The sequence below is a fragment of the Xyrauchen texanus genome, chromosome 44 (genome assembly GCF_025860055.1).
Source record: "Xyrauchen texanus isolate HMW12.3.18 chromosome 44, RBS_HiC_50CHRs, whole genome shotgun sequence".
NCBI lineage: Eukaryota > Metazoa > Chordata > Actinopteri > Cypriniformes > Catostomidae > Xyrauchen > Xyrauchen texanus.
In genome coordinates this window covers 10,503,753-10,792,110 of record NC_068319.1, presented here as the reverse complement: position 1 = coordinate 10,792,110, position 288,358 = coordinate 10,503,753, and the positions used below count along the sequence as shown (strand labels likewise).

The 288,358-nt window shown below is 39.1% G+C and overlaps 3 protein-coding genes across 3 annotated transcripts; 2 read left to right on the top strand and 1 right to left on the bottom strand.

The window, feature by feature from the left end:
• The first annotated feature begins 94,521 nt into the window (after window positions 1–94,521).
• LOC127636783 (relaxin receptor 2-like) lies at window positions 94,522–151,133 on the top strand. Its single transcript, XM_052117513.1, has 18 exons — window positions 94,522–94,779; window positions 105,759–105,905; window positions 106,716–106,793; window positions 107,401–107,506; window positions 108,574–108,645; window positions 115,802–115,873; window positions 117,026–117,097; window positions 121,754–121,825; window positions 127,313–127,387; window positions 131,964–132,035; window positions 134,369–134,440; window positions 134,565–134,636; window positions 139,015–139,086; window positions 139,187–139,258; window positions 139,582–139,811; window positions 145,725–146,135; window positions 147,654–147,872; window positions 148,543–151,133. The coding sequence occupies exons 1-18, from the start codon at window positions 94,686–94,688 to the stop codon at window positions 148,770–148,772; spliced, it is 2,238 nt and encodes a 745-aa protein (XP_051973473.1). The 5' UTR covers window positions 94,522–94,685; the 3' UTR covers window positions 148,773–151,133.
• A 9,868-nt stretch (window positions 151,134–161,001) lies between these two features.
• Window positions 161,002–243,162, top strand: LOC127636583 (protein furry homolog). The gene is made up of 62 exons (XM_052117205.1): window positions 161,002–161,227; window positions 185,146–185,336; window positions 187,991–188,044; window positions 189,291–189,430; window positions 191,922–192,012; window positions 192,130–192,209; window positions 192,440–192,520; window positions 196,353–196,521; window positions 196,658–196,750; window positions 198,896–198,994; window positions 199,524–199,625; window positions 201,035–201,138; window positions 201,272–201,380; window positions 201,545–201,631; window positions 202,686–202,857; window positions 202,961–203,093; window positions 203,339–203,446; window positions 203,560–203,794; window positions 203,944–204,129; window positions 205,227–205,313; window positions 205,577–205,836; window positions 206,063–206,252; window positions 206,351–206,475; window positions 206,770–206,827; window positions 207,208–207,299; window positions 207,481–207,653; window positions 209,795–209,955; window positions 210,959–211,069; window positions 213,076–213,230; window positions 213,348–213,447; window positions 213,702–213,873; window positions 214,100–214,356; window positions 215,841–215,987; window positions 216,102–216,270; window positions 216,416–216,506; window positions 216,748–216,830; window positions 218,028–218,178; window positions 220,225–220,328; window positions 221,038–221,223; window positions 223,682–223,883; window positions 224,628–224,749; window positions 224,884–225,071; window positions 225,164–225,258; window positions 225,882–226,495; window positions 226,989–227,086; window positions 227,339–227,515; window positions 227,929–228,069; window positions 228,210–228,392; window positions 230,332–230,496; window positions 230,709–230,783; window positions 231,038–231,205; window positions 234,652–234,849; window positions 234,927–235,073; window positions 235,301–235,461; window positions 235,574–235,784; window positions 237,112–237,261; window positions 237,385–237,483; window positions 237,739–237,822; window positions 238,346–238,363; window positions 238,649–238,759; window positions 240,353–240,555; window positions 240,996–243,162. The coding sequence occupies exons 1-62, from the start codon at window positions 161,035–161,037 to the stop codon at window positions 241,252–241,254; spliced, it is 9,168 nt and encodes a 3,055-aa protein (XP_051973165.1). The 5' UTR covers window positions 161,002–161,034; the 3' UTR covers window positions 241,255–243,162.
• Window positions 243,163–245,572: 2,410 nt separating this feature from the next.
• On the bottom strand, window positions 245,573–249,052 carry LOC127637018 (replication factor C subunit 3-like). The gene is made up of 9 exons (XM_052117861.1): window positions 248,864–249,052; window positions 248,500–248,637; window positions 248,344–248,411; window positions 248,139–248,236; window positions 247,802–247,983; window positions 247,456–247,592; window positions 246,605–246,703; window positions 246,379–246,448; window positions 245,573–246,263 (listed from the first exon to the last, which is right to left on the bottom strand). Exons 1-9 carry the CDS (start codon window positions 248,948–248,950, stop codon window positions 246,072–246,074), a joined length of 1,071 nt encoding a protein of 356 aa, XP_051973821.1. The 5' UTR covers window positions 248,951–249,052; the 3' UTR covers window positions 245,573–246,071.
• Between the last annotated feature and the right edge of the window lie 39,306 nt (window positions 249,053–288,358).

Here is a 288,358-nt window from a genome sequence, read left to right as displayed (position 1 = left end):
TTAAATGACAGTGAATTGATTTGAATTAATTATATTAATTAGCCACACAGAGTTCCATCATAAACTCCCTCTCCAAACCTCCACTGCCTTCTCCAGTCTCGAAGTACTGTATAATAGGACAGGTATAAATGCTGTTTTATATTCTGGGAGCCATTTTGCAGCTGGCCAACCCTAACAGCACCAATTTGCATGATTATGTTTAGAGTTGGCTTTTATAAACAGCCTCACTGCAGCATAACATGCTAAAAAATAAATTGTGTTGATAAAAAGATAAATATCGGTTAAGATATAAAACCTTCACTAAAAGTTCCACTGCACATGTACTGCAGTATTTATTTCTAGTTAAGGGGATGGTTCTCTCTCATGTACACACACTCATGGTATTTCAAATCTGTGTGAATTTCTTTCATCTGACATCAGTGAAATGTTCAAAAAGTAATACAGTTTTCAAACAACATGAGGTTGAGTAAAGTATAACAGAATTTTCACTATTGTGTGAACTAACCCAAAGTATTTTTTGATGCATCTATAATCTTGATGCTGTGTGACCCCATTTACACCTTGTATTAAGATGTGTTTCTGATGATCCAACCACTATTGGTTAGCACTAAATACAAGAGAGTTTAAATTATAAATTTCTCAAAATCTGACCACAAGTGGTGACTGGAGACACATTGGAGCGACCAAGTGTTAACAGCAATGTGTCTCGCCTGACCACATGTGATCGGATCACCCGAGACACATCTTAAAACCAGGTGTAAACAGGGTCTTTGATATGGGTGTGTGACAAGGCGGAGGGCGGGGCCGGGTCGTGATTATACACACCCGGTCCCTTATCAGGCTAATTAAGCCTCCGAGAGGGATAAAGGCCGATTGCGGATTGTGGTCCGTCATGTGTGTGTTTTTGTCTCCTTCCATTTTGTCTCCTTCCATTTTGTCTCCTTCAATGTCTCCTTCCATTGAACTGCTTTACACAGTTTTTTAATCCGGGAAGGAGGAGGGATACGCCGTAGTAGAGTTCTCGCCACTACCATCCACCCCAACGAAGCAGCCGCAGCCGGCTGCAGGGGGACGGAGGAGCCCGGCCGCCTGGAAGCTGAGAAACAGCCGCCGACCGTGAGGGGAGAAGGGGCTCCTAACCGACCTAAAAAATAAAATGGAGCTGTCAGTACCGCTGCCAGGGGCGGAGGAGTTCCCTACCAGCCGCTGAAACATGGCGGGGTCTGAGACTGCTGACCGCGAGCGGGGAGGGGCTCGCTACTGACCAACTGGAGCGGGAGAACCGCTGCCAGGGGCGGGGGAGACCCCTTCTGTTCCCCGAGTACGCGGCGGGGTGTTCCATCCGCCAGGGGCTGGAGGACTGCCCCCGATCCGCCTGTCGTGGCTGTCGTCCGTTAGAGAGTGGAGGAGTGGAGGAGTGGCTGAGGACCCTTTTTTTACATTTACATTTATGCATTTGGCTGACGCTTTTATCCAAAGCGACTTACAGAGCCCTTATTACAGGGACAATCCCCCTGGAGCAACCTGGAGTTAAGTGCCTTGCTTAAGGACACAATGGTGGTGGCTGTGGGGCTCGAACCAGCATCCTTCTGATTACCAGTTATGTGCTTAGACCACTACACCACCACCACTCCACGTGGTAACACTTTGCAACATGTGCATGCTGCTCTCCGCCCCGGACATACAGGTATAAAAGGAGATGGCGTGCACCACTCATTCAGATTTGTTCTTCGGAGCCGAGCGCAAGTGTGTGTTTGTCCCGTCACCTTGCTGTCTACTGGAATTACGGCGCATATCACCCTCGCACGGTCGAGTGCTGTGCTTCCCCTGGGTGACACAGGTGTAAAAGAGTATATTCTAAAAGAGTATATTTCCTCTAAAAGGGCTCACACAAACAATTGGCATCTTTTTAAAGATGTCCTTTCCCGTTTGTGCTACTGTGTGTGGCTGTTATCTCTCCCCACTGGATGGCCACGAAATCTGGCCTCGAGTGCTTGGGTCGCCAGCACGCTGAGGCAGCTTTTGTGGAGGGGTGATGTTCTCACTGCGAGAACATGCCCATTAGAACATTGTGGTCTCGGCTCTCGTTATTCTTTGTGAAGCAGAGAGCCACCACGGTTGCTTCCTGACCTGGTCCGTCCTGGGTTGAAACTCAGTCTCAGTTGAAACTCACTGTCAATGACTTCGCCCATCAGTTTTCAAAAGTGAAAAAGCAGAAGGAGGCTATCAATCACATTCTGCCACGGCACAACTCGAAAACGGCCCCCCATAAAAGCAGTTCAGCCATCACTCACTGGGTTGCAACACCACCTCCCCCAGCAGATGTACCTGTGAACCTGCAAGCGCTCCCTTCAGAAGAGGAAGACCAGGCCTTATCGTTGCTGTGTCTAGTTTGCACCCTGCCTTTCTAGACTGCACACAGAGCTTTAGATGCTCAGAGCAGCTCTTTGTCTGTTTTAGAGGGCAACAGAAGGGGAAAGCTGTCTCCAAACAGAGGCTGGCCCATTGGATTGTGGATGCCATATCTTTGGCTTACCAATCACAAGACCTTCAGTGCCCCTTGGGAGTTCGGGCGCACTCCACTAGAGGTGTTGCGTCCTCCTGGGCACTGGTGAGGGACGCCTCACTAACAGACATATGCAGAGCAGCAGGTTGGGCTACACCCAATACTTTTGCGAAGTTCTACAACCTCCACATATAACGTGTTTTGACCCGAGTGTTACAGGGTAACAACAGGTAGGCCGGGCAGCTGGACAGGTCTATCGCTTGCATTTGTGCCTTTCCCCTTTCAAGGTGATAATGTGCACAATCTGGTCCACAAAAGTTCCACGCAACTGGTGAACACTGGATGCCTCTTTAATTTCTAAAGCACTGTTCGGTGACAAACTTGGCAGAGGTGTAATGCCACCCGGCCCAGCCCCTTTTCATGTGAGCCAGCGTACTTGGGCTCAGTGCTACATACGTTGGTATCCCCCCCAACACACACACACACACACACACACACACACACACACACACACACACACACACACACACACACGCAAACACACACACACACACACACACACACACACACACACACACACACACACACACACACACACACACACACACACATACAAGACTGCCCACTCTTCCAGTTTCTAAGCTTTCCATTTTTGCTCAGAGACAATGACAAAGAGAGACAAAGAGTGATGCAAAAGTCTAATTTAGGGGAAAGGTGTTAAAGAGTCCTCAGAGTATTTCCTAAGCTCTTTCATTGTTACCAAGGTACCTGGAGACTGGCACTGGATATGTGAGGCTATTGAGTTTTGGTGGAGAGCTGGAGGGGTCTGGGGAGTTTGTAAAGGGTAAAGAATGTGGAAATTATGTCTCTGAACTGAGCGTGCAGCCAGGCATATGGTGGGTTTAAAACAGTATCTTCAAGCATTAGAAGGATAGTTCACCCAAAAATGAAATTTCTGTCATCATGTACTCATCCTCATGTTGTTTCAAACCTGTATGACTGTTTCATCCATGGTACACAAGACGATGTTAGATGTTAGAGAAGCCTCAATCAACATTTACTTTCATCTTTTTTCATTCAGTAAAAGTGGTGACTGGCTGTCAATCTTATGTGTACCACAGAAGAAAGAAAGGCATGCTGGTTTGGAATAACATGAGGGTAAGTAAATGATGAGTGAATACAAATTTTGGTTAAACTATCCCTTTAAGAATATCTCACTGTTTGACAGTGGAATTTCACGATGAGTGTCTATTTCAATTCACAACCTACCAAACTCACATTTGGTTGACCTCAGTAACATTAAACCTTGGTTTTTGATGTAATGACTTTAAACCTGCACATAAACCAAAAATGGCATTAGATATATTAGATAAAACATGAATGTATTTTATATTAATATATTATATATATATATATATATATATATATATATATATATATATATATATATATATATACACACACACACAGGGTTGGGAGGGTTACTTTTGAAATGTATTCCACAACAGATTACAGAAAACATGTTTAAAATGTAATTTGTAACGCATTTCATTAGATTACTCGGTCAGTAACGTATTCAAAATTCTTTGGATTACCTCTTCAGCACTGGTAGATATTTTCACTTGTTTTCACTATATAAACCCTGCCAAGACAAAATACACGTTAAAAATACATTATATGAAAAACCTAAATATCTTATGCAGTGATAAATCTATTTGATCTTGTTTTAAGGATTTTTAGATATTTTTACAGGAAAACAATACATAAATGATTATCAAGAATGCAATTTTTGCCCTAATATCAAAGGTCTTACTAGAAAAAAAGAAATTATGATCCAACGTGAATTTTCTTAATAAAAAAAATAGGATCATGCCTGGTATTATGTGCATGTAAAATGGCTAGAAATAAATGTTTTAGCTTAGCGTAAAGCTGGACAATTTACACAAGGTTTATTTCTATTTCTGCTGCTCTAAACTTACTTCAAACTTACTTCTCTGTCTGCTCGTAAGAATGGAACATAATAAAGTGTTTCACTGCTGTTCAAATGCACTTTGGATCGCATCATTTATACGTATAAATGTTTTCCATCTGAAAGGACTCAATATTAAATTAAACAAATGACAATAGAATTCAAAGTAATCTCTTCAGTAATCAAAATACTTGTATGCATGTAACTGTATTCTAATTACGAATGATTTAAATTATAACTAGTGGAATACGGTTACTTCTATTTTGTATTTTAAATACGTAATCCCGTTACATGTATTCTGTTACTCCCCAACTCTGTATGTGTAATATATATATATATATATATATAAAATATTGATATGATTGTATAATGATATGATTGTATAATGTAACTAAACTTAAATGGAACGTGCAATAAATCCGAAGATAGCCAAGCCTGTGACAGAATAATTTGAAGTTCTTCATGGTGAGAACAGCATGACAAAAAGTCTGTAAGGCTTTTGGTTGGAACGTAGTATGATTTGGCTCGTACAAAAAGGAACAACTTTTATTTCCATAGAGACCAACCAATCAACCAGTAGAGTTTCAGATCAATGCAAAACAGGCATCAACATTTAGCTAGCCTCCTATCCAACGCTTTCTTTTAAGAAAGGAAACATCTGTTGAAATTTTATTACTCATTCCATATTTATTTATGCAATATATATATGACTGATGCATGTCAATAACCTGTAATACGCTTCCCTCGTCTTGTTTCAAACCTCAGTGTATCTTTTCTTCTGTGGTAAATGTTATTTCCTATTAAAATCATGGTAAGGTTTGGGGTTTGGGTAAAGGGTTAAACTTTATGTTTGGGGTTTGGGTTAGGGGTTAAACTTAGGAAAAATATTAAGAATGTTAAGAATGCTTGTTCAAATCCTAGATGTTTCTGTTTTGTGGGACGCAATGGTGATTTTACAATTAAAATTATGGTTAGAATTTATGGTTAGGGTTATGTTTAGGTTAAGGGTTAAACTTTGGAGAAATCAGAATAACTTAATTCATTTTTGTTTAGTTTTTTTATAATCTATAGGAGTTAAAGTTGTACAATTTTGTGTACTACTATTCTCATGAGATTGGGTTGGATGATTTGGAATAATTAAATCAAGTCAAAAAATGTGTGTACAGATGTGTTATAAAAAGTTTCTAGGGAAATTAGAGACGTTAACGTACGTTCATATTCTGCACACATTTATAAATGTGGCCCCATCTGTATACTGAGTGTAATCATGTGGTCTCCTTTCTCACCACAGGCTTGTCCAGATGGCTTGTCCAGATGATTATGTGAAAGAGATCCTGACCGACAGAGGATATTTTAAATATCCTGCTTGATCAAACAGTTTGATCAATAATGTTTTAATGCCTGACAAAAGTCTTTGACTGAAACATTGTGCTATTTACGAAAGACCTGCAAGCCACAAACATGTGCAGGAGTCCCCCCCCCCCCATGATAACTTGAAGGTATGGAAAGTCAACATGAAATCAAAATAAAACCCTGTTCAGTTTCTTAATAAACATTTATTGTATTTTTTGTAAACAATTCATCAGTGACCATTATATCAAGGTGACCATTTTTCTTTCAATTTCCTTTATTTTTTTGCCTTTAAAAAAACGTACTTTTCAGCTGACATCACAAAGCTCTCTTATTTTTAACCCTTCCCCTCAAGCTACCTGTCATATAAAGACCACTTTTCATGATCCAGTTAATTCCTAATAGTTAAACTGCCTCTTTCTCTCTGTATTTGTGTGTGTGCATGCACATAGGCAAAGTGATTAGGGGTAGATGCCATATGATTTAGACAGCCATAAAGCACCATAATGTAGCTGTCAAAACATTTTCGTAAGGAGCTGTATTTCCAGTGGCATAACATTTCCTCATGCTGGAGGTGTCATTTTCAAAATAGATGAGAAAAAGAGCATCTGAGAGCATGGCCTTTTCATCCTTTCTAGGTGCATGTCGCTGAGAAGTGCCTTGATGTGTGCAGATTTCTTTGGTCTGTTGAAGTATTTTCTAATGAAACATGAAGTGGGGGAGGGATTTTAAAAATAACCAATAAGCTTTAGTTTACATTACAGCACACAAAGCCACACACAGGGTTGGGAGGGTTACTTTTAAAATGTATTTCACTACAGATTACAGAATGCAAGCTGTAAAATTGTATTTGTTACATATTCCGTTAGATTACTCTAGATACATTTTTTCATTTGTTTTGACTATAAACAAGTGAATAACAAGTTAACAAGTATGCCAGTATAGTAAGACACAAAATACATGTATATTAAATATATTATGCAGTGACATTGATCTTTTTTTAAGGATTTTCAGATATTCTGTTGCTCAAACAAACATATCAATGTTGAAAGCACCACAGAGCCATATAATTTACACTTTTCAGAGGACCAAAGGCTTACTTATTGCTCTATCTGCATATTAAGATTGGATAGATCACCTTGTGATTCAGAGAATAAGAAGGGAAAAAAATCCGTTGAAATGAGGATATTACTGTAGGGTAAAAACATTTATAAGCATGCCCTCATGCAGGATGCCTAAAGACTCAATATTTCAATCACGTTTTGGTGAGAGGCCATATTTCAGGAATTACAAAGTTCTTAGAATCACTCATGGTTACTGTTTTAACATAGTATACATCTTGGTGTTTTTATTTTTTTGTGCTCAAATGCTTTTGGTTCTGGACAGGGCTGGATTGTAATCTGGCATCCTGGGCATTTTCCTGGTGGGCCAACGCACTTTGTGGCCGATCAGGGGCTGGCCGCGATAAGCTGAAATGAGCTGCCGCATTAAGCTACGTTCAAACTGCCAGTGACACGCTTCAACAAAACGACCTCATCTCATTAATTTTCAATGAGAGCTGGTGACTTCTGGCAACACGAGCGATGGCGACCGGATGTGGGTGTGTCCAGCGATGTAACAAAGTTGAGAAATGTTTAACTTTATGCAAATGAAGAGCGACTTTCATGAGCGACAGCCAATACGAGAGAAGATGGTAAAGCTCACGTGATCCTAATATTTTAATAATAATATTAATTGTAAAGAAACAGTGATGTTTAGACTCTCCATACACACCACTAGCGACCTAACTGCCAGCCAAAATTAGCTGGCAGTGTGAACGCAGCTTTATGCAGAACGGGCCACAAAATGGCGTCGTGATAGAAGGGGGATATGCAGAAAAGGACAGCGAACCCCTCCCCCCTGCTCAACAACTTTTGGGCCAAAGTCTATGTAAAATCCTGGGCCGATTTCTCTACCCAGTCAACCCCTGGTTCTGGCTCCCATTTAAATATGAACTGCACAGGATAATGATGCCAGCAAATTCAGTTCCCGTTAAAGATGTGTTTTACAATAGTTTTAATTTTCTCATGTATTTTAATGGCATTGCTGGTCACAAAATTTGATCAAATTTTTTCTCTCATATGGTTGACAACAGAGAGGCTATTGTCTAATCTCATGCCTCACAACAGATGAACACATGGAAACAGATGTTTAGTGGGACAGAGGGGGAGAGAAGTTAATGTTGCATATTTGTCTAAAGGCATTGAACTCAATCTTAATTAGTACACACAGTAAACGTAGTGGCCTGCTATGAAGGGAACCATATGAACAGGTTATTCAATGTAAAAAGAATCATTGCTATTAATTGGGTGCTTTTGACAGTATTTTGTTATTCGTAATCATTAAGTTGGCTTGTGAGAGCCAACTTACTGAAATCCTACTTAAACTTATTATTATTCCGCTTCTTCTTCTTATTATTCTTCTTAGAATAAGAAGTGAAATTTCTATATCTAACTCCTCCTAGAGCTTTAACTCCACATACTCCAAACTCGGCTCAGACACTCAAACTGTTCTGACTCGAGTTGCTATAACTTTTCTAACTGATCGGACTTACGGTTTTCCTAAAAATGACGATCAAACTCGGAAAAAACTCCCATTGACTTAACATTGCGGAATGTTCAGAAATTTAAATCCCAACTGACATTTTCACACACACAAACAAAAAGGGCCTGTCAGCCCTGCATCTCTCCCTCTCTCTCTCCCTCAGAGGATTTATTTTATCAAGCAGCCAAAAAGTAATGACCTAAAATCTTCATAGCCACATGCTAAAACATGCTATGGTAACTGCCTAGCAACCAGATGGGGTTACCCTAGCAACCGAGTAACAAATCACATATCTCTGCCCCAGAAAATAGTAGAGACTTCCGGGTTGACTTATTTCAATCAGGATGGCAAGGAGACTTGATTAGTATCACTATGGTAACTGCCTAGCAACCAAATGGGGTTACCCTAGCAACCGAGTAACAAATCACATATCTCTGCACCAGAAAATAGTACAGACTTCTGGGTTGATTTATTTCAATCAGGATGGCAAGCAGACTTGATTAGTATCACTATGGTAACTGCCTAGCAACCAGATGGGGTTACCCTAGCAACCGTGTAACAAATCACATATCTTTGCACCAGAAAATAGTAGAGACTTCCGGGATGACTTATTTCAATCAGGATGGCAAGGAGACTTGATTAGTATCACTATGGTAACTGCCTAGCAACCATATGGGGTTACCCTAGCAACCGAGTAACAACTCACATATCTCTGCCCCAGAAAATAGTAGAGACTTCCGGGTTGACTTATTTCAATCAGGATGGCAAGGAGACTTGATTAGTATAACTATGGTAACTGCCTAGCAACCAGATGGGGTTACCCTAGCAACCGAGTAACAAATCAAATATCTCTGCACCAGAAAATAGTACAGACTTCCGGGTTGACTTATTTCAATCAGGATGGCAAGGAGACTTCATTACTATCACTATGGTAACTGCCTAGCAACCAGATGGGGTTACCCTAGCAACCGAGTAACACATCACATATCTCTGCCCCAGAAAATAGTACAGACTTCTGGGTTGATTTATTTCAATCAGGATGGCAAGGAGACTTGATTAGTATCACTATGGTAACTGCCTAGCAACCAGATGGGGTTACCCTAGCAACCGAGTAACAAATCACATATCTCTGCACCAGAAAATAGTACAGACTTCTGGGTTGATTTATTTCAATCAGGATGGCAAGGAGACTTGATTAGTATCACTATGGTAACTGCCTAGCAACCAGATGGGGTTACCCTAGCAACCGTGTAACAAATCACATATCTTTGCACCAGAAAATAGTAGAGACTTCCGGGTTGACTTATTTCAATCAGGATGGCAAGGAGACTTGATTAGTATCACTATGGTAACTGCCTAGCAACCAGATGGGGTTACCCTAGCAACCGAGTAACAAATCACATATCTCTGCCCCAGAAAATAGTAGAGACTTCCGGGTTGACTTATTTCAATCAGGATGGCAAGGAGACTTGATTAGTATAACTATGGTAACTGCCTAGCAACCAGATGGGGTTACCCTAGCAACCGAGTAACAAATCAAATATCTATGCACCAGAAAATAGTACAGACTTCTGGGTTGACTTATTTCAATCAGGATGGCAAGGAAACTTCATTACTATCACTATGGTAACTGCCTAGCAACCAGATGGGGTTACCCTAGCAACCGAGTAACACATCACATATCTCTGCCCCAGAAAATAGTACAGACTTCTGGGTTGATTTATTTCAATCAGGATGGCAAGGAGACTTGATTAGTATCACTATGGTAACTGCCTAGCAACCAGATGGGGTTACCCTAGCAACCGAGTAACAAATCACATATCTCTGCACCAGAAAATAGTACAGACTTCTGGGTTGATTTATTTCAATCAGGATGGCAAGGAGACTTGATAAGTATCACTATGGTAACTGCCTAGCAACTGTCGTGGAATATCGCGATGAATCTCTCTAAGTTGCAAGAAAACTCTCGGAGTCTTGAGTTCCAGATGCCAAAATTGTAGTTTATTGAACACCAACAAACATGAGACCAGCCAGCTGTCCGTTCTGACTGTCTTAGTCCAAAACCTCCTCTTCTATACAGTTTGTTATCTGGCATTACCTCATTTCTGTGCCCCTTTGTTATTTTTGTAACCAATGGATACTATTTGCCACCATTATCTCACAGAGCCTTTTGATATCTTTTTACTGGTAGAAACTTGGCTTTAGTCTATCTTCAAGGTCCTTAGTCTCATTATTTTGTTACAGCTGGGTGCTCTTTGTGGCCTCTGCAGCAACAACAATTTTAGTAACCTCATATGCTCTCTCCTGGGTCACACAAAGGCCAGGAAACTCATATAAGTATTTTGATATATAAGAAACATACTAGAATATTGAAAAATATACTATATATTCCCACCTCTGAGACTTAAAAAAGTCTCACACTCTATTTCCCTCAAACCATCTGTTTCCATGTGTTCATGTGCAGTCACACAAGCCAGCCTGTCCCATTCCATCATGTAGCCAAAGTAGGCCACTCAGTCCACTATCCAATGCCATCTTTATGGGGCTGCACTCTGCAGAACTTGGGACCAAACCTCTCCATCCACACTTGGCTAGGAAGGAGTAAAAGATCCCAGTCCTCTAGCTAGCACTGTTCCTGGGGGTGGGTGACAAAAATCAACTCATTTGTAATAAGCATGTGCATGCAACTGTAAAGCCTTGCGTGATGTAGAGTACAATTGATTATCCATTAAGTAGAAGATATATATATATATATATATATATATATATATATATATATATATATATATATATATATATATATATACACACACACATGCTTAACAAAACACTAGTAAAAGTAACAGTAATATGCATCCTTCGTTGCCAGAGGAACTCACAGACAATTCTGGTAGCCTGGAGCACTATCTGGTGGTGTGTTGGAGCAGACAGCGGGTTTTTAAACCACCAGTTGAGTCTATTTGCTCTTGCAGCCAAGCACTGAGGTGCTCGTCGCTCCTTTCTTCAAATGTCTCCCTCACATGTCTTCTCTTGGCAATTACTTCATAGGTATATTATGCTTGATCATAATCATCAGTAATACTACTTCTATTTGGTTAGATACAGTGTACTAAAGATATACTTCACCAATCATTATAAGTAATAAGTAATTGGTTACATTGATAATAGGGGAATATAATAAGTCAAAATAACAAACAAACACCCTCTTACTCCTTTCTTGAGATGCTACCTATTTTGTTATGTAAAATGAAAGTACAATAGTCATGCTATCTCCCTTACTATCAAAAACATGAGAAAAGTGTAAAATAAAATTCCCCTTAAAATTAAAATTCCCCCAGTGTTGTTTCTTGTTTGCTTCTCAGTAAATCTCATCAAGTTCATCCAATCCTGGCCCAATGGTATATTGTCTGGTTGCTACACTTGTTTGCGTTGGCATCATTGATACGGTTACCATTTGCTTAGCCTCCGTTCTAGTCATAATTGATCTCAGAATGGGTATAATACAACATAACAAGAATGCAAATAGGGTCAATCCTACTACTAACATTATACCTATTTTCATTAGCCAAATCTTCCATGACCCAAAAAGATCATCAAACCATTGCCCAAACAGCTGATCTCTCCCTGCATTAGATTTAACTTCCTTTCGCAGGTCATGCAGGTTTCTTCATGGCCTGGGTAAAAGCTCCTTCTGGAGATTTATTATTTGGTATGTATGTACAGCAATCTAAACCTAATCGCATTATTATTAAAAAACATTTCATCATCTATATGCCATATTACTGCACAATTGCCCTTAAATTGTCCTACATTCGTTTTTCCTTTAGTTTTGTTAAAGCATTCATACACCAGTTGACAATTTATTTTATATGATAATGGGCTTTCTTTTTTCTCATTATCCACACGTACGTCTAATTTTTTGCATTCATCTCCCCACCCTATCATCTTATAATATTTATCATATTCCGGATGACCCAAGAATGCCAAACATTCTGCTGGGCAGAACACTGTTCTCCCTGTTTTACCACAATTTTTGGCATAATACTCAGCGTAATGCTTATAATCATACTGATTTGGGACTACTACAAATTTTTTTCAATGGAGTGGGCTGAGCACATTACACAGTTTGTCATTTTTGCTTGCTTAGCTGTATATCTGGCCCATTTATACCAGTCATTTTGATTTACATATTGTAATAGTTTCTCCGTTCCTGCTGACTCTATGGGTTCCATATCATTTTCTAAATTTATTTGCTTTTTCAGTCTTTCGGTGATTATTTTGACAGGTGTCTTTTGAGGCCGATTCTTCGGTTTGTTCTGCTTAGCCAAATTGCTTAGATTCTTTGCTTTTCGGGTTCACCTTTGTTTAGTGATCCAGGCGTTCGCTACTTTCTGATTTCTCGTGCTATGTTATCTAGTCTCTGCTCATTCGGGGGAATAATATTGAAGGTCTGAGATGTCAATTGTAGGAAATTCATCATACCATAGTCGTTGTGACAGTCCTTCACCTGGAGAGTCTGGGCCTTCCTTGACACCTGTCCGGTAGGCCCAATATAGGAGGCAATACCTGTCCCAAATATGTTAGTAACAGCATCATCAACACTAATACCTCCTTGAGCTTCCATTCTTTCTCCATGTGCCACAACTCTTCATTGAATGACTGCGCTTGTTGGCCTGCTTCATGTCCTTCAGTTGTTTCTGTATCTGTTTCAGTAGGATGATAACTTTCTTCTTGTCTTTCTCCTTCTTCACCTTCTTGGTTCCGTTCTTCTGTGACATGTACTTCCGTCTCACTTTCTATGTTTTCCTGCTCTACTGCGGCACTTCAATCCCTTTTTCTGCTGCAGCGTGCTCTTCCCCTACTTTCGCTTATCCTTCTACTTCCTCTTCTCTTTCCTCAGATTCTGTAGCCGGTTCCTGCTGATCTTCTTCTTCCTCGGGTTCTTAGTTTTGTGCTTGCTGCTCTTCTTTGTCTGAATCTTGCCTCGTATTCATCGTTGGGAAGTCCATATTCATAGTTTCTTCAATACAGTCCGTCAAGTGCTCTGTACTTTCTTAATTCACATTCTGGAGTATTTCGTTTTAGGTCAGCTTCATTGGAAAGGCCATCCAAGATCCCCAAGGCTGATTGTAGGGAACCCACTCTGCAGTATGCTTTCTTAGAATTGTTCATCTGGTGATCCTGGTCCTTCTTGGGACGTTTCTCTGGTAGGCCCCATCATTGGGGGCAACACTTGTCCCAAGTATGTCAGTAATAACATCCATATTAATATGTCTTTCTTATTCATTGGTATTGTAGGCCGCAGTTGTTTTCCACCTTCTCTCCTTCAGCGGGTCATCCTGTCCTAACTTGCTTCAATGATGGCAACAGCATGACTATTTCATTTTATATGCATAAAGAACACTGTAATCACCTCATATGGTTACATGTTTTATATTAACTAACAATCATTACTTTCTGCATTCATTTGATTAATATATTAAATGATTTCCCTTATTAGAGTCATTTGCTACACACACATTTGTTGCATCTCATTTCTAGCACTAAATAACACATGGGTCCTCTGCCTCCTCCAGGCAGGAGCCAGGCATAGCCTGACTTTGTTCCAATTAAAAACATTAGATCATCCCATATCTATACACAACATTTTTCATGGTCATTCACAAAAGGCTATAATTCTCCACAGAGGAGGTAAACTACCACAGGTGTTCCTTATCTTAAAACTCCCTACTCATTCACTTATCACATACATTTCATTTCCTCCTGTTTCCCAAGGACTCTCAATGTCTGTATCACATTAATTAATTTTCCCTGCAAGCTAAGCTGTTTTTCATAGTTTCAGACTATATCAGAGTAATTCAGAGTATTAAATCAATAAAAGAATTATCAAATATATAACATATCATTGGAGGAATCAATTTCCTCCCAGTTTGGTCTTTCTGTTGCATTGGGCCATTTACATTGATCAGTACTTCATCTGTTTTTTTATTTAATCAATGGTAACACACAATATTATATTATTCTCCTCTCACAAATTGTTATTTCAATTATTATACCAATTGTAGCCAACCCTGCACCATATTTCTTAATTAATTCCATTTATATTGTTACAAACAAACAAGACAAGCAATCGTAATCTTTAGTCACCACCATGTATCTTTTCCATTCTTCATTACTTTTAAAATGTATATGAGTTCAATTAAAGCATAAGTAAAAGTAATATATCATCTTCCAGTCTAAATTCATTATCATACAAACATTCCCCATGTTTGTTTAATACTTCTATAAAAAGTCAAGCACTCCTTTGTCTGCAACGGTTCTGAAAACTTTACCCCCAAAATCAATCTATAAATAATCCTCTACACAGGGTATGATCCCCTGACAACACAGTGACAGAATTCTTAAAATGCAGTCGGGTTCAGTGGAACTTTACATTTTTTTTTTTTTTTTTTTGGGCAGGTCTCTTCTAGACCTCACCTTTTGATGCTTCTGATCTAAGAGCATTCATTCACTTCCTTAAAACCCTTTCAAAACTTCTTGGGCGGTGACGCCATTGTCAAGTCTTTCCCGTCATTGGGTCGTCACCTCTTGCCACTGGTCTTGATGCTGCTCAGTCCTCAATCCTTAATAATTTGGTATCAGTAAACAGATATTTTCTTTTTCAGGGAGTATCACCAGAGAACCGACACAGCCAATGGAACATCTACAAATGCTTAAATATGGAGACAATTCAAAACATGGTTAAATTCAAAAAGCATTATTAAAAATTCATCAATCTATTAAAATTGTCCAAAGTAAAAGTAAAATATGCTAAAATTGAACTCCTTTATAGATAATTCATTTCCATTCAGATTTTATTTCTGCTACTTTAGCAAATGTTACACAAAACTATGTATCATGGTGGGGACTAACATCAGATCAAAGCCCTGTCAAGCTTCTAGGAAGCTTAATTAAAAACATCACCTTAATTCAACTACATTTATTCATTTAGATGAATTTTCAACTTAATCTGTTGTCTTCAATATAAACCCTTAACTTTAGATTGCCCTCTGAATATATAAAATCTTTAATCATTGATGAAGATAGCTGTTTGAACTCCTTCATATCACTCTATCTAACATTATTGTCAAGGCACATCATTTTACATATAAAAATAAAATCAAACCAAAATAAAATGAAATAAAACACTTATTAATATTTCTTCAAATTCTGCTCTTGTGTTTCTGTTTCAAGCAGACACTTATCAATTTTAGACTGAGAGTGAGGAGTGGGGCATTACACTGTTTCACAATAATACATTTAATTTATTCTTCAACAGTAAAAATAGTGATATTTATAATAACTGATTATATTAACTGCTTTCAAACTTTCTCATCTCACACCATTTAAAAACAAAAACTACTCTCATCAAAAACTACTCTCATCTTACTTTCTTCTGTCCATTCAAACAACATACAAATAACCTTCTAATCTTTAATAAAACAGAACACAATGTCTTTTTCGACATTCTCTATATAATCAATACAACTTATGTTTAGCCTTCTGTTTATGCAGAGCTTTACATTTACAACACCTATTTTATTATTAATATATTATAATCCCTTTTTTATTGTTAAGTAATAATTTATTATTACTACTTTCTCCATTTCTTACACTTTCTCAGGTGAAGGAACTTCCATTCTATCTAATAAAACAATATAAATCAAGTTTATAAACTAACAGAAAAGTAAAAGTTTAAACATAATAAAGTCTTAAAGACAAACATATCTAAAAACATCTCTTTTCTTGTGTTTTGAAATAATTGCTCAGTAAGATACACTACGTACTTTTAATTTCTCATGACTCTCACATAATTTTTTTATTTATTTATTTTTTATTTTTTTATCCAAATGTTTCATCATCTTTTAACAGTTATCACTATTATACCTCTAAAATTACACTTTCATGTATTAACTATGGCAAACTAAAATAGTAGTAATAGAAATAGACACTCAATCAGCACTTTGTAGCACACACTAAGCTCCTTTTTGTTTTTTTTCTTTATTATGAGGGTACTCTCTGGAAAATTTGGGGGAGTAACCAATCCAATAGGTAACTCTATAACTTTGCCACATGTTTGTAATATTTACTCTTCAAATCAATAAATCAGTGGTTAGCTGCTGGATTTAAATTTAGACCCTCAGAACAATTTAGACACGGGCATTGAACCCATTGATGGCATTCTGGAAAATCATAAAGTGATCGTATAAGACTGAAATCAACTTATCCAGAGAAATTTTAATCCACATTATAAATGGCAAATCAATAATGATTACCAGCAGTAATGAGCGCAGGAGGATATATCAGATCAGTCACATCATTTTCAGTCTTCTTTGTCTCCGGATTTCCTCCTGCAGCATTAGTAACTTCTATAAAATCATCTTTCTCAGCCGTCTGCAATGGTGAGAAACTAGTTCCAGAATGAGTTAGTGAAACAACATACACGTAATGATGACAAAAGAAACACAGAATAGACACATGAATATGAACTTATTAACATTCATATATGAGGAAGTTATGATGTTCAATTTAATCTTAACCTTTATCCATGGGCTTCACCTGCCCCAAAGACTAATTTTTAAATGATCCAAATCATTCTTAAATTAATTTTCCTTTAATTTTAGTCTCAAATGCAGCTTCTCAGTGTATCCACGATCAACCAAGACCTATTCTGTGTATACCAAACAAAAAATAAATAAAATAAAAATAAAATAGCTATCTATCTGCTTTCTATCTTTTTCTAAAGTCGGGGCCCCTTTCTGTCTGTCTGAAGACATCAGGAGAGGCCTGTTTCCCCTCAAAGCCATCCTCAATGCCCTCATCAGACAGTCCCTAACAAAAATACAAAATCTCTGCCTATCTTTTGTTGGTTGATCAAGTTTACACCGACAACGCTGCACTCACATTTAAATTGTTCTCCAGACATTTTTAAAATCATAGAAAATTCAAAAACAACTTTCTTGTGTTTAATTTAATAATGTTAAAATAGTATTCTCTCATAAACTGGACCAGACAGAACATAAAATGGACACATGAATGTGAAGTTTTCACATTTAAGGTTTAACTGCATAAGATACAAAATATAATTTTCTTATTTTATCATATCTTTGGTCCTCTTTTGCCATTTGCTTTAATATAACAACACTTCTCTTAAATACAACCTTGGTTTAAAATACAATTACTTATTTGACTTTAGTTTAGCGCAATACACTCGACTCAAAGCTTTATTGTTTGTCCAGATAATGTGATTTCCCAAATGCAATTCAATCACTTTAAAGTTATCACTTTTTTATAATCTAAATATTCTTACTCATCACTTTGATATAAAAGGAGTTATGATCTGACACATGTCCATTCAACAGCTGCTCCTGCTCAGTTTAGTTAATCTTACATCAGGCTTCATTCATGACATGAAAAGAACAGCCCAAGAATAAACATTGTCCAGTCCGCTAGGTTAACTTTTTGATTTCATGCACATTTTTGTTTTAAAGCTATTTGTTTGTTTATACTGTATTATATTTATCCTTATACATACATACATACATATACATACACACATTTACACAGACATACAAATATAATTTTTATCATTGGTTTTAATTCTACAATCATAATATTTATTAAGTGCCCTCTTTGTTTTTAATCATCAGATCTCTTCTGCCTCTTATATTGATGAAAATAGTCTAAATAGATTTTCTTTTATGTAAATTGCATACATACTCCTCATTAGTTATGCAGCAAAGGATCAACCTCTCTATCTGGATGGATATTTATAGGGCTCATATAACACTTCCATACGCAATCACACTTCAGTCATACTTCCCATACTTTCAAACACAGATACTCTCACAGACACAGAAACTTTCACACTTTTTACAAACACAAGGCCTTTATAAACACAGAGCTCTCAAAAAATATTATACTAAAACAAACCTATTACTTCTGCCCCTCCTTTTGCTCTCCTCTTTTTATCCCTCTCCTTTATTTCCATAAAAAACACTCATTATTTACAGTGGTTGATTGCTATATCTGTTACTTCTTTTTATATTAAAACTCATGTACTTCTACCCACAGAGGTCACATCCATTTTGGGTCTCTGTTCAAGACAATTTCTACATTGGTGCTAATTCTCCTTTACTCTCCCTATTAAAAATCACCTGAACATTTTTGACTGTATTTAATTTGTTCATAACTCCAGAAATGATCACTAATTCCCTGTGTTTCTATTATTAATCTTTTTAATTCGATTTCTTTTCTCCTCTCAGTTAGTCTCCTCTCAAATTCAGTAACATCTTATTTCCACATTATGATTTCTGCTTCAGAAGGAAAACTGAGACAAGGAAAAAAGTATTGTTCTGTTTCTCTGTGCCTGCTCAAAGCCCTCCCTTTACAGCTCCCTATTCTCACTCTAGCAGCCCCACCCTTCTCTCTTTCCCAGCACTCAGTCTCCAGCGTACTGTAAGAGAGAGAGAATGAAAAAATCAACAACTGTGCTCATTTATCCGAGTCTTATCAACTATACTTCTGGATAACATCCAACTAAATAAACAAAATATTTATTACTACTAATACTTATTTATATATTTATTATACTTATTTTTATTTCTTATCTCTTCCCCTTATATTTATTTATTATCTTTTATTTCTTTCTTTTTACTCTTTTTGTTATCCTCTTTATTTTCTTAACTTATATTTTCTCTTATTCTTTTATTTTATTATTTGCTTATGTTCCTTCTTTTATTGCTTATATGGTTTCACTTTATTTCTTCTCAAAACCAACTATTTGTTTATTCATGCTTTATGTTTGTTAGTATAATCTTATTTTGTTAATTACAAAACTTTTCTTAAAACATGGTTATACCTCACATACTACTTATACATACATCTTGGGTACAAAGTCTAAACTGGATAACATGATTATACATTACTTATTTCTTATACATACAGCATGGTCACAAGTGTTTAAACTAATGCATTCATTTTTCGAATTATTTGCTTTATCATTATACTTTCATTTTTGATTACATATTTATTTCAACATGAGCAATACATTGCTTTCACATAAGTAATGCATCATTATCTATGTCTATATTAGCAATACACACTTAAGTTTTGCATTCTGCTTTATATCATGCATATCTATGTTTCCCTATCCAAGTCTGCCCTCTTAAAACAACGTTTCCCAATAATGTGCCACTTCAGATTTCAAGTAAGGAATATTCGCCTCCTTGACTGACACTTTCAAATGTCCCCTGTATATATCTATCTCATCTCTATGGCCTGTTTTACAGAGTGTAGTTATGTGATCCACAAATAATTTAGGATCTATGTTCCTAACCGCAACATCCAACCAGTTAACACATGGCCACTCCTGTTCTATTTCTCCTAAATTCACCACTTCAGTTAAGGTTCTCATTAACTCCTTCTTTTTTGCAGTTAATGTTCTCTTCTGCCCTGCGTAATCTATGTACTCTGATTCTTTCCAAAAATGATCGCTGATTCCCTTTAACTCTATCAGCGTTCTTTCCAATTCTCTCTCCCACTCTTCAGATCTGCATTGATCTCCAACTTTACAAAACTCGCTTGTCTCTGCATTTTTCTCTAGTCTTGTTCACTGTAATGGAAAACATTTTGCCTTTTCTTTATCTTTTTCCCAATTATTCTATTTTTTTCTCTTCTGAATCTCCCCTTCCCCTCACTCACAGAGCTGTCCGTTCAGCTGACCAGTGAGTGAGAGCAAGGCAGGAAGTTATCAGAGAAGCAGGTGCCATTTTGCGTCTTTATACTTTTTCAACAATTGTTTTATTCAATTCACTGTTTCAATTAGTTTTCCACTTTTGCTCTCATTTAGCATCTCCTGCTTAGTGCACCTGATTCTCTGTATTATTCTGCCTTTGCACACAATACATCATCAACACTGCAATCATGCATTTGAATAAACACAAGAACAGCGCAATTAAAGCACACATGCACCAACAACATAGTTAGTCATGCACATTATTCATTATCTCAAACATGCACACATAGTTCAACAATTCCCCGTTTTCTGCACAGTCCGGGTTCCTTCAAACACTGCAATAAATAACTTAATCTAACACCTGGAGGAATTTTGCGCAAATTTTCACTTCTCCACCCGTGTTAGGATTTTCACCTGTACAGGATTTTCAGCCACTCTTCTGGCAAAACCTTGAATAAATGCACCTAACCCGAATTTTCACGTCATGCCGCTCGACTCACCCCCAGGCTTTTTCTACCTTCTTCAAATAAACTTTCTTAAACTCTCTTTAAACAATCCCACCCCCTATTTTTGAAATCTGGAACTCGCCTCTATTTTAGCCAATTAGTTCAAATTATTCTATGTCCGGACTGGCAAAAGTCTTAGGAAGCCACTTACCGGACTCGCTACCACAGATCACACAAAAACACCTTAAGCAAAGATGCTTACCTCAGTTTCTGGCGCCGGTGTTTCTGTGCGATTCGTGCAAGCCGTCCCACCAGCTGACCTCTGCCCCCTTGACCTCAATGCCAGCCCCACGCTGACGCCAAAGATATGTCGTGGAATATTGCGATGAATCTCTCTAAGTTGTAAGAAAACTCTCGGAGTCTTGAGTTCCAGATGCCAAAATTGTAGTTTATTGAACACCAACAAACATGAGACCGGCCAGCTGTCCGTTCTGACTGTCTTAGTCCAAAACCTCCTCTTCTATACAGTTTGTTATCTGGCATTACCTCATTTCTGTGCCCCTTTGTTATTTTTGTAACCAATGGATACTATTTGCCACCATTATCTCACAGAGCCTTTTGATATCTTTTTACTGGTAGAAACTTGGCTTTAGTCTATCTTCAAGGTCCTTAGTCTCATTATTTTGTTACAGCTGGGTGCTCTTTGTGGCCTCTGCAGCAACAACAATTTTATCTCCTGGGTCACACAAAGGCCAGGAAACTCATATAAGTATTTTGATATATAAGAAACATACTAGAATATTGAAAAATATACTATACAACCAGATGGGGTTACCCTAGCAACCGAGTAACAAATCACATATCTCTGCACCAGAAAATCATAGAGACTTCTGGGTTGATTTATTTCAATCAGGATGGCAAGGAGACTTGATAAGTATCACTATGGTAACTGCCTAGCAACCAGATGGGGTTACCCTAGCAACCGAGTAACAAATCACATATCTCTGTACCAGAAAATCGTAGAGACTTCTGGGTTGATTTATTTCAATCAGGATGTAAAGGAGACTTGATAAGTATCACTATGGTAACTGCCTAGCAACCACATTGGGTTACCCTAGCAACCGAGTAACAAATCACATATCTCTGCACCAGAAAATCGTAGAGACTTCTGGGTTGGTTTATTTCAATCAGGATGGCAAGAAGACTTGATAAGTATCACTTTGGTATCTGCCTAACAACCAGATGGGGTTACCCTAGCAACCGAGTAACAAATCACATATCTCTGCAACAGAAAATCGTAGAGACTTCTAGGTTGATTTATTTCAATCAGGATGGCAAGGAGAGTTGATAAGTATCACTATGGTAACTGCCTAGCAACCAGATGGGGTTACCCTAGCAACCGAGTAACAAATCACATATCTCTTGATTTGTAGATTCAAAAGAACCGGCTCATTAGAGTCATTCATTTGGGAATCAGACTACACTGGTCACACTGTATGTTTCACACTGTAGATTCAAAAGAACCGGCTCATTAGAGTAATTTGTTTGGGAATCAGACTAAACTGGTCACACTGTAAGTTTCACATTGTAGATTCAAAAGAACCGGCTCATTAGAGTCATTAATTTGGGAATCAGACTACACTGGTCACACTGTATGTTTCACATTGTAGATTCAAAAGCACTGGCTCATTAGAGTAATTTGTTTGGGAATCAGACTACACTGGTCACACTGTATGTTTCACACTGTAGATTCAAAAGAACCGGCTCATTAGAGTCATTAATATTGTAATCAGATTACACTGGTCACACTGTATGTTTCACATTGTAGATTCAAAAGAACCGGCTCATTAGAGTCATTAATTTGGGAATCAGACTAAACTGGTCACACTGTATGTTTCACATTTTAGATTCAAAAGAACTGGCTCATTAGAGTCATTAATTTGGGAATCAGACTACACTGGTCACATTGTATGTTTCACACTGTAGATTCAAAAGAACCGGCTCATTAGAGTCATTAATTTGGTAATCAGACTACACTGGTCACACTGTATGTTTCACACTGTGGATTCAAAAGAACCGGCTCATTAGAGTCATTAATGTTGTAATCAGACTACACTGCTCACACTGTATGTTTCACACTGTGGATTCAAAAGAACCAGCTCATTAGAGTCATTTGTTTGGGAATCAGTCTACACTGGTAACACATGCTAGCGTCGCCTAGCGAAGTGCTAAAACATGCTAAAAAAGTGCTAGCATCATGCTAACACATGCTAGCATCGCCTAGCAAAGTGCTAAAACATGCTAAAAACGTGCTATCATCATGCTAACACATGCTAGCATCGCCTAGCGAAGTGCTAAAACATGCTAAAAACGTGCTAGCATCATGCTAACACATGTTAGCATCGCCTAGCGAAGTGCTAAAACATGCTAAAAACGTGCTAGCATCATGCTAACACATGCTAGCATCACCTAGCGAAGTGCTAAAAAATGCTAAAAACGTGCTAGCATCATGCTAACACATGTTAGCATCGCCTAGCGAATTGCTAGAAAATGCTAAAAATGTGCTAGCATCATGCTAACACATGCTAGCATCGCCTAATGAAGTGCTAAAACATGCTAAAAACGTGCTATCATCATGCTAACACATGCTAGCATCGCCTAGCGAAGTGCTAAAAAATGCTAAAAAATGCTAGCATCATGCTAACACATGCTAGCATCGCCTAGCGAAGTGCTAAAAAATGCAAAAAAGTGCTAGCATCATGCTAACACATGCTAGCATCGCCTAGCGAAGTGCTAAATCATGCTAAAAACGTGCTAGCATCATGCTAACACATGCTAGCATCGCCCAGCGAAGTGCTAAAGCATGCTAAAAACATGTTAGCATCATGCTAACACATGCTAGCATCGCCTAGCGAAGTGCTAAAACATGCTGAAAATGTGCTAGCATCGCTTTTAAGGAAAATAGCTAAACATCCTTAAAAGAAGAGAGAAGCAAAATGATGTATGATAACAAGAATATATCTTATGCTTATATTCCTTACCCTATTGTAAGTTTCCCATGTTATTGAAATATCTGAGGATTTACAATTGTGATTTTGCAAGTACATTTTCATTGATATTTAAATGAAATATCAATATATTAAACTTTAGATAAGCAAATATCAAGGTTACAGTGAGGCACTTACAATGGAAGTGAATACGATCCATTTTTGGAGGCTATAAAAGGTAGAAATGTGAAGCTTATAGTTGTATAAAAACCCTTACAATAATTCTTCTTAAAACTCATATTATTTGAGCTGTAATTTATTTAAATCACCATTGTTTACAGTCATTTTGGGGTTTACATCATCATGGCAACAAAGTTGTAAAATTAGCTATAACTTTAGACAGAAAATGTTAGTAAGCGATTTTCTAACACTAAACTCATGTTCACACACATATTGTTTACATTTTGTGGCAATACTTTTGAAACAGTGAATATTTAAAATTTATGGATTGGCCCCATTCACTTCCATTGAAAGTGCCTCACTGAAACAGATTTTCTCTTTTCTTTTCTTAAGAAAAGGAAGGACGAGTCTAATAAACGTTTTTGTGCTAATCAACATTATGCCACAAATTCTGTTAATTAAGCTTAACTTGTATTGAATCTGGAAAATTCCTTTAAGCATCCATATCGAGATCATTCAAATAAAGATCTTGATTAATCTGAAAATCTATATTTATACCCAGCTCTAATCCGTATTATTTTTATTTAAAGTCATGCATTTTGTTTTATAGTTTAAACAAAGCAAAATCCAATACTCTTCGCATACACCCATGAACCTAATTATGTACCACCGGTTTTGAATAACTGGTATAGTGTACACACAGGGATGGGCATAGCGTCAATTTGTTGCGAAGCTATAGATTATATTCACAGCAACACAGTCTTTGTTTGGGATTGAAAACAACGCTGTGTGGGATAGACTTACTGTCTCTTCATTGACAAACACTGTATCAAAAAGCTCCAAGATCAAATCTAATAGAGCTGTTCAGCCATGACATCAATTTGTAGGGAAACACGGAAGGGTCATTCACCATGGGTTCCTTCTGGATTTTCCTAGGGGTTTTAACAATGAGGGTGTAGAGACTTCAAGGAGGACACAGGCAAACAGGTTCTTTCAACTCAGGGAAGTAGGCTTTTAAAGGGGTGCCACAATACGCCAGCTTCACAATAAACTTAAGCTTCACGATAAGCCTTTACTTTACAATACACTTAAGCCCACCGTATAATTGTGAGTTTAACAGCTTATATGGCCAATTTTTATTTTTGTTGATTAATTTCCAATTTTTCTATTTTATACATCAGGGATATTACAATATCAATGAAAATGTACTTACAAAATCACAACTGTAAAATCCCCAGATATTTCAGTAACATGGGAAACCTGCAATAGGCTAAGGAAATATAAACATATATAAAGATATATTCTTGTTATCATACATAATTTGGGGCGCAATGGCACTTTTGGGGTGGTCGGTGGATTCACCAGTTGACATTCACGACAAGCCACATACTATCTGCGTACATCGCCACCAATAAAAATGGGCTATTAAGCGGTTCACTGTCTTTCTTTCCCCTCGGTGACCTGCCATTGGATTATAGTGAGCCGCCTGAAAAAACATTTCCTGGCAGTTCCGTGGTATTAAGAGCTGGGTTGTATCTTCCTTTGTTTGAGTGTCCTGCATCACTCTATACGACCACTCGTTTATAATTGCGAAATAGGGATATGAATACGACATTCCACGACGATCCATATCCCTGGATCAGGAGTTGTTGACCATCGATTACTCTCACTTGGTCATAGGCGTGCTTGAGGGTTTCGTCTCGTGACTGCTCCAAAGGCAAATCCCCTTCAGGCATTCCCCTGAGAATGGGAGGGGCCGCAGCCTCCCCACCCTAACGTCATCATGACGTGGAGCTGACAAAGACGGCCCTCCACTGCCAGAGCATCGCACATATCATCGCATTTACCCAGGACCCATTTGCACACGTTCCCTTTAACAAAGGGGGGAACAAACCGTGGCCGACCCTTTAGTTACAAGGGTCACCACAGGGTATTTGTGAATATCCCCATGTACACACGTCCCCCTCACCATTTTAGCTGTGCCCAATGCCTCGGGTTGAACCAAGAATTGGTGGATCGCGGTTTGATTACACCCCGTGTCCACCAATGCTTGGTGAGTACCCCCCCCCTTGGCCCTTACCGGTATTCGCCTCCATCACAAGGCATAGATCCCAGAAGTGTCCCGGATCCCCGCAACCCCAGCAGGCCGGCCCAGACACCACACCCGCACCTGTGTCGGCAGACACTTCCATCTGAGGGGAAGAGCGGTGGGGCGTTGTTGAGGAGGGGAGGTGTCCCCACCACATTGCACGTGGAACTGGTCGCGGTGGCGGAGCTCCTCACCTCTGCCCTGGGGAGAGAACAGAGTGCGAGGGAGGAGGGGAACACACAGGGGGAGGGGGAAGAGAGAGAGAGAGGAGGGCTCTTCCGCCCTCGGGTACACCGCCATATGGTCCACTGCAAGTCGGACAGCTTCCTCCAGCGACGCCGGGCAGTGGCACTGGACCCACTCCACCATTCCCTTTGGCAGCCGAAGGAAAAGTTGTTCAAGTACCACCTGACCTATGATTCCCTTGACGTCGCGTTTCCCCACCAGCAGCAATTTCCGGCACGCGTCTCGGGCCGCTGGGAAAAGGCAAATGAGCGGTCAGACTTACCCAGCTTCTGGGCCTGGAAGAGCTGCCTGTATTGCTCTGGGCTTCGACCGACCCGCTGCAGGATTTCCTTCTTCGGGTCATCGTAGGCCAGGAGTTTAGCCGCCGGCAGTTGTTGGGCAGCAAGCTGGGCTTCCCCGGACAAGAGTGGGAAGAGACTGGCTACCCATTGTTCATGCAGCCAACTCCAGACCTCAGCCGTCTGCTCAAACAGGTCTATGAATGCCTCTGCGTCATCTTCTGCCCCCATTTTCAGGAGTGTGGGTGGGGCTCGCGGCCGGGGCTCTCTCCTGGCCAAGCAGGCTCCGGATCACATGCCGGTCCTCTGCTTGAGCTCACAGTATTTCAAAGAACCGCCGATCCTGGTCATGGCGAAGCTCAAGCAGGGATTGTTGGTGGGACGGATGGAGGCTGCCGAGGGACTGGAGAATCTCGGCCAACTGCAAGGACTCCACGAGGCATACTTCGAATTTGTCCCAGGTTTCAGCACCAGTGTAGAGACTTCAAGGAGGACACAGAGAAACAGGTTCCTTCAACTCAGGTAAGTGGGCTTTTATTGGCTTTTACAGGGGCACCACAACATGCCAGCTTCACAGTAAACTCTAGCTTCACAGTAAGCTTTTACTTTACAATACACTTCAGCTTCACAATAGGCTTCCAGACCCAGACTCTCTCTTCCCTGCTGGCGGTGTGGCTCTTTTTATGCTGCTCTCCCCGTGCTCACTGTAATTAGAAACAGGTGTTAGTCATAATTTAGCTCAGGTGTAAGTGCCCTTACCGCTTCTCTCTCTCCAGATGGGAACTGTACCCCGCCCCTGCTGCCACAGAGGAGTTTCAACTTATGAGTAAAATAAGGTCTGTGGTAAACATTACTTGATGATGCTTGAACATTTTGTTCTACAACATAAATTACCCACTTTCAGACCTCATTTGTGAATTTTGAAGCTGCCATATAAAAAAAAAAAAGAAGTATGCAATTCATTATGGCTTAATGATTAACGTATGATACATGAAAGTGTTCAATTTATGTTACCACGTGTAACCCCATTATAAAAACCCATATGAAAATCCAGAGGGAACCCATGCTGAATTGTCTTTTGGATTCCTGACTACAACATGAGCAGCTCCATTTTCCACAACTAATGTTTTATAATAGTTTTTTCAGTATTTTTTTGTCTTCTAATATATTTTCCCAATGTTTCTGTGGCGTGGGGACATGGTCATGTGTCGGTCTGCGTGAGAGAGAGAGCGGTAAGGCTGGTCACTCTCAGCATCACTATAACAAGAGACAGGTGTTAGGGTTAATTATGAACCAGGTGACAAGCCTTACCGCGCGCTCTCTCTCTCCCGCAGACCGAAACCACGTCCCCACGCCACAGTTTCTTCACCAGAACGATCCAAAAACACTTTAAAAATGGTTTAAACCATTAAACAGATTGTACATCTATCCCTCACAGCCTCATTGTCATACTTGTCTACAAAAACCAGTGGATATGTATCTTCAATCAACTGAAACCAAACTTGCAAATGCATCCTATAGTTTACTTGTGCAGCTGGTGAATAACTCTGTATTGCTGGTAATTTATATTTCTCAACCAAATTAAACACGAGCTGTAGCCTCCATGAAAACATACAATGTAAATACAATGGCATATGAATATGAAAATCATACACTGAAGTACCATGGTATTGTCATGGTATTCTTTGAAGTAACTTGAAGCACAATGTGAATACAGAATATTACATGAATATAATAATTAAATATCAAAGTACCATGGTTTTACTATTACCATCTGATCTGATAACAGAGAGTGTGTTATTGGCCAGGTGTGCTTACATACACAAGGAGTTTGGCCTGGTAACAAGATTCCAGTACTCAGAAAAATACTTCCAGTACATACTGTAAAGATATACAACAGCTAGGCACAGGATAATACAAATGGTAAATGTACATAGTTGTGGAATGTACAATGGAGAATATTGGCAATATGGGGTGATTTTATATATTGAACACAGGTTTATATAGGTTGCATGTATAAATATGGATTTACATGTTGCACATCTTATTTTGCACAATATTGTGTACTTATGTAATATGCATTGCACTATACTAAATGTATGCTGTGTCATGGTTTGAGAAACATCATGAGAAGGGGGCTCACACTGGTTGTTTAGTCCAAATCAAAGCGTGGTTTGCATGAAAAATAGGGACTATGATGCTTTGTCTATGACATTATGCTCCTTGCTTCTGCTTAATTAACCACTTTATCTTCTCTTTAAAACACCACACACACACACACACACACACACACACACACACACACACACACACACACACACACACACACACACACACACACACACATTATAGCAAATTACAACAGTCTATTATTATTAATTCATAAAAAAGGTAGTATAAATGTAAGCTATATTTGGCAAGTAGCTTGTAGGGAAACTAGCTACTTTCTCTAAAAGTGTAGCTCTCAGTACTTGGCTTAAAACCAGTGCATACTTCGTGACTCAAGCTCATCGCCTTTGATGTTTTAAGTCGGCGACTAGAAGACTAGAAGAATTCTCCCAAGGCTGTCTCATCAATTTTATCTGTTATTTTTATTATTCTTTTCCCTTTTTCCCTGCCAAAGCCCAGCCTTTATCATAAAGGGATTTTTTTTTCTTGTTTAGTAGTAATTAGAAATACATTTATCATTAAACATATCCATATTAAGAATGCATACAGTAGATATTTTTTCTGAAAAATACTGATTAAGAAAATGTTCAACTGTTTCACTTTAATAACTTTACTTGGAAGAGAACTGAAAAAAATATCACCAACTATAATTAAAACCTGCTTGTTAGGTCATGTTTTAGTTTTTTTACACGTTTAGATTTAGGATACATTCTCTTGAAAAATACCGTCAAGATCATTTATGCTTGTGGAGAAGCAACTCTTATAACTCCACCTTTTCTTATGTTACACTGAATTTAAGGAAAAAACACTTTTGAGGGTTATATATAAACAAGAAAAGGAAAGGCCTTTTGTGTGCATTTTGCTTTATTTATGGCTTTACTTGCATGCTTCATAGTCACATTGACGAAGTGTACATACACATTGACAGGGTCAAAGGTTTTTGTACACAACCAAAAGGGTTTGAGCCATTGTTTGTGTAGGATTTATTTTGTACGATTTTTGTCCTGCATGCTGTCCATTTACTCCTTTATTCCAGCTGCTGGAGGATAACATAGAATTGTTTCCCAGTACATACCAGCTTAATTTGGCTTGTCTTGGTGAATTCCTCAACTTAAAGAATAGTTCTAGTTGTCTTTTTCTGTGCTAGCTTATTGACAGCATCAGGACTAAACAATGAAAAAGAACAGCATTGGAAGAATGAAAAAGCAAGGTGCATTTATTATTTCTGTACCCTTTTTTCTATTTAGAAATTACCTAATAATGTATTATTGTTAAAATCACAATGTATTTCCTTCCTGGACTACTAACAAGATCTGGAGTGGAGTTATCAGCTCTGTTCTAAATTAGTGCACTGCTTCACTGTTTGCTGTCAACAAATGCTAATGGAACCTTGACAGTGACTGATTTGAAATGCTCTTCATATGCAGCAGCTCTGTTACTCATCCCACACAAATATCGATTCTCGTGTGAACCATGCAAAAGACTCAACGACTAACTTTCAGTTTATTCCAAATCAGTCTGACATTTACATGATGCTAAGCTAATGACACTTAGGCTACATGGAACATATATTTTTAATTAGATTTCATTTAATATTTTTTTAATTGACACATTTCAGTTCTGAATAAAATATATTTATAACCGTGCATACATGCATGCACAAGGTTCCTGTCACACCACAGCCTGGCCAGCAGAGGGAGGCAAAGAAGAAGAATAAACTCCCTCCTGCCTACCTGCTCATCAACCTAATTAATGAGTTCACCTGTAACTTGTTTGCTATTGTATATAAGCTCAGACCTGCGGTTGTTTCATTGCTCAGTCTTGAAGCCTCTTGCTGAAAATAAGTTATTTTTTTTTTTTATTTTTATTTTTATTTTTTTTTTTTTAAATTTATTTATTTATTTATTTTTTATTTGTTTTTATTTTTTATTTTTTATTTTATTTATTTTTTTTTTATGGTGTACTTTTCTTAAGAAATCTGTGAACACTACACTGTTCATTGTACTGACTCTGAAGAATCCTAGCCTCAAACACCTCCAGCCATGCCATCCCCAGCCCCGAGGCAACCACAACCAGCACCAGTGTCTGCCCAAGGTTCCTGCCCCCCAGTGGTATAACAGCAAGCCTGCTGCTTGTAAGGGGTTTTGGACCAAAGTCTCACTTATCTTTGAACTTCAACCCTCAACCTTCTCTTCTGATAAGACTGCCTTCCTCAAGCCTCCTCTATGTCACCGTCTCTTAAATCACCAGCTCCTGACACTTCCCATTTCAACCTGCTGATGAAGAACAAATGCAGCTGGGTTGGTGCATTGCTGTCACCTAAGGAAAAAGAGACACATAAGAGAAGGTCCCTGCTTTTACTGTGGAACATTTGGATACCTGCGTTTTACTGCCAATTTGGGGCAGGATAAAGCCATAGCTTGCTAAGGGATGTGAGTACTTTATCCAAGTCAGTCAAGTAATTTTTATTTTTGTAGTGCTTTTCAAAACACTCATCATTTCAAAGCAGTTTTATAGAAAATCATGATTTAACAGACAATGAAACTGTTACATCTATAAAGTATTAGCGTCATCATTGTGTAATTTGATTAAATATGATTGTGTATAAAATAAATCCTTAAACAATAATTGTATTTAGAACCCCAGTGAACAAGCCAAATGCGACTGGCAAGGAACACAAAACTCCATGTTGGTTAATGGCAAAAATTAACCTTGGGAGAAACCAGGCTCACTGTGGAGGCCACTTCTCCTCTGGCTAAACTGCATGAATATAATTCCAATATTCGTTATTTGTGTGCTCATGGTTTAAAAAGTAATGGTTTAACTAAGTGTTTAGGTCCAGTGTTTAAACAAAGATTTTGTATGAACCATAAGATAACTGACTGTCTTTTGAAGTCTATCCAGGATTACCTGCAGAAGTTCACATAGATGAATTGTCCTATTGTAAGTTGGCTTGATAGTTGATAGTATATGTATTCCATTTCAAGAGCTCATTCAACATCTATTGATAGACAAAGGTAATGCAGGCAGAGATCAAAGAGGTGCATTGCCGTTCAACCGGCAGGTCGTTTCATTGAGGTTCGGTGGGGTCCATCCTAAATCTAATTTTCAGGCAGTGGCATATGAAGTATCTGATTCCTTCGAGTTGGAGTTGGCATCAGTTCATCCTCTGAAGTTTATTGTAAAAGGCCAAAGTGATGTCTGGCTGGCATCAGCTGTAGTATGTCGTCAACACTCAGCAACACGTAGCAGTGGAGTCTGACACCTAGCAGGAACGGAACTGGATCTAGCCAGTGCTGGTTACCTCGGGATATGAAAATCCTCACTCCTGCTTGCTGCTGTCAGCTACTCTCACATGGAAGCGCACCAAAGAAAGAAACATTTCTCTGAAAGCTTTTGTGGATTCTGGGGCAGCTGACAGTTTCTTAGACATTCATTTGGCAAAGAAGATGCGCATTCCCTATGAAGCCTGTCCTTCATCTTGGAGAGTGCCAGCCTTGGACGGCAGAACTATTTGGTCCAGAGTAATTAAGTTCTGAACCAAACCTCTGTCTTTTAACTATTGAAAACACTCACTGTGAAATTATCTCTGTTTCTCATTGAATCTTCCAGAACACCTGATTTTAGGATATCCATGGCTGCAGTATCACAATCCACAGTTCTCTTGGACCTCTGGGACCCTTCTCAACTGGAGTCCAACATATAAGAGTTCTTGCATCTCCCCTGTGTCCTCAGTGGCAGGAATTCTAGAGTAGAGTTGACCAAAGAGGAAGTGAGTGTTTGCGCTCCAGATAATTAATTAGACCTGACACTTTTGCCTTCTGAATATCATGATCTGAAATTGTTTGGCAAGCAGCGAGGTACTGAGTTACCCCCTCATAGACCATATGATTATGCTACTGACCTTCTCCCTGGCACCCTTCCTCGCATAGGCTGGTTGAATTCCCTCTCTGCTCTAGAATCTAAAGCTATGCATGAATAAATAGATTCAAGATGCCTTAAAGACTGTGTTCATTCAATCTTCCACCTCACCAGCCAGTGCAGGGATCTTTTTCGTATCTAAGAAAGATAGTGGTCTTCGTCCCAGCATTGATTATCTTGGACCGAACAAGATTACAATCAAGAAAAGTTATCATCTACCTCTGTCATCTGCATTTGAATTGTTGCAGAAAGCTAAGGTATTTCAAAACTTGATCTGTAAAGTGCATCCAATCTAGTAAAACTAAACCTAACCAAATGGGGTGATGAATGGAAAACTGATTTTAGCGCACCTAGTTGCCACTGGAAATACTCTGATGCCCTTTGGATTAGCTAATGCTCCTGCAGTTTTTCAGGCATTAATCAATTATGTTTTATGAGAGATGTTGAACCATTACATGTTTGTCTAATTGGGCAATGTACTAATCTTCTCCTACTCTCTCCAGGAGCACATTCACCATATCTGTCAGGTTCTTCCAAAACTACAGGAGAAGCACCTCTTCGTCAAACTCGAGAAATGTGACTTCCATTTGTCCCAAGTCTCCTTTGGTTTGGTTATGTAATTTTCATAAGGCAAGCAGATGGATCCGGGTAAGGTATCAGCCATTACTTACTGGCCTCAGCCTACGAAACTGAAACTGGTACAAAGGTTACTTGGCTTTTTTAATTTTTTATTTATCGGAGATTCATCCATAATTTCAGTAAGACGGCCACACCCATTACCAGCCCTGCCAAAGGGTTCCCAGTGTCGCATTCACTGGACCACTGATGCCCAAAATTCCTTCGAGGTCTTAAAGAATCGATTCACAACAGCCCCAGTACTCATGCACCCATAACCTGAACTGCCTTTTATTTTGGAAATAGATGCTTCTGAGATTGCTGTTGGAGCCGTACCGTCACACCACAGCCTGGCCAGCAGAAGAAAACCCTAATCTGCCTTCCTGTTCATCAACCTAATTATGAGATAACTTGTGCCTTGTTTGTTCGAGTATATAAGCTCAGACCTGCTGTTGTTTCAATGCTCAGTCTTGAAGTCTCTTGCTGCAAGTAAGCCAGCCTTTTTTTAAATTGTTTTTTTTTACTTTATGCTTGGAATATCTTTCTCAAAAATATGAACCTTGCACTGTTCATTTTAGTGACTCTGAAGTCTCCAAGTTAAGACTATTTTTGGTTTCTCTCATCCTTTCTCTGTCTGCATTTGGATCCTCACTGCCCCATAGAAACCCTATGTTCACAGCCACACATCCCGTCCTCACTGGTGACAACACTTGTGATATAGCCAGGTATATAATAGTCAACAGTGATCAGATTACAATTTGGAAGTAATGGGAAATCGTTTTGTTCTAAATTTACACCCCATGTCCTTTTTTAATTAATGCATGTTACATTTGTTGAAAACTGTCAAAATTGCAAACATTTATCCACAGCAAAAATACCACTTTGAATAAAAAAAAAATCCAAGCTGTTGTGGATGACACATTCAGCTGTGCCTGCTGATAAGTTGCCTAGACTTTTGATTTATTAAAAGACCTGTCATTAATGCATTCTAGACAGTGATCTATATATTCATATCCCCACCAAACTCAGCAATGTTCTTGTGAGAAGGATTATGTAAGTGCATGGACAACCGTTGTCACCGGCTATATGATCTTCTGATGGAAGGCAATTTAAACCATTCAAGGGGAACTCCGATATTCAGTAAAGTGCCACTGTGACTTGGTTTTCCTACCCCAATATACATAAGATTTTGCTCTGATACCTTGGCAGCATTTGACAGGATTCAGCTGGCAACAGCGCACTCTTTAGAAGCATCCACCCTTTAACCCAATTAGTCCCCACAAACTTGACTGAAGCTTGGCAGTGTCTCTTCTCTCTACCTCTGAAAGCAAAACATGGTGGTCAGAATCATTCATTCCTCTTCCTTCGCTTAAAATTTAGAGGAGATGGATTCAGTTTTACATTTATTCATTTGGATTTCTTATTTTGGCCTTTCTGTTCTGGAGATGCCTAATGAGTATAGCGTTTGTTACCTGAAACGTGTTGTTCAACCAAGCTCTATTTGAAGTCTAATATGGTACACTATGTCTCAAAGGAACCAGAGAAAAAGTTCCATGAAGCTTTAAACTGCTGGTTCACCCAAAAATTACAATTCTATAATTTACTCCTGTCATTCCAAATCTGACTTCTGTGAAACACAAGAATGGAATTTTTGGAAGAATGTTGATGCTACTCTTTTTTTCCTCATTAAAAAAAGAAACTCGTATGGGTTTGGAGTGACATGAGGGTGAGACAATTACAGCATTTCCATTTTGGGGTGAATGATCCATTTAAGAATATTTAGAGGCTTTATGTAGTTTATACAGTTCTGGAAAAAATTAAGAGACCACTGCAAAATTATCAGTTTCTCTGGATGTGTGTGTGTGTGTGTGTGTGAGTGAAAAATGAACATTTTTGTTTTATTCTATAAACTACTGAAAGCATTTCTCCCAAATTCCAAATAAATATATTGTCATTTAGAGCATTTTAATTGCAGAAAATGACAACTGGTCAAAATAACAAAAAAGATACAATGCAAAAAAAAAAACAAACGAGTTTGTATTCATTTTTAAATGCAATACTAATGTTTTAACATTGGAAAAGTTCAGAAATCAATATATGGGGGAATAACCCCCTGGTGGGCTACAAACTTTAATCAACATAGCCACCTAATTATATGCTGTTGAACTGCTTCTTTTAAAGTCTTAAACACTCCTTAAACACTACTTTCCCTACCTTGTTGTGAGAGGGTTAATAATCCATACAGTGCATGTCTATACGGTTAATCTGGATCCAGAGTCCATTAATTTCCATCTGCCATCCGCCACGTGGGACTATTCATATACACTTTAATATGACTTCGAAGTCATTGGCCTGTGTGACCTGTGACCCCTTATGAATATCTCTATTTAGGGTTATAACTCATAGTGCGGCTCGATGGGCAGGTTTGGGGAGTAACGGAATACATGTAATGGGATTACGTATTTAAAATACAAAATATAAGTAACTGTATTCAACTACAGTTACAATTGAAATAATTGGTAATTAGAATAGTTACATTCAAAAAGTATTTTTATTACTGAAAATATTACTTTGCATTTTATTGTCATTTGTTTAATTTAATATTTAGTCCTTCCATAAACACATACATATAAATTATGTGATCCAAAGTGCATTTGAACAGCGGTGAAATACTTTCTTATGATGTGTTACATTCATACGAGCAGACAGAGAAGTTTGGAGCAGAAGAAATAGAAATAAACCTTGTGTAAACCGTCAGCTTGATGCTAAATAAAATGCTATTTCTTGCCATTTTATGTTACCGTAGTCATGTTACCAGGCACGATCATATTTTTTTATCAAGAAAATTTGCATTGGATCATAATTTCTTTTTTCTAGAAAGACCTTTGATATTAGGACCAAAATGTTATTCTTTATGATAATATTTGTATTGTTTCCTGTAAAAATATCTAAAAATCCTTAAAACAAGATCAATTTGATTTATTTTGTTTCAGAAACAACACTGCAGAAGATATTTATGTTTTTCATATAATGTATTTTTAACATGTGTTTTTTTTTTGTCTTACTGTACTGCCAGAGTTTTTATAGTCAATACAAGTGAAAAATATACCAGTGCTGAAGTAATCCAAAGTATTTAGAATATGTTACTGTCCTTGAGTAATCTAACGGAATGCGTTACAGTTTACATTTCATGTAATATAATTTATCATGTATTCTGTAATCTGTTGTGGAATACATTTCAAAAGTAACCCTCCCTACCCTGGAGATGGGATAAAGTTCCCCATAGTGCTTGCGGCAATGTCGAGTGAACTGAATTGATAGGGAACGTCTCTGGTTACACATGTAACATCGGTTCCCTGATAGACTGTGACAGGGCAGAGGCCCGGGTCATGATTTTACACACCCGGTCCCTTATCAGGCTAATCAAGTCTCCGAGAGGGATAAAGGCCGACTACGGACAGTGGTGCGAGAGAGAGAGAGAGAGAGAGAATATTTACGGGCAGCTGACCGGCATGTGTGTGTTTGTGTCTTTTCGTTTAAGTTCTTTATTAAAAATATTATTTATATTGTCAAGCCGGTTCTCGTCTCCTCCTTGCCCATCTAAACCCGTTAACAAAGACATTGCTAAAGCTGGCTGTACTACTACTACTACTACAGAGTTTCAGAATACGAATGACTCTTGTCCCTCAGTAAGAAAATTCTAAAGAAATGGTGACTTGGCACCTGCTTTATATAGGTCAACTGTGCACCTAAAGGGGTGGGGCTGAGACACCAATGCCAATCAGAAGATTGCTGTGATTTTTGAATAAGGGTTACAACAAGGTCGTCTAGAAGGACTTCCCCATAGTGTTTACGGCAATGTCTCATTCCCTTAATCTCAGGGAACCAAGGTTACATGTGTAACCGGAGACGTTTTCCATTTTTCTGATACTTCTGATAGCTTTAACTGCATCTGCATGTTTTGTTAATAATCCTACATTTTTTATCTCTTGTGTTTGTTTTTGTATTTCATATCCCCCATATGCAGCATGATGTTCTCCTCCTCAGTTACAACATTATTTTGTTGTTGCTTTGCATTGTTATTTTGCACATCTTTGCTTGCTTCTACACACTGCTGCTACGTGACCCATTCACCGATATTTAAAACATTGTAACGGTGGCGGTACTCTTGAACCGGATAACTTATCATTCCAATGAAAACTCGCTCTGGTAAGGGATCTTGAAATTTGAGTAACACACACAGGCTTTCTTGTTTTTTTATTATCTCTGCATGATATGAGTCGCATGGCTTCTTGTACTTCTCATCCTTTCACGTTAGCTTTAATTTCTTCAACTGAAACTGATAGAGACACTCCCGAAATCACCCCTCTGCTAACGTCCCTTGCTCTTCGATCTTTTACCTTAATTTTCCTCCAGTCATTGTTTTAGCATTTCAACAATTTGTCTCATTGTGCTTGGTCATTTACAATCACTATCACTCTTCCACTCATTTGCCATCTAGCAAGTTTAACAGTCCCAAAGCTTTTTTTTCAATAGCTTTAGATAAACTGTGAAAATGTCATCCTGATTCTTCCTCAAATGCAAGTATCACTTTATATACTTGTTCTTTAACATTTCATTGTTCTGAAGTCCTCTTTTCCCTAGCCTTTTTTGTAGTCTCATTATTGAACTACTATTCATCCTTGGTGATAAACTGTTGGATCATTTATGCATTGTTTGATATCTATCTTCTTGTAAGCCTACTCCCTCTTCATCTTCCCATTCAAATCCATCAAACTGTCACCCATGATAGATGCACAATCTCACCCAACCACTTCCACCACTCAATTTTGTTTTCTGTTGTTTACAGCTCCTCCGATAATGGCCCTCTTCCCACTAGTGACTGACGCTAGGGGCTGTTGCATTTAGCCTCCTCATTAGCACGCCCGCCACCCATGCCGGCGACAGTAACCGTGCATACCTTTCATCTTCCAATTCAATTAGTGTTGCTTTGTGTGACACAAATGTATGGTCACATTTTTGTTTAAAAATAATTTATTTGACTGAGCATTTTTTATGTTGTTAGTATAAATGCAGCCACAAAGGGGCGCTGCTTACGGATGTTAGTGGCACACGAAATTTCGAGACTGTTACTATATGTAATAAATGGGGAATCTTTAAATAGGCACTACAAGATAGTGTTTTCCTTGCTTTAGAGTTTTCATATACCGAGAGCGTTTCAAAATATTGTCAAAATTTAAGAAATGCCTTAATTTTTCATTTATGCATATGGGACTTGGCCAAAAGGAAAATATTTAAATGATAAAACTCTTTCAGTTTCTTTATCTGTATTAATAAACCCAAACAACACCTTTCCAGTAAAAAACAAAATCGAAAGTATAGTCAGTCAAAAAGGTGCAAACTTGTAAAACTTTCAGCCATAGACACTGACAAGCCACGCCCGAGGAAAGCCACTAATTTGTGTCTTTTTTTTCTTGTTATATTGCATATTTTAAGCATATTATTTTTACCTTCAATAAAGTATATTTTATCCACGTTTTATTTCAACCACAGGTATCACTAGAGAGCACAAAGTTACAAGTGCAGCTTTAATCATGGTAAGCTGATGTTGCTAAAATGTTTTTCATTTGATGGTGATAAACATATTCTGTTTATATTTGATTTAATTATTATAATTGCCCGTTATTATATTCAAAATGTCAAATGGAATGGAAAAATGCCAAATTTGGAACAATTTAAAATCGATGTTAAAATAATATTTAGAAACAATATCCAAAAGTAAAAACTTAAAAGCAAGGAAAACTTTACCGCTATTTAATAGGTATTTATTTTTTCTGTAAAATTTCTTTTTTGGTTTTTATATTTCTTTTTTTTTTTCTTTTTTTTTTACCCCTGACATGTATGGTTATATGTACTCTTGTATGTAAATTATGTTTTATTCTTGTTAAAATGCAATAAATAACAAATTTGGAAAAAAATAAAATAATTTAATTGAGCACATAAGGGTTTAGGGTGTTTATTTTCATTTTTATCTGGACTTATTTATTTAACGCATATGTGGGTCAAAACTGACCCAGTTTCTAATCTTAAAATAATTGTAAATGTAACGGATATTAATATTCATGAGTAATATTCACAATGTAAAGTATGTATTTCACTATACTTCCTGTTAATTTTTATTTATTTTACTTTACACTAATTTAGTTAAGAAAATATTGTAATTTAGTTTTGGACATTGTTAATGTTTATTTGGGGAAATAAGTTTTGATTTATTTGAGCTGACGTTGTGACGTCATTGCTGTTCAACTTACGCTGCGTCCTCAGACTGCTTGCAGAGCATGCTGAGGAGAGGTAAGCGGTTATAGGTGCTCTTACAATGTAAGCCTATAAAAGTTTTCTGGAGTTTGATTAAGTTCATAATTTGCAGTAATATTATTGTTAAACATGTCTTAGGAAGTGTTTAATTAATGGATGGATAGGATTCGATGTTTTATCATCGAGTACAGCAGTTGAGTATGGTTGTGTGTGCGTTAACAAAACGTGGTGATTTTAACTGATTGATTAACTGGTTTTCAATCTGTGCAGGTGATAAAATCACAGCGAAAACCATTTCTCATTGCTGTGTTCTCTTTAATCTATCCAGGTATGGTTTATATTTTTCAATATTTCAAGTGTATTCATTTTGTGTTAATTTGTTTCTTTTCTAATCTATGATTGGTTTAAGATTAGTTATAAAAGGTTATATTGTCTGTTAATATAATGGGCTGTGATAATTTATTTTGTATGTTGTGGTTGTAATATGTTTTATACATTGTAATTTTGATGTGTTTGCTGCGTTCACACCGGACGCGAATAGCGCGTCAGGCGCGAGTGATTTCAATGTTAAGTCAATGCAAAGACGCATTAACGCATTAGTTTCATTGACGCATTAGTAAAAAATTCCTGCGGCGCGAATGAGGCGTAGAGCGCGGCGCGGTAGACGCGAATACGCCTCATTCGCGCGTCAAGTTCGCGCGAATGGCGCGAATTGAGCGTCTGGTGCGTTACGCGCTAATGGTGCATTTTGTGCATTCACGCGTTTTGACGCGAATTCACGTCTGCCGCCCGAGTTGAAAAATCTGAACTTTGGCGTCAATTCGCGCCGCGTTAACCAATCAGGAGCCTAGCTGCCTGCTGTCACTCAGGAGGTAAAGTGAGGTAAACTCCCGCTCGGAATCTTTCATTCCAAAATCACTGACAGCTAACTTATGGAGGAAAAATTAATTCTTGCTGTAAGCAGTCACCCAGAATTGTACGATTCCACTTCATATTTTTACAGAGACAGGAACAAAAAGGACCTCGCTTGGAAGAGGGTCAGTGAGGAGATTGGGCAACCTGGTAAGTTTTAAATACAAATTAATCTTTAATATTTGTCCACTTCTTTACGATAGAAATGCTACAGTCACTGTAATTTCTTGAACAAGAACATGTGGACATCAAAACATGCAAACTCAGAGCGAGGGTTTACAGTTTTATTGAAATTGTGATGAACAACAATTCGCATATTTAAAAAAATATTGATGTTTTGTCCTGTGTTGTATTACTCCTGTAATGTGTATAAAGACGTTGCAAAATATTTATGGGTATATTTTTTACACGCGCATATATATATATATATCACATTTCACTTTTGTGGCCCTGCTAAGCAGCTAGCTATTTTTAACTATTTTCCTGCTACTTTTGAGTCACGTTATTGACCTGCTAACCAGCTAGCAAGCTGCCTTGCGCTATTTTACAATTATTTTCCCGCTTATATACAGCTACATTTTTTGCTTACAAGATATTGTTTATTCAGAGGACTTTTGCAGAAAAAAGTGGAAGAGCCTCAGGGACACACATCTGAAGGAGAAGAGGAAGGAGATGGACAAGAGGAGTGGGTCAGCAGCATGGTCTGGGAAGAGGTGGAAGTACTCTCAGATCTTGGAATTCCTCGACCCCTTCGTCACCCCACGGGAGACTAGTGGTAACATTGAGGGGGTCGAGGCCCGGATCAGAGAGGACAACCACCTCGAGGACCAGGGACAGCCAGGAGAAACGGCGTGGGAGACAAAGACTGGTGTGTTTCCAATGAGTCCACATTACAAGGCATATATGCTGTCATTGTTTACAGATGAAGAAATGTAATCTCTCTATTATCATTGTTACCAACGTGTTGTATTAACATTTAATATTGTCTTGACAGAGGAAAATGATCAGAGGGGGGAAGAGGATATTCTGAGATCCCTTGCCTCTTCTCCTGTCTCCCTGGTCCCTCAGCCCCTGCTGCTGAACTCACAGGTGTGTGAAGGCAATAGTACATACATTTTAGCTACTGTTCATTTGCATGTTTATCTATGTACATGTCTGAAGTATAACTTGTAATTACTTGATATATAGTTCAAAACAATTTCACACTTGCATTTAAGCACTGTCTATGTCACTGACACAGATAGTATTCTCACAATATCTAGACAATTTTGTTGTTTCAATTAAATTGTTAACCTTTACTGTGAACATGAAAATCAGGTATCATCTTTCTGCCTTCTCATTGCACTGTGTATTGCTTTCACAGGCCAACAGAGGAGGAGAGCCCGACGGCGGCCCCGTGAGCGGTCCCAGGATGGTCCGTCGGAGGTGGAGCAGACGCTGTTGGAGCTTCTGACACAACCTCCGGCGCGACCTCCACCGCCACGCTCCGCTGATCAGTACTTCCTCCTCAGCCTTCTGCCTTTTCTGCAGAGCATGCCGCCTCATTTAAAAGAAACATTTCAAATTTACAAATTGGCAATGGAAAATAGCACCATTGTGCTAAATTTGGAACAATTGGACCCCCCTACACAGTAAACTTTAAAAATAAAATAAAAAAAAGAGGCGGCAGGCTCTGCAGGAAACGCAGAATGCCCTCCTTCCTCTTCTCCTATGCCGTTCCCTGTGGCTGTTCCACCTTCCAAGCGAGGTCCTTTTTGTTCCTGTCTCTTAATGTAAATAGTTTGCGCACATTGTTCATTTTTTTCAGTTCATATTATTATTTTATATGTTTTGCCTAAATAATTTTTTTTACGTTTTGCCTCTATGTTTTTTAATGTTATACCTCAAATTACTTTATATGTTTGGCCTCAATAAATTATTTTGTAATATGACTAAATGCCTGGTGTGGTTCTAATGCACAAACAAAGCAAATCTTTTATCACATAACTTGATTTCAATATATGAGACATTTTGATTTTGTTTTGATTGCTATTTATTCCATATCTAAATCTAGATTATATGAAACATTATTATTGTAATGTAAAGACAACCAACATTAGTGTCTGGACAGTGTTGAATAAGGGAAAAAAACAGGACAGGTTAATTACTTTTGGAGGCTGGCTCCATTTATCATCAAACCAAAAATAAATAACTTAACCTGATATACTACCATGGAAAACCTGACATTTTTAAAAAGTCTCAACTTAATAAATGTGCATGTTGTGGACCTGACATCCTGGAACTGGGGCTGACAACCTGGGAAAAAAAATACAAAATATAATAATAATGGACTATTTTTAGATAGTTTAGCTCTTTATAGGTTTGTGGGTGGCTCTTAAAAGAGCCGTTGTGGGGAAGTCATGAGGAGGACTTCAAACGCTACTCCGTCGGCTGCCATGGTACTGCTCCCTCCGCCGAGAAGTGTGCCATGAAGACATCCCTCACCCGAGTGCCTCTCTGGAGGAGTTGTTGGCCGCAACCCGACCCAGACCTGGCAGTGGCTCCTCTCCAGCATGTCCCGCCCCCACGCAGCAGGTGCCTCTCTCCCTCCAAACACCTCAGAAAGTTGTGGAGAAGACACGTCGCCTTCACACACTTCTCCGCAACTTCTGGGTGGACCTCGATGAGGCGGCGGTACATCCTCCACTGTGAGGAGAGGATGCCAAAGGCGTTCTCCACCACCAGCCTGGCTCTGGAGAGGCGGTAATTGAAGACACGCCTCTCTGGAGGAAGGGTGCGTCCAGGGAAGGGCCGCATGAGGTTCCTCTGCAGCGGGAACGCCTCATCAGCCACAAAGACATGGGGCTGGGGTCCTCTTTCATCAGCACCGGGAAGAGGCTGGTCAGGAGGCAGATGAAGTGTACCAGCACGGAGAGCCTGTCCAAAGGCGGAGTTTGCCAGAATCCCACCGTCGCTGGTCCTGCCGTACCCCCCAACATCGATCACCCGGAAGCGATACCTTGCATCCACAACTGCAAGGAGAACGATGGAAAATGTTCCCTTGTAGTTGTGGAACTGGGATCCTGAGTTGGGGGGTGCCTTCATTACTACGTGCTTCCCATCCACCGCTCCACAGCATAGAGGGTAGTTCCACCGCTCCTGGAATCCTTCTGTGATGGACCTCCAGTCATCAGTGGTGGGCACAGCCATGTACACCTCCACAAGACAGTCCCAGATTGCAGTCACAACCTGGTGGATGATCTGGCTCACTGTTGAGACACCAACCCTGAAGCCGGATGCTATGGTCCTGAATGAGTCCCCTGTGGCAAGAAACCTAGAAAATATTTTTATAAGTACACTTGTAGTTACATATTCAACTATATACAATAACCAGTCTGTTTTACTTTAATGCACCATATTTGTTTGTTTGCTAGCAATTTTGCAAGCAATTTAACAAAGTTTTGAATCTTCAAAACAAAAGGGTATATGTGTATATGGTTTAAATCACTAGTGTGCCAATAACCAATAACTGATTATCAAAAGAAAGAGTACATTACTACATATTGCTTACAGATAGAGACATGACAGTATCATTTTTAGGTTATAGCAGTTAACCGAGTAACGTTATCACTAGAAAGAGCACTACATATTGCTTACAGATAGAGACATTATCATGTCTGCCAAAATAATATTTTATTTTTTAGGTTAACGTTACAGCATTTAACTGAGTATCACTAGAAAGAGCACCAACAGTGGTATCCGTACCACACAGTTTGAAAAACATTGCTAGCATAGCGTAAATTAACATATATTTAATATACTGTATTTAACATTTTATATACATTTACTAACTGAAGACAGATGGACAGAGCTCCGCAGCTGGGATAGAGCGCCTGTAGTTGGTGTCCTGAAGGGTGATCCTCGCTCCGATCGCGGGACAACAGGTCATCAAACTGGGCGCGGGACAAGCGGAAGTACCGCTGAAAGCGGCCGTCATCCAGGCGCAGCTCCTGGAGCAAATGATGAAATTCGCCGAACTGGGAACGCCTCCGGAGGGTCTGGTGGACCCAAGTACGGCGACGACGACCCATACGCCGCTGTTCTGCTCTCCAGAGCAAATACAGAGCGGTGACTCTCTCCACGAATGCTCGATCAACATCAGCCATCTTGTAAAAAGATGGCCGTCAACGGGTTTTGCCTCCGACGCGCGTCACGCGCGTAAATTTCGCTTCAAACTTTTGTTTTTTACGCGAGTCAATTTCGGTCTTGATGCGCGAATGGATTCAAAGTGGTCAAGCGTATAACTAGATGCGGTAGGCGCGAATTTGACGCGCTATTCGCGCCCGGTGTGAACGCAGCATTATCAATACTGTGATGTTAGTCGTGAGACTGCTTAGAGCATGCTGAGGAGAGGTGATAAAATCACAGCGAAACCCATTTCTCATTGCTGTATTCTCTTTAATCTATCCAGTACCATCTACATGGCTCATTGATAATAAATCTCCAGTGAAGCAGCAGTTCCAGTGTCACGAGTCTTCTTACAAATCAAACACCACGCAGAGCGTAACGGTAGCCAGAGGGAGCCGGTTACAGTGGTGCCGTGACCTGGATGGAGATGAGCTCATCCGCTAGAATCTTCATCCAAGGACCAATGCCGTTTGATCGCCGGGGGACGCTGCACTTCACCAAGGTTTCAATGACCAGTAACACAAATAGGTTAACTTTCACCGGACTGGACACTTCACCTCATGATTAGTGCCATTACTTTTAATTCTTTTTTCTTTTGACATTCTTTGTTTACTGTGTTGGCGCTCATGAGTTTGTTTTTATATACATTTGCGTTTTACATTACGTATTGATTAGTGACTTGTATGTTAAAGAGAAATTATGGCACATGGTCTCAATGCAGATCATTTCAATGCTGATAGCAACATGTCAAATTCAAGTTTTGGAAGAGGTAGACTTTTCAGTGATCGTACATTCACACCTGTTGCAGGAAGGGGTAATGTAGAACGAGCATCACCTGAACTTTGTTCCACTCGAGTAACCGAACAAGCACATAGTCAGCTACAGGGTAATCCATTATCAGTCTGCCCAGATTTAACTGATCCAGCATGGTATAATTTTATTACACACATTGCCCAGGAAGTGGGAACATCTATAATGTCTGCACAAAGTGGGGTAGTGTATAGGAGAGAGACACCAGTAAAGCACAGACTCAAAGTTTAGGTGCAGGTCAGTCATTCGTAGAAGCACCCTCACTTAATCTGACAGGCGTTAAACTAGTCATGCAGTCTGAGGCAAAAGAGCCCCCTGTCTTCCGAGGGGATGGAACAGATAAGTTCAGTGTGCATGAGTGGGAGGATTTAATGGACACTTATCTGCGGAAAAGAGGTATACCAATATTGGAGCATCATCATGAAATACTTTCAAGGTTGATGGGTAAAGCCAAAGACATTGTTAGGATTACCCTTCGCAGTAACACCTCCCTAAGACCTTCCGAGAACCCCAAAGTGATCCTTGATATCCTGAAACAGCATTTTAGCGAAGTCAGATATTCCTATATGCCCTTAGCTGATTTCTACGGCACAGTGCCTGTTGCTGGAGAAAACCCAGTCGAATACTGGGTCCGGTTAAATAAGTCTGTGGATGTTGCAGAGGAGGCTCTAATTAGGCTTGGGCGACAGATGGACAATCCATGTCAGGAGGCAGCCATGATGTTTGTCAAACACTGCCCAGACCAAACACTGTCAGCCATTTTCCGTTTGAAAGCACCAGATAAGTGGACAGCGAGTGAGGTTCAAGAGCATCTTGATAGGTATCAGACTGAGCAAAAAGAACAGTTGGCAGTTAAATCAAAGCACATCTTTGTCTTGGGAAACGTTACGACTCATACCCAGTCACCTATGGAGGGTGAGGTCGACACTAGTGTTTCTCTTGTCGTGTCTACTGATAAAGTCTATGCAAGTACCCCAGCTCATTCACAGAATGATAATAACTGCATGAAGACTCTTATCGGTTTACTTGATCATGCTCTTTCTCAGAATAGTCAAGCAGAGATGAAGCACTCTCGGCTGAGCCAACCCCCTGTGAGAGCATGTAAGGTATGCCATTCCCCTGAGCACTCAACTTTAGCACATTGCCGACGACAACGACTGTGTCTTGCTTGTTTCCAACCTGGCCACATAAAGAGGAATTGTGCAAATATCCAAACCAGTGATCACAATCAGGTTGTACAGCTATCTCAAGGTCCGCCAACTTTAAACTAGCTGACTCACACCTAGAGAGGGAACGTGTGGGTAGAGTGGAGCAAACCCTCCAAAATACTGATCTTATGCAAGTTTACGAAAGTGCCTGTGCACAAGCTCCTGTTGAAGTTAAAGTAATCGCACAGAACATGCAATCCCTTGAAGTGTTTGACAAATTGTTTTATGCACCCGTCTGTGTCAATGACAAATCCCAGATGATGGGAATGTTGGACTCAGGATCCATGGCTTGTACTTTCAGTGAAGCAGTAGAGAGCAGAATGCTGAGTGAAGGTGTGTTGTCGAATCCCACACCATTGCCACAGGAAATAATGTTAGTAGGCTGTGGAGGTAAAGCCACCAAGCCAAAATGCATGTATGAAGTTGAGTTGAAAGTGTATGGCGAGAGATGTTTGGTACCTGTTCTAGTTGTGTCAGGACAAAGGGACGACTTAATCATTGGCACTAACGTGATTAAGTTCCTAATGCATAGGATGAAGATCAGTGATGATTATTGGAGGATAGTATCTAACAGTGTCTCAGAGCCATCTTCATCATGTGAACGATTTTTGGATGTCATGGCAAATACTTGCCGTTGGAGAGGCAGAGATCCACCTGATAAGGTTGGAACTGTTAAGCTTCAGCAGTCCGTTACCCTTATGGCTAAAACAGAGCATCTTGTCTGGGGAAGGTTACCGAGTAATACTGCTATGTCACTAGGGAGCACTGTAATAGTGGAGACCACTTCTTCCAGATCCATGCCACGAGATATCATCATTGGCCGGGTTATTACACCATTGTGGGGAGATCGTTGGGTTCCTCTAAAAGTTACCAACCTTTCAGACAAACCTGTCACCCTAAAAAGAAATCGTAAGCTTGCAGACGTGTCTCCATGTCTCGCAGTGGAAGATTTTGAGCTGTTGCAGGGTTTCAATCATGTACAATTGCCCACACCCGAGAATCGTTGTCAACCTGGTGCCACAGCGGATCTTAAACAAAGATTAAAGGCCGTAGGCCTCAAAGATATCGACATCGACACATGCTCTGTCAAGGGCGCAGCAAAGGAAAAGCTCGTTCAGTTGCTTGAGAATTACCATGATGTATTTTCTAAGCATGCTCTGGACTGCGGGGAGGTCAGCGGTTTTGTTCATCGTATCCGTTTGACAGACGAGCGTCCATTCCGACTGCCATACCGTCGAGTACCCCCCGCTCACTATCAAAAATTACGTCAAGTTCTCTCAGAAATGGAAGAGCAAGGAATAATTCGAGAATCAGTGAGTGAGTATGCTTCGCCTTTATTTCTATTATGGAAGAAAGATGGCGGTCTGAGGATTTGTACAGACTTTAGATGTCTTAATGCCAGGACCACTAAGGATGCACACCCGCTTCCACACCAGTCTGACTGTCTAGTTGCTTTGGGTGGAAACACACTCTTCAGTACCATGGACCTAAAATCAGGGTTTTATAACATCCCCATGGCTGAAGAAGATAAGAGATACACAGCGTTTACTACTCCAGTAGGACTTCATGAGTACAACAGGATGCCTCAAGGGTTGTGTAATAGCCCACCGTCGTTTATGCGCATGATGTTGAGTATCTTTGGAGACCTGAATTTTAGTAGTTTGTTGTGCTATTTGGACGACCTTTTGGTGTTCGCGCCTGATGAGAATGCGGCTTTGGAGCGGTTGGAGGTAGTATTCCAACGATTGAGAAACCACAATCTCAAGTTAAGCCAAAAAAAGTGCCATCTGATGCGGGCTACTGTTAAGTTTTTAGGCCATATCATTGATGGAAATGGTGTCTCTGTTGATCCCTCAAAGGATGACGCCATAGTCAAGCTGTCAAAAGCTGATCTCATGGAAGAAGATGGAAGTACACCATCGGTAAAGAGGATTAAGTCTGTTCTGGGAATGATTCTTTATTACCAACATTTCATCCCAAACTGCTCCTCTGTAGCCAAACCGCTTTTCTCTCTTTTTAGCCTTAAAGTGGAGTGTGTGTGAGAAATTCAGTCATTGGCTGAAGGGCCATACTTTTACTGTATGGACGGACAATAACCCGCTCACTTATATTCTATCCAAGGCTAAATTATGCTTGTGAGCAGCGTTGGGTGTCCAAGCTTGCTGCATATACTTTTGACCTCAAACATATTGCCGGGAAGAAGAACACAGTGGCTGATGCTTTGAGCCGAGATCCCTTTTCAAAAACAATCAGTCGGAGGCTCATTATGGAGCGATACGGCAGCTTGCTTACTGAAGCTGCAGGTGTAACTGAAGATGGAATCCAAGACACTTTCCGTTTACAAGTAAACAGTCTTCGTGTGTTGGGTCAGCCGGACTCTGCAGTGTCCTGTGATCACGCAGCAGTCAGAACTCAGTTGAACCTCCATAATCAGTGGGAGAATGTAACTGAGCTGAGAGCTATGCAGGCAATTCAGTCCATTCAGAATGCCGTACCGTTTAGGTATGAAACTATTTCAGCAATCCCCTTTGAAGAGATCCAACATGGCCAAGAGTCAGATCCTGTCATTTCAAAACTTTTGCCTTATCTGAGTCAGAAGAAGCGACCATCAAGGCGAGAAAGGGTTGGAATGGATGCAAGGACTCTAATTCTTTTTAAGCAATGGGATCGGCTGAAGATTCAAAATGGGATAGTTTATCGTGTCTCTAAAGACCCTCTAAGCCAGCACAAGAGGTTTCAACTTGTGCTCCCTTCAAGCCTCAAGATTAAAGCCTTAACTGGTGTACACAATCTTGCTGGACATCAGGGACAGTCAAGAACTCTTCAGTTAACCCGACAACGTTTTTTTTGGCCTAGAATGGATCGTGACATAAGAGACTACGTCAAGGGTTGTCAGAGGTGTATATTGGCCAAAACACCAGAGCCATCTGCACGAGCCCCACTTGAGAGCATTAGGACTTCTGCCCCTATGGAACTAGTTTGTTTGGATTTTTGGAGTGCTGAGGACAGCAAGCAGCGTTCCGTAGACGTATTGGTTGTGACTGATCACTTTACCAAGCTAGCCCATGCCTTCCCTTGTGTGAATCAGAAGGCGAAACAGATCGCGAAGAAGCTGTGGGATCACATCTTTTGCGTTTATGGTTTCCCCACACGCATTCATACTGATCAAGGGACCAACTTTGAAAGTACCCTTATAGCCGAGCTGCTCAAGCTGGCAGGAATTGAGAAATCCCACACTACAGCATACCATCCAATGGGAAACGGTGGGACCGAGAGGTTTAATCGGACCTTAGGCAATATGCTTCGTTCTCTGCCTCTCAAGGAGAAACATAGGTGGCCCGAACAGATACAGACTTTGACGTTCGCATATAATGCCACTGTGCATGAGACTACTGGTTATCCCCCATTTCAGTTGATGTTTGGTCGCATTCCAAAGCTTCCTGTTGATGTCATGTTTGGACAGGTGTTGCATGACCCAATGATTGTTGATCATAGTAGCTATGCAAAAACCCTCATGTCTTACCTGGATGAAGCAGCTCGCATTGCTCAAAAACACACTGAAAAGGAGCAAAGAAAGCAGGCTTAAGGTTACAATCGTAAAGTCAAGGGCACATGTTTGAACATCGGAGACAGAGTACTCCTTGCAAACAAGAGTGAGAGAGGAAAGAGAAAACTCGCTGATAAGTGGGATCCTACTGTCTATATTGTAAGGGACCGGAACCTTCAGACAAATATATACAAGCTGATTGACGAGGAGGGAAAATCCAAAGTCGTGCATCGAAATTTGATTCTGGATATCAGTTTCCTACCCGTTGAATCACCTCCAGATGACAAAGATATGCAATCTGAAGCTGACAATGAGGAGAGTGAGTCTTGTGTGTCTGAGTTGTCTGATTCGTCGGAAGAAAATAGTTCTGATGATAGAACTAGGGCATGGGAACTTGAAGGTCAAGAACAGATTGGAGATCAAGAATGTATGGATGATAATGTTCTGGAGTCTGAACATTCAATTCATGATCAAAGAAGTATAGTTGGTCAAAATCCCAGTGAAAAGGAGGCTGTTAAGGGTTCTGATCAAGTATTTTCCATAGAGACAGAATCTTCTACTGGAAATCCTGACTCATTAATAGAAACTGTAGTTGACAAACACGATAGCCGTATTACTGACACACAAGCACAAATTCCAACTGACGTATTGGGTGTTAGGATCCGTGCAGGGAGAGTAGTAAATCGGTCAGAAAAGTAAATCGGTTAATTGAATCAATGGCACAAAGACCATTTTATGCTCAGAGGATAGGGTCATCTTTAACAGGGAGATCAAGTTAATTTCTTTCTTTGTTTTAAGAGGTATTTGTTTCTGTGAAAACACTGTGAAGAGTGTATACGAGATGTGAATTTCATGAAGTGTGAAATAGACCAGATTATTCTATGTTGTACAAGGCAGCATACTATTCTAAGGATGTCTGAGACTTGATCAACCTTGGATTTTTCTTAACCTGTAGAGCAGGTAACTCACTATGTTGAATTGTGAATGAGATTCATTGTAAATCTGGTTCTTTTGGATCAATTTTGTGTTATTTGGTCAGGATATTAGTGAAATTCAGGAGGGGTGAATGTAACGGATATTAATATTCATGAGTAATATTCACAATGTAAAGTATGTATTTCACTTATCCTTCCTGTTAATTTTTATTTATTTTACTTTACACTAATTTGGTTAAGAAAATATTGTAATTTAGTTTTGGACATTGTTAATGTTTATTTGGGGAAATAAGTTTTGATTTATTTGAGCTGACATTGTGACGTCATTGCCGTTCAACTTACGCTGCGTCCTCAGACTGCTTAGAGCATGCTGAGGAGAGGTAAGAGGTTATAGGTGTTCTTACAATATAAGCCTATAAAAGTTTTCAGGAGTTTGATTAAGTTCATAATGTGCAGTAATATTATTGTTAAACATGTCTTAGGAAGTGTTTAATTAATGGATGGATAGGATTCAATGTTTTATCATCGAGTACAGCAGTTGAGTATGGATGTGTGTGCGTTAACAAAACGTGGTGATTTTAACTGACTGATTAACTGGTTTTCAATCTGTGCAGGTGATAAAATCACAGCGAAAACCATTTCTCATTGCTGTATTCTCTTTAAACTATCCAGGTATGGTTTATATTTTTCAATATTTCAAGTGTATTCATTTTGTATTAATTTGTTTCTTTTCTAATCTATGATTGGTTTAAGATTAGTTATAAAAGGTTATATTGTCTGTTAATATAATGGGCTGTGATAATTTATTTTGTATGTAGTGGTTGTAATATATTTTATACATTGTCATTTTGATGTGTTATCAATACTGTGATGTTAGTCGTGAGACTGCTTAGAGCATGCTGAGGAGAGGTGATAAAATCACAGCGAAAACCATTTCTCATTGCTGTATTCTCTTTAATCTATCCAGTACCATCTACATGGCTCATTGATAATAAATCTCCAGTGAAGCAGCAGTTCCAGTGTCACGAGTCTTCTTACAAATCAAACACAACGCAGAGCGTAACGGTAGCCAGAGGGAGCCGGTTACATAAGTGTTATTTTCATCTGACACTACAGGTATTCCTCCATTTAAAGTGTATTTGATCATGCACTGACTTTTTTTTTAACATTTAGTTAAATATTTTTCAAATTTTAAGAGAATTCCCATTACTACCTCTAGAATGTGGGTCATACATGAGTGGCCAGACGGTTTTTCCCGGGACAGTCCCATATTTAAGTTATTTTTCTAGTGTCCTGATTTATTCTGAATAAATTGTGTTTTGTCCCGTATTTCCCATCTCCTAACAATTTTCTATCGCCTTGCGGCTTTCTCATGTGAGTATTCTAATCAAAGATAGCCAAGCATACTGATTGTAAACCAATACAATCACACCAAGTTATTTTGAAGTACATGATTGGATAAACCATGGCAATGACGTCATGCTTTTTAGCTCGCGCTCTTTGTCGTTCAGCGCAAGTTAGAAATGGCCAAATACAAAATACCCTTTCAACAACGAGCTAAAATAAAATGTAAGTGACGTGTTTTGTTGTCACTGTGAATGTATATTTCCCCACGAACACTTAGGTAAACCATGCCACATTCAGGCTGCTACTGCACTATTTACATTGTACAATCACTTAAATGTTGAGATGTGGGGATAGTATTTTGAATTTTAAGTTACAATGTTGTGAATTTTGTGTTAAACGAGTAGCCTACCTGACATGACAAGCCATTTCATAATTACACATGCAAGTTGACATAATATGGATAGAATAGGATACATGGAAAGCTCAAATGTGGTTAAATCATTACAAAACGAAATAAATATACATTTTCACGAACTATATATACTGTTAAGTGCAGAAGTTTGCACACTTTGTTTTATAAAGAAGGGAGAAGGGTTTGGTTTAGATTAAGGGGCAGGGTCTGTCAGTCGCACACGCTCCCCTCCTGGTCCGAGCACAAGGTGTGATGGCTTTCTTCCGTTCTTCGGCATCGGTTGTGTCTAAATTGTATCTCTCCTTTTGCAAGTCTTGTGAATGCCCCTGTGTCTGTTCGTATTTAAACTGGGTGAAAATAGTATCTGCCTCTATTTGCACTGTGGTGTGAAGAGCATCTGTACCATTTGCACCTGTATAAAGTAGTATCTGCTATAATAAAATGCTACCAAACAACGTTTTAATTTTGCATCGTTAGAATAGCAAGCTTTTAAAAGGGAGTAGAGGCTTTGCATGTCTTTTGATGTGAACATCAAAGGCTGTGCGTCCAAACTACAGTATTTGTATGCAAATTAATGTGTTAGATGGCAGTCAAATTTGACAGATGCTGACATGGCCATATTGCGTGACATGCCCCCATCCCTAAGAAAGACAAGACTGTATTAAATACAGGTTCACTTGCAGTAAGGATAAACATGGTTTATGCTGCTGACCACAGTTTGTTTTGTGCAATGAATTATAGGCTGGTGAAACCATTGAAATTCAAAAGATATTTGAAAAATAAAAATAAACCACATTTCAATAGTTGATTTTAAGGACATTTTTTATGATACACTATATTGGCACTGTGTTTGGGCTGCCAATTGATGGCTAATATAACATTTTGGTTGAAAACCTAAAATTAGCAAATAATGTTTATAATGTATTTATATCCTATTAGGAAAATACAAATGTTTGGTTGTGTGTGTGGACATTTGCTTCTCGGCTCCATACTTCCAGGTGGTACTGCTGTCAGCCCCTCAGTAATTTCTGTGTAATGCACAGAACAGCTAAGGTTTTAAATGAAGGTTTAAAAAGTGATTTCCTCCAGAATGGACTAAATGACGCTTGTCTTTGCGCTTAGCGTAATGGTGATGAATTATTTTAGAAAAACAAAAATGTCCCATTTAAGAATTCTGATGACTTCTCACTCCAGTGGCATACTGCACAGCATGCTGAAGAGCTCCAGGCTTACTTGGGATTTTATGGTACTGCAGATATGGCAATTTAGTTAAGTCCTCACCATGCTGTGTCAGACATGCCTTTGAGCTAAATTTTACATTTTAGTGGCAGGTAAGTAGGTCTGGCAATCATTGGATAAAACCTGTGCTGAGTCAAGCTCATTAATATCATCTTGTTACCGTTAAAGGAGACCTATTGTGCCCCTTTTTACAAGATTTAATATAAGTCTCAGGTGTTTCCAGAAAGCGTCTGTGAAGTTTTAGCTCAAAATACCCCACGGATCATTTATTTATACTATGTTATAAATGCCTCTTTTGGGTGGTATCAAAAACATGTTGATTTTGTGCGTGTCTCTTTAAATGCATACGAGCTGCTGCTCCCCGCCCCCTTTCCGGAAGAGGGCTGTGCCTTTACAGCTCCTGCTTTGGATACTACAGCAACAACAAATTAAGAACCAATATGACTGACAGCGTAAATACCAAAGTTCAGACATATCTGTATGAATATACAGTATATATGTATATCTGGTCTCCGTGAATACAGTCAGAGACAATGGTAACTTTAGCTGCATTATCCGTGGATTCCACTAACATTCGGAAAGGCACGAAGATTTGCAAATCGCGTGATACTGATATCTTCAGGATGTAAAGCTGGAACCCGAACAGTTAGTACTGATCCATTCTTTAGAATCAAATTTGGGAACCGGCCACATCTCTTGAATTTCTAGGCATCATGCTCTATTCTCTAAACACGCAAGCTTCCCTGCCTAAAGAAACTCGACTGGATCAGGTCTATTTGCACGTCGTTCTCTGGTCAGTTTGGGTCTCGTAACGCGATCTCCTGTCCTTATTAGGCCACCTCGATTTTGCCATGCGCATCATTCCTCAAGGCCGCTCCTTCGTTTCCTGCCTCCTCACACTAGCTCATTCCGTAGACAAACCCTACATATCAATTGATGATGGCTGCCGCGAATCTCCGGATGACATGTCCCTTTTCACGGATGCGGCTCCCTCCATAGGATTCGGGGGTTACTTTCTAGGATCATAGTTAACAGGAAATGTCCATTGGCCAAAATGGCTATATTTTTCTCAATATAGCTACCTACGCTCCATCCGCTCTCTTTGAAATGTATCCCATCGTCACGGCCAGCGTTGTATGGGGTTCCCTTTGGACACGCAAAGGCGTTGTAGTTTCGCGACAATTCCACAGTCATCACTATAATCAACAAAGGCCATTCATCCTCGAACCATCATGCCCCTTATGAGACGTCTGACATGGCAGAGCATTTCCTGCAACTTCATTATCTCAGCCAGACACATTCCTGGGTTTTTGTATGTATGAATGTAATCTCTGACTCCCTCCCTCGTTTCGCTTCCAGGAGTTCTACAGACCATAGAACCCGCCAGTAAAAAAGTACAAATATTCCTTGCCACCCCTCTCAGACCTCATGCCAGATTAAGCCCCTCCTTCCTACCCCATTTAAATTCCCTTCCAACTCCCATGCAGAAAGGACTTGCCCAGTCCACACTTCCTATTACTCCAACTGGGCCTACTATTCCTCCTCCTGCCAATCACGCAGTACTCCTATATTTTCTGTTCTGATCCCCCAGCATGCATGTTAATTTCCTTTTGCACTAGACATCTCAAATTTCCTCCCCTATTCATCACTCTATCCATAGCTCCCATGTAGTGCCACTGTTTAAAACATTTTGGTCTCTCCCTTAGTGTCTTCTCTGTGGTATTCCTTTTGCATCAGAGCAGCTTCTACTGGCACTCTTCGAGGTATACTGGAATCCACTGTCAAGATGCTCGGCCGCTGGTCTTACTAATCCTACCTGAAATATAGTCGACCTAACCCAAATCATCATCACAAACTGAACCCTCCATCAGCCATAAGTTTTCATGCCTATCTGGTGGTGGTTGGTGGCTCTCTCCCAGCACATCCTTCCCTACACAATGATTCAATTCAAGCACGCCAATAGGTATTGCACAAGCCAGCCGCCCTCGCTGGATAGCTCACATTATAATGGGATATCTTTCAAAAGGGTATTGCACGACAATATCGCCATTATCGTATTTCTTTAAATATGCTGTTCACCTTAGCAAAGATAACCATTAAACAACGGCAACCCTCGTTCGAGGTTAAATTTCACTCAAGTCTGTGAGCCTTCCTGATAGAAGTTAAAATCCCAATCATTTATTCTATATTTATTCTTGAGGGAATTTAAAAACAAACCTACCGGGAGTTCAGAGATTTATAATCGATAGTACTTTATATGCTTCTGTAAAAGCCATCGGCCCGTGTTTTAAAAAATAATGAATACAATTATTGCAGAATTCTTTGTGAAAAACTATACTATCCATGATCCTTCCATGATACACTGTAAATGATGCAGCTGAGTCGGTCTCCCTTCACTCTCAAACTATTTATTTATTTGTATCGTTGGCGTGTGATGGACTTTTGAAATGAGGGTCTCTGGTTTATTAGTCCAACATAAATAAATTTTTCAGTTCCATTTGAAATTGACATAGCTTTTAGGTTAAATCCATAGAGAAATCTGATATATGACAATATATTATTTAAAAAAGTTGGCCTATATTTAAAAAAAAGTCACATACAGAACTACAGTTAATCATAAACAAGCATTATGTTATGTATTAGCGCAGCATGGAAAATAACGGAAAGTTGGGAACAATCAGAACAGAATTAAAGCAAGGTCATATTGTTCTTCCCTGCCCATGTGTTATTGATGATGGGTGGAAGGATGATGGCCAAATATCACACATAGAAGTTACTTTGAGTATTTGGCTGGCAATAAGCTATGAAACTATGTGCAATCTAACCTGAAAAGCTCCAAAGCCTATCTGTTCCTCCACAGCAGTAAGGATGGATGTGCTTTCATGAGGACATTACATAATTACCTTTATTTTTAAGCAGATATTGAGTCTAGTCATAACTTGAAGTGTCCGTTCTACCGAGCTTTTGTATTCGTGCATCGCAGGGCTCAGGAGATGATGCAATGATGCTGCTTTTACTGTATGAATAAAATACAAATATTTTGCAAGAAATGACTTTCATAATTGCTAAATTTATATACATAATATCTGTAACTTAGTGGTAGCCTAAAACCCTACATTAAATGTTTTTGTGATGACATTATGACCAATCCAGATGGTAGATAAACTGTGCAATATAAAAAGAACCACATGTAATACAAATGAATACAGGACATGTATTATAAATTATTTACACAAAAGTTCAATATTCTCTGTAAAGAAACTTTGAAACAATATGAATTGTGAAAAGCACTATATAATTACATTTAATTGATACTCAATGACCACATTATTTTTCTAAATAACTGTTTTTTTTCCCTAAAGGGAAGACATACTGTAGAATCCAGCACTTTGGACAGGAGCACTGTGCTTTTGCGAGTGTTTTTTGAGCATAACGTTGTTATAGCGAAAACTTTGTTTCGCTCGACTGTTGGGACAGTCATTAACTGCACACATTTTACAAGAATCTAACCATATGACAAGAATCTAACAGTTATCGGCTACACACAATACACCAACCAACTGCACTTTCGCTAGCCAACCGGAAATTCCACCCACTTGTCCTAATACACTGGACTCGCAGATAATATTGTGGTTAAGCCATTCGATTAAGGCCCAATAACGCCCTTCAGCCGTGGTACAATTACTGTAACACATGCTCTTGTGGCTTAATGCTTGAATTTGTACTACAGTACAATGACGCATGAGTAGATTCATATTAACTGATAAAGCCTTTTTCCTCCATTCTGAATGGTTTGTTGAGAATTGTTTTGAGTTACAGATGAACTGTAATTACATCGGCAGATTGTGCTGAGAAAAACAGTTAAGATGCTCTGTTAGTCGTATATGTACCATGGTTCATAATTCAGGTCTAAAGTCAGCTCAGATTTAATATGCATTAGCCACTTTTATTTTGGTTAATGGCATATTACTTGCACCCTCTATGCTCAAACATGACACAAGCAAAAAGCAGGACAGGGCCGGTCGATTGAATTCACAGGCTCTGTGAAGCAGGCATAAAGCCATCAATGCAATTCATTAAGACATAATGATAAATACCATTTAATGCAAAGGTTCAGGGATGAGAAAGGTGAAAATCTCATTATGACTCTTTAATGGAAATTTTAATTGAGTTTGACAGCACAGTGTTTCAGTGAATGTGATGAAAGCTCTGTAGATTTCTGCACAATTGGAATGCCTATTATTCACAATGTTTTACATATACTTGCGTAGCCACACCTTTGACTGAACTCGGACAGGAAGAACCGTCTAACTGATATGTTAGACGGTCAGTTTTGTGTTTACTAGTCAATTAGGGGTGAGGTTATCTGATATATTCAATAATAATAGACTGGCTAGGAAAATAAAATATAAATAATGGTGTTGCAGCTTCTGCGAGCAATTGCACAGAAAACATGGACAAATTGTGGAAAATGTATAAAGAGTCAAAGTATGGTACAGAAAAATAAATGAAGAATTTTCCTGCTCATGGATATCCAATATACTTGCTACTGAGACCCTCAAACAAAACTCAGCACATTTACTTCCAGGCTAATAGAAAAAAAATCCTGTGTGCTTTTAGTCACCGAAGTTGCATTAAAGCAGCCAATCAGATTATTCTTATTCCTGGTGGGAAATTTCAACCCCTTTTGATATGCAAAGATGCAAAAAATTATTTTTGAAATAACTGACTCAAATATAATACATTCCCTGGCAATCTGCCACAGCAAAACATAAAATGTCATACCCTGCAGTCTTGAAAGTGAGGGAGTTTATAAGGCAGCTTTTCTATTAAAAATGTCTCATTGTCTGCAATTTGCAAGCTCATCTTTTTATTTTACCAGCTGTTTTGTTCATATTGAATAGTTTACCATTGGAGTCTTAAAATACTAACCATTTTCTTCCTTGTTGCAAGCTGATTCTAACCTTTTCCCCTGGCTCTTACTTTGGGTTGTTATAGATCTTTTTGCTGGCTAAGGCCATGTAGGGAGGCTAAAGGAGGCTAATTCAGGGAACTTCAGTGTGAGTCTATACCTCAGAATGTGGTGGCAGCATTCCTCTTTCTTCATTGTCCTGGTAGGGTTGCACCAGCTGTGCGCAAGTTCTCACATAAGTTGGGATGTAAAGTTCACAGTAAGGGCTTAGTAACTACTAGTTAGTTTGTATCTAAGTCAGTGCTTATTTCGGTTGCACCACCTGTTCTTAAGGCAAGACTTAACTAGTAGGTTTTAAGCTCTACATAAAGTAATGCATAGTTGCATAATATGACATTTATCCATATTTAACCAATTAGCTTCCTTCAAATTTGTACATAGAAGCGTGTTTCAGTTTATCTCTTTATGGTTGATGTTCAAACCTTGTCGGGCTCACTACGGGGCCTCAACATTCAAGGGGGCCAATAATGACTTTTTTTTATTTTTTATAAAATCTATCTTAGTACTAAAAACTGCTTAAAATATAGATGTAGGCCTACAACATAAAAACTAACAGTTCTGAAAACAGTTCTAAAACTTCTGGGATCACATAATTATTTGTAATTCATTATTTTACTCTATTGACAGTCCTAGGCATAGGGGTGGAGGGGGTTTGATTACTGTCTTGGACAATAGGGGTTCTTGTAGTCAAAAAGGTTGAGAACCACTGATTTAAAACAGCCAGAGAAGAGTTGCTTTTGATTTGGCTTAAATGATAACGTATTGTCAGAATGTTTTTATTTATTTACATTTTTTTACTGTTGTGCGATATCAACAAGTTTAAAAACCTAGATGATGTTATTATCATTATTGATATTATTTTGTTAATTCAAGGTCTATATTAATCAACAGTGGGTAATTATTAATAATAAAAAAACTAATTAACATGATGAGGATGTTTAGGCTACTTACACTTTGTCTATACCAATGCAAGCAGCTCAAAGAGGTGCGTCAAAAAGCAAATCCCTTCCATTTTAATCACTGATGCTGTCAACACTGGATGAGACGTCACATGTTGCGCAGACAGTTTACCCCCCTTTTTTTAGTAGTTTTCTACCCACTATGAAAGCTTGTCAACTAGAACTAACAAAATATCAGAGTAACATATTCTTTTAGTACATTTTCATGTTACTCCTAAAATATAATAATGCAATTATTAAATTGCGGATATCTGGAGTGGACATTTCATGGCGCAGAAAAATGTCCTCTCGCAAGATGAGCAAAGTAAAGGAATATTTTTGATTCAATAAACATGCATATATTGGCTAACTCTGATTCCTGCCATGTTTATAGGATAGCCTAATGTACCATGATCATATTTCAAGGCAAATATGTTATAAATATATTAGGGATGTGTGAAACTAGTCGACCAAACGGTTCTGATGCTGCTAGTCGACATTGGAATGACTAGTCGGATAATATTTCACCCCATTAAACTGATCATCATTTTTACACATTTATGTTTGCCTTTATATTTTTTACAGAGGCTGCGCTTAAATGACTGTAATATTAATGTCACATATTTTAAATAAAATTAATAATACAAATATTATTTTAAAAAGAGGATATCAGGAACAGATACAACATTTATTTTAACCTCAGGATTCACATGCTTCTTCCCTCTCTCACTTGCGGCGTGCAGGAAAATGTCCTCTCGCTAGACAAGCAAAGAACTTATGAAATCACTTCGGTGGTGGTGCGGGAATCAGTTTTCCAAACGTTTGAAAGTCCCTATGGATGTTTTCACATTTGAGTCTTTACATTTGTGCATGCTTGTATGTTAGTTTTCTGCTGTGCAGGCTATTTCAAGCGCAGGATAGCTGCCTCAGGTGAGTCAATCCTGTCTTTCACCGGACCATGTCGACATGTTAATTTTGGTCTTCAAAAAATGTATGTTTGAGTAATTAGCCTAGAAAATGACTGATTTATTTTTTATTCTGTGTGCATGTCATGTTTAGAATACATAAGGTTTATTGTAGGCTACATCACAGGCCTATTTCATCTATCCTTTTTGTTTTTGTTTTCAATAAATATGCCTGTTAAATATTCGCTAATGTTGATTCAGTGAATGCATGTCATGTTCTATGTATAATAAACAATGATTAGAATGCAAGGTTTTTCTATTTTGAGGACCCCGGTAACTCAGTGGTATAGATGCTGACTACCACCCTTGGAGTTCGCAGGTTCGAATCCCAGGGCATGCTGAGTGATTCCAGCCAGGTCTCCTAGGCAACCAAATTGGCCCGGTTGCTAGGGAGTTGCTAGAGTCACATGGGGTAACTTCCTTGTTATCACTGTTGGGATCCACAGCTGGGATTCCAAAAAAAAACAACAAATCAGTTTAAACATCATTCAGCACATCCCTAAAATATATGCCATATTTTTTCAACAGCATTTAGTATCAGATTGGGCTACTGGAATAAAATATATTAAGTATTTCAGATGGATTGTATATACACTACATACCATTTTTTTAAACTGTTTTCTGATGGTTTTTTACTTTTAGACTAGTCGACTACATTTTTGTTTAAATGTCAGTGGAATTTTCATCTCTGATCATATAGTTTGCTCTCTTGAAGTAACACACAAACACAGAGATTGCCTTTAAAAACTCCAAATAGATAATTAGGTCCTTCACCATTTTTGGTTTATGTATGTTTCATGTTCATGTCATGTATGCTGCATTTAAAGATTCTTACCCAAAACCATCTGGCAAACTTTTGTCCCACATCAAAAGACCTTTGGATACCTCGACTTAAACTGCAGTCATCCATCCTACTGCAAATTATCTTTATTAAAGTTTTATCATGACAGTCACATATTGTCATTAGTGTTACTCAAAAGAAAACCACCTCCAATTTATTGTTCAAGCTGTTACTGACATCTTAGAATTTGTGGCTCACAAAAAAATTTGGAATTGCAGTCTTTGATATAATATCATATTTAGATTGCATGCCTCACTCGTTCAGTTGACTCTTGACCAAAAGACTGAATAGTGCCATGGCTAACCCTCAGAGTGAGACAGATGGCTATTCAAAAGGATTGGGCTTCATCGGAAAAACCTCAATCAAATGCATATGATTCTAGAGTGTTTGAAACAGCATTGACATGGATCCTAACCAGAGGCACTTCTGTTCTAATGAAGGCCCAGGGGAGTAGAAATTTCTTGAGGTATCAACTACAAGAAAAGAGTGGGAAAGTGAAATTAATGTGCCAAATAAGCAGGTCACCTTGCAACTCCCTGTATGACAGTTTGATAAGTGAATTTTATACTTTACAGGGTAGGATACACTTCCCAGAAGCAGAGTCTTATTGTCTAATGCCTAGCTCAAGTCAAAGTACTCTTCCTTGATAGTGTCCCTCAAACATACAATGCAGAAAATTATCACTATTCTGAGAAAGATTTTGTGTAATTTCACTTTCACAGTTTTTCCTCCTTGATGAACACCATATACTGCATACACAATTCCCACCAGAACACATTTTGAAAACTTTTCGGGCATGAGTTGTCATCTTGAGGCTTTCTGAACTATTGAACCACAGATCTTTTCATCCCATGGAGGAACATTTTAAGACCTGAAGGGAGGGAGTGGGCCTGGGTAGCTCAGTGAGTATTGATGCAGACTACCACCCCTGGAGTGCCTGACAGCTTTGAATATGATTAGTAAGGATGTCAAATAAATGTTTACATTTTAAAATTGCTCAAAAACACTATAAAATATGATTGTTCTATGTAGATGTTCTTGGGTGGGACTAAATGTGTCTGATACCAAAGCTTTAACCAGTGAAGGAAAAGACAGCTCTTGTTTTAGTGGCCCAACAGGAAATGCAGTGGTGTTTCATTCTGTTCTGTCTGTTTGACTGCAAAGTTTCAACACAAGGATTAAGCTGAGAGGAAGAAGCCAGTAAAAGTTCCCCAGTCATAAAACTTACCCGTTTAATTTGAATAACGACTGCGGATGTACTTCTAAGACAACAACCTTCTGCTGTTGTATAACGAGCAGCAGGGTATGCAGCTTGCATGTGAACTTGGATAAGCTAGCCCTTTAATTACTTTTGGGAGTAGAGATAACAGAAACAACCACTTCCGGGTTCATGCTTTATGGGGCTCAATGATACTTCTCTACAGATTATTTCCACCAACAATTCTGTCACATTGGTACTCGAGTATGACTCCATAAAAGAAATCCATAATCTGAAGTAATGGACAATGTCCACTTCAAAACAATGGAATAAAAGGTTGTTAAGTGTGCATTTCCAGAATACATTTACATGTGCGGAGTAAGCCAGAATGATGCTGCATTCCTCACTAACTCTCTCCCTCCCATCCTTTATCTCCCTTTTTGATGAGTCTCCCCTCCAGCTGCTAGTTCATGAAAAAATTTTATTTGTGCATGTGCATGAAGATTATCCATTACAGATGGTGTGCTCTGATCCTCTATTAAAGTTAATTTGTTTGCTTTCAGTTTATATGCCAATAAAAGTAAGAGAGAAGCTGTGATGCCTTCAAATTTATTTGTTTTCATTCCTATTTGTTTCTGTAATTCCTATGATGGTCTAGACTGGTTTATGATGGTAGTGTTGGTTTGGTGCTAATCTAGCTGTGGACCAGCATAGCCATGCTTTTCACCTGCAAAACCTAGTTGGTTAAACTGGTTGACCAGCATGGTCTTTCTAATTAAGCTGGTTTAGATTTTAACCAGCATCACATGCTGGGAGACCAGCACCCAAAACACAACATAAGCTGGTGACCAGCAATACTGCTCTTTTCAGCAGGAAATGGGGAAAAAGATAACTCTTAAATGTGATGAATATGCTGAATGTTTAAGAACGCTTGAAACAAATCCTCTGAATAAGGTTTTAAAGCAGGATGTTGGATGATGACATACAATCTCTTTTCAGAATCTGGATATTTTATGGGCATAGTTAAAGGTGATGATGTGTGTACAAGCACCACTTGTGGCACCTAATTAAAATATTAAAATATTGCAAATATTAAGATTGTTTCCAAACAGGTTTCCCAAATCTACCATTGTTTGTACAAAAAATTGTACCCACCCAAAACCTACACCATTGGATTTGCCAGAAGTTGACATGTCAGGCTGCTCAAACAGGCAAAGCACTGTTTTGAAATGGCCACAGATTCACAGTGGTTAAACTTTTCACAAGTCAAACTGCGAGTGTCTTATCTTAAATACTGTAGTAGTCTCTTTACATTAAATGGGGATAAGAGAAAGTATTTTGAAGTTAAAAAAAAGGAGACAGTTCACTCTTGAGTTAAATATCTCATGATGACTTAAAGCTGTAGCCTGAAAGTTTAAATCTGGGAGTGCTGTCATAGTCATTCTATATATCAAGCATGCACCCAAATTTTTAACAAACATATTTTTTGTTTCTGTCTGACAGTGTCTGGAGAAGTTTTACTGTGAACTGAATTGTTAGAGAGGACTTAGAAAGCACTCAGGTTTTTCCCTATTTATTTTGTATAAATAGATTTTTAATGGATAAAAGAAAAGAATAAATTAATATGAACATCTGTTCTCCAGAAGTAAATGTCAAAGTCTTATTTTAGTGTCATGACACAATTTATTACAGGGATAGTTATCTAAAAATGAACATTCTGTCCTGTACCCTCATGTGGTGTTGAAACCTTTATGATTTTGTTTTCATAAACACAACAGCAAAAATGTCCCATGTTGTACATTTCCATACAATGAAAGTGATTAGGAACTGGGGCAAATTCTTGTTAATTCTTGTCTTATTGGTTCTTGCGTCTATCATCAATGTACCAAGTTTAAATAAAGTATGAACAAGATTTTTATCGCCAAGTTGGAAAATGTTGCATAGATAATTTAGCTAAATAACTTCTGAAAGAAAATATGGATCAAAACATTTGGAGCGACGTGATGGTGAGATGATGACAATTTTAGTTTATAAATCCATAAAAGACATACCTTCACATTTAAATTTCCTCCTGCAAGGAATAAAATATAAAACAATACAGCTACTTTAAACATGCCAGATGAAATGGCTCAGTCCCCATCAGCATGCAGTGGACAAGTGGTAAAATTATGTTAAATGCTATTCAGTTATGCTGTTGTATCAAAGCATGACAAATTATTTCCTGTTCCACATTTAATTATATCAATAGACTTTATATAATTAAAGATATGAGAATTAAAAAGATTTTGACTTCATAAACCTTGATACCCTAAATTATTGTTTGTGTAAGCTGGTCAAGTTAAAGACCTACTTTCTCAAAGTAAATTTGTGTATGAATAAGTGCCAAAAAGGAGTGCTCTGCTTAAGTGCTTTGTGTTTGATATTTAAGATAATGACAAAGCAGCATTGGCAGGCAATCATTGGGATCACGAAGAGTGCTCTTATATCTGGTATCTGACTTGCACTCCACCAACAGATGGGATCAATCAACTGATCTTCTGGTGGTGGCAAACTTGTCTTCTCATAAGCTTCTGTCAAGTGTGCAATAATTAACTCACACAAGGTAAATCCTTGATGACTGGATGGCTTATGTATAGCTTCTCTGACATGTGGAATAAATTAATAGACTAAATGAGCAAATTTGTCCACACACTTTGAATGCTTTTGAGTCTGTTTTCATCTCTGTTTTTTGTATTTGTTTTTATGGTTTGATTTAACATACCTTCCACAGATGCGTGTAAAGACTACAATTTAAACTACTTTTCAAACTACAATTAACCTCGCACGGCATTCTAAAAAACGTATCGGTTACCTAACGTAACCTCGGTTCTCTCTAGATGAGGGAACGAGTATTGCGTAAGCTAGCTTACGCTACGGGAAAGATTCATCTTTTCTGAGATATTGAAGCCAAAAAATTATCCTTAATTTTTGTATCCATTGTCAACGCAGTGCGGCAGCTGCAGACCTTGAGCGGGCTAGCTAGCGAGCTCATAGGTTGCTCTGCGGTAACTGCTGCAGCCTATAGACGAGCTTGGGCGAACTCGCATCCAATGAGAGGCGTCCGCGCGCTCACTGCAACAAAGCCCGCCAAAATGGGCGTGACTAGAGTGCATATAAGCGTAGTTCGTAGGCTGGAACCCTGGTTTTCATTGACTGAAGCGAAAAGTCGCTCGTGGCGCGAGCACGGCCGGCTACGCAATACTCGTTCCCTCATCTAGAGAGAACCGAGGTTACGTTAGGTAACCGATACGTTCTCTTACGAGAGGTTCTCTCGTATTGCGTAAGCTAGCTTACGCTACGGGAACCCATTGTCAACGCCGTGCGCGCCAAGCATCCACTGTATGAGCCCCAGGGAATTAAGGGGGACCCGTGGGAGCCCTTATGAGTGGGGAAATAATATTTGGCCGGCAAGAATGCGGGTCATTGATTGTGTAATACATAAGCACATAGTGGGAAGGGAACGACAGAGCGGCGGTGCCGGTCTGTGTGGAATGTATCCCATCAGTGCAGCTCACCAGGGGAGCTGTAGCGTATTAAACCGCTAGTAGTTTTGCCTGCAGAGCGGGCACTTCCATATTGTAAAATCTGACAAAGGTGGAGGGGGAAGTCCATCTCGCTGCCACACATATGTCGTGAATGGAAATCCCGCTGGACCATGCCCACGAGGATGCCATGCCTCTAGTGGAGTGAGCCCTAATGCCCAACGGGCATGGCAGGTCTTTTGACGCGTATGCAGCAGCAATAGCGTCCACTATCCATCTAGATAGTGTCTGTTTCGAGGCGGCGAGACCTTTGGTGCGCCCTCCGAACGAAACGAAAAGCTGCTCAGAGCGTCTGAAAGCGGCGGAGCTCGCAGTATACAATCTCAGTGCTCTGACCGGGCAAAGGAGATTGGCGTCGCGTTCGCTAACGGGTGCTGGCAGCGCCGATAGGGAAATGACCTGTGCTCTGAAAGGAGTACCGATCACCTTGGGAACATAGCCGTGTCTAGGCTTTAAAATGACCTTGGAGTCACTTGGTCCAAACTCAAGACACGCAGCGCTGACAGACAGCGCGTGAAGGTCTCCCACACGTTTGACTGATGACAGGGCAGTCAGAAAAACAGTTTTGAGTGAAAGGTATTTCAAATCCACGGATTGAAGTGGTTCGAAAGGGGGGGCTTTCATAGTTTCGAGAACTATAGAAAGATCCCAGATAGGAACCGATGGGGGGCGCGGGGGGGGGTTCATCCTTCTAGCTCCCCTGAGGAAGCAGATGACCAGCTCGTTTTTACCCCATGACTGGCCGTGCAGGGGTTCAGCGAACGCCGCAACGGCCGCCACATACACTTTGAGCGTGGATGGGGATCTGCCCTTATCCAGCAGCTCTTGTAGAAATACGAGCAGCGACGACACCCCACATGTCCGCGGGTCCAGGTCTCGGTCGGTGCACCATTTTGAGAACACAGACCATTTTGACGCATAGAGTCTTCTCGTGGAAGGGGCTCTAGCGTGTATGATGGTGTTTATTACTCCTGGCAGAGCGACGGGTAGTCGTTGATCACCCACGCATGCAGCGCCCAGCGCTCTGGGTGGGGATGCCAAATTGTGCCGCGAGCTTGAGAGAGGAAATCTGCTCTCACTGGGATGGGCCACGGCGCTGTCAGTGACAGCTGCGTAAGCTCCGGGAACCATGTCTGATTCTCCCAACGCGGGGCTATGAGGAGCACCGAGTGACGCGTTTCCCTGATCCTCTGCATTACCTGTGGCAATAGCGAGACGGGAGGGAAGGCGTAAAGCGGGCTTTTCCTCGCTTTTTGAGAAAAATATTGGGCAGTGAGAGTTCTCTTTGGACGCAAAGAGGTCTATCTCCGCTCTGCCGAATAGGTGCCATAACGTCTGGACTGTTTGAGCGTGCAGGGACCATTCCCCTGAGGGAATATTGTCTCTGGACTGTCTGTCCGGGCCGTCGTTCAGGTGGCCTGGCACGTGCGTCGCCCTCAGCGAGCGCAGGTGGCACTGGGACCAACTCAGTATGCGTTTCGTCAGATGGAAGAGGTTCCTGGATCTGACACCGCCCTGACGGTTTAGGTAGGATACCACAGATCTGTTGTCCGAACGGACCAGGACATGGTGACCCTGAATGACCGGGAGAAAGCGCACGAGCGCGTACTCGACCGCTATCATTTCCAGACAATTTATGTGAAGGAGCTTTTCCTGAACTGACCATAGGCCGAAAACCGGAGAGCCCTCGCAGACCGCGCCCCAACCCGTGTTGGACGCGTCTGTCGAGATGACTTTTCGGCGAGATACAGCTCCCATTGTCACTCCCCGCTGATACCATTCGGCCACTGTCCAGGGCTGCAGAGCTGAAATACAGGTCTGAGTCACCTTGATGGGCTGGCGTCAAGGCCGGCGAGACGCGCGGGTGTTTAGCCAATGCTGAAGCGGGCGCATGTGCAGTAAACCCAGCTGAAGTACTGCTGCGGCTGAGGCCATGTAGCCTAGCACTCTCTGAAATTTCTTCAGAGGTGTGAGGCTGTTCGTCTGAAATGACGCGGCTAGTCGCTGCACACGGCGCGCGCGCTGTGTAGATAAGCGAGCCATCATTGCCACTGAGTCTAGTTCTATTCCAAGGAAGGAAATTGCCTGACTGGGCTGTAGTGAGCTCTTGGTCCAATTGACTGCAAGGCCCAAACTGTTCAGATGACTGAGGAGAACTGTCCTGTGAGACAGAAGCTCCGTATGTGATTGTGCCAAAGTCAGCCAATCGTCCAAATAGTTCAGAATTCGCAAACCCTGACTCCGCAGGGGTGCGAGCGCCGCATCCATGCACTTCGTGAAAGTACGGGGTGCTAAGGACAGGCTGAACGGAAGGACGGTGTATTGATAAACCTGGCCGTCGAAGGCGAATCTCAAGAATGGCCTGTGACGGGGATTTATCTGAATCTGAAAGTATGCATTTTTCAGATCGAGAGAAATAAACCAGTCCCCCTGGCGCACATGCGCGAGGAGTTTGCTGGTTGTAAGCATTTTGAACGGTCTTTTTGCAAGCGCTTTGTTCAAAACCCTGAGATCTAATATTGGTCTGAGGCCGCCGTCTTTCTTGGGGACAAGAAAATAATGGCTGTAAAACCCCGACTCGCTCAGGGGAGGCGGCACTCTCTCTATGGCCCTTTTGCACAGAAGGTTTGCTATTTCTGAACGAAGCATGCACGCTGCTTCCGTGTTCAAAGTAGTTTCGAGCCGCGCTCTGAAGCAAGGAGGACGGCGATCGAACTGTAGCAAATAGCCCTGTTTTATTGTGCTTAACACCCATTCGGATATCCCTGGAATATCTTCCCACGCTTTGAAGCGTAATGTTACAGGGTGAATGGCCAAATCGCTCTGATTGCCGCACACAGCGCGCTGAACAGAATGTGTGAGCGCGCTTACTGTGCTTATGCTGGACTGCTCGCAGACAGCATGGACAGGCTGTTCTGTGAGTGACTTCCCGATTGAGGTGAATGGGGAAAAAGTCACGTCTGTTAAGTGATGCGCAAGCATAGCCACGGGCACGGGACTTACATACAGAGAACTGTTTGCTGACCGTGTGACAGAGCGGGCAGAGAATGGGCGCGCGCACGTGTGCTCTGATGGGGACACGGAACGTGTAATGCTTGTGTGTAGAGCTGAACACTAGATTGTGGGCACATTTTCTACACATAAGGCTGGTCGTGTGACAGAGCGGCCAGAGAATGGGCGCGCGCACGGATTCGTGGGTGCGTTTATTAACCCTAACACTCGAGCGGGTCGTAACCGCTTTATGTGAGTGTGCTCTGATAGGGACACGGGACGTGTAATGCTTGTGTGTAGGGGTGAGCACTGAATCGTGGGCACATTTTCTACACATAAGGCTTTATTTTGGGTCGCCGTGGAAACGGCGTTTGAGTGCAGGCAAGCGGGTAATATCACCGGCTTGTTGGCTGCTGAATCCACCACTGCAGTAGCCTGAGAGAAGGGGACTGACAGGGGCGTACGGGACTTACATACAGCTGGCCGTGTGACAGAGCGGGCAGAGGAGGGGCGCGCGCACGGGCTCGTGGGCGCGTTTATTAACTCTAACACTCGAGCGGGTCGTAACCGCTTATGTGAGTGTGCTCTGATAGGGACACGGGATGTGTAATGCTTGTGTGTAGGGGTGAGCACTGGATTGTGGGCACAATTTCTACACATAAGGCATGTTTACTCTTTACAAGATTTCTTTGGGTCGCCGTGAAAACGGCGTTTGAGTGCAGGCAAACGGGTAGTATCACCGGCTTGTTGGCTGCTGAATCCACCACTGCAGTAGCCTGAGAGAAGGGGACTGGCAGGGGGCGAAGCTTTGACGGTGGTCCGGCCGTGGCGGGACTGAGCCGTCGTTTTCTCAACAATGCTAGGAGGACTTCGGTTGCTCAGGTTTCAGTACAATCTTAGGCCGAGGCCCGCAGGGGGGCGGCTGTCTGAGCGCGATCGAGGGCGGCCGCCCTGTCGATGCTGAGAAGTCTGGCTTGTTGAGCTGGGCGCTGTGAAGAGGCTCGTGCAGGAGGCTGGTCACGTGGGCGGCCTGCAGAGGAGCTAGCGCGACGAGGCAGAAAGAGATTCATGGCTTGGGCTTCGAGAAACGGTCAACAATGCCACTCACCGCGGAACCGAAGAGACCGGACAGAGAGAGCGGCGCGTAGTGCGTTCAGCTTCTCCCAAGTCGGCTAGTCAGATCTGAAACAGCCTCTGTCTGTAAGACTGGAATGCAGAGCAGATGCGGCCTGGCCGGCGGCGGTATAGGCGCGGCCAACACAGGCGGAAGTAGTTCTGCAGGCCTTAGACGGGAGCACCAGCTTAGACCGCCATCTCGCGGAGGGCGGGCAAAGGTGCGGCGTGGAGTCTGTTGGGAGCCTGTTCAGGGGGCGGTGACCACTCGAGCCTGAGGCGGTCAACAACCTGTGTGAGGAGGCGCGTTAGTTCCCCTTCGACTCCGGCGCGGGTTCTGCTGGATTCCTGGGCCGAGGAGGAGGCGTGTGAGCCTGACCACTCCTCGCTGTCCGAAGCCATGATGGAACAGCCCTTATCCTCCGCTTCTTCGTCCGAGATGGCAGCAGAGCAGCCGCTCGGCGGCAACTGCGTGTCCCAAGTGGGCGGAGAGGGTGAAGGCGATGCTCGAGGGAGGGGCTCCGGCGAGGCAATCGCTTCTACCACTGGTTCCGGCAGCCTTTGAGAGCGACGCTTTTTACTGCGCGGCTGAATGGAAGGCGGCGCGGCGGCTTCGGTCCTGAGCGCTTCGAGTCGAGCCCGCAGGGTCGACATCGGAAGCTCCTCGCAGAGATCGCATCCGCCTTCAGCGAGGGGGAGCTCTGCATGCCCCAGTCCCAGGCAGAGAGCGCAGATGACGTGGCGGTCTCCGGTGCTGAGAGGGGCGCTGCATGAGGCGCAAGTGGAGCGAGGCATCTTTAAAAAGACGCTCGTACTCTTTTGTGAAGTTCATAAGAACTAGCTTGCTTTAAAAAGGATACGTCGCCGGATGGCGTAGCTCGCAGGACGGCTGAAGGTGGCGAAGACGGCCGGCTTCTTCGAGCGCTGTCCACGCTTGCTTGATGCCCCTCGAACGGCGATGCGGGTTCCAGTTCAGAGATGCGAAGAGCTTCGCTGAAGAGATGAAAATCAGGGTTCCAGCCTACGAACTACGCTTATATGCACTCTAGTCACGCCCATTTTGGCGGGCTTTGTTGCAGTGAGCGCGCGGACGCCTCTCATTGGATGCGAGTTCGCCCAAGCTCGTCTATAGGCTGCAGCAGTTGCCGCAGAGCAACCTATGAGCTCGCTAGCTAGCCCGCTCAAGGTCTGCAGCTGCCGCACTGCGTTGACAATGGATACAAAAATTAAGGATAATTTTTTGGCTTCAATATCTCAGAAAAGATGAATCTTTCCCGTAGCGTAAGCTAGCTTACGCAATACGAGAGAACCTCTCGTAAGAGAACGACTCGATTACTAACGTAACCTCGGTTCCCTGAGAGGAGGGAACGAGTATTGCGTAAGTAGCTTACGCTATGGGAAAACTCCGTTTCTCGAGAAATATTGAAGTCTTTGTAAAACGCATTGCAGCTGTTACGATTGAGGATGGAGGCTGACAAAGGTTGAGGATTCAAATGCGGGTTTATTGATAAACAGACACAACAGGAGCAAACAAAACAACCACGATGGGTAAAATGAAAGCAAAACACAAAAACACTGGAACTAGGAACTCGGGCATGGAAGCGAACATCAACATTTAACAAACGACAAGGTAATGGAGGAACGGGCAGGGTTATATACACACAAGGCAGGATGATTACAAACAAGACACAGGTGAGAACAATGACAGTGAACACGAACGCTAACAAGGAGACTATGGAGTTAAATAAAGGACAAAAGTGAAAACTAAGGAGCAAGGTGAAACATGACAGGGTAATACATGACAGCAGCTGCACAGCAGACAGTAATGAGCGAGGCAGCTCGGTCATTGGCTTTGCTGCGGCAACTGCTCGAACCAATGACGGGGCGACTCTGAACACGCGACCAATGGGCAGAGCCCGCCGAAATTAGCATAGCCAGGCTATATAATGGGCACCCCGTCATGCGAGTTCCTTTAGGTTCAATCGACTGAAGCGAACTGACCAAGCACAAGCACAAGCACGGCAGCTTACGCAATACTCGTTCCCTCCTCTCAGGGAACCGAGGTTACGTTAGTAACCGAGTCGTTCCCTATCGAGAGGTCTCTCCTATTGCATAAGTAGCTTACGCTATGGGAACACCCTGCAAAACGCTGTGCGTGCTGACTTCGCTCTATAAAGCCAGAGGCAGATGCCTGAGCCTTAAAGCAAAGTGATTATTCCACGAGCCGGCCAACGGCGAGCTATATAACGGGATAACACAGAGCGCCTTTGCCCCAAGGTGGGGCGCTCATTGTACAAACACAAGCACATATCTTATGTACTGAGTTTTCTATGTTCTGATATGCATAAAAAATCCTTTAAGTCAGTCAGAGACGGACATTGTAAGGGAGGAGATAATGCTCAGCATATACATACTCCAGTCCATTCTACAGTCAGGCTGATAGAATGTTGGAATGCATTTTTCTATGTACTGGCATGCATAAAAAATCCTCTAAGTCGGTCAGAGGCGGACCTTATAAGGGAGGAGATAATGCTCAGCATATACATACTCCAGTCCATTCTACAGTCAGGCTGATAGAATGTTGGAATGCAATGAGGGGACCTTTAGGTTATAAAACCTGATAAATGTCGAAGGCGAGGCCCAGCCCGCCACCGCACAAATATCTTCAATGGGTATCCCACTCGACCAAGCCCACGAGGAGGCCATGCTCCTCGTAGAGTGAGCTCTGAAGCCTAAGGGGCATTGAAGGCCCTTGGCTTCATAAGCTAGCGCTATAGCATCCACTATCCAGCGCGATATTCTTTGCTTTGAGACTGCAAGGCCTTTAGTGCGGCCGCCAAAGCAAACGAATAATTGTTCCGTCTGTCTGAACAGGGCAGAACGTTCCAAATATACTCTGAGCGCCCTGACCGGGCAGAGTAAATTAGCGTCGCTTTTGTCTGCTGGGGACGATAGCGCTGCCAGAGATATCACCTGTGCTCTGAAGGGTGTGGAGAGCACTTTAGGAATATACCCGTGCTTTGGCCTAAGGGCAACTCTGCAGTCGTTAGGTCCAAATTCCAGGCAAGCAGCGCTTGATGACAGCGCGTGCAGGTCGCCCACTCTCTTGACTGAGGCGAGCGCCAGCAAGAGCGCAGTTTTGAGCGAGAGCTGTTTAAGGTGCACGGTTCGGAGAGGTTCGAACAGGGCACTATTGAGTGCGTCCAGGACCATGGCCAGGTCCCAGATCGGCACCGAGGGGGGGGCGAGGAGGGTTCATCCTCCTAGCGCCTCTTAGGAAACGAATGATTAGGTCGTTTTTCCCTAATGAACGTCCTTTATCAGGATTGTGTAACACCGCTATGGCAGCCACATAGACTTTGAGCGTGGAGGGTGTGCGGCCCGCCTCCAGCAGCTCTTGCAAAAAGGCGAGTACACTTGGTATCTCGCACGATTTGGGGTTCAAGCTCTTGGTATCACACCAGTCACTGAACACTTTCCACTTTTGGGCATATAAGCGCCTCGTAGAGGGTGCTCGCGCCTCAGTGATGGTTCTCAAAACTGGGAACCCGTTGAGGGGCCATGCATGGAGGGCCCACAGATCGGGGCGGGGATGAAGAATCATCCCGTTGGCCTGCCTGAGGAGGTCTAGCCTCAACGGAATCGGCCATGGGGCAGATTGCATCATTTGCATCAGTTCTGGAAACCACGTTTGGTTGTTCCAGAGTGGGGCTACCAGGAGCACTGCACATCTCACTTCCCTGATCCGACTGATGACCTGAGGTAGCATCGTGATCAGGGGAAAAGCATACAAGGGGCGGCTCGGCCAGACTTGGGCGAGCGCGTCCGTGCTCTTTGAGAAGAAAAGGGGGCATTGCGCGTTTTCCCTGGAGGTGAAGAGGTCAACCTCTGCCTCGCCAAAGTTTTGCCATAACCACTGAACCGTCAGGGGGTGGAGAGACCATACTCCTGGGAGAACCTGGTCTCTGGACAGCATGTCTGCTCCCTGGTTCAGGGCGCCTGGCACATGCGCTGCTCTCAGCGAGCGCAGTTGGTGTTGTGACCATAAGATGAGCTCCCTGGCCATAGAGTGCAGGGAGCTCGACCTGAGTTCACCCTGGCGATTTATATACGAAACTACCGTCATGTTGTCCGTTCGGACCAGGACGTGTTCGTTTTTCAGGTACGGAAGCAGGGCTCTGAGAGCCAAGGCGACCGCTTTCATTTCCAGAAAGTTTATATGTAGGCGCTTTCCCGGGTTTGACCAAAAGCCGGATACAGGCCTGCCCTCGTAAAGGGCCCCCCATCCTATTTTGGAGGCATCTGTCGTGATCATTTTTCTCCGCGTATTAACGCCCAGACTCACGCCGGTTTGATACCAGTTGACGGCTTTCCAGGGCGTCAGGGCTTTTATACAGCCGTGATTCGCTCTGATCAAAAAGTGGCCCGAGCGCCACGCGTGACTGGGGACACGGCTCTTGAGCCATCGCTGGAGAGGACGCATGTGCAACAATCCTAGCTGGAGTACCGCTGATGCCAAGGCCATGAGACCAAGCATTCTTTGAAATCGTTTGACGGGGGCGTGTGCGCCCGTTCTGAATGATGTTGCAAGGCGTCGAATAGAGAGCGCGCGCTCTGATGAGAGGCGCGCTGTCATCTGCACTGAGTCTAGCACTATTCCCAGAAAAGAGATATTCTGGCTGGGGGATAGCACACGCTTTGCAAAATTGATTCTCAGACCCAGGCATTCTAGATGGCTGATAATCCAAGATCTGTGCGTCGTTAACTGACCCTCTGATTGTGCTATGATTAGCCAATCGTCGAGGTAATTCAGTATTTGCACTCCCCGCTGTCTCAGGGGGGAAAGTGCCGCGCCCATACATTTTGTGAATGTACGGGGGGCCAATGATAGGCCGAATGGTAGTACTGTGTACTGGTATGACTGTCCCTCGAAAGCGAATCTCAGAAAAGGCCTGTGATGAGGCGCTATCGGAATGTGAAAGTAAGCATCTTTCAAATCCACTGATAGAAACCAATCCCCGGGGCGAACTTGCGCAAGGATATGTTTGGTTGTTAACATTCTGAACGAGCGAATCATTAAAGCTTTGTTCAGGTGTCTGAGATCTAGGATGGGTCGGAGGCCACCGTCCTTTTTCGGGACGAGAAAATAGCGGCTGTAAAAACCCGCCTCGCTCATAGAGGGAGGAACAGTTTCTATAGCACCATTCTCTATCAGTTTGAGCACCTCGGTGCGTAGAACATGTGACACATCTTTCCTCACTTTCGACTCGACCACCGCTGAAAAGCGGGGCGGTCTGCGAGCGAATTGAAGTAACCGTGTTTTATTATGTTCAAAACCCATTTCGGCATGTCGGGGATTTTTTCCCAGGCTTTTGCTCGCACAGATATGGGCTGAATGCTGGCTGGGGGCATGTCGCTGTGACGTATGGGCCCCACCGGCAAATTGCCTTGTGCTAACACTGAGTTTACAGCTCTCAGAGGCGCAGGTGCGCGCTGAGCAGCCGTATTGAGTGCCGAGTGCAGAGGTACATGTGAGAGTACAGGCACGCGCGCTATCTCCGAAATGCTTGCAGCATGAGTCGGAGAAATGCTTGAAACTGTATGAACAGAGTTTTCGGGTGGGGGTGTATACATCGTAATAGGCACGTGCGCCACATTCATAAAGCTTCCCGCTTTTAGCGGGGCGTCTCTTGGCTCGCGCATCGCATCTGTGATGTTTGCGGCATGAGACAGAGAACTGTTTGAAACTGTATGGGCAGCACTTATGGGTGGGGGTGCATATACTGTAGTAGGCACGCGCACCACTTTCATAAAGTCTTCCGCTCGCGGCGGGGGTTTTTGGCTATGCATACAGTGTTTGTGTGTAGGGGTGCATGCAGGACAGCAGGCACACGCGCTACCTTTATAGTATTTCCCACATTTACTGGGGAAGTGTCTATAACTGTGGGAACAGTGCTTGTGTGTAGTGGTGCATACATGACAATAGGCACACGATCTACATTTATTGGACGTCCAGCCTGAGCTGGGGAAGTATTTGGCACTGTTTGGACAGTATTGGTATGTGGGAATGCGCACTTTAGTGTGGACATGTGAACCCTTAGTGACACAGGCAGAAAATGACTCTTTTCGTGATTTCTGTGTGTCGCCGTTAAAACGGCGTTTGATTGCAGGTGAGCGAGTTCTGTGACTGGCCCATTGACTGCTGTACAGACATTTCCAACCGCCTGTAAGGGGACTGGGTAATGTTTTACATGTTTTAGAGAGAGTGGTCCGGCCTTTGCGAGACACGTATTCTCTCTTTTTCTTCCTATCGCTAGGAAGACTTACGAGGCTCCGGGTTCAGCACGATCTTGGGCCGAGGACCTCGTTGCTCAGGCGGCTTTCTTCGGCCAGTGGAACGCGAGCGGCGTCGAGCGTCCGTTTCAGGTCTGCTCTTCGGCTTTTGGGAGACGGGAGGGGCCGCCCTGGCTCGCTGCTGCTGCTGAGGCGGTCTCCGGTGAGACGAGCTTGAGCGCTTGGGCAGGAAGTGACGCATAGCTTGCGAATCCTTCCGGGCCTCAGTGAAGCGTTCAGCGAATTCTTTTACCGCTGATCCGAACAGGCCGCTTGGAGCAATAGGCGCATCAAGGAATGGCGCCTTATCCGCGTCCTTCATCTCCGTTAGCGTCAGCCACAGATGGCGCTCAATGACAGTCAAATTAGCCATGGCCCAGCCGATGGATTGGGCGGTGGCCTTCGTGGCTCGCAGGGCTATGTCAGTGGCGCTGCGCAGGTCCTTGAAAGCTTCAGGTTCAGGTCCAGACTCGTCCATGGTGCGGAGAAGTTTGGCCTGGTAAACTTGTAAAACCACCATTGAATGAAGCGCTGACGCAGCTTGGCCGGCGAGAGCTGAGGTGGATCTGCAGGGCTTCGAGGGATGAGAAGCTTTGGCTTTCCATCCGACGGTGGAGGGTGGGCACAGATGGTTGGCCACTGCCTCCTCGAGGGGCGGAGTTCCCTCGTAGCCTCTTTCTCTTGCGCCGTCCACTGAGGAGAGCGAGGAAGAAAAAGAAGGCTTCAGGCGAGCAGAGTGCGGGGCTTTCCACGACTTTGTGTGTTCGTCGTGCACTTCGGGGAAGAAAGGAGAGGGTCTCTGTCGAGGGGCCTGCCGGCGCCCCTGCAGGAACCACTCGTCCAGCCGGCTGCGGGCGGGTTCTTCCGGAGAAGACCAGTCGAGCCCGAGGTCTTCTACGGCTTTGGACAGGATGCGGACGATCTCAGAGTCCATGCTGGTGCCCGTGCTCGTGTCCGCTAATGTCGATGGCGTGGGGTCGAAACTCGAGCCCGGCCAGTCATCAGATGCAGCGTCAATAGAGAGGCTGTCATCCTTTTCATCGTCGTCCCCTGATGCGCCGAACGAGACGAGACCCACCGCTCTGCTGGAGGGGTGCTGGTCCGTCTTCATAAAGTGGACTGGCGGCGGGGAGATCTCAGGCAGCGGTGAAGCACGCAGGGACTGGGCCGGCGTGATGTCACCGAAGTCTATGTGCTCTGGCAGCCTCTGTGAGCGGCGCTTTTTCTTGCGCGGCTCGAACAGAGGGGGCGGCAGCACGGTGGAAGCAGGCTCGATTGCGGCGAAAGTAGCAAAGCGAGCGCGCAGCTCGGCGAGGCCCAGGGAGTCACATTCGGGGCATCCGCCCTGAATGAGAGCAGCTTCTGCGTGGTCCGGTCCCAGGCAGCGAGTGCAAATGATGTGACGATCCCCATCAGGAAGAGGGCCTCTGCACGAGGCGCAGGCTGAAGGCATTTGTAACAACGCCTTGAAAAAATTGCTCTTTTACTAATCAAAAGCGTTGCAGGGGCGAGCGCTTGCAGTAAAGGATATAGCGTTGCGTGCCGGATGGCGTAGCAGAAGGCTTCGAAGGCGGCTGAAGATGCCGGCGTCCTCTTAGAGGTCCTGCTGTAGGCTTTTCGACGGCGGGCGAAAGACTCCAACAATCCGGAGAATCCAGCGAAGAGAAGGTCTTTGCTGAAGGAGATTAAATCTAAAGGAACTTGCATGACGGGGTGCCCATTATATAGCCTGGCTATGCTAATTTCGGCGGGCTCTGAGCGCGCGAACGCGAGGCGCGCGCCCATTGGTCGCGCGTTCAGAGTCGCCCCGTCATTGGTTCGAGCAGTTGCCGCAGCACAGCCAATGACCGAGCTGCCTCGCTCATTACTGTCTGCTGTGCAGCTGCAATGCGTTTTACATAAAGACTTCAATATTTCTCGAGAAACTGAGTTTTCCCATAGCGTAAGCTACTTACGCAATAGGAGAGACCTCTCGATAGGGAACAGCTAATTTGACTAGAGATGCTAAAACAGTGAGATGTTACACAACCAAAGTAAGGTGCTCCAAATGCATCCCTCTGGCTCATGAGTACAGTCCAACATTCAATAATAAAGCAGAGGGAAGTAGGGATATGGTTATGTTCAGTTAAATAATACAAATAACATTATAACTTTTAAGCTACTTTTTGTGTTGTAAATGTTTTAATTGTCAGCTGCCATAATGCATGCAAATTATGCAATCACTGTGTTTAAATTATCTGAATTATAATTATTACATATTTAAAGGTATTTTTATTTATTATGTACTATATAATCTATATTTGGGGGCTTTTCTCAGTAGCTAAGTTATATTAATTCATTGGCACATCATGTAATTAATTTGAGTAAATATTTTCCAATGATTACACATCACAGTCAAAGAGCAGCAGATCTGGAAGTTGATATGAGAAAGCAATGGATGGTGTTACGGAAAAATTCAGTATTATTATATTTATTTGTTCCCAAACTGTTAATTTCATTTAATCATGTGTTTCTGTGAGGGCGTCCAGCAGCTGAAGCAGGACAGGAAAGAACAAACGTAATAAAACCAGATGGGCCAGGAAGATAGACACCTAGAGCCCGAGAAGTGACCTTTTCAGGAGAATACAGGGGGTCGTTTAATAATAAAATGAAGTCCCATGCCCCCCTCCTGAGAGAAGCAGGAGGTAATTTAGGTCGTAAATGAAGGCCTTTTTGGCTTCTCAGGGACAGTTTGACCTGCCCTGGGGGGGGGGGTGTAGAAACCATCCCAAACCAGTTTAAAGATATTGGATATCTAGAAAATGGGTGGGAGGGGTTACAATGTCGGAGAATTGTATAAAATATCCATGTTTTGTTGAGTCTAACAGGCATTCTGTTTAGAAACTGGGTAGCTGCGGTTTGTGAAAAGAATCCTCAGAAGAATAAACCTTTTCTCTTTATTACAATTTGCCTCCTGAAAGTTTTCTTACACTTTTGATGCTGTTTTTATTAACCTCTGAAAATTGCTATTACAATGGTATACACTCCAAGTGCATTTCACCATTTCTCCTCACACGGAGGTCTTAGAAAGATTTAGTATGTAAATGTGGGTATGACATATTGATAGGTATTGGGTCTTGGCGTACTAGATCTGCTACACTGCTGCTGCTGCTGCTGCAGAGCAAGTACAGAGATTTGCTACTGCTAGACCAAAACACAGACATACTGAGTTACATATGTGGACATGCTGCTGCACAATTAGACATAAATACATTTCCCCAACAAAACAGGGAATTTGCACAAACACATTACACAAAACACAACCTCCCAAACAAGCAGATCTTCCGCCAAGACTTGTGTACTGATTCTGCTCCGAAGGGCCATGTGCACCAAGTGTAAGCTAACTAAGTGTGCCTTGGCCTACTTGGCCAAAAGGCATTCTGCTTATTAACTAAATCTCCATGTGTGCCTGGCCTGTTTTGCCGAAAGGAGACTAGTAAAGGGTGTCAACATCAGCACTCTTTGAATGAAACGACACACTTTAAAAACAGCAATGCTCCATGTGCGAGACCAGAGGAAGACATTCAACACTTTGTTTTTATTAAATGTATGTTTTTTTTTTTTTTTTATTATTTTTATCAGAACAAGGTACACTGAAAGTATACAGTGACATAAACACTATTGAAGGCCTTGCTTTTTCAAATTTTTCACCCACAAATTCCCATCCCAACACAACTTTCCCCAAAAAAAAATAATAAAAAAAAAATAATAATAAATCAAAATTTAATAAAAAATTATTAAATTATTAAAATTAAATAATTTTAATTAAAAATTATTTTAAAGAGGGAGGAGTATATTCTTCTCAAAATAGTTTATTAAAGGGTCCCATGTTTTGTAAAATGTTCTGGTTGATCCCCTGAGAAAATATTTAATTTTTTCAGTTTTTAGAAACATCATTAGATCACTAAGCCATGCTGACATAGTAGGTGGATTGTGTGATTTCCACTCTAGGAGAATTCTTCAGGGCATTCTCTTTATTTTTAGCTATTTGGAAGTCGTCGCCTCTAACTCCAAACAAAGCCATTATTGGGTTAGGGTGAATTTTTAATTTAAAAGCTGAGTTTAAAATCTCAAAGACTGAAATCCAAAATTGTCTCAGTTTAGGACATGACCAAAACATATGGGTTAGATCTCCCTTTGATGCCTTGCAGCGGTCACACGTTTCATCTATATTTGGGTACATTTTAGCCAATTTTGTTTTACTATAATGAATACGGTAGAGAACTTTCATTTGAATCAGATTGAGTCTTGCACAAGATGAAGTCCCATTTACTCGATCAACAGCTCTAACCCAGGTGTCTTCAGATATGTCGATTCCTAACTCTCCTATCCATTCTGTTTTGATCTTTTCTATTGATACATTTTGGAACGACATGATCAGGTTGTATATTTTTGAAATGGATCCCTTAAGGTGTGAAGGGACCCTCAGAACTAAATCTAAACGCGACTCAGAGGGCAATTGTGGAAACACAGAGCAGTGGGCTTGGATAAAGTGATCGAACCTGAAGAAATCGAAAAAATCGGCGTTTTGAAGACTACATTTTTTAACAAGATCATTGTAACTAGCAAAATTATTATCAATAAAAAAGTCACTACATTTAACTAGGCCTAGGTGCTGCCATTGCTTGAAAGTAGAATCCAGCTTGGCAGCTGGGAAAAGATGATTATTACATATGGGGCTTTCCAAGGAAAAATCTGTGAGTTGAAATGCTTGTCTAAACTGGTTATATATTTTGAGAGTCGAAATTACAACTGGACTTGAGGAGAATTGCGATGGTGAGAATGGTAACTTCATTGTAATCAGCACAGCAAGTGATGTTGACTCGCATGATTTAGCTTCTGCTGCACACCAGTCTGTATGTGGAGACTGGAACCAATAAACGACTTTTTGTAAATTTGCTGCCCAATAATAATTTAACAAATTCGGAGAGCCAATCCTCCATCCTTTTTGGTCTCTCAAGAAGCTCTCTACGTATTCTTGGTTTTTGCCACCCCAAATAAAGGAAGACAGCAACCTATTAGTTGACTGAAAAAAGGACTTTGGCAGGAAAATTGGAAGACTCTGAAACAAATACAATAATCTGGGTAGCACATTCATTTTAACACAATTGGTTTTACCAGCTAGAGACAAATATATAACACTCCATCGTTGGAAGTCAGATTCAAGTTTTTTAAGTATGGGACTGTAATTTGCTTTAAACAGATCAGTGTATGAACGAGTAATATTAATTCCTAAGTATTTAAATCCTGATTTTGATATGCAAAAGGGCAAGTCTGTATCCATAATCTGATCTGCCAAATGGTTTATAGGGAAGCATATACTTTTAGAAAAGTTTAGTTTATAACCTGAAAAGACCCCGTAGTCTTTAAATATCTTCACAATCTGAGAGGCACATGACAGCGGGTTAGTTATATATAACAATAGATCGTCAGCATATAAAGAAACTTTATACTCGACATTCATTCTTTTAATACCACTAATAGACTGTGAGGTTTTGAGTACTGATGATAGTGGCTCTATAGCCAAAACAAATAGTAAAGGGCTAAGGGGACAACCTTGCCGTGTACCTCTAGACAGAGAGAAATATTGTGAGCATATTTTATTTGTGACTACAGCTGCCCTTGGTTGATGATAAAGCAGGCGAATCTAAGAAGTGAATTTTGAACCGAATCCAAATTTGTCTAATACTGCAAATAGATAGTTCCATTCAACTCTATCAAATGCTTTCACTGCGTCCAGAGAAATAATCACTTCAGGACTTTCCTCCAACGCAGATGAATGCACAACATTAAGAAGTTTTCGAATATTAATGAAAGAGTGACGTCCCTTAATGAAGCCCGTCTGTTCTTGTGAAATAACGTCTGGAATTATATGCTCTATTCTAGAGGCCAATACTTTAGATAAAATTTTTACATCCACATTTAATAAGGAAATCGGTCTATAGGAACTACAATCCAGGGGGTCTTTATCTGGTTTCAGGAGCACTGTGATATGGGCCTGTGTAAGACTTGATGGCAATGTTGACTGTTCGAGAGAATTATTGAACATACTGAGAAGTAGAGGAGACAGTTTTGAATAGAATTTTTTATAAAACTCGACGGGAAATCCGTCTGGTCCCAGGGCTTTACCGCTCTGCATGGCTTTGATTGAGTCTTCTATCTCTTGAAGTTGTAAAGGTTTATCCAGATTACGCTTTTGATCTTGTTTAACTGAAGGTAAGTTTACATTAGCCAGGAATGTTGACATAAGAGTGTCGTCCTGTGGAAATTCGGAAGTATACAAATCTGAATAGAATTTTTGAAAAGTAGAATTAATTTCTTGAGGATCCAATGTAATTTCTTGGCAAGTTTTCCTAATCTTGGGAATAAGCTGGGATGCTGATTTAATTTTTAACTGTTGGGCGAGAAGACGACCTACCTTTTCTCCATGTTCATAAAACCTAGCACGGGCAAAAACCAAATCACGCTCTGTTTTTTCTGTTGATAATAAATCATATCGTGTCTTAAGGCTCAGTTTTTCTCTATGTAATTCTGGTGTTGGAGCCATAGCATATTGGTGATCAATTTTCTGTATAGATTCAATAAGTTTCTCCTGTGTTTGTTTCTTTACTTTATTACGTGAGGCAGAGTACGATATTATTTCTCCCTTATTACAACCTTGAATGTCTCCCATAATAATGATGGTGATATAGAGTCTGTTTTATTAACTAGTGAAAGTTGTCAATCGCGTTAGATATGAATTCGCAAAAGGTTGCATCTGAAATTAAAGTTGTGTTCAGTCTCCACACAGGCTGCGATGGGTAATTATAAGAAAAACAAATATCAAGAATGACGGGGGCATGGTCTGATTCAACAATGGCAGAGTATTCTACCTTTTTTATTGAGGGGATAAGTCTTTTATCAGTAAAAAAATAATCTATCCTTGAATAAGTCTGGTGGACATGTGAAAAGCATGAGAATTCTTTTTTATCAGGAAATAAAAACCTCCATGGATCTACACAACCAATTTGTGTCATATAACCCGCAAGAATCTGAGACATTTTTAAAAGGGGTATTGTTTTAGGGTTGGAACGATCCATAGTTGTATCCATCACACAATTCATATCTCCACCAAATATAAGATGGTAAGTGTTTAAATCCGGTAACAAGGAAAATATTTTTTTAACAAAGTTAACGTCATCCCAATTGGGTGCGTAAACACTGACCAGCACTACTGGAATATTGAAGAGATGACCAGATACAATAATGTACCGTCCTTGGGGATCTGAAATCGTTCCCGATGCAGTAAACTGTATTCTTTTGTGAATAATGATTGCTGCTCCCCTAGCCCTATGGTTAAAATTCGAGTGGTAGACCTGGCCGGTTTTCCTCAGTCTGTTATGATCTTCAGTACGTAGGTGCGTTTCCTGTAGAAAGGCTATTTCTGTATTTAATCTCTTCAAATGCGTAAATATGCGAGTTCTTTTCACTGGTCCGTTTAAACCTCTAACATTCCAACTAACCAAGCGCACAGCTGACCCTCCAGTATTTGTCACCTTATTACCAGTAATTACCATTATTTATCAATAGTTGTCTGTGTGCCCAATATCGTATACCCTCGTAAAGATGTATATTCTGTCTGTGGTTGACGTCCCATGGAAAATGCAGGAAAAAAAAAAAAAAAACAGCAAATGGTACATTTTGACAAACCCAACCAAACTATAATACATTCTAGATCTGTCTGTTGAACAAAGACAAACCGCAGCTCACAACTATCCCTCAACTCCCGATGATCCAAGTCCATATCCTTTTCCGTTATTTCCCAGAGCTCCCGACATAATGTAGCTAGTCAACATGTCTCTTCTGTAGTTCGCAATATTGCTGCCATAATATAAAGGTTTATTCACGTCTGGCGATCCGCTGATCGTAGAACTGCTGAGCTTCATCAGGTGTATTGAAAAGCAGTGTTTCGTCCTCAAAACGAACTCGTAGTCGTGCTGGATGAAGCAACTGGAATCGTACATCCTTCTGATACAGCAACTGTTTGACGTTTTTAAAAGCGGCGCGTTTTCTGGCGAGATCGGCGGAGATGTCAGGATAGATCCTCAAAGTAGAATCCTTATACTTTGCCTCATTTTGTCTGGCCCATCTTAGCGCTTTTTTCCTTCTCCTGGAATCTGTGAAAACACACAACCAGTGGGCGAGGATGCCGACCTTCCTGTGGTTTTGGCCCCAAAGATCGGTGTGCTCGTTCCAATTCAGGAGGCTTTTCAAAAACTTTGGGACCCATGACTTCCATTAACATCTCGGACACGAACTTGATTGTGGGTTGGCCTTTCTCGCTGTTCTCCGGGACGTTTAAGATCCTGAGGTTTGCTCTCCGCGACCGGTTTTCCAAGTCATCAACTCCATCCAGAAGTGTCGCGTTTTGCTCTTTCAGAGTTTTGATAGTTGTTTCGGCCGCAGTCAGCGCAGCGAAGTTATCGCCCGCAAGTGTCTCTGTAGCACACAAGCGAGACTGGAAACTTGCCAAAGTCTCAGTTAAAGCATTCACCGATGCCTGAAGCGGCGCCATTGACTTTTGGATCAGAGCGGAGATGTCCTCTTTTATCGAAGCTCGTTGCTTTGTTAGCTCCGTTACTAGCTGGCTCATGGAGACACCGCCATTATCTGGAAGAGCTTCTTCAGATTTCTCTGCGCTAGCCATCATAGCTAACTTGCTAGCTAAACTGGTTCTCGTTGTTGGTGGGGCATTTGAAGCCGTTTTGTTCTTATTCATCTTGCTGTATCAGTACGATTGTAATAAGCACCACTTCAACACTTATGAAAACGATTTAGACTTCTTAAATTGCGATATTAAAGTGTACTTTATCAGAAACTGTCGGGAGCTCTGCCGACACGCGTCTGTACTTCACATTGCCAAACCGGAAGTCCTTAAATGTATGTTTTAATCTCTATTTTGTGTCATTGTTTCATGGATAAGTATCTCACATGAGTTTATGTTGAAATGTAAATTAATTTGTAGAAGAGCTGTCAAAGATAAGATATAACAATGAAAATGTGTTAATTATGTGTAGTGTCATTAAATATATTTTAGTGCAGTTCATTTATTTTATTTTATAAAATTTCAGCAAATTATAAATTCGAGATCAGTCACATTAATTACAAAAACATGAATTATTGTTTTAATCAACTGACAGCCCTAAAAAGTAGAAATTATCTGCCTTCCAATGATTAAACCTCTGCACGTATGTCACGAACCCCTTTCCTCTGCCCCATCTCCGCTTCCTCGAGCACGCACCCATACACTCCGCGAGCATGCTCGCTTCCCGCTCCCTCGCTCCGCCCCCTTGAGCGCGTACGCTCTTTTTCCTCCCTCGAGCACTCACGCTCCTTTTGCTATTACGAGCTCTCGCTCGTAAACTCTCTCCCCCCTCTGACTCATGCTCGCTTCTCACGCGCACCAGCCTGAACATTATGACCACTTGCACTCACGCGCTTCCTATCCCCACACATTAGATTCACCTGCACTCGTCTCGTCACCTTCATTGTTCACACCTGCACCTTCCCCTATAAATACCCAGCACTTCCGTTTCACGGGTGTTGGTTATTGTATTGTATTTAGTTCCCCGTATCGTTGCCCTGCTAGTCTCGTCTAGTTTTGACCTCCCTACTGTTTTACCTCTTAGCTTGCCAACTTGTTCCCCTGTCTCCGTTCCCACTTGTCCCTAGTTGTTAACTGTTTTCCCGTCTTCGACCCGCTTGTCTATATCATTGATTCCCCTGCTCCGACCTTACGCTCCCCCTTGACCATTCTCTCTGGATTAACCCTGTTTGTACTTCTGCCTGCTTTTATTACGAATAAAAGCAGTTTTTCATCACATTGTGACTGTCTCAACTTGTGTGTGTGTACTCGGGTTACAGAATAACCAACCTCACCGTAGACAGTCACAATGCGTCACGCGGATGTTTCGCGCAGCTCACTAGAGCGGAGAGGCACGTCACATTCGGCGCAAGGAGCTACAGTTTGGAGGCAGGACCAAGCGCTCACGGCCCAGGGGCAGCAGGTATGTGCGTTGTCTGATTTATGTCACACTGTTTCACCTGTGTCTGCCCCTGAGCCCGTTTATGCCTCCAGCGCATTTCTGAGCGCCGTGAGCCTTCAACCCCTGAGAGGTTTGACGGCTCTTCGGACGCTGACCAAGGGGTTTTTCTGCGAGGCAGCGGTTGTGTAACCCATAACCCCGCCCTCGGCATTATGGACCCAGCGGCCCAACTCGTGGGTTTGCGTCAGGGAGCCAAACCGTGGAGGCTTATATTATGGATTTTTGTGTCCTGGCGTACCAGGTGAATTTTAATGAGGTGGCTCTGAAGACCATTTTTCAATGTGGTCTGAATGAGCCAACCTCATCATTAATGCCTGGTGGTCGCTGCCCCCTTAACCTGGCTCAGTTTATTGACCTCGCCCTACTGTACTCTGGTTCCTCGTTCACTGTGGGGGAGGCAGACACTGAACCAGCGCTCCACACCAAGACCCCCGTCTCGAAGCCTACCACGGCCCCAGTCCCGAGGCCTGTCACGGCCCCAGTCCCGAGGCCTGTCACGGCCCCAGTCCCGAGGCCTGTCACGGCCCCAGTCCCGAGGCCTGGCACGGCCAACGAGCCGGCGCCCATGCCCGCCACGGCCAACGAGCCGGCGCCCATGCCCGCCACGGCCAACGAGCCGGCGCCCATGCCCGCCACGGCCAACGAGCCAGCGCCCCTGCCCGCCACGGCCGGTGAGCCAGCGCCCCTGCCTGCCACGGCCGGTGAGCCAGCGCCCATGTCTGCCACGGTCAGCGAGCCAGCGCCTGTAGCCTCGACCCCCCCTGAGCCAGCGCCTGTAGCCTCGACCGTCCCCATGGCCACGTCCCCTGTTGGCCGAAGACGTAAGAGAAGGAAGAGGGCCCCTTCTCCCCAGTCTCGTCTGGTGCTCAAGACCTCTGCTCCGCCCTCAGAGTCTTCCACGGCTCTGCAGACCTCTGCTCCGCCCTCAGAGTCTTCCACGGCTCTGCAGACCTCTGCTCCGCCCTCAGAGTCTCCCACGGCTCTGCAGACCTCTGCTCCGCCCTCAGAGTCTCCCACGGCTCTGCAGACCTCTGCTCCGCCCTCAGAGTCTCCCACGGCTCTGCAGACCTCTGCTCCGCCCTCAGAGTCTCCCACGGCTCTACCGGGTTCTGCTCCGCCCTCAGAGTCTCCCACGGCTCTGCCGGGTTCTGCTCGCCCCTCTGAGCCCTCCCGGGCTCCGCCTCACGAGTCTCCAAGGGCCCCTCACGAGCCTCCTAGGGCTCCTCCTCACGAGCCTCCCAGAGCTCTACCCCTCAAGTCCCTCAGGGCTCCACCCCTCAAGCCTCTCACGGCTTCGCCTCTGGAGTCTCTCAGGGCTCCATCCCTCGAGTCTTTCATGGCTCCACCCCTCAAGCCTCTCACGGCTTCGCCTCTCGAGTCTCTCAAGGCTCCATCCCTCGAGTCTTTCATGGCTCCACCCCTCAAGCCTCTCACGGCTTCGCCTCTCGAGTCTCTCAAGGCTCCATCCCTCGAGTCTTTCATGGCTCCACCCCTCAAGCCTCTCACGGCCGCCTCTCGAGTCTCTCAGGGCTCCATCCCTCGAGTCTTTCATGGCTCCACCCCTCAAGCCTCTCACGGCTCGCCTCTCGAGTCTCTCAGGGCTCCATCCCTCAAGCCTCTCACGGCTCGCCTCTCGAGTCTCTCAGGGCTCCATCCCTCGAGTCTTTCATGGCTCCACCCCTCAAGCCTCTCACGGCTTCGCCTCTCGAGTCTTTCAGGGCTCCATCCCTCGAGTCTTTCATGGCTCCACCCCTCAAGCCTCTCACGGCTTCGCCTCTCGAGTCTCTCAGGGCTCCTCCGCCTCTCAGGGCGTCCCCTCTCGAGTCTTTCATGGCTCCACCCCTCAAGCCTCTCCCGGCTTCGCCTCTCGAGTCTCTCAGGGCTCCTCCGCCTCTCAGGGCTCCGCCCCTCGAGTCTCTCAGGGCTCCTCCCCTCTCAAGCCTCTCAGGGCTCCCCCTCTCGAGTCTTTCAGGGCTCCTCCTCCTCTCAAGCCTCTCAGGGCTTCGTCTCTCGAGTCTTTCAAGGCTCCCCCTCAAGCCTCTCGAGCCTCCCAGGGCTCGGCCACTAGAGGCTCCTATGGCTCTGCCTCCCGAGCCTCCTACGGCTCCCCTCCAGAGCCTCCTACGGCTCCACCTCCCGAGCCTCCCAGGGCTCGGCCACTAGAGGCTCCTATGGCTCTGCCTCCCGAGCCTCCTACGGCTCCCCCTCCAGAGCCTCCTACGGCTCCACCTCCCGAGCCTCTCATGGCTCTGCTCCCAAAGACTCCAGAGCTTCCTAGGGCTCCGCCTCTTGAGCCTTCCACGGCTCCACCACCCGAGCCTCCTACAGCTCTGCTCCCTAAGACTCCAGAGCCTTCTAGAGATTCACCTCTCGAGCCTCCTACGGCTCCACCTCTCGAGCCTTCCATGGCTCCACCACCCGAGCCTCCTACAGCTCTGCTCCCTAAGACTCCAGAGCCTTCTAGAGATTCGCCTCTGGAGCCTCCTGCGGCTCCGCCTCTAAAGCCTCCCTTGGCTCCACCTCCAGAGCCTTCCAGGGCTTCACCTCTGGAGCCTCCTACGGCGCCACCTCCCCCGGCTCTGCCTCCAGAGCCTACCAGGGCTTCACTCCTGGAGCCTTCTACAGCGCCACCTCCCACGGCATCACCTCCCCCGGCTCTGCCTCCAGAGCCTACCAGGGCTTCACTCCTGGAGCCTTCTACAGCGCCACCTCCCACGGCGTCACCTCCCTCGGCTCTGCCTCCAGAGCCTTCCAGGGCTTCACCTCTGGAGCCTCCTACGGCGCCACCTCCATGGGCTCCACTTCCTGAGCCTTCCAGGCCTTCGCCCCTAAAGCCTCCTTCGGCTCCACCTCCAGAGCCCACCAGGGCCTCGCCCCTGGGGCCTCCTGCGACTCCACCTCCCTCGGCTCCGTCTCCTGAGCCTTCCTCGTCTCTGCCTCCGGAGCCCCCCGAGCCTCCCTCGGCGCCGTCTCTTCTGTCTCTCAATTCCCCGCCTGCCGAGTCTCTCACGGCTCCGCCTTCCAAGGCTCAGTCTCCCAAGTCCTCCACGACTCCGCCTTTCACGGCTCCGCCCCCTGAAACCTTTCCTCACTGGGTCTTGCCTGCTCCCCTTGTTACCGTTCCTCTACCTGTCCTGTGGCCTCTTCCCTGGCCTCCGGACCCTATTCCTGTCCGGTGGTCACCTTCCAGACCCCCGGACCCAGTCCCTGTCCTCCAGTCGCCTTCCAGACCTCCTGACCCAGTCTCTGCCCTATGGCTGCCCCCTAGACCTCCCGACAACCCGCCTGTCCACTATGTTCCCCTTGACCTTGCCTTGAACTGCCCATTGACCCCCATGGACTGTTTCATCTCCCTTTTGTGCCTTCTGCCCCCGCGAGCTCACACGCTCGTTCTGCTCCCCGCGAGCTCACGCTCGTTCTGTCCCCTCGAGCTCTCACGCTCGTTCTGTCCCCACGAGCTCACACGCTCGTTCTGTTCCCTCGCGCTCCTCGCAGCCGAGCGCGGCCGTCAGGAGCCGTCCTATTCAGAGGGGGGAGTACTGTCACGAACCCCTTTCCTCTGCCCCATCTCCGCTTCCTCGAGCACGCACCCATACACTCCGCGAGCATGCTCGCTTCCCGCTCCCTCGCTCCGCCCCTTGAGCTGCGTCGCTCTTTTCCTCCCTCGAGCACTCACGCTCCTTTTGCTATTACGAGCTCTCGCTCAGTAAACTCTCTCCCCTCTGACTCATGCTCGCTTCTCACGCCGCACCAGCCTGAACATTATGACCACTTGCACTCACGCGCTTCCTATCCCCACACATTAGATTCACCTGCACTCGTCTCGTCACCTTCATTGTTCACACCTGCACCTTCCCTATAAATACCCAGCACTTCCGTTTCACGGGTGTTGGTTATTGTATTGTATTTAGTTCCCCGTATCGTTGCCCTGCTAGTCTCGTCTAGTTTTGACCTCCCTACTGTTTTACCTCTTAGCTTGCCAACTTGTTCCCCTGTCTCCGTTCCCACTTGTCCCTAGTTGTTAACTGTTTTCCCGTCTTCGACCCTCTTGTCTATATCATTGATTCCCCTGCTCCGACCTTACGCTCCCCCTTGACCATTCTCTCTGGATTAACCCTGTTTGTACTTCTGCCTGCTTTTATTACGAATAAAAGCAGTTTTTCATCACATTGTGACTGTCTCAACTTGTGTGTGTGTACTCGGGTTACAACGTAAGAGCACTGAAAGCTGTAACCAGAAACACCTGAGCCACACTAAGTCGAACGCAGAAGCAGTTGTTCAAGTAGTCCATAGATATTGAGTGTTTCTTAATGGTGAGAATGAAGACCAGTCTTGCCAAGATACACAGGAAGAACGAACTCAGAAGTTCAGGAGGACGTAGAACTCTCCTCAAATTTTAAGCTTTAGGATGTGCTCCAAACTTACTTTTGCACAATTGCCCATCCCAGCACATTTGTGGCCAGTTACAGAACTACTGGCATTATCACACCAGTGACAGCATTTTAATCATCACACCAGTGAGGTTATGCAGGACTAGTGACATGTTAAATGAATGTAAGCCTCATCTTAAAACTTTTAACATGCTCATTTTTGGAGTAACTCCATTTAAAAGTGCACTTAATAATTTTTTTATGTCCTCGTGAACACCAAAGGGCATGAATGAAATGCATTAGTTTTCATTTACCAATGCCATTGTAGCAGTGGTGTAGTCGGGGCCATACATACGTAGTCGGGGTATACGCCGTATGCTAATTTTCTTCCAGGGCTGTTTGCGTATAACGACTTCTAAAGATAAATATTTGCATTAACCTTGGTATACCCACTTGTTTTGCTGCTTCAGAAGTCCATAATCTTCTGTCGTTAGTTCCCCGTCTGTCGCTAACTTCGACGCTAACTTAACTCTTTGACGTCTCTCTTGAGAGCCTCGCCTACCTGTAAGTCCGGGGGAGGGACATGCAAATTTTGTCTGCCAATTTCTCATTGGCCTTTTCTCAAGTTCAGAGATGCATGAGGCTTTCAAGAGAGATCCCTAGTGTCGCTTCTTCGACACAACATCTCGTTCCCTCCTTCAGGGAATGGAGGTTACAATAGTAACCTAGAAGTTTCCCTGTATTGGAAGCTGTTTTGTGAAAAGAGATTCTTTGTTGTAATTGGTGTATTATCACTTGAATTCTGAAATTCCCTGCCCTTGACAACCATTGTAACTGCGTCATCGACAGAGGGAATTTATGACAGTGAGTGAAGAGAGAGAGTCACTCTCACACTGAAGCAGTATCAGGTAAAATTAATTAACAAAATATGGCAGACGTCCTGTAAGGAATCATCCCATAATTAAGGGAAAAGATTTGTTCCGTATGAAATTCATACGCAATGCCATTTGTCCTGTATTTTAGCATTTCGTTTTAACAAAAACTAACTGATAGTGGAGTTTTTTTGTGTGTCTCTTGATTTATTGCACACCCTGTTATGTCATGATACTTTGACATTTCATTGAAGATATGTTTATGTTTATGCATTTGGCAGACGCTTTTATCCAAAGTGACTTACAATGCACTTATTACAAGGACAATCCCCCCGGAGCAACCTGGAGTTAAGTGCCTTGCTCAAGGGCACAATGGTGGTGGTCTTGGGGTTCGAACCAGTGACCTTCTGATTAACAGCCCTGTGCTTTAGCCACTACGCCACCACCACTTACGATATACTGTATGTTAGGAAATTCACACACACTTGGAGGTGCACAGAAATAGTCAATCATCGTGGTAATTTAGAATGCGCATGCCATTCATATTCATAGGGAAAAGCGCTGCATCGTCACATTTTGTGAACGTGCACGGTACCAGAGACAATTCAAGAACAGCCTGTGACACGGTACTATTTGGATATGAAAGTACGCATCCTTTAGATCTATTGATGCAAACCAGTCCTGTGGGTGGATATTACATGAGTTAACATGAATGGCCGTTTTGCCAGCGCACGATTCAAGCGACTCAGATCTAGCATCGGCCGAAGCCCACCATCTTTCTTCAGAAAGGGTAGCAGCTGTAAACCCTGTGTGGCCATGGCAGCTCGGAACAACCTTTTGACAGCAGAAGGTGTGCAGAAATCATTCATTCGAGACGATTTTTCCGGCTCGACAGGAGGCGACCATGCAAAGCTGAGCTCCACGATGCTTAACTCGTATCAATGGCCAGTGCACGCTCCTCACCCTCAGTGGGGGTAGGGGCTGTAGCATCCTCCTTCTTCCAATGCTGCGAGTACTTACATTACAATATCTTTAAAAAGACGCATACACACAATCGACAATTTTACGAGTTTTTACGTCAATTGGACATAAAATATAAAAGAAAGGATACAGCTCCTGCCTGGATGCTGTGGGAAGTGGGTAGATGTCTCACTGAGCAAAGAAACCGATCCAGCGGCGAGACTTTTTCGTCAGAACACTAGAGGTGGCAGGCAAAGAACATCCTGATGCATCTGCAGGGAATCCTGTCCGCTGATGGGTGTTGGTCAACAGCAAAGAGAGGGCTGATCCAGGTGCGTAGTCAAAACGAGATGATGTTGGCCTTGAAGGAATAAAATTCTGAAGAAATGGTGTGTGAGCACCTGCTTATATAGGGCAAATGCGTGCCTAAAAGGGCGGGGCTCAAACACCATAGCCAATCATAAGATTGCCCTTATGATACAAAGGATTTTTGATATCAACATTGATTATTTTGTCGAAAAGAAATTCCCCCAAAGTGTTCAGCAATGTCTCCTGCATTTTTTTAGATTATTGAGATGAACGGAGTCTTCATCTGATGTGAGTCTGTGGATTTCTACATGTCTCAAAATTAATATTAATTTCTTTTGGAGAATTTTTTTTTGTTTGTTTTTGAGAAAAACAATTACTGAGTGCACTGAAGTAATAGCCTCACAATTATTAAGCTATATTAAGGGGTTTGTTGCAATTAGACACAAGCCAATTTTCTGGGGGAATAGCCACTTTATTAAAACACACACACACACACACACATATCAAAATATTTTATTCACAGCTTTGTTTAACTGCACTTATGAAGACTTATAAGCCAACTACTTAAAACAGGTCTTCAAACTGTCAACAGTAAAGCAGTCATACGTATTTTGTCAATATAAATGTATTAGTCTTCTCATTTAGGCTAGGCTGTGTAAAATATACACGTTGAAAACTCAAACCCACACTCTCATCTTATTGCTCTCCGAAAAATGTATTTCTTACGAATGTGTTTGTGTATAATGACAATACAATGACGACCTCTAGCTTTTATAGGCAGGTGTTTATAATCCCCAAACCACGTATCATTGACGAAATCCTCAATTAATAATGTCGAGCTCCACTGTGTCAGAACAGGGACGGAACGTTAGAGTTCAACACGCCTCTCAGCCCGCTCCAAATCCCGTATAGCCTACGGTGCAGGTGACAGAAGGTGGCAAGTTGGACCGGTCGATCGCGTGATGCTCATTCGTTTATCCATTCGAAATCCTGCCTTCTAAGCCACATGCGCGAACCTTCCGTGGGTAATAGGCTGAATAGGGTATAGTCTGTTTTTGGTAGGGTCATGCATGCTTGTGGAAGATTGCTGTGAGGAAACAGAGGCTTGATCATGAAAGCCTTCAAATATACTTCGAGGACTCGAACACTCCTGGACTTAACCATCATTATTCTTCTCATTCAGAACTCCAGGATGGAAACTGAAGGTAAAACTCATTAACACGTTTTCATTTAGCAGACGCTTTTCATAACATTACAAATAGAAGGAATTAATTCAAGGACGAACACAACACAATGGTTTTTCTTTTAGAGGCAAATAAAAAAAGGACGAATTCCTCTTTTATTTCTCGACAGTTTTATGTATTTCCTATAAACTTTTATAGGACTCCCTCATACGTCTATGTGACATAATAACCTAATAAATACAGGCTCCTTGCTTATTATGTTTGTGTACTCGCAGTTAATAATTAGACGTGGCGGTGTGTTTGATTTTTTTATTTTTATTTTTTTTTTATTAAACATCCACAAAGAAGGAATTTGCATTACGAATTACGCGAGATAAAATCTATTTATTAATTCATACATTATGTAAATCGATGTATTAGCCTCTCATGCTGTGTACTCTCAATGTGCAAGACAAAACATTTAACTATCGCGTTAGTCTTTTTTGCGCATATTCTGAGATGAAAACGCTCGTGGATCTCTGAGGAACTTTTGACCCTTCTTGCAGTACATTCTGTTCTTTGGCATTACAATATTTTACTTGTTTAGGCGCTCTGTGAAACTTCGTGGAACTTTTATCAGGCAAAACCAAATGTGACTTATTGGTGTCACGGTGTGGTGGTTCTGTTATATCCCCACTTTTTGGCCACGTTTCAAAGCATCTGATTTATCACAGCGATTGTATGTTAGGCTGCCGGCCTATTGAGCGTGAAATGGTGAACGAATTCATTCAGGCGGCTTCATTTTGCACAAAGCCTAAATTAAGTTGCGTCCCAGCCAGTGCGCACTGCGGTCTTTGGCAGAGGTTGTCACTCAGAGACTACAGGTGTTGAATAAGAAAAAACCTTACTTAGCATTTTACATACAAAGTTGAACGATAAACAGTGAGCATATACGTAACAGTATTTCCCACTTTTATAGTTGCTTTGTTTTGTTTGAATTTTCTTTGGTTTAGACAATTTAAAATGAATTATAACACTATTATTTAGGGTCAAGTAGGGTAATCTGGGACATTTTTGCACTTTTGAATTTGATTTAATGTGATTGTCATCCCAACACTTAGATGAGACTTTATCGCCTGGCAACCTAGCTAAAATCTGATATTGTAAACATAAACCTGAATGTGATAGAGCAAAGAATGCTGGTCACTAAACCAAACGATCAATAAAATGCCATGGCATCGTAAAACATCGACAGTAGAACTCAAGGCTATGTTTAATAGTGAAAGTAAGAGCATTTCCACATGCACAATCTGACAAGAATTTACAGGATTGGGACTAAACAGCTGTTTGGCCACTTGTTAGTGAGGCTAATCGAAAAAAGAAAAAAACGACTTAAATTTGCTAGGGATCATAAAGATTGGACTGTGGAGCAATGGAAAAAAGTTATGTGGTCTGATGAGTCCAGAATTACCCTATTCCAAAGCAATGGGCGTGTCAGGATAAGAAGGGAAGCGCATGAAGCGATGCATCCCATCATGCATAGTGTTATGATCTGGGGTTGCTTCAATTGGTCAGGTCTAGGCTCAGCAATGTTATGGGGCAATAAAATGAAGTCAGCTGACTACCTGAATGTACTGAATGACCAGGTTATACCATCAATGGATTTGTTCTTCCCTGACGGTCATATTCCTGGACGACAATGCCAAGATTTATCACTCAAATTGTGAAAGAGTGGTTCAGGGAGCAAGAGGAATAATTTTCACACATGAATTGGCCACCACAGAGTCCTGACCTTAACCCCATTGAAAGTCTTTGGATGTGCTGGAGAAGACATTACAGAGTGGTTCAACTCTCCCATCATCAACACAAGATCTCAGCTAAAAATGAATGCAACTCTGGATGGAAATATATGTTGTGACATTGCATAAGGTTGTTAAAACAATGCCACGACGAATGTGCACTGTAATCAAAGCTAAACGTTGTCCAACTAAATTTTACAGTATGCAGCAATTATTTTTTGCCTGGCCGTGTAAGACATAATGCAGCTCTTAGTTATGTTTATGTAAAGTAGAGATAAAAAGAGGCACAACAATTCTTGACATATAGTAAGGGTATAAAGCTGTACATTTTAAGGTGGATAGCATGGGATGGAGTATTGGTCTTGAGTTCATAATTCTTAAATTTTTGCAAACTTTAGTATCTTGGCAAATCTGAGCACAGTTTGTTTAGTTGTCTTCAGAAACTTTATAGAGAATTCAAATGTGAGATTACAGGGGTCTTTTTACATCTAAGAAGCAGGGGACTTTAGTGAGATTCCCCCTTTGCTTTCAATTTAATCCAATTGATTTAGTCTATCTAGAGAATCAATTTGAATTGAAATGAGATCTCATTTGTGGCTTGTTTTTTTTTTTCTATTGATGTACACCACATAGCCGAGGTGTCTAATTCTATCTACGTTTATCGATTTGTTTCCCCAATTTAAGTAGGCTATTATACTTCCTTCTTGTTAAGATTTTAAACAGTTTAAGTTTCAGTATTAATAACCTTAATTAGAAAGTGCATGCCCGTTAGCTTAGATTGGGTTGTTGAATTATGTTTTTGCACTGTTTGGTTTACTGTTATTTAAATAAGAATTTAAAGCGAACCCAGTTTATTTATATATGCCAATAGATCCATGGAGCCAAATAACCCTGACTCAGATAAATAGGGCTACATAAGCTACATGCTGTCAGAAAGAGGTGACATAAGGTGGTACAGGCAAATCTGAGTGCCACGGAGGGATCTTATTACAGACATTTTTTTATCCAAACCAACATGCTGAAACTCAATACTTTACATACTAAAAAATATTAGTAGGTTTTGTATAATTACACATTTCTTTAATGGTTCTTTGCTGCACTTTCTTAAAAGGTGATTAAAAGCATTTTGGATTGTCAGTTTAAAACACCAGTAAACTATTTCCAGAACTAGAGGAAAATGTTCTCTGTTGAACTTAAAAAATGTATTCTTCGGCACAAGAGTGTAAACCGTCTTTGAATCTAATTTGAACCTATAAATTTAACAGTTTAGGGCTCTTTGTAGCCTGTTTAGATAACTTGGCACACACAAAATATATCACATGTATCTTAAATATTACAGTCTAAAAACTTTCAGGTTTTGCCATGCCAATCATGAAGCAAGAAATCACCACAAACTCCCAATGAAATCAGCATCTGATCAGACCTGAGTTTAGACTGATATCTTAATGAGAGAGGAGGAAATAAATGTATTCTGATGGCTGCATCTGCATTTCATTTCCATGTTTCTCTTCTTATTTTCTCAGCTAAGAGTATGAAAGTGATAGTGTTTGGAGAGAGAGCAAGAATGATTCGCTAGTGTTTATCTGACACTGTGCATCAAAAGGGCAATGTCAAAGACCTGAGCAGTAGGCAGAAGGTTGACTATGAAGCAGTTTGGGAACCATGTTTGATCAGATTTTCATTAGTTTTCCATGAAGCTTCCAATAATGGCCCCTGAAATTCAAAATGTGGGTGCGAAAAATGCCCTCGTAATGATTTCTTCAGCTTTTTATTCATCTACTATAGTTCTTATTCTATATTTTATTTTAGTCCTAGTTATACATTATATGGAATAAAATAGGAGTTGAAGTTAATTAATTTTTTTGAAATGTTTAAAATCTTTTGAATTTGTATAGTGAACTGATTAAATTTATGTGTGTGACATAAACTGATGAGACACAGCTTATGTTTTAAAGGGATAGTTCACCCAAAAATTAATATTCTCTCATGCCATTTCAGATGTGTATGACTTTCTTTCTTCTGCTGAATACAAATGATGATTTAGCTCTGTAGGTCCAAACAATTCAAGTGAATGGTGGCTAGAACTTTAAAGGTCCAAAAAGGCAGAATAAAAGTAACCCATAAGACTCCATTAGTTAAATCCATGTCTTCAGAAGCTATATGATAGCTGTGGGTGAGAAACAGATCAATATTTAAGTCCTTTTTTTATACTACAAATCTTCACTTTCACTTTTACTTCCTTCTTTTTTTGTTTTTGGTCATTCATATTCTTTGTACATATCACCACCTACTGGGCAGGGAGGAGAATTTATAGTAAAAATTGTACAGTTTTATTTGTTTCTCACCCATACATATCTTATCACTTCTGCAGTCATATAAACTACTGGAGTGGTTTGAATTACCTTTATATGTTTTTGGACCTTTTTTTTGGAGATCTGGCCACCATTCACTTGCATTGTATGGACCTACAGAGCTGAAATATTCTTCTAAAAACTTTGTGTTTTGCAGAAGAAAAAGAATAACACATCTGGGATGGTATGAGGGTGAGTAATTGATAAGAGAATTTTCATTTTAACAGAACTATCCTTTTAAAAGAAAACATTTGTTGAAAATCATATCTGGGGGCAAATAATGGCCTTTTATGTAAATCTTAGAGTCACAATCAATGTTAGAAATTATCAACTTAAAGAGTTGTACTCCCACAGGCCCCTACTCTATTAAACTCCTAGTTATAGGTAGACTACACATTGCATTGAGGCATTTTTGTACTTTCCATCAGATTTAGTTAATGCAGATGTAGTTTAGTTAATGTTTATTACATTATTTTATTTCACATGTGTTACCCTGATGGTGTTTAGTGTTTGTGTGTGTGACATTGAGCAATGCCTCTACATGTTTATTGGTCATGACTCATTGCTCCTGGAAGGGATGCTATTGATGAACTTCATGTCATCATGTGCCCTTTTGTAATTACTACAGTGATTAATGATACATTATAAAGTGAAAAGGACTTTTTACAAAAGTAAAATATTTTTACAGTATCAAGTTAATATTTCAAGTTTATTATTGAATAATATAAACAATGGTAATGCACCGCATAATATACCGGCATCAAAATGACATCCCGTAAAGCCTGAAATGCGGTTACTGTTTTATTTTTTATGGTGAATTTCTGGCAACCACAGCTGCCAGTTTTTACCATAAATTTAACAGGATTTTTTTTTTTTTTTTTTTTTTTTTTTACAATGTACAATTCCGCGAGACTTCCACAGGAGTTTTCAGGTGAAAAGTATGTTGAGTAAAATGTATTGAGCTCCCTCTTAACACAGACATCCTTGGCTCTCCTGGGAGACTTAAAATGTGCATCTGGGTTTTACAGTGCAAATGATTACATTTCCAGACTGAGAATGTGTGCTTTTCCATGTTGCTTAAAGAATCCTGCAATAAAGATCCATGCCACAAAATAAGAGGTCCAGCAGATGAACCGTGTCGGAAATAAGTAGATGTCATCTGTGGATCTTTTGGATCTCAATACAGATTTTAATGTTTTTTTATCTCTGACCTTGGTCAAGGACCATATTTTCTTCTGCCTGATCCCAACACCAATGGTCAGAGACACAATACAACATCTTGGCTATTGTATTACATCCTGCATCATGGGGAAGCTCCTAAAAAGGTACTGAAATTCACCAGATTTCACAGGCCTCATTGGGCTAGCCGTGGTGTGATTTGCATTAGCTGCTTTGTTTTACTCAGGTGTGAGGGATTAAAGAGGAGGTGAGATATGTTTAGCACAGTTTAAGAATGCTCTCATCAAGCGAATTTACTTTTATTTAAATTTAATCTCGGGTATTCCCTACTAGGGCTGGGTGATATGTAAAAAGTATTTTTGCGATAATTACCTTAAAAAATATTGAGACATCCGATTGCATCATCAACCCTCCTGCCGATTATTAGTGAATTATATTTGCTTTATTGATTTTGCTTTAAATTTTTAATTCAAACATTGAAACACGAAAAACATGAGACATTTTTTTTTTGTTGTAATTTATAGCACCTTTTCTCCCAATTTGGAATGCCCAATTCCCACTACCTAGTAGGTCCTCATGGTGGCACGGTTACTCACCTCAATCCGGGTGGTGGAGAACAAGTCTCCGTTGCCTCCGCTCCTGCGACTGCCTATCTGCGCATCTTATCAAGTGGCTCGTTGTGCATGACACCACAGAGACTCCGCACGTGGAGGCTCATGCTACTCTCTGTGATCCACGCACAAATTACCATGCACCCCATTGAGAGCGAGAACCACTAACTGCGACCACGAGGAGGTTACCCATGTGACTCTACCCTCCCTAGCAACCGGGCCAATTTGGTTGCTTAGGAGACCTGGCTGGATTTTAACTCGTGACTCCAGGGGTGGTAGTCTGCGTTAAATCTCGCTGAGCAGCCCAGGCCACTATAAACGACATTTCTAAATTCAAATTACATTTTTTATTGTTTTCCAAATAGGGCAGTGTAGAGAGACAGGATTGGGAAATGACCCAAGCTGGAATCAAACCCAGGTCCCTGTGAGCCAACAGCTCACATATGTGTCCTGGACAAGTGCGCTACCATCTGCGCCCCTCGCTCCAAACCTGCATCATATATGTCATCATATGCGGTGTCCATTGACAATGTCAGAGTCAACTTGAGGTGTTCTTCAGAAGTCAGGATAAAATTCAGTGGGGAATGCCATTCTAACATGTTCAAGGAATAAGTATTTTCCATTTGAGACACCTCAGTGCATGCTTGTTTTGAGCTGATCCATGGTGTGTACAGACGGCACAACTTCAAAGGTGCATGTTGATACAACTTGAATGTAATAATTTGTATTGCTATCAAAATGTCATACAAATGTTTTGTTTCATAAATCAAACTGTTTGTTTATTATAAAACAACAATTTAGAATATTTTGGTGCTAATTTCACACCCTGGCCACTGTTTAATATATTTGACAACTTCCCAGATCCATAGTTTTGCCATTTTACAATATTGTCGATCATCATCTGTACGCAATCGGCATTGGTATCTTTGTAAGACATCGTCAATTTGGAATTACATCATCCTATAGCCCAGCCCTATTCCTTACTGTATTAAAAATTCTGCATCCTAATTAGATCAGGATAGTAAAGCCAATTTTCTCTTATCAGCCATAGGATGTCATGGCACTTTAATTGATTAAAGGGATAGTTCATCCAAAAATGTAAATTCTCTTCAGCTCTGTTGGTCCATTCAGTGCAAGTAAATGATGGCCAGAAATCTGAAGGTCCAAAAAGCATGTTCTAAAAGTAATATATAAGAATCCAGTTGTTAAATCCATATCTTCAAAAGTGATTTGATAGGTGTGGGTGAGAAACAGATCATTCAAGTCCTTTTTTACTATAAATCTCCATTTTCACATCTGAAAATCACAAGTGGCACCTATTTAGTTTCACTTTCACATCTGAAAGCGAAAGTGGAGATTTATGTAAAAAGGACTTAAATGTTTCTCATTATTTACAATTCATTATTTTATCAATATTAGGGTAGATTAACTACTGAGATAATGTGTCACATGGCAGCTCTCGTGTCATTTTAAAATGATTTTAGTCAGTGTTAATTTACTTTTTTTTTTTTTTATGTCTACAAATGTTTTGAGTAGGATCAAAGTCATTACAGCAAGTCAGTCAACTGGTGGCCATCTCTGGAATGCTCTTAGGAAGCTATTTCCAGTCATGAAAGTGCAGCTGCTGTATACTTGAATGGGGGAATACTGAAATCTCAAAAACAGTTGGTCAAGATTATGGTCAAAGAACAGATTTTAAATCAGCAGTAAAATTTGACAACAGTGGAATAATAAATTGAGCTCCTTTACCTCCTTATGCAACAAAAAAAAGAAGCTGTTTTCCTGGCTTGTATAGTTGGTAAAGTTGGTAATTGGCTCTTTTACCTGTTTACATCCATTGACTCTGCTAAATAGTCTGTTGTAGTATGTTCCACAACAGTGACAGCTTTTCCATTAAGCCCGCAGCCAGACATTGAAAGCATTTTTATATTGCACCTGGTCAGAACAGGAAGTTTTGTGTTATTTTTCTCGGTTAATTTATCTGGAATTTGGCCAATTCATCTGCTTTGGCTGTTAAATAGCTGTGTTTCATGATGTGCACTGCATGCTGCATGTGTGCCCATTACCCAGATGGGGGGAATCGTAGCCCACACCAGCACCCTCCTAGATCTGGCCAGATCAGTTTCCAGTTTAATTATTTACAACTTATTATTTTAGTTTAGTTTTTACAAAAAACGTGCTATGTGTCTTTTTTTTTTTTTTTCTTGCAAGCTTACAAAACATAGATTTGTTTTTTAAAGCCACATAACTGGGGGCAGTTTTTTTAAAGAGTTGTTTTTTTTTTTAAAGAAACAAACAAACAAACAACCTAGTTTTACCAAAAACTATAACTGGTAAAGTTAAACTAAAACCTGTTTTTAATATACTGTTCATGCTTCTCTCTGTCTGTTGTTATTAAAAATACAGCTTCAAGTATTCCTGTGTTCCAAGTGTTCCTGACTTGAGGTTGTATGAAGGAGACTTGTTTATGTGTTTATGATTTGAAGGTGATATCTTTATTGACTTTATTTAGGGAGTCTAAACTCTAAACAGTTTTTTCCAAAGAGCTCTAATAAAATATTTCACAAAGAAAAATGTACAAACTGGAACAGTAAACTTCTGGCCGATGGAAAGAACCCATTATTTCAAGCTTACGAATTTGATTTAATAATCAATGTGCCTGTCAATACACAGAGTGCATAACCATGGTGGTTGCTGTAGTAATTCTTCTTTTCAAATAAATACTAAGCAATATCACTAGCAAGTGTTCTGTTGGCACCCTGGGCTATGGCCTTGTGCCAACAGCGAATCACTGCCATGCTGATATTCAATACAACAGCATAATTGCAAGTGTGATATTGCTTTTAAACAACAGACATTTGGAGTGAGATAAACACTGAAAAATCACATTTATTTTATAAGAATTATCAGCACTCTTTGAACTTGTCTAATAAAATTAAAGAATTGGATCCATTAATGTTCTGTAATTCATAATTTGTGCCATAAAAATCTAAGGTATGGCATGAAATAGACCATATAAGGAGCCTATTTTAAGAGCGCTAGCACTAAGCCCTTTAAGCCATAAGCGCAGTTAATTAACTTGGCCATGAAGTGTTGGTATTTTTGTGCAAGCATGCGCTAAGTCTAGGCGCAAATGGGTTTGGCGAAATCGCACGCAGGCGCTAATTGGGTCAAGTGCAATTTAAGTGCAAGGTTCTTCTCCAGCATCGTCTGCAACATATTACACTCCATTTCCTCAAGCACCAATGATATAAACAAAGACGCACATTCATAAGAAGTTGGACGTGTAATTGGACTGTATGCAATGTATTAGAAGAATAGAAAATATGGACTTACATTTTTTGTTATTACCTTTGTTATGTGGGACACGTTCCTTTTAGGCATGTGAAATGTTGTTCAGGATATGTATGTAGGCTCCGTTAAATTATAGAGAATTTCAGTATTATTCATCATTTTCATCTACTGACACACCTATAATGGCTAGTATTAACTAATTGTATCGGCATATACTTCACTTCTACCGATCAATTTTGAAAAATTAAATTCATTTATTGAAACACGAAAAAATTAAACCAAAAATATATCTAAATTCAAAGTACATTTCAAATAAAAAATATAATCAAGATAACGAAGTGGCCAAAAAAGCATTCCAAATCCAAATATTTTACTCTCCAGGCCTCTTTTGCAGTGACATAAAACTCACTCTATGACAACAGGTGGAAAAATACCAATACAGATAAGATCATAAATACAATTGTAAATATAAACATAATAATAATTTGACCATGACCTATAGATAGTTTAACACAAATCTTATCAAATTGTGTATCATAAAAAGCATTTATCAGTGACATAAGTTGATGTTCCACCATATTTTCAAAGTTTGGACATTAACTTTATTACCACCTGCTTATGAAAATAGAGCCTGAGATATTTTAGTGGTATTTCATTCACAAAAGCTGGGAAATACTGTAGCTGGTGCTGGCAGCTATAGAATTACAGGTTGATGTGTAAAGCAATAAAGAAAATGTATTCCTCTAAGCTGAATACACACTGGCATAGTCAATTCAGCACATAGTTTAAACCATATAATTCACTATCTTCCAAAATGACATATGGACAATGTGACAAATAGCCCTAGAAAGAACAATGTATTTCTTCTGTATGAGGTTATCAGAAACAAGGCCGTGCTTCATTGTAAGTAAGCTGTGCATTGGGAGAGCCACCCATGGCCACAATTTCTCCCAACTCCACTTTGTGATGGTGTTAGTGAGCACATACAAGAAAAGAACACAAACATGTGTATTTATTATTCAAAATTACAGTTTTAGGGGGTTATATTTTATTTGCAAAAAAGCAGTGACTCTACTGAATGTTTAATTGTGTTCTCGGGCGTAACAGCTCTATATTTCATGTCAGATGCAAAACAGAATGATTACACCAAGTAAGGAGCCCAGTCTTCGTCTAAGTCATATTTTCCAAGAGTAAAATATATTGTTTTGTTAGCAAACACTGTGTGCGAGCTCGTCTTTTGTCATTGCTTTGTTTACTGCAGAAAATATTGGGAGCAACATTCTAATTGGTTGAAATCGCTTGGTATGCAACGGATTGGGTTCTCCATATTTGACGTTGCTAGAGGACTTCCGATTAATTCTGCATTGTCCTGATGGAAGCACAAAGCTTGGCAGTGATTTTAAACAGCATCCGTCTGTCTGTCCGTCCGTCCGTCTGTACTTCCATCCATCCATCGATGCACATTTTTATCAATTTCATTTACTTGCATTACATAGCAATTCAGTGCATTGTTTTGGATGTAAGTCATAAGTGTCTGAATAAATGTATTTTGGAGTACTATGACAGAGTATTATATTCCACAGTTCATCACAGTACTGTATTTACCATTGTCAAAAATGCACAAAACCAAAATTGGAGTTGGAATTTCAATGACATATTGACAGCTGAAAAAATTGGAGTTGGAATTTCAATGACATATTGACAGCTGAACTAGACAGTTACACATTTTTTTACTTATGTCTTATCCTGATTTATTCCTTCCTCTGCCCTCTTCTCATCACCGGCAGCAGCGTCCATGATGACTAGCTGGGCGGTTACAGAAGGCTGCCCCCTTGGCCAGTTCCCTTGTGGAAACATCAGTGTGTGTTTGCCCCAGGTCCTCCAGTGTAACGGCCACAGAGACTGCAAAAATGGAGCGGATGAAGAACACTGTGGTGAGATCATGTATATCCCAGTTTATTTATGATACTGATAACTGCAGCAAATTTATTATATGCAATAAAATGGAGGCGCCGGACATTTAGCACACTCAACCAAATTTGATGATATTAAAATATGTAAAGCACACTTAAGATCCAGGCTATAATTTTTGTAAAAGCTTCTGATGATTTAATTTAAATTATACATTTTAAAGAGTACTTGGATTTTCTGTAAGGGCAACAAATACAATGTGTGTGAATTGAGTGAAAAAGAATGAACATAACAAAAATTGCTGTAACTGCAGGAGGGCAAATTTACTTTATTCAGAGAAACAATCAATAGATGCAACATTGTGAAATTGATCATTTTTTCCCCTTTCACTTTATTTCTGATAACTTCTCATAAGCTGTTAAAGTTTAGTTAGTTGTGACATCATGCACAGCTCTGTGCAATCAATCTACAGATTATTTATTCATTAATAGTGAAAGGTAACGTAAAGATTATCTTATCGCACATAAAACTATCTTGGTATTGTATCTCAATGCCAAATCAGTGTGGAACATCTCCACATGCTTATTACTATTCATGAGCTCAGCCTTCTCTATGTAGTGATGTCAGATCCTGCATCTGCATTAAAAGCTATTCTCAATTTATAAACCACTTTGTTCCACTTTGAAACACATTAGCAGCTGATGTTTATTCAACTGTGATGTAATCAGTTTCCTGTGGAGTGAGGAATTCTGATGCCCTTCCTTCTTAGTCTGTAAATACAATTTTTATTTATCTTTATATTATTAGAGTGACACTTGATTTTCTTTCCACAGGAGACAACAGTGGATGGGCGGACATCTTTGATCGCACTATTAAAAAGTCAGAGCCACAGGACCTTCCTAATGATTGCTGTATGTGTCCTGTTTTCTTATTCCTTTTGGAAGAGATAATACATAGATTAGCATAAGTGATGTTATCTTTGGACTCATTCAAATTGGGGGAAAAAATACCTCATCCAAAACATAGCTTCAAGGGCTAGACTCGTTGGGGGGGTGTGGGGGTGGGGGGAGGGGCTAGTGGTATATGGAATATTTTGTCTTCTCTTAAAATGTATAAGATGAATTTATCGGATTCGAAATTAGTAATTGACTGTCCTTTTTGAAGCCAGTGCTTAAATTATCATAATGGGTTTACTTTCAGCAAGAATAAAAATGGTTTATTCTGACCACATATGTTTCAATGGTGAAATATTTTACCGCAGAGAGCAGGTAATAATTCATGAGACATTTAGAAACCAAACTTGTTCCTATTCAGCCTCTGTCATAGTAATAATTTAGCATATTGCATATTGATAATATTAATATATTTTGATGTACTGTTTTTGTTCACTTGTGCAAAGTAAACAATTTGATGTCTCCTGATGTCAAATGTAAAATAAGTTGAGAACCACTTCTATATAGGCCTTGGAATATTGAACATTGAGTATATTTTAACACTGTGTATGTTATTCATGTGCAGTTTTGGAGCTGTATCCAGAGAACTGTGACTGCATGAAAACCGAAGTGGAATGTGTGGATGTGAACCTGCATTTTGTACCCCTCCTCTCTTCCAATGTAACTTGGCTGTAAGTACATGGAGCTGGGAGCCATCTACAGAGCTTTACTTCTCTGCTCCCGCAGGAGGTTATTAATCTGTAGCTGGAGAAGGAGTATGAATTTGACATCAGTGAGACATAGAGCTTAAAGAGATAAAGAGGTTCTTTGCACTGTATAAGTACCAGAAGAAAGAAATCCAAGTTTGAGATTGGGAATTTTTGTTTGCTTCTATACTATTGTTCTGGTAGTTCCAGATGAGTTGTATTTATGATTTTGATTTATTGTGTACTGCACATTAAAGCTATTGAGCTTCGAAAACTGAATGGGGTGTTTGAGATTGGTAGGCATTATTTAAGGAAAATTATGATTTTTGTTTTGGAATGAGAATTCTGAAGATGATTCTTTGGTATCTAGGGATGTTTCTGAAAAGTGAAGGAATGTTGGACAATATCAGTGGTTACTACTGCAAAGTTGTATCCAGGAAAATCACATTGTCTCATTCTTGAATGACAAGAATCCTTGAAAGGATAATTCAATTCAAAATCTTTTTTTTATTTCATGGAATACCAAAACACCAAAGGAGATATTTTCTGCAAAAAATTACTTAAGGTGACATGGGACACTTTTTTATACTTTCCCCTATCTCAGCTTAGTTTGTAGAGACAACTAAAAGTAAGCCATTCACATGTTGATTAACTTAAAAAGTGTACAGTAAATAAATACTCTGTTGTTTGAGCATCGCGACCAACCCAGTATAGCAACATTGGCTCAAACAATAGTGTGAGCTAGGGGTGGGACTATCTGTTTGCATTGCTGTTTGGTACAACTAATAATGCAGAAATTATACACCTCATATTTAAACTTTGGTGTGTTCCTCACTACCATATAACAACCATATGACTTTAGAAGACTTAGTCCACTTGTTGTATGTGAAAGAGCAGCCTGCAGATTCTGCTAAATATCTTGCTTTTTATTCCACTTAAGTAAAAATCTTACAGACATGAGAGTGAGTAAAAGATGATAGAGTTTTAGTTTTTGGGTGAACTTGCCTTGTTATAGCTCTGAGAGTAATGCTGTGCTGTTTATATTTCTTCAGGTCTCTGAAGAACAATAAGATCAGGAAGTTGGATGATTACATCTTCTCTAAATATTCACAACTGCAGAGATTGTGAGTATCAGTCCTTCGAGTGTGGAAGTGGACTGACATAAATTGGCACTAAATCAGTTATGGATGTAAAAGATGATCATATAATCAGTCAAGAACAAATTATAAAAATATTTCTGTTTTTCTTTTTTCACTTAACATTAATGTGCCTTTTTAACATTAGTTTAAGCATTTGGTATCATGAACTACTGTACAAATATTGTTTTACAGCACTTATTAATCTAGGTTGTTAATTTATGAGTCTACTGGTGTTTATTATTAATGTTCGTTCATTATACATTAGCTAATGTTAATTTATACAAATTGAAATGTGAAAAATGTATTAGTCGGTATAAAAGAACTTTAAGTATTGTTCTTATTTACTTCTGCATTAACGTTAACATTTAAAACCTTATTGTAAAGTGTTCATAAGAATTTTTTTTTTAAAATGTTATGGGAAAAAAACAAGCATTCCTAATTTATAGTGAAACATAATTTCACTATAAATTAATACGATTGTTGGACCATTTCTATTGCTGAAAGACTTCACTTGAAGTTTATTTGCCGTGGCTTTCCACTCCTCATGTTTTCCCAGTTCCCAGTGACACGTAAATTTATGGATGCTGTGCAATTTCCAGTTTCTGATAAACCGAAATATCTCATCCCTGAGAACTTTAGTTTACGACAGTAATCCCTGTTCTCTGAGGGTGATTTTAGGAACTGCCGAACAAGATCATAACGTGAACATGGCAACAATGTACAATATTCACATATATTCACAATATTCCTTAATCAAATCATATAAAATTAAATCTATGACACTTAATGCATGCAAAAATTATTCGCTTTCCATTTCAAATAACATTTGTGATTTAAGCTTTCTGACGACTTCATTGCATTAGTTGTAAACTATTGCACTCAATTCTTTCAATTCAATCAATTTAGCTTCTATCTACTGGTAGGCAAATAATAACGCTAGAGAAATTACTTTAGATAAATATTTCAAGATGAAAATATTTTTTTTAATTTCAATTAACAATTATAAAAAAAACATATGTAAAATTTGCACTAATGAAATGCACAAGAAACTTGCATTGTAAAAAGTAATATGTGATATCTACTTAAGAAAAGGTAACGATAATAAATATTATATTTTTGAGTGTGTAAAGGGGTTAAAGGGAAAGGAGGAGGTGAGAACCGGCTTGACGATATAAATAATAGTTTAATATAAAACTGAACCAAAAAGACATATACACACACACAGGTGTCGGACAGCTGTCCGTAAATCTCTCTCTCTGTCAAACTGCCGACTTCGGTCGGCCTTTATCCCTCTCGAGGGCTAACTAGTCTGATTAGGGGCCGAGTGTGCAGAAACGCGACCCGGACCTGCCCTCCATCCTGCCACAGAGTACATTTAAACCTTTTTTAAATGCAGTCTCCTCAATAAAATCATGTAAAATAAAATCTACAACAAATTAACAAATTAATGATACAATATAATCTAAAGAGACCAAATCTCCTGGCCGAGATAAGCAATTATCTGAGATCAATGTATCTTTTCAGGATCATTTGTTTCATTATTTTTGATGATTACATATCTTTTTCCCTGGATCTCACATCCTCACATGGAAAAGATCTCAAACACGAAGTCATGCTCCTTTGAATGTGTGTTTCACTGTGTGTGTGTGTGTGTGTGTGTGTGTGTGTGTGTGTGTGTGTGTGTGTGTGTGTGTGTGTGTGTGTGTGTGTGTGTGTGTGACTTTGTCAAGAACATCTGCTTTTTTCACATAATACTGGAAAACTATGATTCATAGAGTATAGAAAAGACAATATACTGTATGTATAGGACAAAAAATCATAGTGTGTGTGAAATAATTAGCAGCTGAATAAACTTATTTAAACAATTTAGCAGATTTTTTAACACTGGGTATAACTCAAACTTGATACTCTGTCATAAACATTATTTTTGAGTGATGATGATTTTGAGTGATGACATGTGGTGATGAGGATAAAATATCCCTAAAGCTACAGTTCCAAATAAAGGACAGTTAGGACTATTGGGACTGTCTGTGGAATGTCTGTTGGGATTACTGCCGATACACTGAGTTGGGCCAAATTGAATGGCAGTCGTCCTGTCTTTGCAGCTTTCATAGCAGTTTAGGACTTTTTATCTTTACATCTCTAAGCTTTTTTTGGCCCTTGCCATTATATTTAATAGGGATACGCAGAGAGACATCAATAAATGATGGAAAGAAGAGGGGGGAAAAAGATTGATAGCTAAGCCTGTGTTGCCAGCAGGGCTTAATGCATGTGCGCTAAACAATGGTTCTGACTGTTTTGCCTTTCTGTTGGGGAATGTAACTAAGTGTCAAAGTGAAATGTTCCTTGCAACCCATTTTACTTCCATTATCTGCCATATGTCTGGGTAAAACAGATTGTTTCATTTACTCAGGAATACGGGTTAACATCTAATGTTCCACTCATTAAAGCATGACAACCAATATAAGCTTCAACAGAAAATATATCTAAGCATTATAAATAGTAAACAACATCCACAAACTCCTCACAGAATGTCCTAAGGTCAGCTAGGACTCAAACCTTTCTGTTGTGAGGCGATTATGCTAACCACTGAACCACTGTGCTGTAGCACTGTTGGTTTGTAATTACAATCATTAAATTGAAAAAGGTATGACCTCTCAGAGAGGTCAGCTCACTATTAAATTACTAAATTTGGACTTTCTCCTCCATTAAAAAAAAGCAGATTTCTGGGTTACAGTGAGACTTATAATGGAAGTGAATATTTCCACGCACAATTTTAAAAGTATAGACACAAGAAATAAACAATATGTGTGTTAACAATTTTTTCAGTGTGATAAAATTGCTTACTAACCCTTTTTGTGTAAAGTTAACCAATAATCAATTTTAGAACTTTAGTGCCGTGACGATGTAATGTTAACAAACCCTAAAACCATAAATATAACTGGAAAATAATGACTATTTAAACAACTTTACAGCTCAAATAATACATGAGTTTTAACAGAACAATTAATGTAAGTGCTTTTATCAAATTAAAAGAGTCACATTTTTGACTTTAAACCCTCCAAAAATTGGCCCCATTCACTTCCATTGTAAGTGCTGTAACCCAGATGTTTTCTTTTTGTAAAGAAAAGGAGGGACGTGTCGAAATAATTTTTGTAGTAATCAACATTATGCCACAAATGCTGGCGATTGAGCTCAACTTGTACTGAACCCAGAATATTCCTTGAAGTATTAAATGAGTCTAATTAGTTCCAATGAAGTGTAGTCGATTTACCAAACTGCGTTGTTTAAAACCTATGATTTTTTTTACTCATTTTTCCAAAGTACGTCGGTTTTTTTTTATTCTTAAAAAGTTCATTATTTTTAAATACTGTAAATTAGTCATTTGAACATCATTTAAAAACTACACAATTTAGTTGGATGAAAATATGCAGTTGAAACAGTAGAAATACGGATAGTAAATCTTAAAAATATAAAATAAAATGTAATGTTAAGTGTTGTATTTTAAGTGTTATGTATAGAAGTGTTAGCTGATAATGTGTGTAGGTAGGAGCTTTAGAGTTTTGCATTTCTTTACAGGCCATTCCTCATGTGTAGTACAGTAGAGGATGATTTTGATTGCATTTTTGCTTGATTTGCAAGTACATTTTAAGCACTTATGGAAGAAGATCCCAGCTCACATTATCATAATCTGCCAATTTACAGTTATATTATATATATATATATATATATATATATATATATATATATATATATATACAGTGCATTTCCATCCAGACATGGAATACATTGCATTCAGAAAGTATTCAGACCCCTTCATTTTTTCACATTTTGTTATTTTGCAGCCTTATGCTACAATTCTTTAAAAAAATCACATCAATCTACACTCCATAATGACAAAGCAAAAACCAGATTTTTGATCACTGCAAATGTATTAAAAAGAAAAAACTGAAATATCACTGACTGTAATTGGCTTTGCCAAAGTATCTTTTAAGAACAGCTTCTTTGCAAACCCTGCATTACATTGTATCAGATTCTCCAAATAATCCACAGTAAAATGTGTTGTATTAGCATTCCTCATTTGTAAGTCGCTGTGTATAAAAGCATCTGCTTAATGAATAAATGTAAATGTAAACATGTCTCACAAATTTTAGGTGTCAGGGAAATTATTCAAAATAAACTTCAGGCACTCTTCCTTTGAAAGGCTGCTCTGATAGTTTTATTTAGACTAGTATAAAAGTATCCTTCTTTTGGTGCAGTCTTTTGAAATAATATTAGGATATTGTCTATCCTATTTAATTTGTTTTACTTAATACTGGGCAGGCCAAGTTACTGAATGTGAATATGTGTCATTGACATGTAAATGTGAGCTGACATTTGTTAACGTGTTAATCTGTTTGAGGTCTGAAAGTTGCAGAAGTTCAGGATGAGCTGTTTTTAACAGCTTAGTTTAAACAAATGGTATTTTTGGACCGGTGAGGAAGTTTTCAGTTCTAAACGTTACATTCTAAAGTAAACACTCTTTATTTCAAAATATCTGGGAAAGTTCTTCTCAAAATGCAACTCAATTTCTCTCTCTCTTTCTCTCAGATGGACATTTCTTTTCACACAAATTATTGCAATGCCATATACAGCAAAACAAAATTGGTAACACTTTTCAATAAGGTTCCATTTGTTAGCATTAGTTTACAACATTAGTTAACATTAACTAATGTGAACAATTGTAGTTTTATTAACTAACATTAACAAAGATGAATAAATTCTGTAAACGATATATTGTTAATTGTTTGTTCATGATACCTAATGCAGTAACTAATGTTAATGTTTTTGTAAAGTTTTTTTATGTTTTTAGAGTGATTTGTCTGATAATGGCCCAATTTTCCTGACTTTGCCCTGTCTAAAAAGACTTGGTGTTTCATATTTTGAAATCATAATTTTGCTGAAACTTTTGTCAATATTGACGTTCACTTGGGCTCGTCAGTTGTGGAAACTGGACCTCATGCTTCAGTTGGTAGTAAAATTTCTGGCTCTAGGGGGCAACGAAACCAACACATTTCTAACCCTCAGGCATACATAAATTACCCTCCAACCTTGCAGGCAAGAGTCCAGCTTTTATATCACTAATGTTTCTGAACCTGCCAATATACAACAGAGAACAGGAGCATGCCAGGTGTGTTTCTGGGCTTCGAAAACATCAAGGGCTTGTGGTGGTGTCCTCCTCCAGGAGAAATGTTATTTCTCCCTTCAAGAACATTTTTGGAGATCACAGTTGAGGTCCTAAATAAACCCAGATCCATTTCTTTATTGATGAAGTACATTGCCTCAACCACCTGCATGTTATTTGTTACACCACATGCTTTTGTTTTCACTTCTCTATTATGACTATTTCATCCAGATAATTTAGTTAAGTTAATAATACATTCTTTCGTTCATTCTTTTCTTTACATGAATGCGCCTTTGCGACAACATTTGAGACTGGTCTGATCTGTTACCATACATGGATGGTGTTTATAATGCCAAAATTGCTGGAGTAAGAACATTAAGTGACTTTTTTAATTTGACTTAGGAACAGACAAATAGTGAGTAAAACACACAAGAAAATACCATATTTTGGTTCTCTAAGTACATTTTCTTTAATGCATTAAACAACACTGTCAAACTGGTACAAGCTTATCCTACTCAATGCATGTTCGTATAGTTCACGCGTTTACATAGAAATAAAAGAATGGTTGCAAAAGTGTTCAGTGTGAACAGCCCCTTAGAGTTGGTGGAGGTCATTAGCCATTGCATCTTGCTCTTTTATAAGTGTTTCTCAGATTAAGCATTGAGTTTTTAAATGCTTTGTCAGGAAAGAAGTTCAACTTGGAAATGTGTGTCTCGAGATCCTCGCATTCGGTTCCATTCTGTTGTGTTCCATCTGATTGAACAACCCCTGTCCTGGGCTCATAGTCTGAGCTGCTTCAGCCTAACCTCTGTGTAAAGCAGTTCAATGGAAAGGAGGAGGCGAGAAGCGGCTTGACAATATAAATTAAATTTTTATGGTAAACTGAACCAAAAAGACATCAACACACTACGGTCAGCTGCCGTAAACATTCTCTCTCTCTCGCACCACCGTCCGCAGTCGGCCTTTATCCCTCTTATAGCTTGTGTCTGGGGAAGTGTACTGTGGCATTAGTGCCAGCGTAACAGTATGTGAACTGTCTATTGGAGCGCCCCACACACACATTTTACTTTTGACTTAACATTTAAGAATATGGACCGACTAAAACTTTTGGAAATAAAATCCTTTTTTTTTAACAGCCAGGAATGTTCTTTCCAATGATTTAATGGTGCTGTATGGTTTATGTATTTATTGCACCCTCTTGTGGACTAAGGAAACAGCATCAGTTTAAGAATCAGCTTCTAAATGTTTTTTTTTATTATTTTATTCAGATTTTGAAAATATTTAAGGGAAGATTTTGAGTTTAGTTTCTCTACTTATTGACAGCCCTAATGCACATGACATCAAATAAACAAGAATTAGCTCAGAAGTAATACAAAAGCAATCAGATTAAATTAAAAAAATGTAATCCAATACATTACAAAACAGACTTCAATTTTAGATTACAATTCAGAAGGAATCTACCCCACATTTTATATAACACATAAAATATATAGGGGAGGTGTGTTTGGCTTTCCCCAGTGTTGTTATCATTAACGAAAACTAAATGAAAACGGTTTATTAACTGAAACATAATTGCATAAAACTGAAATTATAATACATTTTCATGATTTCCCAACTAAATAAAATAAATGTCCAAAACTCATTTTAATTTTAGCTTTTGGCATACTGTATATTATTAAATTGCTATAACAATAGACAGCCGTTAAACATTTTTAAATTATATGTTAATGCATTAACTATGGGTGCCCTAAGGTACTAAAACTGAACTATGAAAAACTTAAAACTTAAAACTTAACTAAACTGAACTTAATAAAAATAGAAATAAAAACTATATTCACAATTCAATGCAATATTAACTCTGCTTAATATCACCTAATAAATCCCACTCGCAACGTTTGATTTTTTGAAATATTGCACCTAGCAATGTCAATGGAGCATGCCTATGCATTTATTAATTCTTTCTTTCTGTTGCAACAGATTTCTTCAAAACAATGTCATTCAAATGGTCTCAACCCAGGCCTTTAGTGGACTATTCAGACTAGGAAGACTGTAAGTCCTTCTCTTTTCTCATCTTTATACTTCAGATCCGCAATGGTTTTAAATGGATAGTTCACCCCAAAAAAAAAATATTTGTCATCATTCTAAATGTTAGCCTCAGTCACCATTCATTTTGTATGCTTCTTTCATCCTGCCATACATCTCCTTTGTGTTCCACAGGAGAAAGTTTGTCTTACGGATTTGGAACAGTGATGACCGGTTTTTATTTTTAGGTGATCTATCCCTTTAAAATAATAAAAGGGAAATAGTGATTCTATTTTGGTGTTACTCTATATTGCCTTAATGTCATTTTCAATCATTTTATTTTATTCTGCTCCTACATAAAAGGCCAGTGAGAGAGTGTGTTGTCAATAGCAAGGTGCTCAGATGTCTCCAGCTGTACTCGTATGGGAGACGAATGTGTAAGATGGAATACTAAACACAGAGGCATTCGACGGCACCCATGCATGAGTTTGCTGTGTGTGTTCAATGATTCTTCTGCTGCAATTGTTTTAGGAATACAGTGACTAATTTGGGTAGCATATTTTTGTTTTTACAATGCTGATAAAAACTTACTTTGCTGGTCTTAGTTGGTCTCCAAATCTGGTCAGAATGGTTTGTTTGCTGGTTTCAGAAGGGTTTTCTGCACTTGTCAGTAGGTCAGGCTAGTTGACCAGCTAAATCAGCTGAGCACCAGCTTGGCTGGGCCAGGATACCAGCTAAACCATCTTACTGTCTAGCAAAGTATCTTGAATTAAGCTGTTTTTTCCTGCCTTCTTTACTTTCTTTGCTCTGAGACCTCTTTTGTCCCAAAACCAGCAGGATAAATGACAAACCTAATCTTGGGAAAAAGAGTGGAAGTCAGTCTAGTAGGGCTTAATGAATATTGGAAGTGTTTTCAATTTTTCTGTAGCACTTATGAAGGAATTACAGTCTTTTATCTTTTCTGTACCGCTCAATGTTTGTTTGGATTTTAATAGGATTTCAAATGAAACCTCAATAGTTATGCCGAAACTAAGCAGTGCTCGTATTCATTCAATCTATTATTTTCTGTAAATCTGTAAATCGATCCTCTAGACAACATAATGCGTAGCCTTGACTGCAGACAGAGCTGTTTAAAAATGTCTAGTCTGTGTCTCTAATTAAACGTCATCTTCTGTGCAGGTTTCTTAGCAAAAACGACATAACTGATTTGGGACCCGGTATATTTAGAGATCTTCATGAATTACAGTGGCTGTAAGTATGCAACACAACACATTCAATTAATAAGAAAAGGGAAAATTAGGTCATATACTGGATGCAGACCAGACCAGAGTTTTGTCCAAAAATAAAAAGTCATAATTTACTAAGCCCCATGTCATTCCAGACACGTATAACTTTTTTCCTCTGTGGATCACAAAAGGAGTTCAGTTCTGAAAAGGACATAAAAGTGCCATAATAGTAGCATAAAAGTAGTCCACATGAGTCATAGTCCAAAACTTCTAAAGCCATTGCTTTGTTTAAGAAACAGATCAAAATTAAAGTCATTATCCACTGATTAAGAGTGATGTGCATAAGATACATCACTCCATGTTTGACATTTTGCATGTCTCATTATCAAATGTGATGTGATGAATTTGAAGATTTTGATTTAAATTTAAAAACAATAGTCAATTGAGTGCTAAGACAGAAGGAAATATTTTCAGCAAACAATGACTTAAAGGGATAGTTCACCTAAAAATAAAATTTCACTCATTTACTCACCCTCATGCCATCCCAGATGTGTGATTTTCTTCAGCAGAATACAAAGATATTTAGAAGAATATTTCAGTTCTGTAGGTCTATACAATGCAAGTGAATGGTGACCAGACCTTTCAAGCTCCAAAAAAACATAAAGGCAGCATCAAATATTCCATAAGAATCTATGTCTTCAGAAGCGATATGATAGGTGTGAGTGAGAAACAGATCAATATTTAAGTCTTTTTTATCCATAAATCTCCACTTTCACTTTCAAATTCTTTCACATTCTGAAAGTGAATGTGGAGATTTATAGTAATAAAGGATGGATATATTGATCTTTTGCTCACTCAAAGTGATTGCACTACTTCAGAAGACATATATTAAACTACTGAAGTCATATGGATTACATTTATGCAGCCTTTATGTGATTTTTCGAGCTTCAAAAGTCTGGTCACCATTCACTTGCATTGTATGGACCTACAGAGCTGAGCTATTCTTCTTAAAATCTTTGTTTGAGTTCAGCAGAAGAAAGTAAGTCATACACATCTGGAATAGCATAAAAGTGAGTAAATGAGAGAATTTAATTTTTGGGTGAACTATCCCTTTATATTTCATACTGTTCCTCAAACCAAGCTATAAAACTTCAGAAGACCTGAATTATTGGACAGGAGTTGTATGGGCTACTTTTTATAGTGCTTTTATGCTGTTTCTTTGTCATTTTTGGAGCTTGACACATCAGTCCACATTTATTTTAATTGTGTGGAAAGGAGTAGAACACTGCTGAATATAACTTTTTGTGTTCCATTGAACAAAGAAAGTCATACAGGTTTTGAATTTGATGAGGGTTGGAATAATGACAGAATTTTCATTTTATGGGTGAAATATTGCTTTTAAAGATCAAATTATAAATTATCTTTGAGCAACCATTTGAGTGTTCAGAACTTAAAAAATGCTTCTGTTCAAGGTAGAAAATGCTCTAATGCTTCATTTAAATTGGCATAATCATCCAGAAAGAGGTGGTCTGTGAAAAAGGTCTGTGGGTAGCTCTCATTCAGTAAAGTTTGCCTCTGAAAAGTGCTCAACTATGTATAAGCGAAGACATGGTTTTGCAAAAATCAGCTGGGAATTATTTGGGGGGGCTTTTCCCTGCCAGCACACATGCATATTGGGCAGCTTCAGGCTGTATCAAGAACAAGCACTGTCACAAGATGTGCCAAGATATTTGATTCACTGGATTCTTTTCCATTATACTCTATCAATGAATGTATCTTTTAAAAGGAACCTGACATTCTAACCACCAGTGTTCAAATTGTCAAAGCTCTTAGAGGGTCCCTGTCCCCTCATTTTCACATGCTAAAGGCACTTACTGTATAATGGAAGTGAATGGGCCAGTCCATAAATGTTAAAGTAAACACTGTTTCAAAATGTTTAAACATTATACATGTTGACATGATTTAAGTGTGATAAAATCTCTTACTAACCTTATCTTTGTGAAATTAGAACCAGTAATAAAACTTTGTTGTCATGATGACATAACCCTGCAGTCTGGTAAATGCTGTAAAGCCAGAAAATCCATGATTTTATCACACAAAAATCATGCCAGCATGCACTGTAGAATATTTACATCTTGTGACTATACTAGTAAAACAGTGTGTACTGTATTTGAATGTTTATGGACTAGCCCTATCAACACCCATATTAAGTTATTTTCTTTAACCTCAGTTTTTCCTTTTTTTATTGCACAAGAGTTGAATGGGCTACTTTTTATTACACTTTTATGATGTTTCTTTGTCATTTTTGAGCTTGACACATCGGTCCATTTTTTATTTAATTGTGTGGAAAAGAGTAGCGAGAACACTGCTGAACATCTCATTTTGTGCTCCATAGAAGAAAGAAAGTCATATGGGTTTGGAGTTAGATGAGGGTGAGAATGATGACACAATTTCCATTTTTGGGTGAAATCTTGCTCTAACCTCATGCGACCCTGCACACACATGCATGGATTTTGTATTTTGACTTCACCATTTTCAACACATGATTTTAATTTATTTATCCGACTAATCTCAGTTCAGAAGACTCCAGGCTTTTTGACATAAGGATACATGTGACAAAACTACATGGTGCCGATCATAGCAGAGTTTATCTTTGAGACAAACAGGATTCAATGTAAAAGTGTAATTGTGTTTCTTACCAGATGTAGTTTTGTTGGTGTTTGAGTCAAAAGATTATAGTCTCTAGTTTCATTTGATATGCCATTTTTTAAATTTGAGTCATTTATACCGAAACGCCATGCTGCTAAACACATTGTACACTAATGTGTAGTTTAGCAAAATGTTTCCTTATAAATCCTATCTTTTCTGTGCATTATCACACTGAGAATCAATGGGTTCATCCAAAAGCTGAAAATGTTTCTTTCAGAGGCTTTATATGTAGTTTGGACTGTTCTGATCTAGTGCAGACAGACAGCACACTGGAGGTTAAGTCATTCACTAAATAGGGAGCAAGGGAGCATCCTATAGCTTTCCTAGGTGCATTCACTCCTAAATATCTGACCAAAAGTTTAGGTTCAGGCTGCAGATGATGTTTGGACCACTCTACATGTTTGGCAGACATGGGACAATTTTAATCAGTACATAGATTCAGAATGTATAATGTAGAATTTTATTTGAACATGGTTGGCAGTGATTGGAGGATGCTGACCATTACTTTCAATCTGAATTAATCATGCTAATTTCTGATGTAATGTCTGTAATGTGTCACAGATAACAACACTCCTGGAAACATTATAAACAATTGGGAAAAAAAAAAAAAAATCTGAATCTCATGGTTTGAGGAACCGGAGATGACCTGCAGAGCAGAGTCATGATGAGCTATTTTCATGTTGATATTATTATTGTTATTTACTTAATGTATATACAATACATTACTTACTTGAAGAAGATAAACAACACTCTTAATTACATTTTAATATAATTTTTAAAGCATTTTATTCACTATACAATACAAATATTAATGTGTATTGTATTACACATATATTAAGAAGTGAAACTCGTGAAATGGCTGATATTAGTTTAATCGAAGACACTATTTTTATATTACAATCTAAAGCCTAAGTGGGCAATGCTAATGAACTGTAATGCTACAATAGTAGGTCTATGCACTGCAAACAATAAAATCCTGTAATATAAAAATGCAAAAAGAGGATTTAATAATGATGAAATAATTTATTAGTAAACCTTAACTTCACTGAATTTTTTTTACATATAAACACATTGTGATCAGTACATATAAGTAATGTTTGATTCATTTAAGCATGAAAAACAATATAAGCTTCAACAACCCTACCAGAAAAACATATCCGAGCAGTATAGCAGTTAAACAGCTTCGCCAAACTGTAAAAAAAAAAAAAAAAAATAGTTAAATCCAATTGGAGAGTGATATTACTCTGCTGCTTTCCTGACTCCTGAAACAATGACTTGACTGACTGAACAGCTGTCGCACTTGACTCCTGCTTCTCATGACACAGCCGGACCTTGATTCTCAGCTAACGGATATGACGTAAACACGAAGGGATGAATGACATATGCGTGCGATTTCTCGCCTAATCCGACCCGATGACTCAAATTCCCCCAAAATAAAAATCTTTATTGTAGGCTTACTTGAATGAATCCGGGTAAGACAAGGACATGGTTTTGAACATGTATTTGTTTTATACTCACTCAATAATGAAAATTTTGTAAATTGTAATAAAAACAAAAAATCATATATAGTGCAGTTTTAAAAGTAGTCTCACTGTCCACATATGTTGCCATACATTTTCAGGAAAACTATTTGCTCTAGAATTTGTATTTAATTAATTAATTGATTTATGTTTGCATGTATATTAGGTGCTACTAGTTACAAAGCAAAAAGGGAAATGGAAAATGCACACAGAAATCACGCTCGGGTCTCAGGAGAATAAAGATCAAATTAGAAATTATCTTTGAACAGAAGAACACAAGTCCTGAACACAGACGGTTTTTCAAAGTAGAAAATGCTCTGATGATTAATTGAAATTGGCATGATCATTCCAATAACCTTTTCTCTAACCTCAATTTGGTCAATGCCAGCACTGCCAACTCTTGTATTCCTGTACTTTGTACATCTGAGCTCTTTGTTTATTCTTGTCCTCAGAGTCTTGGATCACAATCCACTTCAAAGCATCTCTCCAGATACTTTCATCGGGTTGAAATTGTTGACATTTCTGTAAGTATCTTGATTTAAAAAATATATTTTTTGGTTTTACTGAATTAAGGATTTTCATTTGAAGTAATCAAGCAATATAATGTTGTGCTTGTTGCTAATGAAGTCTGTGTAATATGAAACTGCAATACCCTGTCAGGAAAATGTGAATTTCTAGCAATTTATAGGACTTAAGGTTAAACAATAATTTCTTATTATATATTGTATATTTCAATGCAATGGTACATTTCCTACAACAGTTTGAAATGTCAAATATGCACCTTGTACTTATCGCCTACCAATTACAGGTAGCACTAAGGCAATGTAACGGTAAGCAAAAATGTGCAGAACTCATGTTTGGCCCACAAAGCCTGAAGCATTGCCAGTTTTGTGTCTGCACACTAGATGTGAGATACAGATCTTGGAATTGAAGCTAGCAGTACACGTTAGACCTGTGGTTCTCAAATTTTCTCCCATAATCTGATCAGAAAAAGAAACATAAAATTTTGTCATTTAAAAAAAACAACAAAAAAAACGAACTACATTTTGTTTTTAGCTGAATGTTAATCTTTCTGATCAATAATGAAATTTGTTTTGCAGAATAATGAAAAGTTACACTCTTAATTGAAAGAAAAATCTAAAAAGCTTTTACATTGTTGATATTTTTTGCATACTTTCTGTTAAATAGTACATATAATATTTTAATTATATACCTATAAAATATATATATATAAAAAAATGGAATAAAAAAATATAATACTGCTTGTAGGAGCAAAGTTAATAATACCTCACCCCAAAATTAAAATAGTAGTTTACTCACCCTGAAGTTGTTCCAAACCAGAAAAAATAAAAATAAATTGTGAAACACAAGGATGAGAGATGAGTGGATTGTGGTTGTGACGTTTAAATTTCAAAGGCACATAAAAGCACCATAAAAGTTGCCAATAATCACTTGCACTATACACTACGTAAATTTGTAAATTAATAGACTTGCTGGTAAATACTGTTAACGTCTATGCGGAACAGAAATTAAATCAATTTTATGAATGAAGTACATTCACATCGTAAAATGTTTATATAGCAATCACTAAAGCATATTAAAGAAAGTGTCATCATTACTGTCATTGCAATGTATTTACTGTCATCTGAGGCTCTTTTTTGAATCAAGCAGTTCAAGAAGTCAATAAAAATGGTTTGAGATGAGTGTTAAAAATGTTCAGTTCATGCCGGTTCAGTTTGCAGCGCATCGCCAGCATAATTTGTGAAACTTCTCAGGTAAATCATGATGGTAACAGTGATATACTTGCAGTTGTAAGAATCTTCATAGAAATTAATTGAATGCTTAAAGAAGATCTTTGACTGAAACTTTGTAAGATATTACAGATTTGCAAGCTATACAACAGTGTGCAGGCTTTTTCAATTTTTTCCCCAATGTATTGTGTGCGCACCTGCCCGCAATGTGTTTATTTATGGGTTTAACAGCATTAGCATTGAACATGCTTTATCAACTGAACACGATTTGCCGATGCCTATACTGAATTATGATAAACTCATAAGAAAACAAAGAAAGCAAAGAAACATTTCTTAATAAGTTTAAGCTAGAGTAAAGTTAATTTAACTCATTTATTTATTAGTTTTTCATTACTTATTTAATTTCACTTCTATCAAAATGGTGTTATGGCAGTTTGCCTGATAGAACACAACACGTTTGGATGTCTTATGCACGATTTACACGTGGGAGCAGATTTAAATTTAGTTTGAACCAACTAACGTTGTGGAAATACAAAAACATCTGAGAATTTACATCAGATTGGCTTTGCAAATTATTTACACAATTTGTTCTGCTCATGTTTCATGAATAAGGCCCATTGTCTTTAAATTTGAATGTGTGAAAGTGAACAAAATTTGAGAATGGAGCTGTCTTCTGTGCACTTAGAATGCACCCCACAATTTGAGGACCACTGGTTTTGACCTTAACATGCGTGTTGCCTGTAAGACATTGTGAAGCACTTTTGTGCAGTTAGTAAGAAAACCATGATCATAGCCCCCTAATGAGAATATCTTTAATGTCCCTGGAAATGTACTCTAGCTCTAAGCTCCATAGCTCACTTTGTGAGAACTGCTGTGCCAAAAAGAGTACAAAAATGAGAGGAATTTATTCCCATTGCAACTTTTTGCTCATTTTTCCCTTTCTTCTCTCTAAAACATGTTTATACATTTTTTTTATTATCGTCCTCTTGATATCTTAATTTTATGAATGTTCTTGATCTATTGCTTTCCCCCTTTATTTGCCCTACTTTGAATTGCAAGACACGTCATCTGTGCTGGGTTCAAATGAGCTCTCATGAGTTTTGCTTAAAGTGATAACTCATCGACTTTCTTTCAACCACAGAAAGTTAGCTTCAGTCACTATTCAATTTGATTACATAATTTTTCCCTACAATGAAAGTAAATGGTCATTTTGTCATCTCCATTAGTGTTTCACAGAAAAAAAGAAGGCATAACTTTTTGGGATGACAGAATTTTCATTTTTGGTAAACTGTCCTTTTGAGGTGCTAATTGACATTAGTGGGTTGTTGATTTGGTAGCATTTTAACTTTTCATTTCTTATCTATTTTATTTATTTATTTATTGTCCAGTGCAGCTCTGATTAAATGATGTAACAAAGACACATCCTCATTTTAGATATTTTAAATGTATTTTTCTATATTTTAGATATTTTAAAGTGAATTTAAGCATTTATTTTCCTCTACCTCAGTGAAAACCAGGGTGCTTTATGGGACTCCTAACTAATAACAGATAAACCAAGATATTAAGCACCAATGCAAATAACAGTCCCTAGGAGTACATTTCATATATTAAGATATGTATCTTAAGTCATAATAGAGCTCATGAAATTAAACGCTTGGCTGGAAAGTTTTCTCCAGTTCACTTAGCTTTGCAATAACCATAATAGCAGAAATTATTGTAGTACACCTCTGGAACAGTTTCCAGCCACTCTGAACCACCCCTGGCTCTGTTTGCAATTTAGCTATTGCATGCAAATGTTTAGCTTGCAGAAAAAAAGTGCTAAAAAATGGCAAACAGTTTCTTTTAATTATACTTGCCTTAAATATTAAAATCGCAAACATGACGTTTAGAGCAGAGTTCTGAGTTATTTTATCAGAATACATGTATTATCTGAGCATCTGATATGCATGCTTCTCATATCTGTGCATGTTAATATCAGACATACTGAAGAATTTCTTAAAGATCTTGTGCATGTGCGTATTCGATTTTTCAAAATATTCTGGTTGTATGGTAATTTACTTTAGATCCACACATAACCAGCAAAGTTTAAACTGTTTTAGTAGGCATCTCTCTGCTGCTGTTGCACTATGAGCCCAATATGTTCACAAGCGTTTTCGACCACCTCTGAATGTATTTGAACTGGACAAATCTCATAAGATTTTAAATAGGCATAGTCTATGACTATTCGGGTCGCAGGAGTGCACACACTAAACGACCGTTGGCTGTGCGATCTGAGACTTGTAGTCTCAGACCAGTTGCGGACTCAAAACATCAAAGAAGACAGGCTTGAGTTGTGCAGTGTGTGCTAGGCTTCAGGACGGTCCTTGACTGCTAAATAGGCAGCATCAAAAAATAGAAGGCAAGTCACTTTAATTTGCATAGTGCTTAAATACATGCATTATTGTACACGCAGTACATATTGATTCCACTTTAATTGTTGAACACGGACCTCCAATTTAAGGAAATAAATACAGACAATTAATGTTATTTGAAAACTAGCAACTTTTTATGGTAGGTTAACTTTATGTTAGATAACAGTTTATCTAACCTATCATATTACTTAACACAGCAAAAATAAATAAATAAAGTGAAATGGCATTTGTGCCTCTTATGCTTTACTAATGGGTCTCTAATGAATGTTCCATATGATACTTTAAAGATCCTTTTAATTTTCTCTTATTACCATTTTCGTATAAACTGTAATGCATATGTACAAATGTTTTGTAAATGTTAAGTTCAATCATGAAACTCTCTGCATGGCGGAAACTGATATGTCCTTTTGACATGTACTCTGTTAGCCAGTCAGTTCGTGTACACCATAGCCCAAGCTCATGTGTTTTTTGACATGTTATGTGTTAAGCTATTTGGCTCGCATGGTGTAAGTTGATGGGTTCTTTGACATGTAATCTGTTTGCCAATCAACTTGTGTACTCTCTCTTCATCAAATGCAGATAGGTGGATTCACCATAGTGCACTCCAAATGTTTTTTTCTCTGAAACCCTCCACCTCCCCAGCACCACTGTTTAGATAAACGGGGATTGTGTGTATTTCTAATTGTGCAGCAGCATGTCTCACATGCTCAACATAGTATGTCTGTGTATGTTCTTGCAGTAGTAGGTCTTCATATTTGCTCTACAGCAACAGCAGCATTATTACCCTGCTAAATCAGTTGTCATGACTGAACTATATTAGCTGAATTTATTTAAATTAAAGTATTATTTAGTGACTAAATCAACCAAATTACAATAGGTTGCACCAATAATAATCAAGCATAGTGTCAGTTCAGGCAGGTCAAGTTAGTCACAATTAATGGCCAGTTTGGAATTCCTATCTTTAATGTGTTATTACACCTTGTTTTTGACTTACTTACTTGATATATTTGAAGTTCTGTCAAGTCTCTGATTAATCTGTTGTGCAAATGAACAGTTGTACCAGAATGTATGGGTGAATGTATCCGAATGTAAAACAATTTCTGCACGCTTTGTTCTGTCCATGCATGGCTGCATGGATGCGTGGGGAGTTTTCCCAGAACAGAACCATACCACTAACAACAACAGATTACTTCAAAAGTGAATACGATTCAAAATGTTCAATGTTTGATGGAAGTGGTTTGCTAGAGATCCTTAATATAAGTACAAATACATATATTTATGTCCAGATATTCTGTATGTTTATCTTGCGCTGACAATTCTGTCCCCCTCATTTTTAAAATACTTACTATGACTGCTTATACAGCTGTCCCCCTGAATAACAAGCAATGTATTAATCTTGCAATTTCGAGCACAGATATATAATTGTTTTCAACATTTACATAATAAGCTAAATTGTGTATCACTTGTGTTTAAGGTTAATGTCTAATTTTCTGCTGCTTGGTGACTAAGTGTATGATCTTCATGCAGAGCAAGATTTCTTTGAATTAATAAATTGGTTAGTTAATGATAATTAAGGGCTCATTTATAAAAGAACAAATTTAAGCACAATTTATAGTTAATTATGCCCATAAAAAACAGGACACCTGTTGCCTAATAGCGTACAGCTAGGCTGGAAGAAAACCTTGATTGTTTTTCCCATGAAACTGATTCAGACACACCTTGATGTTCTGCTGAGGACTCCGTTGAACAGATACAATAAAGACCTTCAAGGTTCTCGCTGTGACAGGGTGCATTCATGACCACAGCGCTGTTTCAGGTGGTTGATTTTAAATTTTTGTGTTAATTTCAGATCGATGGTGAACACGTCCCTCATGTGGCTGCCCGATTCAAGTCTCTGTCAGCATATGCCCCTGCTCAGCTGGCTGTGAGTATCTTCTACACTGTGAATACACAAATGCAAAAGTGGTTAAAATCATGCACTCCTTTCCTAATTTGCACAACAATATTGTAAAAGGAAAAGGGTGAGCAAGGAGGAGGCGGGAATCGGCTGAACAATCAACATAAACCTTTAAAAATGAACTTAATCAATGAACTTAAACAAACATAAACAGACATACATGCAACGCGGCCGCGTGTGTCTCTCTCGAACCGGCGTCTCCAGCTGTCCATTATCTCGCTCTCCCACTGATCAGCTGATCGTGCTCCATCACCTTGGTGCCACCGGTCTGACTAACGCTGCCCTTCCGGACATTCAGTCAGTCGGTGGTCCACCCTGCCTCCTGTAAACCTGGGGGAGAGATGAGGCGAGGCATGAGGAGAGGGAAAGGGCAAGCGGAGATACACAGAGAGAGAGAGAGAGAGAGAGAAGAACTTGCTTGCCGGCTCCCAGACGAGCTGTTGTCCGGTCCTCAACCACTTGCTCCTCCCCTGGCGGACGGCAGCGAGTCCTCTGGACTCTTTTGGACGGAAATGCTCTGTCCCAAGGTAGACAGCCTCGGCTGCTCCCCTGGCGGATGGCAGCGGTGAGGACTACACGGAATCACATCCCTCCTCCCTCCCGGGTTCCGGCACCACTGTAACAGGTAATGGTCGGGCAAGGAGGAGGTGGGAACTGGCTGAACAGTCAATATAAATGTTTAATGAAAAACTCAACATAAAACCAACATAAACAAACACAAACACGCATGCAACGGGGCCATGTGCATCTCTCTCTTGAACTGGCTTCTCCGGGTGCCCCTTATCTCGCTCTCCCCCTGATCAGCGGATTCAGCACCGGCCATGCTCGATCACGGCCCAGCCACGCCCTCCTCCTCGTCACAAATATATAGTTAAAATTTTTAACAAAAACATTTGTTAAAATTAAACAATAAATTACAGTGTGCATGCAAAATTTTAAAGGCTCATTAGGGGAAATAAATAGAGGTATGACTTTGTAATTGCATTTGGCATCATGGAGCGCAGAGTATTTATGGCTCTTATTAAATCATTTTAAGTCATTAAATATTCTTGACACAACTAGCTTTACTACATGATACACTTATAACATTCAAGTCAAGTCATGTTTATTTGTATAGTGCTTTTCACAATACATATTGTTTCAAAGCAGCTTTACAGAAGATCATGCCTTAATTTTTATTGTCCCCACATGGCCAGTCCGTGTGTGTGTGTGTGTGTGTGTGTGTGTGTGTGTGTGTGTGTGTACTTAGTTATTAATTAGTGAGTACAATCTGATGATAAACTCTTTGAGGACATTTGAGGATGTCCTTTTTGGAAAGCGGATTTATAAATACAGAAAATATTTTTTTTTAGGATTAGAAAGGTTATGAATTTACTATCCTCACTTGGCTATCAATCATGGATTGTGGAAAACACTTAATAAACACACTAAATAATCTCTTAACGAAAATAAAAAAAATGCAGAAAGGTTACTGTGAAGGTTATCATTAGCTCTGTATAACAACAATAGAAGTCAAACGAGTAAAACATTTCCAACATGGTAGAAAAATAAATGTGTATTGTGTAGAGTGAGTAAGATATAAGGCAATTCATCCTGACTTGAAGTGAGTGGCGGCATGTCTATCTATGTGCATTTACACCCTTATCTCCATTAGTCATCAGGCTCTCAGATTTATCTCAATGGTTAATCCTAAAGTCAACAAACTGAAAGAGACCGTAACACTTACCTGATGGTCTGTGAACTCACGATAAATACATTGAAACCCCATTAAAATCCTCTCTGACTTTATACTACATGAAACTCACACCAGTGTAGGACTGAATTTAACTCAATTCAGTAACTCATATTCATTCAAGTCATTTTCCTATCAAAATGATGCTTAAGATACACTGAAAAAGTGGTAACATGCAATTTTTACCTCACTATTTCTTCTTGATCTAATCCATAAAATGGACTTTTGTTGGTGTGTAACCTAATTTTTCAGGTGGATTTACAAATATGCTATTTCTTTTTTTTTTTTTTTTGCAAATTGAATGGTTACCACATTTTTTTTACAGTGTAGCTTATACTGCTGTCATATTTTTATTTTTTTCAGTCAGAAGCTCAAAACTACTTAGAAGTCCACACTTGTTGAAAACCCTTAAGAGATGCGTTAACTCTGAAAGGTTGACAATCATGAAAACCCTGTTGACTTACTGTAGGGTCTACCTGTAAAAAAAGTTTTTTATTTTTATTTTTTCAATTACTGTACAAATGATATTATCAGCATAAAAATGTGAGTAACAATTGTAATTTTAATTTGAAAATAACATTTAATAAGAATGTCTATGTATTTGCTATGTTCCAATGTTCCAATTTAATGACAGCATGGGCTTGGGGTGGCACAGACTCCATATTTTTGTAAATAAAACTTTATAAAACCTGATGATTCATGTTATCCAGCATGATTTGAGAATATCCCAAAGAGCATCTTGTGTGCTTCAATCAAAGTAATTCATTAGTGACCTGTAGTGCAGTCTTTCATATTTTGTTTTCATTTTACATCATAATGTTTCTTTGATTTAATTTTTTCTATGTGACACAGATCTACTGTAAACCTTAGATATTTTCTACAAGTTAACAATACTCGTAAAAGACATAGTCAGTGCATAGTGCCCATATCTGTGCCGAATTTGTCATCTTTGTATTTTGGAGCATCTCCCCAATCAAAATGAGCACTTTAAACTCATTATTCAGCACATCTGTGAGGAATGCATTGTGGTAATTATAGTCAGCATAAAAAGAGAAGGACAATGAGCATTAGGAGGGGTACTATGATATGTTATGTTTCTGAGGCGAGCAGTATCGCTTATACTGTGATACTCTCGCCATTTGAATAACAATTTGCCATCTGCTAGTCCAGCCTGACAGTTCTGAGAGAAAATAATTCACAGACACTATCAAAGCAAACTGATTGTTCCTGTAGTATGCAGCTATCAGTGATGTGGCTACAAGCTATTCAGAATTTAAAGTAGTTCATTTATAGTCAGGCTACTCTTTTCACCACACTGACTCTTGATAAAGTAGCTAAATACAGAACTACAGCAGAACTGAAATTAAGATTTTCATGAACACATTTCAGCTCTATATGTCCATACAATGCACGGTACAAAAGTAATCCACATGACTCCAGTCGATCAATGAATGTCTTCTGAAGCAAATCGATAGGTTTGTGTAAAAAATAAATCAATAATTAAAACATTATTAACTTTTAAATAGGTTAGCTAGATATCTACTAGGGATGTGCCATGGTGGTCAACAAATCAACTAGTCGTTCAACAACTGACTAGTCGATTAGTGGGGTCGACTACTAATGTTAATATTTTTAGTGGTGGTGGTTTAAATTGGAGACTCAATTTTCAAATTATTTCAGATACACAACTTCTTGGAGTGTTTTTGCATGATTACAGCTTGCTGTGCTTAAAAGTGAATAATAGGCAGCACAGTAAAATCATCTGCAAGAAGTTTATTCTCTTTTATGATTTAAGTTTAGTCCGTTTATGCAGCACTGCAGGTTCAGCCATCAAAGCACTGCATCAACAACACCATTACAAGAAGATCACTGTCGGATGTTAAATCCTCTGCAGTGAGTAATATTCTTGTAAATGTAAGGTGCTGTGGAGAGTTTAAAGTCTTTTGCTAATTCTGTCTGACACTGCTTAAATAAACAGTTGCAGTTAAAAAGGTTAAACTGCTTGATGTCGTAAACTAGATGTGTACATGCATTATTAGTGCAGTTCTGTACCTTTGAATGGGCAGCAAAGATGGCCCTGACGCACTATGGTTAAATTAAAGCCCGTCATTCTTTTTTTGGAATCTGTACCCCTAACACACAGAATACTATTTTTGTTTCATTCTTTTTTTTTGTAGCCTTTCTTATTTCTTTTCTTACTTTGATAGTTTTGCACAATAAGATGTTGCATTTTATTTAGCCTATTTCTTTGTTATATATCCATTGGTTGCTATGTTGAAGTGCTGCGCTTAGCTTTGGTATTATTTCCCTAAAAGGTGTCTGATCGGGGTCACGTGAACATAACGGAGCCTAATTTTACATTAGCATCCTTAACACCATCTAGTCCAACTGACAGACTAGTAAATTGTGAAAATTAGAAAATCATCTACAATATGAGCAGAACTGTACATTGCCTAGCTTTCAGAGTTATGTCTTTAAAATACATAATGCACCAGGCCTTTTGCAGTCTAGTCAAAGTTCTGGCCATGCAAGACTACTGGGAAAGCTCCACTAATTTGAAAAAATGCTGAACTACTGTCAGGCTACTGGAATAAGTTCGGAGCATCTCTATTTTAAATTAGTTACTCCCCAACACTGGCACCTGTAACTCTTGTGATCAAATGTATTTTGTGGTTGCAGGCAGAGTAGTTTGGCTGTCATTTTATATAAGCAGTCTTCTGCACATGTCTTAAAGACATCATGATTTATATGTATATTAAATTTATAGCTTGTTTTCTTCCTTTCTTTTTCTTGGCTTGTCTTTTCTCACAGGGACTTTGCAGAGAATCACGTTGAGTCGCTGAATTATTCCACTCTGATGACGTGCACCGAGCTCACAGTGCTGTAAGTGTTTTTGCTCGCTTTTACACACAATTAACTATATAAACTTTTTGGCTTTTTGCAGTACAGCTACACATACCTTGCTGCCAGCATCACATTTTATGGGGGCAGCATGGCAGAGGAGTTGATTTAATAGGCAATTTAATTAAATGTACTACAGATGTTGGTTTTAGTTTACGATGTCTGTTCTGGATCTTGGACAGGCTTTTTTTATTTTATCTTTTTTTTCGAGTGTCTGGGCGTGTTGATCTTAATATACTGACTTACCTGAACTACAAAAGTATTTCAAAACATCTCTTTAAAATGTACAGGCAACCACCATTATAGCACAGGTGGTAAAATGGAAGAATGCATTACGACTTCAAGTTCATTAAAAATGCCATTTTGCACAAGGCACCATCATAATAACATAAAACACTAATGAAATGAGCATTAGTTAAAAAATATGGAATGTAACAAATAATTCTCTGATGTTCATGGGAATATCATATATCTGTGTGGTGTGCTAAAACTATTTTAAACTGCATTTAGCTCATTCTTTTCATGCAGTTTGTATGACCATATTCATTTAGAGACTGCAGTAACAATTTACATTAGTTAACAACATTAATTAACATGAAGTAATAATGAACAATAATTTTACAGCATTTAATAATCTTGGTTAATGTCAACATCAGAAGTTGGATATGTTAACATTAGTTAATGGACTATGAACTATCAATGAACAATTGTATTTTTATTTACTAACATTTACTAAGACTATAAAATGCTGTAAAAATGATTGGTCATTGTTTGTTCATGATACCTAATACATTATGAACAATTAACATTAGTTAACTAATGAAACCTTATTGTTACAGAGACTACATATTTGTTCTTTTAAAATTGTATTTGTCACAATGCAGGATCATTTAAAATGAACTATTCAAGCAAAAAAGTTTTTTCATGCCCATGAAAAAAGTCAATATTCCAAAAAATGCTTCATCTATTGACAAATGGACTTCTGTTTGTGGACTTTAATGTTTTTTCCATTAATTATATATTGACTCATACCTTAAAATAACTTTTAAATCTCTTTTTAGTTCCAATAGATCCCAGAAATAAATGCTGGCCATTGTCTCATCAGGTTTCCATTTGCAAATCCCTTTGATAGAATTTGTTATACATTTTTCATTCACAACATATCAGGTCATAATAAAAGGTCTGCCTTCATTTACTCAACCTCATTGCAAACACGTACAACTTTGTTTCTTCCGTTGAACTTAAAAATTCCAAGAAAGATATGTTAGACAAAAGTACATGCCTCAGTCACCATTTACTTATATTGTACTGAAAAAAATATGCAATGGAAGTGAATGAAGACTGAACCTTTCAGTCCTTATCATTCTGCCTAAAATCTTCTTTTGATTTCTACAGAAGATTCTACAGATTTCTAGGGCAGTGGTGGCTCAGCGGTTAAGGCTCTGGGTTACTGATCAGAAGGTCGTGGGTTCAAGCCCCAACACCACCAAGACACCACTGTTGGGCCCTTGAGCAAGGCCCTTGAACCTATCTGCTCCAGGGGCGCCGTATCATGGCTGACCCTGCACTCTGACCCCAGCTTAGCTGGGATATGTGAAAAATAAATAATTTCACCATGTATATGCAGAAATGTATGTATAATGTGTGACAATTGGTCAAATTAAATTAATTAAAATTAATTAAATTAAATTAATTAAATTAAATTAAGAAAGAACGAAAGTCTTTGTTGTTCAGAGTGAGGAGGAGTAAATGACTACTTTTTGGTTCACATCTTTGCAAGTATAATAATAGGAGAATCTAATCCCAGATAAGAGATTTTACTCCAAAAAGCATATATAAATTAGACTTCTTTCCAGCTACAGTTGTGTTTTTCCTCTTGAAAGTGTGGAAAAAGTAAGCAGAATGTCTCCCGAGAACATTGTGAAGACATAAAGGTTTTGTCCATGGCATTGTTGCCTTATGTGGACAGACTGATGTCTGTGACAGCGACAACAATGGCCCTTCAGGCATTTTCTCAAGGCCTCTAATAGTTTATTATCAAGCCATTCTCTGCTGTAAGAGATGTGGGAAGTGTCAGACTTAAGTGAGAGATAGATGGGTATCTCTTCAGATAGGGTCAGCCTGTCCTCGCCGGAAAAATAAGGTAGAAAATGCAGCAAAAAGTTGTAGGATTTAGATATTTGGTTGTTTTATGCACCAGTGACTGTACTTTGAGGCTTTTCAAGCAAGTAAAAAAGTTGTCATTTTGTCTCATTGAACAATAATTTGATCTTTGAAATAATTTGAAAGATTTGTTCTTTCATTTCGATGCACAGATCATTGCATGACAATAAAATCAAGACACTTCCAGAAAACACGTTTCACTCGCTTGGAGCTTTGGTTGAACTGTGAGTACTGCAGCACATGATCTAGAAATGAAGTAACGTGTTTATGCATTCTACATTTACATCATAATTTGGTCTTTTTATGCACATTGACTGATTGATTTATTTATTTCTCCTTGTTTTTTAGAGATTTGTCTTGCAACAGAATCTCCGATCTTCCTAAAAATACTTTCAGAAGTTTAAAATCTCTGCGTAAACTGTGAGTCATGCAGTCACACCTTTTATTTCAAGAGATTTTAATTGATTAACATTTACTGGATGTAAGGGATCATTTATAGTCAGCCAGTCATTATCGCAAAAAAAAATCCCAGCAGGGTGATCAAAATCTTGAAGGGTTTATTTTGCCATAATGACCATCATGCTGCACATTATTCTGCTTATTACTCAGCTACTTACCAAATAAATAAATACATGGACATAAAATATTGATTTGAAATTAAAGTAATATTTACCACTTTAAATTAGGTATCTAACTACTTTGTACTTAAGCATTTTATACAATGTACTTATTATGTACTTACATTTAAAGTCCCTGCATTTAATTACATCTGTAGGTGCACTGTTAACATTACCCCTAATCTTAAACATAACTATACCCCAAACCTTACCTTTAACCCTAACCCTTACCCCTAACCCTTATTCCTAACCCTAACCCCAACCCTAAACCTACCCGTACCTCAACCTCAGTAGCAGCAAATGTGAATCTTGTGAGAATTTTGCTGAACAGTATGTAGTTGGAGTTGTGGTGGCGTAGTGGGCTAAAGCACATAACTGTTAATCAGAAGGTTGCTGGTTTGATCCCCACAGCCACCACCATTGTGTCCTTGAGCAAGACACTTAAATCCAGGTTGCTCTGGGGGATTGTCCCTGTAATAAATGCACTGTAAGTCGCTTTGGATAATAGCGTCTGCCAAATGTATAAATGTAAATGTAAAATGTAAATGTAGTTACACAATAAGTGCATTGTATTATATGTATTTTATTGGTAGTACAAAGTATTCAAAGAAATATAATATAAAGTGGGACCAATTATTATATTACCTTACTTGCAGATTACAGTACCTTAAAGCTTCAGCTAAAACAAATTGGCCCTTTATAATATATGGCCTATCCAGCAAGATGAACACTATTTCTAAATATTAATTAATATATAATTTTTATTATGTCAGTTATTAGTCATATTGACATTTAACTGAAATGTAATGGTCATCTACAGTTCCCCATCTGTTGCTCACTTCGACCTTGTGTCAAAGAAGCGACACTAGGGGTCTCTCTTGAGAGCCTTGCGCATCTCTGAACTTGAGAAAAGGCCAATGAGAAATTGGCAGACCGAATTTGCATGTCCCGCCCCCACGAACCACCCACCCCTCGACACGCTCGTTGACTTCCACCCGGGCTCGGGGTGACAGCGGCTCACAACATGGCCAGTCAGCTTATCCCCTTGAGCCCCCCCGAGCTGGATGAAGAGCTCACCGCTGCATTGGAGAGTGTTTCGGCGTCTGACACGGAAGACTCGATTAGGCTGCCACCCTCGGGTCGGCATGCCCAGTCTGAAGCTGATGCCCAGTCTAAGGCTGATGCTTGCCCTCCGTCCTCCCCAAAGACTTCACGGCTAGATGACTGGTTCCTTGGGTCTGGGCGCCGCTCACAGCCACGCAACCAGACGTGCTCCGTCTGCTCGCCAAACGCGCTGCTCCACGCCAACCTGGGCCCAGCTCTCAGCCCCAGCATCGAGCGCCCCACAAGAAGCGCACACCCCCCGTCTCCTGAACGTCCTCGAGGACCCGGAAAGCATTCCTGAGATGGACGCCCCAGGGAATAAGCTGGTAAGCAGATCACTGTTCAAGCCAGGCACGGCGATTCCTCTAATACATTTCCAGAGGCTCCTGGGGCATATGGCATCCTCCGCGGCGGTCTCACCGCTGGGGTTGATGCATATGTGACCGCTTCAGCACTGGCTCCAGACTTGAGTCCTGAGACGGGCATGGCGCCATGGCATGCACCGTGTGTTCATCACCTCCACCTGCCGCTATATTTTCAACTCCTGGACAGACCTCTGTTCTCTGCAGACAGCAGTCCCCTTACAGCAGGTGTCCCGACACATTCTGGTCACCACAGACGCCTACAAACAGGATTGGGGTGCCGTGTGCAATGGGCATGCAGCTGCTGGCTCCTGGAAAGGGCCCCCACTGCGTTGGCACATTAACCTACCGAATTCAGGGCAAGCATTTCTTGATCTGCTCAGACAGCACCGCGATGGTAACGTACATAAATCTCCAAGGTGGCATGCGCTTCCATCATATGTCACAACTCACCCGCCATCTCCTCCTTTGGAGCCAGCAGTGACTCAGATCGCAGCGCGCCACTCACATCCCGGGCAACCTCAACATGGCAACGGACGCACTGTCACGACAAGGTATGCTCAGCGGAGAGAGGAGGCTCCACCCCCAGATGGTCCAGCTGGTTTTGGAACAGTTCGGCAAAGCACAGGTAGACCTGTTCGCTTCCCAGGAGACCTCCCACTGCCCGCTCTGGTACTCCCTAACAGAGGCTCCTCTCAGGACAGACACGCTGGCACAAAGCTGGCCCCGGGGGCTGCGCAAATATGCATTTCCCTCAGTGAGCCTTCTTGCATGGGTGCTGTGCAAGGTCAGGGAGGACAAGGAAAAAGACACCCTGGTGGCCCCCTACTGGCCCACTCAGACTTGGTTCTCGGATCTCGTGCTCCTCACGACAGCCCCTCCCTGTCGAATTCCCCTGAGGAAGGACCTTCTTACTCAGGGACAGGGCACCCTCTGGCATCCGCGCCCAGACCTCTGGAACCTCCATGTCTGGCCCCTGGACGGATGCAGAAGATCTAAGTGGCCTACCAATCAACCAAGCCAGAGCTCCCTCTACCAGGCAACTTTACGCTCTGAAGTGGCGCTTGTTCGAAAATTGGTATTATTCCCGGTCTGAAGATCCACAGAAGTGCGCAGTTGGGTCAGTGCTCTCATTGCTGCAGGAAAGGTTGGAGGGGAGGCTTAGGTTATCAGGTTCCTTATAGGCGCCCGGAGGTTGAACCCTCCCCGGCCAAGCCTGTTCCCCTCCTGTGATCTCTCAGTGGTCCTCTAGAGCCTTCAGAGAACCCCCTTCGAGCCGCTAAAATCAGTCTAGCTTAAGGCCCTCTCCTTGAAGACAGCCCTCCTGATCACGCTCGCTTCCATCAAGAGGGTTGTGGACACGTTCTCTGTCAGCAAGACACCTGCCTGGGGTTTGGTCCGGCAGACACTCATGTTGTCCTAAGACCGTGACCGGGCTACGTGCCCAAGGTTCCTACGACCCCCTTCAGGGACCAAGTAGTGAACCTGCAAGTGCTGCCCCGGGAGAAGGCAGACCCAGCCTTTTTGTTGCTGTGTCCAGTACGTGCCCTGCGTACTTATGTAGACCGTACGCAGAGTTTTAGACGTTTTGAACAGCTCTTTGTCTGCTTTGGTGGACAAGGGGATGCTGTCTCCAAACAGAGGCTTTCCCACTCGGTTGTTGATGCCATAGCATGCGCATATCTCACCCAGGCCATGCCTGCCCCCTTGCGGGTTTGAGCACACTCGACAAGAAGTGTGGCATCCTCGTGGGCACTGGCCAATGGCACCACCCTAGAAGACATATGCAGAGCAGCAGGCTGGGTAACACCCAATACCTTTACGAGATTTTACAATCTCAGGGTTGAGTCAGTTTCGTCCCGTGTTCTTTCAGGTCCGAGCCGGTAGAACTGACGCAGAACAACTGACCGGGTGTACCACTTGCATCTAGTGCCTTTCCCCTCCACTGAGGCGATCACGTGCACTCTTATCCCAGGATACCCCGCTAACGTGGCTCCCTGGATGACTCCTCCCTAGTCCGCGAATTCAGCAGAGGAATTCTCCAACCATACCCACTATGTGTACTGAAACTACTCTTTATTGGAATAGGTGCTCCACAGGACAGGCCCCTATGTGGATTAATCCCCCCTGTGTGTATTTTCCCCCTACTGGCGGACCCACATCTCCCTTGAGCAGTCCCCTCTGCCCCCCAGCCAGCGTGTTGTAGCAACTCCTCCCTCTCAGCTGGTAGGATCTACTATCGCGCCATTCCCACATGTGGCCTGAAAACCCATGTGACGTATTTCGCCACTCTTTACCTCCCGTCTGAAAGAATAGGAGTTGGAAAAGAACACCTTCCCCAATGCATGTGATAGCATTAAGATGGCCCGACGCATATTTCCCTCCCTTTATACCCGTATGTCTGGGCGCGCGACATACAAATTCTGTCTGCCAATTTCTCATTGGCCTATCCTCAAGTTCAGAGATGCGCGAGGCTCTCAAGAGAGACCCCTAGTGTCGCTTCTTCGACACAACTTTTACAATAGTAACCTAGACGTTTGTTATATATACTGGATATCGGTCAAATATCCAGTTTAGTGGTCATTATAAAAAATATTCGAAGATGAAGGTGCCAGAATAAAGTAGGCCTGTTCCAGAGAGTCGTGTGATAAAATACAATAAACGGCACAATGATCAACACAGAATACTATATAAAAATAATTTTTATGTCCACAGGAACGTATCCCACAATCCTTCTCTGCTGATTCATGCCAGTCACTTTGATCATCTGGTCCAGCTTGAGTCTCTGTAAGTATCAGCATTGCAAAATCTGGCCTTTATAAGAATGCCTTTTAAAGGCATTTTAGTAGGTGTCACGTGAAATACAACATACATTTGTGTTTAACAGAGGTCTGGAAGGCATTGAAATTCCTGATATACAGACTATGATGTTTCTTCCAATGGGAAACCTGTCCCACATGTGCGTACTCCTTACTGTGATTTGTGTATTCATTTGTGTAGCCCAGGGATAGTTAATTTTTATTTATTTTTTCCTTTGGCAATTTTTAAATTACATTTTTCCTTTTAATTTCGTTTTTTGTATTGGTATTATTATTATGTTTTCATACATATTTTTAAGTTTTTCAGTTCAGTTGTAGTTTTCCAGTATAATAATTGTATTTGCTGATACTACTGAAATATATATTGAAATAATTTCTTAATAAAATATATAATATATATCAATATCTAATTTCTTTAATAAAAACAAAAATTTATTCATTTTTACACATCTATATTTTTCAGATATTTTAAGGATTTCCAGTACTGTTCCTATGCCCCACATGTTCGGAAATGCAAACCTAACACTGATGGAATCTCATCAGTGGAAGACCTGTTAGCCAGTCTGGTCCTGCGGGTGTCTGTCTGGGTTATGGCCTTCATCACTTGCTTTGGGAATATCTTTGTTATTGGAATGCGCTCCTTCATTAGAGCAGAGAACAACCTGCATGCAGCCTGCATTAAAGTCTTGTGTTGTAAGTTACCTGAACACATGCACACAAATGCACAAATTGGTTTCAGACACTCACACAAGTTTATCGTTTTGTCACTAACAATGTCATAAAATGCCATATGGCCATTATTGAAAGGGCACCACAAATCCTGTTGAATCAGGATGTAAGCAGAAAAGCCAAGAGTAACAATAGGTAAAAGTGTCTGTCTGAAAAATGTGATGTTTTGATAAACCTTTGTGTCTTTATATATCAGTGCGCACATGTTTTATTATTACTAGGTCCTGAGTGAGTGAGAGTGGCAATTCTTTGTCTTTATATGCAAGTTCTGAACATTATGTTCATGTCTGTCCATCTTTATGTTCAGTTTATTTATTTAAAAACAGGCTGTTCCACAACTCCATCACTTTCTGATGTACTGCATAATAAACACATCTATTAATACTTCAGTAAATCAATTATAGATTGAAACATTTTTTTTCCAAGACAGCGTGATGAGGACAGGGAGAGCTGCCTGATGTTCAAAAAATTATTTTGTGGACTCACAAACATCCCATTGTCAAAGCTGCTTTATTTCAATATCAATCTCTTCATGAACGTTTGATGAAATGCTTGGTGAGATTACATGTGCTGGCCGTCTGTCTCTAAACCCATCTTTGGTTGAAACATCTAAAGGGATAGTTCACCCAAACATGAAACTTCTGTCATTCTTTACTTGCGTGAGTGGTAACTGAGGCTAACCTGTGGTTTTGAGTTTCACGGAAGAAAGAGAGTCATAGAGATTTGGAACAACATGAAGTTGAGTAAACGACGACAGAATTTGAATTTTTGGGTGAACTATTGTGTACTGTGTGTAATGTGTTTAATATTTAAATAGTCAAACTATTTGCACTATGCCGCACAGCATGGCTATTTGCATTCCAATAGACTGGTGGACAGACATAAAAGACAAACAGTGCCAACTAGTGTCACTGCAGTGGCATGTGGTGTAATGTTAGTGTGCATGTGCTTTTTTCTGTGAGGACGACCTGGGTTCGATTCCACCTTTTGTCCCACTTTTTCCCATCCTTCTTTTCTCCATTCTTAATATTTCTTTTAATACTTCTTATAATAATAATAGTAATACTAATTAATATAAATGTTGATTTTCTCAGTGAATTGGTCACAATAATGTCTGGGGTTTGAGATAAAGTTTTGATCTGGGTAAAATGAACCATGGTTTTACTATAGTAATATTATATCAAGGTTTTCTTTCTTTTTTTTTTTTTTTTTTTTGGAAGCCATATTTTAATACAATTAATTATGGTATTACTATATTAATATGGTTTAATATAGCAACCATGTTTAATTTTTTTGGTTACTATCAACTCAAGTCAAGTCATTTTTATTTGTATAGCGCCTTTCACAACACACATCGTTTCAAAGCAGCTTTACAGAAGATCAGGCATTAACAGAAGATAAAACATTGTGTAATTAGATAAAATATGATTGTGAATTGTGGTTAAAAACAAGTAATTAAATATTAATTGTATTTATAACCCCAGTGAGCAAGCTGAAGGCGACTGTGTCAAGGAACACAGACTCACTGTGGGGGCCAGTTCCCCTCTGGCTAAAAAACATGAATATAATACCAATATTACTTATGTATAGTGCAAGTCCTGGTTTAAAATTATTAAACTAAGTAAGTGTTAAGTGAAATTAAATAATATTAGCATTGATGCCATTCAGTTTATTGTTATAGATCATTATGATCAATGTTTCTGGTTTCTTGTTCCGGCAGACCTAACTAAAGCAGTCTAATTGTGGGTTGAAGGATAAATTAGGTGTATGTCTGGCTAAATAGAGTCTTTAGTCTAGACTTAAACTGAGTGAGTGTGTCTGCATCTCGAACAGTGTTAGGGAGACTATTCTATAATTTAGGAGCCAAATATGAAAAGGATTTTCCTTCTTTTGTGGATTTTGATATTCTAGGAACTATGAACAGGCCAGAATTTTGTGCACGTGATGAAATATAGCGTGGTAGAAGGTCACTTAAAAACTGATGAGCTAGACCATTCAAAGTATGTAGATTAAAAGAATTTTAAAATGAATAAAAAATTTAACAGCTAGCCAATGTAACGATGATAAAATGGGGCTAATATGATAATATTTCTTGCTCTCGTTAGCACTCTGGCTGCTGCATTTTGAACCAATTGAAGTTTATGTATTGATCTTGCTGGACATCCTCCCAGTATGCACTACAATAATCTAGTCTTGAGGTCATAAACGCATTAATTCGTTTTTCGGCATCAGCAACAGAGAGCATGTGCTGTAATTTAGTAATATTTCTTAGGTGGAAGAATGCTGTTCTACAAACATTGGTAATTTGATTTTCAAAGGCAGATTGGTATAAAATTTAACACCTAAGTTCTGTGCTGTTGAAGATGATGTAATCATACATCCATCGAGAGTCAAATTATATTTTAGTGGCTTAATTTTAGGGGTTTTTGGTCCAATAATTAGTACCTCTGTTTAGTCAGAGGTTTATTACATAGATACATTCTGCTAATTTGGAGAATTGTGAAATCTCATCAGGTTTTGAAGAAATATAAAATTGGGTATCGTCGGCATAACAGTGGAAACTTATTCCACAATTCCTGATAATATCTCCATGGGGAAGCATATACAAGGAGAAAAGCAGAGGCACTAAATCTGATCCCTGTGGCACTCCATACTTTACTTTTGTTTGGTTTGACAACTCCACATTTACATAGACAAAGAGGTAGCAGTCTGCTAAATAGGACCTAAACCATGCAAATGTAACTCCACAAATGCATAAACATAATTCTCTAGCCTATTCAAGAGAATGTCATGATCTATCATGTCGAATGCAGCACTAAGATCTAAAAGCTCTAGAAGATAAATACAGCCACGATCAGATGATAAGAGCAAGTAATTTGTAACTCTGATATGTGCAGTCTCTGTACTGTGATGAGGCCTAAATCCTGTCTGAAATTTTTCATATATATATGCTATTTCTCTGTAGAAACGAACATATTTGGGAGGATACTACCTTTTCTAGTATTTTCGACATAAACAGGAGATTTGAAATCTGTCTATAATTACCTCGTTCTCCAGGATCAAATTGTGGCTTCTTAATAAGCGGTTTGATAACTGCCATTTTAAAGGATAAGCGAGGAGTTAATAATATTAAGAAGAGGTTCTGAAATTACAGGAAATACCTCTTTTAAGAGCTTAGTTGGTATTGGATCTAACAAACATGTTGTGGCTTTTGATGCTTCGATAATTTTGTTAGCTCTTCATAACCTATGACAAGGACTGATGTTGCACATGAAGAAAATAACGAGACACTGTTTGCTGAGGTGCTATGACAGATGATTGCTTAATTCCAATTTTAGCGAAGCCGGACATCGTTAGTGCCGACATGAATAACAATTTTAGAAAATCTATGTTTAGCATTAGCCAGCACTTGTAAATTTGATTTGATGTCAGACGCTCTGGCAGCCGAAATGCAATTAAAAATAGTGGCTGGAGTCTCTATTTCCACATTCCTAACAATATAAACAGCAATAACAAGGGTTCTTTCAACACTATGATTTTACCAAAAAAATACCGTGCTGGTACAATGGTCACTGTTGTATAAATCATGGTTAATATTTGTAAGGGAAGGTAAGGGTTTGGTTTAGGGGTAGGGGTTGGTTTAGGGTGTCTTTGGAATTCTAAATAAACACAATGCCCTTATACTGGATGTAAGTAATTAATTAGTTGTGCGAATAGCTTCTAAAACTATTTGTACTTAGTGCAAAGATGTTTTTGGTTGCTATTAACACTTGGTGTAAATAGCATCTATTATTTGCTTCTGCCTTAAATCATTTCTCCCATCCTATTTTAATGTGCAGCGTTACTAAAAGGCTTTTCAGAATTGATTTCTCCAAAAATTACAAAGGAGAGACTACTACAATATCTGCTTCCCTACAAATTACACTTTTAAAAATTGAATTGAAGAGGTATCTTGGTTTTGCGATGGTAGACTTTAGGATCAAGTGGTCTCATTAGTTTTGCTCCTGCATGAACGACGTTGGTTGGTACAACAGGTCTCTTATTATGTGTGGACATGTTAAATGAAAGTTATTGTGAATTCACAGTTCAGAGTGCTGTCTGGAAATCCCCATTTTCTCAGCTACTTTAGTGTGTCCAGATTATGTAAATGTGTAACGGTAGCCAGCTGTTACATGCTGTGCAGTCAGTGTGTGTAAACCTCACTCCCCTGGCCTCAAGGGCCTCCCACGCTAAAGATGCCGGTTTGAATACTGTTCAGAGCGGGTCGAGCAGGACCAATTACACAGGGATCATTTATTTGGAGCTTGGCCTTATTTCATAGTGTGCCCCTGCTCACCATTGCCACGTTGTCTGAATTGGATCATAGTCATGATGTATTTAATGTCACTTAAAAGTAAAAGGATAATTAGGCTGTAACTGGGTTAATGGCCCCAAGGGTAAAAGGCACTTTTGATTTGATTTTCTAACAAAACACTTAACAGAAACAAAAAATACCACTGCACATTTCTAAAGACGTGTTTGTTACTATACACTGCAACATATTTCTGATCAACGAGATCATAACATACAATGAATAAAGTTTGATTTTGAGGTAGTTTGGCCTTATATTTAAATTTTTAAATGTTGCAAATTTATGTAGCACATAAAAATCCCTGAATTTATCACATTTCTTTTTAGACAAAATACTTTACCACAAGTCTTGGTTAAAAGGCTGCATTGCCACTTTTTCTTAATTTATTTTTTTAAGAATTTTAATCAAAGCAACATTACGTTATTACTTGGCTTCACACAAATTATGTTGCTCCAACAATATTCAATAAAAAGTAATGAATTTTTCAATCTTAATATACTTTGTGACCAGAAAAAGGTCTGCCTTTAGCCCTGTTGTACCCTATATAAATAATTTTAGAAAAATTCCCTTTTCTCATAAGCCAGTTTGACAACCCACACCCCTATGAAAAAAAAATGCCTAAAACAAATTAGTAAGAAATTTCACAATATAAACACTTCTGGTCACACAGTGTCCTTGTTTTTATATTGGTAATGAGAAACTGAATTTTCACTGTCAGGACTAACATTCAGTACAAAAAATGATGCAGCAGGAGGTCGTCACTATCGCTTTAAATCAAGTTAATTACTGTACAAGCTGAAGATACCACAGCCAACATGTTGCAACCTGATATGAATCCAAAAATAGCAGTCCAACTCTCAGTACAGACATGCTACGATACTGCTTTACTTGTGAACACTTTTTGTTTTATGATGCTACTTGTAGTCCAAGTTGAATGTTCAGTTTAGGTTGTGTGTATATATAATATATATATATATATATATATATATATATATATATAGTATAAAATATAAAGTTCACTTCCATGATGATGTTAATGCTGGCGAGCAAAATTTTGCTGCAATCAATATGGTTCTTTAAAACTAAACATGAGGCAGAAAAAATTGGTCAAATGGGCTGCAATTCAGTTACAAAAAACAACACCTGTTATGTGTCTCAGTTTCTTTATCATTTGCATTTGAACAAGCAGATGTACTTACACTTGGCCGAGTCGAATCTTGTATGCGTGTCAACCCATTGTTGGGTGATCAGTTTACTGCCTGTCTCGATTGCATCTTGGAGAGCACATATACTTAACTCTCTGATAAGTAAAAAAGCTTTGAGTGAACAGGTATAAATAGTAAATACCCCCTAAGAAGTTGAGGTTGGATGAGAACAAAACTGTAGGAGGAACCAGGACTCAGCAAAGGGAGCATGTCTTCCTCTGACTGGCACATATTTACATATCACATGTAACATGCTAAACATTGTATCACATGTTAGATGTTTGAAGATTACTTAATTTTTTTTTCTCCAATGTTTTCCAGTTGCCGACTGTCTAATGGGAGTCTATCTTTTCTTCCTGGGAGTGTTTGATGTGAAATTCCGGGGTGAATATAACCGTAACGCGCTTATCTGGATGGAGAGTGTGGAATGTCGAACTATTGGCTTTCTTGCTATGCTCTCCTCTGAAGTATCTGTTCTTCTCCTCACCTACTTGACCATGGAGAAATTCCTCGTCATTGTTTTCCCATTTAGCCATCTGCGGCCAGGGAAGCTGCAGACGGTGTTGGTTCTGGCCTCCATCTGGGTTCTCGGAATTGTCATAGCAGCTGTCCCCTTGCTAAATGAAGACCTGTTTGGGAACTATTATGGGCGAAATGGAGTTTGTTTCCCTCTGCACTCTGATAGGCTGGAGAAACCTACGGCCAAAGGATACTCCACAGGGATATTTCTAGGTTCAATATCTCAGTATTTCTGCTGGTTTGATTTTGCCAATGTATTCAAGTGTTTTCATTACAGCAATAGTACACAAAAACATAATTTACTCACCATCACATTGTTCCAAACCCTTAGGACTTTGTTTTATGGAATATAAAAGGTGATGCTAGGCAGAATCTTTGGGATTGCCAGCCTCAGTCAAGTAGGTATGGCTGCAGGCCAGAGACCTCCAAATGGGAACAAATTTCCAAAAGAGGGCGGCGTTACTCCAAAAGGGAGTTGTGTCGACTCCAAAAGGGGCCTTCACTTCCACTCACAGTTAAGGATAGGGAAAGTGTTAGGTAAGGGGCTCCCTATATTGTTATGGCAGTTTGGAGCTCCCACCCCTTTTTGGAGCTCTGACTGCAGCTATATCCTTCTCGTCTCAGTCACCATTCTTTTTCATTGTAAGGAAAAAAGTTGAGGCCATCAATCTTTAACGTTCAGCCTAACATTTATTTCCATAAAAGAATGGCATGCGAGTTTAGAACTATTCATTTAAAGGATTATTTAACCCCAAAATAATAATTATCTCGTGATTTACTCACCTTTAAGCCATCACAGATGTGTATGTCTTTCCTTCTTCAGCAGAACCGAAATGAATATTTTTATAAATACTATAAATATAAAAGCACATTTCAGCTCAGTCCATACAATGAATGCAAATGGGTGCCATGGTCCAAAAGGCATATTTAGGCAGCATAAAATTAATCCACGCAACTCGATCAATTAATGTCTTCTGAAGCAAATCAACAGGTTTTGTAAGAATGAAATCAATAATTAAAATGTTTTTCAATTTAAATCGTTGCTTCCGGTTGCTGTTTGAAATGACCTAACTCTCTTGTGATGTTCGTTCCTCTGTTGTAAACAAACTGTGCGTTCTGACTTTTCTTGTGAATGCACCAATGTGCTTACGTCAAGCAGCAGCTCCGTAATAAGTCGATTGATTGCAGGAAATGTTTAAAAGTTATAAAGTTTTCATTTTCAATTAATTTTTTACACAAATCTATTGATTTGATCAGAAGACATTGATCGACTGTATTTGTGTGGATTACTTTTATGCTGCCTAAATATGCCTTTAGGACCGTCAAACAGCCAGCATCCTCATGGCACCCATTCGCTTTCATTGGTTGAACAAACAGAGCTGATATGTTAATTTTGATTCTGCTGAAGAAGAAAAGACATACACATCTGGGATGGCTTAAAGGTGAATATATCATGAGAGAATTGTCATTTTTGGGTGAACTAACCCTTTCAGGAATTTTTAGTGTCTCTATAGATGTTTCACTTACATTGTACCAACTAGTAAACTGAAACACCACATATACAAAAACCAAATACATTACATTCCAGTCTGTTAAAATTAATCTGATATTTAAGTAATCTATTTAACATTATTATCCATAGGGTTGCATATTTGTTATCTATGTGTGGAGGTCATGGCCTTGAATGTTAATATGCATATCTTTAAATATTTGTGTTTTCTGTATTTGCAGGTCTAAATCTTGTGGCGTTCTTGGTGATTGTCGTTTCCTACTCCAGCATGTTCTGTTCCATTTATAAAACAGGCATCAATGCCACAGATGTGCGCAGTCGGCTGCACAAAGACGTGGCCGTGGCCAACCGCTTTTTCTTCATTGTGTTCTCTGATGCCCTCTGCTGGATACCCATATTTTTGGTCAAAACACTCTCTCTGCTAAAAGTTGAGATTCCAGGTATGTTTCTGTACCTGTGAGAAATCACACAAATTGCTGCAGCACTGGATTTGTTGGGGTTCCTCTGAATTTAATATATTTGCTAATTTAAGCTCAATAGACAGAATTTGTGGCATAATGTTGATTATCACAAAAAAATATTTAGACTTGTCCCTCATTTTCTTTAACAGCAAAAATCAAGGTTACATTGTGGAAAATGATTTGATCACCAATATGAGTTAAATGTGAGCTAACAGTTTTTAGACATGTTTAGATTGATCTTTAACCCTGTAATATATTGAATGTAATACTGTAGGTTGGCATAAAAAGAAAAATTGGGGGGTTATCCATATTTAAAGTTATAGGGCTAATGTTTGATTAATTGGACACATCCCCCCATGGTGGTCTTCTAATGTCTTTGCAAGTTACGGTCCTGGTAGTTTGGACTTGAGATGGGGAAATATTTTGCCTTTGTTTGTAATTAAAAAAAAAGTTTGTTTTTGAATAAATTTTCAGCAGTAACCTTTTCAAATAAAATGGAATATATATATATATATATATATATATATATATATATATATATATATATATATATATATATATATTAGCACAATTGGTTTGTTTTCTGACACAGATTATCAGGACAATCAATTCTTATATTAATGACATCATGCATTGTTTGTTTTTGCAGGAATAATAAACTCATGGATGGTGGTCTTCATTTTACCCATCAACAGTGCACTGAACCCTATCCTTTATACCCTGACCACCAGCTTCTTCAGAGAGCAGGTGGAGCTTCTCCTTTGCCATTGGCAGCAGCGTTCTGCATCAAAGAAAGACCGCAAGAGTCTCACCAGCTCCGCCATCTACATGGAGACATCTAGAAATGCAGATTACCCTGCAAAAGTTTCCTTGCTGTGATTGTCTTTGGCAGATGTGGATAACCAATATGGGAGAAAAAGCAACGAGTGAAAAACCTCATGGTGTAGTGCAGTCATAACCACTATCTACATTCAAAAAATAGAACGACGGCCTTTCATGGAAAAAGTGAGAAGATTGCCCTGCAACACCTGCTGTTTGGGTTCCAATATGGAGAGCTTTTTTCTTTCTTTTTGTTTTTTTGGAACTCTTCAGCTAGACTGGTTTCTTGGAGCCCTCCATTTCCCCCCACAAACATCCTGTCTGGCCCACAGCCCTTGAGTTTGGCTTGTTCTAAGTCTCAAAAGCTTTTAAAGCTTTTCTTTTAAAGAAGAAAAATAATCACTACAATTAACGCATTGTACAAGACTGTCATTATTTACTGCAGTAAAGTAAGTATTTGAGGAATCAAAGGAGCTTTATGGTAAATGGTCAGCACTTATATTACTTATACCTTATTGGTTCTTCAAAGCTCTTTACACTTTGACTCACACACTCACACACACACACACACACACACACACACACACACACACACACACACGACAGCAGAGCAGCCATGCAAGGCACTAGCCTGCCGTTGTTAGCAACTTGGGGTTCAGTGTCTTGCCCAAGGACACTTCGGCATGTGGAGTCATGTGGGCCAGGAATCTAACCGTTAACCCTGCGATTAGTGGACAACCTGCTCTACCACCTGAGCCACAGCCACCCACAATTTTTATCAGCATTGTTTACACAAGGAGTGTTAATGGACACTAATATATTTATGGGAAAGTTTGAATATGTGATCGATTTCGAGATCGAATTTGAGAAGATATTTGTAATGTACAGCAAAATTATTTTATGCCAGTTCTGTCATTTTAGTATTTATCAGAGAAAGACATACTGTATAAATAGAAATATCATAATGTCTGGGTCTTTTTTAATGGACATTTAGATGGCCCCTGACTTTCTGAGGGCTATAGTACTGACTTTTGTATTTAATAATTTGATGTCAATGGCAGAAAAACAGCAGCATGCAAAAAAAGAGGTCATATAATTCAGATTCAGCTGTGCAAGATGCCTGACAATACAACCGTCACATTCTTTTTGTTTTTTGTTAGTTCTTTTTTGTCCTTTTTTTACAGCAATGCAAAAGCATTATATTTTTGTACTCTTGCCGGTTATTTATAAATTAGATTTTTCTTTCTACATATCTCAAGGAATTAAAAAATATATAAAAAATTCACACAGAAGTATAATTTTAAAGGAATATTCCAGGTTCAATACAAGTTAAGCTCAATCGACAGCATTTGTGGCATAATGTTGATTACCATGAAAAATGATTTGGACTTTTCAAAAGTGAATATTCCTTTTCTTTAAAAAATCAAAAATGGTGGTTACGTTGAAGCACTTACAATGTAAGTTAATGAGGCCAATTTTTAGAGGGTTTAAAGGCAGAAATGTGAAGCTTATAATTTTATAAAAGCACTTTCATTCTTTGTTAAAACTCATGCATTATTTTAGCTGTAATTTGTTTAAATCTTATTTTTTATAGTAATTTTAGGGTGTACAGCATTTTGTCCTCATGGCAGTGAAGTAGTACATTTGGATATAACGTTACTCAGAAAAGGTTAGTAAGTGATTATATAACACTAAAATGATGTTAACATACAATTCTTTAAAAACAGTGAGTATTTTAAAGTTTACAGATTGGCCCCATTCACTTCCATTGCAAATTCCTCACTGTAACCCAGATTTTAGCTATTCTTTTCATTTCTTATTATTATTTTTTATAAAAACGAGGTGAGAAGAAATTAGTTTGCATACATTATGTCACAAATGCTGTCGCTTAAGCTTAACTTGTATTGAACCCTTTAATAGTCAGATGTCTTATAGAATGGGTCAAAAAATATGGAATTGACAATCTAGAGAAATCCATCTAAACAATAACACTACCAATCCAAGGATTTCCTTGTAATTCAATAATTGTTTGACACAGAGTTCTCAAACTCTCAGTAGAAAAAGGCTGTTGATTGTTTATAATTTATCATAAAAGACAATTATACCCCATAAATCAGTGGTCTCAGTCACATTCTTGTGTTTGTGTAATTTTACACGATGGAAACATATATCATGTGTAAAACAGATTACATTATTTGCTTGTATCAAAACTGATGCTGTATATAAACATATGTCGCAGACACAAGTTATGGTAGGTCAGCAATATTTAGCATCACCTAAAGATGACTAAGTTCTGCTAATCAGTTTGATTTCATCTGTATTACAAAATGTAATAACATTAACATGTTTACTTTGTAGTAGGTTTGATTGGATTGGGAGATACTTGTGGAGAAAATCCTGTTCTTAGTCAGTTTTGATAAAATGGTGCTCTTTAAAATAAATAAAAAAAACATAATATTGACGCCTTTTGTCTGGGTTGTTTTCGATTGCGCACCTGTCAGTCTCCAGCAGCATCCTTAAGCGCTCCAAAACCTAATGGATGGAAAAGAAGCGGATCTCAGCCAATCAGCGAGCTCGATGTCTGTCTTTTGACAAATATCTCCTCTGTAATTGGTCGCTAAGGGCGGAGCTGCACCATCCTCCGCGGCCGTTTGTTTCTGCCAGTCGACACCAGACCAATAAAGTGAAAATAACACAATTCAGCGACATCGTCTGGATAAAGATATGAACATATAACTACTAAACAAACGCACAAGGTATGCTATCTTTATTTTTGTTATGTTTTCGAGGTAATAAATGTAGCCTAATCATGTAGAGCGCTTTCATTTGTCTTTAAATTGACGGAGAAGCCGTGAGGAAGGCCAGACTACCAGCACAGATTGTCTGTCTGTCTGCTGATAACACAAACACAACACAACAGATTTAGGCTTCAAATTGTCCTTTTCAAATATTGGATATTTTGTTTTCAGTCTAAATGGTTGACATCGACGTATTGGGTTCACGAGGCTGAACATATCGACATGGAGAGTGATGTCTCCTGGTGATTATGACAACAATGAACAATGTAACAGTCAGACTAGTGGCTGTGAATCAAAAACTAGTGAGCTGACTACCTAGACGGGATTTTGGGCACCAAAGGCGCGTGCAGATTTTTTAGATTCGAAAAGCGCATATGATGCCCCAAAAAATGCGGCGATCGCCTAGAATGTACAGAGCATCACTATTAAGTTCGTGCTCTCGGATATTGTATTTTATTTTTTAGAAAATTAATTGATTTTGTGCCCTAATGGTTTACTTATTTACTAATGTTGTATTTATTTTGCAACAATTGCATGCCATTTTTTTATTGTATTTTTTTATATATGTCGTGTCAGATTGTTTGGTCACACTTTACATTACAGTATACGCATGTAACTCATTATTGCTATTGAGTTACATGAGTATACAGGGATGCAAACTACTCAACATTCAGCTAGTCACCTTTTCTGAAGCTAATTTGCCTAAAAGGTTTGGTAACATTTTCTACATTATTCTTATTAAAATCACTTGAAATTATTATTTTAAGCTTAAACTGAAACAAATATTTAATACAACAAAAAGCTTTAAATACAATACATCAACTGAAAATACATCTGGAACACCTGCTATGATTTTCTCAACTTTTTCACCTCTTATTAGTTTGCATCGCCGCCTTGATTTAGATATTGTTGTTCTTTTTATTGTTGTTATTATTACATTAAAATGCAACGTGTTTAACATGGATACTGTAATGTACAGTGCTGCTAGTTTTTTCCCTTTACTCAAAAACATCCATATTTTCCATTGAATTGAATTGAGTAATTTTTAGACAAATTAAATGAATAAAACTTCAGTAAGCTCAAGTACCAATCTTCACCACAATGGTAACCCCCAAAACTTCAACATAGCAGATGCTCTATCTAGACATTACATATTAACAAATCTCCTCCTATTCTCATCATATCCTCAAAAATGCATAAAATCCATACAGTCCCATAAAAAGCATGCTGCCCATGCTACCCCTCCCAGTTTCTTCAATGCTACAAAAAGAATTCATGTCATCCCAACTCAAATAGATTCAGTAAACTTTAATTTTACAAATGTAATTGGATAGAACACAATGAAATCAAGTTGTGATAAAATGTTCTAGAATTGTGTTGCTTTAGATAATATAATTAAGTAAACCGAGTGTATTCCTTTAATAATAAAATGCTTTCAGCAGGGACCATTTGGATCTCAGATCCTCATTCACTAAGGCATAAAAGGTGACTTGTTTTAGGGCAATTATTTATGAGGCTATTGATACTGAAATCGTGACAATAATTGGGCCATGTGGGCAATATTTGGATGTAGTTGTTATTGGTTACCCAAACCTTTGTTCATCATGTCTAGCAGATTAGAACAAGCAATGCTGTGTTAACTTTTAAATGTGTTAATGCTCATTTTCCTGTGTTAGAGGAGCTTTTGGGCTATTCGTCTAAGTAAAAAGCAAAAACTTATGTTGAATGTATTAACTAAAATTCAATTACTGAGCACTTTATTAGGACTACCTGTACACCTACTTATTTGTACTATTATTGAATCTGCCAATCATGTTGCAGCAATGCAATGCATACAATCATGCAGATATGGGTCATGAGCTTCAGTTAATGTTCACATCAACCATCAGAATGGGGAAAAATGTGATCTCATTAATTTAGACCGTGGCATGATTGTTGGTGCCAGACAGGCTGCTTTGAGTATTTCTGTAACTGCTGGTCTCCTGGGATTTTCACAGGCAACAGTCTCTAGAATTTACTCTGAATAGTGCCACAAAAAAACAAAAAAAAAAACATCCAGTGAGCTGCAGTCTTTTGGACGGAAACACCTTGTTGATGAGAGAGGTCAACGGAGAATGGCCAGACTGGTTTGAGGTGACAGAAAGGCTGCGGTACCTCATATAACCACTCTGTACAATTAAAGTGAGCAGAATAGTATCTCAGAATGCACAACACGTCGAACTTTGATGTGGATGGGCTACAGCAGCAGAAGACATCTAACACTTTAGGACCATTGTTAAGTGCTCAGTGAGTGTAGTACAACTGTATTGTCAACTGTATTGACCAGTTGACATGGCTCCTGGGGTTGTTAAGGCAGGTTGTTCCTTCTCTCTTGTTGTTTTGATATGCTTGCAGGTTCCTGTGTGGAACATTTAGAGTTTATCCATTTGCTCTTGGCAAAACAGCATTGCATTTTGCACCTGTGGAGCTTCATTGGATTTTATAGCAAACAAAAGCAGGCAGCGTGCTAACTTCATTGTTGTGATGCATGTGCATTTACTCAAGGGTGTGTAAATATTTACTTTCAGTTGCTGAAAGCATTTGTTTATGCATTGAGTTTTGCCATATATTAGACAAATGTTTTTCTAATCCCCCTGATAATACAGTATATTGTACTGGACATGCTGATGCAATACCTAGAATACAGTAATTGCAAAGGCCTGTCTTTATTCTTTTATTGAATTTTAGAAGGCACTCAATCGACTCTCTCACATAAATTGGTTTGTTTATCTGTGTGGGTGTGTTTGATGTTGTAAGCCCAGAGACCCTTGTCCTGCAATGTAAAGTCCATGAAGAGAACTCAGTGTTGTTGTCTCAAGGTAAATTAGCCTATATTATATGCATGATGTGTATTAAGGATGGTATATTGGGCAGCTTGATTGTTTGGCATTTTATTTATCATCTTTTTAAGCATATTAGAAATGCTGTATCTGGATCAGTGTTGTTATTATTTAATGTTTGTGTGTGTAACTATCCAGAGTAAAATTGTTACAGAAAAGCTTTGATTTATCTTCTACAGATAGTCAGCAAGTGTGATTAATAAAGTTATCTTTGTTTAGTTTAAACATTTTAATTAAAAAAAATTAATAATACAGAAATTTAATAAATATCAGAAGAGATTTCTACAGAGAAATCTCTCATTGCCATCCTTAGATATTCCACCGCTGGACTTGTTTTGCTTACAAAAATGGCACTGGCGCTGTTGCGTGATGTCATCACATTTTAAGATGATCCATTTTGATTTGTCCGGCATCAGTCATTCCAGCTCTTGTGAATGGTCACAACTTTAATTGCCCTGCCCCCGCCTAGCATCGGTAGCCTAGTTCATATCTTGATTTACAAGTGCACAAGTGAGTTTTGCTACAGGTTTTTCCACAAATGCCGATTGGTGTTTGTAATGCGAAAGTGAATTAAAGAACAAAAGTAAATATCTAATACAAGTTTGTGTCTGTCATTCGTTTTTTTTATGAATGTAATTTTACACATTTGTGACTATTTGTCTGCAACTTTGAATTCAAAACATAGGTTTTGGATTATTGCCTGTGAGTGCGGAGGGTGGCACGGTGGATCAGCAGTTAGCACTGTCACCTCATAGCAAGCAGGTTTGAGTCCCGGCTCAACTGGGTTTTCTGTGTGGAGTTTGCATGTTCTCCCCGTGTTTGCATGGGTTTCCTCCAGGTGCTCCGGTTTCCCCCACAAGTCCAAAAACATGCAGATTAAGTGAACAGGAGACTCTAAAATTGCCCTGTAGGTGTTGGTGAGAGTCCCCCAACCACTGGGGGTTGGATAAGGAAGGGCATCCGGTTTAAAACCTGTGCAAATTCAAATATGTTTTGTGGTTCACAGATGGTCCGCTGTGGCGACACCAATCTGTGAGTGCAGATTGCAGCATTCAATTTTAGATTTTTATTTGAGTGTAAATTTAAACTTTTAAGTACAAATATTTATTGTATTTAATATTTAAGTTCTCAATGTCAAATCTACAAGCTCTCGAGTTTTGCACAGATTTACAGATTTTCTTGATTAATGTGTGTAGGTGAGTGGTGCTTAGAAGATTTTATATAACAGCTTCTGGCAGTTGGTTTTAGAAGAATAAGTGAAATGAGTGCATTAGACTCATTTCAAATCACTGTGCTTTTATTACCCACTTCTAGAGGAGAGTCATTCAATGTTATCACTATTATTGCCATTGTCTATGTCTTCATTATTAGCCATCATTCCCCTTCTATTTAGTCCTTCCCTCTTCTCCTCTCTGTCCTCTCTCCATTGCTGCTTAAAGGATGACTGTTTTTCAAACCTCTGGTAGAATAAACCCCAATCATGAATTATTAACTGGGAACTAAGAGCTGCAAAATGATGGACATAGCCAAAGCAGCAATGCTGTGTTTTTTTCTTTCTATTTCCTTCACCATCTTCATCTCTCTCCATGCTTTGCATGGTCACAACCCAACATGCCAAAATCCCTTAAAATGCCTTTCTTATCATGTCTGTTTGACATATTGACCGAATTTAATTTGATTTGATCTCAAAATGTTGTTTTACCCTTTTGTTTTTACTTTTTACTATGGGGTTGCTAAATTAGAATGAACTGCATATGGTGATGTTGTAATTTATTTGCATTCACTGTCTACGATGTTTTAGCATACAATTCACTAAAGGAATTATACATATAAAACATTTATGTTGAATGCTATTTACAAAAAACATCCAGTGAGCGGCAGTTTTGCAGATGGAAATGCCTTGTTGATGAGAAGGGTCAGCAGAAATTGTCCAGCCTGGTTCGAGCTGACAGAAGGGCTATGGTAACTCAGATTACCACTCTGTACAATTTTAGTGAGCAGAATAGAATCTCAGAATGCACAACATGTCGAACCTTGAGGCGGATGGGCTACAACAGCAAAAAACCATGTCAGGGACTTTATTAGGACCGTAGTGTTCCTAATAAAGTGCTTTGTGAGTGTATGTGTAGTTATAATTCTCTTCTCTATCATTTGATCATAATGTGATGAATTACTGCTGCCATGAGCACTGCTTCATGCAAAATTAGTGCAAATGTTTTGTGAAATCGCTTCATTAACTTTCTCAAATTAAGAGGGCTCTCATGAACTGTACCTCTGTTGAACTCCAGAGGGCACCCTCACACTTCCTTTACCTTTACAGTACATGCTTGAGATATGTGATGGCAATGTAAGTGTGCCTGCTTTGATGCTTCTTTATGCAACAGAAAACATGCTAGATTCACTCCTTTTTGCTAGTTTGAAAGCAAAAGGTGATGTTTGACAAAATGTTAGCCTCAATTACCATTCGTTTTCATTGCATGCTCAAAAAGATGCTATGAAAGTGAATTGTGACTGAAGTTAACATTCCACCATTCTATCTAATTTTGTGTTCCACAGAGGAAAGAAAGTAACATAGATCTGGTTGAGCATGATTGCGTGTAAATGATGACTGAAGTTTCCTTTCTGGGTGAACTACCCCTTAAAGTGCCAACAAACATCAGATATCAGCTGCTTTTCTTAAATAAACCTCTGTATATAAAATATAAGCCAAACAGAGAGGAAACAAGAGTAAACAAATCTATAACATTTTGGTGGCTCAGGAAAATTCAATAGATTGCAAGGTTTGTATATATTGACATGCGCTAATCACTTGTGAATGCTGGTTTGCGTTAGGATGGCTTCCTTTCTGGACAGCATATCCATGTGGCCTTTTGACACCCTTCACCTACTAGACCAGTCCTAACTGCCATCTGAGGAATGTGCTATGTGAAAACACAGACGACTACATAAACAAATCCTTGTCTTGATGTGGTGAACACGCTTGTGTGAGGAGTCTGGAGCTCTAGATTATCTCCAGTAATTAGGCTGCACCAATTATGTGTGCTATTTTTGGTGTGGGTCAGCTGTATTTGCAGTGTCTTTTGTATTTTTATCTGTGTTACATAAAAATGGCACATTTTTGTGGGGTGGAATGATTGGTTTCAAGTTTGCATGCTATTTAGTGGTATCTGTGAGTGTTTACATTTATGACAAAGTGTGTGTGTCTTTGTGCATGTGTGTCTTTGCCCATGTGTGTTTGTTTGTCTGGGAGACGGATTGATGAGGGTTGTAAATGAGGCACATTTTCACATTAGTTTACATGCAAATGCTAATGTTTGGGTGTGTCCAGGTCACACGTCAGTGTGTATTCAGTTTGTCTTTTTTGTTTTGACATTCAACCTTTATGACAATACAAAGGTATGTATATGTGGCAATACATGTGTGAGGTTGTGCAGTGAATGTCCCAGTTCTAAAACGTGTTATATATGTAATCCTATTAGAATTAAAAAAAAAAAATAACTTAAGAAAATGTGAGTGGTTAAGCCTGCAACACACAATAATTTTTTTCAATCAATTAATCTATTGATTATTTTCTGATTATTTGATTAATCCTTTGGTTAACTTACTAATAAATAATAACAGTAACTACTGCCATTAATCTTCAATGTTTTATTCAAACATTTTCTTGTGAAAATACTTACTTTACAAATTCCCAACATAAAGAAAGTGCCAACAATTAAGAGGCATCTATCAGTAATACAAATATAAAATGCTCTGCATTTTATGATAAACTCTTGAAAGACAAACACATATAGAAAAATCGCTGGCAGCGAAAATATCAAGGTGACACTAGTTACAGATGTGGATGCACCCTCTACTTCGCATTGATCTGCGCCTAGGTAAGGATATGTCAATTTTGTTTTTGCTGGGAGAGGGCTTTCCTTTTTTCCACAAGCGGGAATCTGGTCACCCTACAACTACCTCAAATATAAACAAACATGGCACATCACTGTGTTTGTGAAGCCTACAGTTTTAACCCCTGTTAACAGAAATACAGAGGAATGCAATCCAATGTTATTACATTGCTCAACAAGATTGCCAGAGATGATACTACATCCAAGATGTCAGGTAACATAATTAGATTATTATGTATAAACCTTTTAAAGTGCCTTATTGTGCTAAGTACTATAAACTGTAACAGTGGAATAGTTATTAACATTGGTCTAGCAGATGTATATATTTGGATTTTTGACATTGCATATAATATTATTGGAACGCATTTCAATGGAAAGGAGGAGGCGAGAAAGGCTTGGCAATATAAATAATATTTTACTGATAAACTTAAACATGCCTGTAAACGATCTCTCTCTCCCGCACCATCTTCCGCAGTCGGCCTTTATCCCTCTCGGAGGCTTGATTAGCCTGATAAGGGACCGGGTGTGTAGAATCACCACATGGCCCGCCCTCCCACAATTATATCTTCATCTTGATTGTGAATTCCACCTGTTTACATAACAGATAGCAATCTTCGTAACTAAGTGAGTGGTCCCCTTACTATACAAAATAAGATGAGAAGTGTGTTAGGAGAGATAAGATAGGCAAATATAATGAATTAAAGAGATCAGCTGCAGAAGATTATGACGATTTGGTGTTTATCTCAAGCGAGACTGACTGAAATCAATGCCCAGGTTAGTTAGCTGTATTGTGTCCAAGCACAGTCCAAGACACATGTTGCTCCTTCCACTGCCGCTTTAGCTTGAGTCTCTCATGCTCACTGTATTCTCTTTAAAGTTTTCAATTTGTTTATGATTTGGTCAATCTTCCAATTGAAGCCGGTGTTTCTTGCCATATCTATCTAGTTTATCTTTGATCACCTTAAAAGACCATATCGCAAGTAGAACGCTCATTTGCTCTGCTTTTCCTGAATGCTTTTAATGTGTAACATTTTTGTGGTGTTTTTAATGTTGTTATAGAGTAAAAAAGTACTTCTTGCTGCAGACAGTAGCGACTGTTAATGTATGGAAAACTACCTGGTGACCAAACATAATCCTACCCTGCATCCCCCGAACAAAGTCAGAGGAAAAGGGCTATTACTGGTCCACGTCAAAAGAGCCTACCCCCAAATTCATAGATTTTCTGGTACCCTAATATGGCTCGGTCCTTTTTTTAAGTCAAAATGTAAATCTATTGGACTATTAGCCTCTTTTTCTTTGTCAGCCAGGCAAAAAAGTCTGATTGCTTAGGAATGTAATAGCACACCTCTCCTTTACAAGCTGCATGACCTGAGGAATCATTCATGAACTGAATGTTAATACTTACAATCTAGGGTTTGTTTAAATCCCTAATCCTAATCATGAGTAATACAAATTGTCAGGATTTCCTAAGCAAGCATCACTAACCGTTAAAATCCCAGGAACCCTCCAGTTTGTATTTTAGTCTAGACTTAGAGCCACAGCCCTAATTAGGAAGCCTGTGTGAACAGTCAGCCCATGTTTGACTTTGTTTATTTCCTGGAAAAGCACTTTATTTTTTAGGTTGTGTAAAGACAGAGTAGCCCTCAGTTCTGCAGCTCTATCAGATTCCTGAGCCAGCCCTTGGGAAGAGACATTGGCCCTATTTGGATCTGTATCAAAATGTTGTTTATTGAAGAAAAGGCCAGTGTTGTGTTCTCTTGAGGGAGCGGTCAGTCTCTCTGTTACTTTTTCCTCCTTCGCACCCTCTTTTACATCAGTTCACAGGCACTTTTATCCACATGGCTGACATGGCCAAGCAAAAGAGAGAGAGACTCTGAAAATAATGTTGTTGTTCCATGTTGGCCTTCAAAAAGGTTACTCCATAAAACCAGCAACGCCTGTTGGTCAGTGAACAGTGAGGCTGTCTGTTAGCTTAATGTTATTAAAAGGTGGTCCAAATAAACACCCTCGCCCAAGGACTCCATAAAATCCACAAAACTTCGTTTTGTGCCATCGACAAGTAACAGTTTATAAAAGCATATTACTGTGAAAAGGGTAATGGAAATTTATTCTGCTGCTGATTTACATAATGTGTAAGACGTGTTTGTTTTGTGAACACATAGCACTTAATCAAACTCATGGGACATGTACTGGGTGCTGGGGACACATAGTAGCATCTTCTTGGCAAGCAGGGGTCTGTCTGAATCAAACTAGTTCATACAAACTAGAATAATTGAGACAGTTCATTTTGGCAGGTTGTTCTCTCTCCCCTCAAGCTGATTTCCTGTAAAATAAACACTCCACAGAGCAGCAGCACTCTTCACTTGTCTCTCCTCCTCTACTTCCAAAATCTCCTCCCTTCCCCTCTCACTCCCTCTCTGTCTCAAAAGAGGTGTGTCTGTCTTGAGTAATCTAACACCTGCCCCATTCAGGGTTGTTACGCGAACTGGCTAAACAGCCTGGACCTGTGAGAGCAGGCAGAAAGCATTGATACACATCCCTCTCTGAGTCAGACTGAGTTTAGCTTTTACGCTTTTTTACTTCATATTATAGCTCTTATAAAGAGTAAAGAGGGAGGGAAATACACAAAAAGAAACAAATAGAAGAGACAGAATTAAAAGATAGAGCTCCAAGGACTACTCTGGAGATCTGGATCAATGCCGATCCGTAGCAGGTGAAAGCGGTCCCTCTCTTTGTTGGCTGTTTGTCAGATATGTCCGTAGAGGATGTCGGCAGCACTGGAGACATGGTGGATGGTAAGACAGACCCTGGTGAGATTCAGAACCAGGATGGGATTGTTTTGGTCCAGATGGCTTGTCTTTCCATGCATATGTTCACTCCAGCAGACTTTAAAGGGAAATTCAGGAAGATTCAACCAAGAAAAAGACCCACCATCATCAAAGAAGGTACTGCTTTTGGAGGTTTTTTTATCTGAAAGCTGCTTTAATCTCTTGATTTGCCCTTCCTTTTTAATTTGTTATGTGAGTCACCTTTTGAAATTGGAGATTTAATACGATTTTCCCCTTTAATGGCCTACCAAGAGGTATACATAAAACATGTGTTTCTTATATTTTTTCTTTAGAATTTGCTGTGAATGTTCAGTTATTTGGTAGCCTACAATTTTATTAGTGGTGCAGCTCATCACAAGAAATTGTGATGTCATTGTGCAGTGACTGTGTTTCAAGAAATTCTGGTAGCCTTGAGGTAAAGATCAGTGATGCATGGCTTTTGAAACACGTGCTTTTGGTTGGAAGTTAAGTATCACAACTGATTTCCTTTGATTACTGCGAACAGCAGGGGTTGGCAAGATCAAATCAAATCACTTTAGTGTCACACTATTATGTACACAAGAGCAACAGGTGAAAGTCTTGTGTGCAGTTCCGAGCAAGCAGTCATGACAGTGACGAGACATATACCAATTTATAATAAACAACATATTTACACAACACAAATGTACATATACTTACACATTACAATACTAATATACAATGTACAGTAAACAATACACACAATATAGAATACAAATACAATAAAAAAAAAAATATTTGAGTATATAAAAATATATATGCAGTAGTTATATTGTGGAGAATATATTTGACAGTCCAGTGTGAGATGATAAGATGAAGATTAATAAAGTGCAGTGCTGATTATTGATCGTGAGTGATCAAGTGTTCAGAAGTCTGATTGCTTGGGGGAATAAGCTGTCATGAAGTCGGCTGGTGCGGGTCCTGATGCTGCGATACCGTCTGCCTGATGGTAGCTGTGAGAGCAGACCATGACTCGGGTGGCTGGAGTCTCTAATGATCCTCTGAGCTTTTTTCACACACCGCCTGTTATAGATGTCCTGGAGAGAGGGATGCTCACCTCCGATGATGTTTCTGGCAGTTCGCACCACCCTTTGCAGGTCTTTGCGGTTGTGGGCGGTGCTATTGCCGTACCAGGCGGTGATGCTGCCGGTCAGGATGTTCTCTACAGTACTGGTGTGGAACCGTGTGAGGATGTGGTGGTTCATTCCAAACTTCCTCAGCCGTCTCAGGAAGAAGAGGCGCTGGTGAGCCTTCTTCACAATGGCCTCAGTGTGGACGGACCATGTGAGTTCCTCAGTAATGTGGCACAGAGGAACTTGAAACTGCTGACTCTCTCCACCGGTGCTCCATTAATGGTGATGGGGCTGTGTTCTCTGTCTTTCTTCCTGAAGTCCACTACAAGCTCCTTGGTTTTTCTGACGTTGAGGGAGAGGTTGTGCTCCTGACACCAGCTTGTCAGAGTGTGCACCTCCTCTCTGTAGGCTGTTTTATCATATTCAACATATGACACACAGCGTAATCACTGGCACACGACAGCGGAAGAGAGAATCTGTAGTATTTTATTTATATGAAGTCCTGCCTGCATGCCAATCTATCTCTTGATGTTCTGTGGTGTTCTGGTGTTCCCACCAGGCTTTTAACTATCTTAACCAGCTTCATTAGTAAGACCAGGCTTGTCAACAAGCTTCACCAGCAAGATCAGGCTATGCTGGTCCACCAGCTAGAACAACACCAAATCAACAAGAGCCAGCTTAAACTATCCTAGACCAGCATGGGAATTGCATGCAGTTTAAACTGGTCTTTTCAGCAGGGTAATCCTTATTCATAATCATGCAGAGTGTTTTATGTGGTCAGAACTGAATGGAAAGCAAGTAAGCACTATTACAGTGTGACAAGACTGCGTTATTCAGAGGATGAGCATTGCTTGTGCAAACCATTTGTGCATAGCAAGCTGATACCAGAGCGCAGATCAATTCATGCATATGCACAGTGATTAACAAGAAAAAATAAGAACTTTAACTTCATGTCAAAAAAGGTTTGATGTACAGAATGTTTTTCCTGAAAATTATTTTCCAAAAACTGTGGCAGAATAATCGATTCACCCTAATATTGTTCCAAACCCACATATACCTATAATTGTCTGTAAGCCACGATAGTTAAATTAACTTGTTAGTTCATATTCTCAGTTGATCACAATTTGGCAGTTAACTTTAAAGTGATATCTTTGGAGCAGCTCACCAGATTAAACCATGTGTGGTGGAAGTGCATGGGTGTGAGCCCAGCTGTTGTGTAGATGCACCCGGGACAGCTGGGATCAGCTATGTCAAATGAGAGAACTTTGCAGTTGCAGCAAAACCCTCAGAGATCCAGACACTCCTCATCTCAAAACACAGCAAACAGCATATTCCCAAAGTTATTCAGAGCAAACATACTTAACTAATTTTTCACTCACTACAGTACTTTCACCCCTTTCCCTTTTTGTAATGCTGGCTGTGTTTGCCAAGCTTTGTGTGAGGTGCTTTGTAAAAAGCAGGGCATTTTTATGGCTCTTTGACTACTAAGCAAGCAGCAGCTTTCATATGCTGAGTAACATCTAATTTAATAAGCATTTTAAAGACACAAACAATTTACTCAATAAGAATATTTCATCTGCCTCATTGCTGTCACCAATGAGTTGAATAATCTCATAATATCTTGACTAATAATACATTATTTGGTAACATATATCCCAAAATAAGTATCAGTTCACCTCTGTTTCACATATATTTGGATGTGACAGATTAGTGATTCTAGGCCAGCTCTCTTACATATATTCAATGCACTAAATACATGCTCTGTCAATCAAGCTGTCATAAACAACAAGCTGCTCCATCTAGAGCCAAAACTATTCATTTGTGAAGTTGTGCGAACACAGTGCATTGTAATCTACACCCTTCTAGAACCAACAAGACTGTCCAGTGCTATTAGAAGACATTCACACAGGATGTGTTTTTGCACTAGGCAAACATATTTGAACAATGTACTGGGTGTCGCTGATTTTTTCAGATTTTATGATGCCATGTCAAGTTAAAAGAACTTGAACTTTTAAAAACACTTCTCAAGTAGGGCCTGGGTAGCTCAGTGAGTATTGACGCTGCCTACCACCCCTGGAGTCGCGAGTTCACGGATTGAACTCGCCACCACGAGGACTTCGAGCGCATTGGGAATTCCAAATTGGGGAGAAAGGGAGAGGGGGGTATATGAAAAAACACTTCTCTAGACACACTTCATGTTCCATTTGTTGCAATGTCACTTTTTTAATGCAAGACCACATGTGAGAATGGTCTGAATAGCCAATTACCTGTAAAATTGTAAAAGCCTTTTTTAAATTTTTTTGACGTCTTGACGTAGGAATGGGGAGGACAAAAGAAAGAAAAAAGAAAATACATTTCAGAAAAGATAAAGAGGGGAGAGGAGAACATTTGCCAGCCAGCCACTGTTACTAAAATTAAATCCAACTGCTTTCACTTGGAAACTATTTACATTTAATCTTTTCAGAACTCTCTGTCATAAGTGAACATCTGGAAGATAAGCATCACTTTCCTTTACTGATGTATATTGGCCATTATCACAACATGCTGCAGTTTTTTTCCATTCTCAGAATATGTTTTATAAACAAGGTTGTTTTGTTGAATGCTACCAATCATAAGTTTCATGATGAAATATATAACAAAACTGTAAATACCACTATACATTGCTTCCCTTAAAATGTCATTTAAGTTGCACAATGACATGTTTATCATATTGCATATAACCAGAGGTGGGCAGAATAGCCAAAAACTACTCACGTAAAAGTACAATTACTTTACTAATAAACTGTGTATCTCTGGGGGTCTATGGGAGCTTCATGAGCACTATTTGCACGAGGGAAATTATCTGATTGTTGATTGGACAGTGGGATTTCAATCAATGTACAGTATTTCTATACCGCATGGAAGCCCAGCTTTTCTGTCTGATGATTGGTTGACCTCTCAAACTGGCTGAACCATGTAACAAATGGCCAATCATTGAAAGAGTGATGTGCGTGAGTGATGGCATTTCGGATTAATACACAAACTCTGTCATTCAGTATGTGTAGTGATGGCGGTACAGAAGAAATTGATTGCGGTTTATTTAAAACAATTTAGTGATTATAAATCATCACTTTTACCATTGGCAAATGTATATGTTGTAAAAAATAATGTAATATTAGGTTCTGTATTTTTGGTGTTTTATTTTCTATCAGTAAGTTCACTAGTTAATATTTATTTATTTTGTTGACAGTTTTGGAGAAATCAAATCAAAATGGACCATTTCATGCAAAAGGAGAACAAACTTCACGTTTAAGTTGCCTAACTAGACCAACAACAACAGAAAATAATAAAATAAATAATAAAATTGAAAATATTGAAAATATTCAAGTTCACATTTTTGTTACTGACATCTGTGATTCCCCTTTTTTGAAAACCACCAGCTGTCATTGCTCTACATGTATTCCATGTTTCAAAGTACCTGGTCTCAATTATAAACAAAATACTGAAACAAAAAGCACATTATTAACTGACATTAATGTTATCTCGAATTATTATCTGACTGATTAAGCTTTTCCCTTTTTAGCTGAAGCAGCCTCTGCTTTAGTTTTAACAAACTCGTCTTATTACTTGCTTTGTCGAGTTTTAAGGTGAGTAATCAAATTTGTTCCAACTCCTAAAATTCTACCAGTGCAAATCTTACTTAAATCTTAGTGCAAGTCTGCTGTCATTGTCACCCAGTTTAAAGCTATTTCACAAATGAGACATTTTCTTTCACTCACAGCACGAGTTGTAGGCTAATGAGCCAACACATTTTTCCACCCTCTTTTGACAGAAAATAACTATATAAATTACTTTTGACTCTCATTGTTTTTAAACAATCGGACAAAGTCCAATAGTGTGTAAATAAATAATTGTTTAATTGGCTGACACTAATGTTTGTCCAGTACGTTCGTGCATCTCTAGTAGAAAATCCAGACCAGGATTTCCAGGTTTCGCTCTGGTGATTTCCAACTAAGGTTGGGGTATGCGAAAATAATTGGAGTTTGCTTTGTTTAACCTGTAAAACAGAATTTATAACTTAAAATAAATATAATAGTGATTAAGGGTGGGTAAATAATAGATGATCTGATTAATCTTCATTTCTTAAAATCCCATCGATCTTTTAATATGCAAAGTTAATCACCAAAATCTTTTCACTGTGTATTGAAAGTAAAAGTTTGGTTTGACTAATTTCTCTTAATGCGTGTCCATAAATATGGAAATGGTGCGCAACCGCAAAAGCCGTCCGTGTTGTGCATATTCATAGAAAAAAAGTCCTGTCAACCTGTTATGCTACAGTCGCTTTAAGCTTGCTCACTGGGGGCCTAAATATAAATAAAATTATTTTCTATTATTTGTTTTTGAGTTTTTAATGAATGGCCTGGGTAGCTCAGTGGTAAAGACACCAAATTGGCCCAGTTGCTAGGGAGGGTAGAGTCACATGGGGTTACCTCCTTGTGGTCGCTATAATGTGGCTCGTTCTCGGTGGGGCGCATGGTGAGTTGAGCGCAGATGCCATGGTGAAGCCTCATTATCTGCAAGAAAATTAAATAAAAATGCAGATGTGAGTGAAAGCACTGTAGAACGATACAGGTACCTGTTATAAATCACGGAACAGGAAAAAGGTGGACAGGATGCAACAGTCAGGTACCCTTCATTTTTATTTTGGTATTGAAGCCAACAGTTCACGCTATTTCATCTTATTTTATTTAATCTTCATTTTTAAATATTTGCCCACTTCCATGATGCACTGTGAATTACACAATTGAGTCTCCCTACACCATCAAACTACATATATATTTGTAAATATCAGAATATTTTGCAGTAAACCTAAAATATATTGTTTCCATACTTAAAATCAACAACCGACAATCAATTGTTCAATAGAATCGGATGTAAAAAATAATATTAATGGAAAGAAATTGTGGGGAAAATATCCAAATGGTGTGCAAAGGCCTCATTTCCCTTCAGTAGCATAATATGAGGGTGGCGAACGAGAAAATTAAGGTGCGATTGTTCTGTGCTGACCTTGTCGGCCAGTACTGCAGTAAACAAACATAACCATACCCCTTCCTTATTCCTCCATAATGTCCTTCTAATGGAGACCTGACAACACAAACAGCAGCTCTCTGTCTGTCTCTCTCTCTCTCTCTCTTTTATTCTCATTCAGAGAGCCAATCCTCTTAATGCAGAGCAAGGGAGAGAGAGGCGGATGAGAGCGGTAGAGAGAAAGCGTTTGAGGGAGGGAGGGGCAGGAGAGCAAAGGCAGAAGAAAGAGATGTAGAGGGAGAGAGCAGTTGGTGTTCAGAGCTGACACAGGACACACGTATGGAAAGAGAGTGCTGCAGCGTTATGATGCTGTTAAACAGCCTCTCTATCTCTCTCTAGTTGCATCTCTCTGCCTGGACTCTCTCATCACTCCATCCCTGTGTCGCAACGGCGACGGAGCCCGTTTCACAGCCATGGCCAGCCAGCAGGATTCAGGTTTTTTTGAGATCAGCATCAAGTCTCTGCTGAAATCCTGGGGCAGCAGTGAGTACAAACTTAATACCCACACAATGTTCTACATCCATGTGAACTGCAGCTGCATATGTGTGTGTGCTGACTCCTCAGTAGGACATTGTGTTTCAAAATGTTTTCATTATCATAGATCTGCCAAAGAGGATTTTGTTGTCAGATATTTTCTCCCTCTTTTCATCTCCCCTTTTGCATCAGAAATCCTCTATTGTGTCTTGATTTTACATAGCTGGCATTTTTATTGCTAGTGGTGACTTTTAACCCCCCACCCCCAAGAGACTCGATCCATCAATTTCACTTTGTTAACGTACTGATGTTATTTCTGTTTTAAATGGATTGACTGATTTTACTCATACAAATTACTTGCTCAAAGAGGCTCACACGCACTTACTGTGAGGATCTTACGGGTAAATGGATGTTTTCTGATGTGCATACTTGTGTTCGGTTTATTAGTGTTTAGCTGGAGAGGTTGAATTATGTAATGACCGCAGACTAAAGAGGCTTGTGACATTACCTGGAGGATATCTGCTATTGTTTTTCATCAAGTGCAATGTGGAGCAGTGATTGAGAATGTCAATACTCAATCTCTGCATGTTTATGTGTGAGTTTTTGTGTGAATGTGCACCATCCGAAGTTTATTTTCTTTTTCTGAAGATATGAAGATGATGATGGTGACAGTGAAATAATATATCTCAGATGATGTCAGAAAGCATCAAATCATTCATCTTTTACAGTGTCTTGAGTGTTATTGTTTTTATGGCGTTAGATGGGGAGAACGTTTTGCCCAAATGCAGACATTATGTACTTTATGTCCCTGAATTTTCATGTTTACACTATTTTGGTGCTATAGTGCAGGTTAAAATGGTTATAAAACTAGGGCTGCAGCTAACAACTATTTTGATGATCAATGAATTCTGATTATTTTTTCAATTCATCAGATAAAAAAAAAGCCAGAATTTTTTCAGAATTTTATTGAGAAACATGTCATTCCACATCTTGCCCAATGCTTTTCTTCAAACAATAAAATGTGCACAAAAATGTTTTAAAAGAGTTTATAAAACAAAACAAAGTAAATGTATACTATTTTTTTATATTACAATAAAAGTTACAATAAAAGAGCACACAACTAGTCGATAGGGATGTTTGCTGTCAAATATTTTCGTTTTCGTTTTTTATTTAATTTTATATATAAAAAAAAAATTTGAATCTTATTTGAATTTGAAAAACACGACATTACATAACATTGAATTCTACATTTAATTTAGTTAATTTTGATGCAAAATAATTGTCTCACTGGGGTGGGGAATATTGCCTCATTTAGTTTAAGCTGTATAAACCAGGTCTTAGCATAGTCCCACTAATGAACTCTTCAAGTATAGGTTAAATCACTACTCTGCAATGCGTGTGTGTGTTTGTGTTGGGGTTTGCTAACCTGCATCATCAGCAGAGTTTAAGCTGTCAGCTGAAGGTGATAAAGACGTGTTTTCCTGCGGGAACTGTGTTTCTGTCCATTGGCCATTTATTTGTTCCTGTGTGTTTTAAACGTGGTACCGGATCCCTGTAAACAAGAACAGGTGGCCTGATAACAGTCTGTTAACTCACTCTAGTAAATCCACTCAGCACTCTTGTCCAACCCCCGATCTATCTCATGCATGCTCTCCTCTCCTTTAACCTTTTAATTTCATTCTCTCCATTGATTTGTATGATTTCCAGATGCTGTGCCCCTTGGACCCTGTTGGTCCAAAACCTATTTATAATAGCTTAACCTGCTCTCTTTTTGTGTCACTGTGCTAAAAAAAGTGCATTTTGCTGTCTCCATTTCAGCTTGCACATTGAACATAAACATGCTCATTATAGAGAGTCCCAGGTGCAATTGTCATTACTGCATCATGCTTTTCCGCCGAGCAATCGCAGGGACCGTAGTCATTATGCAGGAGATGGTGTGTCTTGACTTGCCTAGCAGTGATTCATAATGATTTTGTGTATTTGTGGATGCATTTTATATTTATTATTGCTTTTAGAGCAAAACATTAACAATTCACACACACACATATATATATATATATGTAAACATTGTGCAGTTTGAAAATTCTGTACATAAATACACTCACTGAGATATAAGACAAAAAGAAATAGACAAAACAGAAAATAAATAAAGTAAATTAAAGTGAAACGTATAAGTCTTGAGACAGGATATATATCATAATAGCACATAAGACAAAATATACATTTTCTGTTATTAATTACCCTCAAAGACTTGAAAGAGTGTGCAGCAAAAATTTTACAATTCTATAATTTTTGCTTATGAATGTAGTATTTCATTACAAGAATAAGAAAATTAACAGTTGACTTCAAATCCTTGTTTTTGTTTTCATAGTAGCAAATTATATCTTTAAAATATAAATTATAGTTTCATTTGACTTTAGAAAACAGTTATTACTCAATTCCCTCCAAAAAAAGATGAAATCTTACACAGAAAAAACAGGTGACCGAGGCTTTCACTCTCGCTTTTACAAAAGGTGCATGTATCACTCACGTCACAGTATAGAAGTGCATTACATGGGTAAATATTGTGGAATATTTTATCTTTCATTTTATTAGATATACAATACTTGTATGGTAACAACCATGTTTTCCTCCAATGCATATTATTAAAGAATTTCCCTCTTGGGAAAATTGAAGTTCGGGAACTTAATAATTGCCAAATAAACGTATTATTACAGGATTTACTCAACAATGAGACTCCTTCCAAAGACAGTTGGGGCAGTTGTTTATGGTATATCTCATAACTTGAAGATTTCATAAAAATAAAAAAATAACCAATTGGAATGGCTTTTATAATGGTGTGGAATCCTTTAAAGGGAACATGGTGTTGATACATATTCATAAACTCCTCATACGATAACAGATCACTTTTACTATCAAATAAGTTAAGCTAACAAAGCTTGCTGGTGAAATTGAGCCAATTTGATTGGTATTTTGGCTATAGAATAGTTATATTTGAAAAGAGAGGCCACCATTTTTTTGAAGCGCCATTGCCAAGTAGACATCGTTTCAACCAGTTAACTTTGAATGTGTTGTTAATATCGTCAAAATTATTATTATTAATTAAGTATTTCGAGCCCCCTTCACATGTTTTATTTGCAAGAAATTGTTTTTTTAGTTTGTGCAATTTATTTTTCCAAATAAAATCAAGGAATACTCTATTAATTACTTTTGAGATTTTGTTGTCAACGTGTAAAGATAAAGATAATGAATACACAAATGTGGATAATTCACAAATCTGCTTTGGACAAAAAGATTCATAGATCTCTTTGAAGCCAGTTGTTAAATATGTTTTTAGTTTTAATTAATCAAGATGAGAAATGTAAATGCTGTCTGCTAATCAAATTCCTTGTTATATTAATTCCTAGGTATTTCACATTATTTTACATTTGTATACTGTCAATATGGGTTTCTGAAGTATGAGCGAATTATTTCACATTTAAATAAATTAAGTTTGAGCCCAGAGGCAATAGAAAAGTGTTTGATTGTATTTCAATATGGCATGACACGATCAGCTTATAATCAAAATTCAGAAGTGTAATAGGTCGCTAATTATCGATTAGGGATATATCATTGTCTGATTTTAGAATGAGAGAAATCAAAACTTGTTTCATGTTAGAAGTCATTCCACCATTTTCTAAGCATTCCAGAATCATTAAAAATAAAGGCTTCTCTAATAATTCCCAAAAGTGGACAAAAAGATATAAATTGAGGCCATCAGAACCTGGAGACTTTCCCTTTTTTATTGATTTCAGTACTTATTTGATCTCCTGTAAAATTAGGTGACTTGCTGTGGTAGTGGGGTAGTTGAGCGCCGATTTGTGAATGGAGAGCAAGATAGGGAGACGGTAACGGAAAGATCACCTCTTGGCATTGATTGTGTCTAACAGCTAAAATAAACCCCATTATGAACTTTGTTACACTAATGCCGAACCCCAAGACTGGAGGAAGATCACCACCATTGATGCCTCACCTCTGGAGGACGTAATCAAGACCCTCGCCAGCATCCACCAGACACAGCATCAGGCCCTTCTCGAGCTGCGCATGGAACAAGTGTTGGCCGAAGGCAATGGCGGTGTTGTTGATGTCCGACCAACCCATTGCAAGATGGCTCTTTTCAAGTCTGCAAAGGCCAGAAGGCTTCGGGATCATCCTGGGGGCCCATCTTGACGAGTGAAACATGGGGTTGGCTGGTTATGGGGTCCAGGTTCACTGTGGCAGCCACCTCCTGTGGCAGCAAGCTCCGGAACACTTGCCGATCCTCCGCTTGGGCTTGTAGCAGTGCAATAAACAACTGCTATTGCTCCGTGTGCAACTCGAGGAGGGCCTGATGCTTTGATTATGTCCTCCAGAGGTGAGGCATCCATGGTGGCGATCTTCCTCCAGTCCTGGGTTTCGGCACCAGTGTAACAAAGTTCGTAATGGGGTTGCAAGGAGGAAGCGGGAGATGGCGAATCCAACTCAAGCGGTATTTATTTTATAACACAAAATTGGCTTTTCAGCACTTCACACAATAATCACACTTTTCAGCGCACACAGCTTAATACAGTCTCAGTGTGTGTAGTAGCTCTCTCTTCCCCCTCACTGGCATCTGACTCATTCTTAAATCCGTCTCCAACTCTCACTGCAATGACAAACAGCCTTTGAGACAATCAATGACAGGAGGTGATCTTTACTGTTTCCAGCTCCCGATCTTGCTCTCCATTCACAAATCGGCACTCAACAACGCCCCCACTAACACACCCACAAATTAATTTATTTTCTTTATTAATTTGGGGTATTCTTAACCTGTTGAAAGTAAGACATTTACTTGCCTGAAAATTGGGGGTGTATAATTTTTTTATAGAAATTAGTTACAAATTCTTCTATTTTTGCTGGGTTTTTGGTGTCAAGTTACCGATTTACAAAACTGATATGTTTTTTCTCTTAAAATTTATTTTTTTCAAGGGAGAAGAAATCTTGTATTCTCACCTTCCTCAATCCATTTTGCTCTTGATCTTATGAAGGCTCCTTTAACAATTTCCATCTATAATTGATCTAGTTCTAACTGCATTACCTTTAATTGGATGTCTCTTTTTAAATTAGATAATCTATATTACTCAATAGAGCAGCTTCTTTATTAATTATTATTTGTTTTAAACATTTGGATCTTTGGATAGCCATGGATCTGACTTTGAATATTCCCAATTATTAACATGTGAAGCAGTTTTGTTAGTAAAGAATATACCACTAGCTAGCAAATTAACCTGGTCATTAAAAGCCTTGTCCTTTAGCAAGGTATTAAGTTTCCAATACCCATGCAAGGTATTATTTTCCTGCTCTGTTTGTAAATTCAATACAATCATTAAATGGTCAGAAAAATTGTGTGTATTGGTGTTTGATTTCTGTCACATTTTGCTATTTAGAGTGAGACATTCTATCAATCTATTCTTGATATACTGGTTAGTGTTTTATTACTCCAAGTGAGTTCCTTCTATTTTGGGTGGAAGTAATGCCATACATCAGCAATTAATACAATTACTGTAACAAAACTTGGATATCTATCAATAGAATTATCAAATGTTTATTTAAAATCTTCAGCAATGACCAGGGAGGCAATTTGGAATACATTTTTTAGCTCTTAAATTTCCTTTTTGTTTCAGCAAAAAAAAGGTTTTATTAGCTTAAATTGTGGCCATTGACATTACAAATGATAAATACAGCATTATCTGTTTTAGTAACAATAATTACCCATTTTCCTTATTTAGAGATTCATGATTCTTTAATATTACACTTAAATGTATTAATCAGGGTGAGAACGCCAGCTGAGTGAGTAGATCCATGACTAAATGATGCATTATTACCCCACTGAGATTTACAAAATGTAACATTGTTCTCGCAGGAGTGTGTCTCTTGTAGCAGCACTAAGTCAGCATTGCTTCTTTTGCAGTATAAAAACAGAGCTTGCCTTTATGTGAGATCTCTCTAGCAACGTGTGTTTAAAGATGTAATACTCTAATCTTGCATTAGAACAAAACAAAAACAAAAGAACTTAACAGAAGAATTTATATGTAAGAACCAGATGAATAGGAACTATAAAGTTCAACGATGTAAGAACCAGCTATCTTAAAACAGGGAGCTAGTTAAAGCTAACACTGATGTTACTTACGAAGTGCACAGTATCTTTTAATGTGTTACTCTATAGTAACAGCTTACGCTTTTTAGGAATCAACACCCGTTTATACTTCATCTCAGGTATGAAGTTTGATACTTTGTCCACCAACAAAAGCAAAGAGACCCTCCAAGATGTTTTCTTGCCTTCCTCCCGAGCTTTCCTGACCAGTGGCCAGATTTTGGCTCTTGCTTCCACGTCCTGCTTGATCAGTGCCTCCTTGATGCAAAGCTTGTTGTTGTTCAGGTAACTAGAGTCTTTAGCAGCCCACCACACCATGTCTCTGTAGACTCACATGGTAAAGCGCATGACAATATTGCATGGTGTACCATCAGTTCTCTTCTGGCCAAGACGATGCCAACATCAATCATGCCGTCCAGCTTGTTTGGATGCTAGGGATCACCTTAGCAAAGATGTCAATGGTGACCTTTCTGATATTTTCCCCATCACATTCAGGAATTCCTTGAAGTTTGTGGTTCCATCTACATGAGTATCTTTGCATTTCTTCCAGACTTTCCTTTAGATCGTTGTTTTCAGTTTGTAACCTCTTTACATCCTTTCCAAGTTGTTCAAAACTATTGGTGTGCTGTCTGATATGTTTACCCATCTGGGAAACCATCTCTGTCAGCTTGTCAAGTTTTTCACAAGACACTGCGGTTGCTTTGTCAATGGAGGTTACCTTAACGTGAGTGGCATCAAGCTTCTCTGTTAATTGTTGAATAGTACAGAAGAGTGCAGACAAAGAGACGTCATCTTTAGCTTTTATCCCAGGAATATTTTTGGAAGGAGTGGAGCAATGTGAGTTGCAAAAATCTCTTCCTGGGCACCAATTTCAGTCTCTAAGTTGAAGTTACCCGAATCGGTTACTTCCATGCGCTGCTTACAGATTTAGTCCACGAGTTGTCCCATCAATATGGCGCTCTCTTGGAGGGACTGTTTTTTTTGCCCATGGTTTCATGTCACTGTTTAAATGATCATAACTTGAGTCTTAGAGACGAAGTTTCAACTTGTTGGCCTTAAATTCCTCGAAAGGATATTGACAGACAAAATGCTATCATCTACTCCGATGCCAACATGGTTGCCACCATGATTGCCTATGTTCGGAAAAGAATATTCGCTTTCTAGTTTACTTACTGAATACTGTGAAGTATACACTGTAATCTGCCTACCTTAAAAAATAGTAAGTGAAACCATAGGCATTTAACATTTATAACCATCTTAATAAATAGAATACAACGTTGTTGTCAATTTACCTCAATACTTTGCATGATGTTAGTGGCATCCAATTCTCACATTGAAAATGACTTATTTTGCATTTTCTTATTATTTAATCTTTTTTTTATTTCATTTTGTGTAACAAACTATACAGTTGTATTAATTTTATCACAATTAAATACTGGTATATACCAGAAGCATTCCTTGCTGTCATTGCAATATATTATTTAACAGTGCACCACCATATCTGTGTGCTTTCAGACAGACAAACAGACATGCTGGATAAACTGCAAGATACAGAGAGGGAGAGAGGTCTCAGAAACACAGAACTCAGATTTTAATATAGATTGAAAGACAGTGAAAAAGAAGTAGACTTGACTGAGAGCTTTATTGACAGATGCAGTAAATCTTTAAACGCAACGACTGCATTGCTATTTCTGCAGACTCATTGTTTGTGCAGTTTGCAGAGTCAAGTTAGGGTGACAGGAGCAACTTCTTCCATTGAATTCGAAAATGGTTAATTAAGCCCAGAGAGGCTTCAACCACATATGCAAGATATGATGAACACAGTCCGATTTTTGCTTTGCATATTCATTAATGTTTTTCTCCTGGGGATATCAGTGCAAAAGGAAAACACTGCACAATCAGAGACAACTACATGTAGTTAATAAAAGTCGTTGATTTGTGGAAGTTGAGGAGAGGTTTATACTCTGATCTGGATGCTGTTAATGTGTTGTGATAAGCTGTTTATACAGTAAGGTTGTAAACGTTAGCATTAGTTAAAGCAATAGTTAACATGGACTAACAAAGAACAATGCTTTAACAGTATTAATTATTCTTGATTAGTGTTCATTTCTACAAAAACATTTTAACATTAACATTTTATGTTAATGATTGTGTTAACATTTAGTCATTATAAACTGACACGAACCAACAATGAACAATAGTATACTTATACATGAACATTAACCAAGATTAATACACCGATGAGACAAAACATTATGACCACTCACAGGTGAAGCAAATAACGTTGATCATCTCCTAACAAGGCCACATGTCAAGGTCTGGGTAGATTAGATGGTAAGCAGTCAGTTCTCGTAGTCAACGTGTTGAATGCAGGAGAAATGGGTAGGAGTAAAGACCTGAGCGACCACATTTTTATAGCCTGTTGTCTGGATAAGAGCATCACTTAAACGGCAAGGCTTGCAGGGTGCTCCCAGTCAGCAGTGGTGAGTACCACCACTATCCGAAGAGGGACAAACCACAAACCAGCGACATGGCGCCCAAGGCTCATCGATGCGTGAGGGCAACGAAGGCTATCCAATCTGGTCCGAACCAACAGAAGGTCTACTGAGGCACAAGTCACAGAAAATGTTAATGATGGTTACGGGAGGAATGTGTCACAACACAAAGTGTATTGCACCCTGCCTCATATGGGGCTGCGTAGCCACACTGGTCAGAGTGCTTATGATGACTTCTGTGGACACCAGGTTCACACGTGCCACCTACCTATCATTGCAGACCAGGTACACCCCTTCATGGTAATGGTATTTCCTGATGGCAGTGGCCTATTTCAGCAGGATAATGCACCCTGCCACACTGAACACATTTAGGAACATGATGAAGAGTTCAAGGTGTTGTCCTGGCCTCAAATTCCCCAGATCCCAATCCGATTGAGCATCTGTGGGATGTGCTGGACCAACAAGTCCGATCCATGCCGGCTCCACCTCAAAACCTACAGGATTTGAAGAATCTGCTGCTAATGTCTTGGTGCCAGATACCACAGGACACCTTCAGGGGTCTTGTAGAGTCCATGTATCGGCGGGTCGGCTCTGTTTTGGCAGGACGCGGAGGACCAACAGCATATTAGGCAGGTGGTCATCATTTTTAGCCCATCAATGTATATACTGTATATATTTAGAGCTTTCAAAATTAAACCATTAACAAATTAATTAAAAAAGTTAAACGTGTATGTTTTTCTTAATCATGATCAATGCATTTACTGTTAATACAGAATAAGCCAGCATATACACTTGTTGGAAAGGTGGAACCGTTGCAATGTGTTTTCCCGGAATCATTACATTGACACATACACCACAAAGACACACAGTAGTGCTTCTCTGTCAGTGATAAAGTAATAAGGAAATGACCGCTTAATGCTATTTGTTGTTCAAAACAAGCCTAGATGGAACTTGTGACAGAATTTTTTTGCCTAATGTGTTTAGGCACATTTGAATTACTACAGAAGTACATCAAGTCTTAACTATCAATGCAGAATTAGAAATTTTTGTTTGAAAGTGCTTTTCATGTGGAGTTCAAAGCAGCACTTGATGCTGGCACTGACACCCTGACTCGAATCATTAACACGGCTTCAAGATTGCTGTAACAAAGCAGATATCCATAGTCTACTGGCAGAATAATATTGTGGAGGTTGAGAGTTTAAGGGATTTAATGCCAATGAATATGCAACCTATATGAGGACTAGTTCTTTCAATTAGTGAAACTCCCTCATAGACTTTGGGAAACATTTAATGTTACTTGAATCGGTGCTATTTTAAAGCATTTCTATCTTTATACTGTGGAGGGCTTTGTTTGGAAAATGTTAATAAAGCATTATATTGTTACATATTTGCTTTCTTTTCTAAAATGGAAATTAATGCATTTTGACAGGAAAATAATTATATTAAGAGTCAAATTTCAGCACTTTCAAAATCTGTGATAAATCCTGATTAACTGTGAAAAATGATGCGATTAATCGCAATTAAAAAAAATTATTGACTGACAACACTATTATTTTGCACTACCTAAAAGTACAAAAGAAATGGTTTCCTAAAAATTTGCTTCATTCGGTAACATCTGAATTAACAGGCTTTATTGAAGTCGGAAGTAGTATTTAACATCACTGAATCAACCTTAGGTTAGACTAGGAAGAAATAGCTCCTTAAGGTAACAATTGCAGGTTATCACTTTTTACAGAGTAAAGTGTTAACCAGTGCTGGGTAAGTTACTTTAAAAAAGTAACCCACTACTGATGACTAATTACTTCAGTAAAATTGTACTTAGATTACTTTACTAATTATTTCATGTGTAAAGTAAACAGATTACTCATTACTTTGAAGTTACTTTCTAAAACCAATCAAACCTGCAAAAGAAAAAAAAATGAAAACACTAACATCTCTTTTAGTACTTTAATATTGACTGAAAACAATCACAAAATTACAGCAATATGACAAAGAGATCAACTTGGCTAAAGAGATCCAATGCATTTCTAAAAATGCAACTTAACTTTCTTATCTCAAATATGCTTTAGTAGTATCTTCAGGTGTGTATCTGTGTGTGTGTGTGTGTGTGTCCGCTATCTACAACCTTCATAGATTTGTGTGGCATGTATGTACAGTAAGCGTGTTTGTGTTTGTGTGAAAGACAGAAAAATAATACTAATGAACTGAAAACATTTATGAAATCCCATTTGCAGACAGCTTTGATAGTAAAACCATTGTGTATTTGAATTCTTGTTGTTTCTTTTCGGTGTGCATAACAGGTTTGCATGTGTGTTGCATCATGCATGTCTGTGTGCATGTACAGTATGTCTGTTTGTGTGTGTACATGTGCAGCATGTTTGTGTTTGCACAACTTTACAGTGAGTGGATTATTTCTACCTCTCGAACGAATTGAGTATGCTTTATCACTTGCGCATCTGTAATGTTATAGCATTGTGTTTGTGTTTTATGGTGTACAGTACATAAAGAACATAAAAGAGCAGTTTGCTTTGCAACGTCTTGAAAAAGACACCATTCTGCAAATGTTCCCACCTTTTGAGCAATATATCCCTGTATCAGACAGGAACGAGTGCTGTTTTCTATATACACCCGAAACCGATCCCCTCTCCTCCCCCGGCAGCTCAGAGGCACACCTGAGGGAGAAGCGTGGAGGTTTTGTCGGCGGCCCGGCCTTACGTGCCTCAGCCAGGACTAATTTTCAATTATTTTTCAACTATAATTTTTTAAGTAACATGTTACATTACTGTGTTGCCTCACTTTGTTGCGCGTTACACCCAAAACTGGTGTTAACATTGGTTTGTTACTTATGTCCTCCTGCAACCCATCAGTGTCTAGTATTTTGATAGGCTAATGTCTGGCTGCAGTTTGTGTTTCAGCGTTGGAATCTAGACTATCTGCATGTGGTTTCGTAAATTGGTCAGCAGCCAGATCGATCAGTTGTGTGTGAGATTGTGTGTGCCCTAAATGTCATTGAAAAAACAGGTGTTAACAGGTGATAAGGTTGTAATTTCTCTGCTTTGAAATCATCGCCTCATGAAATGTAATAAACCTCATGAAATGTAGACGTAGTTCTTAAGTGATAAAAATAGCATACATTAATCTCATATGTATGCATATTTTTGTAGCAGAAATGTGTGTGTGTGTGTGTGTGTGTTCTCACAGAAATACAAGAATAAATGTGTTAGAAGAGTGTGTGTGAATGCTGAGGGTAAATATAGCCTCATGTTGTTCCTCCCACTCTCTCTCTCTCTCTCTCTCTCTCTCTCTCTCTCTCTCTCTCTCTCTCTGGGCTTTGCTAAAATTCCAGGTTGACCTTCTCAGTTAGGGCTTGTTCCTACAGTATCAAAAGTCTATGAGGAGCTACATAAGAAGGCTGTGTTTCCTTAAACTTGCATTCCCCTACTTCTATAAAGTGGCTCTTTGATAGGGCTGCCTAGTATGGAGCAGGGCGGAAAGACAAACGGGAAGTACGGCGCTCCGGTGGTCGTAGAGGGCTAGTTTTTATTGGATTTCTGGAATTGACTCGGCCGCACCATGGAGCTTTCTCCCGTGCGGTGGAGTCGGGCTAGCGTCATCAGCTTCATCAAGGGCCTTGGTAGGTGCCACTAAGTGAAAGCTCTGCAAGTGCGTGGTTGTTGTTCTTGTTCTCAACGCTTGCTTTAAGGAGGTTGCATTCTGCAGATGCCTGATATTATGGTCAAGTCAAAATATTTCACAATTGTTTTCCAGCAGCTCCCCTACTTTTACTACTTGTTCTGTTTGCATGGCTCAATCTCGAGAGTAACTTTGGAGCTGTCAACTGATGGATAGTGTTTGTCCATAAATAACGTTGATGTTAATGTTATCTGCAGATGACTGTCAAGACGACCATATGTAGTGATTTAAAATGGAAAATTGCTACAGACGTCTGTTTCAGTCTCTTTTGATGGTAGGTGACTGATGCTTGCTAGATAACTGGGTTTCTGTCCAGGTGGTTTGTATCTCATGTCATTAGCGTACTGAAGTATTTGTTGCTCCAGTTTTTCTACCCTTGACCTAAGCAGTGAAACCTGCTGTTGGGGTCATGAACTCCTATTAACGGGGTGTGAAATTTAAACTTGGCAGGTATTGAGGGCTGCAACTTATTTTGTTGACCTGGTAGATTTTTAAAACGTGAAGTATCAGCTTAGCGTGTTCATGTGGCTCTTTGAGGAGTGGTGTGTTTTTGTTACTTTTCTAAGAGATCAGACTTAGCCTACATTTTTGCCTGGTGGACAAGAAAAGTGGTGAAAGATAGACTTACACTGAAGGAAGGACTCCTGCCATATCTAGCGACCAGATTATCAGAGACTTGGGGAGAGACTTTTTTTGTAAGCAATCACACTAGCAACTAGGGATGCACCGATACCACTTTTTTGGAAAACGAGTACGAGTACGAGTACTTGCATTTCAGTACTCGCCGATACCGATACCGAGTACTTAATAAAAAAAACATGATTTAAATTTACAGGTAACAGCAACTCAAGTATTTTTTTCAGTTTGTTGTAAACTCTGCCGCTTTGGACAACACCGTGGTATCGGTCCCCGGTATCGGGGGACTTTTAACCAGTACGAGTACTTTAGAAAATGTGGTATCGAGGCCGATACCAGATACCGGTATCGGTATCGGTGCATCCCTACTAGCAACCACATAACAACGACCTGGAAACCACACATAGCACCCTAGAACCAGGGCAGGAAGCAGGAAAAATGTCATATTCATTTTGTGGAGGAATAATCAGCTTTTGATGCTGTTTGTCTTAAATATCCACATACACTTACAAGTTTTAGAGGGGCTCATTTAATGGCCTAGAGTGTTGATTCTTAAAACTACAGCTCAATCCTCATTTAAGCCCAGTGCTGCACAAGTACCAGCCCATCCTACATGCAATGTATGCAGCTGCCCTGGGCTCCAACATGCCCACGCAGACCCCATTAAAGAGGGAATATTCAAAAAACATTGTAAGGTAAAGCCAATACAATGGCTTTTATTTTATGAAACTGATATGACTTTTATTTTGAAATTACTTTCACATCCTAGCGTATTTCCGTAGGAACGCATTAACTCTGTACCTCGGGTAGATCTCATTATTTGACATACAAATCAAAATAAAGGTGACAACCAAAGACAACATATTAAGTATAAGATGAGCTCTGAATAAAAACAAAATGACAAATAACTGTAAATTATAACAAATACTAACAGCAGCATATATAAAATCTGCAAGCAGTAAAGCTATGAGCAGTACATAGTCATTTGCAGAATTTATTCACACCGCAAAGCATTAGTGTGAGTTGAAGTGCGACTTGCTGAATAATGCTCACGCCTGATAAAAATGCAGAAAATAAGTAATGAAAAATATTACTCTAATCTCTGAGGCTTACTTTGTTTAAAGTAAAGTGGAAACATTTTATTTTGTTTTACATATATTTAAATTTGTTTGTATTTATTTATGTACATATTCTGGCCAACTTTGTTTTCATTTATTTATTATTATTTTAAATAAACATTTACACATAGTTATGTAAGTTATTGACATTACATTTTAAGCATTGTCATTAGTGTTCTGCTGTGTGACACATTTTATGATCTTGTATAGCTCTATATACATATATAATATATTATTATTACACATGTTGTTTCCACAACCTCATATTAACTAGGACAATAGTTTATTTGCACTTCTAGAAAATGTTGAAAGGCGATTAAGATCTTTAAAATCTGAAGAAATGCTGACTTGTCACAGCACCTAAAATACACACTTTCCCTTGTTCATTCATGTACATTTTAACCTAACATCTGTATGCTGGGAAAAGAGTTTTCGCACATGTTATTTTTTGAGCTATGAATTGCTTATTTTAGTGCATTCTCGAAAGAAAAAAAATACACTCATCACATTTACAGTGGTTTTATATGTTTTAAAGTTATGACAATTTTTGCATTGGCCCATTGTCATGACTAGCAGTCATTAGAAATGTCTTCTTTTTTTTAACACAAAAAATTAAATATAATCAATGAGCTGGTATGTTATGGTGTGGTGTGGTGTGTTGCGTGCGGGCTGGGTTTGGTGGGCCTCTCTGTCCAGATAGTCCAGGACCACTTTTAATCAAAGTCCACCTCTGGCTGCAGCTCTCTTTAAACTACGTATACTGCCGTTATCATATCAGTTGGCTGACGATTGTGTTTTTCCATGTAGTTTGTAACTTGTGACTTGTGAGGTTGCAGGAGTCTATTCTAAGAGGGGCACATGCTAGAAGCCCCTGCAGCCACATGACGTGGGCTCCCCCAGCCCTGGCCAGCCGACAGATCCCCCCCTTCCCCTTTGGGAGCAATGACATGGTCATACCAAAAATGAAAACACCAGCTGCTCCAGCTCTTGCTGAACAGATCATGTAGATTTCCGAGACATTGACTCAGGCCTCAATGCTGATATTTTACATTGACTAGGGGTGGGAAGATATAGTTATCTCTCGATTTGGTTTGATGTGTGATATGAGGTTCATGATTCAATATAATCCTGATTAGATGTGACAACACTTAAATGATAAGTGATTGCATGTATAATAATGATATGATAATGTGTACAATTTACAAGTATTTACACTGAGTTAAATTAATTTGTATAACAAGCGCTAAAATGGTAGTGGAAGAATAGAGTAAGGGTCAGTAAGGGTCACCGAAAAGTTTCCAGCCTGATCTTATGAAATTTTCGTGACAATGGGGTTTTTGCAAACCAAAATCGTGTGCTTTATTACATATTTTGTTGCAGTTTCAGAGCAAAATGTGAAGGGGCGGGGGGATGGGGGCGAAATGATGTTGAAATCAGTTGAGGTTTTTAAGGTGAATATGAGATGGAAGTTTCAATAAGAAAACGTACCTTCCTAAATAAACCTAACCAACAGTGTTAAAAAAATTCAATGAGAGGTGAACAAAACAGACATCCTTACCATAAATAAACACTTAAACGATAGTGTTTTGAAAGCAAATTCTGCATTAAAGCATATTTACACCATCAGGTGAGCTACTGCGCAAGCTAATCATGTTGGAATAAGTGTATAATGTAAGGGGGTCTGGAATACTAGCGTTAAAATGTATATTTTTCAAATTGTGAGTTAGAGTAAAAGCGTTTTGATATAATAACATAGCAGGGTGTGAGTAACAGAGTGAAAAATAAGCATTTATAAAGTTATAAACAGCCATAATGCCTGTGAATTGTGCAAAAGTATATAAAGTTTATAAGTATAAGTATATAAGTACTCTAGTGTTGTTGTAGTGCCTCTAGTGTTAATTGCACCAGGAAACTGCAGCAAAATGTATAAAGCGGCATGTAAAACTCAGTTTGCAGAAATGCAGTTATTGTAATGTTCATTCTATGAGACTATAGGTTTAAAGTTTCAGTCCAACGGACATTAACGAGAGAAGAGTCTCAGCTTTTTTTACTGCATCCGTGCTATGTGTGATTAGAGTTTATCTTTCTTTTTACTTCATTACCAACAACTGACTGTAAAGAACAGTGAGAATATTTAAAGACATTATTCAATTGACTACCACCCCTGGGCGTGCTGAGTGACTCCAGCCAGGTCTTCTAAGCAACCAAAATGGCCCGGTTGCTAGGGAGGGTAGAGTCACATGGGGTAACCTCCTCATGGTCACTATAATGTGGTTTTTGCTCTCGGTGGGGCGCGTGGTGTGTTGTGCGTGGAGAATAGCGTGAAGCCTCCACACGTGCTTCGTCTCCACGATAACTATAGATTGACGTCACAGACGCAGAGGCAACTGAGATTCCTCCTCTGCCACCAGGATTGAGGCGAGTCACTACGCCACCACAAGGATTTAGAGCGCATTGGGAATCAGGCATTCCAAATTGGGGAGAAAAAAATACATTATTCAGTGAAAATAGTGTCAGTGGATCTCACCTTTGATGGACACACATTACAAGAAATAAAAACTCTGTTTTAATTTCAAGCACTTTTAAGCACCTTTTTTCTTTTTTTTTTACAAAACAAGACGATTTCCAGATTTTCTAGTAATTACACTTAATTACGCTAAATTCAAGCACTTTAAAAGCACTTCAAGGGCCTTATGTAAAACCCTGTAAAAAGTGTAGAATAAAGCCACAGAGAGATCTTGATGCTTGACAGTTCATTTCATTTGTGATCACATGGACAGAAAACAATGTTGTAAATCTGAAAATGTTGATTTTGCCTCAATATGGTTTGTCATTTATTTTGGTCTGTGTTATTTCGAAATTGGATACATTCCCGCTTCCCTAATATTTACTTACTGTAACATTGCATGTCATTCACGGTATAACTACAGATGATACATCTGTACAGTATCTGTCTGATGAAAATCATGTACCATGGTCCTGTTTTTAAATGTCTATCTCTCAAGGTTAAAGGTTCTAAAAGACAGATACACCTAAAAGCATTTGATATACCATACCCATTTGCCTTTTTGTTTAGCTCAGCATTTTTTTAAATTATTTTATGGACTTTTGGGGGAAATTACCCTAGTAGGATTCAAACTTGAGTCACCTGCACATTTACTGTACTATTCAAAATGTGTACTGCCCGCTAAACCATATCCCCAATGATTAGCCAACAGTTGACTCGTCCTCAGCCATGAAAGTTTGTTGCATCTACAGATTTAAAAACTATCAACTGTTGCATTGAGACTGTATTTTTGTTTTTTACCAGCATCCCCCGTAGGAAAGCGACCGCTCCCCCAAGTGAGCAGCGCTCCGGGCGAAAGGAAAGGTCCCGTTGCCACAATGCCGGTTACTGTGGACCCCGAGAGCAAACCTGGCGAGTATGTCCTCAAGAGCTTGTTCGCCAACTTCACCACCCTGTCTGAACGTAAGATCCGCATCATCATGGCAGAACCACTGGTAAGATACTTCCTGTTCAACTGAAAATTTATGAAAGTGGTGGTATATCGGCTAGAACAATTCCCAGGCAAGGCTAGGTTTATTATCTCCTGAGAATGAAACATCTAAAGCATTTACATTCAGATCTTCTGAGATACACAACTGAACTCCAATGCAATTAAAAACAGTCACAACAAGACAGTCAACTAGTCAGAGGAGAGGAGATGTCTAACAGCCCTGTCACACAAGTTATTAATGACTCAGCTGTGGCTTTTATATGTAATTGCTTCAGCTGGGAGGCATATCAAACATTAATACAGCAAATATCTTCAAACTCCCATAATAGCCATGAGATATTGTTTCTGATTTTGCCGCAGTAGCTCAGGTTGCCTGGTCTCTCTGTACCAAAGTAATTCCATTATGAAAGAGTGGGGATTTAAGTGGACAGGAATGGGTTTCGTCAGATCACACTCCTAACAGGAAGCAGTTAAATCTCACAGCACACCCATTACACTAATATCTCTGTGCTAAATCCCTGCGTGATGAGTCCATGATTTACACAATTTAATTGATTTTGTTAACAATCATCAGTGTTGAGTTTTTTCAGAAGAAGTTCAGAGAAATTACTTTGCTATTTCAGATATTTGTATCACAGATGCACAAAGCCATTTTCATCTGTTTTCCTAACATCTGACCGGTGACTTTTCAAAAGAGAGAGATGGATTACGGCACTCAGAAGATCTCAAATTTACTGTTAATTCCTCAGCAGCTGTATATGAAACCTCACCGCAGTAGTTTTGACTTGTTTTTAATGTCAGGTTAATTTGTCACAAAATACAGTGATAAAAATGTACTTAAAGAAACAAAACAATTTTGTATTATTTATGTTCGCTAGATTTACCCAGCTAAAGGACGTAAAAAAAAAGGCAGAACTACGTCATCAGACTCATCAAACAGTATCGGCTTCTGTCCATCCCTAAATTTATTGATCTTCTTGATATCATTAGATCTGTTATTTTTTTATTTTTTTCCATAACAAAGCCAAACATTGCAGTAAAGCCTTAGATAACGGCTAATGGACATAAAGTTCAACAATTCAAGAAAGTCATTACCTTAAGATGCAGGATGCAAGCAAACACGACAAGACACTCTTGACCTAGACATCTATGTCCAACCTGTTTGTAGAATCCTAGCTCTTCTTTGCTCTTAATGTGTGTGTGCATGTGTCCGTGAGTGTGTCTGTGTGTTTCAGGGGTTAATCACTTAATATGACCTCCAGACCCAGCTCTTGTTAAGTTGTTCTTTTGGCTCCATGGCCCCCATATTTTGTGATATACTTTAGAGGATAATAATTGTTATTAGCAAAAGGAATCAGTATAAGAATCTTCACTGATTGCTGCAGCCTCTTTGAGTCACTGATAATGCTTGAACGAGTGCTGGTGTTATAGGCAGGCCAAAACAGAATCTGCAGAATTGCTATGTTTAATTATGGTAAACAGTTTTAAACTGAACTGAGAGTACTACACTCTTATCAGTATCAAATTACCAATAGTCAAAATATTTAAAGAGATCACACTTACTTCTGTCATCATTTACTCATCCTTATGTTGTTTCAAACCTGTATGATGTTCTTACTTCCATGAAACACAAAAAGAGATGTTAAATTCATTGAAAAAATGCAATGAATGTGAATAGTGACTGTGGCTAGCATTTAGCATATTTAATTTTGTGTTCCATTGAAGAAAGAAAGTTATATTGATTTGGAACAAAAAGGTTGAGTAAATTATAACAAAATGTCATTTTTGGGTTATCAGTAGGCTTAGGATCGATTCATATTTCTCAACACAACTTTGGTAAGGTGAAAGCGGCAGGGTAAATTAAAGGGGTCACGCACCATACATGTCTGGCAGATGACATGGTGCATTCTAAAATAAAAAAATAAAAAAATTCTGCAAAGGTATGCACACAACGCCAACACTCAGCATCAAAATTCTGCAGTGCCATGGAGCGCAACTCTTGTAGTTTTCCATTAAATTTGACCCAACTCATTATCAAAGGACAAAGATTATTTACTCTAGCCATTATATTGTTTATATGTGTCTTTCATATAGCCTACACAATGTATTTTCAGTCACAAGTATGTCGTTTTTTTGGATTAACAGCTTGAAAGAAAGACTTATTCAAGGATACATACAGAGCAATTTCATAATAAACCTCACCATTTCGAATCGTTCAGTTTGCGCAGTAACACCAGTTTCATACACTAACCTGTAAACTCATTCTTGAACTTTCTTCATTCTTGAAGGACAAAAACCTTCATAACTTTGGACTGCCTTCTGCTTTGCCACATCAGCTCATCCTCTATGACCCGGCTTCATTAAATGTTGCATCACTTTCTTGTGGTTTCCCAATGCAATGCAAATACGCCACAATTTTAAACAGAAGGCCAATTGAGTGGCGAGCTTTTAAAGCACGCAAATTACGCTTCTAATTTAAATGTTGGCTCTTTTAATAGCAAAAATATATAGATCAAATTACGTTATTATCTATATTTTATGACATCCGTAGTTATCTGAGCTTTTTAAGTTCATGAATTACAAAAGAAAGATTGTTTTCCAGCTGGGAATCTGCAGCCGATAATCTAAGCCTCATAAATTCTCTTTGATTTTCTGCAGGAAAAGCCCCTCACCAAATCTCTACAAAGAGGAGAAGACCCACAGTTTGATCAGGTAAGATCAGGTGGCATTTCTATATCCTCCCTGACATTTAAAACTTGCATGATGCTAATATGCTTCTTACCCTTTAAATCCAATCGATCACTCTTGATTTTATGAAAAAATACAATGATGATGTGAAAGAATTACAAGTAGAAGAAAACACAACAGAAATAAGCCATAACAACAGAACGAAATTAATCCACAGCACAGCGAAATTAACAGAAAATAAATACATTTTGGCCACTGTATTTTGATTCATGTGGCAGTCTCACTTAATAAAATGAGAGATCATGAGGCAGCTCGGAAGATGCAGAGATCTGCTCATCCCACTGCAAGTCACTGCAAGAGTTCCTCATTCAATGCATAACAAGAGAGCATTGACCGGGAACTGAGTGCTTCCCTGTCCACACGGATGCTGCAGCCTGCATACAGCCCATTTTCTCAGGAGCAGGACACCTTATAAGAGCTGCCGGTATGCAAGAATAGCTGCAGGTTCTGTGACGTCATTTTCGCATCATTGCCCAGTATGGATTTGAGAAAATATTGATGTTGTTATGTGCATTGAGTTCTGGTAGAAACCCAACCAGGTATTGGCCAGAGCACTTAAGGACAAATAAGTACAGGATTTTTATAACTATTTCTTTTATGATAATTTTGTTGTTGTATCTTATTAATTTTGTCTTGTTGTGGCTTATTTTGGTTGTGTTTTCAGCTTTTATTTGCTTTGCTAATTTGGTTGTGTTGTGCACCCCTCGGCCACTGTAAAATAGTCTAGTCTACTCCATTACAGTCCAATTTTTCCTGCTCATGTTGATATGTAGATTAATTTTTGGCATCATCAGTCAGACTCTAAGAATAGCACTGCTATAGCTGGTGCTGTGCTGTCCCCAATTTACCCCGCTGTACTGAATTTTTAAGCTGTGTGAATGTATGTGTATGCTATGAGGGACAGAGCCGTGAACATCTCATGATGGGTGTGGGGAATACCTGGCTGCTTCTGTCCACACCCCCCTCCCTGGATCTCAATTCTGTCTGTGTTCTGATGATCCCAATTCCACCTATAATATAATTTCACATGCATTTGTCAGTTACAGTCTAATACAATACATTGAGTGTCATCACATTAATATTCCATTCCGAACGCAGTCTCAGTTAAACCTCTTTGCATCCGTTGCTTTAAAATGAGCTCCTGTGAAAAAAAACAATGCTAAGAAGTCAGTGAACAATTTGGTATGTTTTTTTTCTATTATTTCTACAGTTGATCAGCACTATGAGCTCTCTTGCTGAGTACTGTCTTCCCTCCATTCTGAGGACGCTGTTTGACTGGTATAAAAGACAGAACGGTTTGGAAGATGAGTCCCATGAGTACCGCCCACGCGCAAATACCAAATGCAAAAAGTGAGTTCCCTTTGCCTACTGCAGATTCACTTCCTCAGAGTCACATTTCTGAAAGCAACTCTTTTGGAACTCGTTCAACTATGTCAGTTTTACTGTCACTCTGAAAATCACAACTGCAATAACTGGAATGCCGTAAGGAGTGTGTGGCCTCATTCACACAAAATAATGTTCCCATTTAATGTCTAACTCCCTCTTTGAAACTTTGAAACTCTTATTATATGTAATGTTAAGCCACTATGTTTTTTCTTAACGATTGTTGTGTCATTTTGTGTCTTTTTAAAAACAATACAAAAATACTGACTAAGAAATTGAACACTGTTCATTAGGTATCTATTACACAATCATGGTTTGTTAACTTCCAAAATAGTATATCCTGTTGTGTATTCCTGAGCTAAAACTAGAGCACACGAGAGCCAAGTGACTGCTGATCTCATTGCCATAAGTCTGTCAGTATAATCTGATTTAATGTATCTTGCATAACTGTGTTAATAGTATTCTGTTTAGTTGTGCAAGTGTGCATTTGTGTGTGTTAGTGTATCTAGTGGTGTGGATGAAATCTTATGATTGATAGCTATCATCAGGAAGCCTCGCCTTCATATGATGAAATACAATCTCTAATCAGAGTTCTTCAGCAGTGGTCCAGGCTGCACTGTGCAGTCATCTATGTAGCAATTCATCTGATATTAGGCCAGTAATAGCAATAGGGCTGTGATGATCGGCTGTTTTCGAACAGCTACACTGACGAGATTTACAGCATCCACTGAATGTTCTTTTTGGGGATATTTTAAGCTCAATTGTCAGCATTTGTGGAATTATGTTGATTACCACAAAAAATTATTTAGACTCATCCTGCCATTTAAAAAAAAACTAAAAATAATTCAAGGCACTTACAATGGAAGTGAATGGGGCAATTTTTGGAGCATTTAAAGGCAGAAATGTGAATAGCTTATAACGGCACTTAAATAATATTTTCTGTTGTTTTTATGGTCATTTTAGGGTTTATGGCATTACTTCATCATGGCAACGAAGTTGTAAAATTGGAAATAATTTTACACAAAAAACATTATTAATCGATTTTATCACACTAAACCATGTTTACATGCATATTGTTTATGTATTGTGGCTATACTTTTGAAACAGTGAATATTTTAATGCTTACAGATTGGCACCATTATCATGTAAAAACCATGCATCTTATCATGTAGCTTGTTGAGCTCGTTAGCACGGAGACATAGCGCATGTGGAGGCTTCACGCCATCCACCGCGGCATCCACGCTCAACTCACCACACACCCCACCTAGAATGAACCAAATTATAGCCCCCATGAGGAGTTTACCCCATGTGACTCTATCCTCCCTAGCAACCGGGCCAATTTGGTTGCTTAGGAGACCTGGCTGGAGTCACTCAGCACGTCCTGGGGGTTGGCCTCAGGGCTGGATTGAGAGGTGGCCTCAGGGCTGGTATCGGGAGGCCTGGGAGGCAGCCACAGGGACAGAAGGCTGCCACAGAGCAGGGGACAGGAGACCTGGGAGGAGGAGTCATGGGAGGCAGGGCTGTGGAAGGTGGAGCCAAGGGAGGTGGAGCCAGGGAAGGCAGAGCCAAGGGAGGTGGAGGCGTGGGAGACACGGGGGGGTGGCAGAGCCAGGGAAATTGGCCCTGGTTAAGATGACAATGAGCGAGTGTTTTCATGCAGTGCGAAGAGATATGGCAGCTGGAGAATTCAACCCACACCTGGCTCACCGTTTGTGGTTGAATGCTCCAGTCTCCATATAGTAAATCCGCTCCCGTGTTTATTATGCCCAGGACATGCATTACATGTATTAAATAAGTGTATGTGTGCAATGCTCCACACAATTCGTTTCTTTGCTGAATGTGCTGTTTGTACCTCCTGGAAATATATATATGCCAATTTTAGCCACAGGAAGTGGGGGAAACAGTGTACTTTCAGAAAGTGAAAAAAACAGATACTGCATTAATTGTGCTAATTTTTAAACTGTCATCTATTAGTCACAGAAATTAACTCGTTACATTTCCTATCCCTATTAAATCATATAGTTAAACATACACTTTCACAAAAGACAAAAAAAAAACAACAACATTAAAATATGGTACACAACTAATATTATTTTGTTTAGTTTGTAGTTAATGTTAAATCTAATTATGTGGTGAAAAAAACACATTATACTCACATTCTAGAGGTACCAGAAAATGAATTCTGATATTCTCATAGGAAATTTACCACATAGTAATACAAGCAAGGCAGAAATTCCTCTGCATTGATTTGGGTGTTATCTCATGTCAGGGGACCGTAATCAAATTATAAACCATTGACATTTGGATTTTATTTCATCTGTGCTTCAGAATCAAATTCTGGTTTTCAGAAGCTCTCATGGATCAAACTTCAGAAGAATGTTATACAGTATATAACTGATATCTGTGACTGTGCACCAAGATGTGATTTACTGAATTTCTCCCTGTCTCTCTCTCTCAGTGATGAACAACAGAAAGATTATCTGATGGAAAGGAGGGATTTAGCTATAGATTTCATATTCTCACTGGTGCTTATTGAGGTTTTAAAACAGGTAGGCTATGACTTAACACCCACAAAACTGACAACCTTTTCTGATAACTTCAACACAAAGGTTTATAGCATATACTGTACTATCGTTTATCATGTCTCTGTCTATCTTACTTTGTAGATCCCTCTCCACCCTCTTCTGGATGGCCTCATTCAGGAAGTCATTAACCTGGCATTCAAACACTTCAAGTACAAAGAGGGGTAACAATCAATTTTAATTATTTACACCATTTGGCATTAGCCATTATGATCATGCATGTGTGTGCATGAGTAAATCTGCCTAATAAGCAATTTGCATAATTTTATTTCTCAGTTATACTAGTATAAATCAAGTATAATTGCATAGCGTAATGTAAGTGTAGTTAAGTGTGATTGGATTTTACAGTAGAGCCCCAGACATGAATGAATGATGATATTTCTGTGTCCTGCAGGTACCTTGGGCCCAACACTACCAACATGCACATAGTGGCTGATCTGTATGCAGAAGTGGTCGGTGTCGTGTCCCAATCCAGGTAAATTGTTCAATGCGATTCACAATGTGTCCTAACAAGGTGCAATGCAACAACTTTTAAGGATTTTTTCACGTTGTTTGTCTGACCTCACTGAAAGTCGAATATTGCGTGACTAAACATCTAGCCCTGCCAATCACAGTCAATGGTACTATACATACAGCCAGTTCTTTCGGTATTCGACATGAAAATGTGAACTCGCAATAAGTCTATTTGGCTATTCCCACCTCACTAAAACTTAAGTCAGTGACCTGGTATTGAGCTCAAAATGATGGTGGTATTTTTCTTCCTATGACAGAGTATCTAGTGTTAGACGAGGCACTAATGGTAGGCCATTAGTCTGATAGACGTGATGTCTAGTCATGTTCACAGGGAGCTTCATCAGTGTCACAAAAAGATGGATTCTTTCCCTATCGGTATGAGGGGACCAGTCCTGACAGTAATAGCCTCTTTTCATTTTTAATATTGTGAAAAATGTCTTTGAGGCTGTTCTTATAATAAGGAAGTCTGAAAGTTACACGTAAGTCTCAAAGTGAGTACATGTATCTGTTGAAGTTGAGTGGAAGTGGGGCTGCTGTAAGGAGGCCTCCAAATTTTATGTGAAGATAGGGGAGTATGGGGGGTTTCCCAGGCTTGAATCGGTCAATAGAGAAGTGTGACGAGGAGGAAGGTGGGGCAGGTTACTGCCTCTTCCTTGCCCACCTTTACCCGTTACATTGGTGCCGAAACCTGGGAAGGAGGAGGAAAGTGCTGTAGCAGAGTCCTCGCCACTGCCATCTGCCAGGGGAGCAGCTGTGGCTGTCTGCCTGGGGACAGAGGGGTCGTAGATGGCCGCCGAGAGTTGGAGGAACCGCTGTCATCTGCCAAGAAATGGGAGGAGACATTCTGTCCACCAGGGGTTGGAGGACTCGCTGCCATCTGCCAGGGGAGGAATGAAGTGTTGTCCGCCAGAGGTCAGAGGAGTGGCTGATGACCAGGCAACGGCGTGTCCGGGGACCGGCAAGCCAGTTTTCTCTCTCTCTTCTCTCTCTCTCTCTCTGTCGCTCCGCCTCGCTCTTTCCCTCCCATCATCTCTCCCAGGGCTCCAAAAAGTTGGGAAGATCTGCTGGCAGGCACGGCCGGAAGGGCAACACCCCCACTCCAGGAAGGGAGGGGAGTACGTCATTCCCGGCCTGAGTCAGGTGATGGGGGATTGTAACGAGGAGGAGGGCGGCTCTGGGCCGTGAGGACACACGTCAGGCCCTTAATCGAGCTAATCAGCCAGGAGGGGATAAAGACGAGCCGGAGAGCCAGTTCGAGAGAGAGCCACATGCAGCTGCTGTGTGTGTGTCTATGTGTTTTTCTTTAAAATGATTTAAGTTAATTTATGATATTACAAGTTACGTTGACCGTTCAGCCGGTTCCCGCCTCCTCCTTACCCCCCTTTACACCTTAACAACAATATAGCCTGATGGATGAAAGTCAAACGGATTATCCCCAAAAATTTGGGCATTATACAGAGTGATGATTTTTTTTGAGACATACATTCCCAGATCTTCCAATGATAGTTTTTAAGAAAAGCACTACCTTAGGTGACAGATAAGTACATCGTTACCTACCACCCACTCTTCATTGGTTAGGGGATAAACCTAAGGGTTGTTTTAAATGCCATAGATGCAATGTTTGCAATAATGTAGTACAACTTTGTAGTATAATGAAGTACAAAAGGTTTTCTATATTGGGGTAATGAAGTGTATTCTATTGCTAAGCATTTTAAATCAATTCACAACTGTAATCCTTCTACTCTTAAAATACAAGGTGTTGACCATATAAGTACTTCAATCAGGAAAGGTAGGAGGGCTGTTTTACCTTTTGTATTAAGCCATGCAATAATAAAGGCTTTTTAATGAAAAAGAGTGCCATGGTTATCCAGCTTATAGTTTTTTTAATCTGTGTAAAATGTTGGGTTTGTGATTGTCTGTGCTTTTTAACCTAAGACAAAATAAATAGAATAATTAATCCTTCAAACAGTGTGTACAGTGCATGTTAACAGTACAAATACACAAGGTTTCTTTAATTCTTAGTTAAATTTTAGCTCACCTAAGACAAACATCGCGCCTTGCAGAGAGAGAAGGATAAAGATCCCTCCCTTTCCCTCTCCAGATGCCTTTCTAAATTTAAGGTTGAAGAACTCTCCCTCTGTCAGCCCAGGCAGAGCAAACTTACAAGCACACAAGAACTTCTTAACTCACATGTATACAAGCAAACATCTTACACTTGTTTAGCACTATATTAGTCTTCGGCTACAATTATGGGCCTTTTTTTGTGATTGCATAGGTAATGATCTCCTTTTTTGCGATTCCAAACTCATTCAGATTTCATGTGGTGTGAACTGGTTTAGGCTGATGGTGTTACCAGGATGTGACACTGTTTAGAAGAGTGCTTTTAATTTACAGCCTGGCAGATGGACACATTACAAGCTAAAACAAAGAATATCACACAAATTTCATGTTTTCCACTCTTTAGTTGTTGAATAAATAAGCACCAGTCCATTAAGGCCCAGATATTCTTCATTCAAAATCGAAGAAGGAACGGGTGTGATGTAATTTAAAACAAAACCTGGCCAAAAAGGGTTTTTTGCGTTCATTTTGGTGGATCGTAACAGCTTGTCTAGGCTAACTTTTCAAGTAGGTATAGCTGTTGGCTGGAGACTTCCAAATGGGGGGGAGGGGGTCTGGAGGGTGGGGTTACTCCAAAAGGGGGTTATGCAAACTCCAAAAGGGTTAAGGAAAAGGATTAGGTTTGGGGCTCCCTATATCTTCAGTGGTGGTTAAAAAGCATCTTTTACTGATCTAGAGGGAATTCTACTCATAGGCATAAAGTCATTGATAACACATTTAATGTCACATTAGTTAGGTATACTGGGCATCCTCATATTTAAATGTACTTCTAAATGCCCCCTCAGCTGTGTGACAGGTGTCTGAATGTTCGCAAATAGTATACCATTGCTCGGCTGTTTAGAACTTTTTACCCCTGAACGAAGAAGAACTTCTCCAGAAGCATATCGCGGCCTTAAGCAGGACCAAATGTAATCTCCAAAATTTAAAAAAACATTAATTTCACTGATCTTGAAGGAAAATGTGGAAATTCTGATTTAAAAATGGTACAATGTGTTAAATTGAGCAGAAAATACTACAATCGTATTGGCAGCTGAAAGCATAATCAAATTCAGAAACTGTGAATGACAAGTGTTCCAATTCTGCCTAAAGTTCTGCATGCACAAATTCTGTGTAGGTCTGATTATAAGCTATTAGCATCTTGTTTTGTGATTGCATAGATACTGATCTCAAAGCGTATTTGGATCTCATGTGGTGTGAACTAGTGCAGAGTGATGGTGTTACCAGGATTTGATACTATTTAGTAGAGTGCTTTTAATATTCCCCTGGCAGATGGTCATATTACCAGCAAACACACAGATTATCACACAGACTCCATGCTCTATGAGACTCTTTAGTAGGTTTAGAGCAGAGTTGCCAAGTCTGCCGTTTTCTCACGTAATTGCTCTATTTTAAAACTGTTGTCGTGGGTAGAATATTTTTGACTAAATTGATATAGATTACATTCATTTGGTATTTTTCTATTTAATTTATATAAAATGGATAACCTGTTTTCATACAATACATACAGTTTAGAATTAAATTAAGCATGCAAACCTGGCAAATTTGGTTGTAATCCTCAAATATAAATAAACAATCTCCAGCTTACTCTTTAACCTCATTAGCCCATGTAAAATAAGAGGAATCCGTTAAAAAAATAAATATATATATATATATATTAACCCTCTCATCCTCCCTAGGTTTCCAGCAGTAAGGAAGAAGTTTATCTCAGAGTTGAAGGAGCTCAGGCAGAAAGAGCAGAGCCCATATGTGGTCCAGAGCACCATCAGCCTCATTATGGGGGTCAAATTCTTCCGCATTAAGATGTATCCGGTGGAAGATTTCGAAGCCTCCTTTCAATTTATGCAGGTACACAACACAGCAATTATTCAAATGTTGTATTTTATTTTCAATACAAAACGTTCAATCTACAAAGATAAATTGAAAACTCTCTCTGTGCATTTAAAAAAGAATACTTTTGTTATAATATTTGTAATATTTACAGGAGTGTGCTCAGTACTTCTTGGAGGTGAAAGATAAGGATATTAAACACTCTCTGGCTGGACTCTTCGTAGAGATACTTGTCCCTGTTGCAGCGGTAAGTGTACAGTTTTCTTCCTGAAAGATCTGCTACTGTGAGCACTGCCAGAATAAATACACTGTTGAAAACTTTGCAATAAAAATGACTTTGATAAGAAAGCATATACTAAGCATGTACAGTCTCCAGGGTTGGGAGGGTTACTTTTTAAATGTAGTCCGATACAAATACAGATGACTTATTAACATGTAATCAATAACTTAATTCAGTTACCTCTATAATAATGTAATGTAATCAGATTGCTTTTAGTTACTTTTTGCTTCCCTCAAGATCGCTTATGTGAATAAAGACAAGAGAAAAGCAATGTGTTGTCGATGACTTTTAATCATGCCTTCTGAATGCAAATGAACTGTGTTTGAGTAATGTAGCTATTATTGTATATAAGAAAAAAACATGAAAACAGGGACAGTGCCTCATTATTAGGACAACAGAATATGTTAAAATATAGAAGAACTCTGCATTTTTAACCAAATCAGGTGATCTGTTACAGAAAATTGTATATTTTCTCATCAAGCAAATACAGTTAGATCGCACTGAATTATGTCTTGGTTAACATTAAACAAAATCTGACAGGATATACCTCAGATTTGGAAACACTACAAAGTTTAATTCTGCCATGTATTGCAGTTAACATGTAGACTAATTCGCACTGACCATTTATTAACTTCTGACTGCAACAGATAGATCACAGGCTATCTTCTTTATCATTATCATCATCATCATAATTATTAATGCCTCCAGTCCCCTCTGCTTGCTCATGATCCACAGTCAAACATCACCAGCTAATGTTTATGGGTGATTCTATGTTTATGTTTAAGGAGGATTTGAATGATAAAAAAATTAATATAAAAAAATAAAGAGTCTAGATTGACTTATTCCTAATTTCTATGAGTTTTAAAATGTCACATTTGGCAGTATTTCTCCCTCACTCATACTTTTGAACTTCTAAACAATACATTTCTAACAAGTATCAAAATCAGATGAATTATCCATTGCACTTTCCACTACGAACTTCATAACTTTTTCAATTAATTTGGTATTCATGTGTACAATCTGGATTTATTTTCAACAAAGAATTAAAAAAAATGCTATCCCAATTACTGTTGTCATTACATCATGAATGCATTTTAGAGAACAATTTTAGAGTTTCAACTTACGTAAGTTAAGATGTAAATGAGAAGTCACACTTAAGTTTTGACTGTAGGCATCCCGTGTACTAGAATACGGACTGTTCGCCAGGAGGAGTTGTCGTTTCTCCACTATATGTGCTTACTGCAATAAAGATGGTATTTTGTGAATATCCAACATCAAGCCATCTTTATTGCATGCGAAAACAATCGACAGACGGACGGACGGCAAAATACTTATGACTAATTTTAACTATCCTAGCTAATATGAATTCGTTTGGGTTTTGCCTTTAAATACTTTAAAATTATATGTCGGGTCCTTGGAAAATCACTGCATCTTCACAACTGGAAGGTAAATTGCACTGAACTTTAATGCTGTCAGAAAATGACCTTTTCTCCACTGAAGAATTTCCACAAACATTATAATATTTCTCCAGGAGACATTGCGATGAAACAGCCCCTTTAATGGTTTGACCACGTTTGCCTCGAGAGCGCTGTGTTGATGTGAGATGGGTGTTATTTACACATGCGACAATAAGTGGCACCAGATTCATGCGAGTCATGAGAGAGAACCAGAAGAGATCTGGTGCATCTGATCATATCTGAACCACTATAAAGCAAGAAGCGGTCTTTACAATTTTATATTGTTGTTTTTTTATATATATATTTAAAATTGTAATCCCATTTTTTACCAGATGTAACTGTAATCTGAATATGTTGGGTTTTTATGTAACTGTAATGGATTACAGTTACACAGGTTTTTTTTTTAAACTTGATTACATAATGCCGTTACAAGTATTCTGTTACTCCCCAAGCCTGACTGTGACTTACAGTCCTAAATATGAGAACCCTTAAACCACATTTAAAAGTGTATGAATTTTATTGCATTAAATAAAGTGATTTCTGCAAACAAATGCTGTAATATCTTAATTTTGAACAGGTTTTGATCTGATTAATTTCCTGTCTAATTTCCTGTCTAAAGTGTAATACATTTTTGCTTGATGTGGCATCTTTCTAGAGTGTGAAGAACGAGGTGAATGTACCCTGTTTGAGAAACTTCGTGGACACCCTCTATGACACAACTTTAGACCTGTCCTCCAGGAAGAAACATTCTCTGGCAAGTCTCGCTGTCTTTACTCACACTTTTTCTGGGCTTTCTTGTGTGAGCAGTAGCTGGTGATGCATCTAATTGGCTCATAGCTGACATGTTTTTGCTTTCGGAGACGTTTCAAATACTCCATGTCTAATTGTAATGTTTTTCAAGCCTTACCATAGCAACCAATCTCAAGATTTTACACGTTCCAAGCCAGTAATACATAATAGCTGTCTTGTATTTGTGCTGCATGTTGACACCCCTATTAAAGGGCACAGCTTCGGTTTTAAAGGGCATACCTTCAGTTTGTCACGAAGTGCCACTGGGGAAAATGATTGTGACAGGACAGTACTTCCCAAAATACTTACTACAGTGGTGTGATTGTAACACTGGCCCAACTGCTTTATAAAATAGTTGCGATTAACTCTCTTTGCTTAGTCACAGCATTACATAATTCTAGTGTGTAATTTATGCACCACTACCTTCACCAAACGGAATTACAAAATAATAAATAACATAGATATAATATTGATTTGCTGTTTTTCATTCTCAGGCTCTGTATCCTTTGGTTACATGTTTGCTGTGCGTGAGTCAGAAGCAAGTCTTTCTCAACAGATGGCATGTCTTCCTCAACAACTGCCTGTCCAATCTCAAAGTGAGTCTCTGAGATCTGCAAAACACGTATTGGCGGCCAGGAGACATCACATTGTGGTGCAAACGAACACAACAGAACACATTTTTTTGTGTAAGGGGGTTGTGTAAGGGGTTGTATCTGATCAGAGGTTCTCATGATGGGATATTTGTGTTTCTTTACACCAGTGATGCTTATCAGTCAAGTGCACAGATATTTAAAGTGACTGCAATTACAAGCAAATAGTTGCTAAAAATGTATGAAATGCAGAGGGAGGCTAGAAAATCGCAGGAATGTTTTGTTTGGTTGAAGGGGAGGCCGGTAGGACAAGACAGGCCTTGAACATCAGCTTTAACATCTCATGGTACATTTTTTACTCCAGCTCCAGCCCGTGTATCTGTGTGTGGGGTGTGAAAAAGATAGAAAGTAAGAAAGAGGATAGTGTTAATAACACACATTTTTACAGTTATAAATCTCTGATACATGTAGATGTATACATGCCGTAAAATCAGTGGACAAGCTGTAATTAAAAGTTGGGCAAAATCTTCTGATATTTTACAGTGGACTTCTAAAAACAAAAACAAGTATACAAGTATACCTGGCTGCAGCTTGCTGAACGGCCAGGCCCTTCTCAGTCTCGATCATGCACACGCCGAGTCTTTCTCGCACAGTTTCGTTTTTGAAAATGGTTCAGATGAAAGTGAATGATTAATTTGGGGCGATGCAAAGAGATAGGGCAGCTTGCCCATATCTCTCCCACACCAGGCTCACCGCTTGTGGGTGAAGTCTCCATTCTCCCTAAAGGAAATCCACTCCTGTGGGTGTTTATAATGCAAGGGACATGCATCACGTGCACTGAATCAGGTTGCTAGGATGTGCAGTCGAGTCGAGCGTTTACATATTAAGTTTATATATGACAATTTTAGCTGTGAAAAAGTGAAAAGGAAGCTTCTGAAGGAAGCTGAAGTGAGGGTTTGAGAAAGGAGGTGTATTGTAACAGTGTGCAGGATAGAGAGGCCCTCAGGCAGTGAAGTTTAACAAGATACTTGATCGCTTTAGAGCTACACACATATACACCTCCTCAGTCATTTTCATTTTGTTTAGCACTCTGTCAAGCCTTTGGCAATTATCTGATTTCTGTTATCGCTCAGTGTCTTAATGGCTGTTGCTCTATTTACTCTTCATGTTCTTCTTGTAACGATCTCTGTCAGTTAGCCTGAGAGCTGCTGACTTGTTATGTAATAGAGGTTTTGACCTGTAGGAAAAAGATCCTGCTCACTTCTGAGACCACTTTTTGAACCACAAAGAATGTACAAGAAAGAATAGCTTAGATTTTAAAACATGGATTTAAAAGAAATTCAATGCTTACACTGAATGTAAGCTATAAACGTCAAAGTAAAATATCAAGTGACAGCAGGATTCTTTTATTGCAGAATAAAGACCATAAAATGGCTCGGGTGGCACTGGAGTCTCTTTATCGACTGCTATGGGTCTACATGATACGAATCAAGTGTGAAAGCAACACCGGAACACAAAGGTATGAAAAAACGAAACATACAAGCCTTGAAACACACAGCTTAGTGAATACTGATGGTAATGGTAATAAATATGATCATGTCCATTAATTTGACATCTTCATGTCTTAATATCTCTCGTTTCCTTCTCTCCAGTCGCCTTACCTCCATCATATCAACACTGTTCCCCAAGGGTTCACGGAGCGTGGTTCCTAGAGACATGCCTCTCAATATCTTTGTCAAGATTATTCAGTTTATTGCACAGGTGTAACACTCAAAACTGACACACACACAGATGGCTATAAATGCATTTTAACACAAACCTGACTGTCTCCATGCTCACAGAGATGATGTTAATACCTGAAGTTTGTATTATTTTATGCAAATTAATTCATGATTATTATCTTCCCTATACTCTACTGGCTCCAGGAGAGACTAGATTTCGCAATGAAGGAAATCATCTGTGATCTGCTGAGTGTTGGAAAATCACCCAAAGCTTTCAGTCTAAACCCAGAGGTAATCACACATTTACACAAACGTGTTTACATAGCAATATAATAGGAATTCTATTGTTTTTATAGAAACCTAATTATAATGTCTAACACTAACCCAAATCCTAGAAAAGAAAATATTTAGAATTTTTAGAATTAAAAAATATTCTGTTATTTATTAATCATCTTTTCAATAGGGGAAGCGCTGGGTTGTCCCTAAATTATTATTATTATTTTTATTTTTATTTAACTTTGATCTTGCAATGCCCTGACCCCACACACACACACACACACACATGTTGGTCTACCTATCATTATGATAACTTTCCATGATTTTTATACTGTTCAAACTATAGATTATATCCCCTAAACCTAACACAATCCCTACACCTAACCCTCACAAAAACTTTCTGCATTTTTACACTTTCAATAAAACATTGTTTAGTATGTTTTTTAAGTGATATGAATTATGGGTACACTAGAAATGTCCTCATAAACCACATTTATAGCATAATACCCTTGTAATTACCAGGTTGTAAGCTAAAAATGTTTTCCTCGTAAACCACTTAAACCTGCTCACACACACACTCACACACACACATACATACATACACGCACACACACACACACACACACACACACACACACACACACACACACACACACATATATATCCATATGAGGACTCTTCATAGGCATAAAAATTTATACTGTATGAACTATAGATTATATCCCCTAACCCTACCCCTAAACATAACCCTCACAAAAAACGTTCTGCATTTTTACATTAAAAAAAAAAGGTTTAGTGGTTTGAAATATAGTATGTTAAGTGGTTTGAAACATGGGGACACTACAAATGTCCTCATAAACCACATTTATAGCATAATAACCCTTGTAATTACCAGTTTGTGAGCTAAAAAAAAATTCCTCATAAATTACCCAAACCTGCCCACACATACATCCATATTAACACTCTGGGTTGAGATCTTACTATTAGTGAAGGTCTTATAAATATGGAGGTGTAATAGGATTTTTTGTACATTGACTGGTATTTGTTTGGTGTGTGTGTGTTTGTACAGAGAATGAACATTGCTCTGAGAGCATTCCTTGTCATAGCCGATAACCTGCAGCAGAAAGATGGCGAACCACCCATGCCAAACACAGGCGCCACTTTACCCTCTGGAAACACACTCAAGAAGAAAAAGACCTACCTCAGCAAAACTCTCACTGAGGAGGAGGCAAAGCTAATAGGTACATACTCTTAGCCTGCCTTTATTTATATGTGTTTGAGTTTGTCTGTTTTTGTTTGACTTTTCTCCATTGAAATCTGGCTTGTTTCCACCTTTCTCTGCAGGTATGGCACTGTATTACTCCCAGGTCAGAAAAGCCATTGATAACATCCTGAGACACCTGGATAAGGAGGTGGGCCGTTGCATGATGCTCACTAATGCCCAGATGCTCAACAAGGAGCCAGAAGACATGATCACGTAAGAAGTTGTTTTTTGGCCTGTCTCTGCCTATTATTTATCTCAGTCTAATGTGAGTGGGTGAAGGGAAAGCTCACTGCCAGAAAACTCATGAGTCATCTTTAGCATGCACACCCTATTTAGACAGACTGAATTCTCTTTTTTTCCCCTCTGTCTCATTCTTCTTCCTGTTTGCTCATGTTTTTCTATCATGATATTTACTTTGCATAACTCAAGCCTCTCTTTCTCTCTCTCTCTTGGGTCAGGGGTGAGAGAAAACCAAAGATCGACCTGTTTCGGACATGTGTTGCAGCCATCCCCCGTATCCTGCCTGATGGCTTGTCCAAAATTGAGCTCATCGATCTCTTGGCCAGGTAAGAGTCACAAGCCCAAACTTGTTTCTTTCCTGTTTCCTGTGTATACCTTCTTCTGAATGAAAGAAGAAGTTGTTATTGCCATTGATTGTTTTTCTTTTTGTGTTCTGCAGGCTGACAGTCCACATGGATGATGAGCTGAGACTCATTGCCCAGAATTCTCTTCAGAGTCTGCTGTTGGACTTCTCTGATTGGCGGGAGGATGTTCTGTTTGGGTACACAAACTTCCTGCTGCGTGAGGTGCAGGAGACACAGCAGGGCCTGCAGGATTCCTCAGTTAAACTGCTGCTGCATTTCCTTTCACAGTGGAGGCTGGCGATACAGGCGCCCGGAAAACGCTCTGCAGAGGTATTTCATCTGCATTATAAGATAATTAATAAAGGGTGCTTTACAAAGTTTATATTCACTGGCCATCTATACTTCGCCAACCTAAACATTTCTTTTGAGCCACATACTGCATCTGATTATATGTATATGTACATATTTGTTCACCTCAGATGGGAGGTCAAAGCAGTGGGAGCTCCAGGCTGCCGGCTGAGCGCAGTCCTCACTCCGCAGTGCTGCATGCTGTGGAGGGTCTGGCCCTGCTGCTGCTCTGCTCCTGCCAGACCAGCACTCGCAAACTGGCCGTGTCCATCCTCAGAGAGATACGCTTGCTGTTCACAACCATCGGACAAGCCGAGGTAGGACAGACTACTTGGACTGTTGCAGATTGTGCCAGTGAAACAAAACAAAACACAATTGAGTAAAACAAAATAAAACAAGACAGAATAGAATAGAAAGGAAGGGAATAGTGCAGAAAAAGACAGAATAGAATTGATCAAGACAGATCTGAATCGAGTGGAATAGAACAGAACAAGACAGAATAGAATAGAGCAGAACAGATAAAAAAGATAGCAGAATCGATTAATAGATTAGTTGTACAATAATAGATTAGACCAGAAAAGAACAAGTCTGAATATAATGTAATAGAACAGAACAGAATTATGTCATGTGAGCAACTGGATTCATCATTAACATACATGCACGTGTAGTTGATTTGCACAGAGTAGAATAATGTCATGTGAACAACTGGATTCATCATTAACATACATGCAATGGAACAGAACAGATATAGAGAACAAAATAGAAATTGAATAGAATTATGTAATGTGAGCAACTGGATTCATCATTAACATACAGTACATGCACATGTAGTTGATTGGAATAGAATAGAATAGAATAGAATAGAATAGAATAGAATAGAATAAAGTAATATTAACAACTGGTTTAATAATTAACATACATGCAATGGAATAGAATAGAACAGAACATAGAAGAACAGAACAAAATAGAAATAGAATTGAATAGAATTGTGTCATGTGAGCAACTGGATTCATCATTAACATGCATGCACATTTAGTCGATTGAAAGAATAGAATAGAATAAAGCAGAGCAAGGCAGAATAGATTAGAACACAATAGTAGTAAAGTAATAGAATAGAAAAGAGCAAAAAAAGACAGAATAGAATAGGGTAAAGCATAACAAGACATAACAAAATAGAATAGAATAGAAAAGACAAGATAGATCCAAATAGAGCAGAACAGAACAAAAAAGACAATAGAATAGAACAAGACAGAATACAATAGAATAGAGTGTGAACAAGTAGATTAATCATAAATATACATGCACATGCTGTCGATTAGTATCAGGTGCAATACTAATTAATACTAGATTTGTTAGTGTAACAGAAACATATCTAACACACAACCTTATGACTGTTGTGTTGTTCTACTGTCAGGATGATGATAAGCCCATGATTGAGGTTATGGACCAGTTGGCCCCCAGTGTGCTGGACAGTTTTGTTCATGTGGCTGTTTCAGACTCCGTAAGCATTCCCCTTTAAAGCTGTGGATGTGTTTATCTGTGTATATCCAGATGTTAATGTGTGTAACTGTGTATGTGTCTCAGTGGTGTTGACATCACTTGCATAAAATTGATTTGTGCTTTTAGCCACAGAGCTTTTATAGAATTTATTCACAAATGCATAGCTGTAAATATTCTTAACACTCATGCATTATTTTGAACCCATTCCAAGTCTTGCACTGTTCTGTAAGTGCAACTATTAAAACCAAATATTTTTTATAAAAGGCCACCCTGCCCATGAGTCATCACGTGGATCTGCAGTGGCTGGTGGAGTGGAATGCCCGCCTGGTTAACAGCCACTATGACGTAAAGAGCCCCTCTCATGTGTGGATCTTTGCCCACTCGTTGAAGGACCCCTGGGTGCTCTGCCTGTATAGCTTCCTTAGGCCTGAGCACCTCCCCAAGCACTGCTCCACAGCGCTCAGCTATGCATGGCCCTACACTTTCACACGCCTACAGCTTCTCATGCCCCTCGTTGACCCAAAGTAAGTCTTCCTACTGTTTCATCTTTATGCTTATAAAATCTCTTCACAAGCACAGGTTTCATATCAAATGGTTTATTCCATTTGATATTAATTGCCAATACAGCCAATGCAACTAAAAACCACAAAATGGCAATTTTGGTTTAATTGGATTTTGAAGTAATTTTGGGTGAAAACAGCATACATTCTCAGAGGGAAAAGCTTACCTTTCTGTGGTACACCCCTGCAGTAGTCCAGTTTATGCCAAAAAGACCAATACGCCAGGTCCAGCTGATGGCTATGTGACACTATGGAGAAATTACTTGATACTGTGCCTGGGTGTTGCCAAACCCAGCATCATGAGTCCGGGTCACCTGAGAGCCTCCACGCCTGAGATCATGGCTACCACACCTGATGGTAGCGTCACTTATGACAACAAGGTATGTCCTCCACTGTAGGGGATTTCTAAGGATAGTCTGTCATAATTCAGAAAAGTGTTTGTGTCACTGAAAGTGTGTGTGTGTTTGTTTTTTATCAGGTGATAGGTACACCCTCAGTAGCTTGGCTCTTGAAGCAGCTGGTTCCTCTCATGAGATCTGAGAGTTTAGAGATCACTGAGTCTCTGGTCCTCGGCTTTGGGCGAACAAATTCCCTTGTGTTCAGGTAATACCTCTTACTCATTCTTATCCTATTTAGCATAATTTCCCCAAAACATCTGTAGCTTTTCATAGCCATATGTATTGATGTATTTATATATTTTCTAAACCTGGGCAAATTCATAGCTGTTCTAAAGCAGTCATGCTGTCTTCTCTACATGTCTATAAACTACAAAGACAGCAGTATCATAATGGTTTCTAATCTGCTGCTCTTTTACTGATAAAATATTTGCATTGCTTCAACACTGTCAGAGGGTTTCTAATGACGGTTATGTACAATATATGTTATCTTTTTGATTAGGGAGCTGGTGGAAGAGCTTCATCCTTTAATGAAAGAAGCACTGGAGAGAAGGCCTGAGGTGAGAACCCAGAATGTGCATTGTTGGATCCATGTTGTGCATTGGAGTTGTGCTCATGTGGGTGATGCAGGTTCGAAACTGGCCTGCATTGTGTTTCACCCATTCACCCTCTCCATAATGTCTTTATCCCTCTTCAATGTGTCTTTCTCATAAAGAGGCAAAAATTAAAATACAAAAATAAATAATACATATTTTGTCATTGGTATGGCGAGTTTGTAATATTTATGGAGAAAAGGTTAAGCTGACCAGTAGACACAATATATTTACTCTTTTCATTTAAGGAAATCTCTCTCTCTCTCTCTCTCTCTCTCTCTCTCTCTCTCTCTCTCTCTCTCTCTCTCTCTCTCTCTCTCTCTCTCTCTCTCTCTCTCTCTCTCTAGAATAAGAAGCGTAGAGAGCGGAGAGATCTGCTCCGACTGCAGCTGCTGCGTATCTTTGAGCTACTGGCTGACTCAGGGGTCATCAGTGACAGGTGAACTTTTCTGCTGATCTCAGACTAGTTTTGTGTTCTTAAGTAGTTAAATCTTGTGTTTAACTTTTTTAACTGATCTTCGTTTACAATTAATTGAGTCCCTGACCTGTGTTGTAATAGTAAGGAAAGGAAAATAAAATCCCTTCTCCACCTACTTAAATCTGTATTTTCCTCTTTGTAGTACTAATGGGGCTTTGGAAAGAGATTCTCTGGCTCTAGGAGCCCTCTTCCTGGAGTATGTGGATCTGACTCGAATGCTCTTAGAAGCCGAGAATGACAAAGAGCTGGACATTTTGAAAGACATGAGAGCTCATTTCAGTGGAATGGTGGCCAACCTCATCCAGTGTGTTCCAAGTAAGACTGCCAAACACTGTGCATTAAGAACATGGAACTTTCCTCATTTTTCATGAATAGTTCATTCAAAAATTAAAATCATGTCATCATTTACTCACCCTCATGTTATTCCAAACTCATATGACTTCTTCTCCACCTTGAAAAGGACATGTTAAGCACAATAACAGCCTCGGTCACCATTCTCTTGCATTGCATAATTTTTCCATAAATGAAAGTCAATGGTGACTGCTAAATATTTCCTTTTGTGAAGGCAGAATGTTCCCCAAAATGATAATTCTCTCATCATTTACTCCCTCTTTTGCCATCTCAAACTTGTATGAATTTCTTTCCTCTGCGGAACACAAACAAACTTTATTTTTATAGTTGTATGATGTGTTTCTCTCCATGCAATGCAAGCCAATGTGGTCCAAAACGTGTAATCTCAAAAGCGTCAAGCACAAGGAAGTATAATTAAGCTTCTCTTATGAATGTGCCAAGGAGACTGCTGATGACAAGATATATAGTGAAACATTTTTAAACAGATTTTGGTCTGTTTTTCACCCAAAACCAATCGAAGTGCTTCAGAAGATAGATTAAACCACTTGGTTCATATGGTATTTTTTGGAGATAAACACATCATACATCTATGAAAATATCTTCTTCTGTGGTCCATAGAAGTCATACGAGGGTGAGTTAATAATGAGAGAACTTTCATTTTTGGGTGAACTATTAACTTTTGATTTTCATTAGCATCTCAGTACTATCTTTTCCAGTATACTTTGAATGCTTAAAATTCTCTAGTAATGAAAGAAAGGGACCTATTATTCAAAATTCACTTTTTAATGGTGTTTGAACATAAATGTGTGTTGGCAGTGTGTGTACACAACCACCTTATAATGATAAAATCCCCATTAATCATAAGCACTGTCTCAGATCAAGTTGTTTGCCAATTCTGTACAAAGTGACATCACTCTGTACAATCCCTGCCCACGACTGTTGATGGACACTGTCGACCGACATGTTTGTTTGTGTGTGTTGTTTCCTTATAGCCCATAGAGGACGTTATTACAGAATTTGTGTGTGTGTGTTGCTCATCCATCGTTGCAAAACTGCTGAAAAACTCTACAACAAATAAATACATTTATCAAATAAACTTTCGGAAACTTCCTGGTCTCTCCCTCATCATTATCTGACTCCGGTTCAAACATATAGGGCTGAACACCACTATATTTGCTGTCAGTCATATTGCTTATCATGTCTAGTTATCCGAAGCAGAGATGTTAAAACTCTGCCCTATTCTGGATGCGGGGCGGGGAGCACTAGCTCATTTGCATTTAAAGACACACACAAAAACAGCTAGTTTTTATTTCCACCCAAAAATTGGCATTTTCAACATGGTATAATAAATTATCTGTAGGGTATTTTAAGCTGAAACTTCACAGAAACATTCTGGGGACACCAAAGTTTTAAATTACATCTTGTGAAAAAGGGCATAATAGGTGCCCTTTAATTAAAGAAAGTGAGGTATTGTAGTTGATATAATAAAGACAATGTTACACAGTTTTTTAGAGTCTAAGGTTATCCAAACATGCCGACTTTTCAAAGGCTTAACAGTGGGTGAGTCACTTATTAAGGGCCCTGAGCAGAGCTATGAATAGAACTGTGCTAGCTCTGATTAATACGTGCTGACTGACCAAGGGCCCTCTAACCAGCAAAGCACAACATCCCTTCTCACACACGTCCCGATGGCAAGCAGCCTGTGCTAGCTAGCCTGTCTCAGATGTAATGCTGGTTGTGAAGCAGGGATGTTCATTTGCAGTGACATCTTTAAATGTATGGGAAAAATATGAATCAAAGTACTTGACTAATGGTCTGCACTTATATGAAAAAAATGACAGCTTATACCCATTAAAAGGGATGTTTATTTTACCAGTCAGTTATAAAATCATGCTTACATAATGGAAAAATGTACCATGCTGAAAGATGGATTGATGGATGGATGGATGGATGGGCGGGTGGATGGATGGATGGATGGATGGATGGATAGATAGATAGATACATACATACATACATACATACATACATACATACGAATAAAAACAAACAAATCTCTATGTAGTGGTGTTTGTTCTCCAAAGTCTCATTCATGTGTTTGTCATTAGTCCACAACAGGCGGCTACTCTTTTCCCAGCAGAGCCTGAGGCATCACCTCTTCATTCTATTTAGCCAGTGGGCTGGACCTTTCAGTGTCATGTTTACACCCCTGGACCGCTATAGTGATCGCAACCACCAGATCACACGCTACCAGTACTGTGCTTTGAAGGTAAACCTCACAGTATCGGTATAATAAGGGATCGTTTCATGGGCACTTTCTGCAGAAACCTATTATATGAGGTCACATACAGTAGTATTACCATTAAGGAATGAAAGATGGAACATAGTAAGTCACATCCTCGAATGAATGGTCCTTTATTCCCTCATTCTTGGCATAAACATACAGTATGTCTCTTAATTTAAGAGCACAGGGGAAGTAAAAAAAAAAAAAAAAGATAAGAATTTGTGAGAAATCATCATCACAGTTCAGTTAAGTGCAGCCAGTTGTCTCATGTCAGTGGAAGGAAGAAACGACACAGTCATTTGTGCTAAATCAAGTGGAAACCTCTGAAATCCAATCTGGAAAGTACGGGAATGCTCAATTAACAACTGGCGAGTGTCTTGCGGAAAATTCCCCAAGCTAACTGCACTCTATTGTCTAAACAGGCATGGAATTGGCAGGTGCCAGATGCTTTAGCTTTTTTAGTACACGATGTGAAAAGCCCATTTTGTGTGTGTCATCAAGGATCAGGACTATTAGAGAGAAGAATTGTGTTTAAGCTTTAAGAGGAGTCTATAATTTCAGTCAGCAATGGCCAGGTTTGCATCACAGGCTCAATTGTTCCACTTCAGGATTTTGACAGTTTAAAAATAACTATAGAAATTCTGCCATGCGCTTTGGCTCAGTATAAATGATTATTTTATAAGGTTATGCCTGTTGGACTTGTGGTCTAGTGGTTTGTTATTTGGCAATTTCCATTCTCTCCATTGTTTCCTGACCTGTACTTTTCTATTAATAAAAATTGGATAAACTAAAATAAGGCTATGCCTACCGGTATATTAAGAAATCATTCAATAGGACACTCTTGTCTTACCTTTATTGCTTGTATTACTTTTAAAGCCAGTTGCAAAATAGGAAGCAGCTTTTGTGTGTGTCATATGGTATATGTGATTTATTTTGAGAAAAAATACACACTTGTGTAAGATTTGTACATGTGTATGGTTTGTTCCAGGCTATGTCAGCGGTATTATGTTGTGGCCCTGTGTTCGATAACGTGGGCCTTTCTACTGATGGATACCTCTACAAGTGGCTGGACAATATCTTGGCCTGCCATGATCTCCGGGTAAGCAAGCTGTCACTGTATTTATTTCTGGAATGGTTCCTGTCTCAACTGTATTCATTTACTGATCCGTGGTGATGTTCAACAGTTTTAATTTCAATTAATCTAATGATTATTAGAACGATTATTCGACTCTTCGGCGATAATTGCAATGATTAATCATTAGTATTTAACCGATTATTCTGCTTGTGTCCTGATTAAAAAGGTTATATTAAATGTGCTTACTAAAAATAAAGAGGGGAAAAAAAATCATCTTTTAAAAACACCTCTAAATGACATTCACTGAATTAAAGGGGTAATTCAGTAAAGAAATTCACTGCAAAAAAATCCTTTTGTTATCAAGTGTTTTTGTCTTGTTTTCCATTTAAAAATGTCTAAAAATCCTTAAAACAAATATATTTAATTGAGAAGCAACATATAAGATATTTTGACTTGCTTTAAGAGAATGTATCTTAAATCTACAGTAAGTGTATTTTTTACTTAGTTATACTTCTGCGAGTGCAGTAAAGACAAAATATACTTCTATTCAAGATCTATTCTCTAAAAGCAAGTCTAAATATCTTATATGCTGCTTCTCAAGTGAATGTGTATTTTTTAAAGGATTTTTAGATATTTTAAAATATTTGTATTTTTAATATTATATTCAACATTCTCAGATAACAATATTTTCTTCTGCAGTATAGCTGCTAAAAATGTACGTTGTTTTAAATGAGGTTTAGATATTTATATTGGAAAACAAGCCAAAACAAAAACAAATCAAAAACATGTTGTTGCAGTGTATAATGGGTAAAGACTTCCCTCTCTCACCTTTCTGTTCACTTCAATCCATCCTTAACTCACACACAAAAAACACTTTCTCGTTTTAATAAAGCTGTGTATTGCCAATTTTCTTCACAATAAAAAATGCACAGTGACATATATTATGATTCAATAAGTCGCAAGCCAATACATTATAATCTAGCTGCAGCAAGCATGCGCGCTCGAGGGATGAGCGTCCCCGCAACAGAGTGTGCATCAGCCGGGTGCAGTTTCAGTCTCTCCCCCTCAGATCAGGACATTCGCGCAACTCATAGAAGAGGCACCGACCACACAGAAAATGCCAGTTTCAGAGTTTGTAGTTATTTACATGATCTGCTTCCATATTATTTGAACTTTAATAAAGCTATAACGCATTAAATATAACTGCATTTAAGATGTAACTCCGGGGTGTTTCCTTTAAAGATGCTTGACATACAAGTTTTGCTTCAGCGGAGCAGCAGATCTGGCTCTGCTTATTCCAGAATGAGAGTGCTTCTGTATTTACTTACTATGTATTTTTGCATTATAATTCCCTCATACATCTATATCTACATCACCTGAAGCTGTTTGGAAAGTTTAGAGTGCATCTGGACTGTGATCTGTGTAATTTTTCCTCTCCTCAGTCAGACGCGAGCTGCAGTGCTGGTCTTGTTGTTAGAGTTTAAAGTGTCTCATGTTACATTAAATGAGATCAAACAACTATTCGACAACAAACATTTTTGTAAACAATTTTTTATTGTCGACGTTGTCGATGTCGACTAATCGTTTCAGCCCTAGTTGTATCACAAGTCCCATCTGGGCTTGTTTTGTACAACAAACAGTGTTAAGAGGTCCTTTCCCCACAATTTAATCACTAACACGGCTGTTATGTGCGTGTTTTGTGGCGTGTGCGTCAGTGTTATGACTCCGGGTTCCCCCTTTTCTGACCAGTGTATATGCTGGTTTATGCTTTATTAACAGTAAATGCTTTAATCAGGAATAAGAAAAACGTTTCACTTTTTTAAACTTTAAACTTGCATGCGTTAACGTGTTAGTTTTGACAGCTCTGCTTATTTTATTATTTTAAATGTGTAATTAAAGTTGAATATCAAGTTTGGGATAACTTTAATTGTCCCAACATTATGTGAAAGGACAATTAAAATACTTGATATATTTTTTCATAATTATTTACACCAATATTTGAGTTTACACTTCTGTCCACTGGACTGCAGGTGCATCGTCTGGGCTGTGAGGTTGTCATTTTGCTCTTGGAACTGAACCCAGATCAGGTCAATCTCTTTAACTGGGCTGTGGATCGCTGCTTCACTGGATCATACCAGCTCGCTTCAGGATGCTTCAAGGCTATTGCCACTGTGTGTGGTAGCAGGTATGAGAAACAAATCATCATGATCATCACCATAATACCTGTTGTTAAACAGCAAATCGTAGAATGAAAATCAGGTTTAAAATCTCAATATTACCTCTGGTTCTTTCTTTATTTCAGGAATTATCCATGTGACATTGTGACGCTTTTGAACCTAGTGCTTTTTAAGTCGTCTGACACCAGCAGAGAGATTTATGAGATATCCATGCAACTCATGCAGGTACCTGACCTCAAAAATACATAATGTGAGGCTTGTTTCTTTTGTCCAGAAACAGATTACAATTGATCTAGGGTAAAATATTTAATCATAAAGGTCAACTCTTAATTCAGAATATTTAAATCAAGCGTTTATTTTTTATAGTTAACATTACATAGTTCCACATTGGTTTATGTGGAAGACATAAATCTCTTATTACAGCTTACAATTATGACACTGAGACACAGAAAACACATTTTATTATGTGTTTCACTCAGGTTTTGGAGACAAAGTTGTCTGTTTACTCAAAGAGGATTGTGGGGCAGAAAACAGGAAACATCCTGTATGGCACACATGGTCCTTTACCACCATTATACAGTGTCTCTCTCTCCCAGCTCTCAAACCAGCTGGCCTGCATGTATCCTGAACTCACCTTGCCTCTCTTCTCAGGTAGGGTGTGTCTGTTTGTGTTATACACTTATTCATGCTTTACAATGGATGCCTCTTAACCAGATGATTTGATCTGCCACCAAACTGTTACCCTACCAACAGCCATCAAACACCTACAAGCAAAAGAATGAGTCTGGTCTATTACTGTGCTGCCATACAACTTATTCAACTATTTATCCATTTTTATCCAATACACACATGCACATTCATGTACACATGCATGCAGAGGTCAGCCAGAGGTTCTCCACCACTCATCCTAATGGAAGACAGATCATGTTGACCTACCTGCTGCCATGGCTGAACAACATAGAGCTGATGGACACAGGGCTGCTCCCTCCAACCTCCAGCCCATGCACCCCAGAGGAAGAGGCCAGAGAGCAGGCTGACAGCCTGGGAATCACCCACAGGCTCAAGGGCAATGGCTGGGGCTCTCTACAGGCCACCTCACTGGTCCTAAACAACCTAATGTTCATGACTGCAAAGGTTAGAAGCATTGCACTATAGAGAGCTGAGCCGTAATTTGTTATCTTTGCAGTAATGATAATTTATTTATGCATGATGTTCTGAGATGTTTCAAGGTTAGTATGTGAGAGATCACGTCCTGTAAAATAAACTTGGATGAGTACTGCATTTAAATTAGGGATGTGTTAACTTTTTAGAGAATGTTTTTTTTGTGATGGTAACTTGCTGTGCATAAAAGTGAATATTAGTCAGCACAGTAAAACCTTCTGAAAGAAGTTTAATCTATTTAATGCTTTTAAGTTTGGTCCATTTATGCACCACTGCCATTACAGCCATCAAAGAGCTGCATAAACAACACATTACAAGACAATCATTGTCAAATATTGTATCCTCTGCTGTGAGTAATGCTCCAGTAATTGTGACGAACATTGGAAAATATTTTGCTGATTCTGTCTGACACTGCTTAAATTAATAGTTGCCATTAAAAAAGTTAAACTGCTTGATGTTGTGAACTAGATGTCTACATGCAATATTATCTTGCAGTTTTGCACTTTTGAGTGGGCAGCGAGGATCGCCCTGACACTCCAAAGTTGTCTGTTTACATTGAGGCGTGTCATTCTGCGTAAGCGATTTTGTGCTGTTATTTATTGGAGCCTGTCTTATTTCTTACTTCTCTTACTTTGTTTTGTGCAATAAGATGTTATATTTATTTATCCTATTTATTTGTTGAATATCTGTTAGTTACCATGTTGAAGTGCTGTACTTAGCGTCCGTACATATCCCACTGAAACATGTCTGATCGGGGTTACATGACCATAACTGTTACGATGAGCAGGAAGGCAGACGAGGGGCGATGATCTAATTGCAGGGTTAACTTTATTGGACAGGGTGAAAACTAAATAGACAAAACCAAAACAAAGGAAACACCCGCAATGGGGAAAATACAACAAAAACACGGAAAACATACAATGGTTTAACAGGCAGGATAAACATCACAGAACACGGAAACAAGCATCCATAAACATCGACAATCGACAGGGGAATGGAGAAACAGCAGGGTTTAAATACACAGGAGACATAATGATGACAAACGACGATCAGGTGAGCACAATGACACAGGGCTGGCAGTGATGAGGGCCGGGAATCATGGGAAGTGTAGTTTTTTACAAAGGGAATAGGAGTTTGAGACAAAGACTAGTGAAACACAGGGCAGACAACAAGGGAATCGTGACAATAACGGAGCCTAATTATACATTATTATCCTTAGCATCATCTAGTCGTCTAGTTCAAACAACCTACTGACTAGCCAGTACTAATAGAGGTCAGTTACATATACAATTCTTTAAGGTATGGTTAAATTAAACAGTCTGTTTAATTTAGAGTCAGATAGTTGATGGAAAATTATTGTGCGAAACTGATTTATGACTTTTTATGCCAAAAAACTTACTATGCCTCAAACTTTTAGAATAAGGTTGGAAAATATGTTGTTTTCTATGTCTCATCAGTATGGAGATGAGGTCCCTGGTCCTGAGATGGAGAACACATGGAACGCTCTAGTGACCAATGACAAATGGAGCAACAACCTGAGAATTACTCTGCAGTTCCTTATAAGCTTGTGTGGAGTTAGCAGTGACACCACACTGCTGCCATATGTAAGGACACACTTTCACAGACACACTCAACCTATCAGAGCTGCAGTTTTCAGTTGTTACATTGTATTAGGACTTCATAATGGACTAAATTTGTCAATATCTTCCTGTTTCCAGATTAAGAAAGTGGTGATATATCTATGCCGGAACAACACCATTCAAACCATGGAGGAGCTGCTCTTTGAGCTTCAGCAGACAGACCCGGTAAACCCAGTAGTCCTGCACTGTGACAACCCACCATTCTATCGCTTCGCTGCCAGCAACAAGACCTCTGTTGTGGCCTCAGGTGAGACTAAGATACCTCACTTAGGTGATGCCCAGTTAGAATTACCATGATTACTCAAGTGATTATTTTACAGGTTATATATAATGCAGCGTATTCCATAATAAAACATATAGTATTTAGTTATATTATTTATTTATTTGCAAAGGCACAACGTCTAGCAGTAACACGATAGTGCCCGGACAGGAGAATTTCCAGGACACAGATGAGGCAAAGATAGTCAGAGAGAATGAAGAAAGGTGCGTATTGCATTGCTTTCCACATTTAGAATATGTTTGAAAACCTGGTGTGATTTCTTCCTAGGTAGCATTTTTGGGTATCATAGATGCCTTTGATGGCCAAAAATGCTGTCTAGGTAGAAATCTCACTAGGTTTTCAAACACAGCCATTGTATACATGGACATTTAATATGCACTTTAAATTTGTATGTAAATTGTATGTTCTCTAACTTGTGTTTTGTGCTTACATATGTTTCCATAGGTTGAGCAATGCAGCCCGGGCTCATAACCGCCTGGAATCACGTTATAGCAACAGCTCAGGAGGTTCTTACGATGAGGAGAAAAGTATGTCCATAATGAACAATACCACTGACCTGTACATTGAATGGGTTCAGGGGAACAGATTTATGATTGACACTGTAGTACAATGAGCCCTGTCTGCACCTCAATTCTTCATAGGTTACTGTCAATATTCCCCCTGATTACTGAAACAGAGCAACTGGTGGTTCACAACTGTCAATTCACACTTTGATAGATATGGCTGAGGATACTTTTATTCTCATTGCTCTATGGCTGTAGATTTTCAACTGTTTATAACTGTACATACTGTAAGCTTTACCGGATTTGACACATAATGTATATGGGTAGTTGGCACATAACGCCTTTTTATCTTCATCACATTTTTGGTAAAAATGTATATAGATGTTTAGGGAAAGGTTTTTCACTCGTTTTAGGCAACTTTTTGCTTTCACTTGTTCATTTTACATGGTCCTGCGGTGTGAATTTCTATACAAACAAATATTTCATGTAGTCTCTCAATTAATGAGGTCATAACAGCATTCATAATTATTGTTAAATGTCAAATTCCTCAAAGTATTTCAAGTATTTAAAAAACCCATATACCAAAGTCTTGTTTTAAGAAATTCTGTATTAAAAGTTTGATACGGGTGTGTCTGTGCGCCTACAAGCATTTGTGTGTTCTCGTGTATGTGAATGCAAACAAATTGTGCAATCATGTTTGCGTGTTCGGCATGGGAGCTGCCAGTTTGTGGCCTGCCTGCATACCTGTCATGACAGCTGAAGGACAGACGGCATGACGGCAGCTTTAATAGAGATAAATGATTGGCTGTTTGGATGGTGTGTTCTGACTCGACTCACACTGAATGCTCAAATGAAGTTCCTCCCTTTTGATGGAAAATTAGTCAGTTTATTCAGGAAACAAGGACTTGAATGTGACTAACAAAAAACAAAATGATTTAAATGAATATATATTCCACCTGCAAACTGTGGATTGGATTGTCAAATATTTTATTTAGTTTTGTCTCTCGTATATCTCTCCATTGTTGTTTTCTTCTCAACCGAAATCAATATTAAATGTCAATTTATTTATTCAGCAAGTAACCATGTAATAAGCGGGAAAATTTAGTCAGTTGCTTATTATCATAAGACATGAGTCCTGATCACCCTTTTGGCATTCATTTTGCGATATCGACTGACTGTACATTATCCATTACTTCTTATTTTTTATGTGTGTGTTGACAGATGACCCTCTGCCTCCATATGCGGCCTGGTTAATAAGTGTATTGGAGAGTAACAGACCTCAGCCTCTTCCCATGCCTGTAAATGGAGGCTGCTGGGCCCCGCTGGTGGACTATTTGCCCGAGACCATCACCCCACGGGGACCACTTCACAGGTATTTCCTTAGCCTGCCTTCAGTTCGTAAACTCTTGATTACCACTTTATTTAACCCTTAAATGCATGGGAAATTTGCCAAACATTATTACATATGTAGGTCTTTAGGAACCTGGCAAATATATCTATCACAAATGGATCTACAAAAAGCCCAGATAGTGTCACATTTTTTAAATATTTTTAAGACAATTAGAAAGTACATTTTTATGTTTTATTTTTCATATATCAAAGACATGATGCAACTAAAATGGTAGAAAAGGGTTCATTACTGCAACACTGAAAATTAATGAGACGCAACTGGCTTTCAAACACATATTGAGTTACACATAATGTACACAAAAGCTACACGTATGTATTTTCTGAGTCTACATAGATGCACAGCTTACATAGTTTTCAGTAGTACACCCAAATGACAATAGCTAAATCACGCTGTTCATTTGTTAAACTTGCTATAGTTTACTTCCATGCAGGGCTGGACTTGGAAGAGAAATCGGCCCGCGATTTTACATGGCAGCTGGCCGGGGTGTTCGCTGTCCGTTCTGCATAACGCGACGGCCCATTCGGCTTGTTTCGCGGCCAAACCACCGGCCTGCTCGGTTCTCCCGATCGGCCCAAAATGCGTTGGCCCACCGGGAAAATGCCGGTATGCCAGATTACCAGTCCAGCCCTGCTTCCACGTTGCTTCTTCGTGAAATAGCAATGCTAAATATTAAGACGATCACTGAAAAAGTGCCACATTGAGTAAGAAATAGCATGTATAATATGTACGTGTACACGCAAATGGAATAGTGAAAATTCACCATTGTCATACAGAAAATCAATTTGGGATAATGTTTATTTTAATGAACATAGTACTAATTTCTCTTTTAATAAACTTATATAGATATGAAATAATCATACAAATATGATTTATGAAAGCACAAATAACCAACACTATTACAAATTTCGGGTCTTTAATTACCTTTTTTTTTACACTATTCAGAGAAGAAAGGTTAATGAAAACTAAATAGGTGTGCCATATCTAAAAAAAAAACGGATGAGGTATAGGGGTGGATTGAAGTCCCGGGTCACTAAAGACCCAAGGTATGTATTAAAGGGTTATTTAATATAGTCTGACTTATTCAGACTTTTCGATTTATGAAAGGTTGTAATTTCCAAGGTTATTCTTCCTTTTGTGATTTAACTTTACAGCCTTCCTATAAAAATGCTTGTTATTGAAACCGCTCCACAAATACATATATTTTTTGTTCAAATGTTGAGGATAGATTTTATTTACTCAATCCCATAAAACCCTCTTGTGTTCATTTGCTCTTGCGTTTTACAGCAGTTAATCACAACTCTTTTCAAGAGAGGAACTGTTGTTTGTTTCCGAACAGTGATTCTTACCAACATCCTAATGACAGTCAATTATTTTGGGGCGGAGAAGTGGACTGTTATGCATGCGCTGGAGGGTGGTACAGCGAGCGTGTTTAGGATTTTTACAAACTATCTGTCAAGTTAATCAGATCTGGTCAGACTCACTTTGAGCCCTGAATGAAAGATGTACATCACACCTTTGGCAAGACTCCTGAGTTTTTAAGGTTATGAGCAGAATTGCGTAACTGAAATATTTTCTAATAATATACAAGCCCAAGCCCCCGTCTTTCAGTCGGTTATTTCATGGATCTTGAATTCCAGAACAGCACAGCTGTGCCAGACCCCATCTGCTTTTGTTTTCAAATAGTTACAGCAAACAGCGAAATATTATTTATATAAAAATGTATCACTTTTATAGATACGATATAGTGTAGAGAAGACAAAAAATTATGGAGAGAAGAGATTGAAATTCTATTAGATGTTGTGTGACACATTCGAACTTGCATTGCCCACACGAGTGCCATGGCACAATGTGTCAAAGCACATGCATTAACCACTATGCCACAGCTTCATAAATATTTTATTATATACAGAACATATTTCAACTGATGCTGTGAGCAGTCAGGTTAAGGATGTTTCATTCATCCTGCTGAGTTCTCAGATGTTGTGTACTGTAAATGTGTGCCGACAGGTGTAACATAGCTGTTATCTTCATGACGGAGATGGTGGTGGACCACAGCGTGAGAGAGGACTGGGCTCTACACCTGCCACTGCTTCTTCATGCACTCTTCCTTGGTAATAACGTCTCTTCCCTTCTCAAGCAAACTTCCCTGATATTATTTTCGGTCATTATTTACTCACCATCGTTCCAAAACCATATGCTATTAAGCTAAATAAATAATGACAGAAATTTCAGTTTTGGGTGAACTATTCCTTAAAGCTTTAAATGTGGGAGAACCCATTATATAATACATCCTTTTTCAACTCCAAAAACTTTGACCTTGTACTGTATGTGTGTATGTCTGAGTCTCTCTCCATGAGAATGCACTCACATCTTTGGTCGGGGATGCCCAGTCTATATAGTGCCTGCAATCTCCAATGTAATTCATCCCAGCAGGTCGTCTGCATAACACAACAATGCCAAAAATGTGAAAAATATCTGTGATGAAAAACAAGTGGAGGAGAAGGAAAGGGGAGGGTGCGAATGCCATCTACCCATTTCTTATCTCTCATGATGTCATCAGTGTTTTTCCTGATGGCTGTGATATTTGTTTTTAAGCCAAAAATATAGCAAGCATGCTTTGTTCTCCATGTTGATCCATGGAAACGTGTAAATAATGTCCATTACATATTATCTTAGTTATGTAATGTAGTGGCAGTGGAAACACCCTTTGAAAGTAATTCAGTTCAGTCTGAATGTGTTTCATTCCTGTTCACTTCATTGTCTTCTGTTCTATTTAGTTCAGTTCAGTTAATTTACCTTACTTGATCTCTGTCCTCTCAGGTTTGGATCACTACAGACCAGAGGTGTTTGAGCACAGTAAGAGGTTACTTCAGCATCTTCTCATTGCCCTCTCCTGCAACAACAATTTCCAAGTCATCGCCTCCGTCCTTTTGCTAACCAGAGAGACTGGTGACAACAAGACCCTCACTGTTAAATCCAGCTATCATCCTGAATACCCCTGCACAGGTACCAGAAGTTCTCTACCAAGAATCCAATGCCTGAAATACTTCAAGTACAGCAAATGTTCAGACATATCCCATTACTCCCACCAAAATTCACTACTAACCAATAAAAGTTAATGTATACAGTAAAAATTATATCCACAGTCTAAAACAGCAATTGTTGAGGTCAGGTCATCATAGCCTCACACCTAGCCACTTCCCATTGGAAAGAAGAATCACAAATAAGATCTCTTTAATATCTCAATCATTTCTCCTAGAGGACAATGAGACTGAATGGAGAGAAAATGCAGACCTTTGATGATGTCTCCCCTTACTTAGATTTTTCTCCTGAGAAGAATCTGATAATCTCTCATTTATCTTCTCAGAAGTAACTGTGCACGCATTTTCTACGATAGCAAAGTATGCAGTCCTGTGCAAATGGCTGAGGCACATAAAATGTTTCACAAAAACATTTGTCCTAAGATGGTTACGTCTTCAGCTTTAGTTTGTCAATAGGAAAAATACATTTTAGACTCCCAAACATTCCTTTTGTAAACAGAATATATTAGAAGAACAGGGAGCCCTGTAACAAATGGCATGCCCCCCACAGAGCCACCCACTGAATATCGAGTCAATCTGGGATTACATGAAGAGACAGAAGCAATTGAGACATAACTGTGGCGAATTCAAAGAAGCTTGGAACATCATATCTGCCATCATCCAAGAAAAACTTAATACACATTAATTGGTGGAATTGGTGCTGTTTTGAAGGCAAAGATAGTCACACGCTTTTTTATGTTAACTGGACTTTGTATGATAGTAACTGAAAATGAAAACTATTTATGGCATTATTTTTGAAGACATCCTCACTATGCAACATTTTGCATAAGACTTTTGCACAATACTGACTTCTAACTTTCTTACTAAATTCTAACATTAACTCAAATCCAAATGATCAGAGCTATCCACATTAATGTAATAGATCTTTACTCTTTCTATATATCTAATTAGTGTCTTTTATTTCTCCTACAAAATTAAAGAAGAAACATCTGAGACCAGGTGATATTTTAATTAAACATAAGTAAGATCTGTAATTCTGTAAGTGTACTGAGCTATGAAAGAGCAACCTTTACACAATAACATTTTCCTATGGGTGAAACCTACCCTACTCCTGCTAAAGTATATCATATAACACAGAGCAAAAACTGAGCAGGTATATGATGCACCTACATTTGCTACACAGCTTAAATTTACAGTGAAGAAATAGGTAAGATTTGTTAAGTCAGCTCTCAAGGGTTTAGATTTGACCAATTTCAAAGCACCACAGAATTCAAAATATTTTATTTTATTATTAATTTTAGCAGCTGTTAGTTGTTTTCACTAGATAAAAGACAGAGGTAGGTAATCGGGGCATATACTATGCCAAGTCTCATAGTTTTCATGATGAGTGAGGATTTTCTGGCATCTGTTCTGTCATCCTGCGTTTCAGTCATATTTCTGTTTCCTTGTTTACTAATATTTGAGAGGCACACGTGTGAAGATTCACGGTCGTCAATTAAAGCTTGGAATACACCTAGCATTCCTTAGGTATATCTCTGCCATTGTTCATTCTTTGCAAATCTGAAAGTTTGATTCTCATCCAAATCATACAGACCTGCAGCAAAGACTAATGGCTAAAAGAAAGCCAAGACTCATTTAAAACCAGACCACAGATACATTTGAACAAAAACCAACATGTTTAAGTTTTTCCAGAAACAAGTCCTTGCTAAGGCAAGCATCACAATTATTTACATTTACATTAATGCATTTGGCAGACACATTTATCCAAAGTGGCTTACAGTACAGTACACTTATTACAGGGACCATTCCCCTGGAGCAACTTGGAGTTAAGTGCCTTGCTCAAGGACACAATAGTTGTGGCTGTGGGGGTAAAACCAGCAACCTTCTACTTATCAGTTCTGTGTTTTAGCCCACTACACTACCCTTATTATTATTGCTCATAGTTAGGGTTAGAGATTTTAACAAACTCCTTACCCTGAGTATTAAACTTTGGCGAATAATTCATCCCACACCATTTGAGCTTCGGACATAAATGATACCTGAAATTGTACTTCTTGATGTGCTAATGCTTTTCTAAGATTTTTGTGTCTCGTTTAATGAAACAGACTTACATTGATTTTTGGGACCCAAGTCATAAATAGGGACCATAATATCATAGAGGGGGTGGGGTCTTTTAAGTTGGCCCAGCAAGTAACCACGCTAAACAACTTAGCAAGTTGTATATCAACACATACCATACAAAACACTTTAGGAACCACATAGCAATGCCCTGGCAACCACTCACAACCCTAGCATTGTGTCTGCAAATTTGTCACTAGCAAACACTACTCACATTTTCTTCCAAAAATGTATAAATCTTGTTTCCTTTACTGTTTATTGCTTTTATATTGCATGTGAACTAAACCACGCTGTGGTCTGAACAGGGGGGTTTGACTTCCTGCGGGAGTGGCAGGCATCACCAGTGACAGATTCAGGTCTGAGCTCGTCCTCCACCTCCTCTAGTGTGAGTCTGGGAGGAAGCATTGGGAACTTGCCACAGATCACAGCCGACCTGGAAGAGCTGGATGAGTCCTCCACAGAGTCAGATGAGAAGACCAACAAACTTATCGAGTTCCTCACCACTAGGTGTGTGGCAGTGATTATATATTGATTATGATTTATATAAATTATTTCTACATAAATGTGGATGCAAAATCCCATATCAAACTTCTTAAACTCCCATATAAAGTTAAAACCCACAAACAACTTCACATGGAGCCCATATTTGTTTTTGTTTTTTTGGTCTATAATGATCTATACTGATCAATAATCCCTAAAAATGTATTTATCAGGATGTGAGAGACAAAAATGGATCATGCTCAGAAATAGCTAATGAAATTGTCAAGAAATATCATGTTTTTCATACAGTATATAGTTAGTAATGCTTAGTTATTTCTCAGCTTTTTGCAGATTTCAAAAATTTGGAACATATGCAATAGTCTACCTAGAACATGATGATGTCAAGGATTTCTAAGCTCACACATCCCCTAGTGGCCAAAGAACAAAACACATACCCCAATTTTTTTTAGATTCATCATAGATACAGGGTTGTACATGGTGCAACATCTCAAAATTATACCCAGGGACAGATTGATCAAAATTACCATAATAAAAACTACAATTGTTTTACACATTTTCCCACACATGTAATTGTTTTGGCTGAAGGATGTGAAATATCTCAACCCCAAATGGTTTGCATTTTTTCTCCGGCAAAAATGGCCTTTCCAGATGACAGTAAATCAGACAATAATTGCAGTAGTTTATATATTTGTGAATTTGGTGGTGGTGGTGGTGGTATAGTGCATGGAGTACTGTCCTGTCATTACTCAGAGCTTTTGGACCACTGTGGTGCCACGAAGACATCACACCAAAGAACCCCAACTCTAAGAGCACCGAACAGCTCACCAACTTCCTGCGGCATGTGGTGTCTGTGTTCAAAGAGTCCAAGTCAGGTAAATACCTAGTGTTACAGTGTATTTTTGTTTAATTTTTACGGTTTATACCTGATGGAAAATCATAGATCTAAATCAGTGTGAAATATCTTTGCTGCAGTGATCAGTTGATAATTGTATCTGTCATGTGTCAGATTTCCATCTGGAGCATCAGCTGAGCGACGTTGCCTTGCAGACGGCTCTCTGCAGTTCCTCCCGTCATTATGCCGGCCGCTCCTTCCAGATCTTCAGAGCCCTGAGACAGCCTCTCTCTTCTCATGCAGTGTCCGACCTGCTCTCACGTCTGGTGGAGGTTGTGGGGGAGCACGGGGATGAAGTACAGGTGTGTTTGCATCTGAGAAAATGAAATAACATCCATGCATTAAATGCTATTAGTTTGTCTTTCATTGATTAGCATGTCATTTTTCATTCCAGGGTTATGTCATGGAAATTTTGCTAACTCTGGAGTCTGTTGTGGATCATTTGGCTGAATGTCTGAACAACAGTGAACTGATGGCAGCTTTAACGAGGTGAGAAATTTATGCTGTAAATTGGCATTCCTGTTAATATTTTATTGAAACATAAAAATACACTCATCGAGCACTTTTTTAGGAACACAATGGTCCTAATAAAGCGCCTGACATGGTCTTCAGCAGTTGTAGCCCATCTGCTTCAAAGTTTGACATGTGCATTCTGAGATGTTATTCTGCTCACTATATTTTCCCCATTCTTATGGTTGATGTGAACATTAACTGAAGCTCATGCCCTGTATCTGCATAACTGTATACATTACACTGCTGCCACACGATTGGCTGATTAGATAATTGCATGAATAAGTATGTGTACAGCTGTTCCTAATAAAGTGCTCAGTGAGAGTCCTGATCAACCTGACAGGGTTTATTTTGTGATAGTGACTGCCTGACTGCACATTTTTCTGCTTATTACACAGCTTCATACCAAGTTATAAATAAATGGACATGAAATATTGATTTGAGTTTAAAAAAAATATATATTATGTGAGAAGTAAGAGACATGAGAAGTCCAGAGAGCCATCCAATAAAAAAGGAGTCAACTTTCATCATAGTTTAAAATATTTTAACAAATTAACTGAACTGTTTCTGTCTCTTTTAAACTATTTCTCTTCCATGTCCAGAGACTCATCTCCAGACTTCTTGGTGAGTGGGAAGCTAAATCCAAACCGTAAAAGCACAGGGCAGCTGAACCTGCTCCAGCAGGTTGGGACAAACGATCGAAACAGACACCAACGCAGCTACTCCGTCCCCAAGAAGTTTGGCGAAAGTGGGGAAAACTCCTCCTCCAACCCGCCTCGCAGCGCCACCCTGGACCGAATCCAAGCCTGCACCCAGCAGGGTCTTGCCCGCTCATCCCACAGCACATCCTCCAACTCCACCCGGGCTGACACCAGTGTTATCACCGACCCCTCCCACTCCAGTCATCCCGCCAACCTGCTCGCCACCATCTTCTGGGTGGCAGTTTCGCTAATGGAGTCAGACTTTGAGTTTGAGTATCAAATGTCATTGAGGCTGGTTCACAAACTGCTGGCGCGGGTTCCGTTGGATCTCCAGGAAAATAGGGAGCGACTAGAGAAGCTCCAGGCCCAGTTGAGGTGGAGTGGCTTTTCCGGGCTGCAGCAACTGCTCCTGAAAGGATTCACCTCTCCAGCCACAAACGATCTTACACTGCAGCTGTTCTGTCAGCTCACACCTGTTTCACGAGTGCCGGTGGTGGACTCATCGCAGGCTATAGGTGGGCAGGATGGTTACTTGTAGAAGAACATTCTTGAGTTTTTAGTGGAAATGTTTAAAGACTTAACGATCATAAATACTGTCCATCCTAAAAAAAAAACAAGTACGGGTTATTTAACAGACAGAATGGATTTTATTCTGCTCATGAATATCTGTGGTAGTTTGCTTGCTATTAAATGCCTTAAACAAAACTAAGATTGATGGTAATTCCTCTGAGAAAAAAATCTGATATTTGAAAAAATTATTCTGCAGCTACACAATTGTAAAAAAAATAAAAACCTTGCTGCTGAATAAAAAAAGCTAGCAGTATGATGTCATCACAGAGTGATATTTCAGACTCTGTCAGAGTTCATAGAGAAGAATTGTTTCGTTTTAAAATTTTGTTTTTGGTGTTAAGAGCCCTTTAATGTCACGTTAAGGCTTTTTTTTATGTTTGATCATCTGTCTGATCATGTGTCTGATATTTAGCTTGTGTCATGTTTTATCCTGCTCAGGTTTTCCTCTGAATGTGCTTTGTCTTCTGCCTCACCTGGTTCAGCACTTCGGTAGTCCTACGCAGTTTTGTAAAGAAAGCGCGGAGAGGATTGCACAGGTCTGTACTACTACTACTTTTCTGTCTAACACTCCTATTTTAAAACTCACTCTGCACTTCATTAACATTTACCCCTGAATTCTCCTAATGCTGTAAATACAAAAGGATACTATTTCAATAAGTGTTTCTGTAGAGTTAGACATTGTTGGATAGGAAAGCTGTTCTAGAGAAGTCATCTTCATTTACTGCCACTTTTAGTCTCCAGCCTTCGCCCCCTAGTTAATGAGCAGAGTTTTGTGATGTGCTCTCCAGGTATGTTTGGAGGAGAAGGATAAGAACGCTAAACTGTCTCATCTGGCCCATGTAATGACCCTCTATAAGACTCGCTCCTACACCAGAGACCCCTTTTCCTGGATTAACGTGGTCTGCCGCTACCTGCACGAGGCCTTCTCAGATATTACGCTCAGTCTGGTGACGTATATGGCTGAGGTGAGCTGGAACCTGACTTGCCCAGGTGCTTTAAAGGGATAGTGCACCCAAAAATTTAAGTTCTGTCATAATTTACTCACCCTTTTGTGGTTCCAAATCTGAGGGACTTACTTTCTTCCGTGGGATACAAAAGGAACTATATGGCAGGATGTTAGATTCAGTTACCATTCACTTTTATTGCATATTTGTTCCACACAATGAAAGTGAAAGGTGACTGAGACAAGCATTCTGCCTAACATCTTTGTGTTCTATAGAAGAAATAATTATAATTTGGGTTTGGAACAACTTGATGATGAGTGAATGATGACATAATTAAAAATTTTAGGTGAGCTATCTCTTTAAACACAATGCTGATATTGTGTGTGAAGCACGCAGTTTTCACATCACCTGACCTCTCACCCTTTTCTCTGTAGTTACTAGATAAAGGATTACCCAGCATACAACAGCCGCTGTTGCAGATCATTTACAGTCTGCTGAGCCACATGGATTTGGCAGGAGTTCAAGTCAAACCTTTCAATGTAGAGGTGCTCAAGACCCTCGAGAAATTTGTGCAGGTAAGATCCATTCAATGCATTGCTATGGGACCATTAGAATTATACTGGTTCAAATTGAAACTGAGACTTCTTGTTATTTGTAAGTATTTAAAAGATGTTTCGATCTGTTGTTGTAAAACCAAAACTTGTTTTTTCTCTAGACTGTTCACTGGAAGGAAGCTCTAAACATTTTGAAGCTGGTTGTTTCTCGCTCTGCAAGTCTTTCCCTACCATCTTACGCGCATGGCGACTTGGCCAACCTGGAGGTTAGCCGTATGATGTGGGATGGCTCATCTAAAGCCCTGCCAGGAAAAATACTGGAATTCCATTTTGACATTTCTGAGGTACATTACTGCACACAATACATTTCTGCTGCTCAGTTGTGCTGCTCAAATGTCTCTGCGCAATTGTTCACAAGCATATTGTTTGCTGCAGGCACGAACAGTTCTTTAAGAAAATCAGGGAGTATGTCAGAGCACAGCAAAGGTGCTGTTGTTATTTTTGAACATATTTGTTATGAGATCCCTTGAGGGCACAGTCTCTCAGGCCAAAGAGAGGTAGCTAAAGTTCTCAGTTTGCTTTCAGATGGAGAAATGAGAATAATAGCTGACAGTAATTTGGAGAGATGTGTTTTGACTGCATTCATGATTAATGACAGCAACTGCTCACACTAAAGATTGGAGGGGGGAGCCAGCCTCTCCAAAGGTTTCCGCTGCAACCACATGAAAAACAGGATGCGATATCAGACCGTATAAGGTGACTTCAGGGAAAGTAGCTGCTCTCTGCAGAAATCCCTACTGAAAACACAAACTTAGACCAGGATCCATGCTGGTTCAGGCTGGTTTAGCAGGTGAATCTTCTGGTTATACAGTATGATCTCTCCGCTGAAGCTGGTTGACCACAAATGTTTTGTTGGTTAAAGGGATAGTTCACCCCAAAATTAAAATGATCTTATCATTTACTCACCCTCATGCCATCTCAGATGTGTATGAATTTCTTTCATCTGCAGAACACAATCGGAAGATTTTTAAAAGAATATTTCAGCTTTGTAGGTCCATACAATGCAAGTGAATGGTGGCCAGAACTTTGAAGGCATAAAGCAAGCAAATAAGTATTTCATAAGATTCCAGTGGTTAAATCCATATCTTCAGAAGCGACAAGATAGGTGTTGTACGGATCAATGTTTAAGTCCTTTTTTACAGTAAATCTACAGTCAAACAGCCATACTATGCACATGCATGAGAGTTCTTCTTCTTCTGTGCATATTGCCACCTACTGGGCTGTTGTGCAAATATGATTTACTTTTTGCAAATTGGCAAAAAACAGAAGAAGAAGAACTCGTCCTCTCATGAACGTATGTATCACATTGCTTCTGAAGACATGGATTTAACAACTGGACTCTTATGGATTACTTCTATGCTGCCTTTATATGCTTTTTGGAGATTAAAAGTTCTGACATTCACTTGCGTTGTATGGACATAGCTGAGATATTCTTCAAGGCTTTATAGGCAAGCAGCTCTATAAACAACTTTTTCAGAGTCAGTTTTGGTCATTGAATTTTTAGGGGGCTTTCAAGCTGGCAATTTAGTTAGAAACAGAGCATGGTTTGTATGAAAGAATTTTGTGAACCGGGGAGCAGGCTGTGGTACTGAACACGATACAACCTGTAGGAGGTGGTCTTTGACATGGTTCGCATGAGTGAGAAAGCAACCTGTACTCTGGTCCGATGGGAACAATCGCACTCACATTCTGACAGCAGCAGACCTGCTCAGTATGAAAACCACCTCAAAGACAGACCTGATCTGGAATCAGAACTTCTAGAATGGAAACTTTATTTGAGGTTGCCCTCTTGTGGCTTCACATGTAACTACAGGAAACCCTCACCTCCCAGAATTGGTCCTTGCCTCTTATCCGCCCTGATGAAAGCATTGATATTCTGTCCAGATGGAGTGGGTGTAGACTGATAAGGACTACAGTAATTAGGCTCTTTTTCCTCACATGCTAGTTTATCTACCTGAAGGCTGTTGTGATGTAGCTATGGTTCATGGGTAATGGGGGTGTAGAACTGGGCAAGTACCATGTGTATGAGTCTATAAGTGTCTGAAAACTGCACAAACCCCTATTCTCTTGCTGGTATGTTTATTTTCGTGCTTCTGTTGGTGGATATGTGTGTAACCATGTCTGTTGAGCATCTATTGCATTCTAAGTCTATAATGTACAATTGGTTTGATATTGAAAAATGAGTGACTAATGAATTGTATGTATGTATGCGTGTGTGTACAGACACCGGTTATTGGGCGTAGATATGATGACCTGCAAGGATCAGGGGGGCGAGATGGAAAAGCCCGTGCCATTGCAGTGACTCGCAGTACATCCTCCACCTCTTCAGGGTCCAACTCAAACACTGTCCTGGTGCCGGTCAGCTGGAAACGTCCACAATCATCACAGGTGTCAAACACTTTATACCAGTTTATGTTAAGAGGAGGGGAAAATCACGTCTTAATTGACTTTTTGAGTTACTCTATACAGTGTCAGAAATGTTTTGTGTCATTTGCCTTTTACTGTGACTTGAATGTGACATGGCTCTTAATTTCTGCTATCAGAACAGCACCTTCAAACGTAATCTGGTTTTAAGTGACAATTTTCTTATTTGTCCCTAGAAGCGAACAAGAGAGAAGCTAGTAAATGTTCTGTCACTCTGTGGACAGGAAGTTGGACTCACCAAAAACCCATCTGTAAGTTCTCACTCCATCTTTGTAAGTCCACACACTGTACTTTACTTCCTGTTTGTTACTTTATAGAAAAATGTAAATGTCCATATAACAGCTACAAAAGAATCCCCTCTATCCAGATGCAAATAATTCATTTGGCATATTTACCATGCATCTAATGCGATAACAAACGAAGAACCCCTGTGGTGTGAACTTTTACAATACCCAATGGAGACCAGACTCCATACTGACCCCACTGTCTCGGTTATGTGTCTCAGGTGATCTTCTCATCCTGCGGTGATCTGGACCTGATGGAGCATCAGCCTAGCCAGGTTTCCTCTGAGGATGGGACCCGGGAGGATACACTTGATGATACAACATCCGAGCAGCAGTTCAGAGTCTTCAGAGACTTTGACTTCCTTGATGTGGAGCTGGAAGATGGAGAGGTCAGTGGAGAACACTGAACATTTGTTTTGTATCTCATAGAAAGCATTTGGCATTAATTGTAGAAATATGCTTTTTATTAATAAAATTTTAGCTATACAGACAACACAGTAAATTGTTACTTAGTCTACCACCTGAACAAAGGCTAGAATTCTTCAACAAGGCTAGATTTCTTCAAAGGCAAATATTGAATATCATGTCATCTGTAGACTTTGGGTCTGTTCCAAAACTTGGTAAGATGCCTCACTGTCTCCTGTCTACAAGGGCAGCTTTCTTTTATGGCAGCATCCTTACTGAACTGGAGCTTGATTAACAGGGCCAAATGGACTTTGGACTGATTTTTAGGGAAAGTCTGCAAAATTCTGCGAAAGGGATTTAAACATAAAAATGTATTAAATATACCTGAGAGTATGACACTCTTCTTGGTTGCTAAAAGTAGGGATGCATCGTTACCACTTTTTCTCTTCCAATCCGATTCCGATATCGGAAATCTCCGTATCGGACGATACCGATCCCAAGCCGATACCAGTGTTTTTTTTATTATATATAATCAGTTTAGAATATCTTTACATTATTGTGTGGAACTAATTGGGTGTACTTTTTAATATGTAAAGAAACACAAACTTCTAACTACACATTATTTCAATATAAATGTATAGCTTATTTTGAAACACTTTATTATTAACTAGTTTACTGGATAATGTAGCAGTAAACTTCAAAAGGCGTTCTGCCATACAATTTAGGCCTGCTGATAAGACACCAATTTGAAACACTCTTCATACAGGGATGCAAACTCACCTTTTGGCAAAATTCGCCATTTTGAAATGTTTTAGTTTTGTTGTGTGTGGTTGTCCCATGTGATTGATTACAGCAGCGGCCAATCGCATGCTAGGCAATTGCAGTCCTACTGAGGCAGATTGCTTGATTGATTACAGCTAAAGCCAACAACGTGCTTGGCGTCAGCAGTGCGTGCAAAGTAATTCTGTGTCTGACAGGAATGGAGCATCAAGGGCTTGGAAGCTGCACTCGTGAAACTTCCCATTTTAAAAACAAACTGAAGGGGCATGTTGTTCCTTCACTTTGGCATCAACATGTGTGTCCACCTTGTTCATCAAGGAGAAAAAGCAGCAGAAGAGCTATTGATGTGTAAAAGGGACTGATGTTTATACACATTAGGGGGCTTTTACATGACTCACGTCAGCGCTGCCGAATACATTGAAGTCTATGGAGTGACACATCAGTGCAACACCGGCTCCAACTTCACACCAAGGTGTTTTCACACACATTTGCCTCACAAATCATGTCTTTATGAGTTCAAAGCAACAAGACATATTTAAAAGCTCAACATTTAATGTGTGAAGTGATATTGAATGTGTCAAAATGTATTTTAATATTACCTTATCGTTTATGAGTATCCAGAGACCCCAGTTAATGCACTAAGACCTTAACATAAACGAGGCATCTTATTACTCTCTGCAATTAAAGCTATTGCCATAAGTATTTATTGTGCAGATTTCCCACTTGCATGTTACGCTTTTTGTGACGCTTGTCATATGAAGGGTAAAGCGCGCTTGATGCTGCCATTGAACAGAACATTGACGACTCGACTCACGTCAATTGAAAGGTGCTTTACAATGACAAAAGGACATTATTGAAACAAATTATTATTATTATTAGGCTATTATTATTGTCTTTTCTGATAAAAGTCCTGCTCAGCAGTTGGAATACTGTAGGAAAATTCTAAATATTTTTAATATAGATTATTGCTTTGTTCTTATAATGCTTAAACATTCTTATGAAGTCAGACATTCACATTGTAATAAAGGAGAAGGGTTAGGACATTATTGAAACTCATTATTATTATTAGACTATTACTGTTGTCTTTGGATGAAAAGTCATGCTTAGCAGTTCACAAACTGAAGGAGAATTATAGATCTGATTTGTTCTTATAATGCTTAAATACTGTCTTAAATCTCTTGTTAGATTTCTAATCAAAAAGAGTCAATGGCTCACTCTTAGCACATAAGTCACTCATTTGCCTTAGTTGCAGCTCTAGAAGTGGTCACTGATCTAATCAGTAAATTTATAAACAGAGAAAAGCCACACTTCCATCCATCCATCCATCCATCCATCGTCAACCGCTTATCCTGTGTACAGGGTCACGGGGGGCTGGAGCCTATCCCAGCTAACATTGGGCGAAAGGCGGGGGACACCCTGGACAGGTCGCCAGTCAATCGCAGGGCCAAGCCACACTTCCCAGTTTCATTAATTTAAATAGAGACTAGACTCACATCTGATTTTACTACAGCTGACACAAGAGGACCGATGCAATACTTCAATGAGCATAAATATTGTATACTGTACACAGCAAACACACATTTTGTGTAAAATATTATGTTTTGTAGATATTTTTCAGTATTTAATGCATTATAAGTATATTTATACTCAAAAGATCTCTTGCTTCATTGGCCATCTTGGATTTATTTTTACACCAAGCTCGTCAAAGTGCATTCTGGGATCGCCTGGCCGGGGAAGGATACATACGATGCTACCTTAGAATTTGGCCAAAACAAGGTATCATATGAGGAAACATAATTAAGATATTTACCTTTTTGATGCCTTAAAATGCTGCCTCCGGTGGCAGCTCAATAGGTTTTGGAACAGACCCTTTATCTTTCTTTCTTTCTTTTTTCTTTCTTTTACTTATGCTGATCAGAGACTGCCTGATCCTCTCTCTGTCTGACTAATGTGTCCATTGCATTTCCTCTGTTCTTTCTCACTGTGTGGCTAACACTCTCTCTCTCTCTCTCCTGTGTTGCCTAGGAGCTGCAGGTAAGAATGCCTTTATTAGCATGCGACCTAGAGAATGGCAGAGATCTTGTGTCCATACAGTCACTTTGATGTGTATAGGGCTCTCATCTAGGCTCTCGTCTGTCATAGGCTGCTGTTGCTCAAGAAATTATTTGTTTCTTGTTGTACAATATGAGAATTTCATGTTACATACTGTAGAAATGCATGTTAATAGTATCTCATGCCAAGGAATTTTTTTCATTCACATTAAATCATTACTCATTACTCGCTGCTGTTTATGTAGAAAACATCTTAAATTTAGGTGATTACTAAATACTTTCCTATTTACTTGAAAATATGTTTTAAGACTTTAAACCCTTTATAAATTACCCTATTGTTGTGTTTGGCTTTGTTATCCCAATACTGCATAAGAGTTTGGTGGGTTTTTTAGTCATTTGCTATGCTGAAACACTATCAGGTATTGGTCTATTGTATATTTTACATGTACAAAACATGTCAAACACAAACTGTGTTTGCATGTGTTCTTTATTTTTGCATGATCCGGACTTTCTTTGACCAGAAATGGTGCAATAGTCCAAAACATTTATCAACTCATGTAGGTGTGTATTGCTGAATCAATGCTGCATGTGTGTTTTAGGGTGAGAGTATGGATAACTTTAACTGGGGAGTGCGTCGGCGCTCTCTAGACAGCACAGACTTGACTGAGCTCCTGGAGGAGAGTCAGCACTCAGACAGCACCCCCTGTATCGGCCTCCACGACCCCCAGCAGGACTCGGATGACTCATCTGAGGAGGAGTCCAATTCCACCAGCCAAAGCCTCTCCCACTCTCAACTAGTATGTCTGTCTGCCTGTCTGTTTGTCTGTCTGCCTGTTAAGGTAATTTTCTAAAGCTGGTCTTTTTCTTATATCAGACAATGAACCTGTCCCCATCAGAGGACACCAATCATACAGAATCACTGTCCACTTCCTATGACACCACATCAGCTGACCCAAACTCTCTGAATGCTGCGACTCCCTGCTTGGGAACATCACTACCAGATGACCATATTATGCCACGTGTATGTTTAAAATTACATTAAACCATTTAAAACCTCTTCTCGGAGTCCAAACACCTATTAAAAAACCTAGAACCTAGCTGTGTTGAAACATCTACTTTTATTATGCAGTTTTAAAAAATTGTTGGTTTCTTTGTGAGAATTATTTAAGGACTGGTGTAGTTTAGATGGAAGAGGAAAACACTTAAAAGAGAATATTGTTATAAAGTGACCCTCTCTCATATTCACAGGTTTTGCCAGAAGATGAAGACTGTAACATCCAAGAGGATGACTTGTCATTTTGTGTGAGTAAGCTCCCAATGAGGTTTGACTGTGGATCCAGCACCAATCTGGACCTTCCGGCAGACCAGGACTGCTCTGGAATGAACCAGAACCCAAACTCCCTGCCCAGGTGAAAACTGATATACTGCAGTGCTGTTTTATAGCAGGAGGCAATGGCAATGAAATGCGTATTCCAAAGCAAACTGGCATGGTTATTGATGGGTATCTTCTGTTTTCCATAGCTACCATTTTGGGGAGGACCGAGATGATCTGGATGAGCTGGGCTTTCCTCCTCCACCCTCCCCCTTCTTCTCTGCCATCTTGGCAGCATTTCAGCCCATGGTGTGTGATGACGCAGAGGAAGCCTGGCGGAGTCACATCAACCAGCTGATGTGTGATACAGATGGGTCTTGCGCTGTCTATACCTTCCACGTTTTCTCTGCACTGTTTCAGGTAACGTTCCTCTTCAATGTCGACACAAACACTAGTCATATTTGAAAATATATTAATTTATTCAGTAGGGTTGCACCAATATGAACATTTTTAGCCGATACCAATATTAACAAACTGTAGGTCGATAACGATATGGATACTGATATTTTGCAACTTACCTTATTTTGTCATCAGATCAATGTTTTACTTAGAACAGCTTAAAAAAATAAACAAAAAGTTACAAGGGGTGGCCGTGGCCAACATGGACTGAAGCCTGGCCACCCCATTGGCCACTCCACACGCAATTGCCGTTTTTGAGCACAAGACTTAACACCAGATGTCACCACAGAATGATCGCTGGTCCCTGCCCGGTCACACCTGTGAAAAACTCTTTTTCCGCATTAACGTGAGAATGAGACAGATGTTCTTAGGAGTGCCAACATAGTTTTTACAACGTGAATTACTAATTAATTTAAAAAAAAACATCAGTTTTCCATATCTGCACTTTCATGCTTATAACCGATATGCTTATGGTTTTTCTTTGGTCAATAATTGGTCGATAAATATTGGCAGTCGATACATAGGTGCACCCATATTATTCAGCAATCCATTTAGGTTTGATTCTAGCCTGGATTAACTCTTGAAAGCTAAAACATTTCCACAGTCATCAAAAACCTTATATTGTGATTTCCAACCCTGGAAATGTTTATATTTAAATTTATATTGTGAATATAAATATTTCTAGTTATGCTCAGCTCTAAAGTAGGCTATTTCTTTGGCTCTTTGTAAGTAGAATCCTTATTTAGTAATAACAAACAGATTCATGAAAATGGATTGGTCAAAAGGAGTGGGAACAATGTAAGCACAAATGCAGAAGTAGTTGGAAGATCAGATTTTCAAATCAAATGCAGCTGTCATATTGGTTACTCAACTACTGAATCATTGCGTACTGTACAACAGGATCATTTAACAGCTAATTCGAAATACTCTGAAATATCACTGTCAAACACAGCATGCAAGGAGTGCTACTTGGGTGTATAATAATTCCCATTGGTGCTCCTTGGATAAGGGATATTTTGTTCAGATGCTCTAGTGGTCCAAGGCACTCAAGAGTAGATATTAAAACATACCACAAACCGACGCGTTGCGGCTTACAAAGCCTTCATCAGGTAAGCGATAATGTGTAGGTTTGTGGTATGCTTAGATCCAATACCCATAACTTAATAAAGGCTTTTTAAAAATGTAAACCCTAAAAAGACCATCTACTCTGAAATATCTTTAATTTGTGTAAAATAAACTGTTACACCAAGTAAATTGCTGCATTTATTTTATTCATTTTCCTGTACAGAACATCCAGAATAAGTTCTGCTCACTGACCAGTGATGCTGGAAGTTACCTTGGAGAGGGCATGAGGGGAATTGGGTCCAAATTTGTGCAGTCATCTGAGATGTTTGCCATTTGCTTGGACTGTCCCACTTTGTATGTGGATGCAGAAACGGTAAGTGAATTTATAAACCAAAAAGACAATGGTGCTAAATTTATTGCATGACTGCATCATTGACCTCTCAAATGATTGTGAAAAATCATTTTGTGGATAAACTGTATTCTTGTCATCTTGTAGATTGTTTCTTATGGGCTTCTTGAGAAGATGAAGTTCAGTGTTCTTGAGCTGCAGGAGTATCTAGACACATACAACAGCCGGGCGGATGCAGTCGTCTCAGTAAGTCATCCTAGTCTGCCACCCATATTCATACTGAAGCACAGGAAGCTACTACAGTACATACTGTCGATTGAAGCATTTTTGATCACTGGGTTTGTGTAGTTGCTCCATATAATTCTCTGCAAACCTCCTTATACATAATGAGAATATGCCCAAATTATGATTTATTTTGGAATAATGGTAAAACAATAAATCGTAAGACTAACCTGTTTTGATTGAAGTTAATTCAGTCCTTATCCTCTCCTTTTTCAACAGTGGTTGCAGAACTGTAAAGTGACGTTTCCAAGTTATTCTGGTGACAGTGTGATCACCTGCCAACCTGGAGACTCTGAGGAGAAGGTGAAAACAGTCTCCTATGTAACTTCCTTTATGTACATAAGAAAATAAAACTAGGAATGATCCGTGTTTGTCTCTCAGTAGCACAGTACAACTAGCCCTTCCATCATTTCACTGTATAGGGCCTACTTGAAACAACATTTAGAATACGTACATAGTTCCTATCGGATCTGCGCTTACATTTGAGGCCTTAATTTAAAACAGTTTATCAATATTAGTTATATGTAAACAGATATGTATACCTCCCTACACCTCACTCTTCTGCGAAACCATCTTGCATCATTTTTACTTTTTACCCCTCTCTTTCTCCTCTGTCTTTTTTTCTCTGTGCCTCATTCTCTTTATATTCTAAATGGTTATACATGGGTTGGGTTCTTGACTGCCACTAATCCACTAATGATGTGGATTTGATTTCTTGGCACATTGTCAATGCTACACTATTGGCACACATTGCATGCCGGGTATTAATGCTGTCTGTTTCTCCCTTCTCAACTCTTTCCTGTTTTATGACTTGCTTGCTCTGCAGCAAATGGAAACTCTGGCTGTAAGTTTGACACTGAGAACTGTTCTCTCTTATTCATCATTTAGAGCGGGTGATCTGTGTTTACTAGGAATGGCTGTTAAAATGCACATCCTTAGTTTACAGCATTAGAGATTAGTGCATGCTTTTTTCCAGTTCAATATACCTGACAATGACTTAACAATGAATTGAACATGCTTATTGGATAGGAGAGTTTGGCATTTACCATTTGTATCTGTTCATGGCTTGTGCATATGCCTTATTACTTTACCATGTCATGTGACTAATGTATCTCTGTGTCCTCCAAAGCAACTGGAGTTGTGCCAGAGACTATACAAGCTTCACTTTCAGCTCCTTCTGCTGTTTCAGTCCTACTGTAAACTCATTGGACAAGTGAACACCATCAGCTCTTTGCCAGAGGTACACAATACACAACTCATAATCCTTGAGCCACATCACAGTCAGCCCTCTTTGAAAAACAATTGATTGTACTCTCTTTCGTATAGTGGGCATTATTAAAATCAGCCTGAAATAAATCTGAACAAACACTCCAGCTTGTATTTACAGCTTGTAGGTGCATTTAATAACTTTCCAATATAAAACATTTCAATAGAGCTATTGATTTAACACCCTTATTCAGTGCAAATAATAATAATAAAAAATGTCTTAAAAAATGTATTGTAATGATATATCGGCAGATATTTGGTATTTTTTCATTATTGGTATCGGCCAATACATTTTTCCGCTTGGCCGATTCGTTTCTTGAGCCGCAGCTTCACTTGCGCTATAAGTAAATGTCATAATCAGTGTGCACTACATGTACAATTACTTTTATTCAATCCTTTTATGAGAAATGCGATTGCTAATGCACACATAGATTTGTTATTTCTTTCTTCCTAATGTATTACAATTTCTTTATGTGCAAACAATTACTAAAATGGGATGACTAAAGATAAACCAGGAGAAACTGATATCTACCATTTCTACCTAGATTGTATTTTTGCAATGTTAAAGTTTTGTGTGAACATTTGAGTAAATGTAATGCTAAATAAATATACATTTTTGTAGCAAATGTATGTATTTGTAATTTACTATTATATTAAATAGTGTGATATATCAGCATTGTATCGGCCTATCTGACACCCTGCTCTCTGGAAATCGGCATCAGCTATAAAAAAAACAATACCGTCAACCTCTAGCAATAAGGTTAATTATACCATTGGAGCAATTCAAGCTTGAAGTACCACATTCATTTTTTTTCCAAGTCAGCAGAAGACTCAAAGCAATGCACAGCTAGACAGATGCAAAACCTCACTCACTGTTAGCAGACTACACAAGATTATGGCACGTTCTAGCATTTAAGCTGGATGGAGCACAATTCCGAGTGCAGGGTTCTCGAGATATGCTTTTTCTAAGTTTCAAACTATGTTTAACACTGTGTCCTAAAAATGCTGCATCAATGCTGACATGACATAACCAAAGTCAGATGGTCAAAAAGCATCCGTCTGCATGTGCATATGGTCCTAAGAAAAGCCCTTAAACTAATAAGTATACCTCAAACAGATTGACGAATTCAAGCGCAATATGAATTGATGTGAACTGTAAGCTAATGGTAGGCTTATATACAATGAAATAGAAATAATACACACAATGCATTGTCTTCTAAAGCCACTCTTTGTATTGCCAAACAATGTAATGTATTATAATGACTTACAATATTTAGAATTATTTAAATATAATTAGTTATAATTATATAAACAATATATATTTAATTTGTTTTATTTGGGGGGCCTTACTTGGCAAATATTGACATGCGATTAATTTGATTAATTAATCAGCATATCATGTAATTAATTTGATTAATAAAAAATGAAAAATATGTTTAAATTCATCTACACTCAAAAAAAAAAAAAAAAATAGAAAAAAAAAGAAAGCCTTATCCAATCACTAGCCAGAAGACCTTTCATTTTATTATAACACACCCAGTTCTGATCTTGTGCTTTTGATCTGTAGCTGTGGAACATGTCTCGTGAACTCAGTGACCTGAAGAATTGCCTGCGACTAGCGGAAGCCTCATTAGCTGGTGTTGAGGAGGACCAGCAAAGGCATGGCAACCAGTCCAACTTCCCCAGCTCAGAGGTAGCTGTGCAGGCCATCCTCGAGTGTTTGAACAACAACGAGTTCAGTATGGCGATTCGCTACACTCAAGAGTGCAGGTGAGATGTGACACTCTGTACAGAACTTTCTTTGGGGTTTCCTCTGGAGTTATGAATCCACTAGGGAAAACAGATCTCTTTTAATTGGGTACTTAAAGGGACAGTTCACCCAGAAAAGGAAATTCTGTGATCCTGTACATGTTGTTTCAAACCCATATGACTTTCTTTCTTCGTGGAACTCGCTTATGTTAGGCAGAATTGTATTCTCAGTCACCATTCACTTTCATGGCATCATCTTCCATACAATATAGGTGAATAGTGACTGAGGCCAACATTCTTCCTAACATTCCCATTTGTGTTCTGAAGAGAGAAAGTCAAATGTGTTTGGAAGTACATGAGGGTGAGTAAAGGATGAACTATCCCTTGAAAATAAAATTGAAAATCTTGTAAATGTGACAGTCTTTGCTGTAGACACACTTAAACTTTGATTTCCTTTTTAGACGTTTGTGGCCGAATGATATTTTCGGTGGTGGCTCAGAGGACGAGATCCAGACTCTCCTCTATGTCTACTTCCGGCACCAGACTCTGGGTCAGACTGGCACCTTCGCCCTGGTCGGCTCCAACAAGGACATGTCGGAGATCAGCACAAAGCTCATGGAGCTCAACGGAGAGATCCGCGACATGATCCGCCGCGCTCAGGGGTACCAGGTCATCTCATCCAGCCTCCTAGACTCCAGCGTTTCCGGAGTGAGTCTCTGACAGGAAGCCTGCAGCACCCTGGTCCAGCCCTGGCCTGGGCCGCCCAAACACTGGATACCCCCATAGTCACCCAACCTCTCCTGCACCATCCCTCATCCCATGAACCTCCACTCCTGCCACCTGCTTCAGCCGAAATCCAGTGCGACATATGGGAGTGCTGCCGCCCTTTTGAGGGTGTATCTCATAAACTTGTCCCCTTCTTAGGTAAACTTGCACGAGCATCGTTGACTGTGTTGAACAGGAAGGGGCTCTTGAAAGTGAGTGTATCTTCAAGTCCTCAGATGTGCAGCAATAATGGAGAAACAGAATTGCTCCTGCGAGATTCCGTGGATTGAGTCACTCAAAACATGTCTTTTACTTATTGCACTATGTTGACATTTTCATGTTGTAAACCATGAGGAGAAAAAAGGCCTACTGAGAGCAACGCTGCATTGTGGACAGAAAGTGCCAAAGTCAGAATTTCTACTGCAGGCATCTACTTGTTTTGTTGTTAAAGTGATATTTCACCCTAAAATGAAATTCAGTCTTATTTAATAACCCACATGCAGCTCCAAACCTGTACGACTTTCTTTTTTACATTGAACACAAAAGGAAATATTTTTAAATGATTATACCGGTTTCAATACAAATCAAGCTCAGTCAAGCACCAAAATAAAGGGAACAACTATTAACACACAATAAAAGTAATCAATACGACTTGAGCACTATATTCTAAGTCTTCTGAAGCCATACAATCACTTTTTGGTGAACAGACTGAATTAAATTTATTTACTTTCAGATCACAATATTGATAGGCTGAGTATCCAGTGTCCAAATCAACTACGGCGACTACGCCACAGGCTGGACATCATGGTATTTGGTCAAGATATTTGCTAAGACTATTAAAGGTTTCCTTTTGTGTTCCACACAATAAAGAAAGACATACAGGTTTGGAACAACATCAGGGTGAGTAAATAATGGCACATTTTTCATTTTTGGGTTGAACTATTCCTTGAACATGGGGAATGTGCAATGACGGATCATTGAAATGGATGCCTTTCTACTGTACTTGTTCAAGTATGTCTGCGAATAGGACATGCTGTACACCTGCAGGAGGCTGAGAAGGCCAACGCAGTATACTGTTTGTATGTCTTTGATCATTGTCACCATACTTGTAGTTGTTGTTTGGTTTAGAAGGTGAGAGCTTGTGTCTTTGTGAATCTTGTCCATCACTGATGTACCACTAGATCAGCTTTTGCATCTGCACATAGAGGCAAGCAAAAATGCGGCATTCAGCGATTTGTTAGTAAAACTGATAAACTTACTGCTGAAGCTGATTCTATTTTATGTGCTGATATGAGATTGTTTGGCTGTTTATCTCAAAGCTCTGCACTCTACTGTATACAGGTTCAATTCTAGGGTAAATTTGTATTTAAAAAATCAGTTTGCATTGAACAGTTTTGAGAAATTGTTTGTCAAGTTGCCAAGCATGCATTACTGTATTTACATTTGAATCGTATTTATTAAAAGTTGTATTTTATTAAGTTGTTATTTGTATAAAGTGAAAAAGGGAGGCATCACGTGAACATTAGTCCTTGTCACTAGTGCATGCCGAGACCGATTGCACATTGTAAAGCCTCTTTGGAAAACCTGTCATTGTTTTTCCCCCTCCCCATGTAAATACTTAAAAAGCTTTTGTGAAATAAACAGTTTGTGCATTCTTCATGTTACTTTTGTAAAAGTTGTTGAATCTTTAGGTTCTCAAGTTTGTTAGAGAATCAATGCCAGGATTTATATGGATGACAGATTTGGAACAGTCCAGGAAGAGGCGTTCCGTTCCCTCAACAGTGACTTGCAGCAACAGAGTGACCGCAAGTCCTTAGTTTTCAAAGAGAGTGGGGTGATGTGAGGCAACATTAGTAACATCGGCAATATGATACACTTGTGTCCCACAACACAAAGTTGAGTAGAGTTTTGTGCAAATTAGTTTTGATGCAGGAATGTTTTTTACATTTAGAACCTGAATTAATACATCTCCACACAAATAAAAAAAAGTCATAATCACGGACATTCCAAGAGTCCAGAAGTCATGCATTGATAATGATTTATATTGTCCATGATATAGCGATGCATTATGTACTGATGCAATTTACATACAAACAGGTTAACATTCTTTCACAAATCAAAACCTTTACACACTGGTATTATGCTGCAATACTTTATTAAGTCTAATACATTTAGAAAATGTATTGGAATACACAAATACAACACATCACACTCAATATATCCTTGGGCCACATATGCAGACTCTAAAAATCATCGATCAGACCAGAGCAATCAGACTGTATTTGAAGCTGTAGATGGTGTCGCAGGAAAGACTTTGCCATTACAGCGGCCACGAAGCTCCTGATGGTCAGGACAGCGCATGTCAATGTGCCTTTGCTTCCGTTCACAGCAGCAATGAGTCTTAAAGCAAACCTGATAAAAACACCAAATGTAGAATGCACAAATGACTTTAAAGCACAAAGACTGAATTGGCACTTTCTGCAGTGCTGCTTGAAGTACACCTGTAGGAATGATGTCATTTAAATATCTGGGGGGTATTTTGAATGCCAATAAGTCAACCGTTTACCTCGGAGTTTCTCGAGTTCGCCACACAAATGCACACTCCAATCGAATGCACCTAAAAAACAGTAAGACGATATGTAGCCTAACAGTCAAGAACATTTGTCTTGCGCATGTTTACATTAAAAAAAATTTTTTGACATTAAACATGTACATTCCACTTCAACTACTACACTGAGAACGTGTAAAATGATTGACATGCAAAAATCACATCAAAGTCTTCTGATTGGATGATCAAAGAATGTGTCTGCGGCCCACACTCACATTTTTGTTTGCCATTTAGAAAATCTAGTGCCATCACAGACTGGTGAGATCTCAGGATAATCATTTCAGTGATATATTTTAGGGAGAAGGAACATTTTATATGTGCACTTTTAACACTCCCCCTCTCTATATATAGAAACGGATAAAAACAACAGCTCTAAAATAGCGCCCTCTACTGACAACTGTTATGAACAACATGACATAAAAATGGCAGTAAACCTCAATAATTAGTTGAAACTACAATACAATGAGAATACACAAAATGATTGACAGGATGAACGGACCACAAACGGAGTCAAAATACTTATTTCATTAATATCTATCAGGGAGGAGGAACATTTTTTGCATACCTTTCCATTAAACAAAAGGTTATTTTTGATAGAACTTTAAAGAAATGTTAACATGTGCTCCACAGAAATCACGTGTTTGAAACATCGTGAGCATAAATAAGACATATATAGTTCACCCCAAAATACCCACACTAGAAAGGCGTTTTCCTCCCTCAAAAACAGAGCGTTTTGAAAGCTTTGGAAAAATATTTGTTTACTATTCGCAGACCCTGACTAGGACTTATTTACCTTGTCATCTGAATTTGCTTTATAGTTACGTCACAGATACATAGTTGTTAGCATCATAGTTTAATTTTTTTCTAACCTTGTTTTTTAACATATACTGGATGGCGTCAATCTAAAAGGCTATTTTGCTTACGCTTTCAATGACCAATGGGACCCAGGCTTTGGCGTGTACGGTCATTTTAAAATCTTTACCAGACCATTCTAGAAACATTATCAACCATAATGGCTTTCCTGCCCTGGGCACAATTTCCCAACAGCGTACCCATTCTTTAGTGCACTGCTCTGGGTGTTACATCCTAGCCAAGCAGCCCACCATCTGCTTTCTTTCACAGGTGTCCTTTTGATCTACTACATTATCAAGATGCACAAATTACCCACCAAATGATGAAAGATAAAGGTTTCTTGGTTTGGTTGGATGACTCTCTTTTATTTTATTAATTCTTCTTAATGGTTGGTATATGGCAACAATGAGAAGGTTTGAAAATCAGCCTTTTGCAAGTACAAAAGTTCTATTATGTATCAGTGGTTATGCTTATCAGTATCTGGAATATTGCAGGAGAATGCCTACTGGCTTATAAATATATACAGAAGGGGCTAGATTTTAAATAAAGATTCTAAATAAATATTTTAATATGACCTTTGATGTGAAAGGATTCTTTGCTTAATGTAGTTGTAATCCAATGTTGATTTTGGAATCATGTATTATTAGTGCTATTTTAAAATGACCCGTCACATTACCGCTTGTAACACATTCTTGAATTGTGGTGGTTACAGTATTTCCCTATGGACAATACAGAGGCAAAGACCCAGCTATTTATTTAGTGTAAAACGACTACAATTATTTGTTGAAGAAAGATTTTTGCTTTATTTGCACAGCAGTTTAATTAAAAGAACAAAGACGACCGTACTGTGGTTGGAATGATTAAACAGTTTAATGTGTGCTTATTTCATAGTATTCAAAAAATGTAATTATCTGCTTTACTAGTTATATAAACACATCACATCTTGGGGTCAAATGCAAATAACATATATACACTTTTATGTTTCTTTGTAAAGTACCTAAGATTTGTATCGCCAATATTTGTTGTCATATTTACAATCCAAAATCTGTGGATGACAAATTATAAAAGGCTTCAATACAATTTGTGCTGCATGTTATCAATATCTATTGGTTCTATGTGTTTATAAATAAGACAAGCATTAATTAATCTCACAGCATAAATTGAATCTCACTTCCAACCATGCAATGCACTACCTCTAATATCACATTCCAAAAAGCCAATAACAAGTCAAAAACGTTTGGAAAAACATTTATTATACAAAACAAAACAATCAGTTATCTTATATATCTTATTTCTTTTAGGCTACAATGACTCAGAACATGAAGTTGTCAAGTCCATCTTCCATAAACTTCTTGTATATTGCCATGAATTTGGCTACAAAGGCCTCCAGGTGGTAGATTGCTTTGTTGCCCAGCTGCAGTCTGTGCTCATAGTATGCAGCCATCTGAGCCACTTCAGCTTTCAGGTGCCCATCACAGTTACTAAGCAACTCCGTCACCAGGCCCTGGAATACCATGGAAGGATAAAGTGTTAATGCAGTTATTTGTCACCAATTGGTAAATTTTGACCTAAATCAGACAAAAAAATAAAATAAAAGAATCCTTTATCTGCAAATATACCTTCATGATGACTTCTGGTGGGATGCAGTGAGTAAGAAGTTCGTACACTCGTGCCCGAACCTCCAGAAGTCTGCAAAAACATAATGGAAAACAATTTAGCTGTGCATTTAGTTTTACAAGAGACTTCCCATTTCTTGTGACATTGATAAGCCTTGCATTTTACTAGACACAGGCAGACAGCTTAAATTTGTACTTTTTGCTTCAATAGATCCATGTTTGTTCTGACCTTTGAGGGCTCTGCTGACTGACAATAGCATTAGCTGTCTCTCTAAGGTACACCTCCCAGTCTGTTTCAGGGATATCTTGGTCTGGAGAGAATGGATACCTGAACAGAGAACAAATAGTCATTCATTTCTATTTAACATTAATATTGATATTGCAAGTCCTTCTTAAAGGGATAATTCAGCCAATTATGAAAAGCCTCTCATCATTTACTCACCCTCATGCCAACCCAGATGTGTAACTTACTTTCTTCTGCTGAACACAAATGAAGGTTTTAGCAGAATATTTCAGCTCTGTTGGCCCATAAGTGGATAAGTGAATGCATCCAAAATTTTGAAGCTCCAAAAATGCACATAAAGGCAGCATAAAAGTAATTCATAAGACTCAGTGTTTACATCTTTTTCTTCAGAAGTAATACAAGTGTGGGTGAGAAATATCAATATTTAAGTTTTTTTTTTTTTTTTACTATATATCTCAACTTTCACTTTCTTCTTCTGTTTTTGGCGATTTGCATTCTTTCATATTGCTACCTACTGGACAGGGAGAACAATGTGGTAAAAACAAACTAAAGTATTAATCAGTTTCTCACCCAGACTTATATCACTTTGGAAGAAATAGATTAAACAACTGGAATCTTATGGATTACTTCTATGCTGACTTTGTGTATTTGAGCTTCAAAATGTTGGTACCCATTCATTTGCGTTGTATGCACCTTAATTTGTGTTCAACAGAAGAGAACAACAATATCATACACATCTGGGATGGTAAGATGGGTAAACTATTCCTTTTATAATTAAAAACAGCCAAGGCTTAGAAATACACAGAAATAAGCCTGACTTCATTGCTTTCACTTACTGCTGTACCCTGCAGGCCTCACACATCAGCAATGCTTTGCGAAGGTTGCGTCCAGACTTCTCAGCGATCTGTTTGGCCAGCTCAGGAGGAAGTAGTAGTCCCTCCTTCCTGCACACACCTGACAGAACACTGCACACCTGAGAGGAGAAGAAACTATCAGTTTCAAATGTTAGTGAGAAAAACCTTGATGAAAGATTATTCATAAAATAAAGAAATCCAGTTCTGATAGGGATTTAGCTGGACATACAGCATGTATATGTACATGTGACTAAAAATAATTGTTTAGTGCATGGGCAAACGCATTATAACAACTTATAATGATTGATTATAGAAAGTACATCCGCACCTCTTCCACACTAGGCAGGGAGACTCTCACAGCCAGACACCTGCTCCTGATGGGGGCGATCACTTTAGAGGTGGAGTTACAGCATAGGATCAGTCTGCAGGTAGACATGTACTTCTCCATCGTACGGCGCAGGGCATGCTGCGCATCTTTAGTGAGCCGGTCCACCTCGGTCAATAGCACCACTGTGGACACCAGGAACATCATTACCATAACTGTATAAACTGTGTCCATGATAACGTTAATGAAATATAATCAAATCAAGTCTTCGGCACAGATCAAATTAATGATCCAACACAGTATGAAGAATGCCTCTGCAAATGAATGAACAAAGCCAAACCTTTGAACTCCCTTTGAGCACTGGACTGAATCTGTTGAGACTGAGCGACAGTTTTTATCAGCTCTTGAATGACCACACGGTCACTGTTCCCGGCATCACTGAGGAAAAACAGGCCAGACATGAATGATCTGTTAGTGAAGGCTCAAAGCATAAATTACATGCAGTATACACCGTGGAACTGCAGTTAAGTGAAACTTTTCACTACCTTGGATTCACCTCTAGATGGTAGTTGCTGGCAATTGTGTTGATTTCAAGTTTCTTTTTAGATGGCGTCTACAAGAGACAAACACTTATGTTAAGCCATATGATTAATAATAGTTTAAATCATCTGACATCATTGATCAGGAATTGCTTTGTATACCGTGATAGACTGGTGCTCGATCCTGAGTTTCTCGACACCAGGGCCATACAGCTCCCTCAGCAGACACATGATGCGGGTTTTCTTACCAGCACCAGATGGTCCATAAACCATTAAGTGTGGAAAGTCACCGCATTGGACCTACAATATCAAACCGTAAGCTGATTACTGTAACGATAGCTACCACTTGTTTACTATTAACTATATTATATTTTAATTATAAAAAAGTAAATAGTAGATGCATGTAATTAATTAAGACTATTAGAAAGGACATATTTCTTCAGAGGGCTCAATAACTTGCATAGAATATAGTTTTAATTCAGTTATTTGAATTTGAAATATTTATCTTCCGTTTCTTCAGTCTTACCAGACTTTTGAGTTGATTTGCTTGCTCCTTGTGATAGTCGAGCTTAGCCAAAGATGATGGTCTGTATTTGTCGACCCATAAACTCATTTTGTGCTCTGAATACGGAAAATATTACTCCAATATGACGATGAAAAGCAATTTTGTTGTGAGCCGTCTGCAGTCCCGCGAAACATAAACCCGCGCAACACGCTGTCAACATACCAACTACAGGGAGTGAAGAGGGACATGAACTTTCGCGTTTCAACATTGTTGTGCTCTTTTTCTGTTTAGCACCATTAAATGAACTCTTTAAGAATTAGATATTAGATATATATATATATATATATATTTACTATTTATGTGTTTGAGTAAATATTATTATTATTATTATTCTATAAAGTACTGACAACATTCTTCTCAAATTCCAAATGAAAAAAAATGGTCATTTAGAGCATTTATTTGCAGAAAATTACAACTGGTCAAAATAACACAAAGGATGCAGTGTTTTCAGACCTCGAATATTGCAAAGAAAACAAGTTAATATTCATTTATAAACAACACAATACTAAGTTATTTAACTTAGGAAGAGTTCAGAAATCAATATTTTGTGGAATAACCCTGATTTTCAATTACATCTTTTATGTGTCTTGGCATGCTCTCTACCAGTCTTTCACATTGTGGTTAGGTGAATTTATGCCACTACTGGCGCAAAAATTCAAGCAGCTCGGCTTTGTTTGATGGCTTGTGGGCATGTATCTTCCTCTTGATCAGGTTTCAGAGGTTTTCAATGGGGTTCAGGTCTGGAGATTGGGCTGGCCATGACAAGGTCTTGATCTGGTGGTCCTCCATCCACACCTTGATTGACATGTCTGTGTGGCATGGAGCATTGTCATGCTGGAAAAAACAATCCTCAGAGTTGGGGAACATTATCAAAGTAGAAGGAAGCAAGTTTTCTTCCAGGATAACTTTGTACTATGTGTCCTTCACAAAGACAAATCTGCCTGATTCCAGCCTTGCTGAAGCACCCCCAGTTCATCACCAATCCACCACCTGGTCATGTAATGGTCAGACGGAGAACTTGAGAGGTCTTCAAACCACAGTGTCTCGCACCCACTGTGAAATTTGGTGGAGGATCTGTGATGTTGTCAGTACTTTATAGAATAAAACTAAAATGTTTACTCAAACACATACCTATAAATAGTAAATCCATTGAAAATTATAATTTTGCAGTGGTCTCTTCCAGAGCTGTATATATATATATATATATGTATTCACTGGCAGCCAAAAGTTTGGAATGATGTTCAGATTTTGCTCTTTCAGAAGGAATTAGGTATTTTCATTCACCAAAGTGGCATTCAACTGCTAAATTGCTATTTTGGTCACTTACCATTATATCAAACACTGCTGAAAGCTATTTGGTTCATTAAATGAAGCTTAACATTGTCTTAGTGTTTGTTTTTGAGTTGCCACATGCAATAGACAGCCATGTCTTAAGGTCAATATTATGAATGAAGGCTATACAATGCTTGAAATTGCTCAACAAAAAAAAAACCTGAAGATTTCATACAAAGGTGAACACTACAGTCTTCAAAGACAAAGGACAACTGGCTCTAGCAAGGACAGAAAAAGATGTGGAAGTACAATGAAAATACAATTTAAAAAGCAAATTCCATTGCAGTTATCACCAGCAGCATGGATTTGTGCAGTTCAAATCATTAAACCAGTAGATGGCAACTCTAAACCATTTAAATATTCCCCTCCATCAAGGTTTTATTACCAGACCACATTTTATGGAGCGTTTTTTGTTCTGAAAGTAGAGAGTAAAAAGTATGCATTGTTCCAAAGTCCCAGTGAAGCATCTCCAATGCATTGTTTTGTTACAGATTGTGAGCATAGTTCCACCTTTTTAACAGAATTTCAGTAAATTATTCAAGCTGAACAAATAAAACGTATTCCATAAATAATATAATATTTTATATAACAAATATATACAGTATACACCTTAAAATTGTATATTATATAACCTTTTGAGATTTTTTATGTAATTTATGACTAAAATTCGATTGCATTTAATGAGATGTTTAGACAACATAAGACACAATGTTGAGGCATGGGAGTGAAGGATTTAACCCTTATGTAGATTTGTGGTAAAAAAAAAAAAAAAAAAAAAAAGAAAATATTCCTTTCGAACCTTGCTTCTTTAAAAAAAATATTGTTTCCTTCATCTCAGTGGCATGAGGTTTGGAGACTTTTCCTACATTTGCTATCTATACACACATTGATCACCATTCACTGCGTTGCATGGACCTACAATAAAGAGCTGAAACTTTCCTCTAAATATCTTCTTTTGTGTTTATGCAGAACAGAGAATGTTGTACAAATCTGAAAGTGAGTAAATGACGAGAGAATTAAAATTTTTGGGTGAACTATTCCTCTAACCATATTACATTAACCCTAGGTAAATGCAATCATTGCTTATTTTGTCTTGTGTTTCAAATTGCTCAAACTTTACCCTGGGCTTTAGGGGTGGGTGCATTGAACTTAAAGTTTCGATACTTCCGATTAAAATATAGAAACTCAGGCCCAGCTCCATGGGGGCTTGGCCCACCTTGGCAACCACACCCCCACTTGGCCCACCCGGATGGTCCACCTTACATCTGGCTGGAGCCTGGTTTTTACTTAGCTAGTGATTTTATTATTTTTTACCATGAAACTTTTCATAAGACTCAATGTGAAAAAAGGTCTCTATAATCAAATAGAATATGATTGGATCTATTTCTCCTTCCGCTCAACCAAAAATGCAGTCATCCTGAAAGACACATGCAGTCGCTGACAGCGCTCATTTTATCATTTTTTTAATATATTTCTTTTATTTAAAAAATAAATTATTTGATTTGATGGACAAACATAAAATAGTAATAATAATTTTAAACAAAAACTTATTTTATTTTTATTAATAATGATATTATTGCAAACTTCTTATGCCAACTTCTTTCGAGAATTTCAGCTTTTAACAAGACTTTTTTTATTTTTTATTTATTTATTTTTTTACAGTTTTCAAGCAGATTTAGGCAACTCTCATTAGATATTGATTTGTTTAAAATGTAATATGTCCGAGTGTTGTCCGACTTCTTGTTTAATGACAATTAACTCTTTAGGAGCATTATCGCCACCTACTGTTCTGATTGGCAAATTACATTTGCAGGGATGATGAGTCTTAAATTTAAAACATGTATGGATGTTTCATACTTCCTATGTTCTTACTATTTGTTTTTGTTAAACATCAATAAAGAAAAAAAGAAAAAAATGTTTCATACTTCATCACAATCCGTGGTCCAATCAGATCAGTTCAGCTCCTCTAACACTCACAATTAGCTCTTTCATGCTCTAGATTAGGTAGAGTATTTCAATCCACACATATTACACCCTAGACCTGAGTCATATATAAATTTAATTAGTGCTCTATATACCTGTCTGTCCATTAAACCTTTTCCTAAAATATCCTCATTCTTCATTCTGTCCTCACCATACTTAAAGTGACCAAATAATTTATCACAATATATATATTATATTTACTACACATAAAATGCACATGACATACATTTTCAGATAAACCACACACACAAGTTCCACAAGTTTAGCAGTGCTGATGTAGGGCCATATCGCACTCTTGTTCGTGTGATATTGCTTAATTATCCAGCACTTCTGAGTTGTTAATGTTTGCCTTTTAATGGTCTAAGGTCAACATGGTAGAATGTGTTGTAGTTTGTGTAGACAAGAATGATGAAGACTGGAGAGTGTCTTGGATCAGATTCCAGTCATGCGCTGTGTCCGAATATTCATACTTCCCTACTGTGTTGTATTCCAAAAACAGTATGCCAATGGAACAGTATGTCTGAATCGTCAGTATACATAAAACAATAAGCGAGAAATACCCGGATGACCAACTATTCTCAAGATTCTGAAGTGCGGATCGACTGGACACTTTCGATCCCATAATACCTGAATGTCACATTCAAAATGCAGGATTTTAAAGAACAGCAGTAATCCACCATGTTGGACGGCTCTTTTTAACTGTAAGTGATATACTGTATATAGGCCAACCAAGAACATTGTTCTGTGGGGTTAAATATTGTTTATTTAACAAAATCAGAGTAGATTATGTTTGTGGTTGTTGTTGTTACATAATTTATTCTGGTCAAAATTGTTAGTAAACAGAATACAGTTGCAATCAAAACATATTTTTATTACTGAAGAGATAACTTTCCATTTTATTGTCATTTGATTCATTTAAAAGTCTGTTCAGTTGTAAAACATTTATCCATACCTGTTTAGCCTAGATGATGTGATCTGAAGAGCTTTTAAACAGCTGTAAAAATCGAACCCATTGTTTAATATTAAATAGTTTGTTCAAGCAACTTTATACTATTTGGGACAACATTTTGGGTGATATTGTTTGTCTAACATGTGTTTAGATTGTAAATGTTAGATTTACATTTCTTAATATTGAATAGCTTGCGATAAATGATGTAAAGCACCAAGTGTAGTTGATTCAACATACAGTATTTTTTTGAGTTAAGGTGGCAAATATGCTTGTTAATTTAACTTACGTTTACAAATTGATACAATGACAACATAACTTTGTCATGATTGTTTGAAAGCTTGTTGTCAACTCTAAAAATCGTCATACATCATTAAACCATAAATTAATCTGTATATGTAACTCAAGCGAGCATATTTTTTCACAGCAATGAATAATTCACAATGCTCTTGGCATTCAAAATGCTGCATAAGCTTTGTCTGCTTTCAGAGATGCCAAGGTGTCTTTAAAAGTGCGTCAATCTGTCATTCATGCTTCAATTATCACTCTCTCTGATCTGGCAAACCACATGTCATGGCCCCAGAGTTTCTCTGTTGGAATGTGATGCAAGATTTCAGAATCAGAATGAGCTTTATTGCCAAGTATGCTGACACTTACAAGGAATTTGTCTTGGTGACAGAAGTTTCCAGTGCACAAAACAATACAGTAACAAGACAATATTAGAAAATAATAAAAATATAGCATAAAAAAAAAAAAGTAAAATAGAAAATAAAATATATATGACAATAGGACAATATATATACGTATATACAATATACAAATCTGTCGTATTCAGAAGCAAGGGAATGTAATTGTAGAAGAGGTGTGGTATGTTGGATTAATATAAATAGCACATTAATTATTGCTCAATGAGGCAGTTTTAACTGTTCATGAGATGGATAGCCTGAGTGAAAATCTGTTCCTGTGCCTGACGGTTCTGGTGCTCAGTGCTCTGTAGCGCCTGCCAGAAGATAACAGTTCAGAAATTTAGTGGGCTGGGTGAGTGGGGCCCAGAGTGATTTTTCCAGCCTTTTTCCTCACTCTGGAAGTGTACAGTCCTTGAAGGGAGGGCAGGGGGCAACCAATAATCCTCTCAGCAGTCCGACCTGTCCTTTGTAGTCTTCTGATATCCAATTTTGTAGCTGCTCCAAACCAAACAGTTACTGAAGTGCAGATGACAGACTAAATGACTGCTGAGTAGAACTGTATCAGCAGTGCCTGTGGCAGGTTGATCTTTCTCAGCTAATTTCAACCTCTGCTGGGCCTTTTTCACAATGGAGTCAATGTGGGTCTCCCACTTCAGGTCTTGTGAGATGGTATTACACAGGAACCTGAATGACACCACTGCTACCACAGTGCTGTTTAGAATGATGAGGGAGGTCAATGCTGCGGTGTTCCTCCTAAAGTCCACATTCATCTTCACCGTTTTGAGCGTGTTCAGCTCCAGGTTGTTTTGACTACACTAGTGAGCCAGCCGTTCAATCTCCCTTCTGTATACAGACTCATCGTCATCTTGGATGAAGCCAATGACAGTAGTGTCATTTGCAAACTTCTAGAGCTTGACAGAGGTGTCCTTGGCTGTGCAGTCATTTGTATACAGGGCGAAGAGTAGTGGGGAGAGCACACATCCCTGGGGGGGCACCAGTGCTGAATATGCATGTGCTGGAAGTGAATTTTCCATCTCACTAGCTGCTGCATGTCTGTCAGAAAGCTGGTGATCCACTGACAGATAGACATGGGAGCAGAGAGTTGGTGTAAATTAGTCTGGAGAATAGCTGGGATGATGGTGTTGAAAGATGAACTGAAGTCCACAAAAAGGATCCTTGCATATGTCTGTCCAGATGTTGCAGGATATGATGTAGTCCCATGTTGACTTGCTCGATAAGGAAATTGAAGGGGTTATAGAAAGGGTCCCTTTATGTCCTTCATGTGGGCCAACACCAGTCTCTCAAATGATTTCATGACCACAGACGTCAGAGCGACGGGTCTGTAGTCATTAAGTCCTGTGATTTTGGGTTTCTTTGGGACAGGAATGATGACTGAGCATTTGAAGCAGCATGGGACTTCACACTGCTACAGTGATCTATTGAAGATCAGTGTGAAGATGGAGGTCAGCTGATTTGCACAGGAATTTAGACAAGTGGGTCCTGTCACGGCCCTGTGCTTTCCTTGTCTTTTGTTTTCGGAAGACATGGCACACCTCCTCTTCACAGATCTTAAGTGCAGGTTGAGTAGCAGGAGGGGGGAGAAGGGGGGTTGCAGGAGGTGTTGATGTTTGTGTGAAGTGAAGGTCAGAGCAGGTGTGATGTGTGAGATTGGGCCTTTCAAATCTACAGAAGAAAACATTCAGGTCGTCAGCCAGTCGTTGGTCCACCACAGGGTAGGGGGTAGGAGTCCTGTAGTTAGCAAGTTGTTTCAGGCCACTCTACACTGATGCAGGCTCGTTAGCTGAAAACTTGTTTTTCAGCTTATCAGAATAGTTTCTTTTAGCCACTTTGATTTCCTTACTCAGTGTGTTCCTGGCCTGATTGTACAAGACTTTATCCCCACCTCTGTAAGCATCCTCTTTTGCCTCACGAAGCTGTCTGAGCTCTGCTGTAAACCATGGTTTGTCATTGTTGTATGTGAAATAAGTCCTAGCAGGAATGCACATATCCTCACAGAACATTATATGTGATGTCACAGTATCTGTGAGCTCATCCAGATTGGTGTCTGCAGCCTCAAATACACTCCAATCAGTGCAGTTAAAACAGGCTTGTAGTTCCAGCTCTGCTTCATTGGTCCATCTTTTTACAGTCTAGCTGATTTTAGTTTCTACCTGTAGGTTGGAAGAAGATGAACCAGACAGTGATCAGAGAGTCCCAAAGCTGCTCGAGGGACAGAGCTATTGCATCCTTTATTGTTGTGTAGCAATGATCCAATATATTTCTGTCTCTGGTTGGGCATGTAATGTGCTGTTTGTATTTGGGCAGTTCACGTGTGAGGTTTGCTTTGTTAAAATTCTCAAGAATAAAAATAAAGAGTCCGGGTATTGTTGTTCAATGTCTGTGATTTGATCAGCCAGCAGAGCTCCACACACGCAGTGCCATTTTGAACATGCCAAAGTAAAATCATTAGTCTGCTATCCATCAATGTTCAATTTGATTGGAATTCTGTAAAATGAGGGAGTTGTTGGGACTCTCTATAAGTTTTATTGACTTTGAAAATCTTGAAATGGCCTATAAACCCTGCGTTATGTTCGTCTGCAGCATTAAAGACTGAAATTATTTTTTTCCTGTCGTGACATATTTACATAATTGATAGTAGGGAAAGGGACATTCTCATTCTCATCCATAAGTGCAAGATGAGTCATAAATATATATGATCCATTTTTGTGAATTTTAAATATATATATATATATATATATATATATATATATATATATATATATATATATATATATATATATGCAGAAAATTTGCTTGGTCAACATTAAGAGGTACACTACTGTATAGATGGCATCGAATCTAACAGACAAAGCCACAAAATCAATTTTTGATTTCATGTGGTCATTCTGCTCTTTATTCAGTATTGTAATTCTCAACCAAAGGAATTCCAGGGGTAGTTTTGGGACATGTTATCATCTTTACACTATGGCAGAAAGCTTAATAACATGTTTTGATTTTATGACCCCTGCATTCTCCCTGCACTCCCCACCAATGAATTCCACCCTTCTCACAGGGCCGAGGGGGAATTACTGCCTGTCCGGCCACTGATGGCGACACCCCTGAATAGAATCACAGTGAGCACAGAAAGAGAGAGAGAGAGAGCTTTGATGCAGTGGATAACAGATAGAGAAAAAGAAGAGCAGATGTGCTTTTTGAGGGCCCCAGTTGCTACACTCAACTCTTGGAACATGGTTTCCACAGTACAAACACTTTCATACAATTAGGGTTGTGCAATGGTACTGGAGTTGAGCAGTGTAGCTTAAATATATAAATATCTCAAAGTTTTTCAGTCATTTGACAATATTCAATAAATACCTGGATATTTAAAATAAGAAAAAAATCAGAGGAAACATAATTTCAACCAGATAACTTGGTAGCCATATTTATTAAAAATGTTTAACGCAAGAAGTGAAATAAAGTCAAAATCATGTAAAAAATGTGCATGTTCATTTAGTAAAACAAAATCAAAAACCTGACATGGAAGAATATGTAATTAGATTAATATTATGCACCAATAAAACAATAAATAGCAATATTTACCTGCACAGAATTTTACTAAAACATTATAATATACGAAAAAGGTCAGGAAGTTACCTTGTGAACTTATTTGAGTGATGATGCAAACATATTGCTGAATGAAAATTTGAATTAGTTCATTAAAATTGACTGCTTTAACTGATTTACTAAAACGAATCAAACTTACCAACTCTCGTGTGTCACAAGTGAAGGAAATAAATGAGCAAAATCGCAAAATAAAATCAAAAATCATGAAAATGATTGGTTAAAATAAAAATCATTGCATTATTCATATTGTTGTTTGCTTTTATGTTGCCAGCACAATTTGCACAACTATTTTGTGAATTGTTGTACTCATGTCTGCTTGGTGGCATTCATTCACAAATGGGCCTCTTTAAGAAACTTCTGCGTCTTAAAAAAGAAGAAATTCCCCGAATCTATTCCCAGTAATGGCAACAATTAGAAAAAAGAACCCTAATTTACAGCCTGGCGACGAAGCCACTTCCTGTTCGTTAACAACTCCAGCTCCTGTGTGTGTGTGTGTGTGTGAGAGAGAGAGAGTGAGAGTGAGAGTGTGAGTGAGAGTGAGAGTGTGAATATATGTGTGTGAGGCTATTTTTACTCGCTGGAGGCTGGGAGAGAATGCATAAAGTGATGGAATTTCTTCAGCTATGAACTGCAGAGACATGCACAGTCATACACTCATACAGACACATTCACATAGACACACTCTGCAGCACAGGCATACACTGCAGTGCTTTCAGCATTCATGAAATGTTGATGTTGCTACAAAGCCCACTGAATCACAGAGGAGATCTCTGCCCACACTTCATTGGCTGGGTTTTAATTATAGAATAGAATTAACAGTACTCAAACAACACAACCACCAGCTGATTTAAAATGTATCTGCAGTAAAATTTAGAAAAATGTTGGCTACCTTAAATAAATAATATGATCGACCAAAGAATTTATCAACTCCAGCCTGTGGTTCTGTTTTGTAGACATTATTTTAAATCCACTAATTGATCTGCTGTTTTTGTCATGTTGTATTGCTTATACTATATAAAAGTATCAAAAAGAACTCTGGTAATACCATGTTTTTTTGGCCATATTCTATTGCAATTCATTTATTTATTTTAGGCATGATACCATGGAAATATCATAGTTTTTCAGTCATGGTTTCATTAGGTGTGCCATTGCTATTTTGGGGCTTTTTAGACATTTTACCATGATTTTAACACGATTTGCACATGGTACCATACCCAGCTTCTTAAACATGTACCATTTGAATAACCTATATAATACCATGTTTTTTTTTTAGACATTTAGCAAGATAATACTATATTTTAGATTTCCATTGTTTTTGAACTTGTCTATAGTAGTACCAAGGTATTTTTTTTTAAGTATCTTGGAGTGCCATTAAACTATCATACATGAATATGGTATTCAGTCCGTACCATGTATACACTCACTGAGGACTTTATTTATTATTATATATTTATTATTGTACACCTACATATTCATGCAATTATCTAATCAGCCAATCAAGTGGCAGCAGTGCAATACATAAAATCATGCAGATACGGGTCAGGAGCTTCAGTTAATGTGCACATCAACCATCAGAATGAGGCAAAAGTGTGATCTCAGTGATTTCGACCGTGGCGGTTGGTTTGAGTATTTCTGCTGATCTCCTGGGATTTTCACGCACAACAATCTCTAGAGTTTACTCAGAATGGCGGCAAAAACAAAAAACATCCAGTGAGTGGCAGTTCTGCAGACGGAAACACCTTGTTGATGAGAGAGGTCAATGGAAAATGGCCAGACTGGTTCGAGCTGACAGAAAAGCTGCGGTAACTCAGACGTACAATTGTAGTGAACAGAATAACATCTCAGAATGCAAAACACGTCAAACATTGATGTGGATGGGCTACAATAGCAGAAGACCATGTCGAGCACATTATTAGGACCATAGTGTTCCTAATAAAGTTCTGAGTGAGTGTATATTAAAGTACAATGATATTACCTCTCATATCATCTCTGTAATATGGTACAACAATTAGTTTTTTAGATAAGTATACTGTACTTCTAATAGTTAGAATTTGCAGATTTATTTTTACCTCAAGTTAATTGTCTAGACATTCTGGCCTCAAGATTGTTGCCACTAAAATTTTGGGGTCTTGAAAGGTCCTACGCTTCAGAAAAGTGCTTGCTTAAAGTTTGTATCTCCCTGTACACCAGCTACATCTTCCATGGAGGAAGTCGTTGACTCTTGTCTTTGAGAAGTTAGACAAAATCATCCAGGGCCTCCTGTGTAGAAACCACTAGTGTGAGGAGGTACTTACAGTATAAACACACTCACAGACACCAGCTAAGCATACTGTACAGTCATTTAGATGTCATTACAGTGCCATGTGTGTAAACCCTCCCCAATTAATCTTATATTTCGTTAATTAAGGATAATTGTTTTAGAGAGAACCCGTGGTGAATTTCCATGGTAAAATCCTTTTATTTTTCTTATTGGTTGAAGGAATATGCCATCTGGCCCCCAGCTGAAAACTATGAAATTACCATTTACGGTCCACACTCACACAAGCGCCCTGCGGCACTAACCTAAAGATGCAGCCAATCTGGCAACCAAGTTTATGGAAAGAATTGAAGCTTTAGAGCTGATTTGAGAGACTTGGTGTAGTTGCAGTGTTAGCGATCATTTAAATCATTTTAATTTCTGGACATTGGATTCAGGATACTTATGTCTAGCTACTATACAAGTTCTGATCAGTGCTCTCTACAACAGAAAGGTAGAACAGACAGGTAGATAAAAGTGTTGTAATTCAACTTTTAAATCCAGTACATGAGTTTTCTCATGTTACACCAAAGAAGTTTACATGCAGATGATTTCCCTAGAGGTTAGTGCATGGTAGATTTTTAAGGAAAACATTTATTTGAGAAAATGAGTTGCATGAGAAAATGCACAGTAAAGCATTTGATGCTCGACTAGATTATGGAACCGGTCTTTTGGGCCAGTTCCCTGGGACCCAGAACTGCTAGGTGCCTTCAAAGCCTCAGGCCTTGTGGCCCAAAACTGACAAAGAAAAAAGCATTAGCTGCTTTTCTATGTGAAACCAACCCGATCCGGGCCAGCTGGCATGATTATGGTTTCTTTTTCCACTGTGGTGTTGCAAAATCAGAATCAAAATTTACATTACAAATAAGTCAGGTAGTGACCGCGTGAGATGTAAACATTTAAGTAAGTGCGCAATGGAGGAAAATCACATGGTTAGTTAACTGTGCCGTGAAATCCAGACTGTGAACAGTGTCGAACCGTACTCAAGTGGAAATGCTACTTGAACTGTTCCTCACTGTGTTCAGAACTGCTCGGTCCGATGGTGAAAAAGTACTTAAACTGACAACTAGGGTCCCCAGGTCCCTCTGTGCATACAGTGCAAGGTAAGGGTAGGGTTGGTTAGGAGTTTGGGTTAAGTTAAGGATTGTTTTAGGGTTAGGTGAGTTAGACTTTAAGTGACTCTAATATCCTTTAAGTGACACTGATTCTCAAACAGAGACTAACTGCTGACTCCTGCCATGTTGACTCAATTACAGCAAGAGAACTTGAGTCCACAAAGGGCCTGTGATGATGTGATTGACCATGACTTTGGAGTTGCTGCAGTGGTGCCCTCGCAGACCCAGAGTTGTAGGGCTGGGTGCAATCCAAACTGGACATTCCTCTTGAGAGAAGAGGGAACTTTGGATACAGACAACAATTGTGTGAAGGGTGAGGGATTTTGAGAGGACCGACGAAAGGGACTTAAGGGCCACTGAGAGGGAAGAGAGTGTTTTTACACCCCCACCATCCCAAATCAACCCAACACACACCCACTCTACACAAAGAGCAGTTTTACATGCTTGTGGCAATTGGTTGTATTCTGTTGTGAGTCTTGTTTGTGAAGATTCTTGTTGGTTGATTCTTGAGTTTTTGCCATATCGGTCTACTCTTACTCTGAGAACGGGTGTGAATGGAAGCCCAGATCAGAACCTTTACTAACCTGCTGGTCCAAACTGGACAAAATGCACAAGGAGAAGCCTGTTTTATTTATTGTAACTTCATGAGTAAGGGGAGTAGAGCTCATCTGAGAAAAGAAAAGGTATGATAGGACACCCTCTTTGTTCTTCTTTTTCCACGTTCCGGGATATCCTGCGATCTATTAGCTACCCTTGTTATAACTGTAAGAGTATTTTAATTGTAATTATCAATTTCATGTGATTACTTGAGGCTTTAAGGCAATTCTCCTTGTACTGTAGTGACTGACAGAAAAGTTACAAGTTTTTAAGCTGGTGTACCTCGGGGTTGTTACTTAGCAAAAGAAAGCAAAAACAGTCCTAAACGTGTTCCTCTTAAAAGGTTCTTTCACCTAAAAATGGAAGTTATTTCACCATTCACCTCATGCCATCCCAGACATGTATGACTTCCTTTCTTCTGCAGAACACAAACAAAGGTTTGTAGAAGAATAATTAGGCTCTGTAGGTCCATACAATGCAAGTGAATGGTGGCAAGAACTTTGAAGGTCCAAAAATCATAAAATTAAAGCATAAAAGTGATTGATATGACATCAGTGGTTAAATTCATATCTTCTGAAGCAATATGAGAGGTGTGGGTGAGAAACAGATAAATATTTAAGTGCTTTTTTTTACTATAAATCTCCACTTTCACTTTCACATTCGTCTTCTTTTGTTTTTCGTGATTTTGCATTCTTTGTTCATATTGCTGCCCACAGGGAGGAGAATTCATAGGAAAAAAGGTCTTAAATATTGATCTGTTTCTCACCTACAACTATCATATAGATTCTAGAGACATGGATTAAACCACCATTTGTCATATGCATCATATGGTTTACTTTTATGCTGCCTTTATATGCTTTTTTTGGAACTTCAATATTCTGGCCACAATTCACTTTCGTGGTATGGACCAACAGAGCCGAAATATTCTTGTGTAAATCTTTGTTTGTGTTCAGCAGAAGAAAGATAAGTCATACACATTTGGGATGGCATGAGGGTGAGTGAATGATGAGAGAATTTTCATTTTTGAACTATCCCTTTAAGAGTATTGATTAATGAAATCAAAATGGGTCGTGCCGAAACACTGATGGAATGAGGTGTATTTACAGAGCAAACAGATTTTCATTTTTATTTTATTGTTGCTCCAGTAGAGAGGCCACTGTCATTTGGGACATGAAAAATAATGCCTAAACATGTTGGGATTTCTGAATAAAATCCGCTTGTGTGTGCACATGTGCAATGATTTATCTATTGTGTATTTAAGAGGTCACTGCCACTGTCAAAACAGTGCAAGTGGACATGCCGAATACAGTTTCATTGAAATGTAATAGTGCACCCTACTGACAGATGTGTTTTTTAACTGAATGATTGTATGAAATGAGTGTTTTATGGTTGCTGATTTGTTTTATAAGGATATTTGTTTTGTTAAAGTAGTGATGTATGTAAAAAAAAATATATATATATATATATATATTTATATATATACGACAACCTTGAGTCTATGGAGAAAAACAGACCCCCACCGCATTCTATCACTTTTACGTCTTCTGTGTCCTTGAATGACACTTTACCATGCTAGTCTCTTTGTTTGACATTCATTAGGTGCTGATAGATAAGATTTATTTTGAGTGCGTGGATTGACGTGTCTGTGTGTTTGAATGATAAATGTAGGCTACAGTGGGGTAAGTGTATAAATTTTCATTGTTTAAGTTCCTCGGGTACATTTAGGGGGCTGTATTTGAGATCTACTGGCCCACTTTTTTCCATAAAAAATGTAATTTGTGTCTTCTGTGTATTAATAATACACAGTGTTTTCTGGAGGACGTATACAAATTGTATTTCTAATCTAAATGACTAAATGAAATGTGCGGCCAACAGCTGACATTTCCTGAAAGACTTTTTCATTCGTCGCTAACGAGAGGAACGTCTGCACCTCGTTTATTGACCAAGCTGTGTTTTTGCGCACAGCTATTTCTTTTTACAATTGGAACGTCCTGTGTACAAATGATACTGCTATCGCTGTTGTTAACTTTAAAATTAGCGGGCTGATGTCCTGTGTCGCAAATCCAGTGAAGCAGGCAGTGACTATTTTTTCTGACCAATCAGTGATCTGCTGGGTTTTGACGTCACATTTAGTATCGTCTCGGCTTGCTTGTGACCTCGAACGAGGTGATGCTAAAAAAGTACCAGGTACCAGGATCTATCCACTGTGGAAAACCCTCAAAAAGCGAGCAGAGTCGAGTCGACCATGCAGTGGAAAAGCCCTTTATGAGGGTATAAGGTGACCGTCTCGGTTACTGATGTAACCTCCTTTCCCTGATGGAGGGAATGAGACGTTGTGTCCCTTCTGCCACAACACTGAACCAACCGCTGAAATGGCCGGGTCTTTGGCTCGGCTCCTCAGTGCAATACCTGATGTGTGTTTGCAGAGTCAATTTCCATTGGCCTTTTCTCAAGATCAGAGATGTCTGGGCTCCACAGGGAACGGAGGTTACATCAGTAACCGAGACGGTCACCTTATACCCTCATAAGGGGCTTTTCCACTGCATGGTCGACTTGACTCTGCTCGCTTTTTCTATCTGTCACTCACTCAACGTTGTGTCGATGAGTTGACACTAGGGGTCCCAATGGAAAATGCCACAAGAGTTACGCAGACTGGCGGTGCGAGGCCTCTGTGTGCCTCGTAGCCAGCGCAGCAAGCCGTCACATAACTACCCCCAACACATTGGCAGGTATGAAGCAGTCCCCAGCACCTAGGGGAACGGCTAACTGCTAAGAAGTATAAGGACTGCCTGGCCCAGCCGTGGCCTTCTCTCTGTTGTTCTCCCCGAAAAAGGAGCGAAATCGTTCGGCTGGGGGTCAAATATATGGTCCAGGCTGGGGGGGTGTCCCTCCAAAGAGGAGGACACCGCGGAGACCACACCCAGCCCTGAGAGGAGGGTAGAATATGACACACAGTCTTACCGGTTAGGAGCGGAAGCACATCGTGCGGAGCGGCGTAGTGGTAGGTCCTACCCAAGGGGGGAGGAGTTACTACAAACATGGCGACCAAGGACAAAGGCATGTTTAGTTGCATGGTGTTTCACGATAAATCACAAAAAAATTAAAAATGGCATATCGGATGAAATTAGAGACTCTAATCTTTTGACTCAAAGAGGTTTCAATGTAAAAACTTAATTAGGTTTCTTATTGTGATTAATCTAAATTATGCAAGGTGCAGGCATGTATCATGTCTAAATAAGTATTTTAACATAAAAATTACACTCTCACTTGAAAATAGCATAATTTCCATCCTATTCTCTCCTCTCATGCTCTTGCTTCAGGATCAGATGAAACCAGGTCTATGAACTAGAGGATTCAGATGTGTAAGTGTTGAGATTGTGTTGTGTCAATGTTGCCAAACACAGCCAGGGATTAAGGACAGATGAAGTAGGCTACATTTCGGAACATAACCACTGCAATTCTTCTGAGACTGCTGAACCCTCGATTAAAACCCCATTTTCCCCAGCCTGTCATGTTAATACAAGATACGCTCATTCATTTAATTTATTTCTATATGCTGATAATCTGAAAAAAAAGTCACACAGCAAAAGATGAAAAGGAGCTTATTATTTTCACACCAAATAATTTTGTTTTTTTATTTCAAATTTCCTGCAAATGCAGAGGGAAAAAAAAAACCTGTATACTCAAATCATTAGGTTTACAAATGGACCAATGATGCCAAACCCATGTATGCCTCATTTACAGGCCCAGCTGAGTAATATCTGTTAATTCCAGGCTCTGTGTGGGGTTGTGTGTGAAATGTGGGTTAGCGGTAAAACTGCAGCGGGGAGCGGGGGTGGGGTTGTCCATTGCCTGGAATTCAAAGATTTTGAGTCAAACAGAGGTTGAAAAAATGGCCCCAGTTTTAACCATAATTCAAGATTACCGTCACTCTCGCAAACAAACAGCAAACACGTCTTAAGTCAGAGACTTAGGTCATTGAGCTGTGACCTGAGATAGAGGATGATGTCCATCTGAAATCCAGTCATACCTCTTGTATATAAAACTGTGCTATTAATTAATGAAGAAAAATCAAAAGTGAGGTCTACAGTATGTAATATCTCAGTTGTTTCTTCTAGATGGAAACCAAATTGAGATGTTTGCTTAAATCTCCTGCTTTTCAGATTTGATTTCCTGAGAAAAAGTAATCTCATAAATAATAAATATTATCATATCACTAATTCAGCTCTATTAAAATTGTCATAGGCTACATTAGGGGAGTGAGGGAATATAATACATTTTTGTTACAACTTATAAATATTTATATTTTGTATTTATTGTTTTTACATGTGTTTAAAGTAGGTTTACTGTTTATAATGACAAAAATGCCATAGTTTGTTTTATAGAAATCATGTTACATCTAACCATGGTAGTGAAGAAGATCCATGCTTCCATTTGTTTACTATGGTCTTGTTACAAATACCACTGTTAAAACTATTAAATAAATAATTAATGAATAAATACAAATTTTCAAAAAGGCAAATGTAAAATATGTTACCTTTATCACTTTTATTATTAATTTCTCTCTTCGCATTTTCATTTTACAGGCCCTAGATATTGCCTTCCATCTGTTTGAATTCAAGAAATGCAAGGCATACTTTTCAACATTTGGGTACCTAAATCCGGGAGACCTCTGAGCGGGTGGGGTTGCTGGATGTCAGAGGCAGACTAAATACATACAAATGGTGTGGTTGTGATTTAACGTTCTGAGTAACGTAATTGTTCTCACCATGTCCGATATTAAAATCAGTGCGACACACATTGCAAAAGGCGTGGGCATTGTCGATATGGCTTCGAGATATGAAATTCTTCCATCCAGCTGTTGTTAAATTTATATGTGTATTTAGTTTTTTTGCCGGAGCACCATCTGAGTCTTCTCCACAAATTTACCAGTGATGCTTAATTCAACTTCTCACGTCTACTACCTGCGCAGATATCAACAGCGCAACTGGGTTGTAGGTTGCCAGATTGAGGTCACAAATGGGTTGAAATCACTGATCTCTCTCTCTCTCTCTCTCTCTCTCTCTCTCTCTCTCTCTCTCTCTCTCTATATATAACTGGATTGCTCATAGAATTCTAAAATGCCAGCAGTAGGTGAAGCTACCGGAAGTGCTCTGGCTGCCATCTTACTATTCCCTACAGACAGAGGGCATCGCGGTATGTGCAGTATTTAACCGCAAAACAACACTCATTAAAGGTTCCGCTGTCCTTTTCTGCATACGCGGCAGCTCATATTAGCTTATCGCGGCCGACACAGCGGCCCGCTCGATTCTCCCGATGGCCAGTCCACTCTGATCGCCCCCAAAGTGCGCCGGGCCTAAGAAAATAACCACAATGCACATTCAACGTAAACAAAAGCTACAAAACATAATTATGTATTCAGAATAAAAACTTTAAATCCTGCAAATAATTTGTTTGAAAATGTTTACTGACATCTTACCTCAGTTTCTTAAACTTGTTTCTATTGAAGTAACATGTGCGCCGCTGAACATAATGCTGTTGCATTCAAGAGTAACATAACACGCCCACAATTACAATAAGCAGGGGGGAAAAAATAAGAGTCCAAATAATTAATTAATTATATATTTAGGAAGATTGCATTGTGATGCACTATATGCAGACTTAAAAACATTTTTTTTAATGTGACTGGATAGGTAAAAATTACTCACCAAAACAGATGATTTCCCATCCAGACCCAAAGGAATACAGAATGTTAGGGAATACCAAGATGGCGGCGCAGTAGCTTCACTGTTGTGATGTCATGAGCAATCCAGTTATATATATATAGATCAGTGGTTGAAATTTGTATTATGTGTTGATTGTGTGAGTATTTCATTTCATACAAGATCTGGCAACTGGACAACCTTGGAATAATATATTGATGTGATTATTTATATAAGGAGGTTTGGGCCATACAAATTACGGGAGTTTCTCGGGAGAAATAACAAAACGGGAGGGGGGCGGGAGATGGGTGTGAAATACGGGAGACTCCTGGAAAAAACGGGAGTGTTGACAGGTATGACGCAAGGTCTCACAATCATGATGCGTAAGCCTGCTGAATTTATTAACAAAACTTTAAAATGTTGCAATGCATCGAAGTTGCATTGAGCAAATTAAGCAAATAACACAAATATAGAATTTTTTTGATACAACAAAGTCTCCGCTTTCAAATTATGTCACATAATTGGTGGAAGTCCACTGTGTTAGTACACGTTTGATAGTTATTGCACTAATTAACATTAGGAAATAAACTAAATCAAACAGGCTTTATACGAAAGAATGTGAAGTACTTAAACCTTGAATTAAATCTGCAGGATTAAATATAGTCATAATTAAAAAAATATATAACTTTGATGTCTTCAGGTTCACCACAAATATCACTGGATGACAAAGGATTATTTTGCATAATTTACTTTGAATTGAATTGAACTTTTATTTTAATGATTGCCACCAAGAATTATTCTTAATAATAATTGATCTCAACCTGTTCTGTGTGATTTTCCATTCCTTTCCCTTCATACTCACTCTATCACTGTCGGTCCTACCACTCAGTTCACTCATCATCCATACGCATTTCATGTCCGCATCTCAGCTTTTACCTCATGTCAAACCAAATGATGCTAAACAATAAGTGATTTAACTGGGATGAATACTAGTGTAGTACATGTGTATTTGATAGTTAGTTAATAATGATGTGCTCCACCAAGTAAGGTCATGACACGATGACGCATTAACAAGTCATGGATTCATGGGTAGTTAATAATGATTTATATGGAGTTAGGATGAAAATATGTTGCATTTCGAACTGTTCTGAGACCAGTGCAGACAGACAGCACACTGGAGGTTAAGTTATTCACTAAATAGGGAGCAATCCAGTAGCTTTCCTATGAAGCCAAGTACATTCAGTTCAAACTTCCTATAAAAAGTTCATTTTCAGGCTGCAGATGATGTTTGGACCACTCAGTGTGGTTTGCAGACATGGGGCAATCTTAGATTCAGAATTTATAATGGATAATTATATTTGAACATGATTGGGAGTGATTGGACGGTGTTGGCCACTACTTGTATCAGAATTAATTATGTATCTTTCAAATTGGTAAAATGCCTCAGCACTAGCAATCATTTGTTTGTTTGACAGTGCAAAGAGAGGACATTGAGATTTTGTTGCTAATGTAGAAAAAAACATTGCAACATTAAAGTCAAATCATGTAAAAAAAAAAACTTTTCCCAATACACATTTTTCCAAAGCAGCTTTACAGAAATTCAGCTGTAATGTCTGTAACGTCTCAAAAACATAATTAACCAACACTCTTGGAAACATAATCAGTTTGACCCAAATAATATCTGACTTTCTATAGCTTGGTATTATTTAAAATTTGACAACTTAGTCTCTCTGTCCACATATGTGGACACATTTTTTAGGAAAAGTATTTGCTCTAAAAAAAATTTATTTTTTTGTATGTTTATTAGGTGCTAATAGTTATGAATAAAAAAGGGAAATGTAAAATGCAAACAGCAGTCATGCTCTGGTCTCAGGAGGTTAAAAGCCTAGTGGGGACACCAGCACACCAGTATCCCATGCTAGGAGAACAGCACCCAAAACACAACATGTGCTGGTATCCAGCAATGCCGGTCTTTTCAGCAGGGTGCTATCTACATACATTTTATTGCCTTCTACTTTTACTGTTTATCAACAACAAGTCTCATTTGTTTCCATTTGTATTATTTCTCAAGGTATTTTATGAGAAACATCTGAGACCATGCTGATACGTAAACTTGTCTCATTTAAAAAGAGCACTTGTCTTTGTAAGTTTTTGTTTACGTCTAGTGGCGAATGTTTGTATCAGACAACATCTATTGCAACAAAGTTGCAGTATTCAGTTGATGACATGTTTGACTTCCAGCACATGTGTGTTCCTGTATACATTTGAGTATATGTCTGTGTATGTATATTTGTATCAGGGTGTGTGTGTGTGTGTGTGTGTGCATGTGTGCTGGAGTTGCAAGGTCGTGGGATCATACTAGGCTTCTCAGAGTAGGTTTATTTTTCCTCGGCTACCACTGATAAAATACAGCTGTCCAAATGTGTCTTTGAGTGGTGAGTAAGCCACGGAAGGCTGAATGTGTCCAGCCTCACATGCAGCCATCTGCAGGCAAAATAGATAATCAGTCTGTACTCCTCAACCCCTGGGATGAAAAAAACAGCCCGTTTGAATGTTTGTGACCAGGTCATGGTGCGTTCCTGGACCAGCACACTTACACGGTTGCATTATTCCTGCTGGGTTACGTAAACATGAGGGGAATTGGTTAATTCTATTGGAATGGAAACCTGCTAGTCATCCTGGCTTGTGATGTGGCCAGCTGTCCTTAGATCTCTCTTTCTAGGATCCTCTGCAATGACACTTTGTAAGGCCAGAAACTGTTTCAAGTATGCAAATGCAGATGCAATTGATTGGTAAACACATTTTAAAGGTGCAGTCTCGTTGTACATACTTAAAGACAAACTGTGTAATAATTTGTGTCTCTAGCAACACCAAACTGAATGGCAAAAATAATTTCCTGAACATTCCCCCTGTCTTCCATTGGTCAGAAAACCGATAGCCCGGCCCCAAACACACTCCATAAGCCAATATGGTTAAGTCAGACAGGTTGGGATGCTCAAATAAACAGAGCAATGCTTTGAGAATTCCGTAGTGTTTACTCTTTTCAGGCAAACTATTAATGGATTTCTTATAGTTGTCTGTGCATATTAAGCTGGGATATTAAAAAGTATTTTTATTCTGCCTTTATATGCTTTTTGAGCTTCAAAGTTCTGGTCATAATTCCCTTGCATTGTATGGACATACAGAGCTGAAATATTTTTCTAAAAATCTTTGTTTGCGTTCAGCAGAAGAAAGAAAGTCATACACATCTGGGATTGCATGAGGATGAGTAAATGAAGGGAGAATTTAAATTTTGTTATATTTAAGGCCACATTCACATTAGTCAGTTTTTATTTAAAAACTCAGCTTTCAGTTTTCTAACAACATCGCTTTCCAAAGTATACGATAATGAACAGCATTATTAGAAACTCTTTTTCGATGAAAGGAACATGCTGTTTAAGTGTGCATTAAGATAGTGGAATTAATGCATTTTCAAACAAAAACGTATTAGTGTAGACATTGCCTAAGTTTGTAAACTCTTTTTTTACTTTTCCAAAGTATGTGGTTATAGAGATTGTTTTTGAAAGTCTCTGTTTTCGGACAAGGAAATCGCTGTTCCAGTGTGGACAACAGGGGTGTAGCAGTCATTTAAATGTGAGGGGGACACAGCTGTCAGTAGGTGGCTTGCACAGACCCACAACTTACAGGGCGATATTAATATATTACAGTATATACTATATAATTAATATATACATATTATTTTCTTTCAATATTTGTAGATTTAAGCTAAATTAGCTGCAAAATTAAAGAGCATCTTGTGAGCACTTGGTTCTGCTTCACACATGGCTATAAAAGACTGAGCACAAGCTGGTCCTGAATTGTGGAATTTAAATGTATCCAATTGGCTTGAGTGTTCTGACTCTGTTCACCAAAATTTGTTCAGGTCCATTTAATGATTCAGTGACCATTTCTGGTAATGCCAGAAGGTGGTGACAAATGAGTGTCTTGTGTGAAATTATGATTCAAAGAAAATTTTAATCCTTTAAAATTTGTATTTTTACAGACCTACAAAGATACATTAGATTAATTTCCCTACAGTCTGTGAGCTGCTGTGCATGACTTTTATCAAAAGACTGAAATAGTAGTCTTATAATAATTATAAAGAGTTTCAATAATGTCCATAAGTTTTCAAGTGTGTCTACATATCTATTCACTTCAATAAAATGCTTAAGTGTTCTAAGAACACAGCAGATCTATCTTTTTTCCTACAGTTTGTCGACTGCACACCAACATAGAGGTAAACAAAACAGGTGCTGATATTAAAAATAGTTTTACATATTTAACACAGATCTAGTAATCTGCTTAAATTGGCAAAAACAACCGATCACACTTATGACACCCATAATGTAAAAACATAACTTAATGAAGACTCATGCACTGATATAAACTCCACTTACAATGTGTGCTTAAAAGAAAGATCATCATCAATGCTGATAAAAAACATGAATAAATGAGCATTGTTGAAAGCAACTTTGTAGAAATGAATGGAGCCACGTTGATTAGACTGTCTGACGGCCTATTACGTAAGGGTTGTTTCTGCTCATGAAACTCACCTGTGATTGGCTGGATGGTCGCTCAATCAGCCCAAAGTAACAAAACACAAAGAATACTGTATACAAATCCACCATTTGGACTCGGTATGGGTTTAGCTGGGAAAAGTGCAGGGGACAAAAATAATCTTTTTAAAGAGTGTGGGGGACTCAATGTGTAAATGTAGAAAAATCTATGCATTTCTAAACTAAAACAAATTAGTGTGGATATGGCCTATGTTGCGGCCCTAAACATGTACACAGAGTATGCTGCTGCTCCTCCATGATTATCAAGAAGAATACAGTAACTTTTGCTTATGTCCTGGTTGGTGTCAATGAAACCAGATCGTATCTAAGCAAAATTAAGTTTTACACAAACTCTCCCACTTTCAGTTTGGTCTAGGTCAAATTGTGGCCTGGGGTGGAAGTTGTTCTAGAAAAATGTGATCTCTCCCCTGTTTTTTTTTTTTTTAAACAAACATTTGTTTTGTTTTATATGGTCCAGTCAACCAATACTTTCATGTATTGTTGAAGTTATTCTTGGTCAGACATTGAAGGCCAGCATTTCCTTTGGGCCCTCTCTTTATTTAGATGTAGAGTCACATGCGAGCTCGATATGTGGGTCGGATCAGAAACCTATTATTTTTTTAGCTAGTCGAGTGCCGTTCATTCAATCCCAACTAGATCAGTTCATAGACACCCCTGAGAATAGCTAAGGAAAGAATGAGGGTCAAAAACAGCCCAAAAATAAATGACGCTTTACTAAAACTGTCAATATTTTTAGAGCAAAACGTTAACCCCTTCATTAAAGAACTAAAGAACCTGCAATATGTCATTCTAAATATGTATTACATATGTAATAATATTAATAAAAAGTCCTTTGTGGCCTGTAGTTAGTTCTATGCAAATGCAGATCTAAAGCAATGCTTACATTTTGATAATACAACCTGATTGAAAAGGAAAGTTCTTTACTTTACACAAAAAGTACTGTGGCAGTACATTGATCATGTCAGATGATAATAGCATGTTACTTTGATATACACCAATGAGCCACAACATTAAAACCACCTGTCTAGTATTGTGTAGGTCCCCCTCGTGCCACCAAAACAACGCCAACCCGCATCTCAGAATAGCATTCTGAGATGCTATTCTTCTCACTACAATAATGTACACAGTTGATATCTGAGTTATGTTCAAACCAGTCTGGCAGTTCTCTGTTGACCTCTCTCATCAATAAGACATTTCCGTTCACAGAACTGCCGCTCACTGGATGTTTTTATGTTTTTGGCACCATTCTGAGTAAATTCTAGAGACTGTTGTTTGTGAAAATCCCAAGAGATAAGCAGTTACAGAAATACTCAAACCAGCCCGCCTGGCACCAACAGTCATCCATTTGATTATCTAATCAGCCAATCATGTGGCAACAGTGGTGGGCCAGGAGCATAAGTTAATGGTCACATGAACCATCAGAATGGGGAAAAAATTTGATCTCAGTGATTTGAACCGTAGCATGTTTGTTGGTGCCAGATGGGCTGGTGTGAGTATTTCTGTAACTGCTGACCTCCTGGGATTTTCACACACAACAGTCTCTAGAATTTATTCGGAATTGTGCCAAAAACAACTTTTAGTGTTTGAATCAATCATATCTCTCACTAAACACTGAGCAAAATGTTTAGTTTTGCTTTATTTTATTCAGTTGGCATGAAGGAGTTGATAACAGTTTGCTTAATAATCTATGATATTGTTTCAATATCATAGAGGATACATTTCCACCTCAATGATATTGCATACAAGAGTGGTGGTGGTGTAGTGGTCTAAGCACATAACTGGTAATCTGGTAATCAGAAGGTCACTGGTTCGAGCCCCACAGCCACCACCATTGTGTCCTTGAGCAAGGCACTTAACTCCAGGTTGCTCCAGGGGGATAGTCCCTGTAATAAGTGCACTGTAAGTTGCTTTGGATAAAAGCGTCTGCCAAATGCATAAATGTAAATATACGTGAATGAGAATAAACCTGAATTAGGAATGTGTTTTGAGAGCGAGGACCACTAATCGTGACCACGAGAAGGTTACCCCATGTGACTCTAGCCTCCCTAGCAACCGATCCAATTTGGCTGCTTTGGAGACCTGGCTGGAGTCACTCAGATTCATCCTCGGAACTCCATGGGTGGTAGTCAGCGTCAATACTCGCATTTAGAAGCTACTTGTTTAGGACCTGTGAGGAGTCTGTTTCTCAAACTAGAGACTGTGATTTCCTTGTCTTTTTGTTGTGCATCTAGCCGTCCACATTCCTCTCTATCATGGTTGGAGATTCTTTTTCAAAACAGTAATGCATAGAATAGTTCTACTCAGCAGTCATCGAGTCTGTCCTCTGCACTTCAGCAACCGTCTGGTTTGGTGAAGCTACGAAATCGGATATCAGAAGACTACAGAGGACAATTTGGACTGCTGAGAGGATTATTGGTTGCCCCCTGCACTCCCTTCAAGAACAATACACTTCCAGATTGAGGAAAAAGGCTGGAAAAATCCCTCTGGGCCCCACTCACCCAGCCCACTACCTCTTTGAATGGTTGCTTTCTGGATGGCGCTACAGAGCACCTAGCACCAGAACCATCAGGCACAGGAACAATATTTCCCTCAGGCTATCCATCTCATGAACAGATAAAACTGCCCCATTGAGCAATAATTATGTGCAATACACAGCTTAGTCTATTTATATTCATCCAACATACCACACTTTTACCATTACATTCCCTTGCTTCTGTATATAACAGATTTGTATTTGTATATTGTACATATATATATACAGTTTCATATAATTTTTATAAAGTAACTTATTATGTACTTGAGTAGTTTTTCAGTAAACTACTTATTTACTCTTACTTGAGTCATAATATTTCTCAGTACTTCTACTTGTACTCAAGTAAATTATTTCTTCAGTTGCAGTACTTTCACTTAAGTAAAAAAAATCAGTAATCTTTCCACCACTGGTCTACGTTAACTCTGATAACTGCTCTGTACAACTGTGGTGAGAAGAATGGTATCTCAGAATGCTATTCTGAGATGCAGGTTGTCGCTGTTTTGGTGGCACAAGGTGGACCTACACAATATTAGGCAGGTGGTTTTAATGTTGTGGCTGACAGGTGTATACCATGGTACTAAAATCGTCCTGAGACTCCCGCATTCTGTGTGCATTTTCCATTTCATTTTTTGATTTGTAAATTGTCATTTGTAATTGCACCTAATAAACAAGAAAAAAATCATATTTAGGATTTTAGGAGGAAATGCACTTACAGTAGCTGCATAGGGATGGATTAAGACTAAATAACTGAAATGCTTCTATTTGCAATATTTGGCCATCATCCTGAAACCCATAATCATTAACAGATAAGAGGAGAAGAACAATATCACCTTGCTATTATTGAACATTTGTTCTCAAGTTTCTGTCATTTTTAATGCTGCGTTAGTACTTAACATAACGATTGTTTACGCTTAACCAGAAGACTCGCCCGAAAAGCGACTCAGGAATAATGTGGATAGGATGCACCCTTATTCCCTTGTTCCCTATTTAGTGAATGACTTAATCACCAGTGTGCTGTCTGTCTGTACTGGTCTCAGAACAGATTGAAATGTACCTTATTTTCATCTAACTCCATATAAAGCCATTATTCAGCTTTTGGATGAATACATTTATTCTCAAAGTGAAAATGCTGAGTAAATATATAGGAATTAATTTACTAATGTAAAAGAATAGCACCTTGTTTTACAGTGTTAACGAACAAAAATATAACAATATTTAGATTAAAATGATGCGAAATGACCTACAGATTTGCTACTGTGAAAAGTTATTCAAAATAATGCACATATTTTTGGAACGTCTGTCAGAAAACCGTACTCATCTGAGTACTTCATGTTTATGAAAAATGAACTAAATATTTCAAACAGCATGTCAAACAAAACTAGAGGCATTTTGTTGGTGCTGCGCCCATGGAAGCAGATCTAGGAAATCGACGCCATGGTGTTTGATCACATGGCTCTGTGCGACAGAAGTTTAACCCTTTAATGTATCTTTAGAGTGTCTTGAACAGTATGCAATGGGTTTAAATTAATAACATTTTTGCATTGCATATATTGAATACAAAATAGCGAGTACTCGCATGAGGCTATTCATATAGCATGGTATTTACATGGTAATCAAAGGTATTTAACAGAATACTTTGGTGCTACCATGGCACATATACAAAAAAAAAAAAGGGGGTTTATTATTGTACAATGTCCAAAAAAGCATGCTAGTAATACCATTCTTATTTGGCAGTGTTGTACTTTTTAAGTGACTATTCACTCACAAGACAAGAATTTACCCTCAACTACTGGATGCTACTGCGATGTGGTTAACTGTCTGTCCACTATGTAAAGGCATACCATAGCACTGAAATCAAAGTCAAAAATAGAGTTGGTATTGATTGCTGAGTGAGATCTCTGTCTACTGGCTCTCTTGTGTAATTGGAGCCCTTAATCAATGAGAAAGTATGACATCAGCATTCTCTGGTTTCTGAACTGAATCTACCTTATCAGCTTTCTGGATCAGTATTCCTCCAAAACCTGCCCAGCAAACTCACACATCATGTTATGTGTGGCTCTTAAACATTTTCTGCTTCTTTTTATGGCGATTCTACCTCCATTGGAGGACTTTTATGGACACTAAGCCAATGGAAAGCCAACTATTAATGTTGGAATGTTTATGTTTGCTGAGACTTTAAAGGACAGTTTCTCACGTGATTTAAAACATTAATTGTTATCTGTTTGAAACTGAATGCGTTGCTGATGTCCTTTTGAACTTTGATGGTACATATGCCATGTCGTCTTCACTTCTTGAAGGTCTTGTTATTGTAGGTGCATTCATGTTTTCAGTTTGCGAGGTCAAAGGTAAAGTTTATCTGTGGTCACTCTCTACATATTGTCAGTGACTCATTTAACATTTTGTGTGTGTTTATTTTAGGTTTTTTTAGGGGTCAGCACATAGGAAGACCTCTTTTATATCCATTCTATATTATTCTATATCCTTTTGTATTCTAATTCCTGTTCTTGTTCCTATTCCTAATTGCTATTATCTTCAATTTCATATTCCTATTCTGTTCTCATTCATATTCCTATTACTGTTTATGTTTCTCTTCCCTCTTTTTTCTCTTCTCTTCCCTTTTTATGACATTTATGCTTTTGTTTCCATTTCTGTTTTTGTTTCCGTTCGCATTCCAGTTACAAATCCTATTAAATTTCAATTTCTATTCCTGTCCTGGTTCCAATTCTTGTTCCGTTTCCATTTTTCTTTCTATTCCCACTTACACTCCTGGCCCTATTTCTGTTCTTATTTCCAACACACACTCACAGAAAAATCGTCAGGATTCGTACGACTTTTCTGTTTTGCTAATTCGTATGATATCGTGCGACTGCACTCATTTGAAGTCATACGACTTTCACTACAGCCAATGATGTCGCTGAACATCGTTTCTATCTAATACATGACAATGACTTGCTTCTGTCAAACACAACAGCTTCCTATCATGTTTACACACTCTACTGTTGATTGTTTCTATTACATTTATGCTTTTGTTTCAGTTTCTGTTCTTGTCTTCATTCCCCCACTCTTGTTTCTGTTCTCTTTCCAATTCTAGTTCCAATTCCAGTTTCAATTCATAGTCTATTTCTATTTCTATTCCTGTTTCTGTTCTCATTCTCTTTCCCACACATATGCATCTATTTCTATGCATGACAAAAAAATAAAATAAAAATAGATTTCTGGGAATGACTTCTCAGGTCTTTACAGTATGCCAAAGCTCAGCCATCCAAGAATAATGATAGGCTGTTTTTCCTTTACACCACACACACTGGTCAGTAAACACACAATGACAAATGAATCAACTACACACAGACCACAGAGAGGCCTTTAAATGAACAGATGATAATTGAGGCAGAGAAATGAGAGAAAAGTCTAATATTTACATGGCTATTTCTCACTGGCTGTATATCATCAAATCTCACATCCATTAGTTTGTGGTTGCAAAAGGTTTTGTGATGTCCTATTTAGCATTGTGAAATTGTTTTCATTTTGCGCCTTTGTGTCATTTGGAAGCATGTGAGCTAGCCGCTCATAACATTCATTTTTAAATATATTTATGGATCTTTTGTTTAAAATATTTGAGGTTTTGTTAAAGATTGTTTTTAAAGGTTTGGAGATGGTGTAATAACATTGTAGATGCATGTAGACAACATTAGAACATAGCTTCATGTCAGCAAAATATTGTAAAGCCAATTGCCAACTTGTGAACACATTTGTCTCATTTCACAAGTCTATTGTAAAATGAGACAAAACTCTTTGCAGGCATGTGTGGAGTAGGTATGGGTCACAATGGTCAACTGATCAATCAACAACCAACCAGTCAATTAGTGAGGTTGATTAGTTCCAGATTTTTTGCTTTTTTTCTGTTTTGGTGTTTTTAGTGGTAGTACTTTGTTTAGCTTGCCTTAGTGCTTTGCTCTTGTCAGTTAACACAACAAAACCCTCCCTAAAAGTTACGTTTACATTTTACCCTTACGCCGCTGCTTGAAAATATGTAATATGTATTGGGCTGACATATATTTAAACATTTTATACAAAGCATACATACACAAATGCAAACATACATACATAAATACACATGCACATCCATAGAGCTCTTATGCCCTTGCCTGGAAGTGTTGTTTTTGTGATTGACAGGGTCAGGCATCAGACTGCACAGTTAATAGCAGGATTTAGCAAGTTTCTGTCTGACCAACTTGGCTTTATATGTGGACACGGGTTTACCTTGGACTCCCAGCAAGACAGGGCCATTATCAGGAGACGCGTCACATTACTATAATTGAGCAGTCTTTGGAGTGTGTAGATATTTGTAATGGGCCCCCAGGGGCAAGCCAGAGGCCAAAGGTCATGCCACTCTAGGGCTTGACATGCCCTCTCACAGAACCTCACTGGCAACGGGTGCCGGTGTGATGTGTGTGTTTGAAAGTGTGAAAATGCCCCAGTGTCTGACAGTGAGTTTGTTGGTGACAATAATGTATGTCTCTGCTTTAAGTGTTTTAGCCTGTTTATAGGCCACATGTCATCGAAATGTCTGTGTTTATTCTGTGATGGTTGATGTTTTCATTAACACTTTCATTCTTTAACTTTGACAGCTTATAAGCTACTGTTTGTGATCACACACACACACACACACACACACACATTTGGACACACTTACAGTGTGTACATTGTGCCTACATATGAAGTACTTCACAAATCAAAAACTGTATTTATTTACTTTTTTCTTTTTATTAATTTGATTAAATAAAAATAAACAAATTGAGAGGTGGGGGGTGTAAGATTACTGGATAGTTAAGGAACATCATAATGTCGTAAACATAGTTGAGAGAAGATAAAATATTAGATTTCTTGTACTTCCATTTGTTTTGTTTTATACATTTATTGAAAATTGTAATGAAGAATGAGAAGGTGTGTTCAAACTTGCTTCACAAAGAAACTGCATATAAACACAGCTTATGCATACTATTTTTTATTAATGCATTATAATCTTGTGCTCAGTTCTGTACTGTGCAAAAAAAGTTATACAATCAAGATTCACTTTTAATAGTACAGCTGCTGAGTGTATGTGCACAGAAGGTCATTCCGCCCCAGATCCTCTCCATCCATTGTTTCTGGGCTCAAAGACCAGCAGAGGTTGAGAACATGTTCTCCACTGCATCCTCTGGGTTATATTTAGCTCATATAATACTGTCTGCCTGTGTACTTATGAAATATGTGGACCATGAGGGAGGGAGAAGTGAGAAGGAAGAGAAAAGGAGAAAAATAATGGAGGAAATGTTTTTTTTTTCCTGCCCTTAGGTAGACGTTTATTGTACATCAGCTTCTCCCATGAGGAACAGGTGTTCTGACTGATCTGTACTGTTCCCATAAGAACTAGCTTCTGAAAATGTTATAGTACCATTGATTTTCCATTTTATTAGCATGTAATATTAGCAGGAAGCCACTCACGGTTAAAGTGATTTTACAGTGGTTTGGGATGACACAAACAAGGAGGGAACCAAATATACAAATATTCAAGAATCAGTCATTGAAAAATACTTGTGCTGAACAACCAATATTCTACACTCACCGACCACTTTATCAGGTACACCTGTACACCTTCTTATTCATTCAATTATCTAATCAGCCAATCGAATATTCAGTTAATATTCACATCAACCATCAGAATGGGGAATTATGTGATTGCAACCATGGCATGATTTTTGGTGCCAAACAGGCTGGTTTGAGTATTTCTGTAACTGCTGATCACTCTGTTCAATTGTAGTGAGCAGAATAGTATCTCAGAATGCACAACATGTCAAACCTTGAGTTGTATGGACTACAACAGCAGAAGGCCACATCGGGTTCCACTTTTATCAGTCAAGAACAGAAAGTTGAGGCTGCAGTGGGACTACCATCTGTGTACCTCAGCAGAAACCAAGATTCATCAGAGCAGGCTATGTTTTTCCAGTCTTTAACTGTCCAGTGTTGGTGAGCATGTGCAGCATCAGCTTTCTGCTTGCAGCCCCTGACCCGTATCTGCATGATTTCATGCATTGCACTGATGCCACACGATTATCTTATTAGATAATTTCATGAAAAATATTGTGTACAGGTGGACCTAATAAAGTGGTCGGTGAGTATATATACTATTACGGAGGACATTAACACCTGTAATATGGTAAAAGAGACCAATTTTATTAAACAGATACATGAAATAATAATATTAATAATCACAATTTGTACAAAAGTCATTAAGCCAAAATCGGTCTGAACTTAACGAAATTCAAAGCACTGCCCCCGTTGGCCGAAGCTGGATGTTTTGTTGAAGGTATCAGCATGTGTGGGCTCCATTTTTTGTTTATTTAATACAGTCAACATGAATGCATAATGTATCTACCATTTGTCAGTGGAGTCAAAATGTAGTAGTAGAGGGAAAATGGAAACTTTAAAATGAATTTAACATTGATTAAGTGAGTTCCTGGCTTCCGTGGGAACAGACCCCGTGTTTCAGAGGAGACCACCAGGCACCGCTCCTTCATTGACAGCAGTTGAGAGTGAGTAGGGACATAGACCTGGAGGAGTGAAATAAAGTTAGAGGGTGCGGTTTCATTTTCTTACATTTAAGATGGGCAGCTAAAGGTAGCCAGTGCAGTAAAATCAAGAAGGGAGTGATGTGAGCCCTCTTTGGTTGATTGATGACCAGAAGCGCTGCTGCATTCTGGACCATCTGCAGCGGCTTAATCATGCTAGCAGGGAGGCTGGCCAAAAGAGTATTACAGTAGTCCAGTCTTGAAATGACCAGAGCTTGGACCAGGAGCTGTGCAGCATATTCAGACAGGAAATGTCTGATTTTCCTGATGTTGTAAAGTGCAATTTTTGCAAGACCGGACAGTTGATGAGATATAGGTGGTGAAGTATAGCTTGTCATCAACCACCACTACCAGGTTCCGGACAATCTACAATGGCTTTAGTGTAGTTGAACCAAGATGAATTGTGAGATTGTGGTCAACAGATGGGTTGGCTGAGATCACTTGTACTGTTTTGTGAATTTGCCCCAAAATGTCTAGTAAGCTGCACATTTTTGCCTCCATGACTAGTGCCTACTAGGAATATGTGCTCAGAATTGAAGGTCAGTAGGTCCATTATTATTGAGGATGTGACACAGTACATAAGATATTTCAAATTTGCCTTGCCTCATTCTTCTCTTTGTGTTCCATGTAGGAAACTAAATTAGCAGCCCAAAACTGTTAAATCCTCTGTCCCACCTGCACCATCACAGCAGAAAACACTTATTTCTGCCTTAGTCTGTGTTCAAAGCCAGCTGGAGGATTTAACCCATGAGAATTAATATTCAGTAATGTTGTATTATCTTTAGAGACGTTTAAGCGCTTAAAGACAACATTGATCCCAAAATTTCAATTTCATCTGGACTAATCTAATCCATTCAAAGTGATGTCCCTTTGACCTACAAACATGCACCCCCATATTGTGTCCCTTCCCTCTCTGTGTGTATGTGTCAAAGTAAAATAGCAGTACACATTCAACCCTATCATTCCTTTCTTATTATGTGAGAGCTCTTGTCTCAGCCACGTCTTACAGGATGTGGAAAGGGGGAAAGGCTTTTTTCCATTCTAGTGTCCATGCTTATTTTCCATGGCCTTGGGACATAATGTTTAACCAAACTGATCTACGTGTATGTGTGCATGTTTTGGGTGGGTGGGTGTTTGGTGGTATGCATCTGTGACTACTAGCATGCTTATATGAATTAAAGTCAGTCTGATGATTATCACTTCTTAAATTCAAACCAGTTTAATATTTCCAATGACATTAGGATAGTTACAATTCTCTCATCATTTATTCACCCTCATGTTTTTCCAAACCCATATTATTTTCTTTAATCCATGGAACACAAAAGGACACGTTAGACAGAATGTTAACCTCAGTCCCCATTTGTTTTCATTGAAACCTTTTTGTATGGTGACTGACATTCTGCCTATAATCTCCTTTTGAGAGTATATAAACTATATTTTGGGGTGAACTATCCCTTTAAATGCTTGAATATTTCATTCTAATATTGTTAGGCTGAACCATTCATGCAAAATTTATGATCTCTGTGTTTATCTTAAGTGCACAGATGACCAGTGGTTCCCAGGTTGTGAGGTCACGTCGTCAGGGTAATACTTAACTGTTTTCCCTTTCTGTGATATAGTGCTAATGTATGTGTGTCCACATATATTGTATGTTGCTTGAAAGTGACAGTCCTTGCATTGTGCTTGGGTCTGCCTGGGTCAGCAGTGTTTGTATGTGGGAGAAATAACAGCGTACAGCAGCTGGTACAGTAGAATTGCACCTACAAATAGCAAACCCAGCATATGCGAACCTTGACATTCACAGTCTCAGTGATACTCAGCAGAGACCCAACATGAACCTGTGACATTGCACAAAAAATGCTCTCTTTCTTGCTATATTCTCTGATTTAAAGCAGTATTGGACATTTATTTCTGTGGCCTCAATCATGTTTAATGTTTACAGTCTTTATGTTCCCATATACCTTGCCTCAGATGAGAAACAACCTTCTGCCTTAGTCATATTAACTACTTTTATGGTTTCCTTATTATGTATTTTTATTTTTTTTGTTATCTTTTTGGAGCTTGACAATCACGGTCACTATGAACTGTCATTGTATGGAAAAGAGCTGTGTGAAGATTTTTTAAAAATATTTTTTTTGTGTTCCACAAAATAACAGTAAAAGATGGCAGAATTTTGTTGTTGTTGTTGTTGTTTTTGGGTGAACTATTCCTTTAAAAGTTGTCACACCAATGAGATGTGGAGAAATTATGAAGTTCTCTGCTCTCACAGGGAAGAGACGTGTTTGGCGTCCTTGATGTGTCCCAAAGAAACGTAACTTTAATCTGAAATACAGTGTCTGTGAGGGGTATGAAATAACTACTGTGGTGTTCCAGTTTTTGTACTTGATACATTTTTAAGACATCTTACACATTCATATCAACAAGGACACTAAAATATAGAGCTCATTCAGAGATTGCTCCAATATGACAGACCACTAAAGGTGCTGTACAGAATTCAATATATCATTTTTAAAGTTCTTTTCTAATTTTGCATTGAAGGGCACTTTGTTTTTTGCCGATCTTGCAATTAATCTCAGTAGAGATCTCTTTATGTTCTGTTTCTAAGGACAGCAGAAGGGCTTCTAAAAGCATTCTGACATTTTACATTCACTTGATCCCCTCAAATAATCTGCAGTCATAACCAGAGAAATTAATGCTCTTAGGAATTTCATCAATAAATATGTCACTGCCCTTAGAGGGAAATACTTATGTCTTTTAGTAAGTTCATAGGTGACTGTATATGTAGACCCAGACAAAATCTATGGTCTTGTTTCACATTTTCTGTGCAGATTTGGGCAGAAAATCTCAGAAATTGTTTTAAAGCCGAAGTGTCATTTCTGTGCCACCAGCTTAACCAAATTGAATTACAAACAAGTTTAATTTTTTAAACAGGTTTCTGAAAAACGTCCCTATCTGACTGATCCCGTTATAGAAGGTATTTTAACTTCGACATTACAGAAAGACGTCATCTTTTAAATTAAAAAAAATTGTTAAATGGAGCTGAGTACTATATTCTAATTGGTTTCTGAAAGCATAATCAAATTAGCCACTTTAGAACTTGGGAATGGTGGGTGTTATAATTCTGCAGAAATCTGCAGAGCTCTTTACAGAAGTTCTCCACGCACAGAGTCTGTGTGGGACAGGATACAAATATTCCACAGTCTCCACATGCACTTTCTATCTCAACAAATGTTTTTCTCTGTGTATATGTTTATGTAAAAGCATATTTGCTGAGGATGTTCTTTAAAAAACGTAGATGTGTGTAAGCAGTTATAGGTAAGAGGAATACACATCCGTTAAAAGAAAAAGACTGAAAGGAGAGGCCGGAGGGATTATGTGTACTACTTGTCTATGTTTAGACAAGCTTCTGTGTGTTCTGATTAGACACAGCATGTCAGGAAAGGACCTGATAGAACACAGAGCAATGTTTCAAACTCTCTGGCACTTCAGGCATGTTCTCTACTGAAAAAAACACACTGTAGCTAATCTGGTGACATGTAGGGGACATGCACATCCATCACCCGTGTACAAAGTTTGGCCTGTAGAATTGTTCACATGAATAAAGAAATGTGCAAGAATAAAATCTTAGATGTCATTTTGTGTATGTAAATATTGCATGTGTGGAAATGCTTGCGTTAAGTCCAATTACACTCATCCTGTGTGGTATTTCAATCTGATTAAAAAAATAACATAATAAAAAGGTTTGTGTGGGATGGCATGTTTTGCAGGCAGTAAAAAATAAAAGATCTTGGCTCAGCAGTTAACAGCGCATCACATTTAAAACCACAAGTTGCTATTACTGTAAGGCACTCTGAGAAATTATCTAGCATAAAACTGTTACTGTAGATGCTTACAATAACTGGAAAGAGTTTTGAGAGTCTCAAAGATTCCACTCCAGTAGGATGTCAATTTATGTAGGTTTCAAAACAAAGGTTAGTTAATTAGCCTGCTGTGCTGTTGGTGCAAGTGTTGAGCATGTTTAATTGGACTGCTAATTCAGCAAACTGAGTTTGGAAGAGTTTGGCAGTCTGTTCCAACAACAAACCACACATACACAAAAACTCTACGATGGAATTGTTGGCATCAGGGTGGGTTTTCCAGCAGATTGTGGTACCCACTCTCACCCACTTGGGTGGCAGTGAGATTCCCTGGCACCCTACTTCTCTGTGGATTTATAGTGCTACAGTAATCCATTTTTCTGTCTTTAAATGTGATCTATCTATCTATCTATCTATCTATCTATCTATCTATCTATCTATCTATCTATCTATCTATCTATCTATCTATCTATCTATCTATCTATCTATCTACATTTACATTTATGCATTTGGCAGACGCTTTTATCCAAAGCGACTTACAGAGCCCTTATTACAGGGACAATCCCCCCAGAGCAACCTGGAGTTAAGTGCCTTGCTCAAGGACACAATGTTGGTGGCCGTGGGGTTCGAACCAACGACCTTCTGATTAACAGCCTGATTAACAGCCTGATTAACAGCCCTGTGCTTTTAGCCACTACCACTCATATCTATCTATCTACAGTATCTATCTGTCTGTTTGTCTGTCTAGAGTATCTGTCTGTCTGTCTGTCTGTCAGTACTCTGGACTGTAGGCATTAGACTTTAAATCCATATTTTGGATTATATAAAGGGTTACACGTTTAGGTGCAGGTTAATAAAGTAGGTATGAGTTGTAATGCAGTTTCAAAAATACAATTGTGATTTACCTTAATAATACCAAATTGTAGTTTTACCTCATTTTCAATAAATTAGCAAACATTCACTCTGGTGCCATAAAGTTATGGTTTAACTTTACTCATTATCATCATATTAATGCTAATTGTATACATTCCCCTGAGAGCTTTGGATTAGGCTTTTGTTATTTTGATATTTGGTTAATATAGGTATAAATACCATAAGCCCTCTGTGATGGAACCAATTATTTATGCTGGTCCAGCTTTAACTTCACACAGGGTCACTGAGTTCATGTCTTGACAGAAAAAGATTACACTTATAGGATATGCACACACACTCTCTGCGTCACACACACACACCTCTCTTTGTTTGCTAGCATGCTTTTTGGCCCCTTGCTGAGTGTTTTGTGTACAGAAGAGGGAAACTGCGTTTGTGGTAGATCTGTATTAGATTGTCTATGTCTATTTATAGTTCAGACATTAATAAATCCTCCTCAAAAATGCAGCCCAAGCTTAAACACCCCTCTTTACCTCACAGTCTACATAGCAAATACATAAATGGGCCCTCTTTAGACTGTAATGGATTATGGCCGCATTTATCTGCATTTATGTGCGTGTACATGTTGGACACACTGTAAGTGGTCTCCCTGTAATGCACTTTAATGGGGCAATGTGTACATTTATCTTCATCTGTCTCTGTATGCACAAGCGTCATGCCCATACAACTTTTAAAACAAAATAATTTGTATATTTGATGTTTAAGCTGCACAATAGACCTTTTTCACAGACTGTGATACATTTTCAATTTTTTAAATATTGAGTGTAACTTTATAACATTATAAAATGTATTGCTCACATACGACTCTAAGTAAGCCAGGACTGCCACTACGGTGCCCCTTTAAATAACACATTTACTTGTACACATGTGTTAAATTTTTTTTACATTTATCCTTGTTTACATCATTCGGCCTTGGCGTTAGAGCCATTAACTCTCTGGTGCATTCTGCATATGTCAGATCCTTCTAAACACCTCTGAATGCTTTCAACAAGCCTAAGGTGGGTAGAGAAGGGGGGTTGTGAACCAGCAGGATATGTGTCCCTCTCAGCCTCAGGGGAAAACAGTTGTTCTGGGTGGCCAACACAAACATTGGGTTCTGTTTATAGTACAGTTGAAACACTCTCTCACAGACACACACACACACACACACACACACACACACACACACACACACACACACACACACACACACACTTGCCATCCATTAGCCATTGTTTCTCCCCCGCCCAACCCCTATGCCCTTAATAATCCTCACCTCTGATAATAATCTCTCAGCTTTATTAAGTACTTTAGAAACCATTCAAAACAACTCCAGGGATGAAAACAATGTATTGGTGTATTTTTTATGTGGAAGTGAGATCTGAAGATGGGATGCTCAGGGCTGGACTCAACCAAGGCTCCAGACAGCCCCTGAACCATTTTACAGATACTGTCTCTGTTGGGGTAATAGAGATGCAAATGTTGCTGATGAGATTGATGCCATGAGTGACTCATTGCTGATGTCTTTGGGAAATATTCTTAATCTCCTAGATTCCCCTAAAAGGGGCTGATCTTTCCCATATGTGATTTATTCCCCTAAAATATGCATTTAATTACAACAGAGTTGTTTTAGAAGAGATTTGGTTACTCAGGTCTAAATTAGCAATGGTTTAACATGTTCAATCACAGTAAAAGGTTCAGGTGTCACTGTAAACATAGTCCTAGCCTCAAATAGTATGACCATCCACTGTCCTTAGTCCATTTAGGGCATGTAAAAAACAAAAGGAACTGTGTTTGGTGGCATGTCGATCAGATGTTCTCTTCCTGTTTAGTCGGTGGTTCTTAACCAGAATAAACTACACCAATCAGACGAAATTTATATTTTTAAAGATAAAATTAAAATGTATCATGTATTAGCTCTTTGAGGAATCCTCTTTTCTCTATAAAGACCATGGTGTGTGTTAAAGTAAATTCAGAGAGTATTGAGGCCAGTTAAGTCTTGGGAGTTTTGCCACTCAGTGTTGGTGTCATTAATTCAGCTGTGCCGACTTTTTCTATTGACTTAACATCTACAAGATCACAACTGTAGCCAGAGCTTTAAAGGAATATTCCAGGTACAGTTAAGCTCAATTGACAGCATTTGTGGCATAATGTTGATTACCACAAAAATGTATTTTGACTCGTCCATCCTTTTCTTTAAAAAAAATAACAATTTTAAATCTGGGTTACAGTAAAGCACTTACAATGGAAGTGATTGGGGCCAAAATCACTGATTCAAAAGTATAACCACAAAACATAAACAATATGTGTGTTAACATGATTTTAGTGTGATAAACTTTCTGTGTAAAGTTATATACAATTTTACAACTGCGTTGCCATGACGACGTAATGCCGGAAAACTCTACAACATTAAAATGACTGTAAAAGAATGTATGAAGATATTATGAATTTAACAATATTATGTCACAAATGCTGTCAATTGAACTCAATGTTTTTGACCATGGAATATTCCTTTAAAGCATTGGAACTTTTTTGCAAAAAAAAAAAAAAAAGGGCCAATTGCTCATGATGCACAACACAAGTCAGAGCTGAAACATTATCCAGATTTAAATATTCCTCAGATGAAAATCAGCCACATCCCCACAAATAAGG

What these genes read in the sequence shown, in the direction of transcription:
- LOC127636783 (XM_052117513.1), top strand. Translation starts at nt 94,686, where the DNA reads ATGAAAGCCTTCAAATATACTTCGAGGACTCGAACACTCCTGGACTTA. An exon ending in CTGGTCCAGCTTGAGTCTCT is followed by an intron (nt 139,087 to 139,186) that starts GTAAGTATCAGC and finishes TGTGTTTAACAG; the next exon opens with AGGTCTGGAAGGCATTGAAA. An exon ending in CTGCATTAAAGTCTTGTGTT is followed by an intron (nt 139,812 to 145,724) that starts GTAAGTTACCTG and finishes AATGTTTTCCAG; the next exon opens with TTGCCGACTGTCTAATGGGA.
- LOC127636583 (XM_052117205.1), top strand. Translation starts at nt 161,035, where the DNA reads ATGTCCGTAGAGGATGTCGGCAGCACTGGAGACATGGTGGATGGTAAG. An exon ending in GACCTCTGTTGTGGCCTCAG is followed by an intron (nt 216,271 to 216,415) that starts GTGAGACTAAGA and finishes TTATTTGCAAAG; the next exon opens with GCACAACGTCTAGCAGTAAC. An exon ending in GGGCGGATGCAGTCGTCTCA is followed by an intron (nt 237,484 to 237,738) that starts GTAAGTCATCCT and finishes CTTTTTCAACAG; the next exon opens with TGGTTGCAGAACTGTAAAGT.
- LOC127637018 (XM_052117861.1), bottom strand. Translation starts at nt 248,950, where the DNA reads ATGAGTTTATGGGTCGACAAATACAGACCATCATCTTTGGCTAAGCTC. An exon ending in CAAATCAACTCAAAAGTCTG is followed by an intron (nt 248,638 to 248,863) that starts GTAAGACTGAAG and finishes TTGATATTGTAG; the next exon opens with GTCCAATGCGGTGACTTTCC. An exon ending in CATCTAGAGGTGAATCCAAG is followed by an intron (nt 248,237 to 248,343) that starts GTAGTGAAAAGT and finishes GTTTTTCCTCAG; the next exon opens with TGATGCCGGGAACAGTGACC.